The following is a 288,358-nucleotide window of genomic DNA, read 5'->3' as shown; positions in this document are numbered from 1 at the left end:
TTCCCTGGGCGTTGTGTCCCTCCATTGGATGCCCCTTTATGCTGCCTGAACAGACTTCAAAGCCTTTTACAAGCAATTACCTAAAGTAAGATTCACAATACACCTTGGGGAGCTGGTCAAAAATGCTAATATTTCATTTTTATTTTTTGTAATTTCCCCATACATATTTTCAATAAAAACCTTGTAAAACTGGAAAATTGTAGCAATGCAAAAAAAAAAAAAGATTAAAAAACAGATTTCAGTTTGTTCCATTGAAAAGCTGGACAACTTTGACTAAAATGCAAGTTTTGCATAAACATTTTTTTTGGTTAAAAGCCATTTTTCATCAAAAAAAAGTTTTGATGAAAAAATGTCAGTCAGCTCTAATAATTGGCCTGATCCAAAGCCCACTGAAGTTAATACAAGATTTTCCATTAGGATGGATGGACCTTGGATCAGGGCTTATCCATTTTATAGAGGGGTAACCTGAGACACAGAGACTAACTCAGTTGGACAGCGTTACATAATGAGTCAGTGGCAGAGCCAAGAACAAACCCTGACTCCCCGTCCCCTACACTAACCATCAGACACACAGATGTTTGTTACCTTATTTACTGCTGCTACCCAGCTTCACCACTGCCCTGTTAGTTTGAAGCAGCTTGGCTGGACGCTATCATCTGCAGGGAGGTGGGGATGGGAACTGTCACATCTGGGCGTTCAACAGGATCTGTGCTTGTTCTCCTTGATTGATAGGAGATGCTGAGTCATGTCAGCCTGGTGCAAGAGCAGTGAAGCAGGACAGCAGCAGCTGGGCCAGAGATTAGCCTCTGGATGCTCTAAATTACATGAGAAAGCACGTTCTTCCCCTGGGAAAGCCTGTGTCTGTGCCATCCAGATAGGGTACCGGTGACAATGTCATCATGGGAAAGAGTTGCCCCTAAAGCATTACTTTTTTAAAATGTGAAGGCTGATCTTCTTTCTAATATATGCTCTCCCCTACTAGAATGTGCAACTCCAGCAAGGCCCACAAAATGCACCTGCACCATGAGAGCATTGCTTTATATACCCAGGGCCAAATTCTTTGCTAGTATAAGAGGTCTCTTATGCCAGTGGTGAAGCTGACCCTGTGACTATACACCAGGAGCCACATTGGGCTATTTTGGGGCAGTGATGACAGTGTGATACCACCCTTAGGGGGCTTTGGCTGGGAATATACTTCAAGGGGCACAATCCCTCCTCAGTGCCCTGGGCAAGTGTGCCTGCTGTGCTATCCCAGGTCTGCGCCTCAGCTTTGGGATGATCGGTGCTCTCAGGAGGTACTCGGGGGGAACAGTGCCCCGTACTCTTCTAAATATAGGGACTGCTGTTAGGCCTGGCCCTCCTGCAAGAGGCTCAGAAGAATGGGAGGGAGGGAAGAAGGCTCCTTTTGTTATCCCCAAGCATCACAGACATACATCTATATTATTTATGCATGTGATACATCTCCTAATCACAGGTGCCATCTATATAATCACACGGAAAGCCAAGGTCCCACACTTTAAAGATCCCATGTTGCTTTTTTGCAGGAGTAGGGAAGTTCATCCACAACCGTATGGAAGATTCTGCTTAGCACCCCAGAAGGTGGTGGGTGAAGTGATCCTTGCAAATATTTTGTAGATGAGTTTGTAAAGCATTGGGGACCCTTTGGGAATAATGGTGCTATAGCAATGTGACAGATTAGTGCTTTACATTTTTCTCTATTACAATTTTATAGCCGTCTTTTAACCAAATGAACAGACTTAGTGTAGGCATAGCTTGAAAAGGCTATATTTTAGGAATAAAATGCATGATACTTTGCACAGAATAGCTCCATTCAACCAAAAAGCTCACAATAGTTTGCAAATGTTAAGGAATTCAGCTTCACAACACCTTGCTGGAAGGGTGGTGGCTTTATGTTCATCTTAAAGATGGGTAAACTGAGGCACAGAGTTAAAGCCACCACTTGCAAACTTATGGTTCCTAAAGCTGGGTACTTAAGTCCATATTGATGCTCAAAAGTAAGAGGTATTCAAAGTGAGCTGGGGTGCTCAGTGCCTCTGAAAATCATGTCCTTGATGCCTAATTTGAGGCAGCCTTGTTTGAAAATTGTGAGCTAAGTGATTTGTGTAAGGTCAGCGGAAGAACCAAGAACTGAGCCCACGTGTCCTGACTCCTAGTCCTGTGCTCTCTCCACTCTACACACTCCTTCCTTGCTCCAGGTGCATATTGATGTGGGACTGTGACCATATGTAGCTCTGTGTGATATATTCAGGGTTTTTTTTCTTAACCTCCCATTTTGGTGCCATGGGAATGTGACAGTGTGGTGGCCAGATATATTTTATACAGAATTAGAAGAATCATCAAATTCCAAGTCATTTATAACAAAGTTTGCTTCATTACATCTCCACACTGGGATAGTAATACCCTGCTAAACTTACACTGTGGGACGTAGGCTGGGTTATGGTAACCTTAGTCACATCTTAATAAGTCTATTTAGGGATGAAAATGATATGTGCTATTACTTATGGCCCCATCCCTCTTTCAGTGAGAGCGGGCTCAGGTCCTTGGCTTCCGTGATCAGTTCTTATAAAAATATTATATATATTGATACTAAAAGTCTTCAATTGTTTTTCTTCTGAGGCTTTGCATTTAACAGCTGCTGTGATATCCATGAGGAAGAGATTGTTAGCCAAACCGTGGTCACCCATCAAAGTCTCTCATTAATCTAATAAATAATGACATACAACATCCCATTAGGTTTTCCTTTTAGTCAACTAGTTGTCACTGCTGTCTGAGCAGCCTGAGTTCTGCAGCATCTCTTTGGCCACTGATCTCCTAGCATCAGTAAAATCACACAAGCTTGCCAACTCGAAGTGCAGATTAATTCTGATCTTCTGACTGCACAGCTACATTATGCAGCAGCAGGCACTGGGTTTGCTGGTATGAAGCAGTATTATAGAATCTGCTTTCTAACAGTAAGATAAGGAAAACATAGATTATTGATCTTTTTCTCTCAAACAAACAGTTTTGTAACAGCTAGCGGTGGTTAGCATGCTGTATGCTCAAAAATACCCAAAGGGCTGGTCTATAATGGATTTGTGAGGGAGCCTGCCAGTATATGAGATATGCCTGATGATGGCTGAAGTCATCTGAATACAGAAGGAACTAACTGCAGGATACATTTGGTTGGGGTTCTAAAAAAAACAAAAACAAAAATCCACCCCTGTAGGTGACTGACAATGACTGTAAACCATTATGGGCCAAGATTCCTCAGCACCTCCCCGTACACTTCATGGGAGAAGCTGTGTGATAAGCCCATTTGAAAATCTATTGTTTAGGTGCCTAAGTGGGAGTTCAGGTCTTCTGAAAATCCAGCACTTATTCAGTGCTCAAATGGGGGCTGTTGGGTGCTGAAACGCTTTTGAAATTCTGGCCCTATTTCTATGATACTATGGGTCAATCAGCCAGTTTCTGAGAAGGCTGAATTTTATGTTCTTGCTACAATCCTTAGAGAGGTAATGAAATATATTGGTCTGAATGGGCCAAACAGTACAGACATGACTGTCGGGTGATTAGATCCTGGGGCTGAGAGTCAAGAGTTTTAATCCCAGCAATGTCACAAATGTAGGGCTTGCCTGCACTTGAAGCACTGCAGCATCACCTCTGCAGTGCTTCGCTGTGGACACTACCTACACCGAAGGGAGGGGTTCTCCCATCAGAGTAGGTAATCCACCTCCCCAAGCAGTCCTAGCTAGGTCAATAGAACAATTCTTCCGGCAGCCTAGCAGTGTCTACACGGGACTTAAGTCAGTTTAACTACTTGGCTTGGGGGGGTGGGGTGGATTTTTCACACCCCTGAATGATGTAGCTAGGTCAATCTAATTTTCTAGTGCAGACCAGCCCTCACTATGCAAACCTGTTCAAGTTTCAACCTCTGTGCCTTTGTTTCCCCATGTGAAAGATTGTATTTATTTTGGTTTCTCTAGTACCTATAGTGCTCTAGGAATCTATCAATATATAAACACAGGTAGAAAATCTAAAGAATTACAATAAGAAAACATTGCTTCATCAAATTTCCAAATTGAAAAGATGTTGTGAGGCTTAATTAATAAATATCTGTACTGTGCTTTGAACTCCTCTGGTGAAAGGACCCTTTATTTGCCTCTCTAACAGCAGCAAACAAATTTAAAAGGTTACCATAATATTTTAAGGCCCGCAGTATAACCTATTATAAAGTTCTGGAAGGCTGAGTACAATCTTCTAGACTCTAAGGGCCAGAGGTAAAATGTTCAGAAGCATATAAGTGACTTAGGATCCTAAGATGTGTTTGCAAAAGGGCTGAGCACTCAAGAACTTGAGTCTTACTGACTTTCAATAGGATTTGGGCTCCTAAGTCATTTGGGCCTGGTCTACACTTAAAAGTCAGGTTGACATAGCTACAGTGCTCAAAGGTGTGAAAAATTCACATCCCTGAGCATCATAGCTATGCTGACCTAACCCCCAGTGTAGATGCAGCCAGGTAGACAGAGGAATGCTTCCATCAACTTCAACACCATCACTTGGGGAGATGGAATTCTTACAGTGGTGGAAAACCCCCTTGAATCACTGTAGGAAGCTTCTGCACTACAGCAGCATTGCTACAGTGCCGCAGCCATGCCAATGTAGCACCTATAGTGTAGACAGGGCCTTCAACACTTTGGAAAATGTTACCCAAGATTTTTAATCAATGGCTTCTCTTTTTGAACTTATGATAATTAAGGCTACGTTTATGGAAGTCCAGAGACCTCCCTGACATTCTCTGCTTCAGCCCCAGGGGCTGCAGGACTCTGGAGCTCACAGCCAGTGGGGCCCTGGCAGGGTTCCAGCAACAGGTGACAGCAGCGACAGGGGGCCCCCTGCAAAGTTCCAGCAACAGGTGACAGACTCCTGAGGGGGCCTCCTCAGGGTTCCGGTGACAGGTGACAGACTCACGAGGGGGCCTCCTCAGGGTTCCGGTGACAGGTGACAGACTCACGAGGGGAAGGGGGATGCCTCAGGCAAGTGGCTAGGAGGGTCCCGTTTTCTCTTTGGGAAATATGGTCACTCTGCAGCTCCCAACCACCCTGGGAGGAGTGGGAACCCCACAGCTCCCAGCCACCAAACCAAGGAGCCGCAGCAGCAAAAGTCGCAGACAGGTCACAGCTTTTGTGAATTTTTGTTTATTGCCTGTAACCTGTCCATGACTTCTACTAAAAATAACCATGACAAGAATAATAATCTGGCACATGCAATTAAATGTGGAGCCAAATGCTCCTATTTAGACATCTCAATCCCTGATTTGTGGATGAAGTAGGTCTATTTCTAAATGGGAGCATCTGTGGGTGTAAAATTGTGGGCATAGTTATTTGCAGGTGCAAAATGCACCTGCAAAAGTAGATTGTTGTTGTTATCTGTATAGTCTCTAAATACCTAGGCTGGGATTTTCCAAAGTGCATAAGGGAGTTAAGTACCCATATCAAACTGAGATTTCAATGGGCACTGGACACCTAATTCAATTAGGCCCCCTTGAAAATCCCAGGCCTGGAAAGAATTAAAAACTCAGATGCACTACTTTTTCCCAGATGTGTGTAAGCCTCTGAGGCACTCTTCCTAAAGCTTTGAGCTGCTCTCATCTCCACAACCACAGACTGAAGGCTGCACACTGCTCTTGCAAAAGTCCACAGAAACTGGCCACTTCATAGGGCAAAGGGTCCTTAGAATGATGTGTGCTCCTCTCTCCCAGCTTGTGCTAGCCAAAGAGCAAAGCACAGACCTGAATCCAATCCTCTGCATACTAGTATTTGAAAACCTGACACACTGCTGGGACAGCAATACCCAGGAGTCTAAAGGCTGCTCAGAAACACAGCAGCAGTGCTCCCTCTGCTGGTTTGCCGCTCGCACTCACTATTCCCACAGGGGTAGACATCAATTATGCTGGTCACAATGCTAGTCTTGCAGGATGAAGATGAAATTGAAGTTGCCATTGTTAAACTGGGACAGCTGGATTAATTTCAAACCCACTGCAACAAGGAATTAATTAAATGTTCATATAAACTGTGCTCTTGTTTGCTCCAGCACAGGCCTCACACACCTATCAAGCGAGGAAACTATCCACTGCAAGAGACGGATGTAAAAAAGCTGCATTCCCCATTCTTCACCCAGCTAAATCTACTCTGGATCATCGTGGCCCAGTGTTGATTCTGCTTTCTCTGTGGAAACGATGCAGTTCTTCACGGCTTCTCATTCACCAGAGGGAGGTAGCTGGTCAGTCTATAGCATCTTCTTCAGAGATGTATCCTCTGATAGTCAGAACGTTCCCTGCTGGCTGCTTTGACACTTGTGCTGCAGGAGAAAAGAAGTTAGTGAAATGTACAAGAAAACTAGAATCCCCAACTAGCTGGTTCCCAAGAGATAGAACAGTCTGAACAACTTGGGGGTCGCACTCTGCTTATGTAAGCTGAGCTCATTGTACACACCCTGTGGCATCCCTACAAGCTCCCCGTGGTGGGGGAGCCTGAGAGCAGCCCCCGACCCGTGTCCCCTCTGTCCAGGGCAGGTGGAGGGGCCATGCCAGGCTCCCCACACCTGCCCGTGCGGGTCTTACCATGGCCGGGCTGCGACTCCCAGGCACCACCCACAGCTGGAGCCAGGCTGGGGAAAGACCCACATGGGCAGTTGAGGGGACTTGGTCCCAAACCTGTAGCCTCCCCAAACCTGTAGCCTCCCTCCCCCTGGCACCACCAGCTCAGGCGCCCTTGGGCTCCCCTGCAGGCACCCCGTTTTCTGCCAGCACAGCTTGGCAGGCAGGAGCGGAGCCTGCAGGGAAACTTCTCCCACTAGCCCCAGGACAAGGGAGCTGGGGACATGTGGCAGCCAGGACAGCTCCCGGCCACAGAGCGGGAGTGCCCAGTTCACTGGCGCGAGGCCAGCTCCGACTCCGTCTCAGGCAGCTTCATTGGATCCAGCATTGCCTGCAGCCCTCGGGAAGCCAGCATTCACCCTCCACCTGCCCTGGGCCGGGTGTCCAGGAGGCGCCAACATGGGTTAGGGGCTGCTCTCGGGCACCCCGCACCACAGACAGGTGGAGGGTCCGCACGGCTCCCAGAACTGCCCAGACTCCCTGGCCAGGCTCCACCAGTTGCTGGCCTGGCTGGAGCTTCGGGGGGAAGAGGAGGAGAAGGGTGTGGGGTCCGCTATGGCAAAAAGTGGACAGGACAGGCCTGTGCACTTTTAATAAGGTGGGATGGCCATGGCCTCTGACACCCCCGCACCCGACAGCTTGTTCTAGCTCCACTGTCTGTGTGTTCCCCATTTCTCCTTTCTGGTTTTCACAAAAATCAACATGCTTCTGCCTGTTGGTGCCTAGAACATTCCCTGAAATTTTGGAATTAATTAGATGTGGCATTCAAAATGTACTGCATTACAGATGCAGAGAAATGCTATCAAGTTACATATAAAGTTTTGCAAGCATTGCCAGTTAATCCATAGGGATACACTGACTTTCATGCAAAGACTTCAAAGCACTCTACACAGGTTCATAAATGTTATTACCCCGTTTTACAACTGATGGGTCACAGAGAGTATATGAGATTTGCCCAAAGCCATCCAGCAGCTGGAACTAGAACTGGATTGTAACTTCCAATCTGCTGTTCTGACTGTTGGCCTACCTGACTATATGGCTCAGTGACTAAAAGAATTTACCACATGCATGTAACATGCTGGCCAAGAGTGTCTTCGTCCTGCCCTGGTGGCGGGCTACAGAGAATAGCTGCTGGCTACTGCTTCTAACTAAATGAAGCCAGTACTTGGGCTCAGGCAGTAGAGCTTCATGCGTGTAGATCCAGAGATCCTGGGCTTCACTCCTTGTAGATGAACTTGCATGGTCATTGCAAAGTATACCTACCCTTGCCATTGTTGGCATCATAAGTACCTCTCCAGAAAATGGGGCATCATAGTGTCACAGGCCTGACTGAGCTCCCCATTGTCGATACTCACCAGGCAGCTGTGGTTGGACCCATGCATTAGATCAGTGTATTTCTCAGTTCCCTTTGATCTGAGCAGACTCCAACCAGTCTCTGGCCTCTTGGAGCACAAATTCTCTCTGATATCACTTCTAGGGAACAGGATGCCCATGATCCAGCTTCCCTGGGCTCCAGGACCAGTACTGGCACCCCAGTTGCTCAGGCACACCCTCCACCCTCATGGGTACTTCAATTTATAGTTTAATCCTTCAGGGACATGTGACAGTTGAAGCACGTAACAGAGACCTTGCAGAGGAGTTCCCAAAGCAATCACTCCTTATTCATAGATGAAGCCCAGGAGATGCGTAGAATTTAGGCATATAGGGAATACCTGTACACAATTCCCTCCCTCAGAGTTCTCACTGCTTGGAAGTTTGGTTTTGGTCAGTGCCTTCAGGAGTCCCACGTGTCCTCCCCAGTTCAGCCTTTTCTTCTCTATCTCCTGCAGCTTGTTCAGGTCTGGTGGCCAAAAGGTTCCCCAGCTCAGAGAGGATGGCCCTTTGTGTTCCCTGAATTTCCAGTCTGTTTGCTTTGGGTTTTTTTTAAGCCAGTTTAACACCTTGTTTTTGTCCCTTCTGTTCTGCTGGGAATTTTCCACTTCTCCACCACCACCTCATGCAGACAACCTGGCTAGAACTGGTTTTCCCTTAGGTCACATTGTTCTAAGATCTTCCAGTCTGAATGGAAGGCTATTCAGATCAACAACTCAAGTTGTTCCTGGTCTGGAAGATAAATAATGCCTGAACTACTAGCAAATGGCTGATTCAATAACACCAAGGCAATGATACAGCAGTCTCATAACATCAGCCACAATTCATAAGTTTCACACAGACAAATTTCCAAAACTGTCTCACTTAGTAACTGAGGACAAGCTCCAACCTCACAGGACCTTATAGAGTTGTTTGACACAGCACTAACAAGGAGCATGCTTCTTAACTGTGGAAAACTGCATTGTGCATGTTCAGGCGTGAAGCCTGAAATTACAAAAATTGGTCAAAATGTCCTGGGGCACAACAAGTGCCCCAGGAGACAGGGGGTTGGACTAGGTGACCTCCTGAGGTCTCTTCCAACCCTAATCGTCTATGATTCTAAGTCTGACTCCCCTGGCATAGTCATTTACATTGGTACAAAGTGGGGGTTAAATACCAGGATTTTGACCTAGTGGCATTTTACACCCATTTGGCACAGGTGTAAATGATTATCCAAGATATAATGCAGTGGAGAAGCTGGTCCAGTGTTTCCATTTCTGCCCATGAGAACTGTTTTTTTCTTCACAGCTAATGGGACAATATTTCACAGAAGGGCAAAGTGATTTTTTAAAAAATCATCCCAGAACAAAATGATAATGTTTTCCACAAACTTTGTCCACAGCAAACCAACTTTTTCATTTCTTCATTTTCACAGAAACGGTGGGGGGGGTTCTTCTGCTTTTTTGGAAACTCCTTTTGTTTTCACAACCACCAGCAAAAATGTTGAGGTGAAGCTATCCAGCGGCTTGCATGGTTACAAAACTGCACAAAAATACCTCTCTCCTTACAATCACATGGGGAATTCCTCCCCACCCCAAATGTGCTTTCTTGACCCAAATCATGTTAATATATGGGATAAAACTAAACTCTTGTTTCTCCTAGGACCTGCTAGCAGCCACTGTATGCATACTTGTTGAAGTTCCAGTGCACAGGGTGCTACCAAGGGCTTCAAGAAGATGGATCCAGATGCAAATTCTCTCCAGAGCGGGGCTCATTAACAGTTACCAACTCACCTGCATTTTGGCTGATGACATTGACAAATTTACCATACTATTCTCATTGGTCATCACTCACATTTGGTAAATTGAATCAATGCTCCAGCCTTCATTCCAAGAGAAATGGTGGTGGGGGGAGGAAGGGTAGAAGTCTTGGAAGACAGGACCAAGGTGTGCTGAAGTGTGTGGAAGAGAAAAAAATGATGAGGTGAGATTGGAAGGGTGGTGTTAGACAGGGCTGGAGATAAGGAAAGGGGGCAGAGAAACCACTAAGGCCTGATTCTGAGAGCCTTTCAATCAAGTTAATCTTGATTTGCAGCAGTATATGTTGACTAGGGCTGACTGAAAATTTTCCATCAATATTTTTTTTTCCACTGGAAAATTGAGTGTAATTATTTTTTTCGTGGAAAGTGTCTTTATTTGAAAAGTTTCAATTTTTCATTAGAAAACTGAAAACCCACAAAGTGAACATTTTGGGCGTGGTAGTTTTGGATATGCTCCAATAGTAGGGTGACCAGATAGCAAGTGTGAAAAATTGGGATGGGGGTGGGGGGTCATAGTAGCCCATATAAAAAATAGCCCCAAATATTGGGACTGTCCCTATAAAATCGGGACATCTGGTCACCCTATCCAATAGGTTCCTTGTTGCTGGGGTCAGACTCCATGAGGGCAAGCGGTTAAGGCAGCTGCTTTGCAGACGACCATGTACCTTGTTTGAGTTGGGAGAAGCTGAGCCCAGGAGCAGAAAGCAGGCTGTTGTCCCAAACTCTGAAGCATTTTGCAGTAAGTTAGTGATATTGTTAACCCTCTAACAGGGAAGTATGAGCATGCTAATTATATGGGGAAATGGGGAGGGAAGGGAAAAATAACTTCTATTTCAATTGTATGCTTTGAATGTTGTTTTGATTTTAGCCAAACTGTTCTAGTTAAATTGTGTGAATTAGTCTGAGTCACCAACTTTCTTTAAATGCAGTAATGGGGAAAGAGTCATTTCTATTTTACTATTCTCAGTTTTGTATTTTCTTGTAACAGGGTTTTCTTTAACTCTATACACTTATCTGAGTATCAGAGGGGTAGCCGTGTTAGTCTGGTTCTGTAGAAGCAGCAAAGAATCCTGTGGCACCTTATAGACTAACAGACGTTTTGCAGCATGAGCTTTCGTGGGTGAATACCCACTTCTTCGGATGCAAGTGGTGGAAATTTCCTGGGGCAGGTATATATAAGCAAGCAAGAAGCAAGCTAGAGATAATGAGGTTAGATCAATCAGGGTGGATGAGGCCCTGTTCTAGCAGTTGAGGTGTGAAAACCAAGGGAGGAGAAACTGGTTCTGTAATTGGCAAGCCATTCACAGTCTTTGTTTAGTCCTGAGCTGATGGTGTCAAATTTGCAGATGAACTGGAGCTCAGCAGTTTCTCTTTGAAGTCTGGTCCTAAAGTTTTTTTGCTGTAGGATGGCCACCTTAAGATCTGCTATTGTGTGGCCAGGGAGGTTGAAGTGTTCTCCTACAGGTTTTTGTATATTGCCATTCCTAATGTCTGATTTGTGTCCATTTATCCTTTTCCTTAGAGACTGTCCAGTTTGGCCGATGTACATAGCAGAGGGGCATTGCTGGCATATGATGGCATATATTACATTGGTGGAAGTGCAGGTGAATGAACCGGTGATGTTGTGGCTGATCTGGTTTGGTCCTGTGATGGTGTTGCTGGTCAAAGAGGCTGATAAAGGAGGTGCTGTTGTCATCATGAACAGGTCTGACTACCAAAAGGAGGCCGCCAGACAACTCTCCAATACTAAATTTTACAGGCTACTTCCCTCAGATCCCACTGAGGAATACACTAAGAAACTGCACCATCTACTCAGGACACTCCCTACACTAACACCAGAACTAATCAACATACCCTTAGAGCCCCGACCAGGGTTATTCTATCTACTACCCAAGATCCACAAACCCGGAAATCCTGGACGCCCCATCATCTCAGGCATTGGAACTCTCACTGAAGGACTGTCTGGATATGTAGACTCTCTACTCAGACCCTATGCTACCAGCACTCCCAGCTATCTCCGTGACACCACTGATTTCCTGAGGAAACTACAATGCATTGGTGACCTTCCAGAAAACACCATCCTGGCCACCATGGATGTAGAGGCTCTCTACACAAACATCCCACATACTGATGGAATACAAGCTGTCAGGAACAGTATCCCTGATGATGCCACAGCACACCTGGTTGCTGAGCTCTGTAGCTTTATCCTCACACACAACTATTTCAAATTTGCTGACAATATATATCTCCAGATCAGTGGCACCGCTATGGGCACCCGTATGGCCCCACAATATGCCAATATTTTTATGGCCGACCTGGAACAACGCTTCCTCAGCTCCCGTCCACTCACGCCCCTTCTCTACCTACGCTACATCGATGACATCTTCATCATCTGGACCCATGGGAAGGAGACTCTGGAAAAATTCCACCACGATTTCAACAGCTTCCACCCCTCCATCAACCTCAGCCTGGACCAATCTACACGGGAGGTCCACTTCCTAGACACCACGCGGTGCAAATAAGTGATGGTCACATCAACACCACCCTATACCGAAAACCTACCGACCGCTATGCCTACCTTCATGCCTCCAGCTTCCATCCCGGACACACCACAAGATCCATTGTCTACAGCCAAGCACTGAGGTACAACCGTATCTGCTCTAACCCCGCAGACAGAGACCAACACCTAGAAAATCTCCACCAAGCATTCTCAAGACTACAGTACCCACACGAGGAAATAAGGAAACAGATCAACAGAGCCAGACGTGTACCCAGAAGCCTCCTACTGGAAGACAAACCCAAGAAAGAAACCAACAGGACTCCACTGGCCATCACATACAGTCCCCAGCTAAAACCCCTACAACGCATCATCAGGGATCTACAACCCATCCTGGACAATGATCCCACACTTTCACAGGCCTTGGGTGGCAGACCAGTTCTCGCCCACAGACAACCTGCCAACCTGAAGCATATTCTCACCAGCAACTGCACACCGCACCATAGTAACTCTAGCTCAGGAACCAACCCATGCAACAAACCTCGATGCCAACTCTGCCCACATATCTACACCAGCAACACCATCACAGGACCAAACCAGATCAGCCACAACATCACCGGTTCATTCACCTGCACTTCCACCAATGTAATATATGCCATCATATGCCAGCAATGCCCCTCTGCTATGTACATCGGCCAAACTGGACAGTCTCTAAGGAAAAGGATAAATGGACACAAATCAGACATTAGGAATGGCAATATACAAAAACCTGTAGGAGAACACTTCAACCTCCCTGGCCACACAATAGCAGATCTTAAGGTGGCCATCCTACAGCAAAAAAACTTTAGGACCAGACTTCAAAGAGAAACTGCTGAGCTCCAGTTCATCTGCAAATTTGACACCATCAGCTCAGGACTAAACAAAGACTGTGAATGGCTTGCCAATTACAGAACCAGTTTCTCCTCCCTTGGTTTTCACACCTCAACTGCTAGAACAGGGCCTCATCCACCCTGATTGATCTAACCTCGTTATCTCTAGCTTGCTTCTTGCTTGCTTATATATACCTGCCCCAGGAAATTTCCACCACTTGCATCCGAAGAAGTGGGTATTCACCCACGAAAGCTCATGCTGCAAAACGTCTGTTAGTCTATAAGGTGCCACAGGATTCTTTGCTGCTTTTATCTGAGTAATTGGTTAATCAGTTGGCTGGCTAGTAGTGATTTCAGAAGAGGAAGAGTCTGCCTGGATTCCAGTGGCAGCTCCAGGCACCAGCACTCCAAGCGCATGCCTGGGGCGGCAAGCCGCGGGGGGCGCCCTGCCGGTCCCTGCAAGGGCGGCAGTCAGGCAGCCTTCAGAGGCTTGCCTGCGGGAGGTCCGCCGGCACCGCGGATTCGGGTGGCAATTTGGCGGCAGGTACGCCGAATCCGCGGGACCGGAGGACTTCCCTCAGGCAAGCCACCGAATCCGCGGGACCGAGGACCTCCTGCAGGTGTGCCACCGAAAGCAGCCTGACTGGCGTGCTTGGGGTGGCAAAAAATCTAGAGCCGCCCCTGCTGGATTCCAGCTGAAGATTCCTACAAACAAGTGGAGGGAAGATGTTGTTTTAGACTCAGCAGACGGTATAGATTTGATGATCAAAGACTCTAACTGAGAATTAGGTGAACAAAACCTAAGCTTTTGGGAACTTTCAGTTTCTTTTCACTGTATTTTCTTTTCACTGTTCAGATTTTAATTTGTTTTCCTTATTTTGTTTATGTATAACTGAAGGTAATGGCTGAGGATTATAAAATAGCCATGTCATGCTGTAAAAATAGATTTTTTTAATCATAACATGTTGTTTAATTAAATTCATTTCTTTAGTTCCTTTTTGGGACTTGAATGTGGGGAGGTTGACTTTGTGCAATCCTTGCTGAAAATCCTTAGAGATTGAACTCTGGATCTCCAGCTATTTCTATAGGAGTTGGGTTGGTTTTTTTAAGGCACTGGAGATGGGAAATGAAGTGAACTGTAGCTCACTCAAAGGTTACAAATAGACAAATCAGAAATAAAAAATGTATTAGAGAGCTGGAGTTAGAGGGATTGGGATAACCTAGAGTTAGGGCAGGGTTCTAAAGTTGCCTAGAGTTCAGAGCCAGGGTTTTGTTTATGGGGCACTATACCATGCCAGTTATCTATAGATCTCAAAGCACTTTCCAAAGGGAAGGTAAATAAGATTTTTTTCCAATGGGGAAACTGACCTATAAAACTTACTTGCACAAGATTATGGAGTAGGTCAGTGGAGGAGCTGAGACTAGAACGCTGGCTTCCTGGGCCACTACAGTATCAGGTCTGGCCCATCTGTAACTGGAGTGTTTCAAATGATGGGAAGCAAAGGCACTGAGATGCATTGAAAGTAGGACCCCCTCACTGTCTAAATGAAAAGCAGAGAATTGGAAGAGACAAAGGAAATAAAGCAGTGGGTATATTAGAAAGCGATTCAATGTTTATTTGTGTTATACATTGTTTTCAACCTACAATAATATGATTTAATGGGGGTTGGTGATCTCTAGCAAAAATAAAATAAAATCTCAAAATCCTATCCTGGTTTTGGATGAGAATAAGGGGCCGGATGAGCAAGTGTCGCCTCAGATCCAGTCCTTGCCCCATATTCACTGAGGATGAGGGTTACCGCTCTCTTTTTCTATTTGGAAAAGCTGAGATGCATTAGGCACATGCCCAGGCAGACAGTCCAAGTCTTTTTTTCCCCTGATAATGTTGTAGCCGTGTCGGTCCCAGGATATTAGAAAGGCCACCACCAGAAACTGATCCAATAAAAGATGTTACCTCACCTACCTTGTCTCTTTTTTCCTTGACAGACACTTAAAAGCCCATGGTAGCATTATGCTGGCTTTACTTGGCAATGGTAGGCTGGGGAAAGAGGCTGATTACCCACAAGATTGCCTATATTTACAGGCTTGTGGTTGGAATGTCAGGAGCTCAGAAAAAGGTTGGCCATTGAAAGACAGCTGATGTATGGTAGTTGGGTTTTTTAATCTTTGTCACTTGTTGGGTTCAAATACAGACTTCAGCTCATTAAAGATAGAAAGCGAGACCAGGACTTAGGCTTCTTGGGTTCTCTTCCCACTCTGCCACCTACTCACTAGGCCTAGTTACTCCATTCTTTTGCTTAAACCAAGGCATATGGAGGAGGGAGCGCTCCCATTATTTTAGGTCCTCTCCAGTGAAACTTAGAGCAGCCTCTAATTAATAGGAATATCACTCTGTGGGCCCAAAGAATAACTGTAATGCCAGTGCACTCTGACCACACCCCCAAAACATTCCTGACATGCCCCTGAGCCATCCTTGAAGCCAAGTGCAGGGAGCACGGCCAGTGTACAGCCCTTATCCCATTTCTGTACCATCTGAGGAGGCCGCATGTACAGGGATTATTCTCAGGGGGCCATTCGTTCCTAATGTAAGGTCTCTTTGTGCTGCCACTTTAGCCTAAAGGAGCCTTAGTGTAACTAAGACCAGGTCTACACTTAAAAAATTAGATCAACCAACTACATTGCTCAAGGCTGTAAAAAAAGGAAAAAAAAAAGTTGTGCCCTGTGAGATATGGTTATATTGACCTTATCTCTGGTGTAACCCGGGCTAGATGGACAGAAGAATTCTTCCATCAACCTATCTCCTGCCTTTGGGAGAGGTGGATTAACTACATTGATGGGAAAACCCCTTCCATTGCTATAGGAAGTATCTATGCTACCGTGTTACAGCTGCAGTGCTCTAGCTGGGCTGTGGTGGCAGCTGTAGTGCAGAGCAGTGGCTCTCAACCTTTCCAGACTACTGTACCCCTTTCAGGAGTCTGATTTCTCTTGTGTTCCCCAAGTTATACCTCATTTAAAAACTACCTGCTTACAAAATCAGACATAAAAATACAGGTGTCACAGCACACTATTACTAAAACATTGCTTACTTTCTCATTTTTACCGTATAATTATAAAATCAATTGGAATAGAAGTAGTGTACTTATATTTTAGTGTACAGTATATAAAGCAGTATAAATGAGTCATTTATGAAATTTTAGTTTGTACTGACTTCGCTAGTGCTTTTTATGTAGCCTGTTGTAAAACTAGGCAAATATCTAGATGACTTGATGTACCCCCTGGAAGACCTCTGTGTACTCCCGGGGGTACACATACCCTTGGTTGAGAACCACTGATGTTGACATACCCTGAGGATCAGGCCTACTGTGTGGAGTTGGGTAAGTCACTTAATCAGTCAGTGCCTCAGTTTCCCCAGCTCTAAATGGGCTAATATTGTCCACCTTTCTTGAGTTTTGGGGATGCATTAATGTTGATTTAGTGCGGTTGGAGACTGAGCACTTTAGAAATGCCATTGTTATTTATAGATAGCATTATAAATAATCATTTAAGTAGTGCACTGCTTTTGGTATCAAAATAACCCTGCGCCATGTTCTGCATCCCCATTGAACTGAAGGCAGAACTGGTCTCCCCCTGACTTCCTGCTGCACTCAGGGAGGGAGACATCACATGCTTCCCCTGCAGTGTTAGAGAGCTTCTGTCTCATCACAGCAGCAGCAGGCGGCCTGTGCAAGGCGGGGGTAGAGGATGTGTAGCTGCTGTCTGTGTAGCCAGAGGAGTGAAGAGAAACAATCTCTTATTTATGTGCGGGAAGAGGAAATGCTTTAAAGAAATGAAAAAATAATGAAGCTGAGTCCAACACACAGCACAAGCAGAGGGAAAAGGAAAAAACCCGAGAGCCTAGTGGTCAGGGCCCATTAAACCGGTTAATAATTTATCTGTGGTGGTGCAGCTGTGGCTGCCTCTGCTCACGTAGGACTTGGAGGAGCGAGCGGGGCTCAGGAAGCGGAAGGCTGAGGCTGCACGTACAGGGGCAGACTTCGGAGCGCTCGCGGCACGTGTCACGTCTCCAAGGGCTCCCAGAGGCGCTTATTGTACAGAGAGCCCTGCTCAGCTCAGTGACAAAGAAACAAGAGGCCTTATTCCACCTGTTGCAAAGAGCTGCCCTTCTACACAAACACTCCTGCCTCTGTTTAACTCCTCCATAGCCAACTTGTGTTGCTCTGGCTCTGTTGTTTTTTAGTGCCATTGCTTTCCTGCTTCCTCAGTCTGTCTCACTCCCACCCTCCCTGATTCTCCTCTCTTGCTGGTATTGTAAATCAGGACTCAGTGAAATCAATGGAGTTACTGGCGAGAGTGAGAAAAGAATCAGTCTCTCTGTGTCTCACTGTGGGAGCTTCTCTTTCCCCATCATCTTCTCTGCAAACACCCCCATTAGTGCTCTGCTTTCATTGTGTCTGTTCCCACTCCTACCCTTCTGTTTGATGCAATTTTTATACTTATTTGTTATTCTCTTGTATAACATCTTGCTCAGTTTCATGGTAGCTGCTTTCCCCTCCTGCCAGCTGCTGAATTCTTCTATACAGCAGAACTGTGCAAAATTTTCATCACACATTTCGTTGTGAAACTGGAATTCACATCAAAATTACCCTGCTTTTGCTTTTTACATATTTTTGGTGTTTTTTGTTTTTTTTTTAAATTGCACTTGAGAACAGGCTGTTTTCAGGGGCGATGGCTCAAGGATGGGTCCAGAAAGGACAACATTTTGCTTAAAACAAGTGGTGTTTCAAGCAAAATGAGGCCATTTTCTTGCATAGGTGGGTTTTTAGCAAATACATGTAGCCTTTGGCATTTGTGCATTTTTTCATGGACAGACCCCATGTCATATAACTTTAAATAATGTCTTTGCAGATGGAAAATCACCAGACACAAAATGATGAAAATGTTAGCAAAAATCAATCCCTATTTCTTCCCTCAGTTTTTGCTGTGCACAATGTATATTGCACAATCCAATATACATTGCTCCCCCATAAAGTCGGAAAGTCCTTCTAATGGAAGCTGCTTCCACCATTGTCAGATGTTCTCTGCTTGTTGCTGGGTGAAATTTTTTGGCCAAAACTATATTTTGGTAAAATGCAGATTTGGTGCCATCAAAATCTTTTGTGAATTGCTGTCAGTTTTGCTGAACTTGTTTGGGGAGGGAGCAGGAAGAAATTCCAAAAAAGTTGTAATGTTTTGTTTCAACATTTTTCAAAATGAAACGTAGATTTTTTGGTTCAAATGACTTTGTTTAGAAATTTCTTTTAACTTAATGTTTTAAAAGATCAAAAATACTCTATAAATGAAACTCAAAATTCTGTTTGACCCAAAATGATTTTTTTTACTTTTTGATTTGATAAAAATGCTTTAAAAATTCATTTCTAGATTGACCTGAAAAATCAGAAAAAAACATCTTTTTGGACTTCCCAGAGAACCAAGAAATATTTTATTCACACAGTTCTCCTGCTTAAGTCTTCTGTAGCCAAAATGCCATGCTTCCGCTTTTCACTGCTTCATTGTGGCTGCTTTCTTCAATGTGTTTAACTCTTTGGGCACTGCTCCCTTTCTGTCTCTGCTCTTTCGTTGTTTTTGCTCCCATCTACTCTCTCTGCTAACCACCCTGAGCACACCCATCCACCCCCATTTATCTCACTTGTATCCTTCATCCTTGCTCTGTTGTGTAACAGCAGTTTTGAGAGATCTTGCTTGTGAAAGTGAATTAACAAGAGACCATTAGAGAGAAGGTTCTCTGCCCTGAGAGGAATCTTTAATTATGTGCGTAGAGCCTGATTCTTGGATCTGCTCCAGCAGCTTTGCATTACTCTGGCATCACACTGCTGCCATTACCAGCTCTCAAAAGGTCCCCCTGGTGAAAAAGGAACCCTGGGTGGCAGGGAGACACATCCACATCAGTATAGGGGGTGTTCCTGGGAGAAAGGAAACGTGTCTGGGATACCCCTTCATCTACACAGTCCCTGGCTGCCAGAACAGCCACTTGGGTCTGAATAGCTGTGTATAACTTTTGGGGTATGTCCACACTACCTGCTGGATCAGCAGGTAGCCATCAATCTATTGTGGATTGATTTATTGCATCTCCTCTAGATGTGAAGAATTGATCCCCAAACATGCTCCCCATTGACTCTGGAACTCCACCAGGGCAAGAGGTGGAAGCAGAGTCAACAGGGGAGCTGCAGCCGTTGATCCTGCACCATGAGGATGGAAGATAAGTTGATCTAAGATATGTCAACTTCAGCTATGCTATTCTCATAGCTGAAGTTGCAGATCTTAGATTGATTTCCCCCCTGCTGTGTAGATCAGAAGAGTTCTGAGCCTGCCCTAAATTATTCAGAGAATGCAAAGAACCCTCTCTCATAGAATATTAGGGTTGGAAGGGCCCTGAGAAGGTCATCTTTTCCAACCTCCAACTATATTTTTTGTTTTAACCCCAGATCCCTAAATGGCCCCTTCAAGGCATTGAACTCACAATGCTGAGTTTAGCAGGCCAATGCTCAAACCACTGAGCTATCCCTCCCTTCCACAATTGCTTCCAGCTGCACCAAGGCAAGATCCACAAACTTGCATCGGTATAACTATATCACTCAGGGATGTGCAAAATCCATTCCCCTAAGCAACACAGTTACAGCAACCTAAACCCAGGTGTAAACAGTGCTATGTCAATGGGAGCAGTTCTCCCACCAACATAACTACCACCTCTCGGGGAGGTGGACTAACTATGCCATCAGGAGAAGCTCTCACATCGGTGTAGTAATGTCTTCAGTGAACCAGTGCAGCTGTGCCGCTGTGGTGTTTTAAGTGTAGACCTGCTCCAAGTGTATCGTGGCCATATCTGATGTTCTAGTCCATAGTACCTACATAGTGTAGTAATGTATGTTAGAAATGTGTATGAATGGCTAGATAGACCAACAGCTTGTCTTTGTCTGGCAAATGGGGAGTAGTTATGGAATTGAACTACTTTTCTCATCAATGTAGGAAATGGGGTAATACACTCATGCTCTGTGGCATCATGGTGACAAGCTACTCTGGGCAGGTTTATTAGATACGTGCATAGAAGTTGCAAAGTTTTTAAAGATATTTTGGGCTCTAAAGGACTATATAATTGTAAGATGTTATTAACCCTTATTAAAAAGTGTATGTATGTCAGCAAGTGTGAGGGGGTGTTCACCCCACACTCTCCCTGTAGGAGTTAATGGAGGCCAGATGAGCCAATTAACCTATTAAGCTGCAAGCTGGGAGAATTAGGTCTGAAAGGAAAGCCCTAATTAGGGGAAGCTCACCTGTGCAGGAACAGGTGAGGCTTCTATAAAGCCAGACAGCAGAGAGGAGCTGCAGGGAAGGGTGCTACAGAGGTAAGTAGTCTAGAGTGATGTTGTGGGAGGAGGGTGGTATTCTGGGGCTGGTAAACCCAGGAAAGCCTCAGGTAAAAGGGAGTAAGGTCCAGAATAGAACAGAGATTCTCTGCTGATTAGAGGGTCCTTGAGCTGGAGCCCAGAGTAGAGGGTGGTCCTGGATTCCCCTCCCAGCTTCTGCCAGGGAAGTGGCATTATGGGGCAGTGAAGGAGAAGATAGTCAGGCAGGGGGCAATGAAAATGATTAAGGGGGATGGGGTACACCACTTATGAGGAGAGGCTGAGGGAACTGCTTATTTCTTCTGGAGAAGAGAAGAGTGAGGGGGATTTGATATCAGCCTTCAACTACCTGAAAGGGGGTTCCAAAGAGGATGGAGCTCAGCTTTTCTCAGGTGGTGGCAGATGAGAGAACAAGAAGCAATGGTTGCAAGTTGCACTAGGGGAGGTCTAATATCCAGCCTAGGAAACTCTATTTCACTAGGAGGGTGGTGAAGCACTGGAATGGGTTACCTAGGGAGGTGGTTGAATCTCCATCCTTAGATTTTTAAGGCCCAGCTTGACAAAGCTCTGGTTGGGATGACTTAGTTGGGGTCTCTTGCAACCCTAATCTTTGATATTCAAAGAAGAATCATAGAAGACTGCTGGCAAGGAAAGACTTTGATACCCTGAAAGGGGGGTGGGGGAAACATGCAAAGTAACTTGGCCAGAGGGCTGAGTCATAAAGAGAGAGCACCCTGGGTCTGAGTGAGGGAGAGGGATGCAGCAGGGTGTGCTGCAAGCAGCAGATGCGGGTGGAAGCTTGGACCTGGAAAGAGCTAATTTCCAGAGCAACCAGGAGGCGGCTTCCCTGTGGTGAGTGGACCTTGTGATAAGAAGCATTTGTAACTTCCCAGTGGCTAGCACTGATGACAGCCTGTGTATGTGCATAGGCCCTTTACCTGCACTGAGGTAAATGGAAACAACAAGGGCTGTTATGTTTGAGGTTATTTGTTTTCAGATATATTACTGACACCACCTTTAGGACCCCACAGGTTCCTTTCCCTTCCACTGAATCATGGGTCATGTGCTTATCTTTAAGCATTCAAGAGGATAAGTGAGAATTGTAGCCCCAGAGAACTACTACAAATATTAAATCAATCTCCTGTCTGCACCAGTGTGAAAGCCAAGGTGCTAAACCAGGGTCCAAGCAAGTAAGATAGTGAGGGTGATTGCTATGACTGGTTCTCACACTGTGGTCTGTGGATTACTGATGGTCTGTGGATTTCCAGGTGATCCATAGAGCTGCTTCAATTACAAAGATGAAGCATCAGCCAGGCTTCAAGCAGAGCTCCCAGACCCAGGTTGCTTCAGGGATGTCTTTGTCAGGTGTGCATTTTGTGTAGAAACATATGTGATCAAAGAGAACACAAAAACTGGAGGGGTGACAAACACATGAGGCTAGAATCAGACAGCAGAAGGACTAGAGTGATTAGAGCAGTGGACCCTCAGCAGACAATTTGGTGCTAATAAATGTAATGGGGGCTGGGAATGTATCCAAGTCTTTGCACACATCACATCAAAGCAAGTTTATTCTCTCCTGGTCTCCTCAACATTGTTGTAATAGTACACTTTCATGTCACTGTACTGTAGGTGCTAAAAGAAGGTTTGAGTCTGGGAGGTTATGATGGCTGGTGGAGGGCACAATGGAATCATGTATCAGAGGGGTAGCTGAAGCATATAATATGCCATCATATGCCAGCAATGCCCCTCTGCTATGTACATTGGCCAAACTGGACAGTCTCTACGGAAAAGGATAAATGGACACAAATCAGATATTAGGAATGGCAATATACAAAAACCTGTAGGAGAACACTTCAACCTCCCTGGCCACACAATAGCAGATCTTAAGGTGGCCATCCTGCAGCAAAAACACTTCAGGACCAGACTTCAAAGAGAAACTGCTGAGCTTCAGTTCATCTGCAAATTTGACACCATCAGCTCAGGATTAAACAAAGACTGTGAATGGCTTGCCAACTACAAAACCAGTTTCTCCTCTCTTGGTTTTCACACCTCAGCTGCTAGAAGAGGGCCTCATCCTCCCTGACTGAACTAACCTCATTATCTCTAGCCTGCTTCTTGCTTGCTTATATATACCTGCCCCTGGAAATTTCCACTACATGCAGCTGACTAAGTGGGTATTCACCCACGAAAGCTCATGCTCCAAAACGTCTGTTAGTCTATAAGGTGCCACAAGACTCTTTAATGGAATCATGCTGAGTCATTGTTGATATGAAGAAGTTGGAGAGATACTGTGCCCTGCTTTTAGACTGAGCGTCTCTATATGGGACAGGCAGCAGAGCAAGACAGGGCAAATCCAATCATACTTACGAGTGTGTGTAACACCCTGGAGAATGTGTGGTGTCCCCCAGATGCCCTATCCAAGGATATGACTCTGCTATAACACCTCTAAAGGTAGGCTCTTTAGCACAACCTATAGCAATTCCTGTGTTTAATGCTGCAGGTTCCTTATTCAATACCCTGTGCTGGCCAAAATATCAGCATTACATAAATAGGGACATGTTGGGATTCAAATGGCAGCAGGCCTCAGATGGGGATGGGGGGGGGGGGGGGGATGAGCTCAACCCAAAGGAAGTAAGCTACAAATATTCTAAACTACTGATCAGTGTGTGTGGCTATGAATCTCCCTCTGTGCTTGACCCATAGAGGATGTGGTATTGCAGTAATTCTCAGTCTAAGAGCCTGGCTTTTAAAATCAGGCTGTAGAGATTCATGCTTTCCACTCTGGCAGTCCCCGGCTCAATCCCTGGTGAGGTGTGGTCCTGATGGAAGCCATCACATGTGAATGTTGGGGGGAGGGAATCATTGTACCCAGTCTTAGATTTGTAGAACATGTATATTTCTCAGTTTGTGTCCCACAGAAGATCAAAATTATTTGATTTTTATGACTCTCACCAAAGGATAGATTGAGCCCGGCCCTGATCAAAGGCACAAGAAGACAATGCTTAATTTGTGGCAGCACTGAGCCCCAGCACCTCCAGGCTTGGCAGTTCATAGCCCTGGCACCTCTGGACTTACTACATCAGTTATAAAAGTAAAACAAAAAATTGCTTGAGCCTTGGCACCTCTTTGATTACAAATTAAATGCTCCAAGGAGCCTAGTCCTACTGATAGGCATCAGGCATAATCTGGATTGGTAGTTTTAGCATTGCTCCATGGTAGCACTGCTGCTGGCTCTGGTTCATTAAAGGGAACAGGAAGAGGGTAGGGGCAGAGCTGGCCTGGTGTGGATGACAAATTTTTCTGCACTAGAACTGAGTGAATAACAAACTTTTAGTTCTGAAAAGTGGGGGGTGGGGAAACGTTTCTTGTTGAACTGACAATTAAATTTTCCAAAAACTTTGAATCAGAAAGTTTAAAAAAAAAAAAAAAGTTAGGTCAAAACTAAATGTTCATTTTGACCTCATTCCGTTTTTGTTTCAATTTTGGCAAAAGCAAAGGAAGACTAGATTACAACACTTCCTTACACTGATTCCCAACAAGGCATCAGGGCTTGAAATGGGAACTCAGTTCCTTTCTCCTATTGGCTTCTTCTCTATCCCATCTCCCTTGAGTGCTCCTGACACCCCTTTCTCAGCCTATTGCCTGCTTTCCCCTTTAGCGATTTACTTTGAGCCCTGCAGTGTAATTGGAAATAAAGGCATGAAACTGGGAAATGGAAAAGTCAGAAGAAACTCCTCAAAGGTGAGAGGAGTGATACTGTGGAATAACTTCCCACAGGAAATGCAGGTCTATTTGCTTGGAACATCTAAAATGCAACTGGAGAATAAACCGTATGAAAATTCTGAGTTAGCTCTCAAGAGGGCAATCTAATGACCTAATAAATTATTAGCATGTCTAACTTCTAACCATGCTGGATTAGAGGGACAATTCTGCACAACTGTCCATCAATATCAACAGCAGTGACATTTACGGCATAGGGAAGCCAAGACAAACAGTGAAGTAATTAAAAAAATCAGTGGCTACTTTTGAAAATTTGGCTTCATATTACACTTCTCTAATCCTTGTATATGGTGCCTATCACCTTACTATCAGAACGCTGTGGATACCAATCAGAGGCTTCAACCAATGTAGACCTTGCAGAGGAAGAACAAAGCAACACAAATAATCCCAGAGCTTTTTAATTAAATATAACAAGGTAACCACAATGATGAATAGGTGGTGCTTCTTAACAAAGAAGAGCAACAATTCCCTTGCTGTGTAGATAACGTGTATGAAGATGAAGCAATACAGGAACAAAGCAAATTGGTTCTGGGGCATGAGGAGGTCCTGGCATCCTTCAGCAGGCTGTGGACAAAGGGGCAGAAATGTGATATTGAAGGGCCATGTTATATATGCCATGTGAAAAGACTCCTCTGCTCATCATGTTCCTTGCCTTTGTGACCATAAACTAATATGATGCATGGACAAACTCTCAGATTGAGACCCAGTGCAATTCTGTTTGAACAGACAGATGAATTAGACTGAGCTGTGGAACCGCTTGGCCTGTGCTGATTGTCATATACTCAGGGCTCCCAAAATACTTGGCTATGAGTCTGGAAAGGTTGTTTGATGTAGGGCTGGGCTCCATAGTTGTACTTGTATCTCCTGCTATGGGCATCTCAGACAGGTTCAGTAATGCTCTGATCATTCTTTATAAACAGCAGGGTGGAAAAAATTATCCTACGAATTTTTCTTTTAATGCCTGGATAACCAGTTAAACTAATTGCTAGCAATTTGTGCACAAACCACTCAAATGTGAACTGTTACCCATTTCCTATTCTTTTCCCTCTCTTGCAGGGGAACACTCTTGGTATGTGAACCCAGTCTCCCAGAATAGCCTTCCACAACTTCTGGTCAGCACAACACTCCAAGTTCCGGGTACCTCTATACTTATTTTTTTCTTCAGTCAAGATGAACTTCAAGTCTATTAAACACTTGGCAGCTGCTTTATGCGCTAACACAGGAATTCCAGCAGTTACTTCTCTCCTAACTTTTTTTTTATATTGAGGACATATGGCCAAATTCAGCCTTGATGTAAGCAGGAGCATCTGAGGAGCTCCTTTTATTTACTTGAGGGCAGAATTAGGCCAGGCTTTTTCCATTCAGTCCTTGCCACTGATAGATTCCTGAATTCACTTTGAGAGACTGCACATGCTAGTAGGGTAAATAATGTCATAGTAATTCCCAATAACACAGGTACAGGTTACTCCTTTTCAGGGTCGGGGAGTGGTACTCATTTTCCCTCTTCCCATCTGAGACATATTTGAGCCATCAGGAGAGCTAGCTATTTCATGATCCCTAATGCCTTCATATGGAAGTGAATTTAACTGGTGAATCTTGTACAGCATAAAGTTATCATCTGCAACTTCAACCTTAAGTAGTATCTTTCCGTTCACCAGTACCTGCTCAATGTGTGCTACTGAAAGAAAGAGGGGCAGTTTACCTATTGAAGGGTTGCCCATCAGGGCTGTAATAGCAGATCTCAGCAACACTTGCTCCATTTTTCCTATTGGTTTGGCAGTTTTAGGCATCACCTTTCCCCATTTGCAGCCATTAGTTTGGACACAATGTGTCTTAAGTTCAGAGCTAATTGGGTTTCCCTACAAGTGAACTGCTATCTGGCCTGTTCCTTCAGATCCTGCTGTTTCTCTCATTTTTCTATGGGCATAGCACCTGCTGTTCAGATCAACTATCACACCTGTTTGCTTTGCTACACTTGGGGTTTGGTCCTTTAACCATCCCTCTAATTCTTTAGAACACACCCTCAATCTGTTCTAGTCACAGGCTGTGTTCCCTCTAATTTTTCCAACCCATGTGTGGAATTAATTTTGTAATGTGCACCAATATCGCACAACAAAATTCGTGTAGTGGGGATGAGGGGTTTGGAGTGTAGGAGGAGACAGGGTTGGGGCATGAGGGCTCTGGCAGAGGAGAGCTCTCCTTCCCCCACACTGCTTGCAGCAGCATCTGGGCTGGGGGAGTCAGAGGCATCTCTTCCCTCCACCTGCAGCAGCTTCTGAGCTTCAGCTGCAGGAGATGCACCCCTGTCTGGGCCTGGGCCCTGAGGCTGGGCTGCAGCAGGTCTGGGGCTTGGTTAGGATGGGTCTGGGGGAGGGGTGCCCGTCCCCTGGCTGGTCTCTGGGCAGCTTTCCTGAGTGCCTGTGCAGCACTAAATAAATGTGGCCCCACAGCTTATAGGGAATTTAAGTCACAGGACCTCTTTGACAGGCTCCACTGTAGAAATTTCTATCCCTGAGCCATAGAATATGCTGGCCCCTTCAAGTAGAGTCCAGATTCTGTCCTATTCTGTGTTCCTGATGAAAATGAAGAAATTCTGGGATTTGTAGTGCAGAGGGACCATGGGAGTTAGATTCTGGTAAGGAATTCTGAGAAGGGGCTGGCTGTATAAGCTACTTTTCACCAATATAGAAGGAGTTTGGGGAGGTTTTCAAGAGGGGCTTGTACAATGGGCCTTGCTTTCTTTATTCCCAGATCCCAGGGTCTGAGCTTCTGGCAGAGGGTGAAGGGAAGAAAAGTGCCTGGTCCATCAGGAGAATGCTGGACTTCTCTTCTGTGGTGTTTGTTTTGATCTATAATTCCTCTTGAAGGGGAGAAATTGGAGTACTAAACTATTCAACCAGTGAGGGGGAAAAATGCATTTATATGGCTGACCAGGAACAGGGCTGGCTCCAGGTTTTTTGCCGCCCCAAGCGTGCGTGCGCACACGCAAAAGCCAGAGTGCTGCTGCCAAATCAAAAAAGGGCCGGAGTGCCACCCCTTGAAAAGTGCTGCCCCAAACACATACTTGGGATGCTGGAGCCTAGAGCTGGCCCTGCCCGGGAAGCCACTCTTACCTCTCTATCTAGCAGGCAAACCAGTAACTAGTACAAGTAATGGCAGAATAATGGGGGGAGGGATAGCTCAGTGGTTTGAGCACTGGCCTGCTAAAGCCAGGGTTGTGAGCTCAATCCTTGAGGGGGCTATTTAGGGATCTGGGGCAAAAATCTGTCTGGGGATTGCTTTGAGCAGGAGGTTGGACTAGATGACCTCCTGAGATCCCTTCCAACCCTGACATTCTATGATCTGTGAACTTTTCTCCAGTGTATTTTTTTAAGTCTCTGGAGTTAATGTGTAAGATCCTGCTGCGAGTTCACATTTTTGGGTTTGACTCTGACTGAATGGAAGTTTTCTCAAATTAACCTTTGCGGAGATTTGGAAATATTTTAAACTTGGACCATGTGGAAAGCACACATCTGGGTCATGCCTCCCCCTGTTTACACTGTCACCTGTACTCACATATCCAGATGGTGACTGCAGACGCATCTGCTCCATCTTCTCTTTGTGCTGCCGCTGCTTTTCCTTCTCCTCATATTGGTATTTCAGCATAGTCAGCTCCATATCCAGCCGCATCTTCTCCAGCTCAGTCTCAGCCACTTGAGCCATCCTAGAGTTTGGCTGCTCCATCTCCACCCAGGTGTTGATCTCACCATCATTGGTAATATGTTCTGGTTGCAGAGAATCCAGTTCTGCCTGTGAATTAGTCTCCATGCGCAGGTCCTGATCCCTAATGTCTGGTGGCTCTGTCACCCCAGATGTCCCTGACGATGTATTTTCAGGGGTGTCCTAGTCCATAGATCAGGGAAAATCATCCACTCCTATTTAACTGATACAAACTATTGAAACAATCTTCTGGTAAATGTTTTTCACCCAGCTCAGCTGAGCCAGATGCAGGCTGGCAGCCCAACTATATATAGAAAGCTACTACACTTGACTATTCAAAGCCCTGTCTGAACTACTAGAAAGTCAGAGGCTCCACTTATATTGTGGTGAAAAGCAGCAGCATTTGCTATGGGGCAAGAGGGGCAGTTGCTCCCCCCAAAACTTTGTCCCCCTGACTTGTCATAGTTCTACATGCTCTGTTATGTCTTCCACATTTTGCCCCTCTTTCTCCTCAACTTCAGATGCAGTCATTAGGCAAGTAAACTTCCCCTCCCTGACCCCAAATCTGAGTAGATGGGACCTAACCCTGCCCCATAACCAGATCAAAGTGCTGGACTAAAACCCATGGCCTTCGGCTAAGCATAAAGAACACTTCAACTGTGGGTCAGTTAGAAAGTCAATGAAGAAAAAACATAGGGGACAAATCTATCTCTGATTCAAGTCTAGTGGATGGTGGTCGATCAGATATGAAATTAGCGTCCCCTTAGAACCATGGAGTCATGATACTCTGCTACCATCTTAGATGTATCTGGCCAGGAGAGAAATGTTTTGCTACTCTGAATTAATTTCTGTCAGTTCATAAATATGAGATGCCAATGAAGATGAGACGCCTCCCTGTCTGGGGATTAGTAATAGGTTAAATAACAGCAGCAGAATGGGTTGAATGGCTTTCAGCAGACCCAGGAGTTATGTAGGGATCATGCCACTGACAGGTCTGCCCTCTAGGCTTATGGAAAGCCACACTATTTACATAATGTATGCAAGAAGCATACGCAAGAGCTTTGAATAAAATATCTGTAGAGAGAAAATGTGAAACTCTTCCCTGGAGTTATATTTTAAAGCCCATGACAGAAGGTGAAGAAAATAAACTGCAGAAAACTATTACTCTTACCATAGAGGTCTTAGGTACAAAGCTAGAGGAGACAGAAATGAGGCTGGATAATGCTGAATTCACAGGCAGTAGCCACAGTTTTACAAGTTTTACAACACCAGCTGCCCCAGTTTAATCTAGATATCAGCACAAAGTTCAAACCCAGATTTGTGCAAACTGCCATGCTGATGTCACAGGTTCCACACTATGCTGTCATAATCCAGCTGTTGCTACAACATCCTAAATGCTCTGTTGCTAAGGGCCTTTGACTCTCTTGTCCAAAAGTTCTGGTGTAAGTGAGGTGCCCAACAGCACATGGGAAATCTGTAGCAAAGTCCGGGATAATCCCAGTTCTCCTGATTCCAGTCTAGAGCCTTAAGCACTAGAGCAGTTGTTTTCCTTCTGTAGCCTTCTTCCAGCTTCTTCAGTGAATGAGACTGTGTTCCTTCACACAGCGGCAGCATGAATAGTAGGCAGTAGTCTGGCTTAGCACATGCCAGTAATGATCAGCTGGCATTGATTTGTAGGCTTCATGGAGAGTGGAAAGTTTTAAGTAGGGATTTGAAGTAGGATAACATGGTGACCATATGGATTTTGATGGAGTGTTTCCCTCCAACTAAGGAGTGGCATGGAGGAGAGGTAGTGCTGAGAAGGGCTTGTAGGAAAAGCAGAGTGGCAGGAATTGAGTGGTAGAGTGAAGGCAGGGGTCATCAATGTGATCAGATAGATCTGGTTGGTGCTAAATGGTGAAGGGCCATAAAGGCGCAGACAAGGTTGTGGTGGGAAGCCAATGGAGGGATGTGAAGTGGAGGTGGGGGCCATGATCAGACAAGGAGCTAGGAAGATAATGCTGGCAGAAATGTTTTGACTGGACCTAAGGGGAGGACAAGGTAAGCTAGAGAAGGAGATGACAGTACTTGAGGTACAACATAAGGGCCTGGAAGAGAAACTTTGGTAGTCTGGACAGACAGAAAATGCTGGATCTCTGGATCGTTCTGTAAGAAGTTGGGACACTTAAACACAACAAGGAGGTATGGGTCTAGAAAGAGGGCCAGGTCAAAGATGATGCTGAAATTACAGGCCTGAGTGACTGGGAGGATCGTGGTGGTATACATGGTGATGAGGGGAGAGAGCAGAGATGTGGGATCAGGAAAAGATCAGAATCTCAGTTTTGGCCTTATTCAGTTTAAGTTAACAGCTGGACATCCCCACAGAGAAGTTTCAGTGGAATATCAAAACACCTGTGCTTATCTGGTTGTCCATCGTTAAGGAAGATCTCCTGTTCCATCTAGAGTTCCTGATTTCTGATAGCTGTCCTCAAGGTCTCGACCTGAGTTATGTGAGAATCAAGACAGACAAGAGTGAGCTATCTACACCTGAGTTCCTGTCACTCCTAGAGACTGAGTAACATTAACATTTTATTTGTGTTGTGTCCATATTGCTTAGGGGTTGGGTCTGGGCTTCAAGTCAACTGTACTTGTAAAACCACTGAGCTGTTTTGTTTTATTGCCCTTTTCTCTATTTTTTTATGTACCTTTCTGCCCGTTTTCAGCTTTTAAAATGACTGTTTCATTTGACCTGCAACTAATAGGTGATAGACCCTACAGGGGAATTGATCCATTTAGGGCGGTGGGGTCGTTACATCAATTCCACTAGTCTCTTCTGGTAACACAAGGATGGATGTGTGCAAGGACTATGCCTGCAATGGATTGTGCACGGTAATACAAAGGTATGGTTTTGTACATTATATAAACTATTGTCCCTTAACCCCTTGCCCTGTATTTTTTTTTTATACTGTTACCCTTTAGGCTGTTATGCTCTGGCTCTTGCCTAGAATTTGGCCCATAAATGAAGCTTTCTAGGCAACAGGAGATAAAATCACAGCATGGAGTGGACATTTTAAATATTGTGTTAACACAGTGGGGAAAAATGTGTACCAAAAAAGAGAAATCAGTGAATGCAATGTATGTAGATTGTGTACACTGTCTTGGAAAGCTTAAGCACATTATTGTCAACCTTTTACAAGTCCTTCCTTAAAACCTTCTTCCATATACCTGTCAACTTTAACTCACCAGACTAAGAAGCATTGCTACACTTCCATTGTGTTTTGCTGTGCTTTCAGCACCTTTTGGATCAAATTCAGCCCTAACATAAGTGAGTGAAACTCCATGCACTCGAATGGAGCTGTGCCAGGGCCATTTTGGTCCTTTAGATCCAAAATGAATAGTCCGATCTCTGTCTAGATCAGGGGTGGCCAACCTGAGCCTGAGAAGGAGCCAGAATTTACCAATGTACATTGCCAAAGAGCCACAGTAATACATCAGCAGCCCCCCATTATCTCCCCCCCACTCCCAGCGCCTCCCACCCACCAGCAGCCTCACTGATCAGCACCTTCCCTCTCCCTCCTTGCGCCTCCCAATCAGCTGTTTTGTGGCATGCAGGAGGCTGGGGGGGAGGAGCAAGGGCATGGCAGGCTCAGGTGGGAAGGGGTGGAGTGAGGGCAGGGCCTGTGGCAGAGCCAAGGGTTGAGCAGTGAACACCCCCCAGCACATTGGAAAGTTGGGGCCTCATGCTCCAGCCCCAGTCTATACAAGGAGCCACATATTAACTTCTGAAGAGCCACATGTGGTTCGGAGCAACAGGTTAGCCACCCCTGATCTAGATTGTAATATCCTTGGGAAAAGAACTGTCTTCATCTACATAGGGCCAAATACCTCTGGATATGTAAACCTGGTCAAAAAAAGAGTGTGTTTTCCATAAAAACATTCTACAGAAACAAAAAATGTACAGAAGCTCCCTGACTTACGTAAGCGTTCTGTTCTGGAACACCTTGCATAAGTCGGGTTTTGCATAAGTTGGGAACATATCTCCGACAATTGCACCCCCCCCCCCCCACCAAAATAAAGGTGCTTACGGAACTTTTCCGTAAGTCTGGATTTCCGTAAGTTGAGTTTGCGCAACCCGGGGAGCATCTGTATTTTTTTTAAATCACAAAAAAATATATATTTTTTTAAAAATTGAAAACTAATTTTTTGTTGTTTTTAGGTAAAACATATTTTCTTTTCATTTTATTGGAAAGTAGAATATTTCAAACGACCATTTTTGTTGTAGCTTTCTCAGAAAATGTTTGACCAGCTCTAGTGTTCAACAAGTAAGAAATAACAATTCTAGCAACTAAGGAGGGGGTAACTAGGCTAAAATTTGGAATTTGTATGATCATAGTGTAAGGAGTTCTATATTGTGGTGATTATTACACACTCTCTCTCTCCAGTTGTCACTCCATCCCTGTTCCCAGAATGGGTAGGAAGATAAGAGCAGGTATCTAAACAATCATTGTTGTCAGGCCTATGAAGATACAGTCCTGTATATAGGTCAGCTTGATTGAAGCGTATGTGGTTCTTGAATGATGCATCTTTCTTCAGGACCATTGCCAATCTTCCTCTTTACCCAAGAGACAGGCTTTAAGAAGCTTAAGCTTTCTGTCCTCCCTTTCCCAACATATGAGATGGGGTCCCTGCCTGGGGATATGGCAAATGCTAATTTTAGACAATAGACGCATTTGGAAAGACTGATATCTCGATTATTCCAGACAGTGTGAGCTTTTGTAAGGTAGCTCTGACATTCTTACAGCTTTTGCTATTAACGTAAGAGCAACCTTATCTATAAAGATATATAACTGGAGTTGCAATATCCTCGAGCCGGGGCATAACAACTATCTGTTATTGGCCAACGTCCAGGGAAATCTCCTCATCTGCTGACTTTCACTTCTCTGAAAAGGACATGACTACATAGCCCAACAGTGGGGGGGGGGGGGGTGTCCTTTTCCTGAAGGTCTGAGGGCAGTTGGAAAGCGGTCCCTTAGGGTCCAGCTGCAAAAAACTACCCCTGTGACAATCCTCCCAAAGCCCGCAAGGGAAAGGACACACCCAACTCTCAGACAAGGTCTTTCATAGTGAAACTTGCTTTGAATGCCAATTGTGGTTTTAAATCTAAATCAAGAGCTAGTGCCTCAGGCCTGGAATAATAAACTTTGAATCAAAATCTAATGAACTCCTGATTTAACTGAACACATGGTATGTTTTTTGCTATAGAGGCCAGCATCATTAGTAGCATGTTGTCCACACGCAGTGTCAGTCTGTGCCCAGAGCCCAATTCTATGAAACCTGGAACCCCAATATAAAAACATATCCTCTTAGAAGTTAAAACAGGCCCCATTCCACTTTAAATGTGTTTACTGTATCTGAAGTCACTATACAAAGAGCCTCTCCAGCACCTCTTTATTGAACGTGAGACCAATTTCCTTTAACTCTCTTACAAGCCTCCACTCAACCAATCTGAAGGCTGTCCAGACACGTAATAGGGTGCATTCCTCCACTGCCTTGCATGGTCACTTACACCCATGCAAAGTGAGTGCCAAATGCTGCCAAATCAAAATGATGGTATCTTTGTCCTGGATGTTGTTAATTAGAGAATCAGGTCCAAGCATTCTAGGCTTATCTTTCAACTGGGTTAAGTGGATCACTCTGATGTAACTGTCCCAATACCTGCCCCTGGGAGAATCCTGTCTATCTCTTTTCACTAGAGGGAATTATATTGGATCCAGTGTTCAAGAAATTGCCTTTGCTTAAAAAATGCTTGCCATGTTGAGTTCACTTCTAACTGTGCATGTCAGAAGTGAGCTCAATTCTCTGTCTGCCTGGATTAGCAATGACTGAAATCATGGAAGCTCCAAGCTCTCTGACCTGTAAGATAGCTAAACAGGTTTGTCAATGTGCCATAAAGTGTTCACATGAGAAGCCATTTGGACTTGGTGCTGCCAGAATTAAGCCTAATTTATCAGTTAAGTGGGCATTCAACTTTGCCCTTTGTACATCAGCGAGTTGGAGAATATCTCCATATTTATATGGTATTCTGGGCTAGATCCTTATGTAAACTGGCATGACTCCATTGAAGTGAACATTGCTATGCCAACTTACATGAGCTGTGGATCTGGCTATGTGGGGTTTTTTACATCCCTGGTACAGTGAGGTCAAATGATACCCATATCATCCCATCAACCCTTTACTCCTGAAAATATAGTTTAGATATTGGGTCCCAGAAATATTCATAGTTTGATTCCCCATTGTGTCCATCATGACTGATGTAGACCTCACAAAGGAGAAAACAGAATGTTGCAATTAATTATGATATGCTAATAGCACTGCAGAGCAAAGTTTCATAACAAAATGGAAGAGATGTTCTTTTGCTGTGCAAAGAATACAGACCTTGATAAACCAGCATATAGAAAGGAGGCACCAAAATGCTGAGGCAGGAGTAGGTCCTGGGTTCCTCAAGCAAGCTGTGGAAAAGGAATGAGTTACATTGCAATGTTAAATCACCTCTTCTCAGCACACCCCAGTCATTCCTGTCTGTAGCTGTAATGTACACCCACGAGACTTGTGCTTAGCTGCAGGAAATTCACTCTTCTGTCCAGTGCAGTCATCAAAGCACCATATGGAAGAATGCAGCACAAATGCTGAGAGACGTTAAAATATTCTTTAGATCGATTGAACTGAAAAATAAGAGAAGCAGTGCTACCATTAATGAGACAGTGAAGCAGGGAATATTGGCTTTGGGCACTGTGCATGCTTGGTCACTGCACATGCCACCGTTACTTGAAACGGCCATATCCTTGCGTCAGCAGCATTACTGAGTTGAGCCCACAACCTTTATTTACAAATATTGCACAGACAGGAGAGCTGCAATACAGATTTAATGTATTTGAAAAGATACATCTTGCCTCTGCAGCACTTTTCAGCAAATGAGCACAGAGAGGTAGAAGGATAGCTTAGGAATAGAGCACAGGATTAGGACTCAGGAGACCAGGATTCAATTCTTGGCTCACGCAGACTTGGGTAAATCATTTATTCTAGTCATTTAATCTAGGTGGATTAACACACAGGGCCCATGCCCAGGGCCCCAGAACCTCGGTAGAAATGTAGAGGAGGAGGCACAATGCCCCATCCCCCTCCATGGCCCCACCCCCTGCTCCTCCTCTTCCCTGTGAGGTCCCACCCTCTGGCCAGGCTGGAAGCTGAAGCCAGGTAGAGGTAAGAACTGCCCAAGGAGCCTGGGCTGCTGTGGGGAGCCCCAGACCCTCCACCTGCCCTGGGCGGGAACTGGGGTCCCTGAGGGCAGCCACTGTCCCTGTCCCTGGGGATCCATGGGCGGCTCTTACCATGGCCCAGCTCCAACTTCTGTCTGGCCAGGGGTAGTATTTCGTGGGGAAGAGGAGGAGCATGGGTGGGGCCAGTGAGAGGAGCCAGGCCTAGTCCCTATACCAGGAAGAGGCTGGTGCCACCGGCACGGGCTGCTGCCTCAGCTCTGCAGTGAGAGGTAGGGGAGGAACAGCTGTTTTCCCACAGGGGAATTTACTGAGGGTAACGGGGAGGCTGCCTGGGGAGGGGAGGTGTGACATAAGCTGTTGGGTGGGGGGTAAGAGTCCTCTCTGCTCCCGGCTCAGAAGCTTCACTCGCTTGTGTCCCTGCCAGCAGGTAGGGGATCTTGGGGGACAATTACTGCACTGGTGGGGTGCAAAATAAACTTTATTAATAAAATGCAAAAACAGGGAAAATTCAATAGTGAGGGGTATGGGGTTTGTTAAGGTAGACAACTGGGGAGGGGTTTCTTTTAGTGAACAGTAGGGGGGTTTCAATAGTGGGGTACAATCAGTGGTTTCCCCAGGAATTGGAATTAGGGGGGGTGTTTGAATTTACAGTTCGACCAATGAGCTATATAAAAGAGATATGAATAAAGTAAATGTCTTGTTAGGATTATGCAAATTTAACATAAGAATAATGCAAGTTACACCAAAACACATAACAGGTCTAGATTTCTAAAAAAATATACATTTAAAAAAAAGTATTTAATTTAAATTGACTTTTGAAAAGTAAGCCATCATGGGGTAAGAGGAAAGTCCTCTCATGGATCAGTAACTGGTTAAAAGATGGGAAACAAAGGATAGGAATAAATTACCAGTTTTCAGAATGGAGAGAGATAAATAGTGGTATCCCTGAGGGGTCGGTACTGGGACCAGTGCTGTTCAACATATTCTTAAATGATCTGGAAAAATGGGTAAACAGTGAGGTGGCAAAATTTGCAGATGATACAAATCTATTCAAGATAGTTAAATCCCAGGCAGACTGCGAAGAATTACAAAGGGATCTCATAAAACTGGGTGACTGGGCAACAAAAATGGCAGATGAAATTTAATGTAGATAAATGCAAAGTAATGTACACTGGAAAACAATCTCAACGATACATACAAAATGAAGGAGTCTGAATTAGCTGTTAACACTCAAGAAAGATCTTGCAGTCATTGTGGATAGTTCTCTGAAAACATCCATTCAGTGTGCAGCGGCAGTCAATGATTCCCAACATTCTGTTTGCTTCTTTAAAAAGAACAGGAGCACTTGTGGCACCTTAGAGACTAACAAATTTATCTGAGAATAAGCTTTCGTGGGCTACAGTCCACTTCATCAGATGTAGCCCACGAAAGCTTATGTTCTTTTTGCAATACAGACTAACACAGCTGCTACTCTGAAACCTTTGCTTTTTTAAGAAAGGGATGGATAATAAGACAGAAAATATCATATTGCCTCTATATAAATCCATGGCACATGTACACCTTGAATACTGTGTGCAGATCTGGTTACCTCATCCCAAAAAAGACATACTGGAAATGCAAAAAGTACAGAGATGGGCAACTAAAATGATTAGGGGTATGAAACAGGAGAAGAAATTAAAATGACTGGGAATTTTCAGTTTAGAAAAGAGATGACTAATGGGGATATGATAGAGGTCTAAGAAGAAAGTGAATAAGGAAATTTTATTTAATCCTTCACATAACACAAGAGCTAGCAGTCATCCAATGAAATTAATAGGCAGCAGATTTTAAAAAAACAAAAGGAAGTACTTCTTCACACAATATAAAGTCAACCCAGGGAACTCTTTGCCAGGGGATGCTGTGAAGACCAAAACTATAACAGGATTTTAAAAAGAACTAGATAAATTCCTGGAGAACAGGTCCATCTGTGGCTATTAGCCAGGATGAGAGGGATGCAACGCCGTGCTCTGAGTGTCCCTAGCCTGTTTGCCAGAAGCTGGGAATGGGCAACAGGAGATGGATCACTTGATGATGACCTGTTCTGTTCATTCCCTCTGAAGCACCTGGCCTTGACCACTGTTGTAAGACAGGGTACTGGGCTATATGGACCATGGGTCTGACCCAGTATGACCATTCTTATGTAAAAATTAATTATAATAAAAATGTTTAGTACAGAAACTCCCCAACATAATGACCTCCCAAGATAGCAACAATGTGAGATAACAACCTTGGCAAATACTGCATTTTAAATATCTTGGCCTACTGGGAAACATATTTATATAAGTTTCCATTCCCAGTCACAAATCTAGCATTCTGGAGTAAAGTGACTAAAATATAGTCCAAAAAACAAATGTTTATTTAACATGCCCCTCACTTTTCCCTCCACCGCACTCCACTCACTGGTGTTGTCCTTGGTCAGTGGAGACTCAGAGTTCAGAGGTGCTTTCACATGAGTACACCTTCCAGGAGGGGGGGGACAAAAAGGCACAGTTCACTCTGGCCACGGCTGTTCGTTGTGCCACCGTTCACTCCACCACTCTGTTGCCAATGGCCCTGCACAGTCACCTTCTGCTGTCACCTACCACTGTGACCTCTGCGAGTTGGTCTCGAGGTTCCACCAGCTCTCAGTGATTTCAGCTGAGCTCTCAATGTGGGAACCTCGCTGCTAGTGCAGTCTGGGCTGTCTCTTACACAAAAACACTGTACCCACAGGAACATTGTCCCCACAACAGGACTAAGCACTTAGACCTGATTGTCAGTGATTTCGGCTGCAGTGGTCACTTAACAGAACAAAAGACTATCTATGGAGCCTAACCAGCTCTGTCTATAAACAGTGGAGAGGGACAGGTCCCCACCCTCTCTCTTGATGCCTTCAAATCATCACAGGCTAAGTACAGTTCTATTGCCCTTTACTCATACAATAACAACAACATTTCATCCCCCCTTACCCCCACATTCAAGTGGTTTGTAACCCAACCCCAGCCAAAATCTATCACTTGGACAACACAGCTCTGTTTGCTGGATACCTAGGTAGATTACGTGTGAATGTAAATATAATCTGGCCCTGAAGCCCTTCCCCGCAGGCCCAGCTCATCACTAGCTGTCAGGGAGAGCTCATTTAGACTTTGCTTACAAATCATCATTTGAAATTATTAGTTTGGCCAACATCACCAAAATGAATGCACTGACATCATAAAAAACAGCTGTATAAGGAAGCAAGGAAGCTAGTCTATGTTCATACTTTTCAAATCTATTATACTTTTTCAGATACACATATTTTATCATACACTATATAAACTTTTAAAGTGTGTATTAATGTTTCAGTTTAAATTCAGATTTCCAAACAGTCACTAAATTGGTATGTAACTAGCTCACAAAACTGGGGGGGGGGTGTTGGGAAAATTCAGGGGGGGTGTAGGGAAATCACTGGGTACAATACAGCGGGATACAATACAGTGGGTACCCAGTTAACACAGAAATATAAATGTAACAGGTAGCTAACAATTTCTATGTAAAGGGTGTGTTACAGCAGCATATAATCAACTAACAGTTATGGAAAAATATGTTATAACAAACAATTTTAGGTAAAAATGTGTCACAGTGGTGTAAATGTAGAATGTGAGGTGTATCAGAGAGGAAAAAGTAACCAATGGGGTTTTATGCTAGAGATTTAAACTCAGTGAAACACAGAGAACAAACAGGCTGTAAGTTTAAGCAGCAGAGAGAGTGTAACAAGGTAGGGAAACACAGAGAAGCTTGGGGGATGGGGGTTGGCAGTGGGAAGATAGACTTAATTACAATTATACAGAACACAGCAAAATCTTATCTATGATCTAACTTAACCAAGACTACACAAATCAGCAAGCAACAAAACACAATGCAACAATTCTCTAAGCCTAATTTACAGAGTATAATGCTAAACCTAACTTAATGGGTGCACCTTATGCTAAGGGTAGTTTTAGAGGGTGTGGCTGCAGCAGTGGGACAACTGCAAGTGGGCTGCCCAGGATAGAATCCAGGGAGGCACAGCTTGGCAGTGGCACAGGCTTATTTTTTAGCAGCACAGACCACGGAGTTAGCTTAGGTCTGTCTGTTGGGGAAACAGAGCCAGCAGCCAGGACAGGGGAAGTTTGCAAGAGGGAGTTCTTACCAGTCCCCAGGACAGCAGCAAAGGCAGAAGCAGGCACAGCAGTTTCAGCATCAGAGGATACAGAGAGGACTCAATTCGTTCACAATAATCAGGAGATCTCCAGGCAAAATTCGTTGTTCGTGGGAGGGGAGTTAAAAAACGGGGGTACGCTCAAAAATAAAACGAGAGCGGAGAAAGGACCCCCCAGAACCCCTGGCTGATCAGACCAGGCAGCAATGCAGGAACCTTTCTAAAGTCTGATCAGAAAATGTCTGGTTATAAAGGCAAATTTAGGCAGCTTCCCGCCAGTAACTCTGATTGGTTCCCCTTCTCACAGGGAGGAGAGAAGGCAGGGAAAAGACTGCAGGTAGGCATAGAACATGTCTGGGCAAGTTCTGAGCCCCCAGGTATGACTCATATGCTCAGCTATTTGGCCTTTAGGTCTTGCAGCTCTGGACATTGCCTACCCTACACCAAGCCCAGGTTTAACAAGGTGATAACAGGACTAACCCTTTGAACAGGGCAGTGGTCCCACTTAGCACGCAGCACAAGTGGCCATCCCTTTGAGAAGGGCAATGGCTCTTGTTAAACAACTTAAGGGGCCATCCCTTTGAGAAGGGCAGTGGCCCTGGTAAACAACTTAACAGCCAGGGAGGGGCGGCCACAGGAGGAGAAAAAAAACAAAATGTTGTAGGGGGACAGCTGTAACAGACAGCTTGGTCCCAAGGGCTGCCTCCCCTAAGTCAGGCAGGTGGGTGCACAGGAGATAAATGGGTGTGAGATCAGCTCCCCCATGTGCCTCCCCTCCCAATCTGAATAGGAGTGGGAATGGGGACTACAGTGGGTGGGGGAGGAGCATGCTGACTCACTGTGCTGTGCCCTGTCCCAGGGGTGTTCCCAGCACAGTGGTTCCCTAGTTTAGTTTTAATGGCAGATTAACCATTAAGTAGGTGGTGCCTGCCCGCTGCGACCTCCTTGAAACCACTTTACCTTCTATTCAATTTCTGATTGCAAATCCACATGCTCAGGCTTTCTTTTTTTAACTGTTTCTGTTTCCACTACTTATATTTAACAGTATACTGAGATTCCCTGGGGCCGGGCCTTGTCTAAGCTGTTGGGAAAAGTGGTGTGCACATTTCTATATTGCAGCAAGAATAAGAAACTCCTTTCTTTACTCACATCTCTGACTTAATCCCATATCCTGCAAACCTCATTACTCCTCTGGAAGTCGCTGGGGTTCCTGCTGTTAGTGTGAGGACAGTGTGTGATTGTTGCGATTTATAGTTCAGCCCCTTAAACTGGGCGATAACTCTAGTGCGGATAGGCTCTCCCCCATCCCTGTCCCCCCTCCCACCATGCTTCAATCCTGCTGCTCTGGTGGCTTATAACTAGGCTTGGTAGAATACAATTTTTTATAACTTTGATGAGTAATATCAATTGTTTATTTTTAAGCTTTTTTGTATTTTTATAATTTTTAATTTTCAGTTGTGGGAAATTATGGGGGAGGTCAGATAAATGTTAATGACAGTTGAAGTTGAGATTCAAAGAGCTGAACTTTAAAGCTCAAAAAGAGAGACAAGGTGGATGAGGTATTATCTTTCTTTGGCCCAACTTTGGTTGGTGAAAGAGACCTGGAGCACACACGGGGGACAGCCCACCTATCAGCTCACCCCCCACCTCCCCCAGCGCCTCCTGCCTGCTGGTGGCCCTACGGATCAGCCCCTCCCTCCCTGTGCCTTCCGCCGTTCGGAGTGAGGATGTGGCACACTCAGGGGAGGGGTTGAAGGAAGGGTGGAAAGAGATGGGGTGGGGATGGGGAATTGGGGGAAGGAGTGGAGTGGGGATGGGTCCTGGGGCACCCCCAGTGGTTTGAAAAGTCAGCGCCTGTGGCTCCACAGCCCTGGAGAAGAGCTCTGTGGGGTTTGAAAGCTTGTCTCTTTCACCAACCACAGTTGGTCCAATTAAAGATATTACCTTGTGACGGTGCTGCCCGTGGGAGCCAGCTGAGGTCACTCAATTAGGGTGAACTGCAAATCAAACAGGGCAGACAAACCCCAAATGCTGGTGGTTATTTCAATACTTAGATTTACCAACCAGCACAAAACAGCTTCTACAGTACCTTACTGGTCACTTAGAAGTCCAAACCATGCAGTTCCCTTAAAGTGCCCTCCGTCCAGACACACCTGTCAGATATGATGATGATTCCTGAGAATCTTACTTCATCATATAAAAGAAAAGGTTCTTCCAATCCCAAAGGATCAGCCACATACCCAGGTCCAATTATAACTTAGATCTTACCCAAAATACACGCTATAGCCAATTCTTATTAACTAAGCTAAAATTTATTAAAAAAGAAAAGAGAGAGAGTGTTGGTTAAAAGATTAATCTACAGAGAGACTTGAATTCAATTCTTGAGGTTCAGATACACAGCAGAGATGAGCTTGTAGTTGCCCAAAGTCCTTTTAGAAATAGTCCATAGGTTATAGTCCAATTTCCATATTCAGGGTGGCTCCAGTCAATGACTGGGGATCTCAATCCTTATGGCTTAAGGTTTCCCCCTCTTGAAACCCAAAGCAGATCTGAGATGAAGAAGGATCGTGTCCCAGGCTTCTTATACATTTCCAGCAGCCTTTCGGCCTGAGAAAACAATAGGCTTAACTCCTTCTCCCAAACATCCTGGCAATTAGCACAGAGTAATTTATCCATTAAACAGTTCAGATACAGGTTAGCACAACCTTCAAAGAGACACATAGACAATAATACTATTTCACTCAAGTATCATTATAAATGTTAATATTTCCTTTTTGATCTTTGAATTAAAACTATAGCAATAGACAAGACTTGTTTGCTGACATCACAAGACCTGAGCAAACATCTCCCCTTCTACCTCTAACAATGCAGACTTGCATTTCAAAGCTCTAGTTATTTACATATCTTCCTAACCAGTCCTCAAGGTTCACCCATGGGTCAGGTCAGTCTATGAGTTAATTAACTCTTTCTGGCCCTGTCACCTTTCAATGAGATATTATATCACACTCATAACGTCACATACCTCACCGGCCTTGTGGCTCTCATATCCTGGTACCAACATGGCTACAACAATACTGCAAAACCCACTAAGTGTCAATGTCACATGTCAAGATATACAAACTAAATATCCTAAAACCAGAAAAGATTTGTTAATTTAAGTATTCATTCTCTAGTCCATTTGTAACAAGCCCAATTCAGAAGTTTATATCACTAAAGTTCTCAAGCAGCATTTTTCTTGTTTTCCCTATCTGTAAATTTCAGGTATTACTGATGGAAATATGTTTGTGGATTTGTGTGTGTATGGTGAAATCAACAGCTAATTTCCAAGTTATCTGCAAAAGAACCCTAGAGTTTTCAGGTGCCTTAGTATCCCCTGGAATCATGGTTAAAGTTGCCTTCCCTCCTCCCCACCAAAATCTGAAATGGCGCCCCTGGCCAGCCAGGAGTAGCCAGAGGGCTGCAGGAGGGGCCTCGGTTTGGTTCTGGAAGATACAGCCCCCATGTGACAGCCACATGCTGAGCACCGGGCACCACAACCCACAGCAGCAGTGCAGAAGTAAGGGTAGTAGTAGATAGTAATACACCATATACTGCACCACCCTCACTTCCGCGCTGCTGCTGGAGGTGGCATTTGTTACCTCAAGGGGAATAAGGCAACGCTTCAAGAAGGAAAGCTTTAGAAATGGTAGTGGGGAGATCAAAGGAAAGCCCCTTTTCCCAGAAGGACAGACTCAACTCCCTTCCGTATCTGTCACTGGTAGATTTAGCTTACAATAAGGGTGTCCCTCCCTCCCTGTGTGATGTAACAAAATGAAGAAAAGACAAGGTACCATGGTGCAAACAAAGGTAAGTGTATTAAGGGTAAAGGTACAGAAAACTGGGAAAAATGGGGGGAAGAAACACAGACATAAACATACAGTGAATCAGTGACTGGCTTTAGGAACTTGAAGCTCAGACCCACAAAACTTCCTTGGTATTCAGAAAAACAATAAAGAAACCCCAATACAGAAACCTTTCCTACAATTTAAGCGTAGTGGACACAGTGTACAGATGCGAAGCCCAGGGCCTTCTACTCTCCGGCTGATTTAGAGTCTTTGAGGAGGATTACTGGGGAGTCCTGAAGACTGTTGGACTTCGTCGCGGGTGGGGAGACCCTCTGGGATGATGGACACCAGAAAAACAAGACCCTCCACAGGTAAGATGGATTCGATTCTCTGTGGCGGGGATAGTGATGACAGGCCTCTCCTTCCTCAACCTCGCTGCGGGATAGATAGCACTCTCTCTAGCTCTGTAGTGGTGGGAAGACCCGACTGTGCACACGCTGCCGCTGGAATGGACAGCCCCACGCAGGCACTGAACAAGATCTTATATAATCTCTTAAGGCCTGGTCTACACTGGCGAGGGTGGGGATGTCGATGTAAGATATGCAACTTCAGCTACGGGAATAGCGTAGCCGAAGTTGACGTATCTTATTTCGACTTACCTCCCATCTTCACAGCGCGGGATCGACGGCCACAGCTCCCCTGTTGACCCTGCTTCTGCCGCTCTCCCTGGTGGAGTTCTGGAGTCGACGGGAGCACGTTTGGAGATCGATCGCTACCCGCCAATCCGGCGGGTAGGCTGGATGTACCTTAAGGCAGGAAAAGTTTTGCGGGAATAGAATGTTAGGGGTTGGCTTTGGCAGGAAAAGCTGGTTCAGTCCCGTTTGAGCCAGAGGATTCTAGTGTCCAAGTTGTAAACAAGTCTGCTTACAAAGATAGAGTCCAAGGGTCATAGTTCATATACTCCATATTAGAGTCTATTAAAGCCAGTGATTTACTTAACATTACTTCAAAAACACATTATTAAAACAACTAATTAAACATATTAAACAGTACCAGCATTACTTCTTTATACTTAACACATTGCCTTCAGAGCTGAGCGCCCAGCCAGCACCCACCAGTATCAGGTCAGCCTGCCAGTGCTTAATTTGTGCCAGGTCTGAGCTCTGGCATCTCTTTCAATACAAATTAAACACTGGAGGAGGCAGCGGAGCCCAGAGGTGATGGGGTGGGAGAAGCCCAGGGAGCCCGTGGGGCTCAGGGGTGATATGGGGGGTGCTAAAATACAAGTTTGCCCAGGATGCCATTTCCCCTAAGGCTGGCCATCCGCCATATATTAGGCAGAGTGCATGTTACTCTTCCTCAAAGCAACAGCTATGGGGATCCAGCATGCACCCGCAGTACATGCTGATGCATCTGCTCCATCTCTTCCTCATGTTGCCATTGCTTTTCATTCTCCACATGTTGGTATTTCAACATCATCAACACATAAAGTCTATCTGCATCTTTTCCAACTCAGTATCAGCTCCTTAGGCCTGCCTGACGTGTGCCAGCTGCTGCTCCTCGTGGTGGCTGATCTTGCCCCCTTTGGAGACTGCTTCTGGTTGTGAAAGACCTCTCTCTGTTGTACAGTGTCCAGTTGTGCCTCCTGATCATTATTGGCCTGGGCTTCTGTGGTGATAGAGGGAACATGTGGTAATGTAGGGGTATTGTCAACAGCATCCTGGTACACACTGGGCAAAAATATATATTCATTTTTAAGCAACAACAAGCAACAAAGTTACTTCTAGTATAAGAAAAATATTTTTCATACACCTGAAGTGAGATGAGTCCAAAAGGCCCTACTGTATAGAGACAGACACCATTCAATATTATAACACACAGCACAAATAATAAGAAAAAGTGTAGAATAACTGAGCACCCATTGGAATTATATAAAATTACAGAAATTAGAATTTGCAAAGAATTAAGAGGAAATCCAGTCTATTCCCCCTGCCTGTGCACAGCTGTCCCCTGCAGTACATTTTCTACTGCTTTGTGCAGCCAACTTATTAAAGCTCCCAGTCTCACACTACTTTACTTGGGACACTGGTCATCCCCCATCACAGATACTTGTGCCTCAAAGTACAGCCCTAAATAATTCCTCTTCCTTTTGGTGTTCACACTCTTCAGTCAGAAAGTCCTCTCTTACACATTGCTTACCCAAACTATAAATATTTAGATCTTTCTCCAGAAGTCAGCCCCTCAATACTGCCATTTTTAATGTTCTTCTCTGAGCTCCCTCCAGTTTGCCACTATCTCTCCCATTTTATTAATTTGTTTAGATTTATTGTCAAATCCTCACCTATTATGCTGGGTGTCTGCACAGAAATTAAAACACAAGCCTATTTGACAACAAAATACTTGAAATATACAAAAACCTGCACCTACCACTTAGACATTCAATCACACAACTACTATTAGCAATCAGAAACAGCACAGTGCTAATACTAACAAACCCCTTGCATATTTTTTCAACCATCCTTCAAAAGACCTCCTTTCTCAAGTGGGTGAAATCCTGGCCTCTATGGAAGTCAATGGCAAATCTCCTACTGACTCCAATGGGGGTCAGAAGTTCAACCAATATTTATTTACAAATTATTACACAGGTTTCATTTTTTTAAAAGGTATTTAGATGGAAAATACAAAACTCATCCTAGTTCCCCTGAGGTAATTTACAATTTAACATCCGGCATATAAAGAAAAGTGAAGATTAACTGTAATATTTACCTAGAAGACTTAGGCACAAGGCCAGAGAGAGAAGTGAAGCTACACAGCACTGGATTCACAAGCCTCCCACTCTCTCCTGGAGAAAACACAAACACCGGCTGAACAATTCAAACCCTAGACCAGACTGCCTCAATGATGTCACGAGATTCCACGTTCCTGCCTGCACATTCTTCCGGCTACTCTGATTGCCAACATTCTCCGTTGCTAAAGGGCCTGCCCTGGCTTGTCTGCTTATCTCTCAGCCTTGTCATGTTGTATGGACAGAAAGCATTAGAGCAGGACAGAACATTTTGATGGGGGGCAGTTCTATTGTTCTGTGAAATGTTGATAGTAAATGTACAAGTCAATCATGCCACCGGTGTGCAGGAGGCAGATTGCCGGAACACCATTAATCTGAACAATAAAGGGGAAATATTCCACGCACAATGCCTCAGGAGCTCCCAGGCATACCTGGGACCATGCTCACTGCTACTTGCTCTCAGAGAGTATGGCATATGCTCCCTGAGAAATACTGGGAGATAGATAGAATAGGGCTGCCAAGAAACAACAGGATATTACTCATATCTAAATAGAGTGAGAGCTGGACTGTGCTAAGCCCACGTGTCGGTGTGTAAGGCAGGGGCTGGGACAGTAGGCAACATAGTCAGCATGTGGGGAAAAGCCTTCCTTTGGCAACCCCTGCGCATGAGTGGGCTGTAATTACACGCTACTCAGCACAGGGGCCTCTTCCTGCTTGTGCTTCCTGGGTCAAAAGCCATCCCAAAGAGGAGGGAGGGCACAGAGCCATTACCCTGCCTCCACTCTGTAGCCTGCTGGCAGAGTTGGATGGCCACACAGGGAAGCACATGGTGCCCCTTCCCAAGGGGCAGGGCTGTGGACATACTCCCAGGGGCGGCTCTAGGTATTTTGCTGCCCCAAGCACGGCAGGCAGGCTGCCTTCGGAGGCTTGCCTGCGGGAGGTCCCCGGTCCCGCAGATTCGGCAGCACGCCTGCGGGAGGTCCGCTGAAGCCGCGGGACCAGCAGACTCTCCGCAGGCATGTCGCCGAAGGCAACCTGCCTGCCGCCCTCACGGCGACCGGCAGAGCGCCCCCCATGGCTTGCCGCCCCAGGCACACGCTTGGCGTGCTGGTGCCTGGAGCCGCCCCTTTGTACTCCTGCTGGGTGGTGCAGCTGTGCACTTCTCCGAACTGGGGGTTATGCCGAAAAGTCACAACGGGGCCCTAATTTACCCCCTGCTTTGGCTCAGCATCCATGATTACCCCTTATTCCAGTTAACTTACACTGAATCACACTTCTTGGAACCCTTAGCACATGCTCTCACTCCTTCATTACCAGTGTCCTCTCTAAATTTGGCCTTTAACATGGACCCCAGTGCAAGATGCACAAAGCTGCCTAGAGAAAACATGTTCAACTCTAAACTGTGTTTCAGCATCTATTAAAAGACAGTCTTTGTAATCAAATGTGAAACCACAAAACCCCCAAACAGCAGTGTAAGTAGCACTCCTGAATATTATCCGCCAGGGCATGCACTTGCTGCTGTGGAGAAAAATGACAGCAAAGAAGGAAATGAAAAAAAGCGTCATCCTGGAATCTGTGGCAATAACTTCAGAGCAATGACAGCAACACAGAGTGCAGCTGCCTGCTAACAGCTAACCTCAGTTCTGCAGGCCAACTGACAGCAGGCTTGGAAAGCTAGGAGAAAAGCAAAGCAAAAGAGATCGCTAAATGAAGGAAATAGCAGCCTTCACTTTTGGGGGTGGAAGGAAACGGCTTTACCTTCCTCTCTGGTTTGAATTTGGAAGCCAATATAAAAAAAATGAAGGACAAGATGCTGTAAGGTGCTGAGCACTGTCCAGGTCCCTCTAAAACCATTGGGAGTTGAGGCTGCTCAGCACTTTACTTGCTCTGGCCACAAAAGTTTGAGTGAGGGAGGTTGCAGCTTGGCAAGTAGCAGATGAGATTGTTTATTACTTGTGTATCACTTTAATGTCTGCTGAGCAAACAGCATCCCATGCCTCCTATCATTCAGCAAAAACATACATATAATATTAAATTGATTTCTCCCCAATTTACCACAGCACTTGGTCCCTGAGCAGAGATGCCAAGTCCTTTTATGGCTCTTCCATAAGATTTATAGGAAGATCCTTTCAGGAGGACATCTTGAGAATTTGAGTAAATGTATCATTATTAATCACTGAGGCATTGCTAAAAGAACAGGAGTACTTGTGGAACCTTAGAGACTAACAAATGTATTTGAGCATAAGCTTTCATGGGCTACAGCCCACTTCATCGGATGCAAAGAATGGAACATATAGTAAGGAGATATATATATACACATACAGAGAACATGAAAAGGTGGGAGTGAGGCATTGCTATTTCTCCAGTAGCCATCAGGGATGCAAGAAACTTAACTGCAAAAAGCACAATGGGTGCCACACATCTCCATTCCACCATTGCAGTGGTGCTGGAACTGGGGGTGCGTCGCACCCCATGGCTTGAGGTAGTAATAACAAACATCTAATACATGGTTTTCATCATTAGCACCCCCACTATAAAAATTGCTCCAGGGCTCCGGCACCATTGACTCAGAAAGCACACGCTACTTCCATAAACCTTCTGGAGCTCCCTATTTCTCCACTTGCACAGCTTCCGAGTATACAAATACCTAGTGCTGGTGCACCTGCCAAAGTAATAAGATCTTCAGAAAAAGCACTTAAAAACAGTGTTAAAATTCTCATTCAAAGCTGAAGATGGGATTCTATGCACTCATGTATCAGGGTGGGTGCAGCAGCCCGGGATTTGAAAATCCAGACATAGTCTGACACTACACTGGATAGTTGATATATCAAGGATGGTCTCAATAATTTAATGCCTTTCTCATCTATAGCTTCTACGATCCTGCTCTCCAAACATCACCTACCACTGAGATGCACTCACAATGCCTTGGTATAAATGACTACACAAGGTACTGGGCTATGAATAATCAAGCCCACTGTTTATTTACATGACATAAGTGACAAATACCATGTTGACAGGTGCCTTATAAGTGCTAATAATAATACAAAGGCCAAATTTGGAGGCTCGTACTCCTTTCGCCATGCCCCAGTACAAACAGAACAAAATTGTGTTTTATCTAAAGTACTTCCAAGGCCCCCATCTCTACAGTAGCTGAGCACCTCCCAGTCTGTTAAGGTATTTATGCTCACACCATGCCTGTGACGTACTATCATCCCTATTTTATTGATGGGAATGAACGCATGGAGAGACTAAGTGACTTGTGCAAGGTTACATAGGAAAGTCTGTAGCAGAGCAGAGATTGAACCTGGGTTTCCCAAGACCCAGGCTGATGCCCTAACCAATAGATCTTTTCTTGCTATCCAAACTTAAAGATTTATATCAGTGATAATAGTGAGGATGTGGGAAGACAGGTAATGTGACAGTTCAGACCCTTAGCAACAGAGAGCATGTAATATGTTGTGGCAACAGAGTGATTATGATGTCAGCAGAGTGTGGCAATGACATCACTGTGGCAGTTTAGAAAAGTAGCTTGGTTTGGGTTTTAATGGTGTGGGCCTGTCGGAGCAGCTGGGGTTGAATTTTCTGCATGGGGGACTTGTGAAACAGAGGCTGTGTGTGTGTCTCTAATGTTTAGTCTAGCCTCCTCCACCGCTTTTGTGCCTAAATCAGCTATGGTAATTCTTCAGTTTTTCTTATCTTCTTCATCAGCTTTAGGCAATAATGTAGCTCAGGAGCATTAGAGAATGAGTTTTGTTGCCTGTCTAAATCTTCTTATAAAGATGACTTTTGTGGGTCATTCCTCCTTTATAAAATGTCTACATAAATACCATGTAGCTTGGGATAAGAGACAGGTTGCACTCTTATTTCAAAAAAGTCAGTTGAAAGGATGTTTTGACCCTGATTAGTGGCAGATTGCCTCTGCAAGCACTGTTCTGTGTTGAGGGCAATGAGGGGCTGCTTCATTCTAAGGAGTCTTCAGGATGGATTGTACCTCCGGAAAAGAGAAGTTATCCTTCCCAGAGCTCCAGGAAGTGTGTTGGCTGTGCTATGCCATACGATGATGCAACATACCTCCTTTTGGGCCCCAGCCAAATCTATTGGTTGATGTAGAAGAGGATGGTTTCATATTTCCACCTCATCCTTGCATATTGTTTGGGGCCAGATTTTTAAAGGTATTTGGGTGCTTAAAGATGCAGATAGGTGCCTAGTGGGATTTCAGAATTGCCTAGGTGCCTTATTCCCAGTGGTTTCAATAGGATTTAGGCACCATGGTTCTTCTGAAAATCCCACTAGGCACCTATCTACATTTGCAGGTGCTTAAATACCTTTCAAAATCCATCCCTTGGCTTCTTAGGGGTCACTTGCTTAAAAGTACATCTATGATTTTCCCCAATCTGTGCCAGGACACCCCCAGAGATACCTTGACTTCATCAGATGTCTCCCATGTTGAGACGGAGTCTCTGCATGTTAGAGATCAGGAGACACAAGCCGATTTGGAGCGGCTCAGCAACCTGGAGGGGTCGGAATATTCAGACCAAGCTGGTACAGCATTAAAGGAAATGCAGACAGGATTTGAATTTACTGTGCAGATAGCTCAATATAAAGACAACAAGAAGCAGCAGCAGCATGAGAAGATGGTAAGTTGAAGTGAAAATTCAGCCAGAGGTAAGATCATGGTGTATAATGGGAGATGTCATCCAGCCCAGGAGCTCAGCCCCTAAAGGAGAGTGGGAGCATGGGACATCTGAGGTACTTCTCTCATGAGGCAGCAGCTTGGATGGACACAGATTAATATTGAACTGACTTGAAATGAAACATTTTGATTTGGTTCAATGAATCAAAATGTTCTGAACTGGGTCAATCTGAAAATTCCCAACCAGCTCTATAAAATACCTTTTCAAAGGAAACTGATGGATATTATAGGACTAGTGAGTCCGTATGTGAATATATAATTGCCCAAAGTTTTATGTACATGAGACCAAATCTGTCCCATCAAAGCCTGATTAGGTCTCAAATTTAGCTTAAATATGAATTTATACTTACTCCCAATATGTACCAGGATGTTTCCAGAGGTACCCCAACATCATCATACATCCCATATGATATGACAGAGGGCTTGGATGCTAAGAGCCAAGCAGTCCATTTGGAGAACAGGGCAAAGAGAGAAGCTGATGCTTTGCAGCCAGAAGGATTCACCAGCATGGGTGAGATCAGCAATTTGGAGGAGCTGGAACAGCCATGTGGCAGACGCATCACAGCCACTGATCTCGAGCTGGAGAAGATGAGGTGGGATTCTGCACTGACCAGGCTGAAACACAAATATGAAGACAATGAAAAGCAACGGCAGCATGAGCAGACTATGGAGCAGATACATCAACAGGCAACACCCAGATCAGTAAGTGGGAATGGGAAAAAAGCGGTGGGCATGACAGAGAGGGAAACTATTTCCACACTTCCATAAAGCCTCATTCCTTTGAGTATTCCTTCCTCAAGAACATTTTCATCCTGCTTTTAAATTAGATGTGGGAATGTGATCCCTACAGCTCACACTGTTGCTCACAGAGAACTCAAGATATTGCCTCCTCTAAGAACAGTCCCCTAACACTGTGATACAGTTAAAATGAGCTGTTAAAGTACTTTGAACTTGCAAATTAAGTTTATTGGGTAAAGTTCAATGGGCTTAAGAAAAACATAGAAGGAATGTTTTCCAAATTATGGTTCTACTGATTAACTTATGGCCAGCTTTAGGGGCAGCTGACCTGGGTGCCAGTTTCTGGAGGGCACCAAATCAACATGAGGGGTATGTCACATGGCTCAGCCCTTGTTTAGTGTTTGTGTTTACTCAGCCACTCGGGGGGCCCCTGAAAATGTTTCCCACCCTTGGCAGCAAAATGTTGAGGGCCTGCCTTGGTTTACCTGCCTCCATAATGAAAGAGGTCAAAGAGGACTTATTGCTAGAGTAGTTTCTGAAAGATTTCCTGCAGTACAGTTAGATGACCAAGCCACAAGTATATCAGAGCAAACAGCTGTGAAGGCAGGTAGATATTTGGTCACGACGCCCATTCAAATTTGGAAGATGGGCCAGATTTTGCAACTCCTTGTTCACAGAAGTAGCCCTGTTGAAATCACATAGTGAAGGGTTTGCAGGATTTGGTCCATTGTTACCAGGTGTCCAGTCTAAAGTAGATAATTTTTTGACAGAGGCAGAAAGGTTTAGAAGATGTGCCACTTGTAAATCTCAGTTGAGTGGGTTTCCTGATCACTGTTGCTGTCTCAGGGGTTATTTCTCCTCTCACTTTCAACAGTTGGTTACTGGTGTGAGTAAGAGGAATATCAGGCAGTCTATTCCTATGTCATCTATGGTAAGATGTACATGTATCTTTAGCGTTTCTTGCAGGCTTTGTGCTGTTAGTTAGCACAAGATAGATAGAAGAGTTTGCATTATTATTTATGATTTGTACTGCAGTAGAGCTTAGGAGCCTCAGTTAGGATGGAGGACTGCACTTGGCAAGGTGTTGTACAAACCCATAGATTTTAAAGTTACCTGTAACACCTTCTGTATGTATAGTCTGGAACCAAGTACTGCAGGAGGGTGTTAAGCAACAGTAACACCAATGGAATTACAAATATAAATGAGATCAGAATTAGGCCCAGTGTATATTGGCATCTTTCAGGCTCAATCAAAGAAAGAAACTGCCAATTCCTTTATTAACATAAGGCCTAACCATTCCCATATAAGGGTTGTGTAAGTACGTATTTGGAGATGATTGAACTATTGGTTATTGAAAGATGAATTAATATGTGACTATGAGCTCACACAGAGTGTGGGCTACACAGGTGGTGACATCCAGTACAGACCAAAAGGCAGGGGAGGCTCTGGGGATTTTGCTGCCCCAAGCACGGCAGGCAAGCTGCCTCCAGCGGTTTGCCTGCAGAGGGTCCGAAGCTGTGGGACCAGCGGACCCTCCGCAGGCACGCCTGTGGGAGGTCCACTGAAGTCGCGGGACCAGCGGACCCTCCTCAGGCAAACCACCGGAGGCAGCCAGCCTGCCGCCCCCGCAGCGCCGGCAGAGCGCCCTCTGCGGCTTGCCGCCCCAAGCATGTGCTTGGCGTGCTGGAGCCATGAGCCGCCCCTGCCAAAAGGACTGGGTGTGCTGAGCAGCGGCATCTGTACAAAGTAGTGTGCAGAATGTGATCTTGCAATGTCATGCATCTCTCTTCCTTTTTCCACAGTTTGGCCAAGGACTCCATGACCTACTCCAGCCCCAGAACCAGTACACCTTGTTTCTATACTGCTTCATCTTTATACACCTCATTTACACAGTGAGGGAGCTGGCGTTCTATTTTGTTATAAAACACTACTTGTTTTGCTTTGCCATTGTGCTCTATTTCATTTTCAAGAAGTTTTTCCAGGATTACAAAAATAAGAAAAAATGTTGCTAAGCCAACAGCACATTTGCTACAGCTGAAACAGATGCTTATCTGTCCTGACTTTTTCCTCACTTTTCCTGCTTCCCATCTCCACTATCCCACCTGCGCTTCACCTAGCATTTCCACTATCATTATATACATAATGCTATAATTTGAGCAAGTTTCACTTACTCCTTTTGAATATTGTAGCTGAATATCATTGTTCAATTACATGTGCTTCCATTAACATATTCAGCATAATTCTGTCACATTCACCTATACTAATAAAGATACATGTAATAGAAATCGCTTTGGAATGTGTCTTTGTCCATTTATTCTCACCTCCCTGGTGGAAGATAGCGGCTTGGCTATGAGCCTTGTTTCTGTGAGGCTGAGTGGAAGGGGGCCCACGTGGTTATTTACTCTTGGTGTTTTCTCAGTGAGAAGGTTCACTTGTTCCTAGCTGGGATGTGCCACACTCTTTCGTTCCACACCATTTCTTTTGAGGCTGGGTGGCCCATTTTCATGAACAAGCACTCACATTTTTTGCAGCCAAGTTCTGGTGACTGCTGAGATTGCTCTAGACTCAGGACCCCTAAAGGAAGATTTAGGAGATAATGCTTCTGACCTTTTTGTTGGGACTAAGTGTAGTCAGAGTTTGGTGATGTCCCTTTTACACTACCTTTATCATGCAACATAAGGGTCCTCCCACCAGGTGTGGAAAGGTGAGAAGTTGTTTACCCTATGAAATGGCTGGTGAGAAGCTAGTACAATCTCATTCACACGCTCACAAAGTTAGAATTGGAGCATTATTCAGCCACACGTCCCCATAAACTTTATTGTATGTATTTAAATCATTCTAGCATTTGTGTCCTTGTTGTTCCTGCAAGGTCTGTGTATGGCATTGAGTACATGATGGGGAAACAACTCAATGAGCATTTTTGGATACCTTAATCCCAACACCTAAAGAGCTGTTCAAGTCAAAGTTTTAGGGGATGATATGGGTGTAATTCAAACATATTCCTGAGTGTGTTTCTGATATGCTTGATCCTGTGTGTATTCAAATGGCATTCTGTTTCCATACAGAGCCCATGCTATGCATGGCAATTAGAAAAAGCCCTTTGAACCATGTCCATTGACGTAAGTGTATCTCAGACCCAGGTCTAGCTATTGGATAAACACTGACCCACCACAGAATGAGTGCAGATCTCCAAAGTCACCCCTACAGCTCTATATTTTCAAAATAGTGGAAGATCGCAAATAGGATTCTCTAGCTTGCATGTGTGCAAAGATCTGCAGTAAATCGAATGATCGATGGCATGATCTTCCTGAGAGGAGGCTTGACATGGTAAGTAAGCTGAGGCTGTCTGACATTGACACAACCAACATATGAGAGTTCAGGTAACTAGTCCAAATAAAATAAGGGCCAAAGGTTTTATTGCAGATAGATTTCCTCTTCTCGAAGGTTAGATGGCAGTTGGCTCACTCCACACAAGAGACTTTAGGATACTCACCTGTCATACTTTGTGGTTCCTCTGTAATGCAGCAATTAGCCTTAGTTGAATTCAGCCACACTGTATCTGGAATCCTTGGCAGCCTGGGGAGGCTGCTGACTAAAACAGCTGTTCTGGTTGACAAGTGCCACCGCTTATGTTGGCCAGGGAGAGCCATATTCACTCCAGTGCAATTCTAGTTTACAACTGTAATTGAGATTTTGCAGCAAGTCAAGCAGCTGGGATATCACTTGTGTAAAATCCAATCAGCCTGAGAACCCTTTCGATTACAAATATTTCTATCAGCATCAGTGTGGAGACACCAAATGAAGTCCACCCAAAGACCCATATAAAGAGGTTCCCCTCTGTAGTTGTGTAACTCCACAGTGTTTCCAACGTGAATGTCCTAACAGATGTCTGCATGTCTGTGATAGCTTAGGAGTTGATTGGATGTTTGCACACATTTTTAAAATAGCTTGGACTGACAGAGTTATTTGAATGGCTGATGACAGTTAAACTATGTTATTAAGCCAGAAGTGAAGAGATTAAAAATTATTAGTGCAAACACAAATGTAAACACGTTATAAGTGTAATTACCTGTCTCCAATAACCTGGGATGGCGGGGGCTAAAAGTGCCATGGAGTTGAAATGGGAAAAATGAGGATTTTAGTGGGATGTGTCCCATTGACAGATGAGACATACATTCCTTGCAACACAAAAGACTTAGTACGACAGATAGCACAAGAGTCAAAGGACTTTGGCAACAGAGCTGGGTTACTGTAGCAACAGGGAAATGGTGACTATGGTATCATGACATCAGTGAAATTGTTTCTACAGTTAGTTTGGTTTGAGTTTGAACTTTCTGTGGATGGGAGAGTGGGATCCTTGTGAAATGGAAACTGTTGTTTAAGAAACCAACTTCACAAAGTTTATTTCTTTCTCTGTGCCTAAATCTTGTGTGACAAGAGCTATATTAACTTTCCTTCATAGGCTTTATTCTGTAAGTTATCTGAGGCTTCAGACGACTGTCATAAATGGGCTTTTGAGAGCAGGAATAGACATCAGTGGGGGAAGAGTTCAGTAAGTGGGAAGATGCGGGGCAGCCAAACAGGGGTCCCCTGTGACCAGATGACATTGAGTGGGAAGAGATACAGCTAAAGGTCGAGTTAACTAGGCTGACCTACCACAATGAGAAATAAAGAGAGTGGCAGCATAAGAAGATGGAGCAGATGTATCAGCAGGATCCATTCAGAGAGGTAAGTGGAGCTAGGCTGCCTGTTACTTCTTTGTGTCAGAACATTGCCAGGCAGTAGCAACATGTTGGGAAATGTGGGTGAAGCAGTAATAAGGCCTTCTACTAGAAGAGAAGCTTTCAAGAGAAGAACATCTGAAGGGTACCAACAAGCACAATCAGCAGTGGGCTGTCCTACCATCAATCAGAGTCACTAGCTATACCTAACTGAGTCTGTCTGTTCAAACAACAGTTGCACTAGATCTTTGTTCTGTGTTTGTGCACAACCAAGAACAATGGGGACCTGGTCCATGACTGTGGCTCCTAGGCACTACCACAATGAGAAATAAGAGTAATATAATATAACATGAATTATTGCCATTTATTATTATTTCACATGTACACTACGGTAGCACCTAAAGGCCACAACCAACTCATGCCCCTGTGCTAGGTGCCAGGCAAACATAATGGACAGTCTCAGTTGAAGGTGGGTTGCAGTGGTGGTGCTATTGAGTGACACAGGCAAAAAGGACTGGGCCATGCTGAGCAGAGGAGTCTGTGACTGGGATCATCAAGGACATAAGCATGCAATGTCACACACAGTTGACCCCTACAGTTTGATGAGGCACTCCGGGGCCTTTGCCTGTCCACAGCCAGCTTGCATTGTTCCTGTATTACTTCATCTTCATATCCATTCTGAGGAAACTGAGCTCTTTCATTATGAGGCATCTTTTGTTCTGCATTGCTGCTACCGTAATCTACTTCATTAAAGCCTTCCTGTATCATTCACATGCTTTTCTTTGTGCACTTTCGGAAAGCAGTCCTCCAAGCATTTGAGTGTCTTGTACGCAATAGCCAAACCACTATCTATGGAAGAAAAGGGTTGTTAGATGCAGGGACGGCTCTATGTTTTTTGCCACCCCAAGCATGGCAGTCAGGCGGCCTTCGGCGGCGTTTCTGCGGGAGGTCTGCCAGTCACACAGATTCGGCAGCATTTCTGCGGGTGATCTGCCGGTCCCGTGCCTTCAGCGTACCCGCCGCCGAATTACCGCCGAATCCACAGAACCAGTGGACCTCCCACAGAAACACCGCTGAAGGCTCCCTGACTGCCGCCGTCACAACGACTGGCACACAGTCCCTCCCCGCTCCCCCAGCTTGCCGCCCCAGGCACACGCTTGCTGCGCTGGTGCCCGGAGCTGCCCCTGGTTAGACGATATGGGCACACATCACTGTGCTTCTCCAATACTTGATCTCTGTTAGGATGTTGTTCTGAGTGCCTTTGCCTGGGCTAAATATACTTACGTAGACTGCTCTGTGTATGGCAACTAAAATGAGGCACAGTGAGCTTAGCCCAGAGTCACACATACCCCAGATCTGTGCCACACTATGAACATTTATCAAGTACAAGGCCAGTTCTCCCAAGAAGATTTCTGCAATATTGTCTCCTTAGGAGACCAACATTCAGACTGGCTTGACTTGAAGATCCAATGACATTTTCAAACACGGACCAAATTTCAAGTGATCTGGCTTGACATTTGGATAAGTGTGAATTATAAGTGGATAAGTGCAAATTATAAGTGAAATTTGGATAACTGCCAGCTGTGGTTCCTCACTGCCTCGCCAGTCACTCATTCTGCTCACTGTTTCACCAGCCACTCGCTCACCAGCCAACGGTCAGTCACCTTCTGCTCTTACATGCTGGATAGAAATACAGTCTCACCACAACTGATTTCAGCTCTGATTGAGCCTTTAAAACAGGGGTTAGCAACCTTTCAGCAGTGCTGTGCCGAGTCTTCATTTATTCACTCTGATTTAAGGTTTTGCATGCCAGTAATACATTTTAACATTTTTAAAAGGTCTCTTTCTATGAGTCTATAACATATAACTAAACTATTGTTGTATGTAAAGTAAATAAGGGTTTTTAAATGTTTAAGAAGTTTCATTTAAAATTAAATTAAAATGTAGAGCCTCCTGGGCGGGTGGCCAGGACCCGGGCAGTGTGAGTGCCACTGAAAATCAGCTCACGTGCCGCCTTTGGCACACGTGCCATAGGTTGCCTACTCCTGCTTTAAAATAATAAAGAGGCTCCTAATAAAGCCTAGTTAGCTCTTTCTTTGAACAGGGAAGGACCCACAACTCCTGGCTGGGAGACCTGTCCCCCACTCCTTTTACTTTCACAGGGGTCTTGCATTCGAGCCCATGGCTTAATGAGGTCCTTTCAGCTGAGGTGACCCCCTCATTTGGGACAGGTTAAGCACAGTTCTGTTCCCCTTTATTCACACAATAATGACAACATTGGTAATAGCATTTCATTACCCCTGCATTCAGTACTGAAGTGATTTGTAACCCAACACTAGCCAAAGTTGATTACCTTGAGCAACATACCACTCTATTTCCTGGATATCTAAGCAGAGCAGGAGCAAACTGTATTTACATAAACACACCTAAAGTCTCTTCCCCTCCCAGCTAGTTGTCAGGGGAGAATTCATTCAGACCCTGCTAACATCTGCAAAGAAAAGCTGGAAAACATGATGTCATTGTACCCTAAGGCCTCAGAAATAGGACAGCCAATAAAAAAAGCACAAAATTCATTATTAAAAAAACATGATGATTCCCACCCTTTTAAGGTCTATCTCAGGGGTAGGCAACCTATGGCACGTGTGCCAAAGGCGGCATGTGAGCTGATTTTCAGTGGCACTCACACTGCCTGAATCCTGGCCACCAGCCCGGGGGGCTCTACGTTTTAATTTAATTTTAAATGAAACTTCTTAAACATTTAAAAACCCTTATTTACTTTACATACAACAATAGTTGTATGTTATAGACTCATAGAAAGAGACCTAAAAACGTTAAAATGTATTACTGGCATGCAAAACCTTAAATCAGAGTGAATAAATGAAGACTCGGCACACCACTGCTGAAAGGTTGCTGACCCCTGGTTTATCTCATTATTTTTGAATGCTTGACATGGACAGTACTGAACTCAACAAAAACATTTGCCAACCTGCCTGCCATCCAATGCCAACTTTCTCACAGCTTTATTCCCAAATTCCCTCAGAGCCAGGTGTGCAGCACCATATTCAAGAGGCAGTAGAAAGCACTGGCCTGCTAGTAAGCAGAGATCTGCTGGAACCTGAGAGAAACAGGGCTGGATCTGTCTTGAGAGGAGGACCTCAGACTTAACAAGCAGCTAAATAAAGAGGATGAGACATTGGAAACAAAATTAAAAGACTTCCTTTTGTGGGAAGGGCAAATTGTTCTAAAAAATAAAAAAAGACATCATAATGGAGATGGTTTTGTGCCATATGTTTTTTTTAATTAGTGAAATGCACCTGGTGTTCCCAGCTTGAAGCAAAACCCTAGATCTGAACAATTCCCTAATTTTGGGAAACTTGGATCTGGTGACTGTCCCCTACCTCTACACTGAGCTGAAATTCCAGACTCAACTTCAACTGAAACACCAGAAAACTTTTGACCCCGATATAAATCCATATTTTGAGGCTCTGGGGTGAGGATATATGTGCTATTTCTTTAAATCTGTAGCAGGAATCCAGGCAGGAGGGGAATAGGGTAGGCTGTTATTATTATTTACTATTTAATTATTACTCTAGGCAGAAGTGCTGTGGTGAAGCAGAGCACAAGAGAAGAGCTAAATTAGGTGCATACTTATGAATTAAAATGTGTGTGTGACTGCATGTGTGTGGGGGAGGGATCTTATGTCTCCCCAGCTTTCCACGGCAGTAATGAATCCCAGCTGCTTGAAGCCTTTCAGCTCTGGCAATCAGTTTCCATAAGGTTTCATTTTCAAGTCACTGCTTGCAAGGAAATAGTCCAGAAAGTTTTTTTTTATTAATTATTATTATTAATTAAAGCTGAGCTGTTTCATGAAGCTCAAATGCCAGCTCTATTAACAAGGAGTTTGCCTGAGCTCCAATCCCCCTAAGCTACACTTTGAACTTAAGATGAACTATTGTATATACAAGGTTTTGCAAAGCCCAGTTGAAATGTTCCCATTTTGTAATCTTAATTCCCGTGGAAGATTTTTTTTTTTGAGGGAGTGCCAGGACAAGTAAGCCCCGAAGTGAAAGTTTAGCTAAGAACAAAAGTGAAACCTCTTCATTTTATTTGTCCCAGTTGGGTGAAATACAAAAAGCAAGCAATCAGCATTAATAGTAGAAAGAAAATCAGATTTTTAAAAATCTTGGCCTTAAATAATGTAAATGTATTACACAGGAATTTTAAAAAACAACAACACATGATTTTAATCTGACAGTGTCTCTTTAAGTAATTTCATTTTCTTGCTAGTCAGTGCCAGGGGTTTGAAAAGACATCAGGTTTCTGTTAGACATAGCTATACCTCAGCAAGATCATGTGTAATCCTCTGACCCAGTGAACATCTCAGAGGTCTGCATCATTTGATTATAGCATCACATATCTGACAAAGAGCTCCACCCCTTACCAATGAGCAGTAGCAGCTTTTAGGGGAAGATAAGACAAGAGGCAACTGGGCAGAATAACAGCTGGAGGAAGGTTGTTGCCTGTCGCTGTTAGGGGGAAATAGGGGACACCTGCTACTACCTCTGCCTTGGGAGGCTTCAACAAGATGCAGAGGTAGGTGGTCTGATCCCCTATGCATGGGAGGGTAAGGGGAGAAAGAGGGAAAGCATTTAACTTAGTAGCCTTGAGAGTATTGATTGAGTGAGTGCATCACCCTTTATCCAGGGCTCCTAACTATAGGTGCATCTTCTGTTTGCTCTTGAGTGCTGTATTCTCTAGAGACCAGGGAAGAGTGACCTACTTTTAGAGGCACCTTAACCTCATATACCCCTTAGGTTAAGCGATTTGGAGGCGCAATAAGGTGTGGGGAACTGTTTGCCTGCCTTTATTTGTGGGATGTGTGTGACAGTTGATTGCTTTACTTTTAGGATGGTTAATAGCATCTGTGCTGCTGATTTCTCTGTGTACACAACAGGTGTGGGGGTTGGTTAAAGAGCAACAAAATAAAGATGACAAATCTGCCCTTCTTGTTCGTTCTTGCTGCTATTTTAGCAGGCAGCCTGTGCTTGCAGACAACTAGAAGGGAATGATCAGGTGCAATTTCTCTGCTTAAATGCATAGAGTACTAAAGCTTTTGCTCTTATTAGTCCTGATTGGATGCTTTCTCTCAGTCACCTAATAAATAGTTCAAGTGCCAGTACTGGTGGGTGGGTGGATGCTATTATTTCTTCGTCGTATAGGAACTTTCCCAAGGTGACAGGGGATGGGATGGTGGACAGTGGTTGTTCCACAGCATAAGAACTTTCCCAAGCTCCGAGTGTACTGTAATCATTCTCATTTGGGAGATGGGGAGGAGAGTTTTTAAACCATTTGGATTTATAAAAATAATTAAATATAGTTGTGTTGGAGAACCAATGGTTCTAGATCCCACCTTCTAGTTTAAATGTCATCAGATTCCGCTATGACATGTGGTTCACATGGAATCGGATTCTGCTCTCTTTTGCACTGGTGTAATTGAAGCTACAGGAGTTACTCCTGATTTACACTCATAACTGAGAGCCAAATTTTCCTGGTAGCACATCTCTCACTTTCTGTAAGTGGATAATCAGGGCCTTGCTGCTAGAAATATTAGGGCCTGGTGCTGCAAACACTTGCACATGTGAGTAACTTCACTCTTATGGACTTAGCCTCCCTGTGAGGATGCCCTCCATTTAAATCCCAATATAGCAAATTCTCTTCCCCAATTACAGAGAGTCTCTGTGTATTGTCATCATAAATAATTTGTGTCCAAAGTGTCAGATTGTGAAACTGAAGTTTCTAGAAATGTTCTTGAACTACCATTTTCAATGTGCTGGTTGTCTGTCTGATAAGACTTTTTGACACAGAATGAGTGTTTAATAGTCCTCTCTCTCCTGCACCCTCCCCATAAATAAACTCATTTGGTAATGACTCTACAAAGGCAATTGCTATATTCATGGCTTTTCTTAAAAAAAGAACCCCCTGATAGACTGCCTAGGTGGAAACATGCAGTGTCCCAGTTAGGGCAATCTATGTGCCAGAAATATTCTTTTTAACTGGCTTCCTTCTTTCTTCACACCTGGAGATTGCTGATGGCTCAGCATCTCTGTGCACCAAGTGATACACCATGTGTGTGGGTGATGCTGGTGAGTGGACCAAAATGGTCATTCCATTTCCTAAAGCCCATGTCCTCTTGAGGAGGTATCAATGTACTTTTCAGTGACAGGGATTTGGCTCCTTCTTCTGAAGTGCATAACGCTTCCAGCTCTTCTCCCAGGGCCTGACCCAACTCGCACTGTAATCAATGGTAATCTTTCTACTGACCTCAGCCATCAGGCCTTCAGTGTCTTGCAAAGTACCGACAAGGTGTCAGAATCATGTTTGTTTCAATACTATAGCAGCGTGAACAGAAACAAACAAACGTCACTTCTACATCAATCCCCCTGCAGCTGTACGCCTTCCAGACATTCACACCACTCTTTGGTAATACAGTATTCCACTGGACAAAGATGCAATTAGCAAAGCATTTTGGCCCAAGTTGTACAGCATTGTATTAGAGTCCTGTCAGCAGCAGGGCATGGGAGAGGGGGATGACTGTTATTGCCTGGGGGGTGGGAGAGTGACTTTGTTATTGCCATTACAAAATGAGTAAGATTCTTTTAGATTAAAGGTGGGCCTGTTTTAAACTGGGGGGAAAGAGGTCTCATCTCTGCAATTAAAATGGCAACATTTGGCCAATTTTGTGAATTGCAATGAAACATACAAGTCTCAAATGTCCTTGTTTTCAAAATTTTGTGTGACTGTTCTTCACAGGCCTTTGGCCAGAGCTTTAACTCTGTCCCACTGAACTCATTCAGTGTGCTGCTTTGGGGTCCAATCATGTAGCTAACTTTTGAGATTAGTCCATTTAAATCACTGAGATGACCCATGGGCATAATGTCACTCATGTTCCTAGTGTTTGCAAGAGGAAGCTCTGGGTCTTCTGCCCAGTGTGACCCGGAGTCGTGGTTGACAGCTGCAAAATCAAGACAAATATCTTCCCCTATAGCAGCGTATTTGGGGCTAGGACTAGCTTCTCTATGGACTTTTTCGCTGGCTAGTCCAGCTGCAGGTAGCTGGCCATTTGGGCTGATTGTGAGGTGATGACTTTGGACTTGTTTGCTTCCTTTATGAACCATTTTGTTCCCTGCTGTGTATCAACAGTAAGTGCATGTGCTAGCTCCTTCAAATATGTGAACTATATCGTCCATTACATTAATAAGTAAGGGTTATTTCATGCCCCTACATGTATGATGCAGAAATGAACATGTTCCTTTTAATTGCTGTAAGACACACATTCTCATGCTTGCACCCTTACTCTTCTTTTCAATTTGAGTGGTGTTTTTAAATTGATGTCTTTAAAACAATTAGATGAAAATGATGGGGCTGGCTGGGAGGGAGGTAGCTGTTTGCCTTGGGTTTGGAACATGCTAAAATGTTCCGGGGGTTTAGGTTTAGGTATTCTTGAGATGTATTATGGGGGACTTTTAAATTTAAAAGGGAGTGAGTGGACAGGCCTTAGAGAGACGAGGGCACCCCTGAGAGTGGGAGTAATAAGATCTAGGAGGACCACACTCCACAGCAGAGAGGCACATTCCAGAATGAGGTGGGGGGAGATGGGATGCCATGGGGATGCTCTACAGAGTACAGGGAAAAGAAAAGGCCATTCTTGAAAGGGGGGAAGAATGGGGGGTGGGGGGAAGGATGAGGTGCCTCATAAAAATGCTGGAGGAGCAGTCTCTGATGGGGGAATGGGATTACTATAGATCCCAGCCCCACCAGATGTGGATAATAGTCCGTCAGGCTTCCCCACGAAGAAGATAACAAGGTGGAGAGGGAGTCAAGCCTTGCAGGGGTAAAGATATGATTGTGGGCTGGTGGATCGAGGAGCTTAGAGAGGTGCCTATAGGTATGGATAAGTATCTGATTGCTCAGATGCTGTCTGAAATAATCCCATATTACAACACCTTGGTTTTCACTGGTTCATATGTATCGATCTAATGCTCGTGGATGGCAGTGTGCTTTTTTTTTAAATGCATTTTTGAGATATCCCATCACTGTAATGAAGCATCACTGCTTCTGATCCAGTCCCTGCTGCACTGAGTGCCAAGTTCAGCTTTCACATTCTCATGTTAAAGATCCTACACACTTCACTCCAGCCAGTAGCTCTGCCTTGCTCACTTGTCGAAACAGAGACTGTGACCAATACTACTTAGCTTGAAGATCTCCTGACTAAGTTCTCATCACTGCTTAGCATTAAGGACTCCCATCCAGAGAGATGCCATGCCAGATGCTGCTTACCCTGGAGGCTTGCTATCCAAACATTGACTTTGGGATGCACAGGCTGTGAGTTAGTGGAAGCTCTTACTACTTTCTAGCATTTACCCCATTCACTGGCCAGAGCAGAGGGTAGCTTGGACACAAATTTTAGCTATGATCTCTGTTCATATCATGGGTCTGAGGGAGAGATTTGAATCAGGGTGAGTAAGGACTTGCAATGAACAAGACAAGTGGTTTGGGAATCAATGTGGTTTTATCTATCCTGTGATTTATATGGAAGAGTATCTGCTTGGATGGAAATGAGAAAGCAGGGTTGCTAAGGCCTAACTGGCTTAATCTTAAGAAACCTATTTAGTCTTGAAAAATATAACAAAAGTAACGATTCTCTTTATCCGTGCTCTGGCTTTGGGTCTCATAGAACCTGAGTAGTTGCCTATGGCCCTTATTCTGCAAAGGACATAAGCAAGTGCTTAACTTTAAGGCCAAGGGTGGTCCCGTGGACTTCAATGGGACTATTTGCGTACTTAAACGTGCTTAAGTGCTCTACTGGATCAAAGCTTATGTGAGCCCCATGGCCTAGTCTGATTAACTCGGTCCTCCTGTTTCACCATGTGTAAATTGGGGCTAATACCTCCCTACCTCAGAAACATGGTAAAGGTTAATTCATTAGGGTCAGTAAACTATGCTGGGATACTCTGCTGAAAGGTGCTAGTCCAGTGCCAAGATTTACACACATGGACAAAGGAGGGGGAGGAGAGGGGAATGATTCAAAGGCAGAGGGAATTACTAAAATTTCAATTGTCTCAGGGTGCCCTCTTTTGGAGCTTCTAAATCACTGCATTGGGCTCAGATGTATCTTTTCTCTCTTGCTAACATCTGCACTCTGTAATTGGGGGCTTTGGGTTTAGGTATGTTTTAAAAATGTGAGGGATCCTTTTATCGCAACTAAATGCAAAATCAGAAGGTGTAATCTGATTTTGGGGGTTTACTGCAGCGCTCACCTTAGTCCTCAACCCTGTGCTGTTTCCAATGAGATATCAACAAGGAGCAGGGTTTGACCTCTACACTTAATTGGCTGTCAGCCCAATGTGGCAAAAGAGGCTCTATTCTGATATAAACAGGTACATCGACTATGATTTCCAGAGGATCTGAAGGAAGGTAGGTATCCAAATTTCATTACATTTCAGTAAAGCCTGGTCTACACTAGGCGTTTAAATCGGTTTTAGGAGCGTAAAACCGATTTAACGCCACAACCGTCCACACTAGGAGGCACCTTATATCGATTTTAATGGCTCTTTAAACCGGTTTCTGTACTCCTCCCTAACGAGAGGAGTAGCGCTAGTATCGGTATTACCATATCGGATTAGGGTTAGTGTGGCCGCTGATCGACGGTATTGGCCTCCGGGCGGTATCCCACAGTGCACCACTGACCGCTCTGGACAGCAATCTGAACTCGGATGCAGTGGCCAGGTAGACAGGAAAAGCCCCGCGAACTTTTGAATATTTCCTGTTTGCCCAGCGTGGAGCTCCGATCAGCACGTGTGGCGATGCAGTTAAAAATCAAAATAAAGAAAGAGCTCCCGCATGGACCATGCGGACGTGATCGCTGTAAGGGCAGGCAAATCTGTTCTATCAGCGCTCCGTTACAGAAGACGAAATTCAAAATCATTTTTTTAAAATCTCCAGACAGAGCTCCAAATGCTTCTAGGGTCAAACACCGTGTCCGCAGTGGGTCAGGGCATAGCTCGGCAATTTTTGCCCCATCAGGCACTGGGATCTCAACCCGGAAGTTCCAAGGGGCGGGGGAGGCTGCGGGAACTATGGGATAGCTACGGAATAGCTACCCACAGTGCAACGCTCCAGAAATCGACACTAGCCTCGAACCGTGGACGCACACCACCGATTTAATGTGTTTAGTGTGGCCGCGCGCACTCGATTTTATAAAATCTGTTTTACAAAACCGGTTTATGCAAATTCGGAATAGTCCCGTAGTGTAGACGTACCCTGAGATATGGGCATCTCACTTCCTTTAACCCTTTGAAAATCTCACCCTTTGTCAGTAGACAGTGAACTGTGTCTCCTGGCTGGCTTTCTAACCAAAGGTCTCTAAAAATAAGATGGTACGTGGTCTAAGGCAGATCATTTAGGAGATAGTTTCAGATGGTATGTTATCTAATAGAAGCAGAGAGCAGGATGGAGTCCAAACAACAATTTGTCTATCGCTTAAACCAAAGCTGCAAAATTGTTATGGAACCTTACCAGACAAAGTACAAAATTTGCTTGCATAGCCTGATGAGTGGGGGTGGAGGTGGAGAAGGATGGGAGGTTTTTACTTATCTCTCAAAATAAATAAGTTGCCCTAGGCATGAGGGTGATTGGAAATTTGTGAGGTTGGCTTAACCAATGGCTCCAGTCACAGAGGGTTAAAGAAACTTTTTTTTTTGGTCTGGCCTCTAGTAAGCTTGAAGTCTGTCTTGAGAGGGTTCAGGGGACAGTCCATTGTCCGTTGGAGAGGAAGGAGGATCATTGAATATTTCTACTAGCCTAGAGAAGTTGTTCCATCTTATTTCTATTGTCTAGAGTCCTTTCTTTTATTCACTGGAATGTTCTCCTGCATCCTCACTCTGCTTGATTCCATGGGACATCCTGGATTTGGAACTGAAGGCTCCTGTCAAACACCTACATTCCTGGATCAGCTAACCTTTTAAGAAGGGATTATATAGTGTGTATGGAATGCACCTAGAAGGGGAAGAGAGCCAATGACAATACCAGGGCATCAAAGGTGGCGGGAGGAGAAGAGTCACTCCTCTGTTTAAAATGAAGTGTCTGTTCTACTTGATCTTTGTTGGCCCAGTGTACTCTCTCTTTCTACTGCCTGCCTGCTTACTGATCTGCCCCAAACCTGGAACCCAGTCCAGATCTAGGGGAGTCCTTTCATCTACTTTAACAGCAGTTTCATCAAGTGCTTCGATTTTCCAGCCTCTCATAGTGGGGTATCATGAGACTTCCCAGCTCATGATATCACAGTGATGCAGCAATCAGAACAGAAATGTAGTGACTCACTAAGGACCAAGCTTCATGGATACATTATCCAGGTTGAGCTGGCCAAGCCGCAGTGAGAATTTTGGATCGGTTGAATCTGAAGATGATGCAGCTGAATGTTGCCCTGTGCAGCATCATGTTGTGGGCTGGTTCAGATTCTGTTCTGCTTAAAAGGGCACCAGGGCCTCGTATTACCCCAGCTTGGCAGCAGTTTGAGGGACAGATAAAGATTAATGAAGTGTTTCAAAGGGCATTGCCCAGCTCAGTCAGCTGGTATCCATTGCCAGCCTTCTCCTGTGATTCCTGCAGAGTATGCCTAAGAAGAGCCCACACTGAAGAAAACATTAATTGTTCGTGGGCAACAGATAAATACAGTGAAGAAGCTGACTAGCCAGTGTTCTCCCTGCTGGCTCTGACAACGCTGTAAAGACAACATCCAGACAAGTAAAGAAGACAAGGGGCATGCAGAGCTTCTGTATCAATTGACTGGTGAAAGAGGTTATCTTCTGAATTCTGCCTGGATGGCAAACACTCAGCCTTTCTGGGTGTCAGAATAGTGGAAATGAAGACTTTGAATTGGGGCTAGAAGTGACAAGCCTTTGTCCTCTTTGCTTACCAGCTCAAGATTTTGTAACATTGCATGCTATGTGGGAAATGTATATTGTGCCAGAAGTGTGGAGGGGACCTGATGTAACACATTGTCTAAATGCTATTTGATAGGCTAAGAAACCTGTTCGGGCCATGATTAGGTGAAGGTTGATATTTAGGGTTAATATGTTGGATTAGTTTTGATTGGTTGTGGATTGGTCCTGCTTTGAGCAGGGGGTTGGATTAGATGACCTCCTGAGGTCCCTTCCAACCCTGATATTCTATGATTCCCATAAGATTCTCTCACAGATTTCAACCCAAGATGGAAGAAATCTAGCAAGATTATTTGTTCTCCTGATGATTGTCACATTAGAACTGCAACAGTGGCTTCTTTTTATTTGGATCCAGGATAGCGCTAAAACTGAAAGAAAGAGTTTGGGGCTGAGTTTGAATCCAAAGCTCATCCTCCTGACATTCTGAGGAGGTTGGAGTTTGAGGTTCCACTTGTGTGCAGACCATGCACATGAACTGATCAGTGGCCCATGGTTTGTAAAGTTCAATAACTTCCTGTCAGTCAGTGGACACAAAGCAAGAGGCAGAGAGATTAACAGGAAGCCTTTGTATATCTTTGCTATTCTCAAACACAAGGAGAGAGACTGAAAACTGGTATTTTCTCTTATACAGCAGAGGCATTTTGACTATAGGAATAGCATCTGGAAGAAGATGACTACCTGATCGTCTTCTGTGGGTGCAGAAGAGTGTTCTTGAAACTCACCTAGGGTCTGGTTAAGGAAGTCTCTGAAGAATCTACCTGTTTGTCAGGCTGGTAAGGCAGTTTGGCTGACAAATGACAGCCCAGACCAATGTGAAGAGCGGGACCTTGAGGTAATTTTTCTTGACGGTCACATAAAAGGCTTCTCTCATGGACTGGGGCCAAGATGTTCATTGACTGTGGCACAGCAGAAACAGCCAGAGCTGCCTATATCTGACTGCAAAGGTGACTTACAGGATGGGTACCTTGGACTTTTTTTGTTCTCTTACCAGGTCAATCAGGAAGAAAATCCTCTGTCAAAATGAAGACAAAGATGTTTACAATGAGCATAAAAAATGAGGAGTGTTCTTGCATAGCCCTCGTCATCCAAGGCAGAATGAGACTAGTATCTGGAGTTGTGGTGCTAGAGTCTGCATCAGGAGATGAGGAGCCCAAGGAGCCAGCATTGCCACTAATTTCCATTGCTGCTGTTAATCTGAGAGTGAAAGAACAATCTATCATCCCAGAGTGATGGATGTGGGAGGTGGTTAGACCTGATAGCTCACAGACCCAAGGGGGAAGAAACAATCCTTTCTCTCTAGAAAGGAAAGGATGGCCAAGTGATTAAAGCACTAAACTAGCACTCAGGTTCCTGGGTTCAATTCCTGTCAAATCACTTAATGCCTCTTTCACTATTTTACAGAGGGGAAAATAATACATCCCTACTCCACATGGGTGTTGTGGGGATAAATTATTAACATTTGTGGGGTGATGGTACACTTTGGTGATAAGGGTTGTACAAACAGACAGAGATCTTTAAAATAACAAAATAAATAGTGCTTCACCCCTGCCAAAGCTCTTGGCAACTGAACCAAACAAAAAAAAATAACATGGATCCTTGAAAATACAAACACATAGCAACAAATACAGGGCTGAAATAAAAGGAATGAGATATGAAATAAAAGGAATAAGAATAAATGGATGGACAGGAACATCAATATTAGGTCAGATTTCCAAGTACTCAGCACCAGCAACAGGGGCCAGATTTCTCATTGTGACGCTTCTGGGCAGATTTTTCAAAAGAGCTCAGCACTAAATATATTGAATCAAGCAACTTTAGCTCTTTTGAAAATCTGATCCATGTTGTCCTAACCTGATGGGATCTGACTTACAAGGCATCTCAAACAAGCTGTTTCATTTTTCTCCCTCTCCCTTCCCCGAAAATCCCAACACATTATTTTCTCCTCCTCACTGTGGAATCCAACTCTGTACTGCCATAAAGATGAGAAGATCAGTTGGGGAGGGATGTTCTTGCAAACGGTCTATTTCCCTCTACTGGAAGTAGCAGAATAGAACAGTTCTGAGGTGTCAGCTGATTTGCAAAGCAGCTATAAAACCAAGACTGGAAACTGACAGGAAAGGTGAAACTGCCTTTTGTGATCAGAGCTCTGAAACTCTGTGCTCCAGAAGGTGGCAGTCTCAGCAAGCAGGAAACTTGTTCTCCAGCAGACATGCGTTCTTTTGTTTTTAGGTTCATACTGTTGTGAGGTTTTTCTCATAATCTTTATCTTTCAAAAAAGACCAGCAGCCTGTGTGTTTGACAAATATTTGTATAGTATTGTAAATTCATACAGACTTCAAAATGACCTTTGAGTCAAAACTGGAGCAGGTTCCCACATAAAAAGGAATTGGGTTTAGTTACTATTTTTGCATACAAAACCTATATAAACAGAAGATATTTAAGTGTATGCCTTAAATACTTCACCTCCAAAACTGGGGCTGGAATAGCGTAGCTGCATGTTCTCTTTATTTCAGCCCTTCAAATCTGCTATCATGGGCCTGATCCGTCTCTCCTTACACAGGCAGAACGGCCATTGACTTCCCAAGCTCCATGAGCCTTAGAGGATCTACAGGAGTGAAGGGGTATCCCTTTGTCTTGGCACAGGCTCTGAAGCCTTGGCACCCCTTATTACCAATATTGGTTACCTTCCCTACCTGGGGCTCAATCCTGCAAGACACTGAGCAATTCTTGGAAGTGATTAGCATTCAATGGGAGGTGAGGGCACTCAGCACTTCCAAGAACCTCTTGGTCCCTCATAGGATCAAGCCCAGAATATCCATAGGGGCACAGTGGGGACATATTGTGTGTAGTGCCACCACACCTGGCTTGCCTCCGGCTCAGTTCCCTGTGGTGCCCAGGGAATGGGGTAAGGGTCTGCACTGAGGAGGCAGCTGGCTTTCTATGAGGGAGAGAGGAGATCTGTGCATGATAGGTCTCCTCCTTGTGTAGCTCTCCAGGGCTGTTATTAAAACCTTTATACAGGACAGACCTTTTGGAGCGGGGGTCTGCTAGTTTGCAATGAGGGTCTGTTTCCAAGACAGGGCAATGTGTTTGCTTAGCTAAGCTGACAAGGAAACCTAAATATATAACAATATAAATAAAAGGGAAAATATAATAAATACATCAGGCCTGTTTCTCATTTACATTATGAGGTCCCTTGACTCTGAAGGGAATTTACAGCAATTGTAAATGTAATTTATGCCCACTTTAAGGCCCTTTTGTGCTATCTGGATGGTGGAAAAGGACCTTAGTGTGAATGAAAATTAAGATTGGTACAAGGCTTTTGGAAATGGCTTATGACAGAGCAGAAGTGCCAATGTTGCTATTTCTGTGTCAGGGCTGCACTTTATTTTTTTTTTTAAACAAAATATTAATTTCTTAATAAATTATTCTAAAAACTAGAAGCCTTAAAAGAGACATTCTATGCTTTTTCTCTTTGAAAGTAACAATTTGCAACTTTTAATTTTTCAGTGGAGTCCCCAAGAGACAATTTGGATCTCACGCTGATGTCACTCCATTGATTTCCCCCCCCCCTTTTCTTTGAGTGACTTTGATTTGACACCACTGTAACTAAGGTCAGGATATAACCTTACATATGATATAACTTGCTAGGTCCACGTCTGACTCAAAGTTGAAAGCTGGATTTTTGTTCAATGTCTAATAGTATTAGCAGTAGGGCTGTCAAGTGATTTAAAAAAGTAATTGCAATTAATTGCACTGTTAATAATATAATACCATTTATCTAAATATTTTTGGATGTTTTCTACATTTTCAAATATATTGTATTCTGTGTTGTAATTGAAATCAAAGTGCATAGTGCAATTTGCAAGGTAAAAAAACAAAAGAAAGAGATTGCACTACAGTACTTTATGATTAAAGTTAAATTTACAAATGTAGAATTATGTAAAAAAGTGCATTCCAAAATAAACCATTGTAAAATTTTAGAGCCTGCAAGTCCACTCTGTCCTACTTTTTGTTCAGCCAATCACTCAGACAAACAAGTTTGTTTACGTTTTGCAGGAGATACTGCTGCTCGCTTCTCGTTTACAATTGTCACCTGAAAGTGAGAACAAGCATTCTTGTGGCACTGTTGTAGCCTGCATCTCAAGATATTTCGTGCCAGATGCTCTAAAGCAGGGGTTCTCAAACTGGGGATCGGGACCCCTCAGGGGGTCATGAGGTTATTACATGGGGGGTCGCGAGCTGTCAGCCTCCACCCCAAACCTCGCTTTGCCTCTAGCATTTATAATGGTATTAAATATATAACATTTATAAGGGGGGGGTCGCACTCAGAGGCTTGCTATGTGAAAGAGGTCACCAGTACAAAAGTTTAAGAACCACTTCGATTCATATGTCCCTTCATGCTTCAACCACCATTCCAGAGGACACGCGTTCACGCTGATGATGGGTTCTGCTTGATAATGATCCAAAGCAGTGCAGACTGATGCATGTTCATTTTCATCATCTGAGTCAGATGCCACCAGCAGAATGCTGATTTTCAATTTTGGTGATTCTTTAGAAATCTCACATTGGTACCTTGTGTTTTGTCAAATCTGCAGTGAAAGTGTTCTTAAAATGAACAACATGTGCTGGGTCATCATCCAAGACTGCTATAACATGAAATATATGGCAGAATGTGGGTAAAACAGAACAGGGGACATACAATTCTCCCCCAAGGAGTTCAGTCACAAATTTAATTAACATGTTGTTTTTTTAAAAAGTGTCATCAGCATGGAACTATGTCCTCTGGAATGGTGGCCGAAGCATGAAGGGGCATATGAATGTTCAGCATATCTGGCATGTAAATACCTTGCAATTCCGGCTATAAAAGTGCCATGCAAATGCCTGTTCTTGCTTTCTGGTGACTTGTAAATAAGAAGAGGGCAGTATTATCTCCCATAAATCTAAACAAACTTGTTTGTCTTAGCAATTGGCTTAACAAGAAGTAGGACTGAGTGGACTTGTAGGCTCTGTAGTTTTACTTTGTTTTGTTTTTGAGTGCAGTTATGTAAGAAAAAAATCTACATTTGTAAGTTGCATTTTCACGGCAAAGAGATTGTACTACAATACTTGTATGAGGTGAATTGGAAAATACTATTTCTTTTGTTTACAAATATTTGCACTGTAAAAATGATAAAAAATAATATACATCTTGATTTCAATTACAAAAAATACAATACATATGTAAATATAGACAAACATCCAAAATATTTAATTAATTTCAATTGGTGTTTTATTGTTTAACAGTGTGATTAATCATAATTAATTTTTTTTGAGTTAATCGTGTGAGATAACTGTGATTGACAGCCCTAATTAGCAGTTGAATCACATGGTGGTGGTATTTCAAACTACCTCCAGATCAATAAGAAACCTGTATATTAATCTGCAGAAGGAAGGTTAGACGCTTCAGCTATTTTAATTCAGAACTTCAATTTGGAAGAACAGAGCATATTTTCTGAAGAAAGGCCACGATTTTTTGCTGTGTTCCAACCTTGTGGAGGACTTGCATTAGGGGATAAATCACAGGGAAGCCAGCAGGACATAGATGGACAAGGGGTTTAATGTTCCAGTTAAAATAACTACATTACAAAGGAACTCAGAATGTAGGACTAGTTTGATATGTTGCTCAATTGGCATGATTTCCATGGTCTTTTAAGACAGTTCTGGTTTGTGAATGATTTTTTTTTATTTAAAAAGAAAGTGGATAAATTATCTGAATTGCTTGGGAAATGATGCAGTTCTCACTCTCCCAGTTCTCTCCAGCTTGGTATATTGTAGCTTCCCATGATGTTCCCAGGGGATGGCAAGTTTCCCCACAGCTATCTCGGGAGGCACTTGGCAGGGTCAAAAAACATCTCACCTGTGTTGCAAAGTTCTGTTTTTTAAAATGGAGAGGGTTTCTTAAAACAAAAAAATCAAATCTACTTTGGAAAATTCTTGCTTTGCTCTCGTAATGCTTGGACTGAAAATTGAATCATCAGTTTCACTTTCTTTTGTGGGAGCATAATGCTCCAATGTTTGGGTTGCAAACTCTAAAGGGGAATGTTTAAATGAAGGCAAACTGTTTTCACTGGCATTTCAGACAATCATGAAAACATCTGTTTTCAGTTTTATAATGCCTCCTTTTATTTATTTATTTTAAACTAAATTTTATTATTTGTATTCTGGTTGGTACTACCTGGTAGCTCTAGTCAGTGACCAGGATCCCATTTACCTAGGCACTGTACAAACACAGAAGAAAACATCTGTCCCTGCCCCCAAGGATTTTGAGACTAAACGACCAGACAAAGTCCCTTTTATACACACACTCTCGCTCTCAAAGTGTAGCCCAACTGAGAATTACTAAACAGAAACACGTGACATAAAAAAACGTAAACATAAAATCTAAAACAATCCATTTGGAAATAAATGCTTTGAACAGAGAAGATAAGCAAGGTAAGCAATGGAATGTTACACTTTATACAAACATAGAAGTTTTGAAATAGACCTGGAGTCTTATTTGCTTTGAATCTCTGGTGCAAAGATGTTGGATCAAAGCTTGTCCCTCTAATGCAAAATAAATTGTATTAAATATAATTATATGCCACTCACAAAGATTCAAAGACAGATCGCATCAGCCATACAAATATCTAGGTACGTGCGTTACAGGTTTGTCCCAGGGTTGGGAAACAATTTAATTTAATAACTCAGTGAGGGGATGGTGTTTTCATTAATTTTATGAAAAAACTCAATTACCAGTTCATAAGGAGTCTGATCCAAAATCTATACAAGTCAGTGGAAGTCTTTCTACTGATTTCAATGGGCTTTAGATCAGGCCCAAAATACACAGTAATCTTTTCCCCCCCCCACAACACGCCTAGGCAATATAATAATGCATCTTCCTTACCTCATTCTAATATATGGGAAAATCACACCTTCTAGTTCCTGCTAATTTTGAGGCAAGAGCCTCACTGACATTATCAGAGGATCTCTAGTAGTATGTTAATGAAGCAATGAGACATGACAGGTTGTGTGCTGTGGTCTAATAATGTGCCTTAGAGGTTAATAGCACCTGGCCCTTGTCTTCATGTACACAGTAACGATGAGCAGCTAACTGTCCAGGTATATCGTTATTAGCCCTTGATCTACTCTGGCCTGTCTTCTTGCAGTGATGGAAAATTCATGTATATAGTTTTAAAAAGACCATGCAATCCCTTCACTTCTCAGCCCAGGTGCAAGGTCATGTTTGAGGGGACTAATTACAAAGTGTTTGATTATGGCAATGAAAAACCATGAGCACATTTAAGAGGAACACTTTGAAAATTAATGGACTTTTTGTTTTGTTTTTCCCTGGAGGAAGCAGATAAACAGCCATCCTGTAACTATGGGCAAAAGTCCGGGGGAGAATGAGAAGCTTCCCATTACACTTAGGGTCCTAGCTTTGTCCAGTCATTGGGAGAGTGCAAGAAGGATGGCTGGGGAGGAGGCTGGTCACTGCATGCCCCCATCTACCCTCCATGGCAACCAGCCGAAGTGACTGACTACAGAGAGAAGCATATGTTCTGTTCAGCTAAAGGATTATACAGTGGCCACACAACCTGGCTTCATGCTGGGAGTCTGGGGAGGCTCTATGTAATCTGATAATCTCTGAATAAATTAAGTCTTCCAGATAGCACAATCTGCCGATGGAAAGCAGTGCATAGTTTTAGCATACCTGAGCTAAGCAAAAACTCAGGTGCTCGAAAGCAAGCTGCGTGTGTGATTTCCTTGGATGACCGTTCAAAACTCTCTCATAATCCTTGTACTGAAGCAGAGATGAGAAAGCTGAAGTGATCTGCTTCCTACCACCATATGGGCGCTAAACCTATTCTGCATTAGTATGAAATGAAGCTCTGCCTACATGTGCAGCTGTGGACGATTGAAACGCTACCCACGAATGAGGAACTGACTGACGTTCCAGTCCAGTGAGTTGCTGAGCTTCATCTGTCGGTGTTCAGCACCTTGCAGGAAAGGGCCATAAAGGCTGGGTCTTTTTCTCCTTAACTCCTAACATTTCCACTGAGTCTTGCTGGAAAAAGAAGGGCAAGACCTGGGCCCCAAATATGTCTGATGTGCTTGTCTGACTTTAAAAGATTCAAATTTCTGTTACAATTCAATTCCAGCAATGCCCCTCTGCCATGTACATTGGCCAAACTGAACAGTCTCTATGCAAAAGAATTAATGGACACAAATCTGACATCAGGAATCATAACACTCAAAAACCAGTAGGAAAACACTTCAACCTGTCCAGTCATTCAATGGCAGACCTGCGGGTGGCAATTTTGCAACAGAAAACCTTCAAAAACAGACTTCAGTGAGAAACTGCTGAGCTGGAATTGATATGCAAACTAGATACAATCAACTTAGGCCTGACTGGGAATGGCTGAGCCATTACAAACATTGAATCTCTCTCCCCTTGTAAGTATTCTCACACTTCTTATCAAACTGTCTGTACTGGGCTGTCTTGATTATCACGTCAAAAGTTTTTTTTTTCTCTTACTTAATTGGCCTCTCAGAGTTGGTAAGACAGCTCCCACCTTTTCATGCTCTCTGTATGTGTATATATATCTCCTCAATATATGTTCCATTCTATGCATCCGAAGAAGTGGGCTGTAGCCCACGAAAGCTTGTGCTCAAATAAATTCGTTAGTCTCTAAGGTGCCGCAAGTACTCCTGTAATTCTTGTTACAATTCAGTGTGTCAAGTGACTGCTTCAGCAACCGACAAAACCTAGCTGCTTAACTGAGGAGGCCTTCCAACAGAGGTGGAGTGGAGATGTTCCCAGTATTTGGGGGGTGGGTATGGGTAAGTAGACTGTAAAGACAGGTCCTTGCCTAGCTAGGATGGTCTCTTGTACTGCATCTTTCACTTAATAACACAACTGGAACACTGAGAGCCTCTTTCATAGCTGCCATGGTAAAGGACCCTTCATGGAGAATACCCTGCCAGCAGGGCAATTGCAGCTTGTGTGTGTCTGCCAACAGCAACAGTAGTGGTATCACATAGGGAGAGAAGCATTCACTTGAATAGGCAGGTTATTTGAGGGTTAATAGGTCAAAACCAAGACCATAAAGCCCATCCAGAAATTAACAGAGAGTCAATTCAGATCACAGAGCACTAGTATTGTATTTACTCAATCATAAGCCAGTTCGTTTATAAGCCAACCCCCACAAGATGTATAAGTAAAAATGGAAAATGTTTATGACCCATTCATAAGCCGACCTTATAATTCAGGGGTCAGCAAACTTTTTGGCTCGTGGGCCATCAGGATAAGCCGCTGGGGAGGCCGAGATGGTTTGTTTACCTCGAGCGTCTGCAGACACAGAGTTAAACCTAAGTAAACGAAGTGTCCCAGTGTGCCAGCTGCTTACCCTGACAGGCCTGGACAGCAACTGGTAGGGAAATTTTTTTGGGAGGAGAAGCTTGGAGTCAGGGGAGTAACCCCTGTGTCCACCCCCCACATGACCCCACCCCTAGCCCGGGACCCCCACACTCTCCCCATCCCATCCCATCCCACCTTATCTGGGGAGGGCCAGGGGAGGATGTCTCTGACCTGGCTGGAGCTGCTCTGGCGCCCAGTTGGCACGGCCACAGCCTGCTCTGGGGGGCGGGGCTGAGCGGCACGGCTGCAGCCTGCCAGCCCTGGAGCTGCAGCTGCTTCGGAGGCTATGGGGAGAGCAGCGTGGCCAGAAGCTGAGAGACTCTGGTCCCACCTCTTCCCTTCTGGCTGTGCTGCCTCTCCTCGCTCCCTCTGTTGGGGGGAAGGGCTGTGTCCCACCTCTCTCTCTCTATACCCGTTCATAAGCCGACCCCCTTCTCTGGTGCTTCCCTTTTTTAATAAAAAAAGTTGGCTTATGAACGAGTATATACAGTATATTGTGATGATGTGGTACCTCCATAGGCAGTAACTTTCTGCTGTAGCTTCAGTTCCTGAACAGATTAAAGATGAAAACCAGTATAGGGCATGTTGCAGCAGACTGATGTTGAGGTGACAAAGACACTGATGACTGGAGCTATGTCCATGTCTGACAGAGGTGGGAGGCAATGTAGTTTGGTGGGTGGGGCACCAGAGTGGGAGTCAGGAAACTTGGATTGTATTCCTGGCTTGGTCATGGACCTGCTGTGTAACTGGGAAACATCACTACACCTTTCTGTGTCTCTGTTTCCTTTCATGTCCATGTAGACCAGGCCTGAACAACATGCGGCCCGCGTGGGCTCACTGTGCGGCTCGCGGGGGGGGGGCGTGAGGAGGCAGGCGGGCAGTGGCTGGGGGGGGGGGCAGGTGAGTCGGCGGTGGGGGAAGGAGCCTGAGGAAGCAAGCAGCGGGCAGTGGGGGGGGCAGGTGAGCTGGCGGCTGGCCCCAGCTCACCGCCTCTCCGCCTCCTCCCCTGAACGCTCTGCCCCACTTCTCCCCCTCCCCCCCACGAATCAGCGGTTTGCGCGGGAAGCCTGAGAGGGCAGATAAGCGGTGTGGTGGCTTCATGCTCAGGCCCAGAGAGGTGGAGACGAAGCCAAGGTGAGCTGGGGATGGGTGGCGGGGGGAGAGGCACCCACGCCGCAGCAGGTAACCTGAGGGGGGCGCAGGGGAACCGCTCCCCGCCCCAGCTCACCTCCCCTCTGTCTCTGCCTCCCTGGGCCTGAGCGCGAAGCCACCGCTTGCTTCTCAGCCCTCTAGGGTTCCTGCGTGAACCGCTGATTTGCAGGAAGCGGAGGGGCTGCAAGGATAGGGGTCGGGGCGGTCAGAGGGCATGGAACAGGGGGGTTGAATAGGGGCAAGGGTTCCAGGGTGGGGGCTGTCAGGAAGGAGGGGGGGGTTGGATGGGGCAGCAGGGGGTAGGGGTTCCAGGGATGGTCAGGGGACAGAGAGAAGGGGTGGTTGGATGGGGCAGCGGTTCCGGGGGGCCATCAGAAATGAGAGGAGGGGTTGAATGGGGGTGGCGGGGGACAGTCAGGGGACAGGGAAGGGGGGTGGATGGGGTAGGAGTCCCGGGGGGAGGCATCAAGGAACGCGGGGGGGTTGGATGGGGCAGGAGTCCCGGGGGTGGGCAATGACCCCCTTGTGGGGTGAGGATGGAACCGGTTGTTAAGATTTTTGGCAGCTCATCACTGGCCAGGGGCATGGGAGGCTGAGGAGGTGAGCGGGAGGGCAGTGGTGGGGGTGAGTATGCGGGGTGGGGGCTGGCAAGGCGAGCAGGGGGGGCAGGTGAGCCGGGGGAGTGGGGGTCTGAGGAGCTGAGCAGGCAGGTATTGGTGGGGGGGGAGGTGAGCAGGCGGGGGGGAGGGGGGCTGAGGAGATGAGCTACGAGTCAGTGGCTGACCTATTCTACTGATCTGGTCTGGCTCCCATCCCCTCTTCAAGGGTTGCAGCTGTCTGGAGGTGCCTGCCTTCCATGCCTTCCTCAGTCACACCTCATTCATTCAACAGGGCAATTGATTACAAAGTGAAGGGAAGATCTTATTCTACTTCTAGAATAAGAAGGGGTGGCGCTGGGGAAGGAGGGTTTGTTTTCTTGGGGTGGGCAGCGCTTGGGGGGGGTTGTTTTCGCAGGTCGGGCGGTGCTGGAGGGGGTTGTGTTTCGGGGGGGCTGGGTGGCACTTGGGGTGTTTCGGTGGTGCTGGGGGGGGGTTCAGCGGGGCCGGGGGGGTTTCGGCCCTCAGCTGTTTTCTTTGGAGTAATATGGCCCTCACCGCTTTACGAGTTGTGCAGGCCATTGTAGACTGTAAGCTGTCCAGGCCAGGATTCTCTCTTGCTATGTGTGTGTATGGTGTCTAGCTCAATGGGGCCCTAATTTTGACTGGGACTGCTAGGTATTACCGTATACAAATTAAGAAGAAGACTGGGGCTGTGGGGAGTCCATCTTGGTCACTTATGAGACGCCTTCATCTATAAGGAGCTGGTGAGCTAACCAGATGCTCATGCATATCAGACATGTGTCCTCTATAAAAGTAATATTTTGCCAGAATCTTCAAGTTGCTTTTGCCAACTAAGTTGTCTTTGTTCCAGAGAGAGTGCCAGAGATATAGCAACATAGTTATCATAATATACATATACCTGATTCTAGAAAGGTAACTGAACAGGGGGAGGGATAGCTCAGTGGTTCAAGCATTGGTCTGCTAAACCCAGGGTTGCTGCAAGTTCAATCCTTGAGGGGGTCATTTAGGGATCAGTGGCAAAAAAAAATAGTTGGGGATTGGTCCTGCTTTGAGCAGGGGGTTAGACTAGATGACTTCCTGAGGTCCCTTCTAATCCTATTATTCTATGAACTGTAACTTTTTAAAAAAAGTGTAGCACTAGGTATATAGTCGCCTTAAGAACAGCCATACTGGGTCAAACCAAAGGTCCATCTAGCCCAGTATCCTGCCTTCCAACAGTGGTCAATGCCAGGTGCCCCAGAGGGAATGAACAGAACAGGTAGTCATCAAGTGATCCATTCCCTGTGGCCCATTCTCTGTGGCCCATTCTCAGCTTCTGGCAAACAGAGGCTAGGGACACCACCCCTACCCATCCTGGCTAATAGCCATTGATGGACCTATCCTCCATGAATTTATCTAGTTTTTTTTTAACCCTGTTACGGTCTTGGCCTTCACAACATCCTCTGGCAAAGAGTTCTACAGGTTGACTGTGCATTGTGTGAAGAAATACTTCCTTTTGTTCATTTTAAACCTGCTGCCTATTAATTTCATGTGATGACCCCTAGTTTTTGTGTTATGAAAAGGAATAAATAACACTTCCTTATTTGCTTTCGCCATACCATTCATGGTTTAATAGACCTCTATCATGTCCCCCCTTAGTCATCTCTTTTCCAAGCTGAAAAGTCCAAGTCTTATCAATCTCTCCTCATACGGAAGCTGTTCCATACCCCTAATAATTTTTGTTTCCCTTTTCTAAACCTTTTCCAATTCCAATATATCTTTTTTGAGATGGGGAGACCACAGCTGCACACAGAATTCAAGATGTGGGTGTACCATGGATTTATATAGAAGTCTTAATGATTCCCAACATACTGTTTGCTTTTTTGATTGCCACTGCACATTGAGTGGATGTTTCCACAATGACTCCAAGATCTCTTTCTTGAGCTGTAACAGCTGATTTATGAATATGTTGAATAGGACTGGTCCCAGTACAGACCCCTAGGGGACACCACTCTCCATTCTGAAAACTGACCATCTATTCCTACTTGTTTTAACCACTTACCAATCCATGAGATGACCTTCCCTCTTATCCTATGACAGCTTACTTTGCTTAAAAGCCTTTGGTGAGGGACCTTGTCAAAGGCTTTCTGAAAATCTAAGTACACTATATCCACTGGATCCTCCTTGTCCACATGCTTGTTGACCCCCTCAAAGAATTCTAGTAGATTGTGAGGGATGATTTCCCTTTACAAAAACCATGTTGACTTTTCCCCAACAAATTATGTTCATCTATGTGTCTGACAATTTTGTTCTTTACTATTGTTTCAATCGGTTTGCCCGGTACTGAAGTCAGGCTTACTGGCCTGTAATTTCTGGGAACACCTCTGGATCCATTTTTTAAAAATTGGCATCACATTAGCTACCTCCAGTTATTTGGTACAGAAGCTGATTTAAATGATAGGTTACAGACTACAGTTAGTAGTTCTGCAATTTTATATTTGAGTTCTTTCCAAACTTTTGGGTGAATACCATCTGGTCCTGGTGACTTATTACTGTTTAGTTTATCAGTTTGTTCCAAAATTTCCTCTGACACCTCAATCTAAGACAGTTCCTCAGATTTGTCATCTAAAAAGAATGGCTCAGGTTTGGGAATCTCCCTCCCATCCTCAGCCATGAAGACTGATGCAAAGAATTCATTTAGTTTCTCCGCAATAGCCTTATCCTCGAGTGCATCTTTAACATCTCAATCGTCCAGTGGCCCCACTGGTTGTTTAGCAGGTTTCCTGCTTCTGATGTACTTAACATTTTTTGCTAAAGTCTTTGGCTAGATGTTCTTCAAATTATTTTTTGGCCTTCCTAATTATATTTTTATACTTCATTTGAAAATAAAGTACACTTTTTAGTAAGGTATTGGATAAGCTGAGAGGCATGGGGTACTGCCAACATTTTGTAGGCAAGCAATATTTTAAAAAACATTCAGGAGCATTTTGCTGCACTACATAAGTAGTTGGGAAGAACTGACTAAGCAGCAAAAACAAGCTCTCTGGTTGACTAATTTTGAGGCCACTCAATATGACTGCATCCCAGGTTTGTGTATATCTGTCTTGTCAAAGGGGATATAGTCTAATGTAAGGAATACCCTACTGTTACCAGTACAAACTAGCAGCTCATTGTACCATTCCTTTTTAAGTCATTGTTCAAAATCATAAGTATAAAACATTTTGAATAGAATACTTAAGATACTGTAAATTCAAAAATAAAGCAAAAGACACTCCAGGCAACCTAACCACATCCTGGTTACTGCTCAGGTATTATGTAGGCAATAATGATTATACTGAAATTGATTCTTGGAGCTTCAAAAAGAATGAGTTCACATGAAGGGGAGATAGATGGCATTTGTGAGGGTTACCAGGAAATCCATATAAAAACAAAGAGCTTGATCCCGTGGCTATTGAAGACAATGGGAACATTGATCTTGCACCTCAGAAGTCAATGGCAGACTGAATATGCATTGACTACTAACATAAACCATTTAAATAATTAAGGCAAAAGGTCTGCAGTTTCTCTCTCTCTCTCTCTCTCTCTCTCTCTCATTCTTTTTTCTAGTGTCTGGCTATCAAATTTTGTTGCAAGCTACCAAACTTGTCTGGCAGCCTGGACAAACACCACACTTGAAAGCGAGTTTATTTGCCTTACATTCTGGATTTTGCAGAACTTGTTTCTTTTTCAAATAAGTGATTGATATGGGAGGGGCATGGTGCATGTGGTGACTTTTTGGTGTGTGCATAGTTAGCATAGAGTAGCCTTTTATAATGGATGGCGCGGTCCTGCATTGAGCTGAGACTGTGGGCAGGGCTCTGCTCATATGGATCTCATGTAGGATCATGGCCATAGAGAGGACCAGTTCACTAGGGACAAGATTCTGATATGCTGATAGCATCATACTCAAGGCCTTGTCTGAACTTGTACTTGTCTGAACTTGTACTGCTTTAACTATTTTGGTGCAACCCCCTGGTGTGGACTCTGTCATACCAATGCAAAGGTACTTTACACTAATATATCTAATCCTGTGCAAGACAAGGAATAAATTATCTGGAAAAAGATCCCTTTATATTGGCATAATTGCATCCACACTAGGGGTTATAACTATTTAAGTAAAAAATATCAGACTTCTAACAAATAGTTATTGACATAGACTGTGTGTAGACCAGGCCTTACTCCATTTGAGTAGTCTCCATGAAATGGACCTGATGCTCAGTCACACTAAGGCCAGTTTATAGGCCCCTTGGCAGCCAGAGTGGTGAAAAATGAACATTTACACTCACTTCAAGATCTCTTTTCCCTGTCAGAGAGATGTAAAGCAACCTTACTATAAATGAAAATCCGATTCAAATGGGTCTCTTGTGGAGTAAGTCACTTCCCAACATAAGTAAGGGTATCAGAATATGGCCCTGAATTATAATTTGGAAGAAAAAATTAAATAAAGGTTCTTACTTTATTATGAGGTCTGTGAGAGAAGGGAGGAACATAGCTAAGGGCTTATCTAAATTTAAAAGTTTTACAGCCATAACTATGCTGGTAAGGGGTGTGATTTATTTTATGTATTTATTTTCCTGACAAAGTTTTATTTGTGAAAGTCCTAGGATACAGTTGTACTGGTATAAGGTGCTTTATATCAGTATAGCTTTTTCTCTTCAACAAACTGGAATCTGAAACTAGACTGGAATAAGCACTTTTATAGTGGTGTAACTACACCCACATTATTTGATTTTCCACTTTAACCATCATGGTATAGTTAAAGTGGCAAGGCTTTTAAGTATAGATAAGTCTTTAACATCTCTGCCTGGCCCTTCGCCCTAGCCCCTCACTATTTGTTGTTATATATAATGTTATTATGAACTTTTTATCAGTTTGATTTTTTTTTCTTCCTTCCAATGAAATAACTTGTAAATTTCACTGTGATTGTTTAAATTGAAAGCTGAAGCCTGGTACTTTTTTTTTTTTTTCCCACGAGAACCTCTCATTTTGTGGTTGCTTGAGGAAGTTGACTTTAGCAATTTAAGATGAAGCAGTGGTTTTTTTAGAAAGAAACAGTGGCCGTTAACAAAAAAAAATGCCTAAATATGTTAACAGGTGCAAGAGCTGTCTAATCACATGATGGCTACAGGAAACCTATTAACCATAGTGTTCAGGTTAGAGATAGGTCACACAGATAATTTAACCTTCTGGTATTGTTATCTTAGAAATTTTGCTGTATCTTTTCTTTTTCTTGTACTTCAGTGGCTGTACAGAAAATTTTACTATCTTCAATCTCTAGTTTGTGTTATGTGTATGACTTAGATAACAGAAAGGTGGTGACACAAAGCAGTGACACTCAGCCTGACTCTAACCTTGCGGAGCTCTATTTGGGAACTGGAACAGTGGTGTGAGGTTAAGAGGATGTCAGCATTAAATCTGAATTTCTATGCTTTTGCTGGTTTTATGTCATAGGCTCCAATCTTTGCTTAAATGTAGCCTTGTTTTATAAATTAAGCAGCTTGGAAGCATGTCAGTGCATGACATTTTTTTGAAGCTATTAGTCTGTCGTTCAGGACATCTCTCACAGCTGTAAAAGTCTCATTTAGGACTATGCCCTGGCTTACTTGAGGCTAAAACCTCTGTTTTCCAACAAAATCTTCACCTGCTATTCCAGACTGCCAAGGAGGGGGCCATCCTGACCCAGCAGTCCCAAGAGCTGACATTGACAAGTGAAATTTTTCTTTTAATCTTCAGAATGTAAACCTTATCCTGAAGCATTGGAGACCCCAGAACAACAACATTGTATTAGTGTGTTAACAGGGCCTATCTCTCTAATTAAAAAATATATATTTTAAATCATATCTGATATAACTGAGGGTGTTACTGTAGTCTATATAAACATCTAATGATATTTTTGAATCTTGGCCTCAGTGTGGACTAATGTTCCTCTGCTTAGGGTGCTAATCTGGGATTTAAAAGACTGGGATTCTGTTCCCTGTTCCACCACAGGAGTTTTACGTTATTTTGGCAAGTAATTTCATCTCTCTGTACCTCTGTTTCCCATCTGTAAAATGGGGATGATCGTATTTCCCTAACTCAACAGGGTGTTGGAGAAATATATTAATTATTGTGAAGCACTCCCATACTATAGTAATGGAGGCCATATAAGTACAATAGACAGTGATATCACATTGCAGTGAGTTCTGTACGTTCCTTTTTTAAAGACAATGCAAAAGTATTTTCTTTGATCTGTTTTACATTTTTGTAGCTTTTTGATTTCACTGAATTTCCCTCCCCCCCAATCCTCTTGTATTATGAGGGGTAAACAACGAGCAACAATGTACCTTCTCTCAATAATCCATTATTTTGTATGCCTCTATCATGACACAAGTTATTTGTCTCCTCTCTAACTGATCAGTGTCAGTCTTTTTCAATCTCTTCGTGGTTTTTCTGCGCCTCAAAGAATACTAAGAAATGAAAGCAGGATTTTCGTTTATAAAAACCATGCTCTTTGTCCCTACCTTATTGCATTCCTCTTGTAGCTTCATAACTCTGTTTTAACAAACTTTTCAATACTGAATAAGGTTTACTGGTCTGAAATTCCTAGGATCACTGCTAATACCATTCTTAAAAACAGTTCTAGCTAGTAGGCCCAGTGGCCTAATGGATAAGGTATTGGTTTCCTAAGCCAGGAATTGTGGGCTCAAGTCACATCTAAAGTAAAACATTGTTCTCTCACTGACAATCTTAAATCAAAAGTGGATGTTTTTCTAAAAGTTCTGCTCTAGAAATTATTTTGGAAGTTCTATGGCGGGTGTTATACAGGAGGTTTATTAGATGATCAATGTGGTCCCCTCTGGTCTTGGAATATATGAAAAAATGCTACCCTCTAGTTCTCAAGTTTATAAGCTGATTCTGATGAGCAACTGGATATTTTTATTAGCAGTTCAGCCACTTCATTCTTATGTTCCTTTAAATCAGTTGAGTGTGCATCTTCTGGGCCTAGTGCTGACTTGATGCTCTTAGGTTTTCCATTTAACACTGCCTTTATCCCTGGCAGGTGCGTTTGAAAAAAGTAGATCCAAGGTAGGAATCTCCCCAAAATCCTCTAGTGAAAACTGATGCAAAGTATTTAGCTCTGTGTCTTTCTTTGCTTGAAGCCACAAAAAATCTTATCACTTTCCCCAGTTTTTTTGTGTTAAGGTTCTAGGAGGAATCAGGATTATAACCTAGAGAAGGCCTAACAGTCAGAACACATTATTTCCATAGCACAAGTCTTCTGATTACATTTGAACCAGTTGGGTGCTCTAACTGAAAATATCCTTGAGGAAATGCTACAGACTGAAACCAAGGAATCAGCAGATTCTGACACTATTCTAGATGTGAAAATAATGCAGACTGAAGCAGATAATATGTGAGAGGAAAATAATGTGCAAAATTTTCTTGCACTCAATACAACATTAAATAAAGCAATAGCAGAAGCAAAGACATTGGACAAAGTACCAATTCCCAATGGATAGGAAACCAACTTCCCTAGACAGTGACTCAGGATTTTGGCTGGTCTGAATAACTTTCACAAGGTTTCATCTGCCACTTAATTCTAACCTTCTCTTGTAGCTTCCTTGAGAAGCGTTTGCTCAATGAGGGAATCTGGAGATGGAAAAGACCTATTACAGTTGATCATTTAGACCTTCCTTTTGCGAATTGTCTTACTCTGTGGCCAAGGGAGAAAATGGTAGGGTAGAACTAGGTTTTATTCCTGACTCTGACATGAACTTGCTGGGGGATCCTGGAAGGAAATCACTTAACTACTTTATGCCTCAGTTTCTCCAATTGTACAATGGAAGTAATATTTACTTATACATGGTCATTATTTAATGTGTATTAAGTGCTCAGAGATCCTTGGATGAAAGGCTCGGTGTGTATGTATTATTACTGATCTTAATCTCGCTTTCACCTTGTTTATTATTCATGGTACATCTTCATAACTTGTGAAGGCATTATACTTTTCAAGTCTGTAATTGTTAATTCCTGCTCCTGCTATGCAATTGTCAGACTAGAAGAAGGAGTCCTTCTAAAGCTATTTTCCGATGATACATATCTACATTACATAAACAATGCCAGTGTCTTTTGGTATAAATATTAAAGAAACACCACAGAATAGAAACACTGAGATCATGGTCACACCCACATTTCTACTCATAAAAAAAAACATGTGACCACTTCATAATAAGCATAATATTTCAAAATGTTCTGTCCCTTAAGGCTGTCTCCTCTGCCTGCTTATTGCTTTTACTAATTATTTCAAACATACAGTCCTCCATATGGAAGTCAGATATTTTAGTCATAACAAAACTAAAAGTTATTTTCTTTGGAACAGAAGTGTTCCTCATTGTCACACTGTGATAGAGTAGTCAGTCAACAGGTACCATTTAGAGGAAGTCACACGTTGTCTTTTCAAGGAAGCTAGACCTTTCACGTCTCCCCCACTTCTGTCTAGTTGTGGAATGACAATTAGGCCCTGGTTCAGCAAGGTACTGAAGCATGTACTTGATGTTAACAGAACCACACATGGTTAAAGCTAGGAATTAATTGGGGCATTAATATCTTAAAGGATACCATTTTCTCCCTCGGCCACAGAGTAAGACAATTGACAGAAGGAAGGCCTAAATCAGGGATTGGCAACCTTTCAGAAGTGGTGTGCCCAGGGCCGGCTCCAGGCACAAGCCGACCAAGCACGTGCTTGGGGCGGGACCTTGGGGCGGGGCGGCGCTCGGGTTTTTTGTTTTTTTGGTTTGGTGGGGCAGCACTAGAGGGTTTTGTTTGTTTGTTTTTGTTTCGGTGGCGCGGCGTTGGGGGGAGTGGCACTCGGGGGGGTGGGGGCTTGCGCGACGCTGGGGGGAGCTTTGGGCGGCGCTCGGGGGGGTGAGGCTTCGGGCGGCATGGCGCTCGGGGGGCAGGGGTTTGGGCGGTGTGGTGCTGAGGGGTTTAGGGGGGTGGGGCTTTGGGCAGCGTGGCGCTCGGGGTGGTGGTTTCGGCAGCGCAATGCTCACGGGGGTGTGTGTGTTACGGTGGCGCTCTTTTTGTTTGCTTGGGGCAGCCAAAAAGTTAGAGCCAGCCCTGGGTGTGCCAAGTCTTCATTTATTCTCTCTAATTTGAGGTTTCGCGTGCCACTAATACATTTTAACATTTTTAGAAGGTCTCTTTCTATAAGTCTATAATATGTAACTAAACTATTGTATGTAAAGTAAATAAGGTTTTTAAAATGTTTAAGAAGCTTCATTTAAAATTAAATTAAAATGCAGAGCCCCCCGGACCGGTGGCCAGGATCCGGGCAGTGTGAGTGCCACTGAAAATCAGCTCATGTGCTGCCTTCAGCACGCGTGCCATAGGTTGCCTACCCCTCGTCTAAATGATCAACTATAATAGGTCTTTTCCATCTCCAGATTCCCTCATTGAGCAAACCCTTCTCAAGGAAGCTACAAGAGAAGATTAGAATTAAGTGGCGGATGAAACCTTGTGGCAGTTATTCAGACCAACAAAAATCCTGAGTCACGATGGCTTACTCTTCCTAGTTGGGGGAGAGGTGCTGGGTGAAAGCTGAGTCACCTGAAAAACTGGTTTGAGCAGATGCTCTAAGGGATCCAATGAGGGTTCCTTTCCTATAAAAGCTCCCTTGAACAAAGAAGATGCAGAGACACAATGGTGATGGATATCTTGGATTGGACATATGGCCACAATTAACAAAGAAATGCTCAGTCTTGGGGAAAAAATACAGGGAACCTAGATAGAGACCCAATTTCTGAGTGGTAATTCAGGTGAAAGAAATCCTCCTGCCTGCTTGTAGTTTTATTCAACTGCATAACACAAGGTTCTTGCCCACCCAGCAATATTTTAATAATATCAGTCTGAAGCATATTTGTTTGCTTTGCCTTTCTATTTTATGGGGTTATTTCTCTTTATGCTTTCTGATAAACTTGATCTAGATTATGGCAAATGTTAAGTGTGGAATAATCTACACTCCAATGTGCCTGAGGGAGAGAAACCAGAACACTGACTTCAGAGGAGGTAAAAGCTGGTGTGCAGTCAAAACTATGGGAACTGCAGGGTCAGTCCCAGTCTGATGCTGAAAAGAAGCTGGCATAGTCGACCATGGAGGAGGGGGAATACTTAAGGTCTGGAAGGTGGTTTGTGTGGCTAGGGCTTGCAACTCTGGACCAGATTCTATGCTGTTGCAACTTCACTGAAGTCAGTGGAGTTATACCAGCAGAGGATTTGGTCCAACATGTCTAACTCAATTAGAGATTCTGTCCTGTAGGTGAAGGCTCATAAGAGAAACTAAATGAGTGCCTGCTAATAGTCTAGCTTCAGTGGCTCATGGTGATTGTGTTTGGTACCAGAGGTCTGATGCACATCCTCTCCAAAGAGGTTTCACAGCTGTTACAATTTAGGTCTAGTAGGAGGGTTTTCTAGTTGCATTCCTAGTTACAAACCAGGACTGTATGTACAGGATGCTGGAAATGAAAGAGCACAATATAAAGTGAGGCTCATGCCAATGTCCGACCTAGGCAGTTGAGAGTACTGCCTATATGAAAGGGGGATAATTGTGTTCTTAGCAATAGCTCGAGCCAGATGTTCCTCCGAAGCATGGGGCAGGGGTCGCTTGCTAAAGGAGTGGGTGGATCGGTTTATGTGGCCTGCATCTTGCAGGAGGTCAGACTAGATTATCATAATGGTCCCTTCTGATCTTGAATTCTATGATTCTATGATTCAAGAAGTTGCTTCTATGAATCTGTTGGCAAAGATAGCTGTTTTATGGCATTACCCAGTGATCTTTGACACCTTTTTTTGCTGAACGGTGAATTGTGTCAAAATAAGATGCATGTTACTGTCAGAATGATATTGTATCAGTCATCAAAGAAAAGCAGTTTGTCCTTAGAAGCTAAGAGGGTTCTGAAGTGGATAGAAAAATACCTCCTGGGATTCACACTTGGCAGCAAAGGTCATTAGGAGTGCTAACTGGATCTGCTTCCAGATAGTCTTGCTCTGGATTATTGGAATTTATCTGAGAGGGTTTTCTCCTCCTCATTGACACTCAGGTTATGAGCACACTGGATCTGCTTGCTAACAATTTTGGAGCTGGGGGTAGGGTAGGAGCGGAGAAGCACTTGTGACTTTCTGCAATGAGTATTTACAACAGGTACTGCAGTAAAGGGGTGGGAGTGGGAATGTAGGACAGGACACAGGAAACTCACCTGGGTCCATGATTTCTTGAGGCCCAGTTACTTTGGGTAAATATAGGCCCAGCCTGGCACAACTCAGGGATTTGGAGGTGCAGTTTGCTTTGAAAGTTTCCTGTAAATAGCAATGTATCTCACGGGGAACATTTTTCACAGGGCTTTCTAGCCCTGTATTTTAATTACCTTGATCTGTGCACCAAAACAGCAGGGATGAATTCAGAAGGCATTGTTGAAAATTTGGCTGCATTGGCAGAAGATAGGAAGAGTTGATGGGACTTTTTTCCTGCCATGCTTGAAAACCCTCCATGGAACAGAGCTGTGTGTGTGTGTGTGTGTGTGTGTGTGTGTGTGTGTCAGTGTGTATTGGGTGCAGAAGTAGTGTGGTGCAAGGAAAAAGAAAATTACTAACTCATGTTGTGTGGTTTCAGAGTGCTAGCCGTGTTAGTCTGCATCAGCAAAAAGAACGAGGAGTACTTGTGGCACCTTAGTTATTTGAGCATAAGCTTTTGTTGGCTAAAACCCACTTCATCGGATGCATGCAGTGGAAAATACAGTAGGAAGATATATATATATACACACACACAGAGGACATGGAAAAAATGGGTGTTGCCATACTAACTATAACGAGAGTAATCAGTTAAGGTGGACTATTAAAGTGAACAAATTTTAGCCTCTCATATGTCTGTAATTAAAACATACCTTAAGCCAGTTCACAACAATACATACAAGACACTTGACTTTTTATACATAGCACCGTGCATATGCATTTAGAAACCACATGTCAGACATAAACCCACAATCAGCTGCTCACCATAAGAGCCTTGCAAGTTCCAGCACCTATAGTTATTCAGTTCATAGTCTCATCTATACCAAGTCTTCACATTTTCATTTAAATTACCTTCAGACCAGATTCAGAGTCTGTGCCTCTGGTGTGCATGTCCCTGTTTGCACATTAATTTTCCTATATAAATAGGCATTTGCATGCCTTATCTCCTTTTTCATAGGCAAATGCTTAGGAGAACATATGCACACCCAAGCAAACTGACTCCCAGAGCTGATCTGTTTCAGTAGTGGTGGAAGATGATGAAGAGTCCATTTGCACCTGGTTTCTTGTCCTGCAAATGAATATTTCTAACTGATATCTGTCTGAAATAATACAGACATTTTACTTTATTCTTATCAGAGGAGAAGAATCAAGAAAATTCATATTTTAGATTTATCATTTTGTGCTTGTTTTAATAGAGAAATTTATGGTATCAGGCTAGAGTTGGTCTAGACATATTTATTTATTTTGTTTAGATTAAACACAAGGACTGTGTTGTTATTATGTAAGTGTAAACAGTGCCTAGCACAATGGGTGCTTGGTCACGGATCAAGGCCTGTAGATGCTAACACAGTATTATTAATAAATAATAATTTCTTTACTCTGGGGCAATTATTTTTGCTTTGATGAAAAGTTATAACTAGTGCTGAGAGAAACCAAAATTTTTGATGTGAGAATTTCTGATATTCAACATTTGTTTTTTGTCCCAAATTGGGATGAAATGTTAAAATATTGAAACTTTTTTTTCTGAAACAAAAAGTTCTTTAAAAAAATTCAGTTCAGAAATGTTTAGTTTCCACTTGCTGAGCCAAAGTGTAAGGTTCTGTTTCAAATCAGTCTGCCAAAGGTGCTGCAGTGCCTTATGGGAGTCGTAGTTCAGATCCCTCATGTCTTCATTCACAGTTATGGACTGGGCTAACACACTACAGTCATATGAATCCCATGATGCACAATGCAATTTGTTTGAACTGAAGACTGCTTTGCACCATTGGAGATGAAGCCCAGCCCATAGGAGAGAATGGGGGCATGAAGCACCTGAACTATCACTCTCAAGAGACAGCACAGCACCTTAGGCAGATCTAGTTTAATGCTGAACTGGCTCAAAATGAAATGGTTCCATTTAGTTCAACAAACCAAAATGTCTTGATTTGCATTGAACTGTTCCAAAACAAAATATTGTGCTTCATTTTCTCTGATGGAGAACTTTGAGTTTTGTAGAAACTGCACTTGTCAACAAATAATAACGTTGACAGAAAATTCTCAACAAGCTCGAGTTATAGCCTTAGTGATGGAGATGCTACCATAACTACTTTATACTCTTGTAACCTTTTTTTTCTTTTTCTTTTGAGGACAAATATTTTAGTCATATAATAAACCTTGGGCCAGATTCTCAAGCTAGTATCAATCATCATAGCTAAGGATATAGTGCTTGAAATGTTTTGTTTAACATACGTATGTGTGTGAAGCATTTCCCTTTCTGAGAGCCTTTAATTAATCTTTTAGCCCAGCTTACCTTGCTTAAATCTAGGAAAACAGGAGGAGATAAGTGTCCCGTTCCTCTTAACTTTCAATGGGGACTGGCACCTATCTTCCATTTGTGCCTTTTGAAAATCTCCCAACATTGAATTACTCAGCTGCTCTTACTCCCGCAAAAATGAAATGTGAACACGTGTATGTGCATGACTGAAATGGGTTCCTTCCACGAGGCACTCAGAATTCTCAATGTGGGATTTTGAAAATTGCTTTAAAAATAGGAGGGGAGTTGTTGTGGTTTGTTTAATTTATTTATCTTTCTTTCTAGAAAAGCAGTTATAGGTCACTTAGCCCAGAATCCTATGGGAAGGTAAGTATTTATTTATAATTTCCTGCTCTCACAGTACCATAAACATGCAAGGTGCCTTATAATACAGCTAAAAATGGATACTGTTTAATCTTGTATTCAGATCAATGAAGTGGGCCCTTACTCCTACACAGTCTTACTGAAGTCAGTGAGAGTCTAAACCAGAATCTGCCCACATGGATCTGAATGCAGGAAGGGAAACTATATGAAGAGCAGAGCAAACAGGATGAGATGGCAACGCAGGGAAGGGGAGACAAGGGGAAAAACTTGTGAATTAGTCTTGTTTAAAACAAGCTTAAAACAAAAATGCTGTGGGTCTCTTCACCAGTGCTGGAAGAGTGGAGGAGGAGGAGGAAGAGTTGTTGTTGTTGTTTCTATGTAAAAGTTTGTCATAAGAACGGCCATACTGGGTCAAACCAAAGGTCCATTTAGCCCAGTATCCTGTCTTCCAACAGTGGCCAATGCCAGGTGCCCCAGAGGGAATGAACAGAACAGGTAATCATCAAGTGATCCATTCCCTGTGGCCCATTCTCATCTTCTGGCAAACAGAGGCTAGGGACTCCACCACTGCCCATCCTGGCTAATAGCCATTGATGGACCTATCCTCCATGAATTTATCTAGTTCTTTTTTGAACCCTGTTATTGTCTTGGCCTTCACAACATCCTCTGACAAGGAGTTCCACTGGTTGACTATGCGTTGCATGAAGAAATACTTCCTTTTATTTGTTTTAAACCTGCTGCCTATTAATTTCACTTGGTGACCCCTACTTCTTGAGTTATGAGAAGTAGTAAACAACACTTTCTTATCTACTTTCTCTACACCAGTCATGATTTTATAGACCTCAATCATATCTCCCCTTAGCCATCTCTTTTCCAAGCTGAAGAGTCCCAGTCTTACTAATCTCTCCTCATACGGAAGCCGTTCCATACCCCTATTCATTTTTGTTTCCCTTTTCTGAACCTTTTCCAATTCCAATATATCTTTTTTGAGATGGGGCAACCACATCTGCACACAGTATTCAAGATGTGGGTGTACCATGGATTTATATAGAGGCAACCTGATATTTTCTGTCCTATTATTTATCCCTTTCTTAAGTATTCCCAGCATTCTGTTCACTTTTTTGACTGCCACTGCACATTGAGTGGATGTTTTCAGAGAACTATCGACAATGACTCCAAGATCTTTCTTGAGTGGTAACAGTTAATTTAGACCCCATAATTTTATATGTATAGTTGGGATTATGCTTTCCAATGTGCATTACTTTGCATTTATCAACATTAAATTTCATCTGCCATTTTGTTGCCCAATCACCCAGTTTTGAGAGATCCCAGCACAGCACCCCAGTGTCCTGCTTGGGAGCTATGAAATGGAGCATGGCCAGGTTCCTGAAGTCTACTAGTTTGTATTGTTTTCCAGGCTCTGAGGTGAAATTGCTACCTCAGTCAGTCAGGAGCATACGTACACATCACTATAGGCAACTAAGTAACTAGTTAACAATCTAAACTCAATTTGGGGAATTATTGAACCAGTAACTCACGTCTCAACTTGTAGATCTTCAAGTGATTACCTGTGGTGAAATGTTCTGTCAAGAACAATTCAATTAGTTCAGAACCGTTTTCTATGGAACCCAATGACTCAGCCGCTGGCATCTGGTCACTTCAGAACACACCCAAACAGGAGCTGTAGCAGAGCCAAGACTTTAATGCAGGGAAAACAGATTTAGACTTCTCTCTATCAACAAACTAGGGACTCGATCCTACAAGTACTGAGCACTCTGGCCCCGAGCCAGGACAGCACTTAAGAAGGTACTTAATTCAGAGTAGGTGAGCAGCTCTAGAGATGGTGTCATAATTAAGCACATGCCTAAAGGCTTTGCTGTATCGGAGCCAGAGAGCTCAGCCTCAGCTAGGATTGAGGTCTGAAAACTGCATGACTGAGAGTACAAATATACAACTATGGCTTCAAAACATTCAGGGAGGAAGCACAGATTTATATTGTTTTTCTTGTCCCTTTTAATGGCCCCATGATGCTTCAGAAACAGAGAATCTATTTTCTCCACTTCTGAACTGAATATCTGTTGCCCCTACATGCCACTGAGGTTGTTCAGGGGGATATGTACAGCTGTGTTCACAGGCTTCCTTAAATATTATTCTGTTTAGGGAGGCAATAGTGTCTAGAGAACATTAGAGCTATAAATGCAATGACTGGCCTAGAACAGGGTGTAACTACTGCAGGTGGGACAGCAGAAAAGGTTCACCAGAGTTTGAGACATTTGTATACAGGGCTTTGTGTCAGCCAGCCAAAAACTGTAGATCCATCTAGAGAGTCCACTCTGAATATCCCCAGCTGACCATGCAGTGAAGATACAAAGTTTTAATTCAGGATAACCTCTAGAAACAACCAGTATTTCAAAGTTTAATACTTTGGATTTACACCTGTGCCTCTGAGGCTTTCCCCATTGTCATGATAATGCTGCCAGAAATCAAAGCTATATGCCACACAGGTGTTGTCCAGTGTCCCTGTACAACCTCTCCATGACTGGACTTCCCCATGCAGCAGAACTACATTTCTCTTGTCTTTCAGGCTTCTCGGGAGCTGGAGGATTTTAGCCTGGGGAAAGGAATACTTGTGCAGTAGAACAGGAGTTCACCTCCTGCAAAACAAGAACTCGCCACACAAGTAATTAAATTTTAGACCAAAAAAAAAAATACGGGCCCCACTCACTCATCTGTAATTAATCTTAATTAAGATTAAGAAAATAAAACCTCTCCTGCTGCTGGAGTCTACAATGATGGTTTTGGTGCCAAGTATGAGGCCCACAAAACCTAATGTATGGAGCTGGATAAGGTTTAAAAATTAAACTGAATGGTTTAGTAACAGCATCTCTAAATGGCTCTGAATCCAATGACGTAGAGCCAGACTACACTTTTTGTATAGCACCTTACTACTCAGGTTTCCCATTGACTTCCACAGTTCAACAGCATTTCATTCACAGAATTAAAGCTCAATTACACACTTAGGGCCAGATTTGCAAGTGGTCAGCACCTAAATTTTATGGACTGTGCTTAAGCAAAAAGAATAAAAAAACCACAACCCCCTTAACAAGGAACCTATCAACAGAACCACCTTGTCCTCACACCATCATCTTGCCCAGCTCTCCAAATGCCCAAGAGAACATTTATACATCTGTGTGGTTTAAACTATTGTATCTAAACTAGCTTCAGTGGGACCACTCCTGGAGTAAGGTGTTGCTATTCAGCGTGAGTAAAGAGATCAGAATCTGGCCCTTAATGTTTACTTAAGTCTGACTCCTTGTACCCCATGGCCATACAGCTGTTTTCTCAGGCATGTAGGGAAGAAGCCAGGCTGATGGTGTGGGCTTATGGGGCGTCTGATTTTTTTTTCTTTGCTCAGGTATTGTCCATTAAGTGTGTTATCAGTTATGAATTCTTTTATTTGAAACACTGTTTAGTTGGGATAGGCATGAAAAAGTTGAAATAAATAAATAAAGCACATAGAGGATTCTGCTGAACTATCTATGCAATGCATTGCTGACTAAAACCTGCAAGGCACTAAAGCAAAAGCATTATAGATGAAAGACAGAGAAACACGCACATGCTTTTTACTAGCTGTAGGAATTTGAGACAGTCTGATTTAAACTGTGGCACAATAATTCTTACCACTCCTCCTTATCAACAACCAGCACGTGAAGCTCCTCTTCTTCCTCATGCTAGTGTTTATTATTATGGTAGCACGTACAGCCTCCTACTGAGATCAGGGTTCTGTGGTGCTGGTCACTCTGCAAACACAAAATAAGAGACAATCCCTACCCCAAAGAGTTTACAATCTAAATAGACAAAACAAGCAAAGGATGGGATAAAGAGAGTATTATCATTGCATCCTCTGCATGCAAATCCTCCTGTCTCCTCGCACTCTACATACAATCCCTCCCCCCACCCCCTTTCTCTTTCTGCTTTGTTTTTTATTTTCCTCTCCCATGTATCGACAAGACCAATATCCGGCCTGGTGTCCTCTCCCTCTCTCTCTAACCAGCCATAAAATGGTCATTGTTCTGGGTTTGACTGGAATGCTCTTTCAGATAGGGGCTTCCACATTTGAGTTGAAGGCCTGCCAATGTCCAGCAGCCACTGGTTTACTGCAGATGCCAGTCCCAGAAGGACTCTATGGAGCTCTAACTGTTCTGCTGGAGGAGCCGATCTTTCCTTTCTCTACGCTGTTGGCTCAGCTGCCTGTGCTGCAATGTATCTGCTGATGTACAAGTAATGTTTGACTGAATTCAGGGTGTGTCATGTCCCAAAGGAGTGTGCCATGTCCCAAAGGAGGCATTATCAGGGCTAGGTCACATAACTTTGGAGAGGCAGAAAAGTAAGTCACAAATGAGGGACGTCTGGGTGTGATGCTGTGGCAATTGAGCATATAGGAGTTGGAGGAATCTGGGAATGTGCTATGCAAAAGGGTAGTAGTGAGCATGGCAAGTGCTGCTTGTATGGAGAACACAACCACTGCTTCCCATTGCTCTTCAATGTCTGTGCTAAACCCCAAATACCACTTTATACCCTTGCTTTTTAAACTCGCGTTACTTTTTGTACATACAGTGGCTTGCTGAGAGGCTGTGGGTTACAAAACTCCCATTATGGCATTGCCAGGGTTGCCAATGGTTTATAGGTGATGGTCTGACTTAGAGAAGGATTTGTTAAGCCAGGCACATGCATGACTTAACGTCTTACAGAAGCACTGCTGAAAGAAAATGGATTCCGCCTATTGTGAAGCAGGTATAATGGAGCTTTGGTAATAACCCAGTTCCACAATTACCTCTCTCTCTCTGCCAGAAATAATTTGGCCAGGCAGTTTAGCTTCCTCCAGTATGTGGATGGCACTTCAATGTTTGAAGACTTCAGTAAAGTTAGATGTTGATTTTTAAACACCTGTGTCTTTGTGAGGGCTGTTTTCTGGATAATACACTGTGCTTTTATTCTGTCATTAGTCACATATATCATTTACACTTACTGACTATGGCTCTGGTTTTATCACTTCTTGCCAAAGCACCTCTGTGTTAGAAAGAAAATTGACACCTGGCTGCAGCTTTGTTTCCTTGGCACATTATCTTGCTTTTCCACTCTCTCTGTTGTGAAACAAACCCCCTGTCCTCAGATTTAAGTTCCTATTCAACAGATCTAAATAATAATCATGGTCATTCACCATATTCAAACTGGTCTGACTCTTTGGGATTCTTATGCCCTGCATTGTAGAATGTTCATCCTCACCTCTCCACAGATGTGAAACCCCTGCTGCTCCACTGCACTGGGAGACAGGCCAAGAGGAGCTATGCATCTAATCATGGGTTTTATACCACATATACCACCATGGTATCTGTCCCCTTGTCTGGTGTGGCAGACCAGAGAAGGGCATAGGGTTATGACTAGTGGATCCACCAGACCCATCCTCTTGTTGCCCCTGCTTCCTTGGAGTGTACAGGGGCTAAAACCACTACTACAGCTCGTAGTCTAGCATGGGGCTGTGTCCACACTATCCTGTGACCATAGGTCTGAAGGGGAAGGATTCCCCTGGATACACTATACAAAATCCATTTATTAAATACTTTGATTGGGGGATAAAACCCCATGCCTCTGTCTTCTGCAATGTGTTCATTTTTAAATCAGCCAGGCTAATGAAGACACTTTCCCCCCAGGCTCCACATCCGTCCAAAGGTATATCCAATATCTCACAGTAACTGTGAGCTACAGAGACAAGCTTATACATGCACTTTGGGGAGTTTTAATGACATCCATGGTAACCATGCAGTGCTGGATTAAGGTATAATCTAACTAAGCTACATCGTAGGGCCTCTAAAAAAGAAAAAACTGACTCTATTTCAAATGTTATCAGAATCGGTTGACAAATAAAGGAGATACGGGAAAATATGATTTTCTCTAAATATAGACATTTTCATTCAAATATGACAAAAAATATACACATCTGGCTACACAATACCCTTACCCTCCTCTTACCCTTGACTAATTGTTCGTTATTGACAGGTGGGAGGCCAGGGCTGAGAAAAAATGATAATTGCACTTATAAAATTAGTATTTCTATGAGTAAGTCCGCTATCAATCTCCTAAGGCAGCATTTTGTTGGCCGGCTGCTACTGGTGAAATTCTGACCATGACTTCATAACTTATTTAAATAAATAAATAATCTCACTGCCAATAAAATCAGGAAAAAATGTCAGGTCGGAGACGGCAGTGTCGTGAAGCAATCCTGCCAAGCTCATACTCGTATGTTAGTGTGTTCTTTCTTCTTTTGATCTATACTTAAGTACAATTGTGTGCTTTCTGCTTCATGTGCTGTCCATGCTTCACATGATTGAGTTGCAGGTGATTGTCTTATGGACTTGGGTCGAGTGGATCTTGAGGAGGATAAATTTTGTGTTGGCTTCCCTCTGTCAGTTTCAGGAACCTTCACAGTAAATATCAGAGTGCAGATGAAAGGATAAATAGAGGGTTTTGAGAGATGTGAAGGAAGATATACATATATATCAAAATATTCTGAGTACTTGGTGAGCAAGTTATTTCAGACTCTGTGCATATATGATGTATAGGCTATTAAAGCCTATAATATTCATATTTGTTTGAATATAGGCTAGTTTTTCTCACTTTCTCAATGCTTGTCTAGAGATTACCAGTCTTTTTTTCTGGTAAATTCTTTCTTTTTCTTTTGCACATAGAGCTTGTTGTCAGTCTGTGTGTCCGAGGTGTTTACTAGAGATTAATTAGTGGTCCTGGGGGAGACAAAGGATAGAAAAGTGAACGTGAAGAGAGAGAGCCTAGAAAAAAGACTGGAATTTTCTGCTCGACAGGTTTGGAGCGTGCAAGATAATATTTTATTATAGGTTGTATGCCATGTAAAAATTCTTATATAGACTTATAAATCACATATCATATGCACAATTCATTATATTTTTATAGTATGGCAAAAGAAAAATCCCAAGAATTCATTGTTTTGTAGTGAAAATTAAATCGGAATAAACATTGGTAATATATTTTATATATAGTCTGGATAAACTTTGTATCTCACTGAGAAAATTAATCAAACTTTTTTTATTTATAGAAAAAGGATAATTTTCCATATTCATAGTGTAAAAAAAGTTATATATTCTCTCTTGTTTTTCTGTGAGAACATGGAGAAAATAGCACTAGCTTTCACAGAAATATCCTGGTAAAATAACACAGGTTTTTGGCATATATATATTTGTTGTTGTTTTGTAGATATATAAATATTGAGATTTATATATGTAAAATTATTTTTTTACAGGTTTCAATAAAAACTTTCTGCTACTAATTTTAGTAGCAATATTAAGTAATTCAGCATAACCTTCTATAAAAACAAAGCAAATCAATTTATTAGAAAAATACAACATGCATACAATTTTCTGATGGTTTCTTCTTATCTGGGTGTAATTCATATCAATATAACTAACAGTTGAGATTTAAGCTTGTGGGTTACATGCATCCTATATCCTGTATTGCCTCTTGTATCCTCTATTGCCATCTTATATCCTCTAAAAGTCTCATTGCATATTCAGACAAGGAATTCCACAATTTAGATGCCCCAAAAGAAAAGAAAAATTTCCTGAGAACTCTTCCAGTAAATTGTATTATTTACTGCATTTTTTTATTTCGTATTTTTTATATTGTTTACTTCTACTTTACTTACATTTGCAATTAGTTCAAAGAATTTGTCTAAAATTTATTTCTGTCATGATGTCATCGTTACAGAGAGGGCTGCTGAAAATGAAGATTGTTCTAATTTTTACAACTTCGTGTTTGTATATATGCAAATATAAAGCTTTCGTGTTTATATATTCAATGTCCTTTCTGTGAAAATAATAAATTCATTTTTTTTATGGTATGGGCCCTCTTACACTCGACATAGCTTAGAGACTCAGAATGTCATAATCCGGCCCTGTAATCACAGCAGTGAAATGGGAGTGCTTTGTGACTTTCTCAGAGACCTATCATGTGCCTATAGCCTTTTCCATAGTTCTCCTGAACTGTGTTTTATATATGTAGAGGATCAGAAAGATTTTAACAAACCCTTCCTCTATTTATCATCATGTACCAAAGATTGTCCTGCTTTGCAGCATACTTTATAACAAAATTTACATTTGTTTAGAGTCAGCAATTTAAGGCAGAGGGTCTTTTAAACTATAGGTGAGTCCAGATGTGCACAAATGGTCTTAAATGCTTTAATTCTTTGAGTTCAAGTTTATAGCTGAGCTGTGACATTGTCAATATTATCAGTGAGGGGAATGAGGTCGGGGGAGGGAAGGGGGCATTGAAGCAGTGTAGAGATTAGGATGGTGCAGGTTCTTCCTCTTTGTCAACTTTACCCCTTTAGCATGTGCTCTGGCACAGCTACTGAAGGACCAGCATGCCCCTATACAAGGGCAATTATTAATGTAAGAGATTGTTCAAACAATATGGTTTTTGGTAATTCAGTTTAATTGATAGAGCTTTGACAAAGAATGAGGTTTTCAAAATGTAACTTTTCTATGATCCCTCTCTGACTAAGGGATGATCCTCAAAGGGTATGTCTACACTATGAAATTAGGTCAATTTTTTAGAAATAGATTTTATAAAGTCGATTGTGTGCATCCCTACTAAGCGCATTAAGTTGGCAGTGTGCATCCACAGTACCGAGACTAGCGTCGACTTTCAGAGCATTGCACTGTGGGTTGCTATCCCACAGTTCCCACAGTCTCTGCCACCCATTGGAATTCTGGGTTGAGCGCCAATGCCTGATGTGGCAAAAACATTGTCATGGGTGGTTTTGGGTACATATCATCAGGCCCCCCTCCCTCCGTGAAAGCAACGGCAAGCAATCGTTTCTCGCTGTTTTTCCTGGGTTACCCGTGCAGACGACACAGCACGGCAAGCATGGAGCCCACTCAGCTCACCGTCACCGTATGTCTCCTGGGTGCTGCTGGCAGACACGGTACTGCATTGCTACACAGCAGCAGCTCCTTGCCTTTGCAGCAGCAGATGACTGCTAGCTGTTGTCATCGTCTCCTGGGTGCTCCTGGCAGACCTTGGTGAGGTCGGTCAGGGTGCCTGGACATAAATGGGAGTGACTCCAGGTAATTCTCTTCTTTAAGGTTCATCTCATGGAGATTCAGTGCTGCCTGGAATATCATGCGAGCTGGAGGCTTCTGCCTCAGGCTGCTCTCCCAGTCAGCAGCACCGCACGGTCCCACCTACCCCAGCCTACCCCTTGCTCCCATGGCTGATGAAGCCTGGACAGTAGTAAGGAGCAGATCAACTATAGGCTGAGCAAGTGCAGAATCGTGGTAGAATGTACATTTGGACATTTAAAACCACGCTGGCGCAGTTTACTGACTCGGTTAGACCTCAGCGAAACCAATATTCCCATAGTTATTACTGCTTGCTGTGTGCTCCACAATATCTGTGAGAGTAAGGGGGAGACGTTTATGGCGGGGTGGGAGGTTGAGGCAAATCGCCTGGCCATTGATTATGTGCAGCCAGACACCAGGGCAGTTAGACAAGCACAGCAGGGCACGCTGTGCATCAGAGACACTTTGAAAACCAGTTTCATGACTGGCCAGGCTACGGTGTAAAAATTCTTTTTGTTTCTCCTTGATGAAAACCCACCCCATTGGTTCACTCTACTTCCCTGTAAGCCAACTGCCCTCCTCTCCCCCCTTTGATCACTGCTTGCAGAGGCAATAAAGTCATTGTTGTTTCAAATCATGCATTCTTTATTAATTTGTCACATAAAATGGGGGGATACTGCCAGGGAGGAAGAGGGAAGAAGGGAAGGACAAGGCCACACTGCACTTTAAAACTTATTGAATGCCAGCTTTCTGTTGCTTGGGCAGTCCTCTGGGGTGGAGTGGAGTTCTGATAGCACGGATTCCTCTCCCCATACAGCGATCAGATCCAGTACCTCCCGTTCAGTCCATGCCGGAGCTCTTTTGCGATTCTGGGACTCCATGGTCACCTCTGCTGATGAGATCTGCACGGTCACCTCTGAGCTCGCCACGCTGGCCAAACAGGAAATGAAATTCAAAAGTTCACAGGTCTTTTTCTGTCTACCTGGCCAGTGCATATGAGTTGAGAGCGCTGTCCAGAGCGGTCACAATGGAGCACTCTGGGATAGCTCCCGGAAGCCAATACCATTGAATTGTGTCCACACTACCCCTAATTCGACCCAGCAAGGGCGATTTCAGCACTAATCCTCTCGGCGGGGAGGAGTACAGAAATCGAGTTGACAAAAATGGCTTCATCGTGTGGACAGGTGCAGGGTTAAATCGATCTAACACTGCTAAATTCGACCTAAATTTGTAGTGTAGACCTTTTCCCTGAGTTCACAGAGAAGTGCTGACAGAGCAGACCCATAAGAGCGGAAAATTGCGCACCTTCCTTTCTCATGTCATAAGTGTGGAAGAAGGGAAGCAGGGCCATCTGTGCCTTCCTCCTTCTTTCCTATAAATACCCACCACTCCCTGGGCTGCTTCACCAGACCAAGGGAGTGGGCTCTGCTGCTCTCCAATAGATTAAACAACCCAGAACTCCCTTCCTGCCCCCATGCTGCCCCCAGTAGTGAGGGACAGGCTCCAGGTTCACCATTCCCCCTGATGCTGATTCTTCTAGTTGTGGGCATGGGAGGTGGGGAGAAGAAAGTGTTTCTCAAAATGAGGGAAACTGACTTAGCTGCTTAAAGGGGAAAAGGGGAGGTCAGTGCACTGCAGGAGAGTTTGGAGAGGAATGAATTGGTTCAGAACTGAGCCTGTTCCACACCAGCCATCCGAGACTAGCACCATGTTACCACCCTTGTCTAGGGAATTTGTCCTGAGACATTACCTTCACTTACCCCACACTAAGCTCTGGAGACCATAGTCATGTATGTCACCAGACTGCTGGCAATCCGCATGGTAAGAAAACACCTGTGTGCACCTCTGCAGGCAGAGCTACAAAACTCAGCACTGAAATGAGGTGTGCTTGATCCCTCAGGGTCTTCCTCTGGTGTGACAGTGACATCTCTTCCATCCTGCTGCAACTAACACCTCCACCATTCAGTCTGACTACACCAAACACAGTGGACAGAGCAGGAATGCATGCAGATAATACTGGAATTAAATATTTGGAACACCACACAAACAATGGCACATTCTCTTAGGACTGGTCTAGTGTGTTTTAATGTAGAAACGGGGCTAGGGAATTTTTAGTGTCAATCAGTTAGTGTGCAGCGCATTAGTGTGCACTAGAATTTACACCTGTCTGGTGCTGACTAGTGCACTGAATAGACAAGTCCTTAGTCACTTTTACTAGTTATTTTGGACTCCCCCTTACTGAACCATTCCTACAGGCTGTGCTAGGAACCTTAACTCTGCATTAATGAAGTTTTGGGACATTCAATTCAATGAGATTGAAAGGTGACCTATTTAAAACTGATACAGGGAAATATTTGATCAAATGCATAGTTAACCTGTGGAATTCAGTTCCACAAGATCTATTACTGCATCCAGGAACATAGTAGGTTTCAAGAGGGATTGGATATTTACATGGATAATGAGAACATGCACAGGCACAAAAGTAGGATACACGTTTTTTTAAACCACACCCTTGCGTTTTGGGGCATAAGTCATCCACAAACTGAATGGTGAGGAAGAAACATCCACTATGAACAGGTTATTCCATGGTTGTGCACGTCTCTCCCATCTTCCTGCGAAGCCTGGGTGTTGGCCACTGTCAGAGACTAGGTTCTAAACTAGATGGAGCCCTGTTCGGTATGGCAATTCCTATGATGCTGCAAGTACGCCACCTGCAAAACTCTCATTACAGCTGGTAGAAGGTCCATGTGTGGAGAGACTGAAGGATCAGGCCCTGTTATGTCACAGACTTGAAATATAGTCTTGTAATGAGTTCATAGCTAGGAATACGTGATTTCCCACCCCCACTATTAGTGTCTTTCTCCTATGGTGATTGATCATGTATGTGTGTGTGAGACCCAAATCTTAAATCATTTCATTAATCAGAACGCTAACTACTCAGGCCAAGACTGGCGAAACTGTTCATATGTTTTAAAAAATTGGTTTCCTGCTGGCTGGCTGGAGAATTGTTCATTAAATCATAGGCAATAAACTGCTTGCCAATATTTTCATTCATCCTGTCATCTTACGCCACAAATTCATACTTTTTATTTACAAATATCTGTCTTTATTTTAAATAACCTCTAATGAATTGTTAAGGCATTCCTGCATTAACATACTATCACAGTGCTTGCAAATTTAATCTAGGACTTGTAATATATATAGCTTCTTTCTTTAAAGTGTAGGAGATGAAGTTTACAGCAGTTTTGCTATTACTAGTAAATAATAAGCTGCATAAGCAAATGAAGGCCATTATAAATCTTGTTTCATGGACAGTTTAGCTTTAAACAAAAGGATTTCTTCACACTGAGCCTCATTAGTCTGATTAGCGGGTTGGTAAAATGAAGCATGAAAATGAAGCATGACATTGACATGCATTGATTGTACTAAATGTCTAATCTGTGTTGCTTTAAAGTGGAAAAACCTTGATAGAAGTATTCCCCGACCAGTTTAAATTGTTAAGATTTAGATGTAGCTGAGTTTTGTAGCCTGTAAACAACCCTGCTCCAACGCATTAAAGGGAGATGCTATAAGAGGCTCAGACTCTGCTGAAGTTAATAAAAGAGGGCCTGGTGTAGTCATCGTCTGAAGGAAACATTGGACAGGAAAACATGATGGAATAATGGATAAAATCCGTACTGATTAAACCTAATGTAAACATGAAGAAAATAGTTGTGTTGTGAAGTCAGAATATAGTTAACTATTCTAAGAAAACTGTCTTACCACCCTGCCCATCTATGTCTTCAGCTGTGCCTTATTGCATTTTCTTGCTTATTAAAAAATCCTGTTTTTAACTGAGTTTGGGAGGGGCTGAAATTTGCATCTTGATTGGAGATTTTGGCTTCTGATGGTGCAGGAGCTGCATTGTGTTTTTTAGACATCACTACAGCATGTTTTTTTTAGGGTCTAGTTTTCTTAATAAAGTGCTGTGTAATGAAGCTTTATTTCTTTGGGCACTAATCTTGAATTGCAACTAAGCCTCTTTTATGCATACTGTACCCTTCCATCCCAAAACTACAGCTGTGAAAACTTTTGTTTTGCACTTTGCTAGAGTGGTCTTTCGGGGGGAGAGGATTCACGTTATTTTTATTCTGTAGCTAGCTTTTGAAACTAAATTGAGAATTTGAATTTATCTTTTCATGCAGAAGCAAAGTCAGTTTTAAAGTTGTGGAAGGACAGTCTGAATAAAATCAGAATTCAACTGTGACTTTCAGTTGCTTAATCTACATTTCTTTTTTATAAGCATCTTGAAAATTATTTTGAAACACTATTGAACGTTCAGGGAAGGACTATCTGGCAATATACAGCATGATACTGAATCGAACATCCTAATAACTTAGAGACCAGGCTAGAGGTTTTAAAATATAAAAAAGGTATTGAATTACTATCCCATGAACATCACACAAGAGAGGGGAGGAAAAACATTTATAAAAATAGTAAAATGTCACTGTAAAAATCTCAGTAACCTTGGTTTAAATGCAGTGTAAGATGTGCTGAAAAATATAGCTGTATTTGGATAGTGATAAAATGTGAAAGGAAAATGCTCTTCCCACAGATGTGCAGCTTCATAATGCTTCCTAGGGCAGCTTACGGTAAGATAACCTTTTCACTGTATGAGGTAGATGTGTAATGTACACCTCCAAGATTAATTCAATGACCTGGGAAGGAATGCTTTCCCATGCTGCCTTCCCTCCCCCTCCCTCTCCCTCCTGTTGTGTGTACAGTGAAAGTCACATAACGCAGGCAGACCCTGAGTAAACGGACTTCATATGACCTATATTAGAGACACTTTCTCCTGGGGGGCTGATAGCAGCCCTGCCAGTGCACAGCTGCTCCTGCAACACCTGAAACCCCCTAAAGTGGTTTTTGTGGTCAGTGAATGAATATATTTGGTAGCACCAATAGCCACACACTAAACACCCCACTCTCCAGCCCAAGAACAGCCCACAGAATTTCCATACTGCTGGGGTGAACTGCCAAAGAGCCATGCCCCAGGGCACCAGGGGGTTGTAAAGCTTCCCTGAATGATCTTACCACCGAAGTGGTTTTGCTGCTGTTTTGCCTTTGTAGACCTGCAGGATTTACTCTCTTAGCAGGAAGGAAGACAAGATTTTGCCTACAGGGCTCAAAAATATTGCTTGACAGATTCACTTTATGTACTTCTCACCTTTCTTCTTTCTGCGATCTTCAAAATGCCTCCCTTCTGTTAATCAGGGTATGGTGCACCTGAGATCCATTACTATGACCCCAATCCTGCAAGTTGTTCTGTGAGGGCAGGCTCCTGTGCACACCTGGAGCACAAGGGAATTCAAATGGGCTCTATACCAGCTCTTGGACTCTGAACACTGCAGATTGTCCACTGTATCATCCACTAGATGGGCTTTTATTTTACAGCACCAAACTGTGGAATGTAAACACAATAGAGTAGGACAGAAAACATTTTGGGTGAAAATGTCATTTTTTATCAATATTTGAACACTTTTTCCAATATAAATCTTTGGTAAAAGAAACTCTGCCCTAGAGGAGAGCTGCCGAAGAGGAGAGCTGAGTGAATATGGGTTGTTGTTTTTTTTTGTTCATTTGGCAATTTTCAAAAGGTGGGGGTGGATTTGGTTTTTGTTTTAAGCTCACTTTGGGTCTGACTGAAAATAAAAATTTTCAGCAAATTGAAACCATGGGTAAACATTGTTTTGGGTAAACAAAATAAAAATGTGTGGGTTTTAAAAAAAATTTATTAAACATTTTTGGATTTTTAAAATAAAATTAAAAGGAATTTTTTAAATGAAATTTGCTTCAAACTGAAAAATTGAAACCTTTCATTTTGAAAATATGAAAAGGAAACATTTCTATTTCTTTTTCAGATATTTTTTCCTGAAATGAACAACTTGGCAACATAAAGATGAACTTTTGCCATGTTTTGGTAGCTCCAAATCTGCATTTTTTCAGCTGAAAAATTTCACCTAGCTCTACCCAAGAGACAGAATCAAAATACCATAAACTTGAACATCCAATCAGGTTCGAACAATGAATTTAAAGTAGTTTCAGATGTTTCATCTGTCCTGGAATCCCCTGCCAATTACTTGAGATTTTACAGTCAATGTTTTCTATTTTTACAAACATTTTCCTCTTTCCTGTTGTGGGAGTGGGAGGTGAGATGGAGAAAGTGGCTCTCAAAATGAGGGAAACTGACTTAGCTGTGGTACATTGAAGAATAAGGTACGACTCAGTGGGAATCAGGAAGGCAGAATCTGGACCAAAGTAAACAAACAGTTATAGTAATTGTAGATGTTACCTATACAAATAACAGAATTTTCAGGCAGATGGTTGGGGGAGGGGTTGGTTAATTGTTGTTTTGTTGTTTTTTTAAATTAAGGCTACAGTAGTGAATTTGGTGTCAGTGTCTCTTTTTAACATGCCCAGTTTCTTGTAGATTTCTATCATGATAAGACTGGCCCTAAAAGTGCAGAGACAATTTTCCCCAAAGCTCTTCAATAAATATTAAAAAAAAAAAAAATCAGACACAACAAACTGCACTACATAAATGTGCGTGTTGTCCCAGCTAACGAATGCAAGTCAATGTGGTTAAGCAGGAAATGCACTATATGGGTAGGCAGAGAAGGGCTTCATCTTAACAACTGCCATTGCACCTAAAATAGTCCAAGATGTGTGGTCTCTTTTCTGATTAACTCTGCATTTCTTTGCTTTTTGTTGTTTTGCTTCCTGTTGATATTATTTTTAATGCATCTGACAGACCTCAAAGGCTGCAATCAGTGGCCATCAACATTAGTAGTAAGGTGATACAATTAGTCTTCTGTATTCTTCTGGTGGATGACTCATGTGACATATCTCAAAATGAACAGCTACTGTATCAATTATTTTATGCCTCATTGAATTGAGTATAATGAGTGCTGTGTTGATTTTGTTTTTGGTTTTTTTTTTTTTTAAGAATTATGCACCAGCCACATTGTATGATGCAATTTAATTCACAAATGATATAAACGTCTAACTGACAAATGGGTTCAGGCTTAGAATGATGCCAATGAACTGGTGGCTTTGATTTGTGTTTTGGCACTTGCGGTGGTTTGATTTTGCTCTTGACCAAACTGAATATAACTTGTCCTGTATGAACATGTACAGAAATCAAGGACAGGACTTTCACATAATGGACTGCCTTCTGTTCTCTGGTACATCCCCAATGAAGTCAACTGGGAACAGAATTTGCCCAGCATGTTTTAAAATATGACTTTACACTCTGAAAAGAGATTGTGGCATTGGGGGACTCCTGTTTAATAGGTCTATCTGCCTTATACACCAAGTGAGCTTAATTTACAAGTAAAGTTGGGTTGGGTGGTTGTTTTTGTGATGGTGTCTGTCTGGTTACTAGCTGGCAGTGGGCGCTGTCCGGGGTTCTCTGCTCGGTGTCCCCGTCAGGCTCCCTTCTTATGACCCTTTGACCGCACTCCTGTCCCTGTTCTTTTATTAGTTGTCCCCGCAATTAGTGGGTTTCTGAGGTCCTGTAGATCCTTCCCTTAGGCTGAGGGGGGGATCCATTAGCATGGGGCGGGCTTCCGCCCGCCCCGTTTCCCGGAAACCCAATAGATACTAGCTGGCAGACAAGCTCAGATTAGAGCAATGGGGCAATTCACTTGTGTGTGAATACCAAAGAAATGCTAAAAGCAGTGTGTGTTCAAGCCAATTCACTTGTTAGTATAGATCAAAAGGAAATAATAATGTTATTGTCCACTTCTCCACATCTCAAACCCCACTGTTAGTCAAACCCCAGAACCAATTGCCATAGAGAATTGAACTTGCTTTCTCATCATTAGAGGTGGTCCCTCTCTAAAGTCTGACTGCAGCACACTGATGCGGTAGTGTTCCTGTGCTGCTAGCCACCCTGCACTTGTTCCATGGAGAAACAGAGAACTTCAGTCATAAGGCTTTCTCTCTTTCACGTTTCATGCCTAATATGGCCAACAGCAAGCATTCAAAAATCAACAGTCAAGTCTCAAAAAATCATGAGATTGAGATTCATGCAGTAATAAATTCTTTTTATTTGTTTTCTTCTGTTGGTTCCTTTAGGGTCACATTTCCAAGCTCTTCTTTACAACCATGAGAGCATTTTAAAAATGAAAGCTGAGTCTCATGTACTGACCTGACTCTATTAGCTGGTGCTTTTATTAAAAAAAACACCAAATATCGTGAGACTCATGAGATTTTTAAGCTGCATGTATGCTTTAACTCTGTGAGTCTTCGCCCCCTCCCCCCCAGCCCTACTCTACTGCTAAGGGTTATTTTTCTTTTTAAAATAAAGCCATTTTGATGTGATCAGTGGCTAGGGCTCCTGTGGTGCTTTGTAGCTGCAACTGAGTAAGAAACAGTCCCTTTTACAGAAAGGAGGAACAATGAACAGAGCCCAGGGTAGCTGAAATCCAGGACTGTGTTTCCTTGGAATGAGCAGACCCCTGCTGACGTGGATGATGTCACAATGCTAACATACAAACATAGAAGTAAGCAAAAGCCAGCTGTTGTCCAACACGTTGGCTTCTGCAAAAGGAAAATAATCTCAGAAACATGGTAAATTTTATTTCCATTTGAAAAAATCTTGTCTCTTTCCCACTTGGAAATAATTTCCTTGTCTTTTGGGAAGTTTTAAACAATAGCCAGTTCACAAAAATATTAAGAAATGGGATTATATTTTTAATAAAGGTAAATAAATCTGCATCTTTCAGATATCAGATATCTGTCATGTATGAAATTAACATTTCCCCCTTTAAAAAGCCTTTAGAGGAAAGGTCAAGATTTGACCTAAACCACTCTAAACAAGAAGGGCTGGACATGAGGCTGAAATTCCATGCTTTCAGCTGTTCTCTTGTGTATTTCAGCAAATAAATGTAAAATTACCTGCTGTTCAGACCTCAGTTGTGCTTAGGAACAACGGAGCTGGATTAAGGATGGAGTTAGTCTTTGCCATATTTTTCCTGTTTGTTTGGTGATTTAAGCCAGAATCCCAACAATAGTTTAGTATAGTTTTTCACATGTAATTGTCATATGTTTCTGATTGCTGCGTTCACATGCATAACAAGAACAAAACAGAAAGGATCTTAGGGTAGGTCTATACTTACCTGCCCGGTCGACGCGTAGAGTTCGACTTCTCGACTCCGAACGCGCTCCCGTCGACTCCAGAACTCCACCACCGCGAACAGCGGTGGCAGAGTTGACGGGGGAGCTGTGGACTTCGATCCCGCAGACCAGGCCTAACTTGCATAACCATATACATGTGAAAAAGGAGAGATCTGTTGATGAAAAGTGTGTGTGTAGTGGGGGAGGCTGGGATTAGATTGCTGTTGGTCCTTTGCACAAATGGAGGCAAGATAACGGAAGAAGCCTTCCTCCCTCCATCTGCATCCCATGCAAAGGCCAGGGACCATTGCATTCACTGTGCTCAAGGCAGGGTAAGACCTGTTCTTTTATGGGTCCTGTTCTTTGCAAATCACTAAGGGGGAGGGAACATGGTCCCATCCTATGAAGTGGGCAGGGTGTGCTGGGGGAGCATGTTATCACATAAAGAAAGGTCGATTTGACACCTCTCCTCCAGGCATCAAGGAGCATGGAGGGTGTGCATATGCCCTTGAACTCCTCCTAGGGCAGCTCCTCCTCGCCCCCCATTCAAGGCTGTGGACCTAATCAGTATTGTAGCTCCTTGCAACGCCACCTTCCGTGATTTAAAGCGCTTTTCTTCCTGAGTGATTCCCCAATATTACTTGGCCATATCCAGGCTGTAATCACATTGCCTATCCCTGAAATGTAACCTCCTCTGGGAAGCAAGACATGGAAGGACCCAGTGCTGAAACATGTAACATCACACAGCAATGCTAACTGATGATTTAGGATACTGAGCTCCAGGGAATATTGTATCCCATTGATGCTGTAGGGAGGATTTAACTAGGGAGAATGTAAGCATCCAGGTTAGAATTTATCCATCATACTTCGATTAACACCCTTCAAAAGATGACAAAAGCATTATGGAGTTTACAAGCAGTCTGGACAGCTGTTTTCATCTCCTCTAACAGCTGAAGTCAATGGAAAAACTCCCAGTGATGTCAACAGATTTGGGATCAGCCTGAAGAAGGTAAAGTGTGTGCGGAGTCACCCTGTTCATTGTACACAGTCACGATATAAATTCTTTATTGTTCAGACAGCGGTGTCACTGCACAGAAAATGGGAACTATTTCACAATCAAAATAACTTTCTTGGGGAGTTTGGACAAATCCTTCTCTCCTGATATTTTTTTCTCCAACATGGTAAATGAGTTTATTTGTAGGGCTGTCAATTAATCACAGTTAACTCACAGGGTTAACTCAAAAAAAGTAATTGCGATTAAAAAAATTAATCACGATTAATAGTGGGATTAATCGAGTTGTTAAACAATAGAATACCAATTAAACTTTATTAAATATTTTTGGATGTTTTTCAACATTTTTAAATATATTGATTTCAATTGCAACACAGAATACAAAGTGTACAGTGCTCACTTTATAATTTTTATTACAAATATTTGCAATGTAAAAAGATAAAAGAAATAGTATTTTTCAATTCACCTCATACAAGTACTGTCATGCAATCTCTTTATCATGAAAGTGAAATTTACAATGTAGAATTTTTTGTTACACAACTAATGTAAAACTTCAGAGCCTTTAATGCATTCAGTCCTACTTCTTGTTCAGTCAATCGCTAAGACAAAGAAGTTTGTTTACTTTTACGGTAGATAACGCTTCCCACTTCTTAATTACAATGTCACCTGAAAGTAAGAACACGCGTTTACATGGCACTTTTATAGCCAGCATTGCAAGGTATTTATGTGCCAGATATGCTGAACATTCATATGCCCTGTCATGCTTCAGCCACCATTCCAGAGGACATGCTTGCAGGCTTGCAGGCTGATGATGCTCGTTTAAAAAAAGAATTTTCCTTAGGGGAGAATTGTATGTCTCCTGCTCTGTGTTACACGCAGTCTGCCATATATTTCATGTTATAGCAGTCTTGGATGATGACTCAGCATATGTTGTTGTTTTAAGAAAAAACGGTTACCTACCTTTTGTAACTGTTCTTTGAGATGTGTTGCTCATGTCCATTCCATTCAAGACCTGCTGGACATCAGCAGAACACCCCCATTCATCTGTACTCAGCCACACAGCAGCCAAGCCGTCAAGTGCAGTGACTCCAGGTTCAGGTGCAGCAGGTTCTGTGACAGCAGATACGACCAAAGAGATAGCTGCAGCGGGATGACTGCCGAGAGACTCTGCAGTGATGACAAGGCCAGGCCGGGGCTATGAGGATGATCAATGCTTTGTCTTGCATCTGGCCACCATGGTAACCTTCTCCACCAGAGTGCCAAACTCTGGAGCCAAACCCTTAGGGAGGGATTCCCGGAACTTCCCAGAGATTAAAACTGTATTAGCCCTGCAGGGCCTGATGATTCGCCACCCAAAATTGCAGGCTGGCAGTAGAATAAATCTGTCTCACAAATAAATCAAGTTTCTTAGTGTCCTTATTTTTGGGAGTCATGGAGCTGAGGACCTGCTTGTCTTTTTCATTGGCTGCAGATACAACCAGCAAGCCCGGGGGCAGGTGGGTAAAGAGGTATTCGAAACCTTTGGCTGGCATAAAGTACTTTTTCTCAGCCCGTTTCAAGGTGGGCGTGGGACGTTGCACTCTATATGATTTTATGAAAATATGCTAATGAGTTTAATATAATGTAACTGGAATATGCTTCATGGAAAAGGTCTCTTTGTAAGGTATCATTACAAAGCTTATAATCTACTGAGTGTGATCATCCTATTTGTATAAATGTACCACTCTTGTATCTGAAACTAGAAATATGAAATATAACTCTGAGGGCCTATTATAATTATGCAAAGTGTGGGCCATTAATGGTGGTTTGGAATCTTGATGACTCCCATTAACCAGGACAATAGCAGAGGGCTATGTTTTACCTGTAAGTCTTCCTATATATGTGTGTGCTGGCATAGCAGAGGGCTATGTTTTACCTGTAAGTCTTCCTATATATGTGTGTGCTGGCAAGTGGGTAATGAAGTCTTACAGTGACATGTGATCATGTCACTTGAACTGGAATCCATCTGTAAGCAGAGTCAGGATGAGCTCTATCCTGACATCTGGTGGTGAATTATGGCAAGTGTGGAAAAGAATTTCAGGAGCTGATCTTGTTTGCATAGGCACACCCACCCCGCCTAGCATAGCCCACGGCAGCCTAAAATGGTCACTTTGACAGATGTGGGATCCCCAATTTCTCTGTTATTGGGGCAGGAGGAATAAAGTGGTGTTACCCTGATTATATGAATGAGGGACTATGAACCTGTTTTATGACAGAGGTTCTCACCATCAACTAAGCAGCACTCGCTAGACAAGGGACATGGGTGCCAAAACCCAGTGAATTGAGAAAGGTTGGAGACTGGTGTGTGTACCTGATTGTATGGGCCCCTTTTGAGGATCTGGAACACCAGTTGCACCTTCTCCTCTCTCCACTGTTGAAGAGCAGAGCTCATTTTGATTCTATTAGGAGTCCATCTAGAGACTGCTGAGCTGAATTCACTTTGGGCTAATCGTGCACCAGCACTGGGACTCCCCTACTACAAGCTGAAATCACTTACTGAGCTGAGATCACTGAGTGCTGTGTTAACTAGTGGGGGAGCCTGAAGATCTATCGCTAAGCGGCTGGCAGAGCGGCGCAGTTTGCAGCACAATTGGAGCAGCCCACGGAACAGTGAGTTGAGCTGAGTGGTTTGCGGGATGGTTGGAGCGGCCCACGGAACAGCAAGCGGAGTGGAGTGGTTTGCAGGGACAGCTGGAGCAGCTCACAGGTCGGCTGGAGGAGTGGCACAGTGGGTGGAGTGGAGATGGTCATGGTGAAGGCTGCAGCAGAACTCCACGGAGAGGCGGGGCAGTCGGCCCCGGCCTATGTAAGGTGCCCATTAACACTCTGTGTGTGCCTTCTCCCCCCATTTCCACCCAAGCTGGGGGGGTAAAACTCTGCAGATAAACTTTTGAACCCTGGGGTGGAGCTGACCAGGGACAGAGACTCTTGGGTTGTTGGACTTCGGGGTGATTGGACTTAAGACTCTAAGGGGAAAAGGACACTGCCAAAACTTACTTGGTGGGTCTTTTGCTCATGGTTTATGTTATGAATCCTGTTTGTGGTGTTTCCCCAATATGATGCCGCATTGTTTCCCTCCTTTTATTAAAAGGATTTTGCTACACTCAGACTCTGTGATTGCGAGAGGGGAAGTCTTGCCTCCTAGAGGCGCCTGGGGGGGTGGTATGTAATTGTCCCAGGTCACTGGGTGGGGGCTTGAGCTGGTTTTGCTTTGCGTTATTGAAACGGAACCCCTGGATACTGAACCCGGCCCTTTTTGCTGCCAACTCAGAGGGGCAGAAGGGTTACACATCTTTAACCTGGTGCTTTTCCATTGAGAAGGAGGGGATGGGAACCCAGAGAGGGACAAAGGATTCCCGTCTTATGCAAAAGATATATAAATGGGTGGAACAGAACAAAGGGGGAGCCATCATGAGGAATCCCCTGGCTACCACCTGAGCTGGAACAAGGGCTGTACCAGGGGAAAGGACTGTGCCCAGACTAAGAAGGCATCCAGTCTGTGAAAGAAACTTATTGAAACATCTCTGAGGGTGAGGTTTTTATCTGTACTCAGTTGCATTACTGTATTAGGCTTAATTTGCGTGTTTTATTTTATTTGACTTGGTAATTCACTTTGTTCTGTCTGCTATTACTTGGAACCACTTAAATCCTACTTTCTGTATTTAATAAAATCACTTTTTACTTATTAATTAACCCAGAGCATGTATTAATACCTGGGGGAGCAAACAGCTGTGCATATCTCTCTATCAGTGTTATAGAGGGCGAACAATTTATGAGTTTACCCTGTATAAGCTTCATACAGAGTAAAATGGATTTATTTGGGGTTTAAACCCCATTGGGAGTTGGGCATCTGAATGTTAAAGACAGGAACACTTCTGTAAGCTGCTTTCAGGTTAAGTTTGCAGCTTTGGGGTATGTGGTTCAGACCCTGGGTCTGCGTTGAAGCAGACTGGCGTGTCTGGCTCAACAAGACAGGGTGCTGGAGTCCTAAAATGCCAGGGCAGGAAAGCAGGGGCAGAAGTAGTCTTGGCACATCAGGTGGCAGCTCCCAGGGGGGTTTCCGTGATCCAACCCATCACAGATGGAATGAAGGAATGGGTCTGCCACAAGGCCTTTGCTATCTTGTGGACCCCTTCATGCACAGTCAGGCAGGGCAACCTGGGCAAGTGTAGAGGCTGAGAGAACATTGAAGAGGGTGTCCTCCTGCTCTGCCATCTCCTGTACCTCAAGCCCCAAGTTCTTGGCCACATGCCAGAGAAGGTCTTGATGCTCCCTGAAGTTATCTAGCTGGCTAGCTCTGGAAGGTCCTGCAACCACCTCATATGGGGACAACGAAGAAGACTGGACCACCGGTGGAGGTGCTGAGGTCTCGATCACTGTCAGAGAAAGAAGCTTTGGGGTGGGCACAGGTTCCTCCACCCCGACCTCAGAATGGGCTTTTGGTATCAGGTCTGGTGCCGGTGGAGCCACCATCCGATGTTCCATTGCAGGCACCGAGGAGTGCTGAGAAGGAGGCATCATCACAACTGGTACGCCCCACGCGCTCCAATAAGGCCACTGCACTGGCTACTGGCCATGCTGCTATTGTGGTGCCACCAATGAGGGACTCTGGTGCCCAGTGACACCGATGAGACCGTGACAATGGGCTGAACGGGCCCTCCATACTGGAGGAACCCTCCTCCGGCAACCACAGAGGAGCCGTCAACGCCTGTGTTTGTTTGCTGGTCGTAGCTACTGGTGACCATTGCCTGGGCATAACTGCACGGTAACTGGAGCATCGAGAGCGGTACCGGTGCCAGGGGGACCAGGACTGGGACAGGAAACTTTCCCATCATGCTGGTGATTGGGACTGACGCCTAGAGGATGACCATCAAGACAGCAAGTGGTGCTGGGAATAGAAAGGGGAGTGTTGACACCATGCCAGAGAGTAGCACCATGGGGATCTGGAAGCTTGCCTGGGTGACTGATGACAAGATTGGGATCTGCCCCGGGATTCCGAATCCAGTGATGATGATCAACGTCTTCTATCCGGCGACTGGAGTTGTTCCCCTGTCCTCTAAGGAGCCTTAATGGTGGCTTGCCTTCTTGGGGAGCCTTAGCTGGGTCCTGCAGCACCAGGATCGTTCTCGGAGCAGGTGGAGACCTGTGTTCTCTCTGTGCCGGGGGGAGCCTGGGCTGACAAAGGTGCAGGCAGGAGTGTGGGTCCCATACCGCTCCCATGAGTCAGTTGCATACCTTTAAGGGGGCTGGGCACCTCAGCTGGAGAGGCACGATCACATGGACATGGATCCCTTGATAGATGACCACTGGGCCTTCTTGCTCAGTGCTGGGGAGCGCTTCTTGGCCTTCTTCTTCGGTGCCAGCGATGGCAAACGGTGCCAGTAGAAGTCAGGTCCCAGCAATGTGCTGTGCACGGAGGCCAAGGCATTTGGTGTGACCTGCCTGGATGGCTTGGAAGCCTGGCAGAGCGCAGACTCCATCAGGAGAGCCCTGAGGCAGATGGCCCGCTCCTTCTGGGTGCGGAGCTAAAAGTTTTTGCAAATTTGGCACCGCCCCTTAATGTGTGACTCCCCAGGCACTGAAGGCATCTGCTGTGGTAGTCACTAACACGCATAGGCCTGTTGCAATCCGAGCAGAGCTTGAACCCAGGAGACTGGGGCATGCCCCGCCTGGGGCAAAGTCCCACTGTGACCCTAACTAGTAACTCACTAACACTTAACAAGTACTTAAAAACTTCCTAACAACTACTTAGCACTAGCAAAGTGAATGTACAATGGCATTAAGGCATGAAGTTCAGAATGGTAGACACCCGCTAGCTCTTGCTAAGCAAGAAAGGTGCTCCGACTGACCACCACAGGCGGTAAGAAGGAACTGAGGGGATGTGGGGCTGGCAGTGCCTGATATACCGCCGCATGAGCACAGCACTCCAGAGGGCGCCACAGCCAGCCCTATGGGTACTGCTAAGGCAAAAATCTCTGACAGTCGCGCACTCTGGTGTGCACACACCTAGAATGGAATCAACATGAGCAAGCACTCCAAGAAGAACATTTTCACTGCAGATTTGACAAAACGCAAAGAAGGTACTGATGTGAGATTTCTAAAGATAGATACAGCACTTGACCCAAGGTTTAAGAATCTGAAGTTCCAATATCTGAGAGAGATGAGGTATGGAACATGCTTTCTGAAGTGTTGAATGAGCAACAATCAGATGAAGAAACTACAGAACCCGAACCACCAACAAAAGAAAATCAACCTGCTGGTAGCATCTGACTCAGACAATGAAAATGAACATGAATTGGTCTACACTGTTTTGGATCATTTTCTAGCAGAACTTGTCTTCAGCATGGATGCATAACCTCTGGAATGGTGATTGAAGCATGAAGAGACATGAATCTTTAGCACATCTGGCACGTAAATACCTTGCAATGCCTGCTACAAAAGTGCCATTCAAATGCGTGTGCTCACTTTCACGTGACACTGTAAATAAGAAGCAGGCAGCGTTATCTCCCGCAAATGTAAACAAACTTGTTTCTCTGAGCAATAGGCTGAACAAGAAGTAGGACTGAGTGGACTTGTAGGCTCTAAAGTTTTACATTGTTTTACTGTATTTTCGAATGCAGTTACTTTTGGTACATAATTCTATATTTGTAAATTCAACTTTCATGATAAAGAGATTGCACCACAGTACTTGTAATGGAGGAATTGAAAAATACTATTTCTTTTGTTTTTTACAATGCAAACATTTGTAATAAAAATAAATATAAAGTGAGCACTGTAAATTTTGTACCCTGTGTTGTGATTGAAATAATTATATTTGAAAATGTAGAAAACATCCAAAAATATTTAAATAAATGATATTCTATTGTTTAACAGTGCAATTAACCACACGATTAATTGTGATAGATTTTTAAAATTGCTTTACAGTCCTACTTATTTGATTAGCGCTGGGCATGCTTTAACTAGGTTTTGCTCTGGAAACGGCAAGCAATAGAAGGACCTACTAGATACATTTCTATGCAACAAGAGGAAAGCTTAAGCTGTTGCTTCAACCTTCTTAAAATTTACCCAAACTAGAAGCAAGAAATAAATTGTTATGTACAATATTGGGCTTCTCTATATCTCTGTATAAATGCTGATTGCTCTTCTTATTCCCCCAGACACAGTGAGGTTCTGCTCTGAAAACTGACTGTGTAAATGACATCTTGTTGTCTAGTGTTTTCCATCTGGAGGTCGCATTCTGCTTTCAGTTATATTGGTGCAAATCCATTGACTTTAAAGGGCTCACAAATGGTATGACAGCAAGCAGAATTTGGCCAAATGACTTTTCATATCAAATTTGCTCAACTTCCAAGCTGACGTGCTGGGGAGTGGTGGTGGTTGGCGTTAACAACCAGTTCTGCAATTCCTTCTGCTAGCTGAACATAGTGCTGTTTTTCTTCTGCTCTGCGTGTGTCACTGCTAAAAACAGATGTTAAATGAATGTTAAGGTTTCAAAGATAAGCACTTAAAAGTTACGAAATGCCAGAAAACAGCATGTACAAAATTAAAATGGGAAAAACAATATATTTCCCCTAATCCTTTCTTGGAAATGGCTGAACTGTTCTAGCTGAAACTTTTTTAAAAAAAATTCAGTCGGACACAGGCACCTGGCATGGAAAATTTTCAGCTCAAATGGTTACAGTGTGGCAAAGCTGTGACTAACTGAAAACAGGCTTACCATGGAAAGTTTCAGACTAGTTAAACTATGGGCATCACTGCCAACTCTATCAGTAATAATATGGGCACAGGCAACCTTAATTCTAGCATTTCCGAACTTTTAAGTGCTTAACTTTGCAACCTTAATTTATCTGTGTGCATGCGTACGTGTGTGCATGGAGAGAGCGAGCGAGATGTACAATGTCATCAGCCATCATTGACAATGAAGCCTCTCTAATCAGAATGTAGCTGTTTTTAGTTTATTCTGGCACAAGCATCAAATACAGCACTGTGTGCTCTGGTCTTCTATAGCTTTATTAATATGAAATAAACACTTTTTGACAGAAAACTAGGCAGCTGTGACTTAGCACATACACAAGAGGAATAGCAAGGTGCTATACTTAGTGATTTTTTTTCTCACCATAAGCACATTTTTATTCATCAAATGAGCTGGTATAATAAAACCGATATCATTGATTTTTGCAAATTCAGAACTTGAGGTTTTTCCAGTGGTTTTCTACAGTAGTCCAGTGACTTTTTTCCCTTGACGTGCCTATCATTTCTTACTGTAAAGATGATGTTGGCATTCTCAGCCCTTCTCGCCCAAGGTGATCAAACTAATTTTTGATGGGTGAGTAAAACTTGCGGTGTTTTGGGGGGTTTTTTGTTTGTTTTTTTTAAGTCTCTTCTATTGATCATAGTAAAAGACAAGTGAGTTGCTTTGGTGCCCAGACTGGTAAAGTTCTGTAATAATGTTGCAAGACAGTCTTCTCTGTTTAAAGTTAGTGACCAGAAAAAACAGAAACTGTATAAACATTAAAAACATCACCTTTCATGCAATTCACCTTACTTAGCCCCGACCCAACAAAACACTCAAGCACACGAGTAGTCCCATTGACTTCAGTGCTACTAAAAAAGAAAAGAGATAATTTGCCTAGAAATACTCACTTTAGATTTTAAAAAATCTAAACTCTAGAGCCTCTGAAAAACTGCCTCAAACAGCCTTCACTGCTAATGACCTTGAGTCTTTCCCCAGTGTGAGCCAGTTTTGAACTGGTGACCTAGAAGCAAAAGCTTGTGTCTCCACCAACCCTGCTGCATCCTGACACAGGGGAATCTAGATCCATGAATACCTGTGAATAAAGATGCCTTGAGCCAGATGTTTCAAGGCTTTAGGGAAATGATAGACTGGAAAAAATTCGGATCCCTTGCCTAATGGTAGCTAAGTCTTCAGATTTGATTGTCCTAGTTCTTGCCATTTGGTCTCATCCTCTCGCTAGTCAATTTGAATGAAACCTGGTTGCTCCTGGGATTAGCTAAAGATATTTCTCTTACTTTTATGCTGCTTTGTTTTGGCCTGTTGTGCCTTGATTTCACATTTCCAGTCTCCCATTTTTTGTGTGTCTGTCTAGCTCTCATGTGCTCTTGTGTGTTTAGTTCCTTTCCTTGCTTCAGTAAAACATCACTGCTAGCAGCAATGTGAGGCTGAGAGTTAGCACTGACACTCTGGAACAATCATTTCCCATTCAAGTGGAAATTCACAGCTATCCGTCTAGCAAGGAGTCTAGAGCTGCTCATGCAGAATAGCACTGAATCCTGGCATCAGGTAGAGCTGCCTGCTGTTGACTGCTCATTGTGGTTCTATCCACGAATGGTTTGTTTCTGGTACCCCTTGAAAACAAGAGGAATCGTCTGATAGGTCTGGAAAGCATCTATTCTTGGGCCATTTGCTTGTACCAGCATGTGCTTTGCTGCTTGCTTACACATGGGCTTATTTTGATTCAGTTCATTGGAGAAAGCAAACATTCTGCCACAGCCGTACTATAGAACAATGACAACAGTGTTTCCACCAAGTGCAATACATCCTCAAAGGCAGGTGGCCTCAGGTCTACAACCCTTGTAACACATGCATGGGCGCTGGCACTTGTGGATGTGATGGTATGTAAATGTATTTGTAGAAGCAACCACGGACCTAGGGCGCCACTCTCCTTTTTCAACCTCACTCAAGCCCTGTGTAAGTTGAACTAGCAGAGTAAGGGTTTGTATAGTGTCATAATGGGCAATTCTTTTTTTAACACTAGGCTGGTGGAGGTGGAGCTGGAGGTGTGTGGTCGAACACACTGAAACTGTGTGACAGGGGATTGCTGTAGCCCAATGAATCAGGCATCCTTCTGTTTCATGGCAGCTGCAGGGATGTAGGTCTCATTTCTCTGCAGCTTTGTTTCTACAGACACAAACATTTACCCCTTCCAATTTGTCATTCTTAAGGATAAGTTTTTGGATGTCAGGTCTGGCACTGATTTGTTATGTTTGAAAAGCCTCAAATAAGATCTTTCAAGAAATAGATAAGAAACTTCAGTCGAAAGGTGATTAATTCTATTATGAAATACAACAGGCCCAGGAATTTGATTGGCATTATCTCGTTAAGAATGCCTCTGACCTGGGCTACCTCAGCTATTGTGCCATGTTCTCCAGTATGGTCTGAAGGAGTGACACTGATGTACAAAAATACAGAGAGCGAACCGATTCTTCCAGTATACGACATAATTTATGCTCACCCAGCCTTTCATGTTCTGTATGGGAACCCATGAGCTCAAGGAGCAGTATAAGCAGAGTAACACAACACTAGCGGGCAGCAACCCTCCTCCCCCGGGAACCCAGGATTTTGAGGGCTCATCACCAATTGCAGCTGCCTCTTCCCACACAAGCGCGGACTTTCCCAGCTGAAGTGACCTTCTAAGAAGTCCCTAGGAAGGGAGCACAGGGATTTACTGTTTGTTAGAGGAATTTTTAAATGATTTAAAAGAGGACAACTTTAACTGTTTTATAACTCGCAAGGTCTGCAAGTCATTAGGCTGAGTAACCACATGATATCTCTTCCCTTCGTTCTCAGTCACTTGGTTTAACATGTTTTTAATGAGACTGTAAACTCTGCCAGGCAGGGACCACCTTTCCACACGTATTTGGTGCATAGTACAACTGGGCCTCAGCCAGGATTGGAGCCTGTGGGAGGCACCAGACTATAAATAATGGTAAAAATACTGGAAGATAGTGCTAGTTCTACTGAATCAGGTGGTAGCGTAACAGCTGAGCAAGTTCTTCTGCTGCAGGAGCTGTGCCTGACTACTTGAAGTGGACACAATCGGCCAAAGAAATAAAAATGGTTGGTTGCAAGCTAGAGCGATGTAGTTAAATGATCTTGACTTAGGCCAACTCTTACTAGGAGCACTCGGACGCTGGCAAAGCACTCCTAGGGTGACACAGTTCATAGGGGCAAACCTGGGGAAATAAGGGGGGAGGACCTGGAATAAACTAGAACTGTGTTTACATTAGGGGTTTTGCCAGCACAGTTGTATCAGTCAGGGACTTACACCTCTTCACACACCTGACTGACATAGCTATGCTGGCAGCAGTTTGTAGTCGAGACCTGCCCTTACTGTGAGATGCAACATACCATTGGTTCAGGAACATGAATAAGCAGGGAAAGGCAGTGGTAACCTGTTGATATTTCAGTGTGGTGATGACAGTTAATGAGTCCATTGTTTAATGGAGTCTAGGCACGGGAGACTGAGCTTTTGTGGTTAATACCCACCACACGTGCACATGCACAACAGTTGCCATCGGTGGCTTTTTCTGGGGGGACGGAGGGGACACCAAACCTAGCCACCATTTTTCAGATGGTGTTTGGAAGGCTTTGCCTGTTCCTGCAGCTTCCCTTTCTAGAGCCAGAGTGGCTGCTCCCAGCTGCCTTCTCAAGTTATGGGTTAGGAAGAAGCTATGATCTGGCTTTAAGATGTGTTTAGTGAACTCCTTGGTTTACTGTGTTACCTATAAATACTTCCACAGTTCTTGTTACATTTATTGATTAAACTTGCTTTTTCACTTTTCCTTGCCTTGCTTTGTGCTGTTTTATGCTTTCAGTAAGACCAATTAAGTGGAGAAGGAAGAAGTCTTAATATCATGGTCCTTAATGTGCTACTTGATCAGCTAAGAGAGGTCAGTGAGGAAATCCTTACTCATCTACAAATACATTTATAGTTAAAAGAAGAAATATGCTGCTCTCAAGTTAATTTACTCTTAATAATAATCCATTAGCTTCTCTTGTTGTGACTTGCTTTTGGGTCCATAGATGATGGTGCCATTATTATATATAAAACATGTATTGCTTTTGGCTGGTGTCTTGGGTGCTCACTGTGGCTTATGCACCCAGAGTCAGAGATCTGAATAATCGTATGCACACCAATACAACAGCAAGGCCCAATGGTCCATAAGCAACAAAGCTAGGCAAAGGAAGCAGGTTTGGACTGGGTATTTGAACATGGAGTGGCTGATGCTTCGTGTAAGAATCATAGAATATCAGGGTTGGAAGGGACTTTAGGAGGTCATCTAGTCCAACCTCCTGCTCAAAACAGGACCAATCCTCAACTAAATCATCCCAGCCAGGGCTTTGTCAAGCCTGACCTTAAAAACCTCTAAGGAAGGAGATTCCACCACCTCCCTAGCTAACCCATTCCAGTGCTTCACCACCCTACTAGTGAAAAAGTTTTTCCTAATATCCAACCTAAACCTCCCCCACTGCAACTTGAGACCATTACTCCTTGTTCTGTCATCTGCTACCACTGAGAACAGTCTAGATCCATCCTCTTTGGAACCCCCTTTCAGGTAGTTGAAAGCAGCTATCAAATCCCCCTTTATTCTTCTCTTCTACAGACTAAACAATCGCAGTTCCCTCAGCCTCTCCTCATAAGTCATGCGCTCCAGCCCCCTTATCATTTTTGTTGCCCTCTGCTGGACTTTTTCCAATTTTTCCACATCCTTCTTGTAGTGTGGGGCCCAAAACTGGACACAGTACTCCAGATGAGGCCTCACCAATGTCGAAAAGAGGGGAATGATCACATCCCTTTATCTGCTGGCAATGCCCCTACTTATATAGCCCAAAATGCCAGTAGCCTTCTTGGCAACAAGGGCACACTGTTGACTCATATCCAGCTTCTCATCCACTGTAACCCCTTGGTCCTTTTCTGCAGAACTGCTGCCTAGCCATTTGGTCCCTAATCTGTAGTAGTGCATGAGATTCTTCCTTCCTAAGTGCAGGTCTCTGCACTTGTCCTTGTTGAACCTCATCAGATTTCTTTTGGCTCAATCCTCTAATTTGTCTAGGTCTCTCTGTATGCTATTCCTACCCTCCAGCATATCTACCACTCCTCTCAGTTTAGTGTCATCTGCAAACTTGCTGAGGGTGCAATCCATGCTATCCTCTAGATGATGAAGATATTGAACAAAACTGGCCCCAGGACTGACCCCTGTGGCACTCCGCTTGATACCGGCTGCTAACTAGACATGGAGCCATTAATCACTACCCATTTAACCCAATGATCTAGCCAGCTTTCTATCCACCTTATAGTCCATTCATCCAGCCCATACTTCTTTAACTTGCTGGCAAGACTACTGTGGGAGACCGTATCAAAAGCTTTGCTAAAGTCAAGGAATAACACATCCATTGCTTTCCCCTCATCCACAGAGCCAGTTATCTCGTCATAGAAGGCAGTTAGATTAGTCAGGCATGACTTGCCCTTGGTGAATCCATGCTAACTGTTCCTGATCACTTTCCAAGTGCTTCAGAATTGATTCCTTGAGGACCTGCTCCATGATTTTTCCAGGGACTGAGGTGAGGCTGACTGGCCTGTAGTTCCCCAGATCCTCGTCCTTCCCTTTTTAAAAGATGGGCACTACATTAGCCTTTTTCCAGTCATCCGGGACCTCCCTGGATTGCCATGAGTTTTCAAAGATAATGACCTATGGTTCTGCAATTATATCTGCCAACTCCTTTAGCACCCTCGGATGCAGTGCATCCGGCCCCATAGACTTGTGCTCATCCAGCTTTTCTAAGTAGTCCTGAACCACTTCTTTCTCCGCAGAGAGCTGGTCACCTCCTTCCCATGCTGTGCTGCCCAGTGCAGTAGTCTGGGAGTTGACCTTGTTCGTGACGACAGAGGCAAAAAAAGCATCAAGTACATTAGCTTTTGCCACATCATCTGTCACTAGGTTGCCTTCCCAATTCAGTAAGGAGCCCACACTTTCCTTGACTTTCTTCTTGTTGCTAACATACCTGTAGAAACCCTTCTTGTTACTCTTAACATCCCTTGCTAGCTGCAACTCCAAGTGTGATTTGGCCTTCCTGATTTCACTCCTGCAAGAGAAAGTCAGAGCTCTTCAAATGGGGTGGGGGGGGGAAGCATGAGAAATGGCATGGGGTGAGAGAAAGAAACTGCTCTTGCCAAGACATCCTCTAACAGGGATTATTTGAGGGCAAGTCACTGGCTGATTCCCTAGCTGTAAAATGGAGTCAATAATACCTCCCTATCCTACAGGCTGCTGTGATGGTTTGTTAATGTTTGTACAGTGCTTCTGTAGGAGCGGTATACATATTGCATGTTAGACAATGACTGGAACTGCTAAGCACTTGCAGCTCGTATTGGCTTCCGTTGGAACTGCAGATGCTCTGCATCAGTGATCAGTTTTCCTCTAGGGTATTTGCTGCCTTTGAATGGCCTGTCCATGGATGTGCTTTGGTAAAAACCTTAGGAAAAGGGCTGACATGCTTGTTGGCATTCAACTCTAAACCCTGGGGAGGGAGCTTGCATGAAGGTCCTGACATCTGAGACATTCAAGGCAGTGGGAGAAAATAATTTATTAGGAAAATCATGATTCATAGAGGCACCCTGGTTGCTAGCAGTACGGTACGCTTGACTACTGTTGCCAAACACTACAAATCAAAGGTAAAAGTATAAGAGAATAAATGCATAAAAGTATAAAAGAATAAATGCAATGATTGGCAGTTCAGTGTCTAAGATCATTTTCTACGGTATTTGTTAAATCAAACACCATGTGTATTGCATATACTCACTCTGGCAAATTTCTATTGATTTTATAAATTCAGTGGGTCATATTGTACCATACGTTTTAAAACAGTCCCTATTGAAATAAGAGTCAGATTCAATGGCATGATATGTTTGAAGGTATGGGAATTTATCTTAACCCTTTGCATGCTGAAGGCTGGTCCAGGATCCGTTGAAGTTAATGGATGGAAAGGTTTATAATACATCACTGTTTCTTTATGCCTTTGGTTGATGTTGCTCTAATATTCTTTTCTAGTTTTTAAATATGGGTAACTTTTGTTCTTCTTTCAAGCTTTTAATGATCAATGCAAACCTTCATTTTCTATAAATAATTTAATAAATACTTTGTTTTACAATAATACATCAAGTGACAAATTCATAGCAAACAAGAGTCACAAAGAATTTAGGATCAGTATACTTTAATAAGGTATCAGTGTCAAAATACATTTCCTTATCAAATTAAAGTTCCCATACAGTCATTATATTGTCAATAAAAATTCAGAAATATAGATCATAAAATAATGCTGCTACGTTTGGTTAATATTAAGCATGGAATATTTGAGTGTCTAGTAAACTTATGGTATAACATCTTTAATGCTGAAACTACACAAACAAAAAAAATAAAAGAGCAATATTTAAGTGTCATTAACCCTTCAAGCACTCAAGTCATTACCACTGCAGATTTGTCAAAGCTGCTTTGCTAAGTATCATTAGACGCTTACACATTTTTTTCTCACATAGCAATAGGTTCCTTTTAAAAGTAACTTATTTTTGGTAAAAAGTTCTTAAAGGTAGTGAGGGACACTAATAACTTTTTTTAAATGTACCAACAACAGAAAAGGTTTTCAATTATTTTTTCAGTGTGTAAGACTGTAAGGTTAAGTATCACTTAAACACAATGAGCTCTGAAGTGTTCAATGAATGCAATGCTCCCTACCTGCAAATGTTAGTGCATAGTACAAAGGGATTTGATGGAACATAGACTTCAGTGGAGTTGGAAGTCTGAGTAGAATGGCTTTGAGTTTGGGGACAACTTTAAGGGCCAGATTTTCAGCTGGTGTAAACTGGCACTGATTTACATCAGCGGAGGATGTTAGCTTAGGGGCAAGAGGAAATAGTTTGTCCTCGCATCTGCTATCAGGGATTTGCCCTTCCTTTCCTGGTTTTCCACTGAACACCTAGACTTTACAGAGCAATACCATTATTCTTATTTTCCAGCAAAGGCAAAGAGGTTTCCGGGGACAAAACTGAATCCTTGCCCTTTAAATAAATTCACGATAACAAGAGTTGTTTTTATGGTGGTTCTGAAGATGTCCGATTGCCTTACAATGACATACTGTAAGATACTTGAAAGGCTATCAACAATACAAGGAAAGCTAAAACACTAAAGAAAACCCTCCCAGCCCAACACTCTTAACATCTTATTTTCACTAGGGTAACTCAGTAAAAGGCAAAGGGAAGTAGGCAAGGGGAAATACTATTTTAACTTTTATTTTTAATGTTTCATGAGTGTGGATTATGTTGCTATCTAGCAAATAAAATGCACACACAAAAAAGGTCAACTTAATTGGTAATTAGCAGTGTTAGTACTGGCTTTTGGACAAATCCTTACAGTCCTGCAATATTGGCAACACAATCCTGAGTGTTCCCAGCGCTCGCCAAAAACAGCTCTTAAAAAGTGAGTATGGTTCTGGTTCTATGTCTTAGCCATAACAAAAGTACCAATACATAATAACCCAAACAGAAATTTCAAAGATTCAGTTACATTTTGTGTAAAAAAAAAAAAAAAAAATAAAAGAAATACCCCCCCGCAAAAAAAAACCACCATGAAACCCCATCACAAATGAAAACCTATGTGCAGAGCCTCTGCTAGCATACGTCAGTGTGGCTCTCTATACAGCAACAGAGCACCAGTTTCAGCAGCTGAGGATCTAGCCCATGTTAGGGAAACAAAGCTACGCTGTGCAACTTTCGCAGATACCCAAAAACTCTGCAGTTCACCCTTCACATTTCTTTCAGCAAATAGTATCTGATTTAGGGAGAGAAAGTCAGAAAGTGGTGGTGTGAGGTTTTTTATTTTTTTCCCCAAAGATGTTAACATTTACAATATGATTAGTGCTGGGAAATAGAGACTACAAACACAATAGGGGCATGGAGCATTTTAATTTAGAAGGTCAACACAAACTGTGGTTGGAAAGCAGATTTTTTTGTTTGTTTTCATTTATCTTTGGCAATAAAAATCAATCTTTGCAGTTCAGGAGCCAAAGTATTAGAGAGACATTTACACCACAGTTTTGTTAGCATGAATACTGAAGAAACTGTCAGAGAATATAAATTACAAGTCAGGCAGGAGGGGAAATAATATAAATTTTCTAAAGAACACTTTTATTGAAATAGAGAAAAATACAGTAGATGTATATTTTTAATAAGAATAATAAAGTGAGTAACTTCAAAAAGGGCACTATTTGGTAATGTGGACAAGTTCAATACATAAGTAAAATCTTGTAAAAGTGTATTGGGTATTAGAAATTGTCTACTTGAAAAAATATATTTAAAAACTGAAGCTGTTTTGAACAGTATAGGCCAAGGAATAGTGCAGGGTTACTCAGGTTGCCTGGTCAAGAGCTCTGAGCAAATCACATCCTTGCAGAAGTGTAGAACTGCCCAAAACAGGGACATTCACCTCACAGTCATATCTGGTCAATTCAGGCAACAAATAGGGTTCATAAGACTGCCCAAGCAGACGACTTGTCACACCTGAAATAGAGTGTTAAAGAAAAGTTGTAAAATAGTGAATGATGCCCATCTAAACAGAGTGGGGAAGGTTAACTTTTCCCTCCTTTAGCTTTCTTTGGTATTCTATAACATTCAGGCACCTGAAAACAGCATTACATCTTCCAGTTCAAACCTATATATGCCAAACAACATTTAAAACTGAGAATAATCTCACATGTTGAAATTTTAGCTAGAAGTGAAACATGTTTTCTTTTCCTTGTCATTTAGATTTTTTTTTTAAAGGGGAAATCATTCTAGTTCAAAAACAGGAAACCTGTAGTAAACCACATAGTTTTCTGAATTAGCACCAATTGCAGTCATGTACCTCATCTAATTTTTTTTTAAAAAGGATCATAAAATAAAGTCAAACCTACATCTGCTGAACTATGACTCACTTCTGTGATTGTGCTGTTGTTGTAGTAAGCTGTTTGTTCCCACTTTCAGTTGAAGGGAAAAATGTATGCACAAGCTGCCAAACATAAAATCACTCTGAAGTTACACAGTTGCTACATTTATAACTATGAAAAAGAACTGCAATAATCATATTTAACATTGCGCTATGTCATTGCAACTTTTATTCCTTTATTTACCAAGATTGATGGTGGGCGTCAGATTTTGTTGAGATCAAAGTTACAAAGTCCAAGTATATGGAGGAAAGGACAGTAAAAAATGAAGGATCAAATTCAGATATAACTTGATATAAAGAGGACAAAGACAGTACTGGGTGCTGGGAATAGGCAATAGTGGACAAGTTTTCTCCACTCACTGTTGAAAAAAAATATTTTTTTAAATTCTCGTTAAATTTGTTTAGGAAGATTTTCATTACAGTCAGAAAAGTGAACTGCTATAATGTCATTTAATGTGCCTGTTGAACTGTGAAGCGTGCACTAGCAAGGCATTGTAAGGCTGTTATTTTAGCCGATATATTTTAATACATTTGCTAAACAGTCCTTATTAAAGGAAAAATGGCTCTATCTGATGTTAGTGAGGTATAATTTTAGAGGAATGACTGAGGCTTACTTACCCTTTGCCTAAATCTATATAGGTATCCATTGACAGTTATGCCTTTGGACACTTATTTTGAAGAGTATCCACTGATGGGTTCTCAAGGATACAGACACCAATGCATGGCCATTTAAATTTTCAACTTTGGATATTTAAAATTAATGCTTTTCAAGGGTCAGAGCCTTCTCTCCTGCTTCTCTGGGGTTGTAATGCTCTAAATGCAGCAGAACCACCATGGATCCACTGCACAGGGGCTTACATGGCCACACAGAAGAGGAATAAGGTACAGGCTAGCAAGGGAGAGCTTGTGCATGACTATTGGGTCTGCAACAATGTGGATGAACTGACTGAAATCAGGCCTGGTTAATGGCATTCCAGAAATGGCTATTTTGGCAGCTTCTATGCTACAATCTGATGGGAGGATTCTGAGCTGCCAGTTCATACAGAGTTCCCTGGTTCAATCTCCATTTAACTTAAGCTTCACACAGGGGACAAAGTTGTTGGGTTGGATCACGTCTAACTCATTTTCTGGGAGGAAGAATTTTATATAAGTACATACATGCATGTGGTTTACTGTCGAGACTGTGCTGAGGGGTGCTATTGAAATGATGGATAGTGTGTGCAATATAAATGTTCATATTAAATGTACACACTTATCTATATAGAGAGAGAGAGAAAACAAAACACTAAGTTGAATTTATATGAAGTGTGAAAGTTTGTGCATATGATATGGCCTAGAGACACACGTTTGTGGGATTTATGCACAAACTGTCAAACTAGATATAAACTTATACATACATTCAGAATTTCATCACTTCAGTATAATATGAACTATACAGATTTGGGTTGAAGTTTATTGTCCTCTAACTCCCCTTTATAAGCCATCAGTCCTCATATCTGTATTGAAACCAAAGAGCAAAGCTATTTTCTCATTTGTCTGTGATAGCCCCTTACCTGACTTTTTATGAGTTGGTTGAACATTGAAGTTCTGATAATGGGAACTGTAAAACTGAGGGGAGAATGCTGCTTTCTGATTATCACCAGGGCTTCCGCAGGAGGGTTGCTGCTGTCGCTGCTGCAGTTGGTTCACTGGTTGGCTCAGACCTCTCTGTGAGTTACGAATAAACTCGTCTAAAATTAAATGTGACAATTGTTTTTTAAAAATGACCTTTGTGTTACAATGTGCCAATATATCTTCTGGGAGCACAAGTGCCGGGACTGAGCTTCCCAGAGTCCTTGACTATAGCAATGAAAGTATAACTGGCAAACTTTACTACACTGCTTCAAAGCTATGGCAGACCACCTTCACTGGTTAGTCAGTCACAGCTACCCTGGAGCAGAGATTACATCACTGTGCCAAATGAGTGTGGCCATTTTGTGAGAGAGCTTAAGACCAGGAGGCTAGATTCAATCTTTTTTTCACTTAAAGGATTAATGTGCTCACTGAATTATTTATACAGATAGTGTAGATGAAATTATTTTTTTCTTCCTAATAAGAGTTCATTCCGAAATCTACAGCAGGTTTAGAGAACCACCTTATTTTGATCACTCATCATTACCAGCACTGGAGGGTTCTTTCTTCAGAACCATTGACTGGGTAAACATACTCCTAACCTAGTTGTGAATAAATGATGCTGCATATACCAGGATGGGTTGTAGACCATTGTATTGTGACTGTCCCAGTGGGGAGAAGAAGAATTGGAATTTTAATACTTCACACTAAGTTGATGTCTTAACACAGAAATCACACTTACTTTAAGCTGCCTTCCTGTGGCCTTGGACCTACTGCACAGCAGAAGAATATTTTTGCAACCAGAAGGTATAAACTTTTTTAATGAAAACTCTGATGCTGTGGAAATTACTGGAAATATCAAAAGGCCACAGTGACCCTAAATCTGAGCTATAGTGGAACTATCACTTCAGGCTCCCTGGGAAGCAGAGCCCCAGAACAATATATAAGCTTTCATTTACAGGACAATCCAACTCAGAGCACTGTTGACTGCGTTAACAGTTGTTGGTCTATATGTATAGTTTATGGTAGTTCTTCTGCTTTTGGCATGAAAATGGCAGGTATGATAATTCCTGTACAGAGTCTTTGTTTCTAGTGAAACTGTCCTAAAATAATATCTAGAAATGAACATTATAGAATCAATTTATGTCTTACCAGTAAGGACACTTGTGCTGAGGGACTTCTTTTCAGTAACCAATGAACAATTTTCACCTTTGAGAATTTTCATCCTTTTCCACATTAAATGAGATGGGTTCATCATTGACAAATCCGCCTGCAGTTGGATAAAGAAACCAGAAACAGACATAACTAATCAAAATGAAAACCCTTTTGTAATGGTCATTGTTTGAAGTGTCTGAATTCCTTATAACAGATTACCCCACTCAGCTGTTGAAATGTTTGATCGTCATAATCCATCTGTCGCTTCAGTTTCAAACTGTTGGCAAGAGCAATTCTTGCAGGGTTTATATCTATGCCCCGTTGCTCAAAACTGTCCAGTGATCTGTAAAGAAAAGACCCTTCCTTGAGTGAGTAATTTGCAAATAAATAAGACTATTTGTGTCTGATTGATCTTTCAAAGCATTAAGGTTCTTTTGGCATAGGACGGTGAGATGGGCTAGACTGCAAGTGTAGAATTTTTCCTGGACAGCTAACCCAGTTGTCAGTACACTTATTGCCATAATGCTTGGAAACTTTCAACAGCAAGTGTTAATAAAAGTCTGGTAAGTCATTACCTCACAATCTAGAAGCAAAACCTTGATTGTGAAACAAAAATTGTATGACTTAGTAGGTCAAATTTTTAACAGGGCTTAACCTGCCCTCCATTTTTGCAGGCACAATTATGGGCACATATGTTAGTGGTCACATAGCCAAAAAGGCTAGCAACTGCATACAATTAATTGATCCTTCAGGTATAAAACTGCACGTGCCCACACCCCTGAGATGGTTACAATTTTTTTAGAAAATGAAACCCATCATCTTGTACATCTTTAAAAGTATTAACAACCCTAAAGCATTTAGAGCACTTGTCATCTGTGATTCCCAAAGAGCTTTATGAAGGTCAGCCAATATTTTTATCTCCATGTTACAAATCCAGAATCTGACGCACAAAGTTGTTAAGTGACCTGTCTGAACTGGACTACTGTGCTTCTATCCTGGTCCTTACCCTATGCTCATCATAGTAGTAATAAATATAAATAAGCTGTATTGAAAATCTGAAATTTAAGGATGATTTCTGTTTAACAACATGCTTAAGACTATTACTGAAGCTCTTTACCTACGGTATTTATATGGCCCCCATGACTGTTGTATCATGTATTTGCCCTCCCACCAGCTCTATGAGGTAGGGAAGTGCTATTACCTCCACTTTACAAATGGGGAACAGAGGCTCAGAGGCTTGCCCAGTGTCACACAGGGAGTCTGCGGCAGAGCAGGGAACTGAACCCAGCTCACTGGCTACCCTGTAACCATCGGGCCATCCTTCTCCCTGTCCTACAAGATCTGTTTCTGACACTGTTTGTGACAGTAAAGCAGCTTTGCAAAAAAGTTCTCTGTTTTTGTGATAGACATGTACATTTTCACAAATCCACACATCAGTACACTGATGATAATGGTGAAAATCAGCCCACTTCTGCTCCCATTCAAGTCAATGGAAGGGCAAAGCTGTTCACTTCAAAGGACAGCAGAATTGGGCTCCTAGTATTCCATTCTGTTGAAACAGATTATTCCAGCAGAGTGGGCAAATAGACTTTTTCCAGGTTTGCAGCACAGAAGTCTCAAGGGGAGATACACCTAACAGCTTGCATATTAGGACAGATTTACCTTTTCTTATATAACGATATGTTGGGAGAGTGTACTGGCGGCCCTGATGATGAACTTGCTAAGGACCCACAGTATTTATCCATTAGTCTCCACTTAGCAGGAACATACTGTACTGGTGGATCAGGTGGCCACTGGGTGCTTGGTCTTCCAACCATTGATGCCAGTGGGGTGCTGGCTCGCGCATGGTATGGTGACAGGGAGGACTTGTTCGTGGCGTTGAAGGACACAGATGACAGACGTCCACGACCAGGGTTCATATTTTTATTTGACATCTGTTGGCAGTATTTCTCCAAGAGGAACTGATTCTGAGAGGCAGGAGCAAGAGGCTGGAAAATGGTACTCATGCTACTTAAACTTTGCTGGGTGTTTTGTGCATTTTCAGGGAGAGGACGTTCTTCTTGGCAGATTGGACTCAGCTGGAAATCTTCCCCATCCATGGGAATGTAAGGAGCCAGGGTTTCAAGATCCAGCTCATTGAAATCAGTCTGTACAAATAATAATAATAAAAAGCACATGGCAATTAATGTGTACATGGAAGATGAAATATCAGTGAATGTAAGACTGAAGAATCATTACACCTGCTGTATAGCTAAGAGTCAACCGAATTTACTTAAATATACTGAAAGTGGCAGATCCCTATTTAAAGATGCATGTAATTTCCATACTGAAATGTCTGTTTTCCTGAATTCTATACTTGTTTCTGATATCGCCAGGGATAAGGTTGCAGGGCAGATGAGAAACATGAAGCAAGACTGAAAATCATGCTACACCCACCAACCATGCTACCATATGCACAGCACTTTCTGAAGGCTAATGCCCCAATGCAGTTTGGGAGGTCAACGTGGGTTGAACAGGAGCAGATGTTCCACTGGGCTTTGAATAACTTGTCTGCCAATGCTTAAGTGTGGCACATAGTTCAACTTCACACCATGCCTGACTAATGGAAAATAAGTTATTCAAAATCTAATTGCATAGAAAATGTGCATCAAATCCACAAAAGGCCTATTAAACACAGTTCACAGGACATTAACACATTCATTTCTGTATTTTTCAGTGGGAGTGCTGACTGCATCTAAATCTTGCATCTTCCATGCAGAAGCAATGGAACCTAGAAGCAGGAAGAGAGCATGCTTCCCATCCACTCAGATCAGCAACAGCCTCTCCTCCTATTTCCATCACAGCAACAGTTCCAGATCTAGCCCTTAAAAACCCTAGGTCCACCGGGAGGATTCAGATGACCACCAGCAGCAGGAGGAGGAGCTGCAAGCAGGACAGAAAGGTCTCATACACTCTTGAAGTCATCTGAGCAACCTGATGTTGAATTGTTTCTGGTAACAATTATTTCTATTGTGCTCCAATTCTCACACCATGTTTGCCATCCTTCCTCCTTGCCTGCCTGGCATTTCACTCTCCTTCCCTACCCCTCCTCTGTTGCAGTCACTGCTCTGTTATGTCAAAACTTAGACTGTAAGCTCCCCAGGGCATGGACTGTGCCTTTTCTTATCTAGAACACTTTAAATAACAATCCTCCCTCTAGCTATGGTATATACAGAGGGAGTGTCTGTGGTCACAAAGTTGCTACCGAAGCATGGAGAGAAGTAGTCTAAAAAGAGGTCTCGGGCCTTTTATTTGGAAGCAGTTTTCAATCAATTTCCATGTCGCTTTTTGACCAGTTATGAACCCAGAAAAAGGAGAAGGACGTAGACTCAGTCCAAAGTGATTATTCTGATTTTGCCACAGGGGTGTGTGTGATAGCTGATGTGTGCACTTCCCTGTCCCTGCCTTGTTGCATGTTGCCTGGTTGTCCATCAGGCCATCTGGCATTGCTTATTACTATTGCTGCTGTATCCAGTCTGAATCAGTATTCAGCGTTTTGAAAAGCTATTTTTCACTGTTGAATTGAACGATATAGTCTATGCCAAACAAAATATGAATGAAAAGATTTGCTTCATAGTTAAGTCTAAAATTCACTTGCACACTCTCCCAAGGGCTGTATGTGCATGTGCAAACCAAGGGCTGTCTGTCACAAGTTGGAGGCATCCGTATGGGCATAAGCATTTTTTGTGCATGTGCTTTTGAAAATCTTTCCTGTAATCTCCTAGGTTGACCCATTTGACTGGATCTCAGCAAGCTGATCTCATGGCAGGCAGTGGCAGCTCCAACTGGAGAAGTTTGGATCATTTCCACTGTGCCTGTCTCAGTCTGTGCACAGATCCGTCCTCAAGTGTTAACCTAGTTTTTAAGATGTAGCTGAAAGAACTAGAGCTCATTATAGCCCCTGCATCATATAACCTCCCCTAGGAGGAGCAATCTTACTTTCCAGATAGAGTCCTGCTGGCACAGGATCTCGAGGAGATGCACTCAATCAGCAAACTTCGCAGCTTGCCCGCTTTCCATTCATCTCCCAGGGCCGCCCGGGGTGGGGTGGGGCAAGTGGGGCAATTTGCCCCAGGCCCCGCAGGGGCCCCCACGAGAGTTTTTCGGGGGCCCTGGAGCGGGGTCCTTCACTCGCTCCGGGGGCCCCAGAAAATTCTCGCGGGGCCCGGGCCCCTGGAGCTTCTTCTGCTCCAGATCTTCGGCGACAATTCGGCGGTGGGGGGTCCTTCCACCCTGGGACCCGCTGCCAAAGTGCCGGGTCTTTGGCAGCAATTCAGCGGTGGGGGCCCCCCGCCGCTGAAGACCTCAGGCCCCCTGAAGCCTCTGGGCGGCCCTGTCATCTCCATACTCTTTCCTGACTACGCTGACTCTCTCTGGATCTTCTTGAGGAATGGGAACTGTTAGCAGCATTGAGAATTAAGTGCTGTATTACAATAGAATGGTCATCCATGGTACTGGTTATGGGAGGATTGTTTCATCACTTGTGGGCAAGAAAATACTACTGTCCTCTGACCTGGGAGTTGCACTGGTTCTTTGACTCTGTGTCCATGGCAAAGAGCTTCTCAATCACCTCAATCTTAAGATCTTCCTCTAAGGAGCTGTAATAGTCTTCTGGGCTGCTTGGCTGCACAGGAATAAAAAAGAAGCCTTTAAGAAGCAGCTAGATTATCAGAGTACTTGATTTTGATATGGTGCTGTCAGTGCACTGTGCTGTACAATAATGAACATCAGCTATGCAAAACAAACAACGAGGCTGGGTCTACAGCATCTCCACAAACCAAATATTCTACTCAACTCTAATAAACACACACTAGTCTCCAACAGAAAAAATGGTTACCTACCTTTCGTAACTGTTATTCTTCAATGTGTGTTGGTCATATCCATTCCATTCTAGGTGTGCGCGTGCCCACCTGCATGGCTGTCGGAGATTTTGCCTTAGCAGTATCTGTAGGGCTGGCTGTGGAACCCCGCCCTATGTCCCCTCTGTTCCTTCCTGCCAACAACTCCGACTGAGGGGCACGAGGGCAGGTAATAAAATTGACATGAGCAACACAAGCAGATTCAACAGAGGTGGGTTCGGAGTTCACAGTCTTGCAGTTTGCAGCACTGCTCTGCCAAAGCCAGCACAGTCTCGAGCGTCCAGAGTCAGTGCGTAGTGCAATGCAAATGTGTGGACTGACGACAAGGTTGCGGCCTGACAGATCTCTTGGGTCGGCACCTGCACCAGGAAGGCAGCTGACGATGCCTGCACCATAGTCGAATGAGCCATCATGATCACTGGCGGGGGCACCTTCACCATCTGCAGTGGATGCAGGCCATGGTCCAAGATGAGATTCTCTGGGCTGACACTGGCCAACCTTTCGTCCTGTCAGCATCAGCAACAACCAATTGCATTGACTTATGGAATGGCATTATTCTATCAGTGTAGAAGGCCAGCACCCATCTGACATCCAAGGTTGCAGCCTGCACTTCTCATCCTTCACATGAGGCTTCGGACAAAGGACTGATAGGTAAATGTCCTGACCAGTGTGGAACTGGGAGACGACCTTGGGCAGAAAGGCCGGGTGTGGATGCAGCTGGACTTTGTCCTTACAGAAGACCATATAGGGCAGCTCTGATATGACCACCCTGGTCTTGGACCCCCTATAGGCTGAAGTTATAGCAACCAAGAAGGAGACCTTGCAAGAGGCAGCAGGAAGCCAAGGGCTCGAAGGGGGGAACCAGGAGTTTGGACAGCACAAGAATCAGGTCCCAAAGGGGGGACCGGGTCTCAGACATGCAGGTAAAGGCGCTCCAAACCTTCCAGGAAGCTCCCCGTCATGGGATGGGCGAAGACTCACTGTCCTTGAAGTGGAACAGAGAACGTTGAAATGGCTGCCAGGTGTACCTTGATCAAAGATAGCGACAGATCCTGATGCTTAAGGTGCAGTAAATAGTCCAGGATGTCCTGCAGCGGGGCCTCTTCTGCATGAATGTGTTGGCCCATTACCCAACATGTGAACTGCTTCCACTATGCCACATATGTATCTCTGGTGGACGGTTTTCTGCTGCCCAGCAGGAATGCTGGACACCAGCAGAACACCCCCATTCGTCCATACTCAGCCACACAGCAGCCAAGCTGTCAAGTGCAGTGACTCCAGGTTCGGGTGCAGCAGGTTGCCGTGGTTCTGGGACAGCAGATCCAGCCAAAGAGGTAGCTGCAGCGGGGTGGCTGCCGAGAGTGTAAGCAGCATGCCGAGCCAGTGTTGACAAGGCCACGCCAGTGTTATGAGGATGATTGTCGCTTTGTCTTGCTTTACCTTGAGCAGTACTCTGTGGATTAACGGCACCGGCGGGAAGGCGTACATCAGCGCTCCTGACCAACAGAGAACAGAACACGTGGCACTTTCTGTTCTGCCAGGATGAGAACAGGTCGATCTGGGGAGTCCCCCACCTGCGGAAGATTAGGCTGACCACCTCCAGATGGAGTGACCATTCGTGGTGAGACAAGAAGGTCCTGCGGAGGTGAAATGCCAGGATGTTCTTGGCTCTGGGCAGGTGGGGAGCTACCAGATGAATGGCATGTCACACACAAAAGTCCCAGAGGCTGAGCACTTCCTGGCTCCATCCTGCCTGTTGATGTATTGTCCGTCAGGACCTGCACCACACTGCCCTTCAGATGGGGCAAGAATGCCTGGCAGGCCAGGTGAACTGCTCTGAGCTCCCTGATGTTGATATGAAAAGCTAGCTCGCTGTGTAGCCAGTGGCCCTGAGTCCTGAGCTCGTCCAGATGGGCTTCCCAGCCCAGGTCCGAAGCGTCCGAGACCAGGGTAAGGGACGGAGATAAGGACACGAAGGGAACCCTGTGCAGCACCAACTGGGGATCCAGTCACTAGTCCAAAGATGAGAGGACATAACTTGGCACCATGACCACTCGGTCCAAGGAGTGCCTGCTGGGGATATAGACTGAGGCCAGCCATGACTGCAGAGGTCATAGATGAAGACAGGCATGGCTGACCACGTATGTGCTCACGGACATGTGGCCCATTAGTCGCAGGCACGTGTGGGCTGAGGTAAGTGGATGGATCTTTGCGTGGGCAATCAAGTCTGATGTGGCCTGGAAGCGCACTTCCGGAAGGAAGGCTCTGGCTCACGTGGAATCAATAACTGCTCCGATAAACTCTATGAGTTGAACCAGTGTTAATGTGGACTTTTCTGTATTTATTAACAGGCCTAGATTGTTGCAGATGGACCACACCAGATTGAGGCTCTGTTGGACCAGCTCCGGAGACTTGCTCTTGATGAGCCAGTCATTGAGATACAGGAAGATTTGGATGCCTCAACTTCTCAGGTAAGCCGCTACTGCTGCCACACACGTTGTGAGCACCCTGGGGGCTGAGGACAGGCCAAAGGGTAACACTGTGAACTGGAAGTGATGCCCAGCCACTATAAACACAGGAAGTGCCTGTGGCCTAGGAATATGGAGACATGAAAGTAAGCACCCTTTAAATTGAGAGTGGTGTACCAGCCCCCCAGATCCAGGGAAGGGATGATGGAGGGCAGGGAGACCATGCGGAACTTCAACTTTTTGACAGACTTGTTGAGGCCATGCAGGTCCCTTTTGGCCTTTGGGATTAGGAAGTACAATCCTCATCCTTCCATGTCCCGAGGAACCTCCAAGCCCTGGAGCTTCTTTACCTCCTGAATGAGGAGTTGCTCGTGAGAAGGGTCCCTAAGAGGGACGGGAAAATGAGGGGGCGGGAAGGAGGGGCGGCCAAGAACTGCAGGGTATAGCCCCGAGCCATTATGTTCAGGACCCAGAGGTCTGATGTAATCCATGACCGATCACTTCTGGCCCCCTGGTTCTTTTGTGGCTCCAGGCTGGGCTGGCGAGCAGGAGGAAGAAAGGCGACGATGACTGAAACTAGCATCCCTTCTCCGTGTAGGTCCCTGACGAGGCTTCCAGAGTGTTGGCCAGAAGGGCTTCCTGGCTGATTGTGGCCTGTGCATGCCCAACAAGCGAAGGGTAGCCCTAGTGTCCTTCAACCCGTGCAGCTTGGCATCCATTTGATCCAAGAACAGACCAACTCTGTCAAAGGGGAGGTCCTGGATCGAGGCCTGCATCTCCTGGGAGAGGCCTGCTGTCTGGAGCCAGGAACTATGTCGCATGACCACCACCGATGTGACCACCTTTCCTGCTGAGTCCACCATGTCCCATGCAGTCTGCAGGGAGCATCTGGCCACCATCATACCCTTCTCCACCAGAGTTGCAAACTCTTGGGCCAAACCCTGAAGGAGGTATTCCTGGAACTTTTTGAGACCATCCCAGAGATTAAAATTATACCGGCCCTGCAGGGGCTGATGATTCACTACCCAAAATTGCAGGCTGGAGGTGGAATAAATTTTTCTCCCAAATAAATCAAGTTTCTTAGCCTTGTTGTGTTTGGGAGTCAAGGAGGCGGGGACCTGCTTGTCTTTTTCATTGGCTGCAAATACAACCAGCAAGCCTGGGGGCAGATGAGTATAGAGGTACTCGAAATCTCTGGCCAGCATAAAGTACTTTTTCTCTGCCCATTTTGAGGTGGACGGGATGAAGGAGGGGGTCTGCAACAAGGCCTGGGCTATCTTGAGGACTCCCTCATGCACAAGCAGGGCAACCTGGGAACACGTAGAGGCTGAGAGAACGTTGAAGAGGGTGTCCTCCTGCTCTGCCATCTCCTGTACCTCAAGCCTAAAGTCCTCGGCCACGCACCATAGAAGGTCTTGATGTTCTCTAAGTCATCCAGCAGGCTAGCTCTGGAAGGTCCCATAATCTCCTCATCTGGGGATGACGAGGAAGACTGGACCTCCGGTCTCGGGTCTCGACTACCGCTGAAGAAAGAGGCTTTGGGGTGGGAACAGGTTCCTCCACCCTGACCTCAGAACGCGCTTTTGGTACCAGGTCCAGTGCCGTTGGAGCCACCGTCCGAGCTTCCATTGCAAGCACTAAGGAGTGCTGTGAAGGAGGCATCATCACAACCAGTACGCCCCACGTGCTCCAATAAGGCCACTGTGCTGGCCACTGACGAAGGTGCAGACAGGAGTGTGGGTCCCATATCACTCCCAGGAGTCAGTGGCGGACCCTTAACAGGGCTGGGTGCCCCAGCTGGGGAGGAACGATTGCATAGCTCTGGAATAGTCTGGTGGGCAGGCCTGAGTCCCTTGGTAGATGACACCTGGGCCTTCTTGCTGAGTGCCAAGGAGCACTTCTTGGCCTTTTTCTTCGGCACTGGCAAAGGTGAACAGTGCTAGTAGGAGTCGGGTCCTGGAGGTGTGCTGCGCATGGAGGCCGAGGCACTTGGTGTGACCTGACTGGGTGGCTTGGAAGCCAGGAGGAGGGGGCAGATGTCTTGCTCTTTCTGGGTGCGGGGACAAAAGTTTTTGAAGACCCGCCACCACCCCTTAATGTGTGACCACAACGGGCAGTAAGAATGAACTGATACGGTGTAGGGCCGGCGGCACCTGATATATCCAGCATGAGCGCAACACTTCAGATAGGGTTGCCAGGTGTCTGTTTTTTTTTTACCAGAACACCCAGTCGAAAAGGTCACTTTGGAGGCTTCGGTCAGCACTGCCGACCAGGCTGTTAAAAGTCCCATCAGCGGTGCAGCAGGGCTAAGGCAGGCTCCTTGCCTGCTGTGGCTCTGCGCAGCTCCTGGAAGCAGCGGCATGTCCCCCCTCCAGCTCCTACAATAGGGGCAGCCGGGGTGTTTCACACACTGCCCCCGCCCCAAGTGCCAGCTCTGAAACTCCCATTGGCCGGGAACCATGGCTAATGGGAGCTGCGGGGGCGTGCCTGTGGATGGGGCAGCCAGCAGAGCCGCCTGGCTGCGCCTCCGTGTAGGAGCCAGAGGAGGAACATGGCACTGCTTCTGGGAGCTGCCCAAGGTAAGTGCCACATGGAGCCTGGATCCATGACACCCTCCCCTGCCCCACCCCGATGCCCATCCCACCCTCCAAACCCCACAATCCCAGCCTGGAGCACCCTCCTGCACCCCAAGCCCCTTATTCCCAGCCCCACCCCAGAGCCTGCACCCCCAGCCAGATCCCTAACACCCCATTCCTGCACCCAACCCCCTTCCCCAGCCTGCAGCCCCTCCTGCACCCCAAATCCCTCAGCCCCAGCCCTACACCAGCACCCACACCCACAGCCAGCATCCTCACCCCCGCATGTCCTGACCCCCTGCCCCAGCCCTGATTTCCCTCCCGCCCTCCAGACACCTCATGCCCAGAGCACCATCCTGCACCCAAGCCCCTCATCCCCAGCCCCACCCCAGAGCCCACCCCCTTACCCCCCCACTCAACCCCCTGCCTCAGGCCTGATCCTAATCGTGCCCTCTGATCCCCTTGGACGCATTCCGGAGCACCCTCCGGCATTCCAAACCCCTCATTTCCAGCTCCAGCCCCACCCCAGAGCCCACACCCCCAGCTGGAGCCCTCACCCCCCTCCATGCCCCACCCCCCTGCCCCAGCCCTGATTCCTCTCCTGCCCTCCAAATCCCTCAGCCCCTACCTGGTGCCCCCTCCTGCACCCCAAATCCCTCAGCCCTAACCCCACACCTGAGCCTGCATCCACAGCCAGAGCCCTCACCCCCCGCCGTACCCGTACCCCAGCCTGGAGCCCCCCCTTGCACCTGGAACTCCTCATTTCTGGCCCCACCCTGGAATCCGCACCCCCAATCCAGAGCCCATACCCCTCCCAACCCCCTGCCTCAGCTGGAGCCCCCTCCCATATGCCGAACCCCTCAGCTCCACCCCCTAACCTGGAGTCCCCTCCTGCACACCAAACCCCTGCCCCAGCCCAGTGAAAATGAATGAGTGAGGGTGGGGAGAGCGGGGCCTCGGATGAAGGGCTCAGCAGGGGGTGGGGCAAGGTTGTTTGGTTTTGTGCAAGTAAAAAGTTGGCAACCCTAACTCCAGAGGTCGCCACAGCTGGCCCTTCGGGTACCGCTAAGGCAAAATCTCCGACAGCCGCGCACGTGGGCACACGCACACCTAGAATGGAATTGACATGATCAAGCACTCGAAGAAGATTATTACTTTTATCACTAAGAAATGGTGAAAAGTGCTGCATGCGATAATGATAGAAATGGTCTACCATATGGATATAGTGTAAAAATAAATGTAAACTGGCAATGTGAGACATCCCCTCTTAAATCTCTCTGAAGAGGAACGGGGTATTCAGGGGCTCAGGCTTTCCTCTTCCAGCGTTTACAAAATAAATGGGGCATCCTCCAGGAATGGCCTACTGGCTATGCTAAGTCAGCACTTTCCAACTTCTAGGGGGCGATTATGCTAGTTTAAGCAGACTAAACTCTCATGTGTTCCAGTTAGTGTCTACTGCCTCTCATTCAGTTGTGCACCATCCAGCTTAGTTCAGAGCAAACCAAATTTTCGATTAGAGAGTACACAAATGAATGGATGGCAAAGAGCAGCAGTTCACTGGGGCCCAGCACAGAGCAAGGAGGGACAGAGGAAATCTATGGTACCAGCCTGAAAAGCCTTAAGTGCCAGGACTGGTACATGTACCAGTAGTTGGGAACCACTGAAATATGGCTACAGCTTCTACCTAATGAACAAATGAAGGTAATATGCCAGGATTTTTGTTAAAGGGATATTGATAATGGCTGCACTATCTAATAGCAGCCTTTTACTGGCTAATCCACCTAGAAGTAGTGGTGGCTTGGTCTAGCGGCTATACATAGGATGTTTTAATGAGAGAAGACTAGTGTGAGGCTGGGAAAAAGGTATTAAGCGCAGGGGCTAGCCCCGATTTATTATCCTCATTATTTTGTTCAATATGTATACAGTACAATGTGCCTTGGTCACTTCATAAGTACGAGACCACTACTGTACACATGTATCTCTCACTGATGTTGATGGGAGTTACATACAAAACATCACACTCCATTTATTTACCTTGCAGTTTGTAGATTAGATAATTTAATTTTCAGTTCAAAGGTCTTTCTTACCGTTGAACAGCTGCTGTTGCTACTTGCACTTGGAGTACTACTGCCTGGTGCAACTTGGGGCATGGTAAATGATGGCATAGTCAGCTTTTCACCTTGGGGAGTATGGGTCTTCACTTCCACTGGCCACTGTTTGTTTAGAGTCAAAACAACGGCCTTGTTGTAGATAGAGGCTTCCTCAAACGTCTGTGTCCCTGAACAGACATTAACAAGATTGACACATTCTTTCAGCCTGACAATTCTGTTGTGCTATGACACATTAGCAGCTATTTAATAAATAAATAAGCAAGCAAGCAAGCATCTCCCAGTTGCCATGTGCATGCTTCACATTCTAAGGTTTTAGTATAAATCAAGAAAAAATAATAGGCCTGATTTGTCATCTGGCTCACAGAAATTTTTCATCGGTGTGAGTCCTTTGACTTCTGTGGAGTCACACCGGATTTTCCCAAGTGCAAGGAAGAGCAAGATCAGTCCCATTGTGGTTCTTTGCATTTGTTAAAACAAGAAGTATTTTGAGGTTATTTTTTATTGCATGCTACTTGATGCTACAATACTAACCAAAATCCAGAGAAATAATGGCATCGCCTGGTGTGGGTGCCAACTGAGCAAGCTCCTCCGGTTCTTCCTTCAGTTTTGTGAACAAGAAGTCACTCTTCTCAGTCACTGGGACCCCATTATCAAAAATAGTATTCATTGTCAGCAGGTGAGGCTTAAACAGAGATTCCGTCTGGTCCATTGAGAATACAATGTCATTCTTCTCAATTTCGCTAACAAGGCAATTAGATCTGTTAGACATTTTGCACTCTAAAACAAAGTCAGTATATAAACAGTTAACGAACTGTTACAACTTTAAGGCAAAGGCCAAAACTGCCACTAAGTTTTGGTGCCTAATGTGAGAAAAACTGGAGCTGGAGTTGCTGAGCACCCAGAACTTAATTTGAAGCAAAGAGGAACTGCAGTTGCTCAATAATTCTGGGGGATGATTCACCACTGTTACTCCAGTTTTACAGGTGTGTAATTAATATAGTAATGACCCAGATCAGTTTCACTCTCCAAGATTGCAGTTTTTGGCCTAGTCTATGACCACAATATTTAATTTTGCCCAGAGCAGATCACTTTGTGGTCCTGACTTTGCTGAGGAAAACTACTGTATATACTCGTTCATAAGCCGAATATTTTTGTTAAAAATGTGATGCACCAAAGTGCAGGATTCGGCTTATAAACAGGTCTACACCAAAATTTGATGATTTTAAACTCTATGGAATCATTGAATTGAATATCTAATACATTGTCATTTTGTTTACCTGGAGCATCTGCAGGCATGGAGCCCCTCAGCTCCCATTGGCTGGGAATGGTGAACTGAGGCCACAGGTTGCTGAGGGGCTCCATGACTGCAGATGCTCCAAGTAAACAAAACCAGCGGCTTACCCTGACGGCCGGGAGCCAAAGTTTGCCAACCCCTGAAATATAGGGTCGGCTTATGAAAGGGTCATACAGTTTTTGCTATTTTTACCTAACCATCTTGGGGGGTCGGCTTATAAACGAACGGGCTAATGAATGAGTATATATGGTACTTCTTCCTGGTGATATTTACAAGAGATTAGGCTTTTCTTTGCTCCACCTGGTAGCAAGCAATTATTCCAAATCTTCCATGCAGGTTTTATATCTAGTCCTCCCAACAAACTAGAAATTCTACTGCATGCAAATAAAAGCCTTCTGCAGGCATGTGTCAATAGATTTTGTATCAAACAGACATTATTGAAAGAAAAAGTCCAACAGTTGTGTTTGATCTATCTTGCTTGGCGAAGTTGGTTTCAGAATATCAAAGTAAAATACACCTTTCAAAAATACCACTAATTGCCTGTGTTACAGCATAGATGTTCATAAGCACTTTTGGGGTTCTATATAACTTACCTCAGTACATAGTTGACACAGACAATACACTGAGGTTGTAGGTTGCGTGTATTGTAAATGACAGTTCCTTGCGTCTCCAGCCACACGTATCCACCATGCTTTGCAAGCATTCGGTACTGGCCAGTTACTACTTGACCTTTTGCACACACTATCAAATAGGACAAAATATAAATAATGCAGCAGCATTTATAAGAATGCAATATATAAACATAGCACGCAGCTTAAACCAGTAAGATTGCTTTTGAGTTCAAGTAATGTAACATGACAGCACTATAATTAAAGCTATTTGCTGGTAACTGTCTGATTATCTTATTTTTTTAAGTGTAAATGTAAAAGGCAAAATTTTCAGAAGTGGACACTACTTCTAGGGGCTCAGTGTGAGAGAGTTCAAGTTAGGTGCCCCAAATTGGTGGCTACTGATTGCATGTGTATACTGTATGTAGACTAGTCTAAGGCCAGTGGTGAGCTGGAGCCGGTTCCCACCGGTTCCCAAGAACCGGTTGCTAAAATTAGATCTCCATGGAGAACCAGTTGTTAAAGGGCCAGGGGGTGGGCAAAGAACTCTGGTCCATGGGCTGGACCATCCTGTTGCTCCCAGGAATCCCAGCTGGGGAGGCTGAGGCTCCCCCGGCCCCTCCCCCGCTCCCACACCCTTAAATCAGAACTTTTTATAGGGAACCAGTTGTTAAGATTTTGGCAGCTCATCACTGTATAAGGCCAAGCATAGGTGCCTAAAGTTAGACTCCTCAGACCATATTTAGGCATCTAAAGAAGTGGCCTGATTTTCAAAAGTGCTGAACACCCATCAGTTGCTTTTTATTCAGGTGTCTATGAACTTAGGAGCCCAACATTAGGTGCCCCCACCCCTTTTAAAAAAAAATCTTAGCCTAAATTGTATATATTTTCCTTCCTCGTGCCTTGGAACCTATGACATCAACTCCAGTTATACATTCCTGATATATTTTGTTATTGTTGAAAATAAGGAGGCATGGTATTACTATGCTGACATTGCTCTTACAGCAAAAGGGAAAAAAACGAAAAACATTTTCAAAGCTGTCACAGTGACATAAATGAAGAATTATCAGTGGTACTGTTTTGTCAGTAGAGAAAATGGAGAGTTGAATTGTTCTGCTTTTCTGGCTGTTTGGCCTACGCAATCATCATTATTTCTCTGTAATATTTCCTTTTAACCTGCCAGTTTCCAGCTAAGACTTAGATGAAGGTCAAACAATGCTTACAGGACAATGTAATATTTCCATGTTACTTCCGGGGTTACACAGAAGACAGAATCAAGCTTTGTTTGGGTAGTAGCACACTGAACAAAAAAAGTACAGTTCAGATTTAGAGTTTGATCTGGATGCTTTACAAATACTTTTATATATCGCCTAAATAAGACATCTATAGTACTCAGAGATAGGCAAGATGTTTCAGTGTAGAGTTCTTGGCATTTGAGAATTTAAGTTTTTAGGATGCTTTACTTGGTGTCAACCTTCCATTTTCCTCAAGGCAGCTAATATGGACGGTATCTTCCATTCAAGCAACAGTCTTTCTCCCAACTGACAATAATTTTCTATCCATGTTAATAATAATATTGCAATCCATACTAGCACATAAGCACTCGCCATTGGGATTCAAGTTTGCCCAATCAGGCCCTTTTGGCAAAATTTCCCCTTTAGGCACCTTTCAACTGTAATAACGTTATTTGATCTCAATTAAACTGATGTACTAAAGGCCAATTGTAGTTGGACTTGATCCTACAGTCTTTGGACCGGAAAAATCCTGCGTACATGACCATTGTAGAAACTATTGAAGCACAAGTCCTTCCTGCACAACCACAACAGAACTGGGCCCATTAAATTTCTGAAATAAAATAAGGGTAGCATACTCAAAGGTATTTAGGTGCCTAACTCCCTTTGATTCCAATGCGGGGTAGGCACTTAAGTACCTTTGTGAACCCCACTCTAAGTGTTCGTGGGTCATTTGTAGTGTTTCTCTTCCTGTCTCTAAAGTTTTTTTCCCTAGGAATATTTCATCATCCTTCATTTAATTTATTTAGACTTTTTTAATTTAGACAAAATATAAGATTATTGTTTTTGATTAAATATGTTTTTGATTAAATGTGTGGAACAAAATCAAAAGGTTTTGCCTTTAGTATGTTTCAGAGACTGTTCTGCTCTGCTTGTGAAACATAATTACATTGGCTTCCTAATCATCAGCTCTTCAATAAGAGTCATAATAAGGGCGCCTGTTACATTACAGGAAAGCTTTTTACTGCTTTAATCTTCCCTCCCACCCCCCAAAGCACATCATGTTCTGATACAAAGAGTGGCAGAACGCTTTCTTTGGAGTAACACTATAAATTACTAATGCACTTGAATTTTGTCTTTCAGTTATCTAGCCATATGCCTTCAGTCTGACTTCCAAGTTGTTAGAAAGTTAAAAGCATTTTATTTTAAATACGTTACCAAAATATTACATGTCTATCTCATACAACATTAATTAGATCATCACACTGAAGAATAAACAAAAAATATTATCTTCAGTTACTTTTTGTTGCCTTTCATTGTTTACAAAGCTTTTTTTTTAATTGTTGTCATACATTTGAAATAGATGCAAAATATGATACAACTGACTTGGTCTGTCAAACTTCTATGTACTTCCCATTGACATGTCTCAGATGGCCAGAGCCAGCTCCCCATGGAAGTCAATGGCAAAATTCCAATTGTTTTTAATGGGAAGGCCCTAAATGGAAATAGTTCTAGAATATTAAGTGTTTGCACAAAAGATTCACTGCAAAGCTATATTTTCCAGCCAAAGACAAAGATTTTCATCTCTTCCTCACATAACTGGTAAAAGAGTGGGTATGTTAAACCCTGCAAAATTAAATTCTAATCTTGCATTTGATGACATCCAGTTAAGTCTTATACTGTATATGGAGCTATACTTGCAGCCAAGAACACAAACAGTACTATGGTTTATTTCAGCACAGGGTCATTACCTCATCTGAAAACAACATTACAGTATTGTAAAACTGCAACAAGTGTGTCAGCGGTGTCACCAGTAATTCGGGGAGTAGTTCTATTTCCATCTTAAAGGCTCATTTTAGGTCTGTTCATTCAACCTTCAAACTTTTTTTTCCCATTCCTCATTATAGTGGTGGATTACCTTCTTGTAATGAAAAATAAATCCTGCTCTAGAACTCGATTCTTTTCTTTGCTTGGTAACATTACATTGTTGGCATTGATGTATTCAGAATCAGTGGGTATATTATAGTGTGATTATACTTGGCTCCTGCAGAAAGCATAGTTAGGTTAAATAAAATTTGGATGTCTAATATATTTAGCATGGAGTTTTATTTTTGTTTTGCATTTTAAATTATTACTTTGCAGCTCTGCTAGGAGAAGAATTTTGTGAAGCATCGATCAAAACAGCTAGGAGAATTCTCCAGAAGAAACTGTATCTTGTTTTAACTTTTAAAAAAGGATAATTATGTATCATCTTATATCTGATCTATTAACATTAGATTACTCAATGTGTGTTAGAAATCACAGAACATAACTCATGAATATCCGCCCAGTTTCTCAAAAGGTCACAAGGGCTTCCATGTTCAATGAGGGCTTGCTGGTGCCCAGGTGGCTGAATGTTCATGGCTTGCTATTCATATGGCCCCAGCCATACGGGCTTCTTTAAGAAGTGCCTGGAGGCATTTGCCTCAGCAAGATGCAATGGGCCAAATTTTCTGGTGGTGTAAAGTGACATAGCTCTTGTTGAGGTTATTGGAGTTGCACTAATTTACGTCACCATAGAATTTGTGCCAACGCCTGTAAAGGGCAGAATGCATAAGCTATGCTACCCGGGGACTAGATACAGTATATATGCTTCCCCACACACCTTCAGAGACTGTGGGGCTACTCTTAGTATTATAGGGCCTGAGCCTTCACATTTATTACTAGATGTAGTGCTCACAGCTGTGAGCAGCCCTATAAGGCTGCAGTGGGATTCGTTTTATAAATAACCACTTCTGGGTCTTCCCCACTGATTTCAACATGCTTCTGGCTTAGGCGCTACGTTGAGGGCTTAAGTGGCCCTTTATGCTGGCCCTGTGCATGGAGTCAATCTGACTCCGTTAGAACAAGGAGCAGCCTCCACTGGTGGCTTATTTTATTTCCTCTCCGGTGCGATTTCAATATAAACTGTAGATGGTCACTTTTATTGATCTCTGGGATTTAAAAAGAATTTAATGCAACACAGCCACCGATTGCTCATGATGTCTCCTAATCAGATATCTCAGAATACATAGCTTGCTTGAGTAGAGACAATATCATTAATTGCTCACCCCCGTAAAAGACCTAATTTGTTTTGGGGAATTCAAAATTTGTAAAAAAAAGACAAAACCACATGACTGGATTGACAGCAGCAGGCTAATGGAGAACAAATACAACTGCTTCCTCAAAACATTCTGATTAAAACTAACATTGTTCTGCACCACAGATGAGTATCTCTGCTGTCAAACATTCTTATTAATGAACATCTGAGTACTTAACTTGTTGGGGATGGCGAGGTCTAGAACCCCTGCTGTTAGGGCTAATGTAACCCCCCCCCCTTTCTGGTTATGCAGTTGCCTGCTGAGACTGATTATTATGGTCTTTAAAAAAGTTAAAATCACTCTGAAAGGGATGTGGAAAAAGATGATCGGGGTCTATCACTGGATGCCCCAACAACATGACTGAGCCTTTCACTGTAAATGCATTTGGTAGACACATGCAGGGCCTTCATTATATTGCTATGAAATGCCAACTCCAATGCACAGACAGTCACAAAAAATTCTATATTTATATATTAGTCAAAAGACTAATCTTTAGGAGATTAATGTTAATGGTCACCTTTAATCGAGGAAAAATAGAGTTAGAAATTTAAAGTAAGTGCAAAGAGCTAGAGAAGACATGATGTAGTTAATTTCATCTACCAACAGCTTGTTTTATATTTCAAGGACAGCAATTATGACCTCCAAAAGACAGCTCAGAGTTTTATATGCTAATTTGATTATAACTGTATATATTTCTGGTTATTATTTTCCTTGTGGAAACCATAAACTATGGTTGAATTTAGTATTCCACAATTCATTCATGTGGTTAAATTACATACATGACACTCTTCAAATAGCTCATTATGTCATTTTTAATTTGTATATGGAGCCAAGAGTTTGAGTCAGATCCTGTGGACTGCTGTTAGACCGCTATAGAACTGGATCGACACTTTGTGAAAATGACTATGACGTAAAAAACCAAGCAATTCACCTCACTTACGCAGAGCACACAGGAGATGACACAAGGGAACAGTAAAATGGTCCAGCTAGTTCGGTATCCTGTTTGCAAGAGAGGCCATATATAGGAGACACCTGAGCAATTATATCATCTTTGTAGGGTTCTTTCCTGGCCCCCAGCTGGTGCAAACTGTTATATCCTGGAGCATGAGAATTTGGCACCTTTGTATTTCTCTAACCTAGCTAATGTAATGGCATTATTATTTGCATTATAGCAGCAACTAGAAGCCACAGTCAGGATTCAGGCCTCATTGTATTAAGCACTACACAAGAAGATCTTACCATCTAATTTAAGGAAAAAAGTAACAAAAAATAAGGCAGGAGCAGGGGAAGGAAGATGAAGGAAACGGTCCTGAGAACATGCAGATAATTTTATTTTTGAATCTTACTAAGCGATGTTTCTCAATAGTATCTTCCATCAGCATAGCCACAGGTTAATTTTATGTCATATAAAATTGGTTTTTTTCCCCCTTGTTTTTGTTTGTTTCGCTTGTTTCATTGAAAGCTCCCTTGTTACCGACATTATAGGATAAGACAAACAAAAGTGGTAGTCTGCATCTTTTATTTTATGTATCTCTAGCATATCTCCTTTCATGTGTGTTTCTCTACTAAATAATCTTTGGGATTTTAAAAATTCTCCTCCTATGGAACTCGCTTACCCCCAATCAATGCTTCATCATAGTCTATGACCTCTCATGATCATTTCAAAATGATCGTACCAGGAATGAAATGAGATGGTCATACACAACATTCACTGTGAAGCATTGATTTATACAATGGCATTATACTTTGCTTCCATATAATTCTCCATCCTTCTGACCACCATTGTCTACTGAGCAGAAGCCAACATTTAGCTGACCATGTCAGGTAATATGGAACCCAACTAAGTATAAAAAGAGTTTAAAAAACCCTTCCTCCCAATATATATTACCTTGTATACTGAATGCCATCTTCCATCTATCTCATTTTATTAGGTCCTGTTGGAGTTTCCCTACAATCTTCCCTACTCCGAATTAGCCTAAATATTTCTGTGTTTTTTCCAAGCTATTTGTTTTGGGTGGGGAAAAGAAGTAAAGTGATGGGGACAGGAGGAAAGAGAGAAAAACATTGAACAAGATTACTTAATAGAGCTTTTTCTATTTATTATATAGGACACCTGTGTCTAATACTGATCACTGTGGTATGCCACTATTTACTGCTTGCCATGCTTGAAACTGACCATTTATCCTTATTTATGCCTTCCCAATACTTGTTGCTTGCTCTTACCCAGCTTTTCAGCCTCTCAACTGAATCTGGTATCATGAGTTAACTTAGAAAAAAAGGGTGTGTCCGAGAATCAACATCCTGCAAATGGAACTAGTTTTGTTTCTAATTTAGAGTGAAATTCATCTAAAGGGCCAGCTCTGGGGCTTCAATGGGACATAGCAAAAAGCCGATGCATCACTTAAGTTTCACTCTGAAGCACTAGTGCAATCCCTTTGCATTTCTCTCTCGCAGAATACATGCAAGATATACACAAGAACTCAACAACACGCCAATGTGCATTTATGTTTGCAGCTTGTTAGTCAGGTACATGCATACCGTGTTTTATGTACAACAAAGGACATATCAACATGACTTACAGTTCTGATGGCTTTTAGTCATATTTTCTGAGTCCAAGGCATGATAGAATTCATATGCAGAACGGCCCAGTAGCTCTTCTGGGTGGTATCCAATCAATTCAGTAATTCTTGACCAAGAAAAAAAAGGTTTAATTAGATCTCTCCTACTCCACAATGTCTATATATATTTTAAGTGCTGCCATGAATTTAAGTCCTTATAGCAATAGAGCTGAAATGTGATGACAATTTCTTTTTGGAACATATTAGGAAATACAGTGTTCTTAATAATGATCTGCTGTTACCATACTTAGGGTATATCTACCCTGCCATAAAAGACCCACAGCACAGTCACAGCTGACCCAGATCAGCTGACTTGGGCTTATCCAGCCTGAGCTGGAATTTCTACTCTGCTACCTTTAGCCCTGCAGCCTGAGCTCCACGAGCCTGAGTCAGCTAACATATGCTCTGAGATGCGGTGCCATGTTTTGTTTTGTTTTGTTTTGTTTTAATCACAGTGTAAACATACCCTTTGAATACTTTTATCATTCATTTCGATAGCTGATTATTAAGGCAGCCATTAAAAACACTATTTTCTCCCCAGTAGTTCCATAACAGTTGGAAAACTCACTACAAGCAAATCATTGCTTACAAGTTGTCTCACTGTCTATTACTCCAGATGGGCCTGATCCTCCACTCCTCCACACTAGGAGCAGTGTGCGCAAAGAAGAGAAGGTCCTGCCCTCTGGCTATCTACTCTGCTTGTATAATTCTTATGGTTTTGACTTTAAAAACTGAACTGTAGCAAGGGATTAGCTCATTGCTTTTGGTATTTCATTTATCAAAGCAAAATACACAGTAAACTAATGCCAGGAGAGAGAGATTTTAAAGAAATCAGCTGCTCTGCTTATTCAGTAATGTTTCTCAACAATAAATCCATGAGGATTTTTGGCCTGTGTTACTTGGATCAGGAATCCACAAACTACACAGGGTTTACACAGATAGAATTGGGAAAGTCTGATCTCAAAAATCAGAAGTTTCTTAAAGGACCTAAGTAAGTATTTAGGAAGGATTTAGCTTAGGACATCAGAGAAATAAAAAAAGTCTTCAAAAGGAGTAGACATATCAAAATAAATATTTACAGGCTGGGGGGTTAATTTTAAATAAGTGTTTCCTAAATTAAATTTGAAGTGCATGTAACTGTCGCATGAAAAATATTCAGGAATTCATCTATTAAAAACAGGAAACAAAGTAGACCTCAGTTAATGAGAAAACACCTATATAGATCCAACAGCAAAGTCACATCTACTGCAGAGATTCTAAGGAACCATTAAAATTTATTGTTTCATCCATAATACTCCTGGGTGACTTCTTCTATTCTTTAAACAAACTGCAGTAAAAACTGGGAAATTAACAGACAACAACAAAAAACAATTGACTAACTCCTAGTTTGTCATAAACATTACAAAGCCAGGAAATTCAGACTTCAATGGATACTCAGTCTCCTCTTTCTTCCCGCACGTAACTGCCATTAACATTAATAGTTACACAGGCCTACAAGCAGCACAACAGAGAGCAGAATCAAACTCTCAGTTTCCTATACATGTGCTTAGGAGGAGTTGCTGTTGGTCTGAGTGTTTTTCCAATGCTCTAGGGAAAAGAATGGCCCAAGTCATAAACATCCATAAAATAGATACATATAAATACTGCAAGAGCCACGTTAATGTGCAAGGCAGCCACCTGCAAGGCCTCCCCCAAGCTAGGATCACAAATAAAGTATGTACATTAGTACACCTCTACCCCGATATGACACGACCCAATATAACACAAATTTGGATATAACGTGGTAAGGCAGTGCTCTGGGGGGGAGGAGGGAGGGGCTGAGCACCCCGGTGGATCAGAGCAAGTTTGATATAACGTGGTTTCACCTATAACGTGGTAAGATTTTTTGGCTCATGAGGACAGAGTTATATCGAGGTAGAGGTGTATATGGTTTGATAGCTGACACTGCTGAGTCAGATGCTTTACACACATAAACATATGGTCCACATCTCTTGTGACCCCTTTATCTTGTCCCAGAAAAATCCATGTGCCAGATTCTGATTTCAGTTGGGATGACTCTAGATTTACGTTGGTGTAAATAGGATCAGATCTGGCTTCTTTGTGGGGAGCCTACAGAGCTGTTTGTCCACAGATCTGGGGGATCCATGATTGGGGTGGATAACTTGTGCCCTTCACGCCCCCCTTGCTAATCATGGATATCCTGACGAGTGCATATGGAAAGTGCTCTGCCAGAATTTGGCCCTGTAATTGCCACCCCATACACAGGATAAGAAATCCATCCTGTTCTATGAATACACAAGTAGCCAACAATGCATTGAGTCTGCTTGTTGTAAATCATGTTTCTTTAAATATAGCAGAGTGGTGTGGGCTTGAAAAACATTGTTTTCTATTAATTTGCTTAGTCAGCGAACAAATACAGCATTTCAACCCTAAAATTTAAAAATCATGAGTTAGGTCCCCCCCAAATTATGAGAGAGGCTTAAGAATAAGATGATTTTAAAATAATACATTTGGGGGTCCTTTTTGTTTGCCTTCTGGTTTCTGAGCCTTTACAATGTACTGGGGTCATGTTTTCAAGCTTTCCTCTGCAACTAGGAGGACTAGAAGTTTACTTTTTAATTAAAGCTGAAATTCTCATAGGACCCAGGGCTTTAAATCGATTACCAAATATCATGAGACCCACAATGTAACTGTTAATGCTGCAAATAGGCTATATCAATAAAAACAATAATCAAAGTCTGCTCTGTCTTCAATGGAGATGCGTTGGTATAACTAGCCACAGAATTTGGCCATGTGCACGAATTTGAATGTGTAATCCTTAAAAATTTTGAACCACTGGTACAGAATCAGTAAACAACCTAGGTGGGATTGCAACCCCATCACCTCGGGCAAGTTTTTAAAATTCAGAGAGTTTGGGATTTAACCCTAGTCTTCAAATATGGATTTAGAAACAGGAGGGGAAAGAAAGAAAGTTTATCAGTAAAGCAAGGGACAGACACTGATCTCAACTATACCAGTGTAAATAAAAAATTACTCCATCATCTTCAATTGAGTTACACCAGAGAAATTGACATGAGAGTCCCTCGTGCTGTAGTAATGCATAATTTTGTTTGCAATTCAAACATGCCATTTTTAGCTAGCTGCATGCTGGTTCTATGGATTTTAATCCCCTAACTCCTCTTTCAATCTGTTTCTAGCTAACTTCCTCATTACAAAAATACCCTTCTTGTAGTTCCATGTTACAGCACTACCTCTTGTAAGTATGAGCCTCCAGTGAGGATGTCAAATTGAATTAGATCAAATGTAATCTTTGGATTAACCGTTGTGTCTCTGGCAATGGGCGTGTCAATGTCCTTTTGCTGAGATCAGCTAAAATGTACAAACAATATATGAAAAAAAGCTCTTGAGGCTGAGTATCAGAGAACTGCATCCATGTTGTGAAAGAACAATATCGAACAGACAAAAATTCTAAACATCCTAAATCACAGTGAAATATTACTCAAGTATTAAAGTTTTAAAATAGCTACTTTTTAAAATTGGCTAAATCAACTGTACTCCCTTGTTAACTAATCTGTTAACAGTTCTAGGCTTCATTGCATTTCTCTTTAAACCCGGTCCAATAGTTAATTAACTATACTTAATTAACAAAATTTGAAGCAAGAGATTTTTCCTTTTTCTCTCCCCTATCAGAAAACTAAAATATGTTAAAAGAGCTTCAAAGATATATTTTTTTAAAAGTACCATAGTATGCACTACAGAAATTCTGTATCTTCTAGTTGTTACAAGAGTAACCTTTACTTAAAATTGCAGAACCATTTCATGCATTTTGGGGACAGACAGGGGCTGGCGCTGATAATTTTCAAAATCTTAAAGTTAAAGGCTACAGTCTTTGCACAGATGAAAAATAGATTAGCCAATTCCATGCCACATTATGCACCAGATGTGATGCCAAATGTGCCACCAGTGCTGCATCACACACAGCCCATAACTCCACTTTAAGTTACTGGGCATTTTGTGAAAGAACATGGTGTGCAGCAAATAGGTTAAATATATGTGTCAAAAACGCTATTACGGAGCTGCTTTAGTTTAGTTTTTGACAAAATCCTCCAGTTACTCTGAATAGCTTCCACAGGAATCTCTTTATCGTACAGAATCTCAGATGAACATGCAGAGCACAGAGCAAATTGTACAGTAGCACGCAGTCAGCTTGAACCAACCAAACATAAAGGAGGAAAGCATTTTTCTGGAAGTGTGATGTGGGAAGGAGGGGGAGAAAAGAAAAATAGAAGAAGAAGATCTGTATATATGCTCCATGGGACTAATCAATTTTACACAAGAACCAAGAAATCCTTATTACTTTGGGTGTGAACACTAGGCAGAAAATTGTTTCTCGTTCAAGCTGTGGAATGACTAAATAGCACATTTTATTTTAGTGTACTTTCATCTTTGAGATGAAAAGCGGAGTGAAGAAAGGATGTGTTCTTTCCCCTACACACTTTGGAATCTTCTTCTCAGTATTCCTGAACTGTGCGTTTAAGGACATGAAAGATGGAGAGTATCTCCACACAAGACCGGATGGGGAACTCTTCAACCCTGTCCAGTCTTAAGTCAAAGGCCAAAGTAAAAAAGGTGCTAATCAGGGAAATTCTATTCGCTGATGATGCTGCCCTTGTAGCCCACGATGAAGATCTGCTACAAGAACTCATGGATCACCTTTCAAGTGCCTGTCAGGCATTTGCTCTTACCATCAGCATTAAGAAACGGTTGTATTAGGACAGGGGGTTCCACAAGATCCTTCAATTTCCTTAAATGCAAACCAGCCAGAAGCAGTCCAAAAGTTCAGCTATTTAGGTTCTACAGTAACCACCAACCTCTCACTGGATGAAGAACTAAATGTTCACATTGGAAAGGCTGCCATCACCTTTAGCAGACTAACTAAAAGAGCATGGAACAACTCAAAGTTTACCATCAAAACCAAAATGCTAATGTACCAAGCTTGGGTCCTCAGCCCTCTCATGTATGGTGGGGAAACATGGACAACTTATGCTCATCAGGAGAAAAGTTTAAACAGTTTCCACCTACGCTGTTTACACCGCATACTCAACATCAAATGGCAAGATAAAGTCACCAACACAAGAAAGAAACCAACAGGACTCCACTGGCCATCACATACAGTCCCCAGCTCAAACCCCTCCAACGCATCATCAGGGATCTACAACCCATCCTGGACAATGATCCCACACTTTCACAGGCCTTGGGTGGCAGGCCAGTCCTCGCCCACAGACAACCTGCCAACCTGAAGCATATTCTCACCAACAACTGCACACCGCACCATAGTAACTCTAGCTCAGGAACCAACCCATGCAACAAACCTCGATGCCAACTCTGCCCACATATCTACACCAGCAACACCATCACAGGACCTAACCAGATCAGCCACACCATCACCGGTTCATTCACCTGCACGTCCACCAATGTAATATATGCCATCATATGCCAGCAGTGCCCCTCTGCTATGTACATCGGCCAAACTGGACAGTCTCTAAGGAAAAGGATAAATGGACACAAATCAGACATTAGGAATGGCAATATACAAAAACCTGTAGGAGAACACTTCAACCTCCCTGGCCACACAATAGCAGATTTTAAGGTGGCCATCCTACAACAAAAAAACTTTAGGACCAGACTTCAAAGAGAAACTGCTGAGCTCCAGTTCATCTGCAAATTTAACACCAGCAGCTTAGGACTAAACAAAGACTGTGAATGGCTTGCCAATTACAGAACCAGTTTCTCCTCCCTTGGTTTTCACACCTCAGCTGCTGGAACAGGGCCCCATCCTCCCTGATTGATCTAACCTCGTTATCTCTAGCTTGCTTCTTGCTTGCTTATATATACACACCTGTCCCTGGAAATTTCCACTGCTTGCATCCGAAGAAGTGGGTATTCACCCACGAAAGCTCATGCTGCAAAACTTCTGTTAGTCTATAAGGTGCCACAGGATTCTTTGCTGCTTCACCAACACAGAGGTTCTTCAAAGGGCAAATTTACCAAGTGTGACAGCCCTGCTCAACCAAAGATGATTGTGCTAGCTGGGCCATCTGAGTAGGTTGGAAGACGGATGTATATCCGAGGACATGCTATATGGCAGGGGTCGGTGTGGTGTGCCGAGTCTTCATTTATTCACTCTAATTTAAGGTTTCGTGTGCCAGTAATACATGTTAATGTTTTTAGAAGGTCTCTTTCTATAAGTCTATAATATATAACTAAACTATTGTTGTATGTAAAGTAAATAAGGTTTTTAAAATGTTTAAGAAGCTTCATTTAAAATTAAATTAAAATGCAGAGCCCCCTGGACTGGTGGCCAGGACCTGGGCAGTGTGAGTGCTAGAGGTTGCCTACCCCTGCTATATGGGGAACTATCCGAGAGAACAAGAACAACAGGATGTCCCAAGCTTCGCTATAAAGACACATGCAAGTGAGATATGAAGGAATTTGGAATAGATCCTGACCGATGGGAAATCTTGGCAAGTGATCGTAACAAGTTGGCTCCGTCATCCCCATCAGGGAATCAAAGTCCATGACAGGAGCTGGCTTCTACAGCTTGAAGAGAAAAGAGCCTATAGGAAGCAAGCAGCTCCCAACCAGGGTGGATAAAAATCAATGATTAAAAAAAAATTGGAGTTTTTTATTTAAATCAGAATTTTTTGATAAAATGCTTTTTGAGGAAAAAAACCTATCTAAAGATAATGTATCTTAATTAAAACTGTAGCTCAAAGATATCTCCCCATGGAATAGGCATTATAAATTCTAATTCTATAGTATGAGGCAATATATTCATGTAACGTTTAAGAAAAGTTTTGTAAATGAGTTCTAATAGTTCATGAATTAGGAACCCAATTTTATAGGGTTCCAGGGGCTTCTGTATAGATTATTTAGGTTAATCTATCTACCCAATTGGACTCAGTGCTCAGTCTAGAAGATACCATCAGAGATGTTTAGTTTTGCAGTTCTCAAACTGTGGATTTGTGTTTCCAGAGATAACATGCTTGTTAACAGCAAAAATGTTTGTAAATAAATAAATAAATAAATAAATAAATAATATATAGAGGTGAGAAATAACAGATCTCAACCCTATTGTCCCTCTGCAAATTTGTGTACACAAAGTCAATCCCTTACCTCTCTCTAAAAGTGCAAAGTTTCAAAAAGTTGAATGACGAGAAGATTGTTGGGGGCAGAATAGATCTGGACAAGGAGAAGAAGTCTGGAGATAAATGTGAGAAGGGAGGGACAGGCAGTAGAAACAAAAGTGAAACTGTTTGAACAGCATATTCCAGTCTTGAGGTCTTTCTGAGTGTAGCCTTCATTGATTTGAAATCTGCCATACCATTCTCTCAATAGAAGGGAAAACCTATAATGGCAGCAGGCCATAAAAGAGACCCAGCTTGGGCATATTTTAATGAAGTTCCTTTAGGTGTGGGTAAGACAGGCATGCATGCAAAATGCAAACAGTGCAACAAAGAAATACAAGGCCTGGCTGCCCAAATGAAACAACATCGTGAGACGTGTTCCTTCTCAGGGGGAAGCTGCATTGAAGATTATGAAAGGAACATGTCTGAACATGCAGGATCTTCAGGTAAAATTTTTTATTTCATACTTCTTTCTTGAGGATGGCCTGTCTTCCTTCTGGACTATTCTTGAATTCTCATGTTTGAGCAAAAAATATAGTTGTTACTCTCTGGTACTATCATTTTAGGATTCTGAAGACTGTCCACCTTCAAGATCACCATCATTTTCTATCGTTTCAGAGTTATCTGTCAATGATAGCGTTTCAGTCACATCATGTAAGTCACGTAGCCACAGTATATCACCTGTAGCAAAAAGAAATCTCCATTATCCAGAAAAAAACATAGATAAAAGTTTGTGATAAGATCCAGCAGATTACAAAAAGAGGTAATTGATGTAAAAATTGCCCAGTTTGTTTATGCAACAAACTCTCCTTTCTGTATGATTGAGAACCCACACTTCATTAACATGGTTCAGTCATTAAGACCAGGATACAGTCCACCCAACAGAGCAGATGTTGCAGGAAAATTGCTGGATAAAGTGTATGAAAGAGAAATTTAGCAGTGTGCAAAAGGTCTAAAGGGTAAAATTGTTAACCTGAGTCTTGATGGGTGGAGCAATGTCCACAATGATCCTGTTTTAGGTGCTTGTGTGACAACAGAAGGGAATGTCTTCCTTACAGAAACAATTGATATATCTGGAAATGTACACATGGCAGAATACTTACAAGAAGTAGCAGTAAAAGCTATAACAAACTGTGAAAAGAAATTCAAATGTCTAGTACACAGCTTGGTCAGAGACAATGGTGCAAATGTATCCAAGATGAGAAGATGATTTAGAAGAGAGTGAAGAGAATTCCAAGCTAATAACATACGGTTGCAGTACTCATTTGATGCACCTCCTAGCCAAAGACTTCAGTGTTCCAGAAATAAAGACTAATGTTGAAATTGCAAAATTCTTCCATAAGAACCACTTTGCAGCAGCTGCTCTGAAAAAGGTGGGAGGAACCAAGCTAACTCTCCCTCAAGACACGCGATGGAACTCAGTAGTGGACTGTTTTGAGCACTGTATCAAGAACTGACCCAATCTGACAAGAGTTTGTGAACAAAATCGTTAAAAAAATAGATGACAGCCAATGTTCTCAGCATTGGGCTTAAGGGAAATGTTGAACACATGCTGAGTACCCTGAAGTCTATTTCTGTAGCCTTGAACAAAATGCAGGGAAATAACTGTTCTATTGCTGATGCTGTTGAAATTTGGAAGGAACTGAGTGAGATCTTAAAACGAGAAATATGCAATGACAGAGTTAAATTACAAGCATTAAAAAAATAATGGGACAAGCACTATCTCCAGCTCATTTTTTTGAAAATATTCTCAATACTCAGTACCAGGGTCAAACCTTAACTGCTGAAGAAGAGGAGTTGGCTATGACATGGGCATCCAGCAATCATCCCTCCATAATGCCAACTATAATAAACTTCAGAGCTAAGGGTGAACCATTCAAGAAATATATGTTTGCTGATGAAGTTTTAAAGAAAGTCACACCAGTGAACTGGTGGAAGTCACTTAAGCACTTGCATTCAGAGACTGTTGAAGTGATATTCTCACTTTTAACAGCAGTAGTTTCTTCTGCCGGTGTAGAAAGAATATTTTCTTCCTTTCGACTAATTCATTCCAAATTGAGTAATCGTTTGGGACCTGAAAAAGCAGGAAAGCTTGTTTTTCTTTTCCAGATTATGAACAAACAGGAAAATGAAGGTGAAGACGACTGAGTTAGCTGCAGAAGCCAATATTTAAAGTTTCTCATGTTGACCTGGCTGACACAGTCGATTTAATGTTTTTTTTTTAATATTTCATTTAACTATTTTAGTTAAACCAATTTTAACAAAAACAAACCTGATTTTAAAAAACTTCAATGTTTAACTAAATTAAAAAATTCATATGCTTGTTTTGTTAAAATATTATATGTTTGTTGTTGAAGAAAAAAATCCAGAATACATTAACGTAGTTGTTTTAGTTAAATAAAACAATTTAAATATCTGCCTGGTGATGTTCTCCTCTTAATACAGCATGGCAAGAAAATCCTCCAAATATTAATGATTAACCTGTTGAATGGGAGAGATAGTTCACCTCCCAGTGACTTCATAAATATCTTCTTCAATTACCTTTGGTAAATGAAATAACCAATCATTCATTCATTTTCTGATATAACTGTAAAATTAATCTGAAAAGTTTTCAAAATAAATCACTTAAAAATATATAGTGTGTACCTTCTAACAATGAAACCTACATCTATCTCTAAGTTGTGAATAATATGTATTAAGGTTATAACAACCAAGAAGAATGCACTTTTATGTAGAAATCCATGATTAATGATTTAATCTTCCTGACTAGTGATTTCTATCATGATTTAATCTTCCTGACTAGTGATTTCTATCATGATTTAAATCAAATCCACCCTGCTCCCAACCAAGATACATATATTTGTAATAACTGCCGAAGATCATGCAAATCTCAGATTGAACTATTCAGTCACATGAGACATTGCAAACCATGCACCACCAACCATCATAGGCAGCAATTCCCACCATATCTTACAGATGAAAGGGTGCCAACAATGAACAAAAAAATTGGTCAACACTCCTGCTGATACTTGCTTTGTGTTCTTAGTTAACATTTGTATTTCAAAGGTTACATGGCTGCCAATTAGGGGAATAGTAGTAATTTTAGTTGAGAAGGTATGGGTAGTTGGAAAGCACTTTGCTATCCCTTTTGCCTCTCTTTTCAAATTTAAGTATTTATGGAATTTTGCTTTCGATGGACTGCCTCTTGTGTTTTATGACCTGAGTCTTTCTCTCAGTTACATCCAGAGGGCCAGTTTCTGAACTCAGTTATTCTGGTAATAACATATCTCAGAATCCAGTAAAATAACAAAGAGACATGCACTGATCCCCAAAAGCAGAAATGTGCCCCAACTGCTATTTTATCAATGTAGTTTTTAGAGCTATTCTACTCTTTCCTTTTTTAATTGTAGTAAAAACATTGTGGGATATTAGTGACACACAGCAAGGCTTTGTGGTTAAGGCACAGTACTGGAAATCAGATGATATGGGGTCTATTCCTAGATCTGTCAGTCACAGACTGACTGTGTGACCTTAGGTAAGTCACTTCACCTCTTTGCCATTTAGTAAAATGCATGCATGGAATATTACCTACCTCAAAGGTTGTTGTGAGGCTAAGTTAATTAAAGGTGAACTGTAAAGGGCTTTTATTAAATTGGTCTTGCACCCTTTTACTTCTTTACAATATATAAAGACAGACAAAGCTTTTTTGATACTTCCCGCTCACGTCCCAATTTTTACCTCAGAACAGCTCATGGAAGAAGCTACTACCCAGCATAAATAAGGACGGCAGTATACAAAGCATATCCCATCCCTACAGCCCCCCCTTGTGGTGAGGCATAATGCTGCAGGTTCACCCTGCCTTAATTTCCCCAATTGGGTCACCAGTAAGTTCACTTTAAAGGATCTGGGCCAAGGGAAGCCAAAACTGACTAACAATAAGTACGTCCCTTTTACAAAGGAGAGGGAGCAGCTGTAACAACAGTTCATAGGGCCCTTACCTCAGGACCCTGGTCCAGAGCCCCCAAACTTGAAAGTCCACAGACAAAGTCTCTGGGCCTGGCCAGGCTAATCCCCTGGAGTCTAAAATAGCAAGCACAGCCCATTGCAGTATGTACGGCTTCTAGTCCCCTATCTCCTGCTCAGCTTCTCTGTGGTGTTGCACCCCATATTCTTCATAGAAATATCGTTCTGATATGAATATGGCCTAAGATATATTTTATGCAAGATGTGTCTTGTAAGGTATCATTGGAAAGGTTATGATGTACTGAATGTGATTATCCAATTTGTATGCATGTATCCTTTCTGTATCTAAAGTTAGGAATGCTGACTATGTAACAATTACAACTGTGTGTGTATTTGGGAGACACCTACCAGACAACCAGCCATCACAGCCTTTATGGGCCATTAGGAAGAAACAGTAAGACTGTGAAGAGACTAATCTCTCTCCTTCCTGAGAGGCATCCTGGGATGTAGCTGTGACATTACCATATCAGGTGGTCCTGTCACCTGATACAAAATACCACCTTTGACACTGCTGGTACTTTTCCTCTGTAGGGGGAGGGGGATCAAACTACGGTTTCCCACTTTAGGTAAATCCCTTTTAAGGCTGGGGAGGGGGTTAATCTGGGCTCTCCTGCATTGCCTACCCAAGAAGAAAGACTGCTGAAAGTACTCGGAGGGACGAAGGAACCTAACCTGAGGGGAAAGGCAGGAGTGAGTCCAGACTGAGACATGGGGGTCCAGTTTGTAAGAAGAAATAACTGGAACTCTAAGCTACAGAAATGCTGCAAATTGTCTAAAACAACATTTAGGATGAGAAATTACTTCTTGAAATCAATCTCTTTAAGATCTTAAGCTTAGTATGCACGTTTTGTTTTATTTGCTCAGTAATCTGCTTTGTTCTGTTTGCTATTCCTTATAATCACTTAAAATCTGCCTTTTATAGTTAATACATTTATTTTGTTTATAACATAACCCAGTTTGTGCAATTCATATCTTGGGGGAAGGGGGCAAGAAGCTGTGCATATCTCTCTTCACATTGAGGAAGAGGGTGAATTTTTATGAGCTTATGCTGTGCAGATCTTTCTATACAGGAAGGTGGGCACCTGAGTGCTGGGGCAAGTCCCTTAAGATGAGTCTTCCCAGAGCTGATCTTTGTGTCTGTGTCATTCTGCATCTGGGTGTGGCCTTGCCTGTGTGTGTGCTAGAGGAGGCTTAAGAGCCTGGCTCAGCAGGACAGGGTAAAGGGGGCCCAGGCTGTTGGAACAGGTGGTCTCAGTGCATCAGGTGGCACCTTAAAGGGGGGCAACCCATCACAAGCCCCTTGAGATGCTTTTAATGACTTATAAGTTGTGACTAGGCTTAGAAAAATGGGTTGACTGGCTACAGAATTTTAGCCCAAACTAGATCATGAACAAACATTTTTCTTTTAAGAACTATCATGATGCATCCAATTCAGATATCTCAAAACAAAACATTCCACTTACAAACAATTCTGTGCATAATGTGTGTTATTTTCAGGTGGCTTTTTCCTTCCTTGGTTTGTAATTCCAAAAGACGTTAAAGATACAGTGACTTCTCAAAGATCAAGGCTAAGGGCTAAAAATGCTGTGGTGAAGTCTTTCCCTTCCCCATCCCCCATGTTTCTAGCGGGTTGAAAATGTAATTGGTAGGATGTGCAAATGTCACAGAAGCCCAAAATACAGTTAGACACATAAATTCATAAATTCTAAGGTTGGGAGGAACCCTTGTGATCATCTGACATCCTGTACAACACTGGCCATACAATTTCAGGCAATGATTTCTGCATCAATTTTAAATAACTTGTCATTGAATTACAGCATATCTTTGGGGAAGAAGATCTCCGATCTTGATTTAAAGACTCCAAGTGATGGAGAATCCACCAAAACCCTAGGTAAATTGCTCCAATGGTTAATTACTCTCACTAAAAATGGGCATCTTATTTCTAGTCTGAATTTGTCTACCTTCAGCTCCCAACCACTGGATCTGGCTATGACTTTGTCTGCTAGATTATAGAGCAGGGGTAGGCAACCTATGGCACGTGTGCCGAAGGTGGCATGCGAGCTGATTTTCAGTGGCACTCACACTGCCTGGGTCCTGGCCACCAGTCCAGGGGGCTCTGCATTTTAATTTAATTTTAAATGAAGCTTCTTAAACATTTTAAAAACCTTATTTACTTTACATACAACAATAGTTTAGTTATATGTTATAGACTTATAGAAAGAGACCTTCTAAAAACGTTAAAATGTATTACTGGCACGCGAAACCTTAAATTAGAGTGAATAAATGAAGACTTGGCACACCACTTCTGAAACGTTGCTGACCCCTGTTATAGAGCCCTCTGCTAACAGAAATATTCTCCTTGTCTACATACTTACAGACCACAATCAAGTCACTTCTCTCAACCATCACACATTCTATGCAACAGTGCCTCAGGAATTCTGAGCTTTGGAGGATAAGATTATACTTCAAAATTATCAAACAAACTGGAGAAATGGTCTGAAGTAAATAGGATGAAATTCCATTAGGACAAATAAAAAGTATGCCAATTAGGAAGGAACAATTAGTTGCACACATACAAAATGGGAAATGACTGCCTAGGAAGGAGTACTGCAGAAAAGGATCTGGGGGTCATAGTGGACCACAAGCCAAATATGAGTCAACAGTGTAACACTGTTGAAAAAAAGCGAATATCATTCTGGGATGTATTAGCAGGAGCGTTGTAGGCAAGACACAAGAAGTAATTCTTCCACTCTACTCCGCACTGATGAGGCCTCAAATGGAGAATTGTGTCCAAGCTTATTCCCCATACTTCTCACATTAGTATACAGACATCTAAGATACTGATTTGATTACCCCCTCGCCCTCAGCCAGGTCTGTCTTGTCTCTCCATTATCCCTGCTATAACTGCCCATGCTCCCCCCCAAATTCTGACTGTTCTCCCAGATCTCCATGTTTTTGACTTATCTGTGGGCTTTGGTCACCTGCCCAATTCGAACCTACTTTAAAGCCCAGTCTGTATCCAAATATGTTCTTCTCCTTCCTCGATAGGTACATAAGAACATAAGAACGGCCATACTGGGTCAGACCAAAGGTCCATCCAGCCCAGTATCCTGTCTACCGACAGTGGCCAATGCCAGGTGCCCTAGAGGGAGTTAACATAACAGGTAATGATCAAGTGATCTCTCTCCTGCCATCCATCTCCACCCTCTGACAAACAGAGGCTAGGGATACCATTCCTTACCCATCCTGGCTAATAGCCATTAATGGACTTAACCTCCATGAATTTATCTAGTTCTCTTTTAAACTCTGTTATATTCTTAGCCTTCACAACCGCCTCAGGCAAGGAGTTCCACAGGTTGACTGAGCACTGTGTGAAGAACTTCCTTTTATTTGTTTTAAACTTGTTGCCCATTAATTTCATTTGGTGGCCCCTAGTTCTTATATTATGGGAACAAGTAAATAACTTTTCCTTATTCACTTTCTCCACACCACTCATGATTTTATATACCTCTATCATATCCCCCCCTTAGTCTCCTCTTTTCCAAGCTGAAAAGTCCTAGTCTCTTTAATCTGTTCTCATATGGGACCCGTTCCAACCTCCTAATCATTTTAGTTGTCCTTTTCTGAACTTTTTCTAATGCCAGTGTATCTTTTTTGAAATGAGGAGACCACATCTGTATGCAGTATTCAAGATATGGGCGTACCATCGATTTATATAAGGGCAATAAGATATTCTCCGTCTTATTCTCTATCCCTTCTTTAATGATTCCTAACATCCTGTTCGCTTTTTTGACTGCCGCTGCACACTGCGTGGACGTCTTCAGAGAACTATCCATGATGACTCCAAGATCTCTTTCCTGATTAGTTGTAGCTAAATTAGCCCCCATCATATTGTATGTATAGTTGGGGTTATTTTTTCCAATGTGCTTTACTTACATTTATCCACATTAAATTTCATTTGCCATTTTGTTGCCCAATCACTTAGTTTTGTGAGATCTTTTTGAAATTCTTCACAGTCTGGTGGACCCCATCTCTGCTTAGCAGTCCTTCTTCCTGGAACAGCATCCCGTGGTCAAGGATGCCAAAGCCCTTCTGGCAACACCATCCTCACAGCCAGGCAGTCACCTCCTGGATGCATCTGTCTCTGCCTGGGTCCCTACCCTTGACCAGAAGGATCGAAGAGAACAGCACCTGCACTCCCAACTCCTTTACCCTTACTCCCAGAGCCCTGTAGTCACTTCTGATCTGCTGAGGGTCATACCTCGCAGTATCATTAGTGCCCACATGGATGAATAGCATGGGGTAGTAGTCAGAGGGCCTGGTGATCCTTGAGAATCCCGCCGTAACATCTTGGATATGGGCCCTTGGCAGGCAGCATACCTCCCGGGATGCCATGTCAGGGTGACAGATGGGTGCCTCCGTCCCCCTCAAAGGAAAAGTCACCAACCACAACTACCCTATGTTTCCTCCTGGGAGTGGTGGCTGTGATCCTCCCAGCCTTGGGGGGGGTACATGGCTTCTCCTCTACCTTTGGGGGCGATTCCTCATTGCTCATTGCTAGGGCAGCACATCCATTTTCGATCACTGTGGTGGGTGAGTTGGGAGTAGGGGTGGAGCCCTGCATGATGCCAGAAGCAACCAGCAGCCAGTGTCCTCCCTGTGACAGAGCCATATCCTCCTCCACCAGTGGCATGACAGCAGTCCTCTGTAGCTGGATAGCCTCCTCAGCCTTGGATGTCTCCATGTGAATACTCTCAAGGAATTCCTCATGGGCACAGATGCTGCTCAGCCTAGCCACCTCCTCCTGTAGCTCTCCCACTTGCTTTCTGAGAGATTCGACCAGCAGGCACCTTTCACACTGGATGGTCCCCCCAGCCTGGCTTTCTGTGAGTGGGAAATGCAGGACACAGTCTATGCAAATCCACACCAGGATCTGGGTAGAGGCATCCAGGGTTAGGTTGTCTGTCTGGATACAGGTGCAGATGGAGGAGACAGGAGCAGTGTTGGCACTGGTGATGCGGCCTTTCCTAACCATAGTTATTATATTACATCTCCCTCCCACAAACTCCCTCCTAAACTCCCCTGTTTGTGGTCCCCTGTTTGCTAACTCCCCTTGGTTGCTCAGCTTCTGGCTTTTAAGGCCTTCTCTCCTAGGTCAGCCTAGTTAATCACACAGGGGGAGGGTGATCACAAGGCTGATTGAGGCTAATCAAGGATGATCAAGGAAGATCTCCTCACCTCAGTCCCTGGAAAAATCATGGAGCAGGTCCTCAAGGAAACCATTTTGAAGCACTTGGAGGAGAGGAAGGTGATCAGGAACAGTCAACATGGATTCACCAAGGGCAAGTCATGCCTGACCAATCTGATTGCCTTCTATGATGAGATAACTGGCTCTGTGGATATGGGGAAAGCAGTGGACGTGATATATCTTGATTTTAGCAAAGCTTTTGATATGGTCTCCAACAGTATTTTTGCCAGCAAGTTAAAAAAGTATGGATTGGATGAATGGACTATAAGGTGGATAGACAGCTGGCTATCTTGTTGGGCTCAACAGGTAGTGAGCAACAGCTCAATGTCTAGTTGGCAGCCAGTACCATGCGGAGTGCCCCAGGGGTCGGTCCTGAGGCCGGTTTTGTTCAACATCCTTATTAATGATCAGGATGATGGGATGGACTGCATCAGCAAGTTCACAGATGACACTAAACTGTGTGTGTGGGCGGGGGAGGTAGATACGCTGGAGGGTAGGGATAGGGTCCAGAGTGACCTAGACAAATTGGAGGATTGGGCCAAAAGAAATCTGATGAGGTTCATCAAGGACAAGTGCAGAGTCCTGCACTTAGGATGGAAGAATCCCATGCACTGCTACAGACTAGGGACCGACTGGTTAAGCAGCAGTTCTGCAGAAAAGGACCTGGGGATTACAGTGGACGAGAAGCTGGATATGAGTCAGCAGTGTGCTCTTGTTGCCAAAAAGGCTAACGGCATATTGGGCTGCATTAGTAGGAGCATTGCCAGCAGATCGAGGGAAGTGATTATTCCCCTCTTTTTGGCACTGGTGAGGCCACATCTTGAGTATTGCATCCAGTTTTGGGCCCCCCACTACAGAAGGGATGTGGACTAATTGGAGAGAGTCCAGCGGAGGGCAACGAAAATGATTAGGGGGCTGGAGCGCATGACTTATGAGGAGAGGCTGAGGGAACTGGGATTGTTTAGTCTGTAGAAGAGAAGAATAAGGGGGGATTTGATAACTGCTTTCAACTACCTGAAAGGGGGTTCCAAAGAGGATGGATCTAGATTGTTCTAAGTGGTAGCAGATGACAGAACAAGGAGTAATGGTCTCAAGTTGCAGTGGGGGAGGTCTAGGTTGGATATTAGGAAACACTATTTCACTAGGAGGGTGGTGAAGCACTGGAATGGGTTAGCTAGGGAGGTGCTGGAATCTCCATCCTTAGAGGTTTTTAAGGCCTGGCTTGACAAAGCCCTGGCTGGGATGATTTAGTTGGTGTTGGTCCTGCTTTGAGCAGATGACCTCCTGAGGTCTCCTCCAACCCCAGTCTTCTGTGATTCTATGATTCTATGATCCAGGAAACAAAGGCTCAAACAGTCCCCAGACACACAATCCCAGCTGATCCTGTAACTGAAATAACCTGAAAGAGAAGGAAAAACACAAACAGCCAGACAAACTCACTCAGCCCAGGATTAGTACTTGCACCTTGTTCGTTCAGCAGGGGGATTTCCTTCTGCCCCTCTCAAACTCCCCTGTTTGTGGTCCCCTGTTCACTATGAGTCAGCACTGTACATTTTTTCAGCAGCAACATCTTGTTTTTAAATGATACTACAACAACTTTAGGTTTTCAAATAAATTTTTAAATGATCTGGTTATTATATTGAAGTGATCTCACTACAACATCTCATGAGCCAAATTTTCAAAGGTGCTACATAAGTTGTCCTCAAGGAATTTCCCTGTGAGAATGCAGCTTTTGAATGTGCATGAGTGTGGGGATGTGTGCACGCAATCAAGATCATATAGAAACTTTGAAGACAATTTAGAACTCTCTTTTGAGAATCAGGCCTTTCTGTTAATTCTAAGAGCTCCCCACACATCCACCAATGGATACTTGCAAGCGCATGGTGCTCATCTACCTGTGTGTTTCACATTCAGTCCACTCTTCACTGCTGGGAGGCAGGATATCACTAGTCCCAGCCCTTGCATTCATACTCTGAGAATTCAAACATCTTTTTAAAAAACAAAAGAAAGTAAGGCAGCTACCGCCTATTACACTACCGCTTTCTCCCTGTCCAAGCAGAGTAGACTCATGTTGCAATCTTCAGAATATATTTCTAATAATGATATGTTTGCTACTAAGTCTGAAGGAGGCAATGATCTCAGTCACAAGTTGCCTTTATCCAGTCATATGGTACATTTCTAATCTTTCTTACATTCATAGCTGCCAAAATTACTAACTTCTGTGGCTGCTTCACAACATTATGTAAAATACTAAAACTCTTACTTGCAACCATTTAAAAGTCTTCAAAGCACCAAAGAAATTAACTAACTAAATCCCCAATCCTGCACACACTTCTGCATGTGCTTAACATTAAGCATGTGTAAAGTCCCAATGACAACCATGCTGCTTTGAATGACACTGCTCCTGTGTTGCATGTGTATGTGTACGTGTTTTCAAGACTGGGGCCAACACTCAACTAGAACATAATACCATTGGTAAAACCCTGAAATGTAAAGTATAATCTGGTGTCAGAGTTGGTAGAGGGCAGAAATATTGACCCAAAAGTTGAAAGTTTGAGACAAGACTTTTGGTCCTGGGTCATTATGTCAGAATCACCAGAAAAGTGCATGATCTTGCAAAATTAAAAGGGGAGGAATAAACATCAAAGATTAATTGCCTTTCACTTGGCAAAAGAAATGCATCTCTGCTTTATAGCTGTAGCAAACCTATTACAGAATTCTTACAAATTCTCCATTGGAAAATTCTATCCCTACGGGATTAGCCAGCTGGTAACATACTGATCCAAGTGACCCAGAAAACAGCACTTAATTTGTATCCACAAAATACGGGAAAGCACATGAGTAAGGAACAAGCCCATATATTACCTCACTTTTTAAAAAACAACAAAAATGGATTTATGTTACCAGTAAAGTTCTTAAGACCTAAAGGGCGAATGCTATTGCTCTGAATTGTCTCGTCTTCTAACAGTGAGCTTGCAATATTCTACTTGCCAAGGGAGAATATTTATTTATTATAGATTTGAGAGTAAAAATCTCATTTTTCCCCCTTATCATCAATCATGATGGTAAAGGGCCAGGGAACAGATTTTTGCCCAATTCAGAGGTAAGCATAAGTGAGCCAAGTAGGGTTGCCAGGTCTCCAGTTAAAAGTCCAGTCAGTGGCACAGTAGGGGCTAAGGAAGCAGCCGGCATGTCCCTGCGGCCCCTAAGGACAGGGGTGGCCAGGGGGCCTACACGTGCTGCCCCAGCCCTGAGTGCCAGCTCTGCAGCTCCCACTGGCCGGGAACCATGGCCAATGGGAGCTGCGGGGGTGGCGCCTGCAGACAGAGGCAGTGCGCAGAGTGGCCTGGCCGTGGCTCCACCTAGGGGCTGCAGGGACATGCCTGCCACTTCCGGGAGCCGCCTGAGGTGAGCACTGCTCAGAGCCCGCGCCCTGAACTCCCTCCTCTGCCCCAGTTCAGAGCCCCCTCCTATACTCTGAACTCATCCCCAGCCCCATCCCAGAGTCCACATTCCTAGCAAAAGCCCTCACCCCCTCCCATGCCCCAACCCCCTGGCCTCAGCCCGGTGAAAATGAGTGAGCGAGGGTGGGGGAGAGCGAGTGACAGAGGATGGAGTGAGCAGGGATGGGGCCTCGGAGAAGGGGCAGAGGGCAGGGGGCAGGGTGAGGGTGTTCAGTTTTCTGTCATCAGAAAGTTGGCAACCCTAGAGCCAAGAGCGCACTTATGTTGGTGTACAGTACACCTCCTTCCAATCCTTCCTGGTCATGCATGTTACACCGATTTAGACTAGAGGTCACCAACCGGTCCTAGAGGATCTCCGAGTCGATCGCAATCTCTGGTGGTGCATCGTGGCTGCCACTAAGGCAGGCTCCCGGAAGCGGCCAGCATCGCCCCGTGGGGCAGAGGGGTCTCCCTCTGCGTGCTGCTCCTGCCTGCAAGCACTGCCCCTGCAGCTCCCATTGGCAGAGAACAGGGAGCTGTGGCCAATGGGAGCTGTGGAGGCAGTGCTTGCAGAGAAGGGCAGCACACAGAGCCACATGCCCCCCACCCTCTCCCAGGAGTGCAGGGGCGCACTGGCCCCTTCCAGGAGCAGCATGGGGCCAGGGTAGGCAGGGAGCCTGCCTTAATGGCAGCCACGCTGCGCCGCCAACTGGGAGCTGCCGGAGGTAAGTGCTGCCCGGCGAGAGGCCGCACTCCATACCCCCTCCTTCACCCCAAACTCCTTCCTGCACCTCAACTCTCAGCCCTCAGCCAGCCTCCCAGAGCCAGCACCCCATACTCCCTCCTGCACCACAACACTCTGCCCCAGTCCTGACCTCCCTCCCAGAGCCAGCACCCTGTACCCCCTCCTGCACCAACCCCCTGCCCCAGGCTCAGCCCAGAGCCTGCTCCCACACTGCGAACCCCTCGGCCCTAGCCCAGAGCCCACACCCCCTCTTGAACCCCGAACCCCCTATCCCAGCCTGGTGAAAGTCAGTGAAGGTGGGGGGATGGAGTGACGGGGAGGGGGATGGAGTGAGTGGGGTGGGGCTTTGGGGAAGTGGCAGGGCCTTGGGGAAGGGGTGGGGTAGATCTTGGGTTGCCCTTAAATTCAAAAAGTGATCTTGGACATAAAAAGGTTGGAGACCAATGCTCTAGACTCACCTCTATAATCTCACATGCATTTACCAACATGGATTTTACAATCTTTCCCTTGTGCATCAGTCCTAATTTGACCCTCTGTGCCTAAATTGGTAAATTTTAATTACAGTTTTCCAAGGTTGTGTGGAGATTACAGTTGGCATGGGTAGGAAAGAAAGGGATTGTCTCCGCACTCTATGAGACCTTATAGAAACTCCTTTCCTAGTGTTCAGGGTGGCTTGGAGAACTATGGTACAGGACACTAGCCACCCACTGAAGGAATCATCCCTGCTTAACCTGTTGATTTCAAATTAGAAATCCAAATGGAGACTGACATTCCTCAAAACTGTTCCTCTCCAGGACTGCAGGAACAGCCAATGGAAGAATTTCACTCTTGTTAGTGTGAAATAATTTAACCTGTTCAAATAGAAAGAACACTGCGAAGGAAGACTGTGGTTTCCTATTAATTGATTGTTTTGTTAATAAAGATAAATCAGAAACTTCCTAGGCAAGGAACAGTTAGTAGATTCTTTACCTGTCATCACAGTAGGTAAATTTCATGTCCATGCTATGGCGACTCAAGAAAGTCTTGCTGTCCAGTGGGATATCCATGTTTGACGGGTGCTGAATGGGTTCACACATTATTATAAGGCAGGTGAGGAGAGGCTCCTTATACCCACACAGTGTGTGAGGAGGGCAAGTGTTATACACCTTAACTTGTCCAGTGCAGTGCAAGACCTGAAACAAATAATGATTTTATAACAAGGCATTAGTTTAAAAGGTACTTGCTGAAAAGACAATCTGACTTTCATCAATAAAACTTGTTATGGCTAAAATGTGATACCTTCCATGTGGCAGATTTGAGGTTCACAGTTCTGCCTCTGTTGGTAACAGTGCATTTCATTCTCATGAAGAAGTCACGCTCTGTGGATATCTCTTTGCTTTTCTTTCCAAAGCCTGGACCTAAGGTGAGGAAAAAATAATAAGCTTTTTGCACAGGCTGGGGGGTGTTTGTGTTGCTTTTTAAAATTCTCTCTTTTATTTTTAAGCATAAAGGATTTGTAGATAACAACAGATGGTTTGGTTCTCAAATTGTTACCTTCCACATCAAGATCTGTGCCCTGTGCACTCTTGGTTTAAGTAATATTTAGCACGAGTGTGAAAAATAAATCCCCTCCAAGGATAAAATATTAGACCTTTCTGCCACTTTAGTCCCATTTGAACTCCTCAAGCATGAAAACTACTTCATGTGAGCAGACTCCTGTACCCATGCAGAGCCTCACAGAATCAAGCAGGGCTCTGTACAAGGGCAATGGTCTACCCATGCAGAGCAGTTTGCACAGGTTTGGGGTGTAAAGACTTAAATGGTACGGGAGCCCTGTTCATTTTTAACCCGTATTTCAGCCTATGGTACATAATCTTTGCGAACTATTGCAAGTGAAGACATTGCATTTGTTTTAGGTTAGAAACAAGAAAGCACCAGAACACACAGTTCTTAGTGCTGTTATATTTAATCAGAGTTTTAAAAACAGTGGAAATGATGTTGATGCCAAATACTACTCCAGGCATTAACATTCCCATTTGCCCGTGGCCACTATCTAACTTCCGCTATCTGTTGGTTGCTTTATTGGGGTGTTTAAAAGGCAAAGAAGAAGAATACATCAACGATTTGAACTTTTTTCTTACCAGTTTTCAAACTCAGATTCTCTCGAATTTCCTCATGGTCACATGGGTGGGTAAAGTCAAATATGCTATGTCCAGTTAATTCCACCTGTTCAGAAAACAATACATATATTTAGCCAAAAGTGAGGAGAATAAATACAATTTAATAATACAGAAGACTATTTTGGAACACTGATTCATTCAATGCGATCAGAGAAAAGGCAAAAGCAATACAACTTTTCTGATCTTTTCTTGATGATAATTTCAGTTCCTCACATTCTTTTACCTGTTTCCCTAAAATATGATTTCTCTGGGGCATTTTTGAGGCTATTTTGGGTAACAACAAAATAATTCTTAAGCTTAGAGCTATAAGCTAGATATCCTCAACAAACTAATCAGTCAGTGAAACTAAGTCTATTTATACCAACTGAAGATCTGGCCCTAAACTATTAAAACCAGAAATGATATTGGAGACACAACGTGCCAAATTTAACCCCGGTGTGTGCAACTGTCATGGTGTGCATATCTCAGCAATAATTTTAGCCCACTCTTATTTGTCAGCTATTATTTAGATTCTATACCTTGTAGATTCATTTGTGCATTTTGATTTAACCCTTAAACTGATTGGTAACTCACTTCAGCAATGCGAAGGGCCCATTGACTTCAGTAACCTTTGGATCCAACTGACAACATCCAAGTAATCAGGCTGCACGTGAGAGAAGGGCAAGGGGACCCGGAGAACATGACACCACAGCTCTCCCACACATGCTGCAGTCACTGCTCCAGGCTCTGGACTGGAATGGCAGCTGCAGCTCCTGAATGCCATGTGCAAGGTATGTAAGGACAACTGGATGAGAGCAAGATAGATCCTGTGGCCCTTAGCTCTGTTTGTCCCTGATCTATCTTCTCACAGTGTTTGTAGGGCCACTCCCCTACCTTGGGGTACATGTGATGCTGAGCAGCCCCTGCACAGCCACTCCCTGCCCTGCACTTATGGCAGTCAATGGCCCTCCATGCCACAGATGAATCTTAGCATAGGCAGTGCCTCAGGCATTGGGGCACTTTGGTCCCTCCTCTTCTCTCCTTGTGGCACATAACAGTTTAGTCTCCTGCGGGCTACAATGTTTTGGTCTAATTTCAGCTGTTGGGTTTGTGCATGGGTGCTGGGTGCTGTTGGTGGCCCGTGACATACAGGAGGTCAGACTAGATGACCTGATGGTCCCTTCTGGCCTTAAACTATAACTCGGACATTAAAAAGATCCCTCCTAACCCCAAACAAACCACTCCCCTATCAAAAAAAAATTGTGAACGTAGGCCAGTCTTGTAGCCTCCAAATCTGGGGCCTAGCAGGCCAAATGGAAAATGGTGTTCCAGATCTGAGAACCCTTCACTGAGAATATCCTGCACCCAGGCACCTCAGTTTTAAACGGAGAGGCTGACAGCTCAAGGTGCTGATTCAGAGTGCTGCAGTGTCACTCAGGGGCTACATTTGCTCACTGTGTCTTTCACTGAATGAGATCACAGCTTTATTAAACATAATTTGAATTAGTCAGAAGCACAGTGAAGACAGAGAAACTATGTCAAGGTTTCTAGGAATTATGTTGCAACGGCAGCTCTTTGAAAGCAGTAGGGAACAGATTACCTGCGTGAGGCCCATGTATTTGTTGATGTTCTCTGACAAAAAGATCATGTCTCCATCCTGTGTCACCACAGCAATAAATCCCTCCAAAGCTTTCAGGTACAAGTTGTCTATCTGCTGGTCTGTCTCTAGGTCACTCTCATTGTCAGCACATACTGAAACAAAAGGAAAGTGGCCAAAAAAATCAGTTTTCAGAGCCATAATTTTTCTGCTTACTTTCTAATCACACCAAATAGCAAAATGCTTTTCTGATGCCAGAATGCTGGTTATAGAAAAACCCTCCGTGTGCATTCTTGGGAAGGATGACAACTGGGTGGACCACCTGCATTGGGTCTGAAGGGGACATGTCCATCGTTAGGAAGAGAGAAGACATCTTTTGTAAAGGTGAAGAAACACTTACCTTACAGTAACTGTAGTTCTTCAAGAAGTGTTGTCCATATATATATTCCACTGTTGGTGCACATGCACCCAGTGCATTCACGTTCAGATTCTTTTGGCTAGCAGTGTCCTTTGGGGGCCACACCTGTAATATGAATGACCTTGTGCCTCCATAAAGGGTGGAGCAACCCCAACTGCTCCTCAGCTCCTTCACCAATATAGAAACCAGGTGTTGTGAGACTCTCTGTGGTAGCAGGGAAAGAGGGCAGCTCATGGACTAGATATGGGCAACATATCTTGAAGAACCACAGTTACTGTAAGGTAAGTAACTATTTCTTCTTCTTCTTCTTCTTCTTCGAGTCCTTGCCTATATATATTCCACTCTTGGGACTCACAAGCAATAACCTATATCATAAGAAATGGGCACTAGGAGCCTACCTAAATAATGAACAAAGCGTGGCCCTACCAAAATTAGCATCAGATTTTGACACTTCCACTATGGAGCAAAACTGGGCAACTATGTGCACTGGACCCTAAGTACAGAGCTCTAGCATTGGAATATTTCTCAAAGCAGCAACAGAAGCTGCTTGCACTCCTGTAGAGCGAGCTGTCACTCTCACTGGCGGGTCTACGTTTCCTAACTCACGGCACAGTCGGATATGAGTAGAAATCCAGTTAGAAAGTCTCTATGTTGAAATGGCCTGACCTTTCATTCTGTACCCATAAGGTATCAACAATCTGGGGGATACCCTAAATGGCTTAGTTCTGGCTTTGTAGAAAGAGAGTACCTAAGAACTTCTAGGGCATGAGGCTTGGCCTTACCTTTGTTTGAATGTGGCTTGGGGAAAAACATAGATGGGAGTATAAAATGGTGTTTAGATAGAAATCAGAGACTACCTTGGCAAAAAACTTTGGGTGAGGTCTCAAGGACACCTGGTTTCTATGAAAAACTGTACATGGGGGCCCTTGCACTAGTGCTTGCATCTCTCCTAGCCTTATGGAGGATAGTACTGCTCCCAGGCAGACAGTTTTGATGAAATAGTGATTGTGTAGCTAACGGTGCAAAGGGTGGGCCCATTAAGTCTGTCAGTACAATATTTAGATCCCAAGGAGTGGGACATTCTCTGACTGGGAGATATACCCTCAGACGGTCTTTTAAGAACCAAGGCACCAGAGGGCATGAAAATGTGGAATACCTCTATATTGTTCTGGGGGAACATGCATTGACATATCCAGGTGATGACCACTTGGCTGATACAGAGACTTCAACCAACCTTGCATGCAATGAAGATGAAGTCTGTCACGCTGCATTACATAGGTGGAGGAGCCATTGTGTCCTAAGTCTGAGACAAGTCCTCACCAATATCTTGGGATGAACTTGTAGGTAGATGGACAGGTCTTGGAATCTCTCTTGTGGAAGATAAGCCATTTGAGTTATTACCTCTAGCTCAGGGGCGGGCAAACTTTTTGGCCTGAGGACCACATTAGGTTTCTGAAATTGTACGGAGGGCCAGTTTGGGGAGGCTGTGCCTCCCCAAACAGCCAGGTGTGGCCCGGGCCCCACCACCTATCAGACCCCCTCTGCTTCTTGCCTCCTGACGGGACCCCTGCCCCATCCACCTCTCCCTGTCCCCTGACAACCCCTGGATCCCCTGTCCCTGATTGCTCCCCACTGCCCCATCCAATCCCTCCTCTCATTCCTGACCACCCCCAGAACCCCTGCCCCTGACTGCTCCCCACTGCCCCCTCCAAACCCTCCTCTCATTCCTGACTTCTCCCCCGGGACCCCTGCCCCCATTCAACCCCTGTTCCCTGCCCTCTGACCACCCCTGGGACTCCTGCCTCATCCAACCACCCCTTATCCCTGACTGCCCCCAGAATCCCTGCCTCTGACTGCCCCCGCTGCCACATCTAATTCCTCCTCTCATTCCTGACTGCCACCCTGGGACCCCTTCCCCATTCAACCCCCCTGTTCCCCACCCTCTGACCACCCGGACCCCTATCCACCTGCCTGTTCCCCACCCTCTGACCACCCGCCCCCTGACCACCACCCCAAACTCCCCTGCCCTCTATACATCCCCCCTGCCCCCTGCCCCCTTACCATGCTGTCTGTAGCACAGGTGGCTGGAGCACCAGGACAGGCACCCGCGCCACCCGGCTGGAGCCAGCCACACCCCCACGCAGTACAGAGCACCTGGCAAGGGCTCACAGCCCCACTGCCCAGAGCATTGCACCGGCAGCGCAGTAAGCTGATGCTACGGGGGAGGGGCCGGGTGCTAGCATCCTGGGCCAGGAGCTCAGGAGCCAGGCAGGAGGGTCCTGCAGGCTGGATATGGCCCACAGGCCGTAGTTTGCCCACCTCTGCTCTAGCTGGGGAGGCAACTGTACAGTAGATTTGATGGAGAGATTTTTTTAGGTTCAAGCACCAAAACTGCCTCAGCCATGCTGGAGGTACACCATGATTATCCCTTGAATGGGAATTAGTATTGACTTTTCACCTCTCTAGGTCTAAGAGAGAACAGAGACCACTGAATGGGGTCATCTCGCTGTTGATTCAACTTTTTTTTGTTAAAGAGGCTAAAGAGAGTAGCAGATGTTCTGTACAAGATAAACCTGCACTTCTTGTCCTCTGAGATAAGCTGCCACTACTGGTAGCCATTTTTGTGAATATCCTTGATTCTGTCAATAGATTAAATGGTAGCAACCTACACTGGGAGTACAAATTGCCCACTTGAACTCTCATACCTTCTGTGTGCAGGACAAATTGCTATATGGAAATAAGCATCCTGGTGGTCATATGCTGTGTACCAGTCAAGTGGATTTAGGGTTAGAATTATCAAGGACAGAGCCACCTTCCTGACCTTGAGCTTGTGAATAAAGGTGTTCAGCTGCCTCAGGTCCAAAATAAGGCACCAGCCCTCTTTCTCTTGAGGCACTTCTTCCACTGCTTTGGGATTTAGAAATGACTGCACATCCTGATGTAGCCTGCTGTGATGAGAGGGGGCCTGAAAAGGGATGGAGAAGATGTATGGGGATTGTGGCTGAGGGTGGTCTGGAATTGGATGGAATAACCCATTTCTATGATTTTCAGGGTACAGAGCTCCATAGTGATGATGATCCAGATCATATGAAAATTAAATAAAAGATTCTCAAAAGAAGGGGATAAAACAGGAATATCCAGAAGAATATGTACACTGCTCCTGACCAAGCACTTAGATCTGCTGCCTTGATGAGGTGGATGCAGATTACTTCCTTTTATGGAATTTTTGGCACTTTCTTGGAGTTTCAAATTGTCTTTATTGGGTGCCTCTCCTGTGGTTGAGGAGTAAAGTGCTTCTACTTTGATGCAGGAGTATAGATTCCTAAGGACCTTATTGTGGTACGTGAGTCCTTCAGAAAGTGTAAAGCTTCATTGTTTTCACAGTGAAAGTATCACATCCCTTAAACGAAGATCCTCAGTTGTAATTTGTACCTCTTTAGGGATCCCTGATGACTAGAGCCAAGAGGATCTCCTTCTGGCAATTGAGGTAGCCATAAATCTAGAAGCTGTAATTGTAGATCAATAGCTGCTTGGAGGGTAGCATGCAGCACCAGTTGGCCTTTGACCACCAAAGACTTAAAATTCTCCCTAGTACCTTGGGGAAGGTGTGACACTTGGCAGACCAGGTGCCAGCTCATGCCAGAGCCCTAGGCCAATTTGCTTGTATATTAATATTGATCAAAGTGATGGTTAAATGTATAAGAGTGTACTTAGTGTTTAAACTTCATGAAAACTAGTGGGATGTTACTTGCATTGTTTTCACTTATTTGTATCCCATTATAATAGAGTAGCAAACATTTACATAGTGTATAGCCCTGTAACTACATAACCTATCATATGAGCCATCAAGCAAGAAAGAAGCCTTGTGGAATGCAAATGAAGAACTTTAACAGAAAAGTGCTAATTTCAAAGAAAGTGGTCATTGTGTGTGATGTTTGAAGGTCAAAGACTCAAAATGCATTCCTTACTCTCCGTAATCAAAGGAAAAGTTCACATGTAAAGTGACACTATCAATTTGATTTCTGTGAGAAGAAGCTATAAGTATGGATTCAAGGAAGGATCCTGCATCTATGGACTATCTGGACTCTTACAGGGAAGGGTACCAGATGCAAAGCAGAGATCCCCAGAGACAATATGGGCTTCCTGAAAAGACTTGGAAAACTGGCAATTTATTACATCACTGCCACCATTTGAAATTACAAACTCTGACTCACCTGTGCAAATATTTTCCATGCTTGAAGCTCTCAATAACTCTCATTTCCTTTTCTTAGCTAATAAATGTTTAGTTAGTTTACTACAGAATTGGCTACTAGTGTTATCTTTGGTATAAGATCTAAAGTACCAACTAATCTGGGGTAAGTGACTGGTTTCTTGGGACTGGAAGCAACCTAAATGTGATGTGATTTTTGGTGTAAGTAACTATTTTATAACAAAGTCCACTTTGTCTGGGTGGCAAGATAGATTGGAGAGTGTATGGGAACTGTCTGTGACTCCATGATAAGACTGGTATTGTGATCCAGAAGTTCCTATTTGTCACTGGCTCGGTGAAATCTAATTATAGAACACACCACTAGTTTGGGGTGTCTGCCCTGTTTTCTGACAGTCTTCCCTGAGCTAGGCACTCACAACCATGAGCTATTCCAGACAGCATGACAGAATCTTGTCTGCAAATTTAGATATGAAATCTCAATTCATATAATTGTGCTTCACCAACAGGGCCTAGTAATTGGTGAGTCTCATTTGGAGCTGTGATGTAGAATTTTCAATCATTTGATATTGCTTTTTGTTGAATGTCTTATAGGGGATGTGGATGAGTCCAGGCAGATGACATAGGTACCACAGTCTCCACAGGGGATGTGGATGAGTCCAGGCAGATGACATAGGTACCACAGTCTCTACAGGGGATGTGGATGAGATGAATGCTAGGATGGGATGGTCTTCTGTCAGCGACTCCTCACCAGAGCCATGACCAGTCTGTTCAGCAGACTGTGGAACAGACTATGCTTGTTGTAGAGTTCCCTTGTGAGATGGATAAGGTGACCTAGCTCTGGACTGAGATGCAGACTCTGGCTTTCTAGCATGACTCATTCCCCATGGAACCTAATAAGGCCAAGAGTGTTGGGAAGCATAAGAGTATTCCCAGGGGAATACTATAACACACCAGGAAATACTATAACTCTTTGAGATTCTATAGGCTAAGATAATTAAACTAAGTCTTTGGGTACGTCTACACTACGGGACTATTCCGAATTTGCATAAACCGGTTTTGTAAAACAGATTTTATAAAATCGAGTGCGCGCGGCCACACTAAACACATTAAATCGGTGGTGTGCGTCCATGGTCCGAGGCTAGCGTCGATTTCTGAAGCGTTGCCCTGTGGGTAGCTATCCCGTAGCTATCCCATAGTTCCCGCAGCCTCCCCCGCCCCTTGGCATTTCCGGGTTGAGATCCCAGTGCCTGATGGGGCAAAAATCATTGTCGCGGGTGGTTCTGGGTAAATGTCGTCAGTCACTCCTTCCTCTGGGAAAGCAACGGCAGACAAGCATTTCGCGCCTTTTTTCCCTGGATTGCCCTGGCAGATGCCATAGCATGGCAATCATGGAGCCTGTTTTGCCTTTTGTGACTGTCACCGTATGTGTACTAGATGCCGCTGACAGAGGCGATTCAGCAGCGCTACACAGCAGCATGCTTTTGCTTTTGCATGACAGCAGAGATAGTTATCAGCCATACTGCACCATCTACCAATCCATAAATTGGTAATAAGATGATCATGGCTACCAGTCCTTTTGCACTGTTCCATTTGCTGCTGTCATAAGTGCCCCTGGCTGCTCTTAGCCAGGGGCGCAAAAGCCAAAATTGGGAATGACTCCCTGAGTCAATCCCTCCTTTTTGGTATCTAAAAATAGAATCAGTCCTGCCTAGAATATGGGCAAGTGTACTAGAGAACCACTGTATCAGAGAACCAGAGAGCACAGCTGCTCTGTGTCAGATCCTGCAGAAATTATGAGCTGTATGCTATTCACAGGGGGTGCTCCTGCAACAACCCCTCCTGTTCATTTCATTCTTCCCCCAGCCTTCATGGGCTACCGTAGCATTGTCCCCCCACTTGTGTGATGAAGTAATAAAGAATGCAGGAATAAGACACAGTGACTTGTTAGTGAAGGCAGCCTCCAGCTGCTATGATAGTCCAGACAGGACAGTAAGGAGTGCATCCCTCTGCTAGTTCAGGGGCACTTGAATCTTTTCTTTACACATGAAGGGTGGGGGCTGATGGAGCTCAGCCCCCTGTTGCTATGACGATGATGGATATCAGCCATACTGCACCATCTACCAGGAAAAATTAGGACCAGGCGACCTTGATCGACCTGTCCCAAGCAAGTTGGTATGGTATGGTTACCAGTCCTTTTGCACTGCCCCATGTGCCAATAGGCTGATGATGAGGACGGGTAGCAGTCCTATTGTACCATCAGCCACCCATGGCGGGGTGGGAGGAAGGATGTTGTTGTTGAGTGCTGCACCATCCCGTCTATCTGCAGCATTCAGTAAAGATAGGGTGACATGTAAAAGAGTCAAGACAGGATTGTTTTCCCTTTCACTTCTGGGGGTGGGTGGTGGGGGTGCGTAAATTGCCTAGCTATGCCCTGACCCACCGCGGACACTGTTTTTGACCCTAGAAGCATTTGGAGCTCAGCCAAGAATGCAAATGCTTTTCAGAGACTGCAGGAACTGTGGGATAGCTTGAGTCCTCCAGTCCATGAGCGTCCATTTGATTCTTTGGCTTTCCGTTACGCTTGCCACGCAGCAGTGCGCTGAGTCCCTGCTATGGCGTCTGTCTGGAGATATTTAAAAAATGATTTTGAATTTCGTCTTCTGTAACGGAGCGCTGATAGAACAGTTTTGCCTGCCCTTACAGCGATCACGTCCGCATCGTCCATGCTGGAGCTCTTTCTTTATTTTGATTTTTAACTGCATCACCACCCGTGGTGATCGGAGCTCCACGCTGGGCAAACAGGAAATATTCAAAAGTTCGCGGGGCTTTTCCTGTCTACCTGGCCACTGCATCCGAGTTCAGATTGCTGTCCAGAGTGGTCAGTGGTGCACTGTGGGATACCGCCCGGAGGCCAATACCGTTGATCAGCGGCCACACTAACCCTAATCCGATATGGTAATACCGATACTAGCGCTACTCCTCTCGTTAGGGAGGAGTACAGAAACCGGTTTAAAGAGCCATTAAAATCGATATAAGGTGCCTCCTAGTGTGGACGGTTGTGGCGTTAAATCGGTTTTACGCTCCTAAAACCGGTTTAAACGCGTAGTGTAGACCAGGCTTTAGATTCCCTCTCAGGTGTATACTGGTCTTAATGCCCAGACCTCAGAGAAGAAACGAGTGAAACCTTTCTACTGCCCTCAGAGTCTGAGGAGGAGAATGAACAGTCATCCTGGAAAGGACAAACTGTACCAGCTGATGGGCTGGGAAATGCCTTAGACTGAACTCTGATCAATATTGCTTAAGTACTCAGTACCACAGGAGCTGGCTCCTCCTTTCCCAGGGGATCTCAACCCCCGCTCAGCCCCAGGGCCCACTTCCACCCCACCTCTTCCTGCTCCTGCCCCACTTCTTCCTCCCCTAGCTCCGCCCCCTTCCCCGAGCACATTCCATCCCCACTCCTCCCCCCAGTGCCTCCTGCACACTGTGGAACAGCTGATTGCAATGGGCGGGAGGCACAGGGAAGGATGGGGAGGAGTTGATCGGTGGGGCTGCTGGCAGGCGAGAGACGCTAGGGGGGATCTGGCTGCCAGTCGGAGCTAAGCATCCACTCATTTGTTTTCATGGGTGCTCCAGCCCTGGAACACCCATGGAGTCGGCGCCTATGCTCAATACCTGTGTAGGAGCAATGGTTGGTACCAGGGGAGGCACCCTCACTACTGCCAATAGCAGGGAATCTGGTACTGAAGAGACTAGTAGGTGTTCTGTACAATGCTTCAGTACTGAAGATGTTGATGCCACAGAGAGCTGAGAGGATGACATCAGTATTGGGGTGGGTAGTACCGGGGGCCTCAGTCCTGAAGTGATATAAGAACAGCCATCTAGCCCAGTATCTTGTCTTCTGACAATGGCCAATTGCCAGGTGCCTCCGAGGAAATGAACAGAACAGGTAATCATCAACTGATCCGTTCCCTATTGCGCATTCCCAGCTTCTTGCAAACAGAGGCTAGGGACACCATCCCTGCCCATCCTGGCTAATAGCCGCTGATGGACCTATCCTCCATGAATTTATCTAGTTCTTTTTTGAACCCTGTTATAGTCTTGGCCTTCACAACATCCTCTGGAAAAGAGTTCCACAGGTTGACTGTGCGTTGTGTGCAGAAATACTTCCTTTTGTTTGTTTTAAACTTGCTGCCTATTAATTGCATTTGGTGACCCCTAGTTCTTGTGTTACAAGAAGGATTAAATAGCACTTCCTTATTTACTTTCTCCATATCAATCATAATTTTATAGACCTCAATCATATTCTGCTTTAGCCATCTCTTTTCCAAGCTCAAAAGTCCCAGTCTTATTAATCTCCCCTCATACGGAAGCCGTTCCATACCCCTAATCATTTTTGTTTCTCTTTTCTGAACCTTTTTCCAATGCCAATATATATTTTTTGAGATGGGGTGATCACATCAGCATGTAGTATTCAAGATGTGGGCGTACCATGGATTTATATAGAGGCAATATGATATTTTCTGTCTTATTATCTATCCCTTTCTTAATGATTGCCAACGTTTTGTTCGCTTTTTTGACTGCTGCTGCACATTTGAGTGGATGTTTTAAGAGAACTATCCATGACTCCAAGATTCTTTCTTGAGAGGTAACAGCTAATTTAGACCCCATCACTTTAGATGTATAATTGGGATTATGTTTTCCAATATACATTACTCTGCATTTATCAACACTGAAGTTCATCTTCCATTTTGTTGCCCAATCACCCAGTTTTGAGAGATCCTTTTGTAGCTCTTCGCAGTCTGCCTGGGACTTCACTATTTTGAGTAGTTTTTTATCATCTGCCAATTTTGTTACTTCACTGTTTACCCCCTTTTACAGATCATTTATGAATATGTTGAATAGGACTGGTCCCAGCACAGACCTCTGGGGGACACTTCTATTTACCTCTCTCCATTCTGAAAACTGACCATTTATTCCTACCATTTGTTTCCTATCTTTTAACCAGTTACCCAACCATGAGAGGACCTTCTCTCTTATCCCATGACAGCTTACTTTGCTTAAGAGCCTTTGGTGAGGTACCTTGTCAATGGCTTTCTGAAAATCTAACTATATCCACTGAATCCCCCTTGTCCAAATGCTTGCTGACCCCCTCAAAGGATTCTAGTAGATTGGTGAGGCATGATTTCCCTTTACAAAAACCATGTTGACTCTTCCCCAACAAATTATGTTCATCTATGAGTCTGACAATTTTGTTCTTTACTATAGTTTCAACCAGTTTGCCCAGTACTGAAGTCAGACTTACCAGCCTGTAATTGCCAGGATCAGCTCTGGATCTCTCTTTAAAAATTGGCATCACTTTAGCTATCCTCCAGTCATTTGGCACAGAAGCTGATTTAAATAATAGGTTATGGACTACAGTTAGTAGTTTTGAAATTTCACATTTGAGTTCCTTCAGAACTCTTGGGTGAATACCATCTGGTCCTGATGACTTATTACTGTTTAGTTTATCAAAACTCCTCTAAGGACACCTCAATCTGGGATAGATCCTCAGATTTGTCACCTACAAAGAATGGGTCAGGTTTGAGAATCTCTCTCACATCCTCAGCTGTGAAGATCAATTAAAAGAATTCATTTAGTTTCTCTGCAATGACCTTATCGTCCTTGAGTGCTCCTTTAGCATCTTGATCATCCAGTGGCCCCACTGGTTGTTTAGAAGACTTCCTTCTTCTGATGTACTTAAAACAAATTCCTATTACTTTTTGACTCTTTGGCTAACTTATTTAAATTCTTTTTTGGTCTTTCTAATTACATTTTTACACTTAATTTGCCAGAGCTTATGCTCCTTTCTATTTTCCTCACTAGGATTTAACTTCCACTTTTTAAAGGATACCTTTTTGCCTCTCACTGCTTCTTTTACTTTGTTGTTTAGCCACAGTGGCACTTTTTTGTTTCTCTTACTATGTTTTTTTAATTTGGGGTATACAGTTAAGTTGAGCCTCTATTATGGAGTCTTTCAAAAGTTTCCATGCAGCTTGCACGTATTTCACTTTTGGCGCTGTAGCTTTTAATTTCTGTTTAACTAACCTCCTCATTTTTGTGTCGTCCCCTTTTCTGAAATTAAATCCTACAGTGTTGGGCTGCTGTGGTGTTTACCCTGTCACAGGAACTTTATATTTAATTATATTGTGGTCACGATTACCAAGCGGTCCAGCTATATTCACCTCTTGGACCACATCCTGTGTTCCACTTAGGACTAAATCAAGAATTGCCTCTCCTCTGGTGGGTTCCGGGACTAGCTGCTCCAAGAAGCAGTCATTTAAGGTGTCAAGAAACTATCTCTGCATCCCATCCTGAGGTGACATGTACCCAGTCAATATGGAGATAGTTTAAATACCCCATTATTATTGACTTGCATCCGAAGAAGTGGGTATTCACCCACGAAAGCTCATGCTGCAAAACGTCAGTTAGTCTATAAGGTGCCACAGGATCCTTTGCTGCTTTTACATTATTATTGAATTATTTATTTTAATAGCCTCTCTAATCTCTCTGAGCATTTCACAGCCACTATCACCAACCTGGTCAGGTGGTCAGTAATATATCCCTACTGCTGTATTCTTATTAGAGCATGGAATTACTATCTCTAGAGATTCTATGATAAAGTTTGGTTCATTTAAGACTTTTACTTCATTTCATTCTACGCTTTCTTTCACACCTAGTGCCACTCCCCCACTAACACAACCTGTTCTGTCCTTCTGATATATTTTGTACCCTGGTATTACTGTGTCCCATTGATTATCCTCATTCCACCACGTTTCTGTGATACCTGTTATATCAATATCCTCATTTAATACAAGGCACTCTAGTTCATCCACCTTATTATTTAGACTTCTAGCATTGGTATATAAGCACTTTAAAAACTTGCCATTTTTTAGCTGTCTGCCATTACATGATGTAATTGAATGGGACTTTTTTTCATTTGACTGTTTCTCATCAGATCCTACCTGTATTTTATCATCACAGGTGCCTGACTGGGTGCCAGAGTTACCCTTTTGTGCCTTGTGCTCCCCATTCAGCTGAGCATTGAAAGGATTTGTGACTCCCAAGGAAGGACCTGATGATGGAAACCTAGATCTCTTCCCTCTGTGGACTCTGCTTTTTCCTCCCCTTTGTCTCCTGAGATTTAACCAGGCAAGGAGGATCAGCTGTTTCAACTCAGTAAGTAGAAGAGCCAGCAGGAGTCCTTTTAGATAATGAGCACGCAACGGTTTCTGCCCAAGGCACCCAGGGCCTGAAGGGGGACTCACTGACCTCTCTAGCAGGAACTTTTTCAGGTGAGATGCCATAGCGCCTTCGATGCACTTAGAAACTGATTTACAGATGGACCATCACTATGTAATGTGCTGCGTACCCGGATACAACAAGCATCTGGCATGCCCATTACTGAGAGACATTACTGCCAGAATGAAGGGCAACTTGGAAATTTGTGTTCAGTCATTATGATTGATCCCTGGTTCCCTGTACTAGGGCAAACACTGAGGCAAAACCAAAATTCCTTATTACTGAAGAAAAAAGAAAAGGCTAAAACCAGGGGCCACAACCTTTAAGAAGTGGTGTGCCAAATCTTCATTAATTTAAGGCTTTGCGTGCCAGTAAAAGGTTTTGTGTGTCAGATCGGCAGTGCAGGCGGCAGATGGAACACCAGACTGGCAGCCAGTTTGGGGTTCCGTCCACTGGCCCCTGCCAGCTGGGGTCCCAGCCGCTGGTCCCTCTGGCCCCGCTCAGCCCGCTGCCGGCCCGGGTTCTGTCCATTCAGGCCGGTAGCGGGCTGAGCAGGGCCAGCGGCCAGGACCCTGGCTGGCAGCAGTGTGCCACTAAAAATCAGCCCGCATGCCACCTTTGACATGCATGCTGCAGGTTGCCGACCCCGGGCTAAACTAACAATAGTCACTAACTGACAGCTATTTATTTACAAAACAATGGGTAAGCTGCACAGTGAGCAAAGAGGGTACTGCCACGGAGAGACAGAACTAAGGGGCAGTTGGGGTCATCCTGCCCTTTACATCCTCAGTTGGAGGTGTATCTACATTGTGTATCTACATTGCAGCTGGAAAGGTGTCTCCCAACCTGGGTAGACCAACACATGCTAGTTCTGCTCAAGTTAGCATGCTAACCATAGCAGTGTGGATGCTGTGGCGTGGGTGACAGCATGGGCTGGCCACCCAACTACAGACCCAGGGCGTTGGGGGGGCTTGAACTCACAGAGCTAACCAATACTGCTGCCCGTGCTGCAACATCCAACCTATTTTTAGTGCACTATTTGGGCCAGAGCTAGCACATCTGTCTACCTGCCTGGGAGACACACTCCCAGGTGCAGTGCAGCTCTATGCTCAGAGTGCAGGCACAGCTCCCAATGGACACGGCTGACCAAAAGAATCTGAACTCAAGTGCACTGGGTGCATGCCCCGCCACAGCAGAATATACACTGATAAGCACTCAAAGAAGAATGTATTGTTTCTTTATTGCTGTTTAATATTACTACTGCAACACACAGGGTCTATTCTCCAATCAAAAGTGTATGTAATGCCTGTTACTACTAAGGACATTTATGGCCTTGATTTTCAGATACCTTATTTGCAGATACCTGATTTGCACCTGCAATTACTGAACCTGCATGTAATGGCAGAAGCAAATGTGCCTGATCTGTACACCCCCAAGTACTCATTTGCACAAGCAGATTAGTTCATGCCTAGATTTTGTGAATCTCTCTTCCTACATTCCAGTGCTGAAACCTCTCTTAAGGTACTAGTCAAGAGACAGATAAAAATAATTTGCTTAAAGGAGATGTTCGTCTAAAACAAAATCACCTTCAATATGTTTGTGATTAGTTTAGGTCAGGCTCTTAAGACGAAAGGTGGCTGGCTAGCAGAAGCCTCCTGTACAGGTTTCACAGTATATCAAGAAGGCATTAACTCCTATGCTTTGCTTATTCTAGTACAGAAGAAACATGTATTCATGGAAATGAAAATTATCATTTTTCCCTACCCCTATACTGATGGATTCATCCTTAGGGATTTTTCCCATTTCTACTGAAAACACTGATTTCAGAAGTCTGCTAGAATACTGAAGTAGCTATTACTTTTAAATACATATCATATTTATCTATTTCATATATTTTAGCAGGAAAGAAATGGAGATCAATTGTTCTTACTTTAACCTACCTAAGAATTAATGATTTAAGATTAAAGGGTAAATCCTACTTATACCTACGGTTGAGCACTTTGACCAGTCCAAAATATAATCGGTCAATTGACCAGTAAAATATTATCAGATAATGTCAAAAATGGTCAAATATTTTAAAGCATTACTTTATTAGAACAGTAACCACAGCAAAAGCAAAAAAGAAAGACTTTATGGTCTCCAATAGACTTAGCCTTAGATAGATACATATTCCTAAAACAAATTTACTTAACTGAGATATTTTAACTCAGAAAAATGTGAAACAATGAAATGAAGTTCTAAAAGATGAAAGAATAATTATTTTTTCTAGCAATGTCAGGTTAGCATTTAAATGTGAACATTATTCAAGACAGAACAGTTACAAAAGAAAAGAAAATGAAATTAAACAGAAATAAAACAAACACAAAGCAACTATAAGAGAAAAAGTCATTTTAAAATGCTCTTATGCTAGGTAGACAGTAGGCCAACTCGGTGAGCAGCTTAATGGCTGTGCCTCTTTTCTTCTTGTGTTGGGGAAGGAGGTTTAATGAATCTGAACCCTCCTTTCCCTTCTCCACTCCCTTCTGAGTTAATTTTATATGTTTGTCTAGTCAGTTTAGATTGTACGGGCTTTGAGGACAGGAAATGTCCCTTTTAACTTGTTTAATGTGCTTTGTAATCTGCCAAGAACATTGATGGCCTGGTATACAAACAAAAATATACATGCCTACAATGTTTGTTCTAAACGATTTCAGCCAATCAAAATGCTCATCTTTGATTTAGTTCACCTTTTCCCCCAACAGGTGGCATTAGCATGTAGTAATGTAAGTGACCAAGATATTTAGGTAGGCTTGCTAACAGATGGCACCATGATACATTCAGAAAGGTAGTCGTTGCCTACATCAGAACATTTTTGCTGGAATACTTGACTGTGGTCAAATAATAGGCGGTCAATTGACAGGCCAATTGACATTATTTGATGAGTCAATTGACCAGACAAGCCTCCATAAGGCTTTCTGCAACCTCACTGGGTGAGGCATGGGAATGCACTGAGAGGTGTGGCTAGGAGAATTTCAGTGGGTCATACACTGCAGCCCCTACATACTGGAACTGACCATACCCCATAGCCAGCAGAACACATACCTGAAGTGCCCAGTAGGAACATACTAAGGCTGAATTCTAGAGCTCCCTGGGGAGCTTATTTAGGCATCATGCCCTGATGTTGTGTGGGTGTGTTGGGAAGCGAGGGAGTGGAGTCATCATTCAGCCACTTTCCACCACGCCCAGCATAGGACAAGACTGAGCTCTAATGAATGAATGTCATTTCATTTGTGCATAACAATTTAGATAAAACAAACATGTAGGGCCTAATTCCTCCCTTGTGCAACTCCACTGACTTCAATGGCATTCCACCAGTGTTGGAATTGGCAGGTAGAAAACATACCACAATAGATCTGAATAATATTCACTTTGACCATAACGCCCAGTTAAAACAATTCATGTAAGTGGCCATCTGCCTTCTAAGTGCAATTATGCTGCACACAGAATGTCAAGACTACTCTTCCGGAAGCAAATAGTTTAGTCAGCAGGGGCCCTGGCCGTAACCCAAAACAAACTGCACCATGTGGGTTCACAGCAAACCTAATCTTCTCGACTCTCCGGCTCCAACTGAAGCCTCTTTTTTTCTATTTTTTTCTCAGCTCATTAAATTTGCATTAGCAAGACATCACCATTCAAAAGCAGGAAGACTATTTTGTATTCCAAAATACTCAGTACCACCAATGGTAAAAAACAAATGCTTTACTTGTAGTATCAGATGATTACGTTACTTTCCCATATGTATTATGTCACATACACATGCACAGAATGACTTCCTTTCCGCACTCATGAAGAAGTGCACGATCAAGCCCTAGGACCTCAATTCAGCAGATCACTTAAGCACATGCTTAAATTTAAGCATCAACTCTTTGTTGCATCGGACCCTGTCCATTTCTTTAACGTTATATTAGTACAGAAAAAATGGCATAACGCTGCATAACACTGGCAGCCTCAATGTCAGTAGTTAATGGGAATCCTCACTTGTAGTTAATTAGCGCCTTGTAGGTCCTGCTGCTGCTCACAGCCAAGTCTTGGTCTACACATATTTTTTGTATTGGTATAACTATGTTGATTAGGTGCGTGATTTCTTACCCATAGTTTTACCAGTACAACTTCTAGTGTGGATGTATCTATACCAGTATAAAAGATGCCTTATACAGGTATAGTCATTGCCCTTCCTGCATGGGGAATAACTATCCCAGTATAAAGCATCTTTATACTAGCGTGACCAGGCCAGACTAGGGGAGTTGCACCATTTTAACTACATTGGTATAGTTAAAGCGGTACAACTTTTGTGTACAGACAAGTCCTAAGTCAATGGCAAAAATCTGATTCACTTCAATAGAGGCACAATTTTGCAGACTGATAGGAAGGTAAACAGAGAGACTTTGTAATTCAAGCATATCTCAGAAATGACTCCATTATATTTTGTTTTAAATTTTCCAGTGGACTGCGCTGGACCATAAGCATGAGCTATTTTAGCCCCAGAGGAAAATGTTTGAGCAAGTTGGGAGGGAATGAAAATAGGGGGTTAGAACAGAATGACTTTTTCGACTTATGTTTACAGTAGCTGTGATGTCACTTACTTTGGCAGAGGTAACTTGGCATCTTCTCTCCAGCTTTTTCAGGGGTTTAGGAAGGTAATTATTGACTCAAATTATGTTCAAAAAATTGCTAATTACATTTTGAAACAAGCATGATGTGTATTTTCCCCTTTGTGGAATCTTACAAACAAGGGCTTGCTTTTTAATGGAGCCCTTTTCATTTCTCCTTTAATAATGATTGTGGCATAGTTACCGTGCCTTGATCATAAAAGTTCAAGACTGGAATGCAAAATTCGATTTTACTCATTGGTCTCCTTAAATTTAGATTAATTCACACCACATTACAACTTCTTATTTGTATTAGGGTTGTACTTAGGGACCCCAACCAACACTGGAGCTGCGTTGTGCTAGACACAGTACAAGCCATGATGAGAGAATCCCTGCTCCACACAGGTTAGAGTCTAAAATAGACAAGGCAAAGGGTGGGAAGGGACACAGAGATGTGAACTGACCTGCCCAAAGTTATACACACCACATCTGCAGTAGAGCCAGGAATAGAACCCAGGTGCTTAGGGTCCCCATCCAATGCCTTAGCTATTGGATCATGCTGCCTCTGAGAAAGTATTTCCTAGTTTGTGTAAAATTTAAATCTTTTACAGCTTTTTAATCAATTCTCCCCTGCTCACAGAAAAGTACAATCGATCACCCAGTAACTCTGAACTGTTATGGCAAGTCCTTGTTGTAATGTTTATAGTGCCCTTCTTTTATGCTAAAAATAGCCCTTGTAAACAAGCTTTGATTAATTCCCACTGTCAGGATGTGCACTGTTCCCAAGTTTTAGAACACTTTTTCCATAGATGCTTGCTCATTTCCTTTAGTCCAACCTCTTGGAACAAATTTAAATGCTAAAAGTCAGATTTCCCTTGAAAGATATAACAGCTCAGGTGTAAACAAGCACCATATGCCATCTGAAAGAAGGGTCTGTATTCTTTCACACACCTTTTATCTTGCTCAGATGTGACTTTTTTTAATTTGAAGTATCAAATGCAAATGTGGTCTATTGGAAATTGTCTGCACTGGCATGACCTGTTGTGAATCTTCAATGCTTGACTCCTCCCCTGGGCTAAGCAAATACTCAGAAGGTTGTTTGGATGTCATGTTCAGCAGATGAAATCACATGCTCCCCAATAACAACAATTAATGTTCCCTACTCCCCCCCAAAAAGGGTGACAGGGTTTTATCTGGCGTGTGTGGGGTAAAGAGCGAGGGTTTTTGTTAGGATACATGTTCTGTTTCTGTAAAACTATGGTAGGAAGGCAGACAGGAGAAGGGTTATGGAAGATTCTAGGAAGAAGTGCTACAGCTGTGCTTCTCAACCAAGGGTCCCCGTATGCAGAGGTCTTCCAAGGGGTACATCAACTCATCTAGATACTTCTCTAGTTTTACAACAGGCTACATAAAAAGCACTAGTGAAGCCAGTACAAACTAAAATTTCATACAGACATTGCCTTGTTTATACTGCTCTATATACTAGACACTGAAATGCAAGTACAATATTTATATTCCAATTGATTTATTTTATAATTGTATGGTAAAAATGAGAAAGGAAGCACTTTTTCAGTAATAGCGTGCAGTGACACTTCTGTACTTTTGTTTGATTTTATAAGGCAAAAGGTACACAAAACAAATCAGTCTCCAGAAAGGGGTACAGTGGTCTGGAAAGGTTGAGAACCACTGCACTTCAGTGAATCACAGAGAAACAGAACAGCTTTACAAATAATATTATTTGTCTTATTCTAGTAAAGTTTCTCTTGTTCAGTATCAGAGGAAATTGACTTTTTCTGTGATTCTCTGTCCTGACATAACAATCCTCATTTCTGAGAAGATATTCTCAATTTGTTCAATAAAAGCTGCAATTTAGATGCATCAGCAAAAAGCCATTAGGAAAGCTGCCAGCTTCCTGAAGGGCTCACTTAGAGACAAGCACATCAACAACTTCTAGAAAATACTTGCCTTCTTGCTATTTAGTAACTTTATTACAAAGCGTTCGTATCTAGTCAGGGCCACCCAGACCTGTGAGGAGATTCAGAAGGCACTCAGCACCTTGTAGGATCAGACACTTAGCTGGAATAAGTCAGATATGACTTTTCTCAAGAGAGATGCCATTATAGGAATGTAACATTCAACACGCTCTCCCACTCTCACTGATGGGGCTGGGGTCGACACAGGGAGTTATTTTTCCAATTAAGCAAAGCAAAGCAAACAAACAGCTATTTTTAAGTAATGTTTTATGTCACAATGGTCTCAGCTTGTCCAGACATGCTAAACAATAGCCAGACCAGTGCTCTGTAGAGTTTATGCTATCCCTTAAAATCATACAGAACAGCTATTTTTTCCCTTCTGCTCCCCGCTGGCTTTCCGGCTCTGTTGTCTCCCTCCCTTGAAACAATTTCACACCGACTTCCTTGCAACCTCCCTTCTCTGAAACAACTTCCCGTCTGCTTCCCAGCTCCCTCTCCATTCCTTCTGCTGTCTCTCTCCACAGAAACGACTCCCAACACCCAACTTCCTCTGCTGGATTTCTACACAGAAAAGTGTCCCAGGTGTCTGTACACTTAGAATAAGGAGAGGGAAAGCTGACAAAACAATCTTTGCCTGATTAGCCCAATGAAAGTATCTGGCATAATGTGATCCATATTACATGGTCCTGAAACACACAACTCACTAACATCAATGAGAGTTCGGATGTGCAAGGCATTGGTCCCAGTCATGCTTCTTTTCTCATGAATGTTGTTACAGTCTCAGTTTAGTTGCTGGCGACATGTATTAATATACAAAACTGATATTTAAGTAGCCTGCCTATACCCCAGCATTGCCAGGCCAGCCGGGAGATATAATCCCTCCTGTGTGTCCTGGGTCAGTCTCAGGGCCTTCTCCAGTGGGGTGTGCCCAGTAGAGTTCCAAAGGAAGCCTCTCAGGGGGCATCCTTATCAGGTGCCTGAACCATCTCAGATGGCTCCTCTCGATCCAGAGTAGATCCAGAGTAGCGGCTCTACTCCGAGGCTCTCCCAAACAGCTGAGTCCCTTGCCCTGTTTCAGAGAGTATGCCCGGCCATATGTCAATCCATCAAATTTTATCTGTGTACTAAAGATCCTAGGAACCTGATTCTGCAAACTCTTACTCCTCTTTGGACTTCAGCTGAACTACTCACAGAACTAAAATGCAGGATCAAGATCCTAATTTGGAAAAAACAAGATATATTCTAAAATAATCACACTCATTTTCTAATATAAAGATGACAAAATCTATCATGTCAATATAATTAGAAGACATCTTGAAAAATCTTTAAGATGATCATATTTAGCAATATCTCTGCTAAGTTCCAGTTATATTGTGTACTGTTCTGTCTACACACAGCATGGAAACAATTATAAAGCTATTGTTTCAGTTTGCTTCCTGTGATACTGATCTCAATCAGGCTGTCAGACCTACAGCCTGTATTTCTAAATGTTAAAGACTTCCTTTCCAACATTCCCACACTGAATTGCCCACTGTGAAAATCAAAGGGAAATGTGTTACTAAGTAAAGAACAACTCTTATAAAAGCAAACCCTGGTATTTTTTACCCTTTTGAACTCTGAGATATTCAGGCAGCTACTTCCTATTATGATAGGACACAAAGGGCCAAATTCAGACCTTTCAGTGACTTCAATGGAGTTGCAACATCTTACATGGAGGCAGGTATTTTCAGAGGGCCTTAATGGAGGAGGAAGTGTGGACAGAGCCTTGGACCCCAGGACTCAGGAGACCTAAATTCTATTCCTGGCTCTCCCAGTAACCTGCTGGGTGATAATGGGCAAGTCACCTCACCTCTCTGTGCCTCATTTTACCCATCTGTAAAATAGAGATAATGACACTGACCTCCAATGTAAAACCCTTTGAGTTTATTATTAAGCATTTATTAAATTATTTTTATTATTATCGTTAATGATGGAGTCAGACACCCATTAACTTTCAAGAGTAGTTGGCTATCTAATTGCTTTAGACCCCTTTGAAAATTCCTGTTACAGTGTGAATGTAGGATCCAGTCCTCTGAGGTGCTCAGCACTCTGAATTCTCACCCATACAATGAGAATTATAGAGGTCAGCCCTTGGAAGTATCAGACCCCTGGCAGGATCAGAACACATTGCAAATACTTTGATATCAAAACATTTTTTTCTTAAATGACTGTAGCTTTTGATGAAAACAATTAAAGCTTGAATAACCACTAAGCAAGCAGCATTGTGTATTGGATTCCCTTTAAAGTATTTTTTTCAAGTTGAATTGGCAGCTTGTTTTACTAACAATGTGAGTACATAAATGCAGCAAATATTATTTTTACAGTTCCAGGCAATTACAAAATAAATACACTCAAGTCCAGTTTATAAAAAATGTCTAGTTGACTTAATCATTGTTGTGTCCAAAAAGACAAGATAAAATGAAAAGTAATAGCCTGGGTTGAGGCGATCCACTGCTTCTCATGGAGAATTCAGCCCTTTAAATTCCCATTTTCAATGTCAGCAGTCAGAGACCAGCTGTCACAGTAACTTCTGTGCTTCTGATCAATCATTTTATCAATGTACCCTACTGGAATTAGATCCCTCATGTGTAATAAAAGGGCCAAATTCTGCTCTTGTGAACACCAACATAAATCAAGGGTAACTTTATTCAAGCTACTGCAGCCAGTCTCGATTTAGACTGGTGTGACTGACAGCAGAATGTGATCAAGTATCTCACAACCCACTTTCCATTTTGTTCCACACTACTTTCAGAATGTTTGCATGATGAGCAGCAATCCTGGTCATACATGAGCAACAAATTGTATTGAAACTAAAGTTTTCCATTAAATTTGACATTTCATCATTGTCTGACGACAGCTAGTATGCTGCTAAAATGTATCTAATTCAAAAGAGCCCAACATCAAAGATGGTAAACTAATTCTCATCCTGTTTTCAAATTAACTGATCAGAAAAACTATGGTATTTAAGCATTAACTATTGTACATAACTATTATATAACAAAGTCAAGCTCTCCATATTATTAGCCAGCCCCCATTCTCTCTTGAGGGACAAAAACAATATTTTTTTCAACTAAACCTTGACCGCTAAAAATTTTCTGAGAAATGTGAACTTTTATTTACAAAACACTTGATTTCCAAATATCACACTTATTCAGGGCAAGAAATAATTTCTTAATGGCTATAGATTTATTTTAGGCTAATTCTTTCAATATATAATTCCTAAAATATCTCAATCTGTGTTTCCTTCTTGGGACTTTATTGGTAAGTTTCTATTCTCCCTTGATACCAATGCATTCTTCCCACTGGTCTTAATGGTAATCATGTGTGAATACTGAGGAAGGCAACAAGCTGATGAAAGTAAAGTCTTGTCTCGTCAAAAAGGATTTCAAAAATCTTTGCAGTAATTTAACACCGCTGTGTTCTAAAACCAATAACATTTTTAAACTATTTATTTCAAATATTCAGAGTCAAATTCATCTGTAGATCACTTGGTTAACTTAAACAGATTTGCACCTGAGATGAACACGGCTACCGGCCAGGACTTTCAGAAGTGACCAAGGATTTTGTATGCTCAGTTCGGGACACCTTAGAGGGTTCTGATTTTTGGAGAGCAGATGTAAAGCACTTTCTGAAAAATCACGCCCCTTTAAGGTGTTCGAGGTGGGCACTCAAAAGTGAAGACACCCAAAATAACTTCTGAAAGTCTTGGATGTCTAAAGGTGCATTCTGTGTAGAAACAACTCAGACTTTGGTTAGATGCTGTAATTATATTTGCTGTACAAACAGAACAACAACATCTGACTTGCTGTTGGATTTATAGTTAAATTTATACTTGGCTTGGAAGATAAAAAGTTGAATTATTAAAACAAAGGCTGTCCCAATTGTAACTGATGACTTATTTCAGGTTCATGTAGGTACTGGGTAGTGGGGTATTCCAGGCAAAGCGATTCAGTTGCATTCACCACACACTTGTTTTAAAAGCTGATTTAATATCACAGACAAATCATGCCAATATCAGATCTTGGAAGTGTCAAGCAGTGTAAACTTAAGCCAGACATGTATGAGGGCACTAAAAGATATGTTTTATTCGTATTTCTTAGTCTGCCAAGAAATATAGATTTAATTCTTTTTGAAAGAATTCATTTTGCCTTAGTAATTGCCAAATAAATCTGGTGTCCTTGTGTGATGATGAGAACAACAAATCTGAAGTTATTTAATTTTAACTTTCAAAGACATCCTTGTAATATAATGTTATCTGTCTTGTTGTCCTTAGGGAAAAAAAGAAATTTGTTTTCCCACTACTCTAGTCCACTCTCAACCAATCAATAGCTCACAATCTGTAGATGTAAAAAAATTCTACAATATTTAAAATTGGTTAACTAGTAACTAGTTGGTATGATATATGGAGTTTTTAATGGGAAGAAAGTTTGTTTATTTTATGCAACTTGTTTGAGTATGGCATATTACTCATAAAACCACAGATGATATGCAAGTTCTGTTAGCAAACAGTTTTCTAAAGATCCCTCTATTTCATTTTCAATTATAATAGGCACAGATAGAATGTAATGTTCTCACAATCACTATGAGCCAAGAATAAAAACTCTTAAATCAGTTCTGAGGAAGTGGAAAGGCACCACAGTAAACACACACACATCCCGTAATCACCTGGAAAAAGAAATGCGTGAATTTGACTTAATCTGATGTGACCTGCTGAATAACTACAATTAGCATGTGATTTAGCTATTACACTCCATGATAAAACAGACACTCAAGAAGTAACAGAAAAAATAAGATGCTTTCTAATAGCATTTTTTTGCAGTATTACTATATATCCCACTTGTCAACTTAAAGACTGTGGGTAAGATCTTGACTCCATTGAAGTCAATGGGAGTTTTGCCATTGACTTATCTGGGAACAGAATTTCACCCATACTATTTCATTTTTAACTCAGGCATTGTATGAGTTATTGTTAATGTTGTAGTTTCAGTGTTCAAGAAATCATTGTATGAAAATCACCCCAGAAAGATCAAGACTAGTGACATGCAACACTTGAAGACATAGTTAACTTTGAAGAACATCCAAAGATTCAGGTCTGTTTTTAGTTTAATCAAACAGTTTTACCATCCCTAGATCTTACAGTGTTTAGTCCAAAGAACTAAGTGACCCTTTGATTTCAGATGTTGTAATTACTCCTTATACATCCTATTGTAGGTAATGAGTAATGGCATGCCTCCAAACATCAAGGGATTTATTCTTTACCATTTTACATCCCTGATTTTTTCTGTCATAAAACTAAATACAGGTGTTATTCCTTGCCACAATTCAGAATCAAAGAAGAATGGAAACTGCTATTACAGTTGCTTTCATTGACCTTGCAGGTTGCAGGGGCCACAAATGTCCACCGAAGTCACTTCCCGTACACTCTACAGTGGTAGCAGTAATTAAAAACTTTTAAAATACATTTCATAATTTACAGGTGCTGAAAGATCCCATTCACCATGTGCGCCATCATATAGCTCTGATATGAGCAAAGTGGGTGGTTTCTCTTTTAACAGAATCTGTCCATCCAGGTCAAATATTTTAAGATTGTGGCTTTAGCTATTTTAGCACATTGTGCCTCAGATCTACCAGAATGCCATCTATTATCGATCTACTATCAGCATATAGCACAATTAATCCTTTTAAACAATGTTTTTTTGACATTCAAAATGTCAGAGCTACCTTCTAGATGCATGTATGCAAATGTGTTTTCCATGCCAAATCAGGATTTACTTGTCTCAGCATGGAAAATGATCTGTAATTTATAATCTAGGTATTTTAATTATGATTACATTCTTGAAGCCTGAAATCTTTTTAATTGATTTTAATTAACCATTTTCTAGGGCATTTTTAGATTAATTTCTACCTATATGAAATGTCATTGAATTTGGCTTCAAATCTTATTTTGACAATTAATACCTTGCACGATTAATGACTGATATTGCTCAATTTTCTCTAAGCCCTTAAAAAAATCCCATTGTTCTGATGAAAAGCTATGTTCTAATGTTTGTCTGAGTTCTCAGAACACATGCTGAGGCGTCCCCTTTATGCCTTTAGTCTCTTGTGTTTAGAAACTAATAAGCATACCTTTGCCATTTGGATATCAACTAACAGTGACCTTTCTCTTCCATGGGCCTTACCTGAGGACAGCAGTTTGTGAGTGCGTAAGAAACTGATTGCCAGACGCATTATGGATGCCTTGTCCAGATGTGAACTAACACTGTGGGGCAAGGGCAGTTCATGAGCTAATTCATAGAATACTTCAGTCTCCTTGCTTCTTCTGCACCTTGCTGCATCTCTTGATTTCTCCTTCCTCCTTTCTGAGCTGCTCCTATAAAGTAAGCAAAAAAGACAGCTCCTGAGAAGCAATTCATATCTTAAGAGAGACCTTAACTGTCAAGGGGTATGATCTTCTCAGCAGTGAGCCAGCAGGCCATTTGGCTTAAAATAATAGATGTGATAGCATTTTGATTCTTTATAAAAGCCTCTGGAAAGTGACATCACAATAAAAGAAAAAGTTGAAATTTTATTCAGGCCAACATTTGGTCCCACTGAATTCCCACTGACTTCAATGGGAGAAAAATGTGGCCTTTAGTGATAAGACTTAAAAGATACAGCAAATCATGGGTGCTGCCATCATTCAATTTAAATTTGATTCACTAAGGGATTTTGTTTTCAGGAGGTTTTAAAAATTGTTTAGATTTTTCAAGCAAGCTGAATTCAGATATTTTCAATCTTTGGAGACATATATATTTTTCATTACGCCTTGTAAAGAAACTGTGACCCCATTTAAAGTCAAAGGCAAAACTCCCATTGTCTTTACAAGGGCAAGGTTTACATCCAGAATCTTTTAGTTTCCATAACTATATAAAATAACGTATGAAATGATATAGTATATCATGGAATGCTGTTCTCATAATTCTGCCTACAGTGCAAGGATCTTTTACACTGCTGTCATATGGGACAGATATTAAAGAAAATACACCTTAATAATGTGAATTTTACTACTGACTACAGACCTCTCACAAAGGATCCAATCCTGCTAGGAACAGAGTGTAGAGAGCAGTGCACCAGCGTGATGGGTTCACAGCTCCTGTTTTACAGTTGGAGCTATTTCAGAGAGTGTGGCACTGTTTCTAGATATAGTGAGTTGGAAAGGCCATTCCTTGCATTTCAGTAAAAGTAAGCAGTAGGCTATCAAACTCTGTTGGGCTACACAGAATGTCCCAGTTCAAAAGCTGATGCTACACATGAAAAAACATTCTTTTTATTTTATTTTTTTTACTATGAAAGAGACTGACCATTAAATATATTAAATAGAAAAATACTGTAGCATGAAATAAAGCCAATTCTTGACAAAATCTGTTCTAGTAAAGTCTCCTTCTCTCTCCTGTCTGTCCCTCCAGTGAAATAAACATAACCAGTAGAGCTGGCTCCTCCACACTCCAAGGAGAAGAAGAAATAACAAAGGTCAAAGGTATTTTACAAGAGGCAGTGGACAAAATTAATCCACCAGAAAGCACAATGCTAAGTTTAAAGAAGCAAGAAACACAAGCATGTTTGTTACAAGTTTGGGGTGGCTAATTTGTTGAGGGAAAACTTCATTAATTCCTATACAGTACTTCATAAATAGTCTTGGAAGGATTAGATTTTTACCAGTAAATGTCGATTTCACCGTACATACACAAAGCAATGAAAAAATATTTGCACTGTAATAATCAAGATTTACAGATAGGCAAAGTAAAAAATAAAAAAGCTGCTTGAGAATTTAATTAGCGTAAAAATCCAGTGATTTTGACTTTTGAATTAGGCTTGTTAGAAATGGGCTAACAAATGAATAGGTATGATTTCTTGATCTAAGGATATTTACTTTGTATATTTTGACATGTGATGCTGACAATTTGTGTTTTGACAGTCTATAAAGTCAAACTTTTTGAATATCAATGTCTACTGTCATAAAATAATTGTCTGACATCCCCCAATAATGTCATGCCACTGTGAAAATCTAAAATGGATAACAGTCTAAAAAAATGCTTACAATTAAACCAATATTATCCATCAGAATTTTTTTTTTACAAATTGAATTCTGCCAAGTCTATTTATAAAATGCATTTATACCACACAACACATCTCCCCCAAAAGGAAATTAAAAAAATTAAGAAGTGTTTAAAAATCTTCAGCTGATATAAATCAGTGTAGTCCCATTGACTTCAGTAGAACTTCATCAATTTACAACAGCTGATGGCTTTGGCCCTTAGCTGTTCATTAGACAGTGTCCAGTGAAATGTATTGCTCCATTTCCTCGTCAGAAAACTATAACATAGCAGTCATTTTAAATGACCTGGCTTGGACGGGAACAGTATGTGACATGTAAGAGATCAGTCTCTCAGTTTCAGAAGCTGTAATTCTTTAGCAAGTATCCCATTTCCAGTGTCACCTACACAGGCTCTCATTTTGAGGCTATGAACTAAGACGTTTGTGACCTTGGCCAAATTATAGCATATTTTGAGTGGGAGAGGTTGCGTGGCTGGACAGGTTGGAAGTGCTTGTCATCAGGGGAAATCACAGATGGCTTTGTCATCTTGGCTGCAGCTCCGCGTGGCAGCCAGCATGTCCGGCTCCTAGGCAGAGGGGTGGCCAGGAGGGCTCTATGTGCTGCCCCTGGCCACCCCTCCACCTAGGAGATGGAGACATGCAGCTGCTTCCTGGGAGCCTTGCAGACTCTCTCCCACCTGAAGTCAGTGCTGCCAAAGTCAGCACCCCCCAGAGTCCACACTCCCTCCTGCACCCTCCACGCCCCAACCCCCTACCCCAGCTCAGAACCCCCCCCACGCCCAAACTCTCTCCTGAATCCCGTACCCCACACTCCCTCCTGCACCCCAACCCCCCCCCACACACTCCAAACCCCTTGGCCCCAGCCCAGAGACCCCTCCCACATCCTGAACTTCTCATTTCTGGCCGCACCCCAGAGCCCTCACTCGCCCACACAAACCCCAATCCTCTGCCCCAGCCCAGAGCCCCCTCCTGCACCCCAAACTCCTTACCCCGACCCCACCCAATAGCCCACATCCCCAGCTGGATCCCACACCCGCTCCCGCAGCCCAGCCTCCTGCCCCTGCCCAGTGAAAATGAGCAAGTGAGCGAGCAAAGAAGGAAGGGGGGATAGAGTAAGCAGGGTGGGGCCTCAGAGAAGGGGCGGGGCAGAGGCAGGCCAGGGGTATTCGGTTTTCTGCAATTAGAAAACTGGCAACCCTAGCCTAGGTGGATGAGGTTGTAGATGTGTGCTAATGGGCATGTTACCAGAGTAAAAAGCCTCGGTCTTTTAATCCCTGAGACTGACCTCCAGCCAACTTAGTACAGAACTATTTTTTCCCCAGGTGAATATATTCTAAAATGTTGACAGAGAGACTATTATGAAAGTTATCTATAAGATGCTGCAAACATGGAAATAGCAGTCGCATAGAAATTTGACAATATTTCAAAGGGACTGCTTAGGCCCTCACAAGGGGACACTGATTCTTTACTTTGACTGGGTGGAGTTTTCATATCACGAGATTATGGTAATTTAACAAACACAAGTTAATTAGTATAGCATCTTAGCCTTAGGCCATAGTGCACAATCAAATAAATATAAGATAAATCAAAAATTTAAATCAACACAGCTCAATAAAATAAATAGACTTTTCAGATGCAAAAGAAGATAACATCAACTCTTCTCCCAAAATCAAATACACTTTTAAAATCACAACCTATCAAACAAGATGCAAAATTAAAACAAGCAGAGTTAGAAATATATTTGTTCATTTAGTGAGAAGGAACCTACCTTTCACATACTTTTTTCTTGACTTTATGATTGGCTGGCAACTAGGGTGAAAGCCCATATAATAGAAACATTTTCCCCACACAACAAATATTTTAGTTTTTGATCTGGTGTAGTAGAAGGCATCTGAGCCAAGAACTGGATTGAAGGTAATTTAATAGTGATCTAATAAGTAACGGTCAGATTATCTGCTCATGCACAGTCCCTCCACCCAGATTTCTGCACCGTTTGTGTGCAGGAGAGTCAGCTACCTCTATTGTCCTTCTTCCGCAGATTGCAGGAAAAGCAGAACCATGTGTGTATTTTTACACCTATGTTTTCTCTGGGAAATTATGCTTTTAAAACCCCATTTCTATGTAAAGAAACCTACGCTATGCCCCAAATGATTCATCTCTAGAAGTAAGTCCACCAGTGGAATAAAGATTAGAAACAGAACAAAAACAAAACAGAAAACCCCCATGCAGCAATATTTAAGAGAACTTCCAATTGTGACTTGGAGAATGTAACTCAAACCACAAATGTTTTAGTTCCATTCTAAATGTAGAGCCTGCGATTTTCAGATTGGTTCTAAATTATACAAAACATCCAAAATTGTAGAAAGTAGCACCAAAAAAACCTCCTTTCATTTCAATTCTAAACCAAGCATGTACACAGGACAACATTTGCCGTTCACAAATTAAAAATGGGTTGTGTAAGACTGGCAACCTCATGATGCCATTCAAGCCACAAAGGAAAATATTTAGTTTTGTCAACCTCAGTAAATATAATATAGAAGTGTGGCTAATGAGGCAAGCTGGTTTCATTAATGATGGTTGCCCAAGATTTTTAATAACCTATGCTGTCGTTAGAGAGTAATTGTTTCAAACTGTATTACACTATCCTTCTACAATGTTTCTGATCACAGTCATTATTTTCATAGCTGACATTTGTTAAAATGTATTACATACTGCATCCATGGCTCTTCTTTACCCTATGAATCCCTAGGGTAAAGAAAAGCAGGCTCTCTACCTTTTACAGAATTAATTTGCTCAACCATTACAGTTTTAAATAAATAAATAAGTTATCTGAATGCAAGCACTTCTGCTTGGAATACTCCCCCCTCTCCTCCCGGTCACCTCATGTATATCTGGTTTTTCCTTTTCTCTCCCTAACACAGCACACTGAAGCTGCATCATTACTGCAACCAGACATCCAGCACACACACACACACACATTGGTGCAACGCCAGCTATTTCTCGTGGCACAGAGAATCCCAACAACACGACTCTATCTACCCTTCTTTGTTTATTTGCCGGCCAGGGACAACTCTTTCAAAGAATCTCACTCAGTGCTTCCACCTCATAGCTGTGATGTTTCAAAAATTGCTGGTGTACATGTTTGTTGGTTTGTTTTTCCAGCCTCATGGAACATCCTGCACAAGCAATGGCAGTCAAGCAAAACAGAGACGTCACTAGTATGTGGTGTTTTCATTGTTTTCCTTTGCACATTGAAGGCCAAGGCTGGCTGCAGTTACTCCTACTGATTTCAGTGGAGGAGTATTTTACCCAGTCTATGGCTTGATTCACCCATGTCAGGAGAGTGGAAGCAGAAATACACAACAACTGGGCTGTACTAAGCCACGAAAGAGTGCTTACACTGAATCTTATTCATACCTCATTGTGGTAAGAGGACGGATCACGGAGAAGGCAGGGCTTAGCAAACTCCTGAATCACTCCCTCGCAGCAATTTTAGTCAGGCTACAACCCACTTTTGTGGAGAAAAAGAAAGAGCTGTTTGGCCCGAATGCACGTCGTTCTCTGGAAAAAGTGACTCAAAAGCATGGATCTAGCTCACCCAAACTTCTCTGGGACTTTCAAGGAACAATGTCCAGCAACAGTGTTTCCATCAACACACAAACACAAGGCCTATCAGCTGCCAAGTGCCTCCAGCGAACCTCCTCAAAGCCCATTGGTTCAAGGGGGCCTGGATTAGACCCTCATGTCTACACACACACACACACTCATGTTGTAATTGCATGAGTAAGAAAGGAATGTCAAAGTCCAAACTTCTGCAGGAAAAAAACAAAAACACACCCAGATCAGGGAGCAGGCTAGACTGCCTCCCTCACCAGAGTACCTCAGCCTCCTTTCAGGGAGTAATGATGGGATGGTTGTTTGGGTGGAAGAAAAAGAAAGTTTCAAGCAAGGGTTTTCCATGCTAGTTTGATGATGCTCTGGGGTGGCTGAAGCAGTATTTATCCATGCATGAGCACAGTTAAAAGAGTTTGACCTGTAAGAAAAGGAAGTGTTGAGAATCTATGGATGATTCTCAAACCACAGAATATAAACAGCTTGTCTTCCCTTCCCCACCCACCCAAAAGGCTGTTTACACGATTCCTTAGTCACTTTTGAGTGTGTTTAGTTCAGATTCTGAAAACTGCTGTTGTATGGGGGCAAAGAAGACAAAGTACTCAGGAGTACGTCATGAAATCACATGAATTATCAGTAGCAAAAGTTCCCTAGGCCCCCCAAAATAACCCAACAACAGACAAACCCCAAAGACAACTATAACACCGACAGACTCCAATTGGGATTGAACCTGGGACCTCTGGAACTTAATGCATGAGCCAAGGCTGTAGAGCAAACTCTTTAATCTCTTGCTTGCTCTCTAAGTGGTCTTAGTGCTATTAGATGGGACAGAACATCACACCCAGAAAGTGTGTGAGTTACATACTTCCCCTCGCTGAGGAAGCGCGTCCCAGAGACTTCCCAGTTGAAATCCCAGACAATCCCCCACTTGACATACCAACAGACCCCTGTTGTCGGTGGGCAGGATTGAACCTGAGGTCTCTGGAGCTTAAAGATTGAGCCCCTACCACATGAGCTAAAAGTCAACTGGCTGTTAGCTAAGGCTGTAGAGCAGACTCATTTATCTCTGTCTAAGTGGTCTCAGTGCCACTAGATGGGACAGAACACCACACCCAGAAGTTGTGTGGGTTACACAACCACACAAACAAGAACAAACAAAGAGTTTATAACTCAACCAGCCAGATGAGCTCCAATTATTTTAATTATGCCCTGAACAGAATTAAGGGCCAGATCATGATCCCCTTTCTCAGGGTGAATAGCCCCTTGCACCAGAATAGTCTCACTGAAGTCAGTGGGAGTGTTTGCAGAGTCAGGATGAGTTACAGGGATCACAAACTGGCCCTAAAAAGTAACCCTTATTCCAGTATTGCAGTTGTGTGTATAGCTGCCTACCTTCAGAAAAACAAAGCAATGTACATGCATTTTTGTTTTAAAATATGGCTCTGTTCAGTAGGAAAAGAGACAAACTTTTTAGACATGGGGTAACTAGAATCCATTTGCATTCGGTAAGTAATTCTTGTCTATCACAGGTACAAAGTGTTCACTAGTTTGATGTAGTGTTAGACACGCAAATTCTGCCCTGGGCTGCACCTATGCAAGCCCTTTGATATCAGGAGAGGTTGCACGGAATAGAGACTAGCCCCCTTTATTTAAATAAAGTTAATCCATTCATGAGCTGGATCAGCTGACATAGAAACTTCTGCTTGGTGCATCCATATTTGTTCTTTTGTTCCACCCAGGGGCGGCTCCAGGCCCCAGCACGCCAAGCGTGTGCTTGGGGCGGCATGTCACGGGGGGCGCTCTGCCGGTCGCCGGGAGGCAAAAAAGCTGCGGGACCAGCGGACCCTCCACAGGCACGCCTGCAGGAGGTCCACCGGAGCCGCCTGCCGCCCTCCCGGCGACCGGCAGAGCGCTCCCTGCGGCATGCCGCCCTGCTTGGGGCGGCGAAATGTCTAGAGTCGCCCCTGGTTCCACCCCACCAATAACTGGCTTTTTGTCAACTAAGAATACTTGTCCTCAGTCAGTATCTCTCATCTTTAACCTTTCCATGAACATCTACCCTTCAAAGTTCTTGGTGGCTATTTAGCAGCTAGTATCCTGGCAATCAGCTTTAGAGATGGTTCCTTCTGCTATGGACATTAGTGGACTTAAGCTTATTTAGTGTACTCTTCATGGTGTCACCAGAGTTGATCATCTTCCGTCTTTACACAAGTCCATGTGTGTGCACACTGCATGGCAGTGCTGCTGGAACAATTTTTATAGTTGGGGGTGCTGAAGACGGAAACCATGTATGTGGATTGTTATTACTACTTCAAGCCAGGGGGTGCAGCAGCATTAGGGTGACCAGACAGCAAGTGTGAAAAATTGGGACAGGCAGTGGGAGGTAATAGGAGCCTATATGAGAAAAAGACCCAAAAGTCAGGACTGTCCCTATAAAATCGGGACATCTGGTCACCCTTAGCAGCATCTCCAGCACCCCTACTTCCAGCACCTATGCTGCAGAGGAGGAGTGAATCTGTGTGCACGTGCATGTGTGTGCGTGCATGTTTAGGGCTAGCATCCTTGTCTAAAAGGGTTTGTTCTGCAGAATGTTATAACCCTGTAATACAATTAGACTTTGTAGGTTCCAGAGCACTGAAGTCCCAGGGCCTCTGCAGTTAATACCCAAAAAGCTGAAATCAGTATTTAGCTATGGTAGTTTTCACTGATACAACATCTACTGTACTGTGAATTTATAAAATGTTTAGAATTACATAGCTTCAGACTGGCTTACTTTAGTTTACTTAATTAGTTTTGTGTCTCTGGACTTTGTTTGAAACTGCTGTGTAAGTAAACCTCTTAACCTTATAAAGTAACAGGCATATTACTTTACATTACAAGGCTCATTATTAAGCACTTGTAGCTCAGACATGTATTAAAGGTCAAGAATCCACAGTTAATTAAACTGTCACACAAAATATCTATAGTAATTCATGCTGGCTTCAATGTTTACAGTGAAAGCTTCAGATGTTAACTTGTAGAACAAGAATAGCCACGAAAAGATAACATAAAATATACATGATTTACCGTACACACAGAATGGCTGACCAAACTGATTAGACCTCATTTAGAACAGTAAGAATTTAAAGAAATATGTTTAGGATAAAAGTCATATGACTCTAAAAGTAATTAACTATGCGGTTAATATAATAGTCTATTATTGATTACTTTTTAATTAAATCAAATGCACTTTTTACCACTTGTTTACATTTTGCATTTCACTCAATTTGGACAAAAAGTGCCAGATACTCAGCTGCTTTAAAATAGCATAGGATCTAGCCCTGAAAAAATAAACTGGTCAGTTTCTCTTCTGTTTACAGTCATTTTCACTTTCTGGTTCTACACTAGTTCAGCGATTCAGTGTTTGGGTCCAGTCCCATAGACAATATTTAACAAAGGTACAAAAGTGGGTGTCATTCTTATTTTGTTTTTAAATTTCATTAAAATATTTTTAATAATGGGGTTTTGTAACAACTCTATCCACCTTATGTTCAAAAATAACCTTCACTCTGGGCATCACACTGTCCTTTTGACAGTGCCCCTTTAAATTAAGAAAACTGATAACTTGTAAATGAAATGTGCATGATAAACAGCAGTTCACTCACTCATCAGGAACTGTGGCCAAAAATATGGAAGCTGAGAGTGTAACTCCATCCCATTTAAAGTAGACAAGATTGTCCCAGGCAAAACCAAGGTAAGACATTCTCTGGTGAACGGGGTTCACTAATGCATTATTTTCACAGGGATGGACAAATGGTGGCTCGTGAGCTGCATGTGGCTCTTCTACAGTTAAAGTGAGACTCACAAAGCCCCCTTACCCCACTCCCCCCATTCTCTGCCTACCAGGCTGGTGGGGGAGCTCGGGGCTTCTGCCAGACATGACAGGTGCCTGCTCGGGGGAGGGCACAATTTAAAGCTTCGTCCCCCCAACAGCTTGAGTCACACACATCCCAGGCACCCTGCTCCTCTTACCCTCACTGTCCCCCACCCCCGGCGGCTCCCAGGTGTTAGCTCCACCTGGAGACACAGTGGCAAAGAGCGGGGAGCGGCAGGGAGGGGCCACTGCTTTAGCTCCCTGGGGAGAGGCAGCAGCAAAAGCAGCAGCTCCAGCAGCTGCCAGGCGGGGAGGGGGCCTGGCGGCACCAATTTACCAAATAGGGCCAGCAAACCCTGGCAAAAATCTGGGTGGAGCACATGACCCCAGGTGCCCTCCCCACATCACCTCTGGCTTCTGCCCAGTGAGGAGAGGATCTTGCCTCAGGGCTTCAGCAGGAGCAGGGCTGGAGCCCCGAGCCCAGCGGGCACCTCCCCGCGGGGCTGGAGCTCCAGCAGGCACGCCCTGGCCCTCGAACTGTTGAAGATTGTCAGATGTGGCTCGGAGGGTCGGTAAGTTTGGCCACCCCTGTTCTAAAGGCTGAAGCAGACTCAAGTGGCCAAATTCTGCTTAGCCATAAATGACCATGTTTAAATTATACACCAGGTGTTAACTGGTTTGAAAACAAGTGTGTGCATATATAGGTGGTAAAGTGGTGTAACTTGCACTGATTTGGCATCCAGTGGGTGTGCAAAACAAGTGCAAGGTCCACACCAAAGGGGGTTAATTAGTACATTGAAGGAATGGAAGTTTGGGTATTGCAGGAAGTCAGTCACTAATAGGAGGGCAAAAGAGAAATAGGGGTATACGTTACCTTATATCCTTCCTTCTTTTAAGGTTGCTTCTTCCTGCTGTGCCTCAGCACTCTGCCCCTTTGGTTGCTACACTTGTTTTGCACATGCAAATTGGTGCAAGCTAAAATCACATCCCTATTTACACCCATTTTTCTTATCAGTTTGTACCCTCAAAGTTTAATTTAGAACAAGATTTTCATGGAGATGAGCCTGCTTATCCTAGGTCTGAATTTGGCCTTTGGTCTCTTTTTGCAAGTAAGCATGGGAGTGAATCTGAACTGGCAGAAGTGAAGTCTTGGGTAGGGGGCAGAGATCAGAACATGCTGTGGGAGCTAAGCTTTTTTCAGCTTTCTATCTGTAATTATAAGTCTTTCTAAAAGATGCCTAGCACCAGGGTCTGGGGCTTGATTAGCAATGGAATTTGAACTTGTGGAAAAGGAGGAATAGGATTTAGGGGGGGATAGTTAGTAACACAGCAAATAAATCTAAGCACTTTTGTAGTACATGAAGTCCATGCCACCATTACAATCTCCATGACCCAGACTAGCTCAGCAACGGGTAAGGACTCTTCCAGTCATGTTGATGTCAAAATGAACAGATTGATTCTTTGGGGAAGTCAGATTTGTAATCTTCCACACATTTTTAAATTGCAGAAGGGATAGATCCTCTCTCATGTATGAAGCACTAATATGTTATTACACTTGTAATCGAATGTTATTGGATTTGTAATTTTTTTAAATGAAAATTCCTGGCATACGTTTCTGAAAGACATTTACACAGACAAAAAGCATAACACCTACTTTAAAAAAGTTTATAGCACTGACATCTTGCTTTTTATGCAGCTATACCCCGTTAATCAGCAACTGAAGGCATCATCGCAAATATTAAAGATATCAAAGGGATTTAAGAGCAGTTCTGATGTTAATGACCCTGGGCTACAAGAGCAATTAATTTATTTAACATCCATGTACGTAGTATGTCATCACATTCTGATCATTTGGATACATTCTAATAATAACCAAAAGAACGTCAATACAAATCTATTATAGTCATGTGTTGTAACTTCCTCTGCAGTTATGTGGAACGTGAAATGCAAAAAGTTAAAGTTAGAATTTTAGCAACTGAAAATATGGGCCCAAATTCTCCTCTGTCTACACTTGGGTTGCTTTGCAGTGTGCACATGATGCAAAGAGACCTTAAGGCCAGCATGGCTAGTCTCAGGAGGATTGCTCCAGCACTGGGGCAAACTCCAGTGGTGTAGACTCAGATCCTATGCCACCTCCACTCATTGTGGTTAGAATAAGGGGTATGATTACTGGTAAATGGGATAGGACTAGGGCTTCTCTGCACCACAATGATCCCTGACTATTGTAATGGCCCTTGAGGCTATTGCCAATCTTGGTAATTTAGAGTAGTCCACAAACTGCTCTAATTTCTATGAGCGGCTAGAGCAAAGGTTCTCAAACTGGGGGTTGTGAGCCCTCAGAGGATTGTGAGGTTATTATGGGGGGGGGTCATGAGCTGTCAGCCTCTACCCCTAAATCCCACTTCTCATCCAGCATTTATAATAGAGTTAAATATAAAAAATATGGTTTAAATTTATAAGGGGGGGGCACACTCAGAGGCTTGCTGTGTGAAAGGGGTCACCAGTGCAAAAGTTTGAGAACCACTGGTAGAGGGTAGAACGAGCCTAGCACACAGCCCATCTTGGGTCAGAGAAGTACAAAGCCACCTTTTAAAGCCTCCCCTCCTGAGCAGTACTATCCTAACTCGGCCATCACCATGGTTCTGGATCATTGCGTCTTTTAATCTGAAGCTAAAACTGTTTAGCACAACATGACTACAGTGACATTCAGCATCCTTTAGAGGCTGTTTGTAATGCCAGATAAAACAGCCATTGAGAAATGTGTCAAGCAAGGACAGTTTCAATGCAGGTTCACCTTGAAAACAAGCAATTGTACTATCCACCTTGTAAATAAACTTTTCCAAGCCACGCAATGTTTTTCTGTGGTATTGCTTTTCTTCACAACCTCTACTTTTAATCTATGTTAATTGTAATAAAATAGGAATTGGAATCACATTATAAAGCTGAGGATACTGAGGATAGTTGCCAATATGCAGCACTATATATTTATCAATTATTTGTATTCAGAGAGATTAAAGATCTTAATCTCACAGCAGCCTTTTGTTGTAGCAATCAGTCAATCTTGACAGCTAATCTACAGATATGTACAAATAATTACTCAGAAACTCAGCAAGTATTGTTAAGATCTGCTTTCAGATAAGTCAACTGTTTACCTAATCTGAAAGCACATAGGAAAAGGTGTGCGTTATCTCTGTAGTAGAGGGTAAGAACAGGGGTGAACAAAGTGCAGCCCACAGGCCTGTGTGGCACTAGAAATGGTGCTCTGCACAGCATCCAACCACCCTCATTTTTCAGATGACAGCACAGACTACGTTCTAGCATGTGATAGGCCTTCTTGAGCCAAGATGAAGACTGTTCAGCTCAAGGTAAACCATTTCATGCTGGGATCCATAGACCCGCAGGTAAATCAGCCTGTCTCCTTTTAATTCTGACCACTATTTTAAGGCTAAAGCTACATTTTGCCGCCAGATTACCTCAATGTAAACTCTCTGCACAAATCTGTGGGCAAAATTTTGCCCTAAAGTCCACTGGTTTGTGAATGACTGGGAAAAAAAATGCTTCAATCTGCTGACATATTCTGGATATACACACCCTACGATGTGGGCAATACCAACTGAGGTTTGTGGTACCTGTGGTTAAAATCACGAGTACTCCAGAAGGCCCAAACTTGCAGCCACAACACCAGCTTTTATCTGATAACACTGGCATACGATTCTGTTAAAATTTCACTCCGGATGTCTTTGTGGAAAGAAACAATCAGAGAGTGGCTTGCAGAACGGGCGTGGACCATCAAGGACTCGAGAGAAACCTCTTTGAAAGGAAGATGTTTGAAAATACCCCACATCCTGCTGTTTCCACCATAATATCGCCACTTCATAAACAAGATGGTATCAACAGCCAATCTTATAAAATGATGGAGGCTCCTAACCCCCATTTTACTGTGTGTGAAACCAGCCCCATTGAAGTCAAAGGCAAAACTCTCACTGAGTTCAGTGGGGCCAGGACTTCACCCTGTGAGTAGTCCATGTAATAAGTGGGCAGTGGGTGAACCATGGGCTCGGGGAGGCTAGCCTCTGGCCCAGCCCACCCCTTCTGCCTGTGGCCCTGCCCCTCTCAGACCCTTCCCACGCCGAAGCCCAGAGCCCCCGTCTGTGGCTGCCAACCACCTCCTGCCCCCTCAGTCCCAGGCCACCCAAGTGCCTCCAGCCCCGGAGCACCTTCAGCTCCGGAGCACTGGGCGGTCAGCACGCAGCCCCCCTCCCTGCCAGCCCCTGGAGTGCCTCACAGTGCGGCCCCAGCACATGGGCAGTCCCAGCCATCCCAATCCCAGTCGTCCTAGCTCCAGCCCCGCCACAGCCGGCTTCCAGGAAGAGGAGCAGCCTGCCTGGGCTGGAACAGCTAGTGGCAAGCAGGAGGGGGCCTCCAGGCAGAGCATGGGTGGGGCCATGTAGGGCTGTTTGGGGAGGCACAGCCTTCCCCAGCCTATTATATGTACCGCCCATTAGTGGGACTACTCACAGGGTGAGATTTTGTGCAACAGAACTCAGCACAGGAGCAGGGAGGCTAAAGTGGCTTTGCCATCTTATATCTGGGCTGTTCCGGTGGCCAGAGATACCATGTTAGACAGCACTGTCCATGTTAAAACATCCTCTCCAGGATTGCCCCATGGACTGCAGCACTGCTAAGAATTCTTACAGCACACAGCACTGTGTGTTGTAGTCCAGCCCAACACACCCCTACAGCACCTAATCCTGTCCCTGGGCTTGCAAGGAGGGTCCTTCAGAAGAGGCCTTATGACTGTTTTCCAAAGTACCAGCTCTGAGGAAATCCTCCCCTGACCAGAGTTGCTCTTAGGGCCTCTTTACAGCATTCCAGCTCCTTTTACCTGGTGTGAAAAGGCTGGAGCAGGGGTGCAGATCTCACCCACGGTGTATCAAGTTAAGCACATACTTCAGGTCTTTGTAGGATTAGCAGGTAAAACCTTGAACGTAAAAGTAAGGTAATTGAAAATGAGATCCTAAATGTACAACACTATGATGCTCTCTGATTCTGGAAACATGATTTTGATTATTTCTTCAAATAGATAATGTTCTTAGGTTTCTATGGATACATATTTCAAATAAATAATGTCTGGACATGAGCCTTTGTTGAATAATCGAGGATGAACTCAAGAGGAACTAGGATTTCTTTTTAACACATGTCCATTTATTCATATCTCCACAAAGGAAACACAACTACTTGTCTCATTAAGCCACTTTGTTTCAAAGATCATATGTCTGTGTGTTTGTTGATCTCTTTATATATAGACTATGTGCATAGGGTTGCCAGGTGTTCGGTTTTCAACCCTGGTGGCTCCAGTCAGCACCGCCAACTAAAAGTCCAGTCGCCAGTGCAGCAGGGCTAAGGCAGGCTCCATGCGGTTCCCAGGAAACAGCTGGCATGTCCTTCTGGCTCCTTGGCAGAAGGATGGCCGGGGGGGCTCTGCGCGCTGCCCCCGCCCTGGGCACGGGCTCCGCAACTCCCATTGGCTGCACTTCCTGGGAGCCACAGGGAGCCTGCCTTAGCCCTGCTGTTCCGCGGACTGGGAGCTGCCTGAGGTAAGCAAGCACCACCCGGCCGGAGCCTACACCCCAACCCGCTGCCCCAGGTCAGAACCCCCTTCCACACCCTAACTCCCTCCCGGAGCCCGCACCCCCTCCTGCACCCCAACTACCTGACCCAGCCCTGAGCCTGCTCCTGCACCCCTCATCCCCGGCCCCACCCCAGTGCCCGCATCCCCAGCTGGAGCCCTCTTCTCCTCCCACATCCCAACCCCCTGCCCCAGCCTGTTGAAAGTGAGTGAGGGTGGGGGAGAGCGAGCAACGGAGACGGGGAGATGGAGTGAGCGGGGGGGGGGTGCTCAGAGAAGGAGCGGGGTCGAGGCCTCCGGGCAGGGGTGGGGTAGGATAAGGGGGTTGAGTTTTGTGCAATTAGAAAGTTGGCAACCCTAAATGCATAGTGAAAGTATATATATGTAAATGCATTTATAATTTTATATTTCAGCTTATAAAAATTTGCCCATTGACTCCCCCTAGGTGACTTTGAACCAATGTCTGTTAATGGCCTCTGTCTCGTCTTGTTCCGGTGAAGTCCCAAGAACAACATAAAGTTTATACAAGATCTCTGATCAGAAAATCTTCATGCAAGAATGTCAAATTTCATTTAATAGCTGCATCTTGATTATATTAGGGCCTAGCTGATTAAACAGGAATGTGTGGTTTCTCTATGCTCTTTTCATTCACTTACAGCCATTCGCGATGAGATCATGAATATCCAGGGATCCCAATTACAGAAATGCACAAGACTTATCCTGTCATTTGGTCTATCTCCCTGACATTGGTGAGAGTAATAATTCCTAGAATAATAATGTATCCATTCTAACATTAAGTATCCCAAGTAATGTGGTTTTCTCCACTTCCTTTAAGGATCACCATCAGGAAGTATGTCCTGACAATAAGCCTACAATTTCTGGTCTTAATTTCTTCCCATCATTCTATTTTTTAGGATGAAAGTTTTGCCTGAGTAAGGACTGTGAAATAAGGATCTCTAGGGTCTCCCCATCAATACCTCATTTTCCTTTTTCACATAGCCATGGTCTCATTATATAACGTTAGTGGTCAAGGCCATTCTAAATTAAACCATCAGGAATCTGAGGGGAAAGCCACTACTAGTCTACCCTTATCTTAGTAGGTACTAATGTGAGATTGAAACCATAAGTCTGTCACCACTTTATGTTCAGAGAACAGAAGAAATGCATCCTATATAGTAGTTTAGGGGGGCATGTGGGAGTAAATGACCATTCAAAGAGGGGAAAACTATGCATATGACCCTATCTCAATTACCCTGATGTAAACCCAGGCTAAATTCACTGAAGAGAGCAGAGTTACCCTGGATTTAAAGCTTGGAATCAAATCATGCCCAGATTTTTCAGAGCCTTAATGTCCTTGAATATTTCTTTCCAGCTGTTTAGTATTTTGGCTGGCTGGCTTTTTTAGGCAATAGCTTCACTGTGCCAGCTAGAATGACTACAGAAAATGGTTCTCTTTCTAGCATTTTCCACCTCATTCTTGTGCTGCATGCAAAGACATCTGATGAGAAACAAAAGGCATTTCTCCATCTCCACTCCAGTTTGAATCCTTGAGACTAATATGAACCTTAACACTCTATGTTGGAGGCAAGTTAGATTGGGCCAAATTCATTCCTGGGGTAAACTAATTACATCAATGAGTTATACCAGACATGGGTGGCAAGTTTGTAGAAATTTTGGTGGTGCCCAGAACCCACCCCCCCAACTCCACCCCCCCAAACTCCGCCCCCACCTGCCTAAGGCTCTGGGAGGGGGTTGGGGGGAAGGTCTGGGGTGCAGGTCCTGGGCTGGGGATTAGGGTGCAGGAGGGGTGCAGGGTGCAGGCTTTGGGATGGAGTTTGGGTGCTGGGTGCAGGCTCTGGGCTGGGGCAGGGGGTGGGTGTGCAGGAGGGGGTGAGGGGTGCAGGCTTTGGGACCGAGTTTGGATGCAGGCTCTGGGCTGGGGGTGGGGGCATAGGAAGGGGTGAGGGGTGCAGGCTCTGGGAGGGAGTTTGGGGGCAGGAGGGGGTATGTGGGAATGGGGAGGGGGTGCACCCTCTGGGAGGGAGTTTGGGGTTAGGAGGGAGTGCAGGGGTGAGGGCTGTGGGGCTGAGGATGAGGGGTTCATGCTGCGGGGGGGCTCAGGACTGGGGCAGAGGATCAGGATGCAGAGGGATGAGGGTTGGGGCTGAGGATGAGGGGTTCATGATATGGGGGGCTCAGGGCTGAGGCAGAGGATTAGGGTGTGGGGGGGATGAGGGGTTTGGGGCGTTGGAGAGGCTCAGGGCGAGGGCGGAAGGGCAGACTAAGGGCAGCCTGCCCTGCCAGTAGGGGATGGCAGGCTCTAGGACCCTGGGGCAGCAGACAGCAGTTCTGCTGGGAGCCGTTCTACTCTGGCAGCTCGAGCAGGCAGGGGAGAGGCGCTGCGCTGCTTTCTGTCAGGCAGGGACGCGGCGGGGCGGGGAGAGACCCACGGGGGCCGGGCCCCGATCCAGGCAGGGCCAGGGGAGAGACCCAGCTCCAAATATTGCTGGAGCAGGGCCCCCAGCCCTGAATATTCCTGGTGCTTGAGCACCGCAAACATATATAACCTGCCGCCTATGATACCAGAGATGAATTTGTCCCAAAGTGTTCATCTTCATAACAATGGAGGCAAAGTCACAGACAAGTTGGTAAGAATTTCGGTCAAATAGCCAACACATAAAAATGCCTTAGAACTGACAAATTATTTTGGTTGTTATCAAAATTTGATGAGCATTTAAGCAATTCTTAAATGCCTCTCAGCATTTGGCTCTGCAGTGAAATGTTTGAATGAAGTGGAAACTACATGTAAAGAGGAAACAATTGTAGCCCTCAATATCAGTATTTCAAATATTTAAAAAATTAGGGCTTGGGTTGCTGAGCTCAGTTGGTAACTCTTGTGACACAGGATAATTATTCATAAAATCTTTCAACAGGACCAAGAGTATAAAGGAGCTTAAACTTTAAGGCAACGTGAACAAATGCAAGCAGAGCCATTTGATTTTTTTTTAAATGGCCTTGCTTTAACAACTTTAAATTTCTGAACATCCTTGTAAACTAATATAGTTTAAACAGATTAATTTCCCCTTTTACACATGGATCAAATCTGAGAAAGAGACATTTAGTGTATATAAAACTGAAGGTAAGTGGCTACATTTTCTGTGTGTTCTTTGCTATTATCAAAGATGTGCATTTGCACTGTTAGTCCAGCTTCTCCTTCTAATCCATCCTGAAGTGATGTTATAATGCCATTACATTAGTGTGTTACAATGATTGACTGCGATGCCACAGATTCAGCATTGTGATTACTGCAGGATCAACGACTAGGGGAAACTGCTTTCTAAGGGTATGTCCAGACTACCCGCCGTATCGGCGGGTAGCGATCAATTTATCGGGGATCAAACGCGATATATCGATCCCTGAACGTGCTCCCAGTCGTCTTCGGAACTCCACCGGAGCGAGCGGCGGTAGCGGAGTCGACGGGGGAGCCGCAGCTGTCGATCTCGCGCCGTGAGGATGGGAGGTAAGTCAGCATAAGATACGTTGACTTATAAGATATGGTATTCCCGTAGCTGAAGTTGCATATCTTACATTGACCCTCCCCCCCACTCCTCCCAGTGTAGACCAGGCCTAAGGAATAAAGCCACGTTTAAGACACAAAGAGTCACATTCATTGCTGGTGTGGGTGGATGCAACTCCATTTACATTACTACAGTTGCCCCTGCGTAAACCAGATAGTTTACACCAAACAGTATTTTTGATGAACAGAGACAGCAGTAGACATTCTGGAAAACATGTATAAAGAGAATTGTATTTCACTCTGATACATTTAAAAGCTTTTCCAGTATGTAAGTCTCTCTCCCCCACTCATTATTTTCTGTTCTGCAAAGTGGGCACAGAATAATGTTCAAAAAACTGGGACTGTTGTGCAAAATTCTTAACAAGTAACACTTCCAATCCTTTTTGGGTAGGTAGCTTAATGCTACTAGCCAGCAGAGAGTCAATGAATGTTTGGTACAGTACATGAAGCAAATTGACAATGGAACTTTTTTTTACATTATTCATTCAGACATAAAGTTAAAAACTTAGCCCTCTCTCTGAAGGAATTGTTTTCAGAGGAAAATCCCCTGAAAGAATTACAGAGCTAAGGGCTTGTCAAAAGCAACAAAGAGTCCTGTGGCACCTTACAGACTAACAGACAGCTAAAGGCTTGTCTACACTATAAAATTAAGTGAACTTTATCTAATTCGACCAAAAGCCTCTGAATTATTGAAGTCAATTGTGTGTGGCCACACCATGTTCATTGTCTCAATGGAGTGCATCCATTGAGCACGCCTCAATCAATGCAATGTGGGTAGCTATCCCAAAGTGCAACTTGCCGCAGTGTACTTTGGGAAGTTTGTGCAATGCCACATAGGACCAAAACATTGTTGCAGGGGAGAATGGGACCACTGTGTCAGCATCCCATGATGCACTGTACTCCCTCCCTCATATCAACAGCAAACAACTCAGTGGTTTTCCTGCCTTAAAACTGCCACGCATACGCCATAATCCAGAAGCATAGAGCCTGCTCAGTTGTGCACTCTTGCTGGGAGCATCTCAAACACCTTGCGCCTTCTCCTGCAATATTTCCAGAGCTGAAGTAGGGCCCGCCGCACGGAACATAGTGGTGACATTGCACCCCATAATGCTTTATAGAAATATGCTTATGAATGTAAATATGACATAACTGGAATATGTTTTATGCTAGACATGCCATGTAACGTATCTGTGCAAAGGTTATGTTCTTCTGCATGTATTCATCCTATTTGTATGAAGGTATCATTCTTGTATCTGAAATTAGAAATATGAAATATAACTCTGTCGTCCTATTGTAATTATGCAAAGTGTGGACCATTAATGGTGGCTTGGAATCTTGATGGCTCCCATTAACCAGGACAATTGGTTGTGAATGGGTCTGTTTACTTGTAAGTCTTCCTGTATACCTGTGTGCTGGCAAGTGGGTAATGAAGTCTTACAGTGACATGTGATCATGTCACCTGAACTGGAATCCATCTTTAACCTGGTGCTTTTCCATTTAGAAGGAGGGCTGGGAACCCAGAGAGGGACAAAGGATTCCTGCCTTGTGCAAAAGATATATAAGGGGGTGAAACAGGCTGCAGTCATGAGAAATCCCCTAGCTACCACCTGAGCTGGAACAAGGACTGTACCAGGGGAAAGGATTGCGCCCAGACTAGAAGGAGGCTAGTCTGCCAAAGAAACTTATTGGAACATCTCTGAGGATGAGATTTACCTGCATTGTTTCCTACTGTATTAGGCTTAGACTGCATGTTTTATTTTATTTTGTTTGGTAATTTACTTTGTTCTGTCTGTTATTACTTGGAACCATTTAAATCCTACTTTTTGTATTTAATAAAATCACTTTTTACTTATTAATTAATCCAGAGTATGTATTAATACCTGGGGGGGGGGAAACAGCTGTGCATCTCTCTCTATCAGTGTTATTGAGGGTGAACAATGTATGAGTTTACCCTGTATAAGCTTTATACAGGGTAAAACGGATTTATTGGGGTTTGAACCCCATTCGGAGCTGTGTATCTGAGTGCTGGAGACAGGAGCACTTCTTAAGCTGTTTTCAGCTTGTGGGGGACGTGATTCAGACTTGGATCTGTGTTTGCAGCAGGCAAGCGTGTCTGGCTCAAAGAAGGCAAGGTTCTGAATTCCCAAGCTGGCAGGGAAAACAGACTCAGAGGTAGCCCCAGCACATCAGGTGGCAGTCCCAAAGGGGTTTCTGTGACCCAACCTGTCACAATAGTGATGTCCTGCAAGTAGACCAGGCTTATGAAACATTGTATCATGTAAAACAAAGCAAGCAAGCAAACAAACAATCCCTTCCTAATCGTACACTATTAAATGCAGAGGGCCAAATTCTGTCCACACTTACATCCATGCAAGCCTACTGAAATCAATACTGTATAAACACACAGGTAGAAATAGCCTGGTCCATGGTATTATGCAAACACATGCAGTTACGATATAGATCAAATACCGACATCAGAAGCAAAACAAACATTTTAGATACAACAAAACTGAAATAAGAAGTGGCTATAGGCTCAAAATTTGTCAGTTTCCAGAGACAGATGCTATTCTGAGTGTAGGAAAATACAGTGGATGTGTCAGATAACACTGTAAGCTAACTGTCAATAAATACTAGGCCAGATCCGCAGCGGGTGTAAATCAGACTAGCTCCATTGACTTCTACTGACATTTCAGTGCTAATAATGTTTTTATCTTCAGAGGCTCTTCAGCCACCAGAGACTACACTAGGAACTTATATCAGCGCAGTTAAGTCTCTCAGGAGTATGAAAAATCCATATCTCGAGAGAAATAGCTAAGCCAACCTATCCCCCAGTGGAAACAGCATTAGGCTGGCAGATGAATTCTTCCAATGAAGTAGCTACTGCCTCTCCGGGAGGTGGATTACCAACACCAATGGGAGAATCCCCTACTGTCTGTGTAGGAAGTGTCCACACTGAAGTGGGGCAGTGGCACCACTGTGTCTGTTTAATGTAGACATACCCTAAGAAGGCCACTTTCCCCTCCTCTCCAGAAGCTGATACCATTACAACATTTGCCCTCCAGATGGAAGAGACTGTGCAATCTTCTTGGAAGCTTTTAAAGCCACTCCAACCAACTGCTGGCCAACAGCAGAGAAACCATATATAACACTTTGGTTTGGGACCTTCCTGATCTTTCTCGTCCCTGCAGACCAAGCATGCTACATTACACAGGTTCCACTGATACCAGAAGCAAACACCTGACTTTACTCAAGAATTCTAGTCTCACAGAGCAGCATGGCTATCACACCATTGTGTCAGAGATGGGAGAGTTTTACTTAATTAGTTTCAGTTGTGTGCAATATCCAGTAGGGATTAATATTTTGCAGCCATTTCCTTTTGAGCCTTCATTTGCTAATGTTAAATAAACCACAGAGCAAATATTTACATTTAAGGTCGGACTCTCATTTACACTAAAGCCCATTTACACCACTGTGGAAGTTTAAAGAGGTCTCAAATTGGATGTAAATTACAATTAGGCCCATATTATGTAATAGACTTTGTGCAAAGTCTTCTGCTTGTAAATTTGTTTATTGTTATGTTCCTCCGCAGATAGGGTTGCCAGATGCTCAGTTTTCGACTGGAAAGTCCAGTCGAAAAGAGGACCTGGCAGTGTCCAGTCACATGTACTGACTCAACACCAAAAGTCTGGTTACCACAGGGCGGGGAGAGACACTGAGTCATTAACCCTGCCCATACTCAGCCGGGGCTACCTCCTACCTGCTGGTAGGCTCCTTGTTAGTCTACAGCAGCTCCCATCCCAGCCCGTAGCAGAAGGGAGGGAAAAGGGAGAGCTGGGGAAGAGGTGGATAAGGGGCAGGCATTGGGGGAAGAGGCAGGGCACGGGGATGGACCTCGGGAGTCCAGTTACCAGAAAATTAGAAAGGTGGCTACCCTATCTGCAGGGAAAGCAGGAGGGAACCTTTATTCAAACCATTCTTGAAAATGCACAATAAATAACCATGAAATAACTAGTTATGAATAATGCTATTCTAGGTTCTGATCCTACAATGAGTGACAAGTTAATTAAAATATAACCTATGCTTCATGTTTGAGATGCTGTACAAAATTCAGCATCAATAGAGGGGGAAAAAAAACAAACAAGAGTAGAAATAATGGCTTAGATCCTCAGCTGGGGTAAATCTGCATAGCTACTCCTTTTTGCACTTGGTGGGCATCTGGATCTCAGGCTTCCTGTTTGAAGTTTGGCAGTTCTAATTTGTGCAACTGCCAAACTTCAAAGAGGAAGCCTGAGATCCACACACAGAAAGGTGCACACAATTGCATATCTACACACACACAGTTATGCATCCAGAACAGAATGCTGCTCCAAGAAAAGGACCAATGTGCTCATTCACATGGAGTCACAGAGACCGCATATGCTGTTTTGCAGGCATGCTATGGCCTCCTTTCCCTTGGCAGCAGTGCTCTTGGTGGGAAAAATATATATATAAGAACTTTTATTTTCCCTTGTTCTTTGCTAAATTAAATTATTTATTTATTTAATTATCTGGCCTGAATAGTTGTTCCAAAAACTACTGCTTCTCAAGAGAAGCAGCAAGAAAGGAATTAAAATAATAATGTTAGAGAAAGTACACGCCATGCCAAAAATAATTGTTTTGTCATGAGGAGTCTGCACTGGGATACTACAGAGGCCTAAAATGAAACATACTGAGAAATAATAGCAGCGCAGCTCCTGTTTGAAACGGAAGTGCAAAGGCATTTTCAACTTCATGCATATAATGAACATACTGTACACATTGTCAGGTATCAGAGGGGTAGCTGTGTTAGTCTGGATCTGTAAAAGCAGCAAAGAGTCCTGTGGCACCTTATAGACTAACAGACATTTTGGAGCATGAGCTTTCATGGGTGAATACCCACTTCGTGGGATGCATGACACATTGTGATACAAGCTAAATCCAAAAGTAACACTGCTGGGACTGATGTAATCTTATTGAATTATATTCAAATAATGGTGTAGTTAATTAACTATGCTGTACAGAACAGGCTGCAGCTGCTAGAGGCGACAGCACTTACAAAAAATATATTTTTATAGCGTATAAAACAGAAACAAAACAAAAAGTCTCTCTCTTTTAGATGAAGAAATGTTTGCTTAAGTCCTTCAGCACTGGCATATCCTGATATGCCAACAGTGAAAGAGATGGAATTCTGAGCTCTTTGATTTTTATAAAGCTAATTTGCATTATTGAGTGTGTTTCAGTAACAATTTCATAAAATGATCAACTGCACAGTTAGTAGATTCTACTTAATCTATGTACAAACTCCACTTTTCTTAGAAGCTTAAAATGTAGTTTTCACTAAATGAATATTTAATTAATAAAACACCTCAGAAAAACAAATTATATATTAAAAAGTTCCATCCCTTCATTTTACTTATTTTTCAGCATTATTGAAATAAGTCCCACTATACATAAAAAGCACAAGTAACTGTTCCTCCACATTTTGTTAGCATTTCCTCCTTACGTTGCACTTTTATGTTAGCTTTTCAAAATGGAAATTATTTTTTAAAACATTTTAAGATGATCACCAGAGATTTTAAAGAAACACCAACAGACGATTTGATGCAGAACTGGACCACCTGCGTGAACATTTTCCCAATAATATCTACTTAATAGAGGTCAAGTATTTAAAGTCTGTTTTCTCATTTTATCAGCCTTTTTCAAACCACCATGAGAATGCCTATCAAAAGTGTAACAACTCTGTAGCAGCCTTTTATAGTGCATCTATATATTGAAGAGATTCACAGATTGTCTCAAACTGTTTATAACATTTAGAGAAATAAAGACAAAAGCAATCTTGCTGTTCAGCTTTATCAAACTGAACAATTCATATCCTTAAGAGTGGAAAAAACTCTTTTGGGAAGCACACTGGGTGAAATTCATCCCTGTGCAAAGGGACAGCAAAGCTCAATATACTACTAAATTTTCAATTAAGATCCCAAAACATTACTTAAGCGGTATATAGGTTTTGGGCTAGGGCTCTGCACAGGGATGAATTTCACTCATTATGACCACAGCATATGTTTTATTAAAAAAAACAAAACAAAACACAAGGACACACTCTGGGATAATGACAACTTTGAGGAGAATGATTTACAAAGTCATCTTTCAAGTGTCAGTTCCATTTAGCAGACACTATACTTTTCCTCTTGCTTATCAAACCAGAACTTTTCTTTGCCTAAATTCCTTAAGATTTTGCGTTTCCCCTTATTTTTTAGCATACTGGTACTTCACCCCTTCCCTCTTTTAAATGCTCCTACAAGGGAAAAAAAAACACACAAGTTTCTCGGAGAGAGTCAAATATTGGACAGGAAGATATGATGGCCAGGTGTTGTACAGCTTTCAGTGTCCATCCTAGATTCTGGACCAGTGGGCTTTTCCATACAAATGCTATCATTTCAATGGGCCAGTTTAAAATGATAATTTAGAGGCACGAACTCCAGATTAAATAGAAAAGGACCGCAGGATTACAAACCAGAGTGCAAATTCAACTCCAAACAGAGGACAGAAAGAAGATAAGAGACACAAGAAAGATTATAAACAAAGTGACTTACAATGGTCTAACCCTATGAAAGACAGAACATCAATTCTTCTTTGAAAATGATGTGTGTATATCCACACTGCCAAACTAGATGGAAGGAATTTCCTTCTCCTTCCTCCACACACGTGGCAGCAACCACCAAATGTGGCTTTAAATTTTGGTGCCCTCAGATTTACACCATTCACTCATACTCGCTGCCATGGTAACTGTCAAGAAAACATTTCTACAGACAAGTTATTCAGGATAGGAAAGGATAGTCGTGGATCAATCCCGCCCATGTTAGTAGTGACTGAAAAGTCTGTTGTCATCTGGCATCTATTTAATGCTTTGTGTGTCCTTTCACAAAGTAACCGCCACCAGCATCACAGCTGGCAACTCAACTGACTGTCTGGAGAGGCCAAGGATTGAAATGTCATGAAATATGCACTGGGGCAGTGTTTCCCAAACTGTGTTCCACGGAACGATGTGAAAAAATCATAATTTTTAAAAAAGGTCTTTACATTTATTTTAATTTTAAATTTGGCATATTTGAAGCATAGTTTACAACTCTTTTTGAATGACTATAATTTAACATAAAACTCTTTTTCCAGTTATTGATAGATCTCGTATTGAATATCATGGTGTAAAGAGAACATGGCATGCAAGCATGTTGATGTCTACCCCTTTTGGGCACGTTTCAGTTAGTGATGTCAAACCCCTTCCGCTCGAGGCTGCGCAAACTGCAGTGGTATGCACACACCACTCTCTTTACGCCATGTTGAATATAACATATAATATAATGTTATATACGCCATGTTGAATATAACATATTCAAACCTGTGGGCCTTTACCGTGTGTGCGATAAGCACAACTAAACTAGCTTTGCTCGAAACAATATCAATATTTGTGACAAACAAAATTTGACAAAAATCAGTATTTCTAAGTATTGTTACTAAACCTAATCACCGTGGATTTGTGGCTAAAAGAAGGAACTTTAAACAAAAAGCAAGTTCTTCTGGTACTCCAACTGTGGCAGAAATAAATGAGCAAAAGATTGTGACATTTCAAAGTGAGGATGAACAATCGCAGTCTTTTGTTGCCGAAAAATCTGTTAGTACTAGTGAGTTATCCAAGGTGAAAGAATTTCCACTGAAGTATATCAAAAAACAAGAAGAAGCAGGTGTTAAAAGACCGAAACAAAAGTATGATGAAAGTTATTTGTCTTTAGGTTTTATGTGTCGGAAATAAAGATGTTCCTGATGCGCAGTGCGTTGTGTGCAACAAAATACTAGCAAATAGTTCATTGGCTCTTGCTAAACTTCGTAGGCATTTGGAAACCAAGCATGCTGAATACAAAGACAAAGATATAATTTTTTCAAGAGGAAGCGTGACTCACTTGGAAACTGTAAACTTTCGATGATTAAAATTGCTAAAACAGACAACAAAAGTGCAACAGAGGCATTTTATCAAGTAAGTTACCGTATAGCGCTTGCTGGAGAAGTTCACACTATTGGAGAAGTGCTTATCAAGCCTTGCACGAAAAATATTGTTACATGCACGTTGAGCGAGCAGTCTGGTTAAAAAATTGATGCTGTACAGTTGTCAAATAATACTGTTGCATGCTGTATTAAAGATCTTGCCGATGACATAGAAAAAGCTAGTTTGCCGACTGAAAATTTGCCATGAGTATTCATTGCAGCTATATGAGTCCACTGATGTTTCAGGACTTGCTGTGCTACTAGTATTTGTCCGATATAGATTTAATAATATTATTGAAGAGGACCTGCTCTTCTGTGAATCTCTGCAAAGCAACACAACTGGAGAAGAAATATTCAACTGCATCAACAATTTTATCAGAAAGCATGAAATTAGTTGGGGAAAATTATTGATGTATGTACTGATGGTGCTTGAGCAATGATCAGGAAGATGAAGGAAGCTGTAGTGCGAATCATAAGTGTGGCACCAGAAAGCACTAAGAGCCATTGTGTTCTACACAGACAAGCACTTGCAGTTAAAAAAATACCAGCATATCTGAAAATTGTGCTCAACGAAGCAGTACAAATTATCAATTTTGTCAAATCTCGACCACTTCAATCCAGGTTATTTAAAATTTTGTGTGAGGAAATGGGTAGTCAGCACAAAGCGCTTCTTTTACGTACAGAAGTGAGGCGGCTATCCAGAGGAAAAGTGCTTGTGAGGCTTTTTTGAGCTTCGTAGTGAACTACTGGTATTCTTCACTTCAGATAATTTCAGGATGAAGATTTAATGATTATCTGACAAATTCCTCATGGCTAATGAGACTTGCGTACCTTGCAGATATTTTTGCAAAATTAAATGAAATTAATCTGTCACTGCAAGGAAAGAATGTGACCATTTTTACTACAATGGATAAAATTTCGTCATTAAAAAAGAAACTGGAATTCTGGGCATCTTCTGTAGAACAGAATAACTTCGACTACTTCCCTACAGTACATGAATTTCTGACTGAAATAAATTCTATAGTCCATGAAGAAGTTTCCAGCACCATTTTACAGCACTTACATGACTTGCAAGCCTCTTTATTAGAATATTTTCCTACAACTACTGATGATAATGCTTGGGTTCGAAATCCATTTGTAATTACAGCCAAACCAGTCGGCTTTACTGCGTACGATTATGAAAACCTAATTGACTTAACTTCTGACTCTGATCTGAAACAAAAGTTTAAGGATTTTCCGCTGAATAATTTTTGGAGCAGCCTAATAGAAGAGTATCCTAATGTGGCTAAACGTGCAGTTCGAGTGCTCCTTCCTTTTGCTACAACTTATTTGTGTGAGACGGGATTTTCGTATTATACTACAACAAAAACCAAATATAAGAATAGACTTGATGCTGCACCTGACATGAGGATTCAACTTTCCAGCATTATTCCTAATATTAAGCGAATTTGTGAAAATGCAGAAACACCAATCCCATTAAATCCAAATTTGTATTTCTGTTTATAAAAAATAGATTTTCCAAGTAAAAATCTAATTTGTTTGGTGTTCGTGTATATATAAAAACAAGTGTTTTTAAGTAGAACACTGTTTTTAATTTTGACTCTTGCACTTGATTTTTGTACTACTTTATACGCGCTTTCCAGTTAGAAATTGTTAATTCAAGTTATTTTAGATTTGTATTTTTGCTTTGTTTTATAAAATAAAATATATTTGAGCATAAATAATGCAATTTTTTATTTGAAAACCAAATGACTACAAAATAGTATTATAAGTGTTCCGTAATAGGATAAAAAGTGTTCCATGGCCAAAAAAGTTTGGGAAACACTGCACTAGGGTCCCCCACCGTTCAGGGTTGAGGCACACTGGTGGGGTATACTGGCATTTCCACTGCCTAGGCTGTGCTTTTCCTATGGACCTCAGTTTCCACAATTAGCCATATAAAAATCTCACTTGATTTTTCTTGCATGCTTAGTTTATAAAATAGTACCTCACAAAGAGAAATGCTAGGAGAAAGCTTATTCTTGAAATCAAACTTAGTATGTATTGCTCATACCTGCACCCCTAAACACCAGTTCAGCACAAACAATCCAGACTGAATACTCATGCTCAGATCCAACTAGGAACAGAAGAAGGAAAGGAGAGCAAGAGATATTATAATACTTGCAGCCTCTTATCTGATAGTGAAGTAAAAGCACATGAGGGAATCCAGGTGAGATGATCATCCCAAGAGCCACGTGTACACCTCAACACAACAATGTGCAGACAATTCCAAGAGCTGGAATATTTACTCTGCACCATCTGCATCGCTCTGGGAGCTCCCCACCCTACTAAATTTGTAGTCCTGGTGACATGTCTTGCCTCATTCTGAAGGTTTGCATATTTTTCTCTCACAGGACTAATAATGAGTGTCAAAATAATGTAGAATAGTTACTATAGAGTTTCTAGGTTTTCTGAAAACTAGGCCCCTTGGATGTGGAAAGTACATAAAAGTCCTGGAATAAGGCCTTGACCATTAGATTCTTTTTAGGCTAGGTCTACACTACAAACTTACACTGGTGTAACTACATTGCTCAGGGATGTGAAAAATCCACACCACCTGAGAAATGTATTTATGCTGACCTAACTCCCAGTGTAGATAGCGCTGTGTCAACTGGAGAGTTTCTCCTGCCCACGTAGCAACCGCTTCTCAGAGAGGTAGATTAAGTACGCTGAAGGAAGAAGCTCTCCTGTCGGCATAGGTTGTGTCTTCACTAAAGTGCTACAGTGGCATTGCTGCAGGTTTTTAAGTGCAGACCTGCCCTCAGCAAGCTACAAACTGCCTATTCCTAAGGCAATAATTTAATATTTTCCTGAATTGTCAAACCAGTAATTAGTTTGACAATTAGTAACTCACCCTTTCTTGAGATAGGCATATGTTATAATAATAATATAATAATAATATATCGAGATATACCTATCTCATAGAACTGGAAGGGACCCTGAAAGGTCATTGAGCCCAGCCCCCTGCCTTCACTAGCAGGACCAAAAAGTAAGTCAAATAACACGCTCAGGTGGTAGAAGGGGCAGAAGGATCACTTCTTTTTGTTTATCACACCCAGTTAGCCCCAAACTCCGCATACTGCCAATACTTCTAGTGATGCTATTCAGATCACCTATTAATGGAGATATGGCCTTAGAATGAGATCCTCAAAGATATTTAAGTGCCTAACTCACACTGAAGTCAATGGGAGTTAGGCACCTAAATACCTTTTGGGATCTGACCCTTACTGCCAGTCCTGTGCTCTTTCCACTGCTTTACAAGGACTCTATCTTGCTAGTCAGCGCTCCACACAACTTAGGCCTCCCACTCTCTATCTCCCATGCTCAGGCTCTCTGCTGCTGCCACTTTCAGCTGCAGATACTCTAGTAGTGCAATTCATGCTTTACACATACTATCATAGATGCACATTCAAAGAAGATGCTGAGCCATTGGAGTCAATAGAAGGCAGGGGTGCTTAGCCAATGCTCAGCAACTCTCAGGATCTGGCCATACAATCTGTATAGGCCTGACTGAAAATCCAATGTTATCGACAAAATGAAATTTTTTGAAGACAGTGTCTGCTTTCCTCAAAAGTTTTCCAATATTTTATCAGAAAAACAAAAAGATTTTAATTTTCAATAGTTTTTGGTTGAAGTTTTTCAGTGTTCAGGTTTTTTTGCAAAAAATCAACATTTTTCTGTGGGGGAAAAAAGTACATTTTCCAGACAGCTCTAAGGTATATATTTTACACACACACACACACACACACTCTCTCTTTCTCTCTCTCTCTCTCACTGCTACTACTCTTGCCCATTGTAATCTGGATTTTATTTTTTGGCCTTTGTTTCTAACTCTGTTTGGGTCTTTGGTAACATCTGTTGCTGTATTTAAACAGATGTATATAAATAGTGTGTCAGTGTATCAGAACTACCACCTTCCTATGCAGTTATAGTGACCTTATAGCTTTGCTTTGTTTTCATGGCAGTTTAAACCTGTGCCTGAATAATCAGTTTGTAAACAGTCCTGCCTGTTTATAATTAGAAGCCAGTATACGGTTTCTACTGTATGTTGGGAACCAGATTTCTGTCAACCCGATCACAGGTTGTCGTCACAGACTCATTTTATCTCTGTGAATAGGTTTAGGTTTTTCTGACCAAAAACAGTGTGGTAAGAACAAATCAAAACATTGAGCACACTTTTGGTGCTAAACAAATAGACAACCATACCAACTAATAATTAATAGTAATTTGCTATTATTTATTTGCACTCTACTTAAACAGAGCCAAATGGGTTTTATGAAGATGATGTGCGTGAATAAAATGCCAACTTCCTTGAAACAGAGTACCATATGGTATAAATTATTCTCCAAGGAGCCCTTCATTCTCAGGTCAGCTATTATACATTTCACTAGGACAATTTTTAGTAATTACATCTAATAGCATTTTCACTGCCAAATGCATTTCTGAAGGAGGCTGATTCTATTTTTGCTACCAGAAGTACTGTAAATAAAACCATTACCAAATGAAATCTACCAAAAACTTTCAAACTTGTCTTGTTTAAATAAACTGCATTGCAAGACCCAGTACTAAGCTAATCTCTGGTTGTTTATAGCATATATTTGTACATTTCCCAAACACTTAGATCCAATGGGAGTTACACGTAGCACAGAGAATGCAGATGTAGACATGATGCAGAAGTGTGACCTCAGAAAGATACATATCTATAATATTTATAATAATCACTATTCAAGTACAATTTACAGCAATGAACTTCAGAACAATATTAGACAAACTGTCTCAAAAGATTTTAACACAGAAATGTATTTTTCACATAAAAGTACAATAGAAAATGTTTACACTTTGACAGGTTTCAGAGTAGCAGCCGTGTTAGTCTGTATCTGCAAAAAAAACAGGAGTACTCCTGTTCTTTTTACACTTTGAAACACTCTTATGGCATTCATCATACTGAAACTCTGCTATGGTATTCATGAAAACCAAGGTATTTGTTTACAATAAAACATTACAATAATAGCAGAATTCTTCTATCAGATAGGAAGTCAGTCAGCCCTATTTTGTCTAATTTGCCACCTACGCTCTGTGGTGTTTATAAGAAATCATGTAACCAGGGATAGCTAGGTTGTGTGACAGATAGGAATAGCTGATAATTTGTCCTAGAACTGCAAAAACATTTAAGTGCCTAACTCCTATTGAAATCAATAAGAGTTAGGTACCTAAATACCTTAGAGGATTTGGGTCTTTATCAATTTATAACAAATGTTATAATACAAATATATATATATGTATATGCGAGTTTGTATACAGTCAATTTATGCCTCTCCCCAACCTTTCATAATCTGCTAGACATCATGCTCTTTGGGTCAGGACCTTGTCTTCATGTACTTTTGTATGGTGAGGCCCTGATCCTGACTGAGAATTTTAGGTGCTACTGCAATACAGTTATTAAGTAATAAATAACAGTAGCGCTGCAGAAAGAACAGTCATTCTAAAGGGTTATCATAGACAGACCATTAAAAAAAAATGTGACAGGGTAACTGTCCTTGACATTTGCAAACTGGAAAGCACTGTCCATTAGTTTCCAGGCTGCAAACTCAAAATAGTTCCATGTACTGGAAACAGAATTTAGCAGTTGTTCCCTCTGCAGACTATCACAGCTGCAATTTAAAAAAAGAGTATTTTTTTACAAACAATTTCAGTAAATAGTCTGTCCAGTTGTACTATGAAAGAAGCCACACAGCAGCACTACAGGTAACAATCTTACAGCAGATACCATTTTCCTATCACAACAGCAGCCCTAAATATTCAAAAAAATCATGAGTCAGGCTCACCAAAATCATGACATTCATTTAAAAACATGAGATTTAAAAAAAAAACATTATCAATTTTGTGTTCTTTTTATTTGCCTTCTGGTTTGTGAGCCTTTAGGGTGCATTCAGGTCACATTTTAATGCTTTTCTTTGCAACTACAAGGGCTAAAAACTTTCATTTAAAAAAAAAGAAAGCTGATATTCCCATTTAATCACAGGAGTCCAGGAGCTTGGGCTTCCTTTGGGAAAAAAATTAAATATTGTAACCCTCATAATAAAGTTGCACGGGTTGACATCACTGCAAAAGGATAAATCATCATCTCAAACTGCTTGCATCACAAGAGGCACATTCCTTAAGTACAATAGCTGGTATTAACACCAGTTATGGGAAACTAATTGTATTAGTTCAAATCATCCACACCCTTTGATAGTAAAATATGATATGAAGACAAGACTACAAAAGGACAATAGTAGTATTAAAAGACAGGAAGTTTGCTTTGGGATTTTAGAATAAATAATGTCTTACTCCCCTACCCTTATGCTGAAAAAGCCTCTACCAACGGAAAAACAGGACAGGAGTGGGCTACAGTCACTCAGGAGACATTATCTGTTTAAACTGCTAATGGCAAGCTCTGCTGTTATATTTGTATTATTGCTTTTCTGCAAATTACTTTTATCAGCGATAATCTAGCTTTTTATTTCATTATCTAGCACAGCAGACAAAAGGAAAACAGGTTTGTTTTACAGCAGCTCCAGCACTTGTTCTGTCCATTAACATTGACAGATGAAGGCAAATTAAAGCTCTTAGGCCACCTTTTCAACACACATTGTCGTGAGTACTCTGTATCTAACTAGCCTGTGTTTCTAAAGTTGCACAGAGCACAAATTATGCTTTTATTTTTTTCCATGAAGTACATATTTTAAAAAAACATAAATTTTTTTTGCATTTTTCAGTTTTATCTGCCTACCGAGAACAGTTGCATATCATCTAAGCATAAGCAAGGAGCACCAATTTTTGTAATTTTTTGTGAGAAACAAACATTAGTGATGAGTCATCTGAAAACTGAAACTTCACTTCCTCCCATCCTCATTTTCTTTTTTCTAAACTAAAACTCTATAAAACCACAAAGGAGGAGTTGGGTTTGATTAAAAGATTAGCCATTACATGGTGAAACCTAATTCAAAGGACATTATATTATATTTATACTTTATTTTAGACTTGTTTTAAGCCACATGATTTCTAAATCTTGATCGAAAAACATGGATTGCCAACAAAAAATGTTTACTGGATCAAATGCAGACATATTAGACAATATTTCCTGTACAAAAGTCATATATTTTTTAAAAACCTTGAGAAGTTGCCACTGCAACCTAAGCATAAAATTGTACTATTGTATAATGCACAATTAAAGTCAATGATAAATTATTTCAAAGGTGAGACCCATATAATAGGGAAAATCTTTACAAAGAGTGACATGGAAAATAAGGAGCGCTAACCCCATCATTTTAAAATAATGAATCTATATTGAATTATTATAATTAATTATAATTAAATAATGCCAGTACCATTTCATCTTCTAACTGAAACTGATAATTGTTCTCTAAATAAAAATTGTGAAACATTTACACTAGATTAAAGTGATTTAGCTTTAAATCACTTCCCTAATCATTGTTAGAAGATTGACCTATAAGCAGATTTTTTGTTTGGGAGTAAGGTCAGTGAAAATACATTGGTGTTATATTAAAAGTCGGTGGAAATGCATAGAAATCCAGAACAGTAAGAAAAATATCTCCTAGGTTCCCTACCAAAATAATTTTGAAAAGCAAACAAACATCTTTTAATCTTTTCCTTTTCTTGCAAGCAGGCTTTGCAGGGTTCCCAAAGTAATAATAAAAATGAAATTACGAAGAATGTACGCCAGTGTTCTCCTAAGAAGGCCCTTGTTAAGAGAAAAAGAATACGCTATTTGAATATATTTAACCAGCAGGAGGGTCTAAATCAGGCTCTTATGATTTTTCCCCCCTCATAATCCACCGCAAAGTTCAAGGGTCAGAGCTTTCCCAGAGGTTCACGGTGCATAGTGCAAATGTTGTACACTGAAAAGTTCCCAAAGGCTGTGCCCATTTATATCTCTGGGATTAAACTAGGCATAAAGCAAAGCAGAATTTGGCTCAAAAATCTTCACATTTTCAATTAAAGTTCTTTTAATTGCATCTATAGGGATTATATTGTTTCCTATTCATCCTTTAAAGCTGTGAACTTATAGAAATACACACACACACTTGCACTGTGAACATTTAACTATTTTCTGATAAATGGACATACAATATCAACTATGTTTCTTCTAACGGGTGTAGGTTATTAGCAGCATATCGCTAGAGACGTTCTAGTAACTTGGGTGCTTTGAATTTCTGTCCTGATTACAGGTCTAGAATGAATGGAAAACTGGGGGAGTTGAGGGTAGAACGTTATAGAGATATAATAATGCAGTATAGCAGACCTGGGAAGATATTAAGCTGAAAGCCCATGCACATGCTATTACACAGGAGTAGTTCATAAAGTCATGTGTGTAAAAAAGTCCAAAGTGGCTGAGAACTTAAAAAACAGACAGTAGCAGATGGAGAATCCCAGTGATGATTGGATGTGTTGAAATTCTAAACAAAAATATTTTAGGAATTGCAAATTAGGAAAAACCTTTTCACTAGAAGGGTGGTGAAGCACTGGAATGGGTTACGTAGGGAGGTAGTGAAATCTCCTCCATTAGAGGTTTTTAAGGTCAGGCTTGACAAAGCCTTGGCTGGGATGATTTAGCTGGGGATTGGTCCTGGTTTGAGCAGGGGGTTAGACTAGATGACCTCCTGAGGTTCCTTCCAACCCTGAGATTCTATGATTCTATGAAAAAGAGCTCTCAGGCATTCTTGTAGCTGTTTCCATCACCTCATGCTGACTCAACAGATATTAAGAACATAAGAATGGCTTTACTGGGTCAGACCAAAGGTCCATCTAGCCCAGTATCCTACCTTCCGACAATGGCCAGTGCCAGGTGCCCCAGAGGGAATGAACAGAACAGGTGATCATCAAATGATCCAACCCCTCACTTAATCCCAGCTTCTGGTAAACAGATGCTAGGGACACCATTCCTGCCTATCCTGGCTAATAGCCATTGATTGACCTATCCTCCATGAATTTATCTAGTTCTTTTTTGAATCCTGTTATGGTCTTGGCCTTCACAACATCCTCTGGCAAGGAGTTCCACAGGTTGACTGTGTGTTGTGTGAAGAAATACTTCCTTTTATTTGTTTTAAACCTGCTGCCGATTCATTTCATTTGGTGACCCCCTAGTTCTTGTGTTATGAGAAGTAGTAAACAACACTTCCTTATCTACTTTCTCTACACCAGTCATGATTTTATAGACCTCAATCATATCTCCCCTTAGCCATCTCTTTTCCAAGCTGAAAAGTCCCAGTCATATAAATCTCTCCTCATACAGAAGCCATTCCATACCCCTAATCATTGTATTGCCCTTTTCTGAACCTTTTCCAATTCTAATATACCATTTTTGAGATGGGGAGACCACATCTGCACACAGTATTCAAGATGTGGGCGTACCATGGATTTATATAGAGGCAACATGATATTTTTTGTCCTATTATCTATCCCTTTCTTAATTATTCGCAGCATTCTGTTTGTTTTTTTGACTGCCGCTGCACATTGAATGGATGTTTTCAGAGAACTATTCACAATGACCACTCAAGAAAGAGATCTTGGAGTAAGAGCTAATTTAGACCCCATCATTTTATATGCATAGTTGGGATTATGCTTTCCAATGTGCATTACTTTGCATTTATCATTAAATTTCATCTGCCATTTTGTTGCCCAGTCACCCAGTTTTGAGAGATCCTTTTCTAGCTCTTTGCAGTCTGCCTGGGTCTTAACTATCTTTAATAATTTTGTATCATCTGCAAATTTTGCCACCTCACTGTTTACCCCTTTTTCCAGATCATTTATCATTTGTGAATATGTTGAATAGGACTGGTCCCAGAACAGACCCCTGGGGGACACCACTATTTACCTCTCTCCATTCTGAAAACTGACCACTTATAACCACCCTTTGTTTCCTATATTTTAACCAGTTACCAATCCATGAGAGCATCTTCCCTCTCATCCTGTGGCAGCTTACTTTGCGTAAGAGCCTTTGGTGAGGGACCTTGTTAAAAGCTTTCTGAAAACCTAAGTACACTATATCCACTGGATCCCCTTGGTACACATGCTTTTTGACCCCCTCAGAGAATTCTAATAGATTGGTGAGGCATGATTTCCCTTTACTAAAACCATGTTGACTCTTCAACAAATTATGTTAATCTATATGTCTGACAATATTGTTCTTCATTAGTGTCAACCAGTTTGCCGGTACTGAAGTCAGGCTTGCAGGCCTGTAATTGCCGGGATCACCTCTGGAGCTCTTTTTAAAAATAGGTGTCACATTAGCTATCCTCCTGTCATCTGGTATAGAAGCTGATTTAAATGATAGGTTACAGAGTACAGTTATCAGAGTGGTAGCAGTGTTAGTCTGTATCAGCAAAAAGAACGAGGAGTACTTGTGGCACCTTAGAGACTAATAAATTTATTTGAGCATAAGCTTTCATGGGCTAAAACCCACTTCATCGGTTTTAACCCACGAAAGCTTAAGCTCAAATACATTTGTTAGTCTCTAAGGTGCCACAAGTACTCCTCGTTTAGACTACAGTTAGTAGTTCTGCAATTTCACATTTGAGTTCCTTCAGAACTCTAGGGTGAATACCATCTGGTCCTGGTAACTTATTGCTGTTTAATTTATCAATTTGTTCCAAAACCTCCTCTAATGATACCTCAATTTGGGACAGTTCCTCAGATCTCTCAGCTAAAAAGAATGGCTCAGGTTTGGGAATCTCCCTCACATCTTCAGCCGTGAAGGCTGATGCAAATAATTCATTTAGTTTCTCCACAATGGCCTTATCGTCCTTGAGTGCTCCTTTAGCACGTCAATCATCCAGTGGCCCAACTGGTTGTTTAGCAGGCTTCCTGCTTCCAATGTACTTAACAAAAGTTGCTATTACTTTTTGAGTCTTTGGCTAATTGTTCCTCAAATTCTTTTTTGGCCTACCTAATTGTATTTTTACACTTCATTTGCCAGTGTTTATGCTCCTTTCTATTTTCCTCACTAGGATTTAACTTTCACTTTTTAAAGGATGCCTTTTTGCCTCTCACTGCTTCTTTTACTATGTTATTTAGCCACAGTGGCTCTTTTTTGGTTCTCTTACTATGTTTTTTAATTTGGGGTATACATTTAAGATGAGCCTCTATTGTGGTGTCTTTAAAAAGTTTCCACGCATCTTGCAGAGATTTCACTTTTGGCACTGTACCCTTTAATTTCTGTTTAACTTACCTCCTCATTCATATTCAATACTCATATTCAATGCTTCAGGGTGATGTTTAGGTTATTTGTGTGTACTTGTTGTGTTGTTGTGCTGGGAGAGTTGTGTGAATTTCTGCAGGAGACAAATGGGGGGGGGGCTTCCATGAGGGCTGTGTATGTTTGAGGTTATCATGTGGGTAATGGTTTTGACTTGTATTGGGAAGGGGGATTGTGTTGGGAGATATGTGTTGATTTGTGTGCATGGTGGTTAGTTACACAGATCATAGAATTGTAGGACTGGAAGGGACCTCAAGAGGTCATCTAGTTCAGTCCTCTGTACTCATGGCAAGACTAAGTATTATCAGACCATCCCTGACAGGTGTTTGTCTAACCTGCTCTTAAAAATCTCCAATGATGGAGATTCCACAACCTCCCTAAGCAATTTAGTCCAGTGATACTATGGCAGCATGATAATTAGGACGTTTTTCTTAATGTCCAACCTAAACTGTCCTTGCTGCAATTTAAGCCCATTGCTTTTTGTTCTATCCTCAGAGGATGAGGAGAACAATTTTTCTCCCTCTTCTGTGCAACAGCCTTTTATGTACTTGAAAACAGTTATGTCCCCTCTCAGTCTTCTCTTCTCCAGACTAAACACACACAATTTTTTCATTCTAAACCTTTCATCAGTTTTGTTGCTCTTCTCTGAACTTTCTCCAATTTGGCCACCGCTTTCTTGAAATGTGGCACCCGGAACTGAACACAACACTCCCGTTGAGGCTAGGGTTGCCCACTTTGTAATCGCACAGAACCGAACACCCTAGCCCCGCCCCTTCCCCAAGGCCCTGCCCCCTGTCCCGCCCGTTTTCCGAGGCCCTGCCCCCCTGCTCACTACATTCCTCTCACTCGCTTTCACTGGGCTAGGGCAGGAGGTTGGGGGGCAGGAGAGGGTGAGGGCTCTAACTGGGGGTGTGGGCTCTGGGGAGGGGCCAGAAATGAGGGGTTCAGGGTGCGGCAGGGGGTTCCAGGCTGGGGTGTGGGGGTGAGAGCACCATCTGGGATGCAGGCTTTGGGATGGGGTTGGAGATGGGGGGTTTGGGCTGCATGAGGGGGCTCCAGGCTGGGGGGGTGGGGAAGAGGGATTCAGGGTGTGGGAGGGGTCTTTGGACTGGGGTAGGGGGGTGAGGCACTGTCTGGGGGTGCAGGCTCTGCGGTGGGGCTGGAGATGACTGGTTTGGGATGCAGGAGGGGGTGCCAGGTTTTTGGGGGCTCAGGGTTGGGGCATGGGATTGGGGCATGGGGTTACCTCCAGCAGCTCTCGGTCGGCAGCACAGGAGGGGGGCTAAGGTAGGCTTCCTGCCTGTACTGACTCCGTGCTGCACCCCGGAAGTGGCCAGCAGGTCCGGCTCCTAGGTGGAGGCATGCAGGCAGCTCTGCACATTGCTCTTGCCTTCAGGCACAGCTCCCACAGCTCCCATTGGCTGCAGTTCACCAATGAACTGCAGGGCAGTGCATAGAGCCCCATGGGCCCCCCACCTAGGACCAGACCAGCTGGCTGCTTCCAGGGTGCAGCATGGAGCCAGGACAGGTAGGGACTCGCCTTCCTTAGCTCTGCAGCACTGTTGACCAGACTTCTAACGTCCCGGTCAGCGGTACTGATTGGAGCCGTGAGGGTCCCTTTTCAACTGGCTGTTCCGGTCAAAAACTGGACACCTGGTCATCCTAGTTGAGGCCTAATCAGCGCAGACTAGAGAGGAAGAATTACTTATTGTGCCTTGCTTACAACACTCCTGCTAATACTGCCCAGAATGATGTTTGCTTTTATTGCAACACTGTTACGCTGTTGACTCATATTTAGCTTGTGATCCACTATGACTCCCAGATCTCATTCTGCAGCACTCCCTCCTAGGCAGTCATTTCCCACTTTGTATGTGTGCAACTGATTGTTCCTTCCTAAGCAGAGTACTTTGCATTTGTCCTTATTGAATTTCAACCTATTTACTTCAGACCATTTCTCCTATCACATTTTCACTGGCATTCACTATGTTAGACGTCCAATTGTTAGTAACCTTTTTGTTGAAAACCGAAACAAAAAAGTCATTTAGCACTTCTGCCATTTCCAGTTATTGTTTTCTCCCTTCATTGATTTTAATAACTGGAGATATACCAATCTCCTAGAGCTGGAAGGGACCTTGAAAGGTCATCAAGTCCAGCCCCCTGCCTTCACTAGCAGGTTTAAGTACTGATTTATACCCCAGAACCCTAGGTGGCCCCCTCAAGGATTGAATTCATAACCCTGGGTTTAGCAGGCCAATGCACAAACTACTGAGCTATCCTTCCTCCCAGGCCTACCCTGTCCTTAATCTTCTTCTGGCTTTTAATGTATTTATAGAGTGTTTCCTTGTAACCCTTTATGTCTCTAGCTAGTTTAATCTCATTTTATGTCCTGGCCTTTCTAATTAGTAAGTAGTACATACTTGTGCTATGTTTATATTCATTCTTCATAATTTGACTTAGCTTCCACTTTTTGTGGAACTCTTTTTCGAGTTTCAGATAATTGAAGATCTCCTGGTTAAGCCAACATGGTCTCTTGCCATACTGCCTATCCTTCCTATGGAGTGGGATAGTTTGCAACAGTGGCAGTTGGGCCAAATAATCCTCCATCTGTGCAGTCTCCCTCATAAAACCAATGAAATTGTGTGTGCAAATTAGCTGTAGAGGAAGGGTGGTGATCAGCTGAGTTATCTCTGATATCAGCATGTTCTAGGACGCTTGGCATGGGATAGACACATGCCTGGCTTTTGCACAGGTATAGTTCACAAAGTCAAAATGCCTGAGAATTTACAAATTTGATAGTAACAGAGTGCAAAAATCCAGTGATGATTGAACCTGGTGAAATTCTTAATAGAAAGAGCTCTCAGCCATGCTTGTAGCTGTTTCTATCACTTCACACTGATTTACAGGCATAATAAGCTCCAGAGTGACACACAGAGTGACAATCCCAGAATCTTATTACACAGATATATAGGAACAGCTGAGGAGAAATGAGGACACACCTTTCAGTGCTACTAAAATACAGGGGATTGGGAGAGATTTTTTTGAGGGACAAAATGGGTAAATGCTAAAAGAAAAATAAGGATTCTCCATCTTAGATGGCACAGATGGCTTGTATGGATAGAAAAATTATACTTAACCCAAATCCAAAACATTCATCTAAAGCAGCAACATCACTACTAGATTGTCTTACACACAAAGGCGTGGCAGAGTAATCTAATAGATTGAACACAGGGCCAGCAGTCAGAAACTCCAAAATTCTAACCCCCCTCTCTCTGCCTTGCTGTGTGGCCTTGTCGAGTTAGTTAAGCTCTCTGGGTATGCCTACACACCAAATGAAAGTATCGGTGCTAATTTTAATCTATCTGGCATGGGGATCTACAGTACTGAAGATGTGGCAACACGGACTTCAGTGAGGGCTAACGACCCAAGTACAAGCCCACCAGGGACCCTGAGTATGTATGCTGGTTGCTGGCCTGCAATGAAGTCCATGCTGTTATCCATGCCAGCTAGATTCAAGCTAGTGCAGGTATACCTACCTGTGCTATAATCATACCTTCATTTTCTGTGTTGTCATAACCTCTTTAATTATTCTTACAATGCTGCATGTTGGAAATATTAATGAGTCAGTGTTTATACAGCAGTTTGAAAATGTAAAGCACTATATAAAAATGTTAAGTATTATTAACTGTGGAGGGAGTTACCTGCCCTATTTTCCAGCTTGTTAAGATGTAGTAATAGCAATAACTAGAAATAATCCAAGCTCATATTAGTGGGTGCATCAAGGAATGTAGTACCCAGAAATGAAGAGATAGAAAAAAAAGACAGACAACTTCTCTAATCTTGGAAAATGCTCAACTGTAGGTCCTGAAAAACAAATGATCTCAGCTGAAGAGTGAGTAACATAAGCTCTATTTTTTCAAAAGGGGTCTCTAATTTTGGATGCACAATTAAACATACACCTGGCAAGACCGCCAGTAGTGTGGTGCACCTACAGTTCCTGTTCAGCAAAATCCTGGCCCTACTGAAGTTAGTGGGAGTTGTCATTCAAATAAAGCTCAAAGCAACTGAACTATACGGATATACACCAGCTGAACAGCTAGTCCATATATTTTTCAGTGCTCTACAAATAATTGTAGCACACAACAATCCCATCAAGGAAGTACATATGACCAGAATAAATCTTACTGAGTGACTGTTAAGCAAGTGTTTTAAGGCATTCTAGGAAACGATCATTATAACTATAAGTAAGGCTCATTTCTCTTATTTCCTCAAAACATTATTTTACTACCTTGTAGCTCCCTGTGGGTTTGTAAAAAAATCATCTGCTTCCCTTGGATGTTGCATACAACATGATTCTACATACAATCTTCCCACATTTTTGCACATACAACTTTCTGAGGGTTTCAACATACATTCTACATGCACCCATTCTCAAACTACATTTTGTTGTCAAGCAATAACAATACAAATCACGGGAGTCATGGCCTGAAAATGTTGGCCTGAAAATTGAATTGGCCTCGTGCTTGCAATAACTAAGAAACACAAAGCATTAAACCATTTTAAAGGTTTGCAATATGGTATTAGCATATAATCTCTAAAACAAAATTTAAAAAAAAGGACTTGTCCAAATTCTTCTTGGGCAGCTCAGCATTACAGCACTGTGTCAGAAGGGGAATCAAAACACCATCACTGAAGTGAATCAAGGGACCTGAGGGATAACCAACTGAACACATGAGCTCCCAGTACAATGCTGTAGCTAAAAGGCCAAATATGATCCTTGGATGTATATTCAGGGAACTATTAAGTAGGAGTAGGAAATTGGTATTACCTCTGCATACAGTATTAGTTAAACCATTACTGGAATACTGTGTAACACTTCAAAAAGGATGCTGATATGTTGGAAAGAGTTCAGAAAAGAGCCACAACAATGAGTTGAGATCTGGAAAATATGCCTTCCAGTAAAAGACTAAAGAGAACCAATAGGCCTTATGGTTTATTCAAGTGAAGGTGAATTGATCATAGTAGGTGTCTCTTTAATCAAGCAGAAATAAGATTCAGTGACTGAGGGATAGTTCAGTGGTTTGAGCATTGGCCTCCTAAATCCTGAGTTGTGAGTTCAATCCTTGATGGGGATTTGGGGCAAAATCAGTGCTTGGTTCTGCTAGTGAAGGCAGGGGGCTGGACTTGATAACCTTTCAGGGTCCCTTCCAGTTCTGAGATAGGCATATCTCCATATATTTTAAAAATTGAGGACTAGAAAAAAGATGCAAATTTTTAACAGAGAAGTAGTGAACCACTGGAACAATTTATAATAGAATGTAGTGAATTCTCTGTCACCTGAAGTCTTGAAATAACTAGATATCCTTTTAAAAATATGCTATAGTTCAGGGGTCAGTAACGTTTCGGAAGTGGTGTGCCGAGTCTTCATTTATTCACTCTAATTTGAGGTTTTGCGTGCCAGTAATACATTTTAACGTCTTTAAAAGGTCTCTTTCTATAAGTCTATAATATATAACTAAACTATTGTTGTATGTAAAGTAAATAAGGTTTTTAAAATGTTTAAGAAGCTTCATTTAAAATTAAATTAAAATGCAGAGCTCCCTGGACCGATGGCAGTGTGAGTGCCACCCGTGCCATAGGTTGCCTACCCCTGCTATAGTTCAAACAGAAGAGAGGGGCTTCTTGGGAAAACAACTGGATGAGGTTCTGTGTGGGAGGTCTGACCAGAGGATCACAATGGTTCCTTCTGGTCTTAGAATCTAGGATGGAGTCCCTCCAATGATAAATGATAAATGAAATGGTACAGCCCATGAGGTATTTTTAGGTGGCACTGGACACCCACCAAAACCTGCAAAGATTTGTTCACTCAAGGCATTGCAAAAACATTTGTTTTTACAGCAATTTTTCAGAATTCATTTTATAACAATCTTAAAAATTATATAAAAATAAAAAGACAGCAACAGTTTTCAAGCCAGATCCAGGACTGCATTCGTGCAGCTTTCTGCTGCAAAGCGCAATGTCAGCAGAACCAGAGGACTTCCCCTGTTGTGGCATCCTCAAAGGAAGTAGAGCTATTGTAATGGCTCTGCATCCCTTCATCTCCCTGTGGAAGTCAGAAGGGGCACAGTGAGGTAGAAGTCGTATGTGACCAGAGGGTGGGACACATCTGCCTACGCAGTCCCTTGGAAACACTGGCAGCCAACACAACTTAATCATAGAATATTAGGGCTGGAAGAGACCTCAGGAGGTCATCTAGTCCAACTCACTGCTCAAAGCAGGACCAACACCAACTAAATCATCCCAGACGGGGCTTTGTCAAGCCAGGCCTTAAAAACCTCTAAGGATGGAGATTCCACCACCTCCCTTGGTAACCCATTCCAGTGCTTCACCACCCTCCTAGTGAAATAGTGTTTCCTAATATCCAACCTAAACCTCCCCCACTGCAACTTGAGACCATTACTCCTTACTCTGTCATTTGCCCCACTGAGAACAGCCTAACTCCATCCTCTTTGGAACCCCCCGTTCAGGTAGTTGAAGGCTGCTATCAAATTCCCCCTCACTCTTCTTTTCTGCAAACTAAAAAAGGCCAGTTCCCTCAGCCTCTCCTCGTAAGTCATGTGCCCCAACTCCCTAATTATTTTTGTTGCCCTCCACTGAACTCTCTCCAATTTGTCCACATCCTTTCTGTAGTGGGGGCCCAAAAACTGGGCACAATAGTCCAGATGTGGCCTCACCAGTGCCGAATAGAGGGGAATAATCACTTCCCTCGATTTGCTGGCAATGCTCCTATTAATGCAGCCCAATATGCTGTTAGCCTTCTTGGCAACAAGGACATACCATTGGCTCATATCCAGCTTCTCGTCCAGTGTAATCCCCAGGTCCTTTTCTGCAGAACTGCCGCTTAGCCAGTCAGTCCCCAGCCTGCGGCAGTGCATGGGATTCTTCCATCCTTGTTGAACCTCATCAGATTTCTTTTGGCCCAATCCTCCACTTTCTCTAGGTCACTCTGGACCCTATCCCTACCCTCCAGCATATCTACCTCTCCCCCCAGTTTAGTGTCATCCACAAACTTGCTGAGGGTGCAATGCATTCCGTCATCCAGATCATTAATCTTCTAACTTGGGTGGGCATGGGACTAGCCTGGTGCAGAGTGGCTTAGTATCAAGAGAGCGAAAAGAGGACTTAATGACACACACACTCTACACTCTGAGCTGTGTTAGATAAGCCCCATGGGGTTGGAGATTGTGGGTGCACTGTCCAGTCCATACTTATACAGGGCCATCCATTTCCTGTTCCATCTTCGCCCTCTTGTGGAGAGCTCTGTAACAGGGCAGTCCTGAGGAGGATTGCTGCAGAGGTAGCTGACATGCCCAGGAAGGATAAGAGCCCAGAGACACAATCTGGACCCTAGTTTTCAAGATTTCAAAGCCATGTGGAAATTCATCCATTTCACATGGTTTGTCATTCATATCACTGCGATATACATTATCCAAAATATACTGTGTGTTTTTTAACACAGGATGCTGTTCTAAACAAGAAAAATATTAGAAGTATAAACAGCAATAACCACAATTGACTTTGCATATGATTTTACTGTAGCATACAATATCTCCCTGTTAAAACAGAAATGGAGGCCTTTCTTTGCAGGTTGATTATTATATGATGCCATAAAACGCTCTGATGGACCTGCACTTTTTTTTGCATCTGTTGCAGCTTTTAAAAACCAACAGCCTCATATGCAAGATGAAAAGTTGTTGTTGCTTTCATAAACACAGTACATCTCTATCCTTAATGGAATGCTGTTTTGTCATTTCTTACAGAAAACACTTTTCAGTGAATCACATTAAATATCTCATGTCTCCTGGAGCAACCCCTTATGAATCTGACCTATATCCCATCAGATTCCAGGAAAGGAACATAATGGTCACACAAAGGTGTGCCCCATCATGCCTTTTACACACTAAGAGTAACAACTGATACACATAAAAGGCTCAATCCTGCAAAGTCCTGAATGCCCTCAATTTCCACAGATGTCACCTTCCTGGAACAAGTCCAAATTGCAATGTACAAAAAAAAGTACTTGATCCTGTTGCTCTTAGGCAGGTGAAACACCCAAAGAAGTCAACCCTCATCTTACATATCAATGTTCCCAATATCAAATGTGTTTGAACTAAAAATATTGCTCCCCATAAACATTTCATTTAATTGTCTTAATAATAATGAACAAGTAGGGGCTGGGGTGGTTAAGAGGTAGGAAACTAGCATTTAAAATGAATACAAAGCTTAACACTGGACACCCACCAAAACCTGCAAACATTTGTTCACTCAAGGTCTTTTTTCAGCAGCCATGATGAACTTTCCCACTTCAGGAGGAAAGAAGAAAACATTTAGGGCCCTTCAGGCTACAACTCTGCCCACTCCACCCTAATATTGCCCCGGCTTATCATGAGATGATCCTGGCCATGGCTGGTATCTTATCTCTGTAATCCTCTGGGGTTAGATGGAGCCAATTTTATGGCTGTAATAGTTCTAGTGCTGTTATAAAAGATCTTTTCCTGTGAAGAAGCACATTCTTTGTGGGGGAAAAGGAATGACCACACTTGCTAATTGGAAAATGTTTGTTTTCATTTGAAACAATCAAAGCAAAGCTGCAGCAACAAAAATCATAGTTGCTTTAGAGCTCTTAATAATCATTAGGCTGTGAACTGAACTGCACCCACATAAACAGTAGATGCATAATGATGGAATTGTGCACATGAAGCATTTAGAGCCAGATTTTGTTTCCACTGAAATCAATGGGAGTTTGGTTATTGATTTCTGGAGAGTCAAGATTTAGCACCCAGAGGCAGAGCATAATTCCCTCTAGTGCATAAGGCTCACAAAAATCTCTATGCCCTACTTAAGGCCTGGGATGGGTCAATAAAGGCCTACATTCTGAATAGGTCTGTACCTGCACTTGTGTGAAACTAGAGCCTTAGGTAGGGTGACCAGACAGCAAATGTGAAAAATCAGAACAGGGGGTGGGAGGTAATAGGAGCCAATATAAGAAAAAGTCCCCAAAATCGGGACTGTCCCAATAAAATCAGGACATCTGGTCACCTAGCCTTAAGGCTAGTTTCTGCCATGCTGTTACCGGGGTCTGTGGTGAGGGGTGGAGGAAAGGTGTTAAGATCTTCCTTCCACTCTGCATAGTCCATATAAGGACCAAAGAAACTCCAGACCCTGAGCCCATAAAAATGCAGAGTTGGCACTCTGCCTTCTCCAGGGGGGAGCACAGTGCCCCAAAGGGGTGGGAAGCGATTAAGAGGAAGAAGGGACATAAGTTCACCCAGCCCTGTCCTGACCAGCAGAGCTCCCCATGAGGCTGTTTGCAACCTTGCATGACAACCCCTTCAGAAAGGCTGTACCAAACTGGCACAAATGTGTATTATATTCATGAGCGAAGTCTATAAAGAACACTTATAAGTGACAGCAAATCCATTTTAAATTAAAACCATTGGCAGGCCAGCCTGTGATTCAGCTGAGCTGAGATTGTATTCAGCAGTCCTAGCTGCTAGGGGTGATTCTGCCAGCCCTCACCCGAGTGGTATTGTTCCACAAACTATCTCACTGAGTGAAATACACACCAGTGACAATCCCTCCACCACGTCTCGGATACGGGCCTCAGGCAGGCAGCATACTTCCCTGGATGCCATGTCAGGGTGACAAATCCCCTTTATCCTGATCGATCCCTAGCTGACTACTCTACCTAAACTGCAGTACTGTGTAATACATCAGATGCTTCTCAATGTATCACAAGCTCAATTTTTGTTTGAAACATGCCACTAGGCTGTGGCATGCATCGTTTGAAAAGCCAACAACGTGGCATGCTTTTCACTTCACTTACACACATGCCACATTTAACAAAATATATGAAATCACAATTGCAATAGGCAGAGAACTTTGTTTTCCCTATGTGTCTGAAGAGGCTTAAATAGGTTGTTTAGCCCATCAGGTACATGGACTATTTGCTCATGAAACATGCTTTAATATTTTATGCATCACAGAGCGTGGTCCAAATCCTAGAGTCCTGAATGAGTTTTCACTCGTCTTTTCCCAGACAAAACTGCCATTTGCTTCAATAGAAGTTTTGCCTAAGGAAGGCTGAGTTAAAAAGTGAGAAAGGACTTCAGCATTGTCAGTAACTAGTGTGTGGGATTAAAAACATCCTGTCTTAGTCAGACTACTCCCCATTTCTCTTATCTTTGAGCGCAGGCACCTTAAAAGTACATATCTGCCCTTCCACGACTTTTGGAGGAGAGTAGTATCTCACTCCACCAACAGCTGAGTGATGGATGCCGCTACCGTCCCCTCCAAGAATCTATCATTCCACTAATGCTACTAGACATGTGTGGATCTGAGATCACAGTCCATTACAAGAATCTACATAGAATTCAGAACGGGTATATAAACTCACTTACATAAGCCACAAAGGGTGTTTCCCCATGTCCAAAAGTAGATTACTCTGTACAGCTACGTGCTTGCCAAAAATGGCACTTAGTCAAGTAAACATGTGTAGAAGGCCAATCCGTTACTCTTTTCTCTGACTGAAGTCAGCAGGAGTTGTGTCTGGGTATGCAGTTTAGGATCAAGCTCTAAATGTTCAATGTGCTGAATTAGAGGTATCCCACATTCTAAAATTCTTGCGTAAAAAGAAATATCTGAAGGAAAAAGACATACATATACCTTGAGTTTTTTCCAATTACATTTTGGTTCAATCAAGTTTATAGATTTCTCTATACTCCTGTATCAGAGGAGTAGCCGTGTTAGTCTGCGTCTGACAAAGTGGGTATTCACCCACGAAAGCTTATGCTCCAATACGTCTGTTAGTCTAGAAGGTGCCACAGGACTCTTTGTCGCTCTATACTCCTGGTTCACGTACTAAAGCCCATCGGCCAATAGCTTTACAAATTGATACCGCTTTAGTCTCTTCATACTAATTTAGTTACACTACACTCAGAACACTTTTCTGAAGATTCATCTGTTTTAAAACCATTCAGACAATTTTTACAATGTAGAAAAATACATTTAAAAAGGAAAAGAATTGATATTTGTGTTCTAAAATATGGTCTCTGTTTGTATTCATTTTAAAGGAAACGTCACTTTAACTGATTGTGGGCTCCTTCTCTAGTCTGGCTGACCTGTGTTCAATCCAATGCTGGAGGAGAGAAAGGACTTTAAACTACCTTCAAATGTCCTGATCCTGGGGCCATCCTGGCAGTAGTCCCCTCCCCACAGTAAGGTCTATCTTGTGCTGTCTTCCCACAGCCCCAAAGAGCTGTTGCTGCAGCAAGAGATCAGCTGAGTGCAGGGACAACTTGGCTATATCCTTGTTCCCTCCTTCAGCAGAGCGAGGTGGTGTCTCCATCAGCTGAAGCTATGTCTACACTACAGAGACTATACCAACATATATCCATCAGTATAGTTATGCCAGCATAGCCCCGTAGTATAGATGCAGCCTACATGCACAAAAAGGGTTTTTCTGTCAGTGTAAGAACACCACCACCTCCCTTAATGAAGTTAGCGATGTTGACAGAAGCATTCTTACATTGGCATGAATAAATCTGTACTGAGGGTTTGGTCAGCATAGCTAGGTGGGTCGGGGTTGTGGTTTTTTTTTTCACACCCATGATCAACATAGCCATGCTGATATATCTTTTCAATATAAACCAGGCCTGCGTTTCCTCCTGCAGAAAGTGCCTGGGAAAGCCAGGTTATGGATCATTCATACTGCCTGAGTGATTCAGTGGGGATGCCCTAGAGCACTTAGCTCTGCACCTATCGACCAATAGTGCAGAAAACATCTAACAATCGATAGCAAACCATCGGTTTGCATTAAAAACACTTTAAAATATGCCAGATGTGGCCAAAAATAGTGTTTTCTGTTAGGTTTTTGTGACACTTTCCAAAATGTTACTGATGACACCTAGACTCTAATCAAAATAGCACGGATTCTAGTTTGAAATCCCTGCATTCAAAAGACCAGTCACTTTTGAATGACTTTAGACAGGTACTCATGAAGAGCTGCCTTGTTCTTATATTAATCTATAAATATATATATTATTTAAAATTAATAAGGTTAACCCAGAATGCTGCAAGAAGTCATCTGTAGGCAGAATGCACTTATCGATGTTAATGATACCATGACAACCAGATAATCTGGATCTATGGAATAGATGACACTATGAAATGATTTGAACAAAATCTCATAATTGGTCTATACTGATGACCAATTTAATTCTAGCAGGCATTCCAGCAGACATTTAATAGAAAGTTTATACAAGATCATGTAAAGTCTGTAAACTATAACAAATGTACCAGTAAGTCTACTGGGTAGATTTACAAACATACCGAAACAGGTATATTGTAAGCCTTATTATTTGGTCTTTTAAAATCACGCCAGGAATTGAGATATCAAAGAATTTGAATAGCAATTTGGCAAGGAATTTTAGAAAAAGGAATCATAGTAAAATTCATTTGATGTGTGTGCCTCACTTTTAACACAAATTACCTGACAGCTTACTAATTATGTGCAAAGCTAAATGTTTTTAATAGTGTAAAATTGTGGTCTGACATGTAAGCGGCTACAAAATGCATGTCCAAAAGTTAGATAGAAATAAACCCAGGTTATGCTGACTGGGAAACATTAGCTGAATACATTTTCTAAATTTAATCTACAGCTCTGAACCAAACAAAGCTCTATGATAACAATTTCCTTCAACTGCAGTGTAAAATTAAAAAACTTCAACATACACATTTTAACCACAGGCAATTATTTACATTCTGGAAAAAAGCTTATATGGGAGCATTTAACACTGGTAGAACCAAAGGAATATAATCCTCTTTTAAAGCAAATATTTAAAGTTACCTGGAATACATTTTCAAAGCAACGTACAGGGATTTAGCTGTGTGACTCCTGTTAATGCCAATGGACGTTTCAGAGTGCTTTGAAAGTGGACTAATGGATTAATATTTTGGTATGAAAAAAACCTTTCTGCTAATGTAGTTTTTTATTTGTCTCTCTATTTATTATATAAATCAGACAAACAAAAATTTGCATCTCCAAGATGCATTCAACTTGAGTTTTCATCTTGGCTATTAGGGTTTTTTTTATGATATTCCTATTCCATAATTTAAACTGAGCTTTAACTAAAAAAAGAGAATCAGACACAAAAATATTCAGTAATAAAGTAACAAGTCATATCCCAGTACAACATATATCCCCCATACAGTTCCATATGAAAAGCACATACAACTGAAGAATTGTCCACTCCACTCTGCAACACTCACACTTGACAATAACAAGTTCTTTGCTCTTTTTAAAACATTGAATTTCAAGCCGTCCAATTTAAATTTAAATAATCAGTCTGTCCATTTCTCTCTCTCCTCTTCTGCTAGCCTTGAGAATGTTCTGCCATATAATAAATTTGCCCAAAGCACTAAATACAGTCTAATCCAGAAAAAATGAGGGAGACTTTCAAGTGAAGTACATGAAACCCATTGGCTTTCAGTGGGAATTAGGCATTTAATTGCCATTTGTGCCTCTTGAAAATCTTTCCCTACAGACCTTAAAATATGTAAACTCCTGTTTATTTACATTTCTTACAGAATTTAAAAGAAAATGGTAACCATTCTAGAAGTTTTTTGAACCATCCTAATTTAATAAAGAATTTTCTGTCTGCTATGGGTTTCTATAGAATGGTTCAAAAACCCTGGTGTAGCTTTCTGTATTCTCTGAAAAATTCTGTAGGTGTTTAGAGTAATTTCTATAAAAACCTGTTACATTTCTGTAAAACCATTGTTAGTTTTCTCTGTTGAATTCCACAGGACTTTTCCACATTAGACCCTCATGTTTCCATTTAAGTGCACAATATGTCTTGTGTTGCCAAGAAATAAAAAATGGTTTTCACCAGTTTTGCCTGCAGCATAAGTTGTCATTATGTGATCATAAGGGCACTACCCCTACTCTGGAGGGTATAAATGAAAATAAGAAAATAATGGCAACAATCCCTTCTTTTTAAATTATGGGTTTATTTCAGATATATGATTCTACAAATTTTAGGACCATTAGGACCAAACTTCTAAGTGTGTTTGGTGTTTTTAATTTTATTTTACAGTGTATACATTTTCCTCTCTCTTCCAGGAAGGCACAGATATACTAAAATAAGATGTAAAATAAACAAAGCGAGCACAAATATCTTTTCTTAGTTAGTTATTACCAACTAACATGTTGGTTTAAGCCAATCTTCTTCCATAAGACTAAACCAGGGGTGGGCAAACTTTTTGGCCTGAGGGCCACCTCTGGAAATTGTATGGCAGGCCATGAGTGCTCATGAAATTTGGGGTTGGGGTGCAGGCTCCGGCTGTGGGTGCTGGCTCTGGGGTGGGACCAGAAATTAGGAGTTCAGGGTATGGGAGGGGGCTCCGGGCTGGGGCAGGGGGTTGAGGTGCAGGGGGGGGTGAGGGCTCTAGCTGGGGTATGGGTCCTGGGGTGGGGCTGGGGATGAGAGGTTGGGGGTGCAGGAGGGTGCTCCAGGCTGGGACCGAGGGGTTCAGAGGGTGGGAGGGGGATCAGGGCTGGGGTAGGAGGTTGGGTCAAGGGTGCAGGCTCTGGGTGGCGCTTACCTCAAGCAGCTCCCAGAAGCAGCGGCATGTCCCTCCTCCAACTCCTACGTGGAGGCGCAGCCAGGCAGCTCTGCATGCTGCCCTGTCTGCAGGCGCTTGAGGTGGGGGCAGCATGCGGAGCCCCCTGGCTTCCCCTACACATAGGAGGGGGATATGCTGCTGCTTCTGGGAGCCATGCAGAGTGGGGCAAGCCCCTGACCCCTCTCCCTGGCTGCAGTGCCGGAGCGGGGCAAGCCCCGGACCCCACTCCCCAGCGGGAGCTCGAGGGCCGGATTAGAACATCTGGAGTGCCGATGCAGCCTCCAGGCCATAGTTTTCCCACCCCTGGACTAAACCCTAGAGTCCCCATCGTCACAACACGTTTACATTGTGCTAATACTTACTGGCCAAGAAGCCCAAACTGCAATCATTTACATCCCTTTCAGAGACTACTTACATGCACGTTTGCAGGATCAGGCCTTTAAAATGAACTGGGCAGTGACCAGACCAAGTGCACAGTTACACAAGAAGCAAGGAAATATTATGCAAGACCACAGGAAGTTAGAGGAGACAGTATTCTGGGCAGACCTGGCAAGAAGTCTGTGTGAACTTCAGCTAACAAGCAAATTTCGGTCATTGGCGCCAAATTCAGCAGAGAGCATTCCCAATGCTGCAAAGGATAACACTACACATGTTTTTGCCAGTAGGCTACGCTCCAGGACATCATGTACCTGATGGGATACAGATAAACTCAGGTTTTTGTGTGTTTTTTGCTAAGTCTTAAGTTATTTTTAAAATGTGGAGAGTATTTTCATTTTCAATATTTGTTAGAAATAGCTAAAGGCTTGTTTTCATGGCTATCCTAACAGACCACTACTACTTCTGCTCCTTATAATTTTAGCTACAGTAAGTGGCCTACAAAGGAAACCTTTTGGCAATAGCTCCATTTTTTTTTTTGCCCTCACATCTCTCTCTAGGTATACTCTACTTAAAAATTATTTCCTTTGTAAGAACCAAATCCTCCAGGAATAACATCAGATGAAGTCCATGTGAGTTTTGCCGGATTTGGTCCCAATCCTGCAAATGTTGATTACCTGGGAGTATAATGAAGGAAAGATATTTTCTTCTTTGTTAATGGTTTATCTTTAAAACATTGATGACAAAGTGTTTGAGGTTGGAAGCTCCATTTTGATTTGCACACATGACCAAATAAAAAACACTGCATACTAAAGTGTCACACAGCACAAAACAATTGTGACATGTATAGTCTATTGGAATTCTCAATAGACTCTATTTTATATTTCCAACCACCATCTAAATAACAATAGCTCTCTCCCTCTGGCAAATCACAATGAAATACACACAAACAATAGCACTGCCATGAAGAGAGGATTCTGAGAATTATGTTATTTGAGTAGTAGATCTGGATTGCCACACTTGTGCAAAGTTGATTTAAACTGTTTCCATCATGACTGTTGTTTAAATAAGGTAAATATCAAACATACACAGATCCTAACCATAGATTGCCATCCTGTAGTACACTCATAAAGAGATTCCCATAACCTACCACTTTTGCAAACTCAATTAAACCAGCAATACAGAAAAGTGAAAATGGCATTGGTTACAGTGCCTACCTTGTTACACTGGTGTAACAATAACCAACATGAATCATGATCATGACCACAAATCACAAATGAATACAACTGGACCACTCAAACCAAAAATATCCCTTTCCAAACAAGAATTGTTTTGTGCCAGGAATCAGATTCCCCTGATGGCATGTCCACTGTCACTCTTGGAATTTCTGGATCTACAACTGTAGTTGTTGAGAAGTTAATTTCCTATTCCAAATGAAGACCACAATTCCATTTCAAAATGATGACTCAGCTTTGATGGGACCACTTATAAAGTTAAGCATGTGCTGCTGTACTTGATAATGGTCACAGTGCTAAACACCTTCCAGGATTCACTCTTAATATTCCAGCTAAGAAAACCAATTAGCTTTCATCTATACATGATGGCCATGCTGTTCTCTCCCACTAGGAATAACCTTCCACTCAAAATGAAGGGGTAACAAATCATCACAAATCACACAAGAGAGAGTAGAGGGATGCTTCCAGTTCAAATATCTTCTTCCATTTGTTCAAATGATCAAAGCTCTGAAGTTCCTCCTGAAATGCCAAAAACAAGGAAAAGTGTTTTACCCGTATCCACTTCTAGCAGATGCCAAATGGCAAGATGAGCCAAGTGCAAATGATACTCAATGATGATACTATCACTGTTGTATAAAGATCAAACTGGAAACTCCTCTATGGCTGCTTGATCTTCTATTAACATGATTATGTTTTTTTAAAATCATTGACACAAATGTTAGGTGTCAAGCCAGCTGAAACCACTATATAGTCATAATTTATATGGTTCAATCTTAGCTGTAATTTGGCACAAACTAGAATACACCTGCCACCAAAGACTAAAATTCTTTACTTTCTCTTTGGGGAAAATGTATCTTATTTGTTTCCAACTCAATTTATATAACTCAATGTATATAACTCAAATTTATATCACTTAAGTGGCAGCCTTTTGTTTTTTTCTTCAAATAATATTATATCTTATTCAACAGCCTCACTTTAAATATTGCAGCAATTCTTGGCACCAGAGCAAGTGGAATGCCTTTTTTTTTTTAAAGGCCACACATGACGCATTAACATAGATTTGTCCACAAAGTGTTTTCTCCTTAAACTTTGATAAACTAAAATCCACTTCCTGTACATGTAGGGTGACCAGATGTCTTGATTTTATAGGGACAGTCCCGATTTTTGGGTCTTTTTCTTATATAGGCTCCTATTACCCCCCAGTCCCGTCCCAATTTTTCACATTTGCTGTCTGGTCACCCTATGCACAAGTAACAATATAAAAACAGATATTTGCTCTGCATTCCTCATACCTTACACAGCATCTAACAATTGTGTTTGCTTAAACCACCAGTAAATAGGAGACTGAACACAAGTGGAATCATTGCTAAATTATCGTTTGAGGAGGATAAGTTATACTTAATCTAAACTTACATGGGACTTTCTTTAGTATTGCATCTATTATTTAGGCCCCAATCTTACAAACAGTTATGCAACTGTTTAACTTTACAGATCAGTTCATGTTGACTACAGTGAAAATATTCACGTCTAAAGTTAAGCAGATGCGTAACTGTTGGTAAAACTGGGGTGGTTAGTTTGTAAGCTTTTGGGCCAGGGACCATCTTTCTGTTATATGTCTTTTGCCATGGGCAAGGGAGAAATTTTCCATGCCCCTAAATGGGGAGCAGGCTGTGGCTTTAACTGCTCAGTTGTTCCCAAGTAACTCAGCAGTGGGAGATGTTATGCAAATTGCCCTAATGCAGCTTCACAAGGTGCGGGAGGCGGGTGCTTCTTACTCCTCACCCCCATCCCTGCACCTAACTCCATGTTATGTCTAGTTACAATCTAGCCCCAAATGGCCAATTCCTAGTTCCCAATCTCTACACAGCAGCAAGGGAGGGGCTATGTATATGAGAGCTTTGCTTCTCCTTGTTCCCACCTAGTGAGGAGATTAATGTGAAAAGAGTGAGCAAGGTAAAGAATCCTGATATCAGTTTTGATCATGTCTTTTCATACAAAGCTCCAGGCGTTCAGACATGGCATGAAAGTGCTTTTTTCTGCTAAACAGTTTGCACCAGATTTTCAAACTAATTATTATTTGCACTACTATGCTATGTACACATAGGAAGAAAGTCACTACCACAGAGATCTATTATTATTATTTATAAGAACAGCCATATTGGATCAGACCAATGGTCCCTCAAGCACAGTATCCTGTCGTCCGACAGTTGCCAATGCCAGATGCTTCAGAACAGTGGTTCTCAACCTTTCCAGACTACTGTACCCCTTTCAGGAGTCCGATTTGTCTTAGATACCCCCAAATTTCACCCCACTTAAAAATTACTTGCTTACAAAATCAGACAAAAAATACACAAGTGTCACAGCACACTATTGTTGAAAAACTGATTACTTTATCATTTTGTCTGTATGAAATTTAGTTTGTACTGACTTTTCTAGTGCTTTTTGTGTATCCTGTTGTAAAACTAGGCAAATATCTAGATGAGTTGATGTACCCCTGGAAGACTTTTGTGTACCCCTACGGGTACACCTACCCCTAGTTGAGAACCACTGCTTCAGAGGGAATGAACAGAACAGGTAATTATCAAGTGATCCATTCCCAGTTGTCGATTCCCAGCTTCTGGCAAGCAGAGGCTAAGGACACTTCAGGGCATGATTTTGCTTCCCTGCCTGTCCTGGCTAATAGCCATTGATGGACCTATCCTCCATGAACTTATCTAGTTCTTTTTTTGAAGTGTGTTACAGTCTTGCCCTTCACAACATCCTCTAGCAAAGAGATCTACAAGTTGACTGTGCATTGTGTGAAAAAAATACTTTTGTTCATTTTAAACCTGCTGCCTATTCATTTCATTTGGTGACTCCCTAGTTCAGGGGTCGGCAACCTGCGGCACACGTGCCAAAGGCAGCACGCAAGCTGATTTTTAGTGGCACTCTGCTGCTAGCTGGGATCCTGGCCGCCAGCCCCGCTTAGCCCGCTGCTGGCCTGAATGGATGGAACCCCGGGCCGGCAGCAGGCTGAGTGGGGCTAGCAGCCGGGACCCTGGCTGGCAGCGGCCAGCGAAGGAACCCCAGACGTGGGCTGAGTGGCTCAGCCCGCTGTCGGTCTGAGCTTCCGTCTGCCGTCCCCACTGCCAGTCTGGGGTACATCAACTCATCTAGATATTTGCCTAGTCCACCGGCCCCTGTAAATGTAAAATGTATTACTGGCAAGGGAAACCTTAAAGTACAGTAAATAAATGAAAACTTGGCACATCACTTCTCAAAGATTGCCGACCCCTGCCCTAGTTCTTGTGTTATGGAAAGGAGTAAATAACACTTCCTTATTTACCTTCTCCACACCCATCATAATTTTATGGACCTCTATTAAATCTCCCCTTAGTCACCTCTTTTGCAAGCTGAAAAGTCCCAATCTTATTAATCTCTCCTCACATGGAAGCTGTTCCATACCCCTAAACATTTTTGTTTCCCTTTTCTGTACCTTTTCCAATTCCGATATACCTTTTTTGAGATGGGGTGATCAAATCTGCACACAGTATTCAAGATGTGGACATAACGTGGATTTATATAGAGGCAATATGATATTTTCTGTATTATTATTTATCCCTTTCCCAATGATTCCTAGCATTTTGTTAGCTTTTTTGACTGCTGCTGCACAGTGAGTGGATGTTTTCAGAGAACTATCCATAATGACTCCAAGATCTCTTTCTTGAGTGGTAAGAGCTAATTTAGAAGCCAACATTTTATACAAATATACTTGGGATTATATTTTCCAATGGATATTACTCAGTATTTATCAACATTGAATTTCAATTGACATTTTGAAATTTTTTTCAAAATTTTTTGTGAGATACCTTTGTAACTCTTTGCAGTCTGTTTGGACTTAACTATCTTGAGTAGTTTTGTATCATCTGCAAATTTTGCCACCTCGCTGTTTACCCCCTTTTCCAGATCATTTATCAATATCTTGAACCGTACTGGTCCCAGTACTGACCCCATGGGGATACCACTATTTACCTCTCTCTATTCTGAAAACTGACCATTTACTCCTATCCTGTTTCCTATCTTTTAACCCCTTACTGACATGACAGGACCTTCCCTCTTATCCTATGACAGCTTACCTTGCTTAAGAGTCTTTGGTGAGGGACCTTGTCAAAGGCTTTCTGAAAATCTAAGTACACTATATCCACTGGATCCCCCTTGTCCACATACTTGTTGACCCTCCCTCAAATAATTCTAGTAAATTGGTGAGGCACGATTTCACTTTACAAAAACAATGGTGACTCTTCTTCATCTATTTGCTGATAATTCTGTTCTTTACTATAGTTTCAACCAATTTGCCTGGTACTGAAGTAGGCTCTGGAGCCTTTTTTAAAAATTGGTGTCACATTAGCTATCCTCTACATTAGCTATCCTCTGTGTATCTGTGCTACACAGGCTGAGTTAAATGATAGGTTACATACCACAGTTAGTAGTTCTGCAATTTCACATTTGAGTTCTTTCCGAACTCTTGGGTGAATATCATCTGGTCCTGGTAACTTATTACTTTTTAATTTGTCAGTCTGTTCCAAAACATCCTCTAAGGACACCTCAATCTGGGACAGTTCCTCAGATTTGTCCTCTAAAAAGAATGGCTCAGGTTTAGGAATGTACCTTACATCCTCACCACTCTGCCTAGAGGCCTCAACTAAAACCCCTTGAAACAGAATGATCTCTCCTGCACAGCTACTTAAAACTACCCTGACCTTTCCATGTATATTGCCCTGGCTTTAGTTCAAATCCATCTCATTGCTTCAGGTACATTTGGGGCTGCTCATCTACCTGTCCTTATATAACAACAACAATGGGTTTGTCATCTCAAAGATATGTTCATTGTTTTCGGATCCCTTGCCATTTCCCTCGCTAAATGTCTCCTAAATTGCTCAAAGTACCTAATCTGTACATTGATCCTAAATTCCCTCTAAACTGCGCTGCGGCAGGGAGAGATTCCTCTGCCCCAGCCACAGACCCAACCCAGGCCAGCCACAGACCCACCATGGCTGTGGGAGAGGTGCCCCTCCCACAGCCACAACCCAGTCCTGGCCCAGACCTGCCACGGCCATGGGAGAGGCACCCCTCCTCTTGCCCCATATCCCAGCCTCGGCCCAGACCTGCCACAGCCATGGGAGAGACACCTCTCCTCTGGCCCCAACCCAGTCCTGGCCCAGCCACAGCCGTGGGATAGGCGCCCTTCCTCTGGCCTCCACCCAGCCCTGGTCCGGACCTGCCACAGCCATGGGAGAGACGCCCCTCCCCCGGCCCCAACCCAGCCCCGGCCCGGCCGCAGCCATAGGAGAGGTGCCTCTCCTATGGCCCCAGCCCAGGTGCTGCTGCAGAGAAAGAGAGCTGAGGGGAGTCCTCTCTCCCCACCGTAGCCCTAGGCCAACCTGCACCCCAAACCCCTCATCCCTAGCCCCAACCCAGAGCCTGCACCCCCAGCCGGAGCCCTCACACACACACCCACACCCCAACCCTCTGCCCCAGCCCTGAGCCCCTTCCCACACTCCGAACACCTCGGCCCCACCCCCACCACATGAATGGTGTTATGTGCATCAATATGGAGGTGATGTGTCACACATCACCTCCATATTGGTGCACATACCAAAATGTATTCCGCACATGGGTGGGAAAAAATAGAGGGAACACTGCATTGATCTTATAACATAAGGGCCAAATTCATAGGAGATGCAAATAGTGGTGTAAATTACTTATAAGCAGGTGTAATTTATACATCGAGGGATAGCAGGAAGTGGTATAGTAGGAAAAACAATTAATGAGATAGCATAAGAAGGCAGTAAGGTAACATAGGCCCCACTATTTCTTTTGACCTTCTTGTTAATTATTCTTATTTAGGAGTCCCAAACAAAGTATGGATTTCATTGTGCTGGGCAGAGAAAGTTGCAACTAAAAATTTTTCAATTTAAATAGACATGACAGACAAAGGGTGGAAGTGATGATGTATTACTACCTCCTTTTACAAATGGAAAACTGAGGCACAATTAACTAAATTTCCAGAGATCACACAGGAAGTTGGTGGCAGCACCAGAAACCGAACTCAGATTTCCTGACTCCTTATCCAGACCCTTAATCAGGGTTCTTCCTCTCTACAAAAGTTTAGAGGCTTTTCCTGCCATATTCACTCCCTTTTAATCCCTCAACAAGTAATTTACACCCTACTTAGTGGCATGCAATTTACACCAGAAGTTATATCACCTCTGAACTTGGCCCTTGAGTATTTAATTCCAAACACCTGACTGTAATTTAAGAAAGTTGCTCAAAGTAGGATGCCTGTTCTTTATAAGAGACAATTTCAGCTCTAGGAAGTGCAGACCCTCCCTAGTTCCATTTGCTCCAAACCCCCCACCATAAGGACCTTTCCTGAAGAGCCAGCCTTCTGGCTGTGGTAAATCTGGCTGTTTCTAGAGCCTGTCAGGGTTTATCTTGTATCAGTCAAAGGGGTTGCCAGAAACAGATCTTGGCGTACTCCTTTCATAGTGCTTCCGGCACTGAGCCAGTGTCAGAGCAAATAACTGAGTTCAGAGTTGATATTCACAAAATGACATCCTCAGCTTGCAGATCCTCAGTTTGACATGGCTCTGGATTGGCTGGTTACATGGTTAATAAACAATGTTTTTCTATGGGTAATAATAAGTGTTTCTAAACAGTGGTATTAAGTTTCCCTGCAAACATCTGCATCTGCTTATATTCCACTTTCAGGTCAGTGTATGCCTATGTAAATAGGGTATTCTCTTTTTCTGAATCATTTGTAGAATATATAGCTCTACTATGTAAAAACCTGTGGCAATGTTAAGACAACTTGATAGTAGAAAGGATGTTTTCATAGAAATATCCCTCTGGTTAGTAATGGCAATAACATATCCTTCAAATCACTTTGAGAGGAAAATACAACTGTAAGAAAATTAAATCTTCAGTTATAACAACGTTATTACAACTGTAGCACTGAAGAGTTCATCAGGGGCTGAACAAAGCTGCCAGAAAAAGGTTCTGCTGTCAGACTAAAAACAGTGATCCAGCAACTTTGAGTTAGCATTTTAAGAGCACGGGTTTAAGTTGTCAAAATCAGTCAGGTGAGAAAGATGCTGTGTCAAAAATCAAACACCAACATTTTCTTAACTGCAGGAGCTACATTGTTGCAATAGAGCCAGATGTTGCCTTCAGTGTGACCACAAAAAGAGGATCTCCTCCATGCATGGAGCTCACCCATTCATATGTGGAGGGGTCAGCTGCCTCCACTGACTTTCCTCAGACTGCATTTGTTTAGAATTGGCTTCAGCGAAGGGTGGGAAGTGGCTGGGTTAGGCCACCTGGAGATTCCCTGGGAAAAGCAACACAGTCCTTTTCCCATGGATCCTCCTTTATGGCAGGGATCCTCATCAAAAGGGGGAATCCTAAGGGCAGCCAGAACCAGAGGTAATCAGGGACACAAGGCCTTCATGCTGATGACCCTCCTTTCCTGGGAATCAGTGGGGTTTAGTGGCAGACTTTACAGTTCATTCCTGTAGGGCAGGGGGGGAGGGAGAGAGGAAACCCCACCCTCCCAACAAAACAACCTGGAAGAAGCTCTCCAAAAGAATTCTAGCAGAGTTTTTCTCCCCCACAACCACCACAAGAGAGACAATCTAGTCCTTAGTAAAATCCATGAGTCATTCAAATACTCTGGACATACTGGTCATCAACTTTTTCATTTCAATAAAAGGACTGCTTAAAAATTCACGGAACAATATAGCCCTCAGATCCAAAGCCTGGAGTCCTTTACTCAGAACTTACCCAAACAAAGCTTCCATTACCCAAATAAGTTCTGAATTCAGGACTTCACCCTACAATTATTTGTATCATTTTACTAATCAGAAGATTATTTACAAAGCCATTCTTGCTCCTATTGAATTCAGTGGGAGCAGCAGCAAGCCAGTACTCTATGTAGTTATCTCGTGGGCTCCAATAAGTGGAATTATATCCTGCATATGAGACTGACAATGATCAAGAACGCTATTGTACAATAGTAGAATATAAAATCTAACTAGACGCAGCAGTCTCATATACTGTGTCACAGAAAATGCTTTAGAGTGTGAAGCAAGTTGCAGTTAGAATTAAAATTATTGTGATGGCTTCAGTTTATCTGTAAGCAATAGCACATTTTCCATTATATATAAAGCCAGTCAAATTACTGTATTTTAATGTCACATCAAAGATCTTCAAAGTATTGTGACAATAAGCAGAGTTGATAATGTCAAGAATTCACTCATACAGAGGGTAATATAATTGTGAATGCACAGGCCTTGGAGATTCACTGATAATAACTGGAGTGTTATAACAAGAATGATATTTAAAGGATTGGTCTGTGGTTTATCATACAAATGCATTGTTAAATGCAAGTGAAAATGGACTGTTACTCAGATATTAAGTGCAGTGACTATGCTACCATTTATTGTGTCCATTATTTACCTCTGGTGAAATAAAATACAGGGAATCTTGTTACATTACATTTATAAAAGCTCCTTCATAACCACTAACATGTGACCTTCATACTTCTCTATCTTAATACTAAGCAAACATTTGTTGTGCAAGTGCACAATTGTGTGTTCTAAAGGTAAACTACAGTATACTGACAATTGAAATGCTATTAAACCCATTGATATCAAAATTCTCATGACCATCAAGTGATTTTTCACTGTGTGCAAACAAAATGTAATTAATTAAAGGTTCCAAGAACATAAAATTGCAAGGCCTTTATGCTGCAGGAAAATGAGCTTAATAATGCACATTGGTTTTCATGAAATACTGTAGATTATTTCAAGTAGTACTGTAGATTATTTCAAGTATTTGTAAATTACAGTGTACTATGTACAAGGAAACCTATTTTAGAGGATTGACAAAAATTGGTTACTTAAAGAAAATGGTCTCCTAAATAAATAGTGGATAACAGATGTACTAAGTATGTTTGTGGATACTATTGTACTAGCAGCAAAGAGTCCTGTGGCACCTTATAGACTAACAGACGTTTTGGAGCATGAACTTTCATGGGTGAATACCTACTTCGTCGGATACATCCACTTCCAGACTAACACGGCTACCCCTCTGATATTGTACTAGGTTTCCTATGGCAGTAACTTACTTAAGAAAGGTAGCCATTTGTATAAGTACTGTATGATAATATAAGTGTTGTATGAAGTAGTTTTGTTTGTGTAGCGGGGTGGTCACCCACTCCTGCCCTGAGGGGTATAAAGACAGCCCTGGGGAAAGCAGCTACTAGACTGATTGGTGAAGCAGCCACAGCTGGGCCACGTCCCAATCAGGCCTCAGCTGCCCCTATATAAGAGGCTGGGAGCCAGGACTCAGCAGTCACTCTTTAGCAATAGAGGGAGATGGGTCTGGCTGCTTGGGCGCTGAAGAGGGTACTGGAGTGGAGCAGGGCTGGAGAAAGGCAGAGAAGTTGGGGAGCTCCAGCCTGGAAAGCCCCAGGCTGCGGCCTAGCAGAAGGCCAATGGGAGGTTGCAGAGGACAGCCCAGGGGTAGGCAAAGGCAACAGGTCCAAACCCAACCTTGCCAGTGATGAGTAGGCTAATACTGCAGTCTGCCCCAGGGTGCGGGGGCTAGATGACGACTGGCAGTAGCCTTATACTGAGGTGAGGTGGGCACAGTGGGTGGGGGTTCCCTGGGGAGGGAGGACCCAGAGACTGTGGGGTATACTGCCAGGGTGCAGCACCCTGGTGTGCAAAGAGCAGAGGGTGCTCCGGAGGCTGGATGAGCTAATGCCCAGAAGGACCAGCAGGAGGCGCCAAAGGGGTGAGTCCCTCGTGCTTACAGATGGTGGAGAATGCAGGCATGGGGCAAGGCAGGACAGCGGGACAATTGCCTGGACATTGAAGGAACAAGCAAGAGATGGTGGATTCTGGGTACGCCGGGGTTTTCTATGGGGAGACCCCAGGTGTTGTCCCTGGGTGGGCCCCAGTGTCAGCGCCCCAAAGGAAGGGGGCTGATGACCTGCAGGGGAGCTGGGAGACCCAGAGTGGACTGTTGGAGGTGCAATGGGACCTCCATGGACAGATGGCCCAGCTGGCGGAGGAACAGCAGGCCCTAATAAAGCTCCTCCGGAGGGAGTTCAGGAGGAACTACCGAGGACTGGAGGAGGAGCCCAGTGCCAGGGCCAGGAGGCCTGGCGTGGAACAGAAGATGTGTTACGCCTGTGCCAGGCGCGGACATATAAGGTGGGACTGTCCCTACTCGGCTGGGGGCAGGGTGCCTCACCCAGAAAAGGGACAGTGGCAAGTCCCTCAGGCAGTTCTCTGGAGATCTCTCCCCTACCACAGAGCTGATGCTGGGAAAGAGGGCCGTCTCTCCCCAGCAGCCCCAGCCCTGGTGCTGAGGAAAGTCACCTCTTTCTCTGGCCGCCACAGCCCTGCACATCCCAAATTCCCCCCGCCCCTTCTTCTCACCCCACTGCCCCCTCCCACTTACCCCTTATTCCCTCTAAGGCCACCACCTCACCTTACATGTGCATCTTCTCCAGGGTCCAGGCATCTAATTAGTGGAGCCACGGCTGTGTGCAGGCGCACACCTTAGGGGGAACTATCCGTGGACCATCTGAATGGAGTTCGGACCAGTTTGAGAACCTCTGATCTAGACTGACCTCTTGCATAACACAGTCCAAGGTTGCTCACCCAATAATTTCTGCACCAAACCTCCTGTCTTCTGTTTGAGCTACTGCATACCTTGTAGAAAGACATTGAGTCCTGACTCAAAACTGCAAGTGATGGAGAATCCACCACATCCTTAAGTTAGTTGTAATAATGGTCGGTTAATTATGATTGTTACAAATTTGTGACTTATTTCTAGTCTGAATTTGTCTGTCTTCAGCCTCCAAATATGTTTTCAGACTCAGATAATGGGGTACATAAATATTTACAACAGATAATGTTCATATTTTATTGGTTCCAAACAAGTTTTTAATGATTCTGCTAATTTTATTACCACATACACCTTCAGACTGCTAGCTAATGATACTTTTACCAATATCTACATAATTTAATGCAGTTACTTGATTTAAAAAAATCTTCATATATCTAATTTTATCTTTTCCTTAGACAGTACAATTGTATTTTCTAAAATGAGAAGTGACAGTCTAAACTTCAAAGTCCATTGTTAAGGAAAGGGCTTTTAAAAGAAATGTCAATTAAGTATGTGCAACTGACATCTCTAAATGTATAAAAACCCTGTGGTATTCTACTTTCTGATCCTGCCACATGCTGCACAATAGGAAGAAAAGAACAGGAAAGGAGTCAATGGAATGCCAATGAGGTCACAGTGGAAGTTGAAGGTGCTGATTAATTTAGAGAGGTGCACATTTCACATCAGTAGGTACCTAATTCAGACTTTTTATTTTCTGAAAAACAATTATAAAGGCCCAGTAGCTAAGAGATAGTGGGGGTGGGGGGAAAGAGTGACTAATTTATATAGCATCACTCATGAATATCAGTACACTACAGAGTATAGTACATACAGGGATTGCAGCGGATTGTGGCAACCATTCTACACCATCAAAAACTTCATTTGGTAAACACAACAACTTCATTTGGTAAAAATGATCATCTAGTTGTGTTCCTGTCCAACTGGGAGAACGGGCAGCCAGCTGCCTTTGGAATCAATAGTCTTCAGATTGCTGTTGGAGATGATACATTGAAAGAGATGAAGAACTAGTCATAACATGCAATCTTCATATAATATGAAGGTTGATCATCAAAGCAACAGCCCAACAACAAGAAAGAAAACCCAATACCTACATTGCTCAAGTTATTAAAATGAAAGTTTACAGACATTTAAGTTGACTCTCTATCCTTCGTTTATAAGAAATAATCAATTAAAATGGTTTCGTTTCTATTGATCTTGGAGTCTAAAGACCCATTTCATTAATCACTTATATTAGCTTCCTAGCATCTATGGATTTGATACACTACTATTGGTTTTTTCCCTAAAGATTTTAAAATTTAGAGACAGATGTCCTTGATGTAATAAAGATTCAGCTCACTAAGCATTTATTCCTCCGTGTGTCTGATTATTGCAACAATTACACCTTTTAGTAAGAGGAGTTCTTGAAAAGTGCTATAACCATCTTTCCTGCATGTACACTCAGGAAAAATACAGTTGTAAGAGATGTGAATTGCCCCTAGTTATCTCATTGACAAGTGTTGGCTTAAAAGCTTAATGATATTGCTCCATTGTCTTTAACAGAACTAACCCAATGTACACAAGCTGGGGATCTGGCCCAGATTTTTAAGTCATTTAGGTACGCTATTCCATATATGGCCTTAATTTTGTAGACTCAACCTAGGGACCATAATTAAAAAGTGTAATTTGGCGTGCTTCATAGACAAAATTTGACAGACTTCATGTTGATATTTTCCTTCTTTGAGAATTATTTAATTAATATCAACTTCACATACCAGACTCCTTTTACAGATGAGAAACATTTTAATAATTCTGACTTTTTTCACATTTCGCTCCTTGGTTATGGACAGAGAGGCACAAGTTGTTGAGCAGTAGATTTTTTTTAAAGCTTGCTTTTACTTCTAATATATTATGTTACACATATGAATTACTAAGGACTTTTAGAAAAAAAAGAATGTATTTAGTTCTGTTTTGGCTATATATATTCTTAAAGGGTTTAAAGGCAAATGTTAAATTTGAGAGTGAAAATGTAAAACTATTAGATCTCTCCTTTGCTTCTAACTGGCTTGCAACGTAAATAAATACAGCATAGAATCAAGATGCCAGTCATTATTATTGTTGATATCCCAGAGCAGAGTATGTTTGCCTACATTTTAGCTGGAATGAAACAGTTTCTGTAGATTTTTGTTTTTTTCTAATCTACTGTCCTCATTAAAAAACAATACAAACCAAACATTCTGCTTCTGCTCAGATGCACAAAACTGTCCATAAAGCTGCAATAATCTGATATTAATTTTACAACCACAGGCTGAAATAGAACATTTGTAAAGTTTTCTGAACTTTTTCAAACAATCTTTTGGAGGGAACACCATAAACATTCCATTAATCAAAGAAAACTGCTGACTCCACATAATCATACATACAGGAAGGGTCAAGATCAGGGCACCTCTTTGACTGAAGATCAGACACAAAAATTCAACTAAAGCAACTTTGCTTCTTGTTAGACAAAACATTTAATGAGCTTCTGTAGAATGGAATATTCAATATTTGCTGTGTCATGTAATGCGATGGACAGTGGAGCACAATGGATATTTTATCCCATCTCAAACTCTTTATAAAAACAGTCTAAAATTGTTTTAATATCTAAAATGGCACACAGTTTGCAAAGGACTGTTTGTGGTACAATTCTTAACAATTAAAAAAAATCTAGAGCTAAATACAATCATGCAGGCAAAAGAGCCAAAATCATAATTAAATTTAGTACTAAAAAGTATAATTAAATATGGCTAATTTGGGACACTAACTGCTATCATCCAACTGGTCAACTGTACGTCATAAAACAAATACTGTATTCTACAGTGCTATTGGAAAGCGGCATTATGCAGTTTCACAGCATTATACAAAAAGGAAGCTTGGTAGTTGTGAATAATCTTGCAAGTCTAATAAAAAGTGAATACTGTCTATAAGTGATTAAGCTCTTATGAGCACCAGCTAATTAAAACACTTTGCTCCAACTAATGTTTAAGCAGCTACTGAACACAGCACTAGACTGACAGATAAGATTTATCTCAAGGAAGTAACATAAAAAACTGCACCTGCATAGTGTACCATATTTGCATTTTGTTTTAATCTATAATGGTGTGTTCTGGCTATTGGCAGGTACTTCATGCCTTACAGTATGCCATAAAGTGAAATGCACATCCAGAATTTTCTCCCAGCATGAATATATGATGTATAAGCAAGCACACTAATATTTAAAAGAATACCCTGATCACTGCACTTCACTATTAACAGATCTAAATGGAAAAGGCATTTCTGTGTATAGAATTAACTATTAGTTTGCAGTGTTGTTATAACTGTGTTGGTCTCAGGACATTAGGGAGACAAGGTGGGTGATGTAATGTCTTTTATTGGACCAACTTCTGTTGATTAAAGAGACAAGCAGTAGAGCTGACACACCTCTGGGAAAAGTATTCAGTGACACAGCTAGATGCCAAGTGGAATAGATTGTTTAGCATAAGAAGTTAACATGTTGTAAGGGACCATTCAAGGTGAAGTCTGCAGTTAACACCTCTCCAGTCATAGGCGGGTTAGTGGGTTATAGATTGTTGCAATAAGCCATAAATCCAGTGTCTTTATTAAGTCCATGATTTTAATGTCTAACAAAGTTATTAATTTAAGCTCCCAGGCTCATCCTTTGAAGGTTGTGCAGGTTTCTTTTGAGGATAAGGACTGAGCGGTAAGATATGGAATGAGCATTTTGTGAAAAATGTTCACCCACAGGTGATATGGTGTTTTTGTCTTTTCTATTTGTGTTCATTCTAGAGCATAGTGATTGTCTTGTTTCACCCATACAGTTGTTATTGGGACATTTACTGCAGTGGATGAGGTATACCACATGGTTTGAGTGACACATGTAGGACCTATGAATCTTGAAAGATATGTTGTGAGGCATACTGATCATCATACCAGTGGAGAGATGTCTGCAGGTTTTGCATCTGTTAGGGCAGGATCCTTTGTCCTCTTATTGCAGAGGTGTTAATTACTCACTTTACCTCGAATGGCTCTCTTACAACAGTGGTTCTCAACCAGGTTGTAAGAGAGTCAATGTACCCCTGGGGGTATTCAGAGGTCTTCCAGGGGGTACCACCAACTCATCTACGTATTAGCTTAGTTTTACAACAGGCTATATAAAAAGCACTAGCAAAGTCAGTACAAACTAAAATTTCATACAGACAATAACTTGTTTATACTGCTCTACATATTGTACACTGAAATGTAAGTACAATATTTATATTCCAATTGATTTTATAATTATATGGTAAAAATAAGAAAGTAAGCAATTTTTCAGGACTAGTGTGCTGTGACACTTGTGTATTTTTATGTCTGATTTTGTAAGTAAGCAGTTTCGCAAGTCAAATCAGACTCTGAAAGAGGTACAGTCATCTGAAAAGGTTGAGAGCCACTGTTAACTCTCATGATAAACAAACCTGCTCCACCTTGTATTTAGCTGTGACACTTGGGTGTGTCTATACTGCAATAAAAAACTTGTGGCAAGCCTGTGTCAGCCAAAACAGGCTCATGGGGCTAAAAACTGCAGCCAGTGTAGATGTTCGGGCTTGGGCTGGAGCCCAGGATCTGGGACCCAGCGAGTGGGGAGTGTGCCAGAGCCCAGGATCCAGCCTGAGCCCGAAAACCTACATCACAGTTTTGTAACCCCTCAGCCCAAGCCCTGTGAACCTGAGTCAGGTGACACAGGTGAGCGGCAGTGTAGACATACCCTCTGAGTACCTTTCCCAGACGTGAAGAAAAGCTCTGTGTAATCTCAAAAGTGTGTCTCTTTCACCAACAGAAGTTGGTCCAGTAAAAGATGTTACCTCACCCACCTTTTCATTATAGAATTTACTGTATTTAAAATAATCTGCCTTTATTACTGTGCCTCATTGGCCGTCAATTCCTTTACCTGATATTCATAATTTGAGAGGAGTAAAATGAATCAAAATGAAATAGGTTTTTTCTCTGCAAGGCTGTTTTTTCAGTTCATGTAGCAAGATGCCCAATGTAAAGAAAGTGATTATAATGAGTTTCAGCCGACACTGGAGCTTGAGCATTGTAGTTCAAGCATGACATTTGGAAAAAATACAACTGAGTAAGAAAGGTCAGTTCTATGCTCACATTTGAAATATGAATTGCAATACATTACACATCTTCCTTTCACTCTTTGCCAAACAAACTATTATGCTGATAACAAACAGCCCAATCCTTCAGTGCTTACTCATACAAGTGCTATAATTCCAATGACTTCAATGGGACTACCTACAGCAGTAAGAACTGCTTTCAGGAATAAAGGTTGTAGTATCTGGCTCTCCAGAACCTGAGTTTTAAAGACAATGGAGTACTTTTTTCCCCTTTCTGCATAGCCTGTAAAACTCTTAAAGGTAGGAAAATAAAATTTTGTTCACTGGAAGTTTATAATTCTTTGTAGATAGGTCAAATGTTTGCAGTTAGTGGAAGTACTTAAAAACACAGTTATAGAATTCACAGTGCACAACACCCCTTGTTTTGAAATGTATACATTGGAATTTCCAGATGTGACTGCTACATCATAAAATTAGATGTGCTATAGAAAGCAAGAGGAGATTCATTATTTAGATTTATGACAAGGTCCCTAAATATGAAGGATACCATAATAACAGAATTCCAGTACCGAAGGCTTCCATAGTATCTGAACAGGGTGAATATATGATAACTGGGGATAAGAACATGTTAGTAGAAAATGTAATGTTATTTGACAAACAGAAAATCAAAATGAGGTACTTCACTCAAGGGTGCCAGATTTTAGCATTCATCATGTGAGTGGTTATGAATTTTGACAGAAACAGTGTTTGTGAAGTCAAAAGTATATATAACTTGGCAGAAACCAAGACAATTTTAGTAGTCTCACAAATGACAACAAATGCCCACATTCTGCAGTTATCAGGGTGAAATCCATTCAACCTGTATAAAGTCCAAATATTTGGGCTGTAATATGAGTGGAATGAACAGTGGCTGGGGAACTGAAACCTACCCCTTCTAATTGGATGTGGGTGCCACTGAAGTCTATGGGACTTGGTTTCTGACAATTGGATTAGTTCTTTTGTCAGTAAGGATTTGAAGGCTACTATTGATGGTAAAGCTCTTAGGACCCCATCCTTCTCCGATTAAAGAAAATGGCAAATTTCTCATTGACCTCAGTTGTGCAGAATCAGTCCTTTAAGGGAGAAGTCAATGGGAGTTGAAGGCACAAAGTATCTCATGAGAGTTTCTTAGCACTTAGCAGTATCAAGCTTTAAACAGAAAGCATTCAGTTATCTAGCCATAGTTGAACAGGGATATTTAAGTATCAGATGTTTGGTGTTTTGGTCAATTTTTTCACACCTTGTTCCCTCCCCCTCTAACATCACGCAGCACCTAAAAATTAGCATGGCTTATAAAAAAAAATCTGTCTGACTTCAGTATAGTGTCATTAACAACCATTAACTTTTCTGCAGACATGGGGGGGGGGAAATAATGAAATAATCATACAAAAGTACACTTAAAAATCACTACTGCCAGATTCTGACTCAGCAGTGGCACATGCATATTTCTCATAGTCTAAGTTGTTCATTTTCTCAACTTGAAAAATCTCTAGTAGTTTTTTTTCCAGCAATCTGTGTTCTGAATGAATTTATCAGGAAACACCGAACAAGCATCATCAATGTTCACTTTGAGCAAAAGAACAGCTTTGACAGTGTCTGCACTCATTCGCTTTACTCCAAAGACTGTTCCACACGAAACACTAAATCCTATGTTCCTGATAACTACAGAGCAAAATCTACTTGGTCCTGCAATGTGTCTTGAAGAAAAAAAATTCTAATTATAAAAAAATTATAACCAATTACAAGCAAAAATCAATCATGATTAAATAAAATCCAAAGACATTTCAAATATCTGAAAAGAAGTTCTCAGAACACTGAAATATCATATGAAAAAAAATTGTATCATGATTTTGCATATGGCCATGTTTGGAATATGAAGATTAAATGTATGCTATATTGATTACTCTTAGTTTATATGATCTTGCAAGCAAAATTTGTTTTATTCTTTCAATGATTTATTAAAATATATTAATATTCTAAGAAATATTTACTTTTTGTTTAAGAATACAAATACCTACAAGAAACTTTCCACTGACTAATCTGAAGTAATGGATCTATTCATTTTCCATCAAAGTCGGTGGTAGACGACTCAGACCAGATTTTTATTTTAGGAAACGCACCTTACACCTACTAATGAGAGTGTGACAACTTGACAGTTCTACATAAAATGTTACTCAGATCTCTTTGACTTGGACTGAAATGTAACTCCCATGTGAGAATCCAAGGATGATCTTGATTTAAATGGAGCACAGTGTAAAATGTCCTGGATTATCCTTCATGGAGTGCCTCTTGTTTTATGGTGGCAGAACTGTTCCTCAAGGCTTATGCCTCAAGACTTGCCTGGAAGTCCTACAAAACAGATTTTTATTAGCATCATCACTTTTTCTCCATGAAATTGATTTATAAATTGTGATATTAAGTGAGCCACATTAAGTTTCCAGCTGTATATCCAGCTAGAAATCAAGCTAATAATACTGTAGCAACTGATAAACTAAAGGCAATAAATCATTCATATAAAAGCAACAAATGAAAATAAAATATATTAAGTTTCAATTGGCTATGCAGAATATTCCTGTACATACATACATTCATACACACACACCTGAAAGAATACTGAACTAGATACATCACCTTTCATTTCAAAGCACCGTACAAACATTATACTCACCTCTATTACACACCTAAGAGATAGGTAAGTATTATTACCCTATTTCTGAGATATGGAAATAGGCACAAGAATGTCAAGTGATTTACTTAAGATCACACTTGAGTCAGTGGCAGAACCAGTAAATTAGAACCCAGATCTCCTAAATTTCAGCATTATGCTGTATACAAAAGTATATTCTTAGGCGCTTTAGAGAGAGAAAACCAAAGAGAGGAAAGAAGAAAGTGCAGTAGGACTCAAGCACCAGTAGTGCACTGGTTTCATCTTCGGGCGGAGCCTTAAAACTGCACCATCTGTGGCAAGACCTGCCCCTTGAGAACTGAACTTTTTAGCCACTCTCAATGCTGCAGCATGACACATAGTAACTGAACTGTTTTGGCAATTACACCGTTGTCTTGAGACAGTTGCCATCTATGGGTATGTCTACACTGCAAAACACCTATGGCTGGCAAGCCGAGCCCAAACATCTACACTGCAATATTACAGCCCCACCACAGGGGTTTAATTGCAGTGCAGTCATACCCTAAAATCCGCTTAGTTTCAAAGTTCTCTGTGCACTAGACAGTGCTCATTCCCTTATAGTTTTAGGTGATTAAGAGTGAATTTTTTTTGTTAAAAACTGTGATATTACTATCTTTCATTAAAATTGTGAATTTTCAGTCTGAAGATTATTTCAGCCCTTTATTAAACATACTACATATTTTTATAACACACCTTACTGTACCATAATTTTTTTCACTCTTCTCTTCAAAACAGAATTATGAGGGTACATAACATTATCCAGTACATCGTTCTTTGCATAGAATGTTAACTCATATGTAGAACAAATGTGCAGTTCAGATAAAGTATATAGCGTTAATAAATTAATATCTGATATGCTGATGGTTCTAAAAATACAATTTAACTAAAGTTATCCAGTGCAATAATTTTCACACTGCTCATAGTCTAGCTTAGTCAATGATCTGGAGCTAGTGCACAAATTAAAATGAAATATTAAATACAATTTTTAGAAGCTTAGTATATCAGTAAATGAAACAACTATATAAGAACAATGGCAAGATAAGGTATTTCCTTCATAAATTACAGCTTGTATTTACATATTTCTGTATTCAATGACAAAAGTCAATCTTGCAAACACTGATAGCATAAAATAGCTTGAATATCTCAACACATGGGTCAATCCTGCAATTTTTAATCACTTGGATAGTCTTTACTCATGCAAGTACTCTCATTGATTTCACATGAGTTAAATGTCTGCCAGTTTTGCACTATAGTTCCTGATTTCTTTCCCTTTGTTTCCACCTGTAACATGTACAGAGCACCGTAGGTTCTCAGTGGTAATTACGGAGCTTGAATACCTGGATTTCTGTTTTCCTTGGCCATATTACTATGATATAATTAAATCCTTACTTTACATCTCCTTGCAACAAAAAATATTTAATAAGAGTAAGAGAGAAACACCTACCCAATTACTGTGCTCAGCACATTCACAGAGCCCTCAACTTTAAGTGAAATGATTGGCAGTTAAAACACAACATGCCCCTCAGGTCCTATATTAAATTCTGGTGTTTCATCAGATCCCCAAAATTATGAGGCCACCTACACAGTACACCCTCAGTACATCATATGTTGAGATTTATCAGCAATATAAAATTAATAAATGTTTACATAACATGTAAACTATTCCCATGTAATTGTAATTATGAAACATGTTTTGTTAAAATTCCTTCCTTCTAAAACACCATCTTCAACTGAAAAAATAATTACCTAATTGACATTAAAAATAATAAACTTTGTTGTAAATTGCATTAGCTTAATCGCCGAAAACTAATGACCTAAATAACCCTGAATTGGAGAACAAGACTGGAGAACTAGTATTTGTTGTTGATTGTGGTCTGCATACGTGCATGACCTTAGTTTCAAATGACCAGCTACGGGTGCAGTTATGTATTTTCAATTATATTGTATGCTCTTCTTTGTATGAGGAAGATTGATACCCACCAGAAAGGTGGGTTCTTTCCCACTTTGCAGAAGATTTTTGGATGGAGCAAGAAAGTGGGAGTAAATGGAAGGGTGGGGAGACCTTAGCCCAGGGGTGGACAAACTGGGGAGCGAGGTCTGGGGCTCAGCCTTGCTCAGGCACTCCAGCCAGGGGCCACACCAGCCATGGCATGGCCCCACTCTGGCTCCTATGTGCTCCAATGGGAGCTGCAGGGGCTGTGCCTGCTTGGCCTCAGAGATGTGTAGGAGCCATAGAAGGGATATGCCATTGTTTCCGGGAACCTCTTGAGATAAGTGCAGTTCAGAGCCTGCACCTCTGAGCCTCTCTCTACGCCACACCCTGATCCCCTTCCCACTCTCCAAACCCCTCAATCCCAGCCCAGAGCACCCTCCTACACCCCAAACTCCTCATCCCCAGCCCCACCCCAGAGCTCACACCCCCAACCAGCCCTCATCCTCTCCAGCACCCCCACCTACAACCCCACCCCAATTTAGTGAGCATTCATGGCCCGCCATACAATTTCTATTCCCCAATGTGGCCCACAAGCCAAAAAGTTTGCCCATCCCTGCCTTAGCCTCCGAGAATCAGAGACCTCTCCGGTGCAGCCAATCAGAAAACAGACAACTGAACATTGCCCAATGCAGCTAATCAGAGCGCCGCTACCAGGATATTCACTTTCAATGCAACCGAAGTGCAGACCCTCAACAAGAAAGGGACTAACTCCACCCTGAGCTCAGCTCCCTGGAGCAGCAGCTGCAGAGGAGAGTCGCTCAGTGTTCCAGTCAACGCTTGGGCTAAATACTGATCAGTTACACAGGACTTAATCCGGACTCACTCTGCCCCCTTAAGGAAAATGAGTCCGGATTCACAACCGGTGTAACTGAGCTCAGCCGAGCCGAGCCTACTGTCCCATGTCTCCCTCCTGGCCCCCGCCGAAAGACCCATTGGTAAAATAACACACGGTACTTATCCCCTGAGACTCCAGCCGGGGTCCTATCAACCGGGGTTGGATTGATGCGGAACCTACACTTGCTTGGCTTTATATCCCAGTTTTTACCCTAAACCCGCACTGGGGAGCGCAGGTGGAAAACTGGGGTATAATGCTCATGTGCTCTCCCGGGGAAGCGGCGGAGTATCCATTACGCTTCCCTGTAGCTCCCAGGGACGCAGGAAAGTGCGGGCTGGAGCCTCACGACTGCATTATGTGTCGCTATAATGTATGTGACATCACGAGGAGCTTTTGAAACCACCTACTTTTGAGATCACGTTTAGGAAATCGTTCATCCTGGTAAATTCCTTCTGCCCTGTTCAGTGCAAGCAACTCACCCCACCTGCTATGTTGTTTTTTAATCCTTCACCTCCCGCGGGGAATTAACTTTTTGTAACCGGCTGCACCAACCCATCTGGGACGCGAGTTCATTGTGCCTGAGCCGCTACAGACGGAGAGAGGAAGGAGCAGGGCTGCTGCGACCACCCTCCGCACTTGGTGTAAAGTTGTTGTGTTGTTGTGCGCGGTTTGGGCAGGAAGGTTATCTTTGCTGCCCTGCTGAAATGACCTCTTCCTTCGCGGCTGCGGCGATCAACCAAGACAATTAACTGTCAAGAACCATTTTTCCTGCCGCTACCCCTCTCCGGGCCCGATCCCGCGCCCAGGCAGCAAGGGGATCACTACCGTGAACTTCAACCATTTGCTGCTGGACCCGTAAAGCGCCAGCTTGGGTAGTTTGGTAGCAGCGGCAGGCAGCTCTAGCCTGAAAGCATCCTGAGTCCCAGCCGGGGAGCAGCCCCAGGACCTGGCGTCCACGCAACAGCCTCAGCCTTGCGGGAGAAATCGAAGTCACCCAGGCAGCAGCAACTAATGACCCCTCCAGCAGGCGATGAGACACGGTCCTGTCCTTGGGACCGTCATAACTCAGGGGACTCCCAAAGCCCGTGCCTCTCCCCGGGCACCACGGTTGCAGTTGCACTGTTCCCACGTTCATTGCACATCCCACCCCCGAGCCTATCCAGCCCCTTGTGCACCCCCCATCTCGCTTACCTTTTCTTGTCCTTGTCAGCTGTCATTACTGAGGCTTGTTGTGCCGCTTAAACCAACTCGGGCTGCCAACCAGGGCTCCTCGGTCCCGGCTGTGGGGGTCCTGCTTGCCGATCCTCCCCGCCCACACAAGCACCCGGCAGCCTAGAGATCCCAGGCGTGGAGGGGGGAAGGCCGGGGAACGGCTCGCGCTCTCGCAGCTGACAGCACGGCTGGGGCACCAGTTGTCCCGCAGGAAAAGGCTGAAGCAATCCTGGCCAGGTCGCCCCCGAGCTGACCATACAGTCTCAGGACACTGCCGAGGATTGTACAGCCCGCCCAGGGGGGAAGGAGACGGGAGAGACCGGGATCCCCCTCGAATCTGAAGCCCTGCCAGAAGAAAGTTCTCACTTTAAAACTTCAGGCTTCCCTGGGCTCCTGGGGGCAGGTTCAGCCTCTTTAGCCCCGTCTCCCGCTGGAGCTGTCGCGGCTCGTTCTCCAATGGGGACGGGAGCTGGCTGAGGCCTCCTCCTCCCGCTGCCCCCTCCCACCACGTCCACCCCGGCTCCTGCAGGACTTGCCGAGATGAGGTCAACGCCGCGAGAGGCGGCGGCGGCGAGCGAGGGTGGCAGGGCCGGCAAGGAGCGCTCCGGCCACGCGGGGGAGGAGGGGGCGCTGCGGGCAGCGGGAGTCTTTCCTCCCCCTGGCAGCAGCACCCCGCCGGGCTGGAGGGGGCAGGGCAGCGATTGCTTTGCAGGGGGCAATTCCCGCCCCTTGGCCGCGGCTGCTCCCGGCCCAGGGGGCGGATTTCCCTCCTCCGCGCGGTGCCTTATCACTTGCTGCCGGGAGCGGGATGCTGCGCTGAGGGGCAGGGGCCTGCGCTGCTGCCCCGGGCACTGCAGCACTTTCCCAGCCAGAGCAGCGGGGGGAGACGGGGGCGAGCTGGCCGGGAATGGCCTTAGGGGAAGGTGGCTGGGAGCACCTGGCAGGTCAGGCAGAAACGTGACTGGGGCTGTAAACATTGGCTTGTGGATGACTTATTCCCCCCCCCCCCTTACACAAGGGTTGTTGTTGTTTTTTGCCGGGGGGTGGGGAGGAAGAGATTGTATTTTATACGAATTGTTTTTCTGTCCTGGATGCACTGGGTCTGCAGGGGTCATTCTTCAGACGCGAAAAATCAAGCTACCATCATCATGCTTTTGCCCTCTTAGTATATGCAGATAAGACCTCCCATTTCCCTCCGCCTTCAGCTGGCCGGGGCTGCTCCTCCGACTAGGAGCGTCACAGAGGCGATGCCTCTCATTAATTAGGAAATAGCTAGTTTGGCGAAGATTCACAGAGGCATTTAGTGGAAGTTAGGAGCCTCAATACCTTTGTAGATCTGGGCCTTTGATATTAAGGTTAAGACATTCAGGTACTATGGTGGTGGGGTCATAGAGAAGTGATTACTTGCTTTAGCTGGCAGCGTGCTTGGTAAAGTGAAATCCTGTTTTCACCCCAGCCCACACAAATTGAAAGCCAGGACTTTCTTTAAATCCCTCACCCAGGTTGTTCTCACAAATTTATCTATTTGGATTATACCTTAACTAAAAAAAGGAAAAAATGCTCTTCACAAAAATTAAGACTACTGTCTATATTAATACATCTTTCATATCAATAGCCACAAACCCAGCAGCCACTTCACAAGCTCAAAACCCAAATTAGTCAGTCACACACTGATGAAAAAATACCCTTCTCACAACTACTAACTCCCACTGCTCAGTTACTCTTCTAAATATTAGTATCACATATGAGTGTTCCAAATGAGGGAGGAAAGGGGGGTCAGTGATTGTGCTCCAGAGCAGGTCACATCTGGAGAGAAGTGAATATTGGAGCATAAGTTTGCACAGGCCCTCAGCTTACTGATCTTCCTTCCTCAGACTTTTACATTTTGTTTCTTTTTAAAAAGCCATTGTATCCTTATTTTCTTGTTCAAATAAAAACAGCAATAAAACTTTTTTTAAAATTAACATTGCTGGTATTAAGTGTCTGCTGGGGAAATAAAGTACTAACGCTCTACTCCTGTGAGCTCTTGCTATGACATTTTTCAAATTGTACAATTAAATAAGTCTCTGTCATATCAAAAATTATTTCCTCACACTACAATCTATTTATTTTTCAGCTTAATTGCATTCATGATCTCTAAATACTTCAGTTTATTTTTTTTTTAATTAGACCATGCAAACCCAAAACATCTTTTCCTCAGAATAAAAATTGCTTGTTTTCTTACACTTCACCATAATGGAAATAATTTCATATTTTGCCTATAATAGATTATTTCTCTATTATTCAAAGTTTAGCTGTTTCCCCATGCCATTTTCATACGCTGTTTAGAAAAAAATTGGTCAGAGAAGTGTTTCTTTGTGTAACATGTTTAAAGCAATATGTATATTTCCATATTAGTAAAACATTCTGCTCATCTGAAGAGAGCTACCCATGCTTGCATAGCAGCAATCTGATTATGTGGTAACAGTTTCTTATACAACAGAACCTACACAAAAGAAAACCACAAATATTTAAAACCTAAGTAAACCTGGTTAAACAGAATTTGTATGTACAGGGCTAAGTTTAGCCTTCAAGTGATAAAAGAATGCAGCAGGATCAAAGAACCAGTCATTCATTCTCCAGATTAACTTGAGTTCTTGGTCCTTCACTGATTTTTGCTGATGTCACTGCTTCTCTCTATATCTGAAGATTCTTTACGTGAATAAACAACTTGACTTCAGAGTCAGACAAGCAAAGAATTTAAAATGGCTAAATTTAAAATGCACAGTAAAACTCAGGTCTTATCCATTGGCCTAGTCCTAGCGACACTGTTCTAGATGGCCATATTGTGGCTGATTTGCAGCACACATTTCTTGCTTCTTTGACCAGCAGGGGCTGAAAATACTGGAGCAGTAATGGCCTACTCAACAGTGACTCCGCAAAATGACTGAAGAATGATGATGGATTTTAAAATATATTATATTCTTTCCTTGCCCAGGAGCATGGTAGTGATGATATTGCTATGTCATGCAGATAAGGAAAGTAAATAAGCATAAAGGATTTTCAAGGCTGTCAGCCATGCATCAATTATCAGAATAATAAAAGGCCCCATTGAAATCATGGGAGTTTTGCCACTGACTCCAGAGGCTTCAGGATTTCAGCCACAGATTCAATAAAATGGTCCTAAGATTGCCAGAAATGACAGTAATAAACAACTAGTTCTCAATCTTGGCTAACAGAAGAGGAAACAGATGCTCCACATTTGAAAAGATTGTTCCAATTTTCTGCAAATCAAAACATATCCACCTATTCTAGGGGCCAAATATAAAAACATAGCTGGGTCAGATCAAAGGTCCATCTAGCCCAATATCCTGTCTTCTGACAGTGGCCAATGCCTGGTGCCCAGAGGGACTGAACAGAACAGGTTACCATCAAGTGATCCATTCCCAGTCGCTCATTCCCAGCTTCTGGCAAACAGAGACTAGGAACACCATCCCTACCCATTCTGCCTAGCAGCCATTGATGGACCTATCCTCCATGAACTTATCTAGTTCTTTTCTGAAACCTGTTATAGTCTTGCCCTTCACAATATCCTCTGGCAAGGAATTCCACAGGTTGATTGAGTTGTGTGAAAAAATACTTTTGTTTGTTTTAAACTTGCTGTCTATTACTTTCATTTGGTGACTCCTAGTTCTTGTGTTATGAGAAGGAGTAAATAACACTTCCCTATTTACTTTCTCCATAATCATGATTTTATAGACCTCTATCATATCCCCCCTTAGTTGTCTCTTTTCCAAAATGAAAAGTCCCAATCTTATTCATCTCTCCTCATAGGTAGACATTCCATACCCCTAATCATTTTTGTTTCTCTTTGCTGAACCTTTTCCAATTCATCTCTTTTGAGATGGGGTAATCACATCTGCATGCAATATTCAAGATGTGGGCGTACCATGGATTTATATAGAGGCAATATGATGTTTTCTGTCTTATTTGCTATCCCTTTCCTAATGATCCCCGGGATTCTGTTTGCTTTTTTGACTGCCGCTGCACGTGTTTTCAGAGAACTATCCACAGTGACTCCAACATCTCTTTCTTGAGTGGTAACAGTGAATTTAGACCCCATCGTTTTATATGTATAGTTGGAATTACTTTGCATTTATCAACACTGAATTTCATCTGCCATTTTGTTGCCCAGTCACCCAGTTCTGTGAGATCCTTTTTAGCTCTTCGCAGTCTGCCTGGGACTTAACTATCTTGAGTAGTTTTGTATCATCTGCAAATTTTGCCACCTCACTATTTATCTCTTTCTCCAGATCATTTATGAATATGTTGAATAGGACTGTTCCCCCTACAGACCCATGAGGGATACCACTATTTACCTCTCTCCATTCTGACCATTTATTCCTATCCTTTCATTCCTATCTTATAACCAGTTACCAATCCATGGGAGGACCTTCACTCTTACCCCATGACAGCTTACTTTGCTTTAGAGCCTTTGGTGAGGGACCTTGTCAAAGGCTTTCGGAAAATCTAGGTACACTATTTCCACTCAATCCCCTTTGTCCACATGCTTGTTGACCCCTCAAAGAATTCTAGTAGGCACGATTTCCCTTTACAAAAACCATGTTGACTCTTCCCCAACAAATTAAGTTCATCTATGTGTCTGACAGTTTTGTTCTTTACTGTAGTTTCAACCAGTGTGCCCGGTACTGAAGTTAGATTTACCTGCCTATAATTGCTAGGATCACCTCCGGAGCCCTTTTTTAAAAATTGGCATCACCTTAGCTATCCTCCAGTCATTTGTTACAGCTGATTTAAATGATAGGTTACAGACTACAGTTAGTAGTTCTGCAATTTCACATAAGAGTTCTAAAGGAACTCTTGGGTGAATACCATCTGGTCCTGGTGACTTATTACCATTTAGTTTGTCAGTCTGTTCCAAAACCTCCTCTAAGGACACCTCAATCTGGCAAGTTCCTCAGATTTGTCACCTAAAAAGAGTGGCTCAGGTTTGAGAATTTCACTCACATCCTCAGCTGTGAAGACTGATGCAAAGAATTAATTTAGTTTCTCCACAATGGCCTTATCATCCTTGAGTGCTCCTTTAGCATCTTGATTGTCCAGTGGCCCCACTTGTTGTTTATCAGGCTTCCTTAAAAATTGCTATTACTCTGAGTCTTTGGCTAGCTGTTCTTCCAATTCTTTTTTGGCCTAATTATATTTTTTACACTTCATTTGCCAGAGTTTATGCTCCTTTCTATTTTTCTCACTAGGATTTAACTTCCACTTTTTAAAGGATGCCTTTTTGTCTCTCACTGCTTCTTTTATTTTGTTGTTTAGCCACAGAGGCACTTTTTTAGTTCTCTTACTATGTTTTTTAATTTGGGGTATAGATTTAAGTTGAGCCGCTATTATGGTGTCTTTAAAATTATATATATGTATGTATGTGTGTCTGTATATATATACACATATGCATACACACACACACACACCTTCCTTTGCTATGCTGGGATTAAGTAGCATTTAAGGGAACCCATGCATCTTACAGGGATTTCACTTTTGGCACTGCACCTTTTCATTTCTGTTTAAGTAGCCTCCTCATTTTTGTGTAGTCCCCCTTTCTGAAATTAAATGCTACAGTGTTGGGCTGCTGTGATGTTTCCCCCACTACAGGGATGTTAAACTGAATTACATTATGGTCACTATTAACAAGCAGTCCAACTATATTCACCTCTTGGACCAGATCTTGTGTTCCACTTAGGACTAAATCAAGGAATGCATCTCCTCTTGTGGATTCCAGGACTAGCTGCACCAAGAAGCAGTCATTTAAGGTGTCAAGAAACTTTATTTCTGCATCCTGTCCTGAGATAAGATGTACCCAGTCAATATGGGGATAGTTGAAATCCCCCATTATTAATTATTATTATGGAGTTTATTTTTATAACCTCTCTAATCTCCCTTAGCATTTCACAGTCACTATCACCATCAGCTGCTATATTATTAGAGCATTACTATCCATAGAGATTCTATGGTACAGTTTGGTTCATTTAAGATTTTTTAGTTCATTTGATTCTACACTTCCTTTCACATCTAGTGCCACTCCCCCACAAGCATGATCTGTTCTGTCCTTCCGATATATTTTGTACTGTGTCCCATTGATTATCCTCATTCCACCAAGTTTCTGTGATGCCCATTATATCAAATGTCCTCATTTAATACGAGGCACTCTAGTTCACCCATCTTATTATTTAGACTTCTAGCATTTGTATATAAGCACTTTTAAAACTTGCCACTTTTTTGCTGTCTGCCATTACATGATGTAATTGAATGGGACTCTTTCATTTGACTGTTTCTCATCAGATCCTACCTGTATTTTATCTTCCATCCTTTCCTTACTAGAACATAGAAAATCTCCATTAATAGATCCTCCCCTAAGGCATGTCTCTGTCTGAACCAGGTGCTCCTCCACACATGTCGGCTTTCCCCGAGCCCTTAGAGCAGTTTTTAAACTATGACCTTTTTAATTTGCTTCTATTTTGGTTTAGGTGGAGCCCATCCTTCCAGTATAGGCTTCTCCTTTTCCAAAAGTTTACCCAGTTCCTAATAAATCGAAACCCCTCCTCCCTACATCATCATCTCATCCATGTATTGAGACCCTGCAGTTTCACGTGCAGGACCAGTTAAACAGGCAGAACTGGAAGCATTCAGAGAATGCTACCATGGAGGTGCTGGACTTCAATCTCTTACCTAGGAGCCTACATTTAGCCTTCAGGACTTCTTTCCTATCCTTCCCTATGTCATTGGTACCTACATGTCCACAACTACCATCTCCTCCCCAGCACTACACATAAGTCTATCTAGATGTCTCAAGAGATCTGCAACCTTCACACCAGGCAGGAAAGTCACCATACAATTCTCATAGTCATTGCAAACCCAGCTATCTATGTTTCTAATGATCGAATCCCCCATGAATATTACCTGTCTTCCCAATAACTGGAGTTCTCTCCCCCAGAGAGGTATCTTCAGTGCCACATCATCTGAAAAGAGGGTCCCAACTATGGGATCATTTCCCTCTGCTCCAGTTGGATGTGCTCCTTCCCTGAGAGTTTCATTCTCCTCAACAGCACAGAGGCTGTCAGACCAAGGGTGGGACTGTTCTACTGTGTCCAGAAAGTCTCATCTATGTACCTCTGTCTCCCTTAGCTCCTCCAGTTCAGTTACTCTGGTCTCCAAAGCCCAGACCCGGTCTCCTTGCACAGAATGCACACATACACCACCTGCCCATAGGGAGTCTAATAGATTACCATAGGGCAGGTAATCATACATGCTGCATCGAGTGCAATAAACTGGATAGCCCCCACTCTGTTGCTGGATTTCTGCCCGCATTCCTTTTTACTCCTCCAGCTCGTTCCTTTATTGGTGTTTTGTTTTTATCAGCGGATGTTTTGGGCTTTAAATTTAAAGAATGTTAAGTGTAACTAGCTCCCCCTCACACTTGACACCCCCCCCCTCAAAACTCCCATGTTAGCTGCTCCTGATCACTAGCGCCTCTGCTCGCTCAGGAGTGGGCTTTCTAAAGCCTTGGTCTTCCTGAGTAGCCCCACCCTCTGGTTAGGGCTGATGGGTGCTAACGGGCTTAGGGATCAAAGCCTGGTTAAGAAGGTCTCCCTAGCAGGGTGCCAGGCTCAGCACATAGAGTCCCCCAAACAAACAGACCACAATGTATATTTCAGCCAAGCAGCAAGCACACCACAAACACACTACAGACAAACTTACCCCAAGGGTCACATAATTGCTCCTCCTTCACCTGGAGAACTCCCTCGCAAAACTTCTCCGTGCTGCTTATATGATTTACTATGTGAAAGTAAAGCACTCTTCAGTACTCCTATATAACAGAGAAAATCTCTCCCAGGAAAAATCCTTGCTAGATGCTGTTATTCAGATAGAGAAATACCAAATTTTATTCCCAAATGCATTGTTACTCTTTTATATTTTGGGCATTATAAGAAGTCTAAAAGGCCACATTTGCTATCATGTGCCATCAATGCCCCTCTGCGATATACATTAGCCAAACCAGACAGTCTCTACACAAAAGAATAAATGGACACAAATCTGACATCAGGAATCATAACATTCAAGAACCAGTGGGAGAACACTTCACCCTCTCTAACCACTCAGTGACAGACTTGAAGGTGGCAATTTTA

At 42.8% G+C, this 288,358-nt stretch overlaps 3 protein-coding genes and 2 long non-coding RNA genes across 6 annotated transcripts; 3 read left to right on the top strand and 2 right to left on the bottom strand.

Moving 5' to 3' along the window:
• Positions 1-24,667: 24,667 nt before the first annotated feature.
• TMEM247 (transmembrane protein 247) lies at positions 24,668-29,329 on the bottom strand. The gene is made up of 3 exons (XM_045010340.1): positions 29,241-29,329; positions 27,926-28,252; positions 24,668-24,934 (listed from the first exon to the last, which is right to left on the bottom strand). The coding sequence occupies exons 1-3, from the start codon at positions 29,241-29,243 to the stop codon at positions 24,668-24,670; spliced, it is 597 nt and encodes a 198-aa protein (XP_044866275.1). The 5' UTR covers positions 29,244-29,329.
• Positions 29,330-29,525: 196 nt separating this feature from the next.
• LOC123367185 lies at positions 29,526-30,942 on the top strand. The gene is made up of 3 exons (XR_006578342.1): positions 29,526-29,688; positions 30,405-30,580; positions 30,811-30,942. It is a non-coding gene; the product is annotated as an uncharacterized LOC123367185 (long non-coding RNA).
• An 18,685-nt stretch (positions 30,943-49,627) lies between these two features.
• LOC123367125 lies at positions 49,628-53,837 on the top strand. The gene is made up of 4 exons (XM_045011168.1): positions 49,628-49,806; positions 50,536-50,769; positions 51,192-51,527; positions 53,366-53,837. Exons 1-4 carry the CDS (start codon positions 49,759-49,761, stop codon positions 53,573-53,575), a joined length of 828 nt encoding a protein of 275 aa, XP_044867103.1. The 5' UTR covers positions 49,628-49,758; the 3' UTR covers positions 53,576-53,837.
• A 6,810-nt stretch (positions 53,838-60,647) lies between these two features.
• On the top strand, positions 60,648-142,944 carry LOC123366047. Of its 2 annotated transcripts, XR_006577896.1 has the most exons (5): positions 60,648-60,877; positions 108,447-108,600; positions 136,014-136,290; positions 140,547-140,666; positions 141,262-142,944. It is a non-coding gene; the product is annotated as an uncharacterized LOC123366047 (long non-coding RNA). The 2 variants fall into 2 exon arrangements; XR_006577895.1 differs by lacking the exon at positions 108,447-108,600.
• On the bottom strand, positions 127,750-280,577 carry EPAS1 (endothelial PAS domain protein 1). The gene is made up of 16 exons (XM_045009139.1): positions 280,155-280,577; positions 203,328-203,518; positions 178,606-178,757; positions 176,988-177,072; positions 176,146-176,264; positions 175,837-176,039; positions 154,183-154,289; positions 147,238-147,385; positions 145,882-146,090; positions 145,327-145,517; positions 137,850-137,960; positions 134,960-135,444; positions 133,517-133,640; positions 133,295-133,412; positions 132,085-132,261; positions 127,750-130,107 (listed from the first exon to the last, which is right to left on the bottom strand). Exons 1-16 carry the CDS (start codon positions 280,178-280,180, stop codon positions 129,956-129,958), a joined length of 2,598 nt encoding a protein of 865 aa, XP_044865074.1. The 5' UTR covers positions 280,181-280,577; the 3' UTR covers positions 127,750-129,955.
• Between the last annotated feature and the right edge of the window lie 7,781 nt (positions 280,578-288,358).

This window comes from Mauremys mutica, chromosome 3, assembly GCF_020497125.1.
Source record: "Mauremys mutica isolate MM-2020 ecotype Southern chromosome 3, ASM2049712v1, whole genome shotgun sequence".
Taxonomy (NCBI): domain Eukaryota; kingdom Metazoa; phylum Chordata; order Testudines; family Geoemydidae; genus Mauremys; species Mauremys mutica.
Note: the sequence above shows the minus strand (reverse complement) of the source record. Positions and strands in the feature narration are given on the sequence as shown.

What these genes read in the sequence shown, in the direction of transcription:
- EPAS1 (XM_045009139.1), bottom strand. Translation starts at nt 280,180, where the DNA reads ATGACAGCTGACAAGGACAAGAAAAG. An exon ending in GCTGACAAGGACAAGAAAAG is followed by an intron (nt 203,519 to 280,154) that starts GTAAGCGAGATG and finishes CTTACTTTATAG; the next exon opens with GAGCAGCTCAGAAAGGAGGA. An exon ending in GCAACAGCAGCTGTTCAACG is followed by an intron (nt 137,961 to 145,326) that starts GTAAGAAAGACC and finishes ATTCCTGTGCAG; the next exon opens with CCAAGCAGCCCAGAAGACTA.
- TMEM247 (XM_045010340.1), bottom strand. An exon ending in TGCAGTCACCATCTGGATAT is followed by an intron (nt 24,935 to 27,925) that starts GTGAGTACAGGT and finishes CTTTGTCCACAG; the next exon opens with CCTGCTGAAGGATGCCAGGA.
- LOC123367125 (XM_045011168.1), top strand. Translation starts at nt 49,759, where the DNA reads ATGTTTAGTCTAGCCTCCTCCACCGCTTTTGTGCCTAAATCAGCTATG. An exon ending in TTGTGCCTAAATCAGCTATG is followed by an intron (nt 49,807 to 50,535) that starts GTAATTCTTCAG and finishes AATCTGTGCCAG; the next exon opens with GACACCCCCAGAGATACCTT. An exon ending in AGCAGCAGCATGAGAAGATG is followed by an intron (nt 50,770 to 51,191) that starts GTAAGTTGAAGT and finishes AATATGTACCAG; the next exon opens with GATGTTTCCAGAGGTACCCC.